Source organism: Homo sapiens, chromosome 9 (assembly GCF_000001405.40).
Source record: "Homo sapiens chromosome 9, GRCh38.p14 Primary Assembly".
In the NCBI taxonomy this organism is placed as follows: Eukaryota; Metazoa; Chordata; class Mammalia; order Primates; family Hominidae; genus Homo; species Homo sapiens.
Window position 1 is genome coordinate 111,863,461 of NC_000009.12, and position 284,211 is coordinate 112,147,671.

At 42.4% G+C, this 284,211-nt stretch overlaps 2 protein-coding genes, 2 long non-coding RNA genes, 1 other non-coding gene and 2 pseudogenes across 21 annotated transcripts in view, besides 42 other annotated features; 3 read left to right on the forward strand and 4 right to left on the reverse strand.

The window, feature by feature from the left end:
- Window positions 4,852-5,371: an enhancer, noted in NCBI's record as "OCT4-NANOG hESC enhancer chr9:114630592-114631111 (GRCh37/hg19 assembly coordinates)". NCBI's record gives its function as "activates a minimal SCP1, AML or CMV promoter by ChIP-STARR-seq in primed H9 embryonic stem cells {active_cell/tissue: H9 hESC(primed)}" and the evidence as "EXISTENCE:reporter gene assay evidence [ECO:0000049][PMID:30033119]".
- Window positions 11,355-12,205: an enhancer, noted in NCBI's record as "OCT4-NANOG-H3K27ac-H3K4me1 hESC enhancer chr9:114637095-114637945 (GRCh37/hg19 assembly coordinates)". NCBI's record gives its function as "activates a minimal SCP1, AML or CMV promoter by ChIP-STARR-seq in naive H9 embryonic stem cells {active_cell/tissue: H9 hESC(naive)}" and the evidence as "EXISTENCE:reporter gene assay evidence [ECO:0000049][PMID:30033119]".
- Window positions 22,837-23,665: an enhancer, noted in NCBI's record as "H3K27ac-H3K4me1 hESC enhancer chr9:114648577-114649405 (GRCh37/hg19 assembly coordinates)". NCBI's record gives its function as "activates a minimal SCP1, AML or CMV promoter by ChIP-STARR-seq in naive H9 embryonic stem cells {active_cell/tissue: H9 hESC(naive)}" and the evidence as "EXISTENCE:reporter gene assay evidence [ECO:0000049][PMID:30033119]".
- Window positions 32,805-33,388: an enhancer, noted in NCBI's record as "H3K27ac hESC enhancer chr9:114658545-114659128 (GRCh37/hg19 assembly coordinates)". NCBI's record gives its function as "activates a minimal SCP1, AML or CMV promoter by ChIP-STARR-seq in primed H9 embryonic stem cells {active_cell/tissue: H9 hESC(primed)}" and the evidence as "EXISTENCE:reporter gene assay evidence [ECO:0000049][PMID:30033119]".
- Window positions 32,805-33,598: a biological region, named in NCBI's record as "H3K27ac hESC enhancer GRCh37_chr9:114658545-114659128".
- Window positions 33,009-33,598: a silencer, noted in NCBI's record as "silent region_20184". NCBI's record gives its function as "represses an Ori minimal core promoter by ATAC-STARR-seq in GM12878 lymphoblastoid cells {active_cell/tissue: GM12878}" and the evidence as "EXISTENCE:reporter gene assay evidence [ECO:0000049][PMID:35858748]".
- UGCG (UDP-glucose ceramide glucosyltransferase) lies at window positions 33,354-71,909 on the forward strand. Of its 3 annotated transcripts, none has more exons than NM_003358.3 (9): window positions 33,354-33,853; window positions 51,145-51,286; window positions 59,389-59,491; window positions 61,317-61,418; window positions 62,924-63,036; window positions 66,040-66,218; window positions 67,811-67,897; window positions 68,710-68,899; window positions 69,367-71,909. In NM_003358.3, exons 1-9 carry the CDS (start codon window positions 33,756-33,758, stop codon window positions 69,535-69,537), a joined length of 1,185 nt encoding a protein of 394 aa, NP_003349.1. In that variant the 5' UTR covers window positions 33,354-33,755; the 3' UTR covers window positions 69,538-71,909. The 3 variants fall into 3 exon arrangements, with proteins under 3 accessions (NP_003349.1, XP_016870596.1, XP_047279800.1); XM_047423844.1 differs by lacking the exon at window positions 33,354-33,853 and adding an exon at window positions 52,299-52,376 and having other exon boundaries at window positions 51,229-51,286; XM_017015107.2 differs by lacking the exons at window positions 66,040-66,218; window positions 67,811-67,897; window positions 68,710-68,899; window positions 69,367-71,909 and adding an exon at window positions 64,013-64,331.
- Window positions 33,709-33,798: a silencer, noted in NCBI's record as "silent region_20185". NCBI's record gives its function as "represses an Ori minimal core promoter by ATAC-STARR-seq in GM12878 lymphoblastoid cells {active_cell/tissue: GM12878}" and the evidence as "EXISTENCE:reporter gene assay evidence [ECO:0000049][PMID:35858748]".
- Window positions 40,299-40,398: an enhancer, noted in NCBI's record as "active region_28799". NCBI's record gives its function as "activates an Ori minimal core promoter by ATAC-STARR-seq in GM12878 lymphoblastoid cells {active_cell/tissue: GM12878}" and the evidence as "EXISTENCE:reporter gene assay evidence [ECO:0000049][PMID:35858748]".
- Window positions 46,003-46,062: an enhancer, noted in NCBI's record as "active region_28800". NCBI's record gives its function as "activates an Ori minimal core promoter by ATAC-STARR-seq in GM12878 lymphoblastoid cells {active_cell/tissue: GM12878}" and the evidence as "EXISTENCE:reporter gene assay evidence [ECO:0000049][PMID:35858748]".
- Window positions 63,178-63,337: a silencer, noted in NCBI's record as "silent region_20186". NCBI's record gives its function as "represses an Ori minimal core promoter by ATAC-STARR-seq in GM12878 lymphoblastoid cells {active_cell/tissue: GM12878}" and the evidence as "EXISTENCE:reporter gene assay evidence [ECO:0000049][PMID:35858748]".
- MIR4668 (microRNA 4668) lies at window positions 68,640-68,709 on the forward strand. Its single transcript, NR_039814.1, has one exon. It is a non-coding gene; the product is annotated as a microRNA 4668 (primary transcript).
- Window positions 74,425-74,734: an enhancer, noted in NCBI's record as "active region_28801". NCBI's record gives its function as "activates an Ori minimal core promoter by ATAC-STARR-seq in GM12878 lymphoblastoid cells {active_cell/tissue: GM12878}" and the evidence as "EXISTENCE:reporter gene assay evidence [ECO:0000049][PMID:35858748]".
- Window positions 79,746-86,172, reverse strand: LOC124902250 (uncharacterized). The gene is made up of 2 exons (XR_007061735.1): window positions 85,916-86,172; window positions 79,746-81,240 (listed from the first exon to the last, which is right to left on the reverse strand). It is a non-coding gene; the product is annotated as an uncharacterized LOC124902250 (long non-coding RNA).
- Window positions 92,921-92,990: an enhancer, noted in NCBI's record as "active region_28802". NCBI's record gives its function as "activates an Ori minimal core promoter by ATAC-STARR-seq in GM12878 lymphoblastoid cells {active_cell/tissue: GM12878}" and the evidence as "EXISTENCE:reporter gene assay evidence [ECO:0000049][PMID:35858748]".
- Window positions 110,893-111,123: a silencer, noted in NCBI's record as "fragment chr9:114736633-114736863 (GRCh37/hg19 assembly coordinates)". NCBI's record gives its function as "represses an EF-1alpha promoter that drives an FKBP-Casp9 reporter gene in an ReSE screen in K562 erythroleukemia cells {active_cell/tissue: K562}" and the evidence as "EXISTENCE:reporter gene assay evidence [ECO:0000049][PMID:32094911]".
- Window positions 120,019-120,078: an enhancer, noted in NCBI's record as "active region_28803". NCBI's record gives its function as "activates an Ori minimal core promoter by ATAC-STARR-seq in GM12878 lymphoblastoid cells {active_cell/tissue: GM12878}" and the evidence as "EXISTENCE:reporter gene assay evidence [ECO:0000049][PMID:35858748]".
- Window positions 120,379-120,478: an enhancer, noted in NCBI's record as "active region_28804". NCBI's record gives its function as "activates an Ori minimal core promoter by ATAC-STARR-seq in GM12878 lymphoblastoid cells {active_cell/tissue: GM12878}" and the evidence as "EXISTENCE:reporter gene assay evidence [ECO:0000049][PMID:35858748]".
- Window positions 121,809-122,158: an enhancer, noted in NCBI's record as "active region_28805". NCBI's record gives its function as "activates an Ori minimal core promoter by ATAC-STARR-seq in GM12878 lymphoblastoid cells {active_cell/tissue: GM12878}" and the evidence as "EXISTENCE:reporter gene assay evidence [ECO:0000049][PMID:35858748]".
- RNU6-710P (RNA, U6 small nuclear 710, pseudogene) lies at window positions 133,175-133,279 on the reverse strand (annotated as a pseudogene).
- Window positions 148,631-148,680: an enhancer, noted in NCBI's record as "active region_28806". NCBI's record gives its function as "activates an Ori minimal core promoter by ATAC-STARR-seq in GM12878 lymphoblastoid cells {active_cell/tissue: GM12878}" and the evidence as "EXISTENCE:reporter gene assay evidence [ECO:0000049][PMID:35858748]".
- Window positions 148,791-148,930: an enhancer, noted in NCBI's record as "active region_28807". NCBI's record gives its function as "activates an Ori minimal core promoter by ATAC-STARR-seq in GM12878 lymphoblastoid cells {active_cell/tissue: GM12878}" and the evidence as "EXISTENCE:reporter gene assay evidence [ECO:0000049][PMID:35858748]".
- Window positions 149,171-149,220: an enhancer, noted in NCBI's record as "active region_28808". NCBI's record gives its function as "activates an Ori minimal core promoter by ATAC-STARR-seq in GM12878 lymphoblastoid cells {active_cell/tissue: GM12878}" and the evidence as "EXISTENCE:reporter gene assay evidence [ECO:0000049][PMID:35858748]".
- Window positions 149,261-149,500: an enhancer, noted in NCBI's record as "active region_28809". NCBI's record gives its function as "activates an Ori minimal core promoter by ATAC-STARR-seq in GM12878 lymphoblastoid cells {active_cell/tissue: GM12878}" and the evidence as "EXISTENCE:reporter gene assay evidence [ECO:0000049][PMID:35858748]".
- LINC02977 (long intergenic non-protein coding RNA 2977) lies at window positions 165,078-176,964 on the reverse strand. The gene is made up of 3 exons (NR_186812.1): window positions 174,719-176,964; window positions 167,608-167,705; window positions 165,078-166,331 (listed from the first exon to the last, which is right to left on the reverse strand). It is a non-coding gene; the product is annotated as a long intergenic non-protein coding RNA 2977 (long non-coding RNA).
- Window positions 165,353-165,402: an enhancer, noted in NCBI's record as "active region_28810". NCBI's record gives its function as "activates an Ori minimal core promoter by ATAC-STARR-seq in GM12878 lymphoblastoid cells {active_cell/tissue: GM12878}" and the evidence as "EXISTENCE:reporter gene assay evidence [ECO:0000049][PMID:35858748]".
- Window positions 165,713-165,842: an enhancer, noted in NCBI's record as "active region_28811". NCBI's record gives its function as "activates an Ori minimal core promoter by ATAC-STARR-seq in GM12878 lymphoblastoid cells {active_cell/tissue: GM12878}" and the evidence as "EXISTENCE:reporter gene assay evidence [ECO:0000049][PMID:35858748]".
- Window positions 168,606-168,695: an enhancer, noted in NCBI's record as "active region_28812". NCBI's record gives its function as "activates an Ori minimal core promoter by ATAC-STARR-seq in GM12878 lymphoblastoid cells {active_cell/tissue: GM12878}" and the evidence as "EXISTENCE:reporter gene assay evidence [ECO:0000049][PMID:35858748]".
- Window positions 168,826-169,115: an enhancer, noted in NCBI's record as "active region_28813". NCBI's record gives its function as "activates an Ori minimal core promoter by ATAC-STARR-seq in GM12878 lymphoblastoid cells {active_cell/tissue: GM12878}" and the evidence as "EXISTENCE:reporter gene assay evidence [ECO:0000049][PMID:35858748]".
- Window positions 170,776-170,865: an enhancer, noted in NCBI's record as "active region_28814". NCBI's record gives its function as "activates an Ori minimal core promoter by ATAC-STARR-seq in GM12878 lymphoblastoid cells {active_cell/tissue: GM12878}" and the evidence as "EXISTENCE:reporter gene assay evidence [ECO:0000049][PMID:35858748]".
- Window positions 172,436-172,535: an enhancer, noted in NCBI's record as "active region_28815". NCBI's record gives its function as "activates an Ori minimal core promoter by ATAC-STARR-seq in GM12878 lymphoblastoid cells {active_cell/tissue: GM12878}" and the evidence as "EXISTENCE:reporter gene assay evidence [ECO:0000049][PMID:35858748]".
- Window positions 176,965-177,322: 358 nt separating the features above from the next.
- Window positions 177,323-284,211, reverse strand: part of SUSD1 (sushi domain containing 1) — a 134,515-nt gene continuing 27,626 nt past the window's right edge. For 2 of the 15 annotated variants that reach the window (XM_047423728.1, XM_047423724.1), the window contains 15 exons: window positions 280,011-280,163; window positions 278,860-279,039; window positions 260,797-260,976; window positions 249,311-249,408; window positions 248,194-248,380; window positions 239,669-239,707; window positions 238,716-238,825; window positions 235,010-235,202; window positions 216,614-216,705; window positions 215,078-215,264; window positions 199,477-199,573; window positions 194,968-195,226; window positions 188,939-188,978; window positions 178,641-178,705; window positions 178,408-178,500 (listed from right to left, as the gene is read on the reverse strand). In XM_047423728.1, the coding sequence (XP_047279684.1) occupies window positions 178,441-178,500; window positions 178,641-178,705; window positions 188,939-188,978; window positions 194,968-195,226; window positions 199,477-199,573; window positions 215,078-215,264; window positions 216,614-216,705; window positions 235,010-235,202; window positions 238,716-238,825; window positions 239,669-239,707; window positions 248,194-248,380; window positions 249,311-249,408; window positions 260,797-260,976; window positions 278,860-279,039; window positions 280,011-280,163 (1,940 nt within the window). In that variant the 3' untranslated portion in view covers window positions 178,408-178,440. Of the gene's footprint in view, window positions 178,033-178,406; window positions 178,501-178,640; window positions 178,706-188,694; window positions 188,890-188,938; window positions 188,979-194,967; window positions 195,227-199,476; window positions 199,574-215,077; window positions 215,265-216,613; window positions 216,706-235,009; window positions 235,203-238,715; window positions 238,826-239,668; window positions 239,708-242,282; window positions 242,389-248,193; window positions 248,381-249,310; window positions 249,409-260,796; window positions 260,977-278,859; window positions 279,040-280,010; window positions 280,164-284,211 lie in introns of those variants that run through there. The other 13 variants (NM_001282640.2, XM_017015037.2, XM_011518916.3 and 10 more) reach the window with 13 other exon arrangements.
- Window positions 177,572-178,211: an enhancer, noted in NCBI's record as "H3K27ac-H3K4me1 hESC enhancer chr9:114803312-114803951 (GRCh37/hg19 assembly coordinates)". NCBI's record gives its function as "activates a minimal SCP1, AML or CMV promoter by ChIP-STARR-seq in naive H9 embryonic stem cells {active_cell/tissue: H9 hESC(naive)}" and the evidence as "EXISTENCE:reporter gene assay evidence [ECO:0000049][PMID:30033119]".
- Window positions 177,572-178,850: a biological region, named in NCBI's record as "P300/CBP strongly-dependent group 1 enhancer GRCh37_chr9:114803347-114804546".
- Window positions 177,607-178,806: an enhancer, noted in NCBI's record as "P300/CBP strongly-dependent group 1 enhancer chr9:114803347-114804546 (GRCh37/hg19 assembly coordinates)". NCBI's record gives its function as "activates an origin of replication core promoter dependent on BRD2, BRD4, P300/CBP, MED14 and CDK7 cofactors, with strong dependence on P300/CBP, by STARR-seq in HCT116 cells {active_cell/tissue: HCT116}" and the evidence as "EXISTENCE:reporter gene assay evidence [ECO:0000049][PMID:35650434]".
- Window positions 178,212-178,850: an enhancer, noted in NCBI's record as "NANOG-H3K27ac-H3K4me1 hESC enhancer chr9:114803952-114804590 (GRCh37/hg19 assembly coordinates)". NCBI's record gives its function as "activates a minimal SCP1, AML or CMV promoter by ChIP-STARR-seq in naive H9 embryonic stem cells {active_cell/tissue: H9 hESC(naive)}" and the evidence as "EXISTENCE:reporter gene assay evidence [ECO:0000049][PMID:30033119]".
- Window positions 178,962-179,011: an enhancer, noted in NCBI's record as "active region_28816". NCBI's record gives its function as "activates an Ori minimal core promoter by ATAC-STARR-seq in GM12878 lymphoblastoid cells {active_cell/tissue: GM12878}" and the evidence as "EXISTENCE:reporter gene assay evidence [ECO:0000049][PMID:35858748]".
- Window positions 179,102-179,171: an enhancer, noted in NCBI's record as "active region_28817". NCBI's record gives its function as "activates an Ori minimal core promoter by ATAC-STARR-seq in GM12878 lymphoblastoid cells {active_cell/tissue: GM12878}" and the evidence as "EXISTENCE:reporter gene assay evidence [ECO:0000049][PMID:35858748]".
- Window positions 210,256-210,425: an enhancer, noted in NCBI's record as "experimental_106077 CRE fragment used in MPRA reporter constructs". NCBI's record gives its function as "activates a minimal promoter by MPRAs in K562 erythroleukemia cells, with activity observed for both the introgressed and non-introgressed 9:114836081 variant alleles {active_cell/tissue: K562}" and the evidence as "EXISTENCE:reporter gene assay evidence [ECO:0000049][PMID:34662402]".
- Window positions 213,631-213,730: an enhancer, noted in NCBI's record as "active region_28818". NCBI's record gives its function as "activates an Ori minimal core promoter by ATAC-STARR-seq in GM12878 lymphoblastoid cells {active_cell/tissue: GM12878}" and the evidence as "EXISTENCE:reporter gene assay evidence [ECO:0000049][PMID:35858748]".
- Window positions 220,995-221,074: an enhancer, noted in NCBI's record as "active region_28819". NCBI's record gives its function as "activates an Ori minimal core promoter by ATAC-STARR-seq in GM12878 lymphoblastoid cells {active_cell/tissue: GM12878}" and the evidence as "EXISTENCE:reporter gene assay evidence [ECO:0000049][PMID:35858748]".
- Window positions 228,263-228,909: an enhancer, noted in NCBI's record as "OCT4-NANOG hESC enhancer chr9:114854003-114854649 (GRCh37/hg19 assembly coordinates)". NCBI's record gives its function as "activates a minimal SCP1, AML or CMV promoter by ChIP-STARR-seq in naive H9 embryonic stem cells {active_cell/tissue: H9 hESC(naive)}" and the evidence as "EXISTENCE:reporter gene assay evidence [ECO:0000049][PMID:30033119]".
- Window positions 232,054-232,223: an enhancer, noted in NCBI's record as "experimental_106106 CRE fragment used in MPRA reporter constructs". NCBI's record gives its function as "activates a minimal promoter by MPRAs in K562 erythroleukemia cells, with activity observed for the non-introgressed 9:114857879 variant allele {active_cell/tissue: K562}" and the evidence as "EXISTENCE:reporter gene assay evidence [ECO:0000049][PMID:34662402]".
- Window positions 234,273-235,192: an enhancer, noted in NCBI's record as "OCT4-NANOG-H3K27ac-H3K4me1 hESC enhancer chr9:114860013-114860932 (GRCh37/hg19 assembly coordinates)". NCBI's record gives its function as "activates a minimal SCP1, AML or CMV promoter by ChIP-STARR-seq in naive and primed H9 embryonic stem cells {active_cell/tissue: H9 hESC(naive and primed)}" and the evidence as "EXISTENCE:reporter gene assay evidence [ECO:0000049][PMID:30033119]".
- Window positions 234,432-234,551: a silencer, noted in NCBI's record as "silent region_20187". NCBI's record gives its function as "represses an Ori minimal core promoter by ATAC-STARR-seq in GM12878 lymphoblastoid cells {active_cell/tissue: GM12878}" and the evidence as "EXISTENCE:reporter gene assay evidence [ECO:0000049][PMID:35858748]".
- Window positions 235,193-236,111: an enhancer, noted in NCBI's record as "OCT4-NANOG-H3K27ac-H3K4me1 hESC enhancer chr9:114860933-114861851 (GRCh37/hg19 assembly coordinates)". NCBI's record gives its function as "activates a minimal SCP1, AML or CMV promoter by ChIP-STARR-seq in naive H9 embryonic stem cells {active_cell/tissue: H9 hESC(naive)}" and the evidence as "EXISTENCE:reporter gene assay evidence [ECO:0000049][PMID:30033119]".
- Window positions 257,034-257,605: an enhancer, noted in NCBI's record as "OCT4-NANOG hESC enhancer chr9:114882774-114883345 (GRCh37/hg19 assembly coordinates)". NCBI's record gives its function as "activates a minimal SCP1, AML or CMV promoter by ChIP-STARR-seq in naive and primed H9 embryonic stem cells {active_cell/tissue: H9 hESC(naive and primed)}" and the evidence as "EXISTENCE:reporter gene assay evidence [ECO:0000049][PMID:30033119]".
- On the forward strand, window positions 274,337-274,440 carry RNU6-855P (RNA, U6 small nuclear 855, pseudogene; annotated as a pseudogene).
- Window positions 280,868-282,067: an enhancer, noted in NCBI's record as "MED14-independent group 3 enhancer chr9:114906608-114907807 (GRCh37/hg19 assembly coordinates)". NCBI's record gives its function as "activates an origin of replication core promoter dependent on BRD2, BRD4, P300/CBP and CDK7 cofactors, and independent of MED14, by STARR-seq in HCT116 cells {active_cell/tissue: HCT116}" and the evidence as "EXISTENCE:reporter gene assay evidence [ECO:0000049][PMID:35650434]".

Below are 284,211 nucleotides of genomic sequence, written 5' to 3' on the forward strand. Positions count from 1 at the left end.
AGGCAAATATGGTGGGGGATTGAGTCAATCTAGTCATAAATTGAGCTGGATTTGGATTTTGTTGTTTTTACCTTTAGTGCACCACAGGCTTTATACCCTCCAGCACTGGCTGTTGTTACCTTATGCTTATAGGGGGTCCTAGGGTGCTAGAAAATTTCTCTCCATTTTCTTGCTCCTCTCTCAACTTTCAGGAGTTCCTATATGCCTGTGCCACAAAAAGAGTCTCTCTCCGTGCCCTTATACCTCTCCAAGTAGTAGACTGCTCTTGCTTGTTACTTGGTACTAAGCTTACAGAATCAAGAGAGTTCTTTGTCATCCTGATCCAGCCTAAGTCTTAGGCAGGCCCTGTGCTCAAAGCTTGGGCGTCTCAGCATGCCTGCCTTCTCTTCCTATTTCTGCATCAGCTTCCTGGGTCAGTTAAACTCTGCCCTGTATTTGTGGTTGGTCTTGGCCATGAGAGTTTCTTACACTTCCTTTAGGGCAGGTGACCTCTACTTGGTTTTGGTGCAGAATTCTGGGCCCTCAAAAAGTTTCCTATTCCTTCCTCAAGGGCAAAGGATTTTCGTTTCTATACTTCCCCCAGCAGCAATAGGTCTTTGCCTTTGTCAGAGAGGTAAGAGGTCCTTCTGCCACTGCAGAAGCAACCAATTTTGCCTCCACTCCTCTCCCAAAGGAATGGAATTTTGCCTGACCCTGAGAGTGGAAAGATTTACCGTCCCTCTCCAGTGGCTTAAGGCTTTTGTTTCCTTTGAGAGAAGGGTCTTGGGAATTGGGTCGGCTTTTGTGTCTGTTTCCCAAAAGCAGCTGATCAGCTCTCCTTCTTCACACCTGCACCCCCAAGGGTGGGGCTCCCATTGAGTATCCTCTCCTGTTTCTATCTTTCTTATGAGTACCCATTGGAGGCCATGGAATAGAGTTTGGCACTGAGTGCAAACTTCCCTTGTATCTGGGGCTTCTAGTCATTCCAAATTAATGCATGAGGCCAGGGATGGTGGCTCATGCCTATAATTCCAGCATTTTGGGAGGGCGAAGTGGGAGCCCAGGAGCTCAAGACTAGCCTAGACAACATAGTGAGACCTTGTCTCTACAAAAAAATTATTAGCCATGTGTGGTGGCGCACACCTGTGGTGCCACTACTCAAGAGGCTGAGGTGGGAGGATTGTTTGAGCCCACGAGGTCAAGGCTGCAGTGAGCCGTGATTGTGCCACTGACTCCAGCCTAGGTGACAGAGCCAAGATCCTGTCTCAAAAACAAGAAAAAACCAACACTCCCCCCGAAAAAGCCCACCACCACAACAAATTAGCATACTAGATCACACTTGGCCTGGAAGAATTGTTAATATTTTAGCTAATTTTTTCCTACCTGTTTTTATGGCAGTAACCTCTTTCTCTCATGATTTATCAAAAGTGAAAAAGTTTATGTGTCCTCAGTGGACTTCGGGGACTCAGGGGGAAAGGGTGGGAAGGAGGTGAGGGATGAAATCCTACAAATTGGGTGCAGTGTATACTGCTCAGGTGATGCATGCACCAAAATCTTACGAATCACCACTAAAGAACTTACTCATGTAACCAAAAACCACCTGTTCCCCAATAACATATGGAAATTAAACAAAATTAATTTAAAAAAAAAGAGTTTATATGTCCCACCTCTCTTTGGAGTAGCTTGTCACTCTTTGGAATTTAGTTTGCCTGGTTGCCTTACGATCTTAGTTCTGTGACAGGCTCAAGAAAGGTCATGATTTTATAGATTTTCTGGCTTTTTTTGTGTTGTTATAGTGAGAGTTGTATTCCCTTGAGGCTTTCTGCATTCTAAGTGGAAACAGAACTCTCTCCTATAGCTTCGTCACCAAAAGGATGCTTCAATTAGGAAAAGCCCCCAGATAAGAATCTGATTGGCCTAGTCACACTTGGCCTTCATCACATGCTCTTTCCCGCACCAATCAGTTCTCACAGAGGATGGTCCTATGATTGGCCTGACCTGGGATGGGGGCAGGAGATTTGGGATGTCTTACCAGAGGAAGGGGCTAAAAAAAATGTCTAATAAACAAAAATAGTCACCTAATGGTATAAATACAGATGTTTTATAAAACTATTTTTTAATGAAAAAAGCAACATATGTACATGGCAAAAAATTCAAACAGTATAAAAGGAGCCTACAGTGAGAAACAATTCTTCCTCCCAAATCATACTCCAGTCATCATCCTCAGAGGCAACCATTGTTAGTTTCTGGAATATCTAACCAGAAAGCATCTCTGCATGTACAACACACACACATGCAAACACATACCTCTACTTGAAATAGATGCTTTCTTAATCAAACCTCCACTTAATTCGTAGGATTCACCAACACTCTTCACTTTCTCTGTAAAACACACAATGAATAACTATGGTATCCATACATCTTTCTACCAGGTGAGTATGTTGGCTAGGTGTGGTGGCTCACACCTGTATTCCAACCACTTTGGGAGGCCAAGATGGGTAATTGCTTGAGCTCAGGAGTTCAAGACCAGCCAGGGCAACATGATGAAACCCTGTCTGTACAAAAAATACAAAAATTAGCCAGGCATGGTGACACATGCCTATAGTCTCAGCTACTCAGGAGACTGAGGTGGGAGGATCATCTGAGTCTGGGAGGTCGACGTTGCAGTGCGCTGTGATCTTGCCACCGCACTCCAGCCTGAGTGACAGAGTGAGACCCTGTCTCAAAAAAAAAAAAAAAAAAAAGTCAGTGTGTTTATTCTAAGCCCATTATGCCAACTGTGTTTATTATGATATTTAAGTAATTCAATGAAATGTAACACAAACTGATGAAAATGAGTGCAAAAGAAACCATTGTTTGTACGAAATGTTTTGGAAAGACTTGCTAAAGGTGAGTTCTTTCAAAAAGTGTATGAAATTAGCTGTGGAAGAAACAACTACAAATTATTTGGGGAAAAACTGAAAAATCAAGAAGTTTATGTTGATATTACTTTAAGGGTGTTTAAGTCTCCATTCTACTTGGAAAATCACAAATAATATTATTAAAATTAGAGTGTTACTTTAAATGGAAAGCTTAGGGCCAGCCACAGTGGCTCATGCCTGTAATCCCAACACTTTGGGAGGCTGAGATGGGCGGATCACCTGAGGTCAGGAGTTCGAGACCAGTCTGGTCAACATGGCGAAATCCCGTCACTACTAAAAATACAACCATTAGTCAGGCATTGTGGTGGGTGCCTGTAATCCCAGCTACTTGGGAGGCTGAGACAGGAGAATCACTTGAACCTGGGAGGTGGAGGCTGCAGTGAGCCTAGATTATGCCACTGCACTCCACCCTGGACGACAGAGTGAGACTCTATCTCAAAAAAAAAAAAAGCATAAAAATGCATTTTATGTGTTGTTTATGTAAGAAAGAGAATATGAAACTAATCAATAAATTCATACCCGAAGAAAAGGTTTTAAATTAAAATTAAATTGTTACATTCAAAAATGTATCATTTTAAAGGATTTCCTGGGGTTGCTTTTACTAACTTTTTGATTAACCAACCAACTGATTGTCTTTACTTCATTAGATAAAAGGATGTCTACTCTGTGTGTATGTATGTTTGTACGTATGAAAAAGGAAATGAAGAGTACTAGTGTGTGAGAGTGTATGTGTGTCCACACATGCGCATGCATGCTCGCTAATGTTAGTGCTCAGCAGTCAGGAAATATGTCTCTAATGAAATGATATCTGATGAGAAACCTGAAGGAAGTGAGTCATCCATGCAAATATCTGAGAGAAGAGCATTCCGGGCAAAGAGAAGGAGTGCAAACATCTGATATATACACGTGATGGTGGGCAACTAGAAAACTATGTAACTGACTGATTAAAAATTGAATTAGATGATGTGAAAGTTTCTCCAAGATACATTACACTGTATTATGCTATACAGTATAATAAAATCAAGGCATATGTTATGTTTGTATTGAACTTGGACTTTAGAACTTCATGTCCTATATAACTGTACAAAATATATAAATAAAAACTATTAGGAATACAAAACAAAATGTCAAGAAACAAACGGTGTAATAGAAATTGCAATTCAACACCATCAGTTAGTAACATTAAGCAGACAGTGTTCTAGTACATTTGTGCTGCTATAGTAGAATATCTTAGACTGGATGGCTTATAAATAACAGAAATTTATTTCTTGTAGTTCTGGAGGATGGGAAGTCCAAAATCAAAGCACTGGCAGATCTGGTGTCTTGAGAAGGACAATTCTTGGTTCATAAATGGCTGTCTTTTCACTGTGTCCTCACCTGACAGCAGACATGAGGGTGACCTCAGGAGTCTCTTTATATGGACACTAATCTCATTTATGAGGGCTCTGCACTCAGACTTAATCACCTACCAAAGGCCTTACCTCCTAATAACATCACACTGGGGGTGACGATTTCAACATATGAATTTTGTGGAGACATTAACATTCAGTCTATACAAGATAAAAATAAATTGGGTTTGAGAATTTGGATAAAATAAATATAAGTAAACTAATGAGAATATAATTTGTACCCTAATATGTATTTTATAATTTTTATTAATAATAAATTTATTTACAAATAATTATACATTTCTCTGATCTCTTTTTAGAGTTACACTTCTTATTTCTATTTTGCATCTTGCAATATTGACTAGAACTTTCAGATCTATATTAAAATGTAGACTAAAAGTTATTTAAGCCCTAAATTATTTGACCACTGTCTATCACTCTATTTCATATTGTACTAATATTCCCTTCTGCCACAGATCACAGCAGTATTATTTATGACAAATTAAGGGGATGAAATGATATTAACCTTGGTAATATTGATACAGATGATAGAAATTATGTAGGCAGATTGTAAGGGCAACAGAATCCTCAGCAGAATTTCCCTTTTAACGAAAAGCAGCCCCCAAATCATTTCTTTTCTAATAAAGAGCAGCCTGAAAAATTGAGCTGCAGACATAGATAAGCAAGCTGGAAACCTGCACAGGTGAATGCTGGCTACCTGAGGGCCAGGCATGTTCAACTTGGAGGCTCTATCTTCCCTTTTCTTTGTCACCACATGTACAGTAAAAAAGCAGGCAACATGGTGCCAGCCAGGTAGATAACCCCTCTGCATAATAAAAGACTAGTGTGGGGAGGCCAGCTTCTTCAAGCGCTATGCAAACGGCACACCTAGCCCTGACCAGTTCTTCACGCACTATGCAAATGACACACCTGGTCTGACCAATCTTTCGTGCCCTATGTAAATCAGACACCGCCTCCTTAAGCTCATCTATAAAACCTCCTGCCCTTCACCGCAGACCAGAAGACCTGCTTGGGACCCCCCCATCTCTGCAGGAGAGAGCTTTTCTCTTTCTTTTGCCTATTAAACTTCCACTCTTAACCTTACTCTGGTGTGTCTGCATCCTAGTTTTCTATAGCTGTGAGACAATGAATCGCGGGTATTTATCCCAGACAAGGATACCACTTCAGTATCAATGTAGCTGGCCAAAGTTGGGATGTGGAGGGGAAGAGAAAATGGAGGAAATATAGAAAGTAAAACTAGGGTTAGAAGTAAGAATCTATAAAAGTTTTTTTTTAAAAGAAGGAACAGCGGGGGTAGGGAGGGGGCTCAAGACATACACTTTTAATTTTCTGTGCTCTGTCGCATTTTAAAAAATTTGTAAATCATATTCCTGTGTTACTGTGATAATTTTTAAAGAAATAAAAGTAAAGGAAAATATTGAAACCCTGAAAGAAACCCTACTTTGTCATAGTGAGTAATTCTATTAATTTGTGGGTGTATTTGTTATTCTAGCATTTTATTTAGAATTTTCACATCTTTCTTTTTCTTTTTCTTTCTTTTCTTTTTTTTCTTTCGAGACAGCCTCACTCTGTTGCCCAGGCTGGAGTGCAGTGGTGCCATCTCGGCTCACTGCAACCTCCCTCTCCTGGGTTCAAGCAATTCTCGTGCCTCAGCCTCCTAAGTAGCTGACATTACAGGCTCGTACCACTACCCCCGGCTAATTTTTGTATTCTTTTTTTTTTTTTTTTTGAGACGGAGTCTCGCTCTGTCGCCCAGGCCGGACTGCGGACTGCAGTGGCGCAATCTCGGCTCACTGCAAGCTCCGCTTCCCGGGTTCACGCCATTCTTCTGCCTCAGCCTCCCGAGTAGCTGGGACTACAGGCGTCCGCCACCGCGCCCGGCTAATTTTTTGTATTTTTAGTAGAGACGGGGTTTCACCTTGTTAGCCAGGATGGTCTCGATCTCCTGACCTCATGATCCACCCGCCTCGGCCTCCCAAAGTGCTGGGATTACAGGCGTGAGCCACCGCGCCCGGCCTAATTTTTGTATTCTTAGTAGAGATAGGATTTCACCATGTTGGCCAGGCTGGTCTTGAACTCCTGACTTCAAGTGATCCATCTGCCTCAGTGTCCCAAAGTTCTGGGATTACAGACATGAGCCACCATGCCCCACCTAGAATTTTCATATCTATTTTCATCAATAAGTTTGGTTTGGCTAGTATTCTTTTTGTACGTGCTAACTCTAGTTTGGGTCTGAGGATTATGTTAGGCTTATTTAACAAAATGGGAAGTTTACCAATTTTTTTCAATACTCATTCATTAATTCATTTATTTACTTAGTCAATAAATCTTTATGTCATGTTAGGCATAATTTTAGGTTTGGGGGCCGCTATGATCTGAGTGTTTGTGTTTCTCCAAAATGTATAAGCTCAAACCTAATCCCCAATGTGAGGTTTTTTGAGGTGGGGCTTTTGGGAGGTGATGAGGTTATGAGGGTGGAGCCGTCATGAACTGGATTCGTGCCTGTGATAGTGTGAAGTATCTATTTGGTCTTCAACCCATTTTCTGCCATACAACTCCTAAAATCCTTCAAATCTCCAAAGTGATGTCTTTTCATATGCTAATGATTGACTGATGGCTGGCAGCCCCCAGGCAGTCTCAGGATGGAGGCTGGTCACCAGAAAGACCAAGGCAAGGTTAGAGGTTTGGGACTTTCACCCCATCCCTCCATTTCTAAGGAGGGGCTGAAGGTTAAGTTGATCACCAAGGTCCAGTGATTTAATCAACCTTGCCTACATAATGAAGCCTCCATAAAACCCCAAAAGGATAGGGTTTGGAGAGCTTCCCAATAGCTGAACACATAGAGGCTTACAGAAAAGTGAACAAGAACTCATCCACATGCCAGGAGGGTGGTGCACCTCAACTCCGCAAGGACAGAAGCTCCTGGGCTCAGGATCCTTCCAGACCTTCTATGTATCTCTTCTTCTGGCTGTTTGTATCCTTTAATATATCCTTTGTAATAAACCAGTAAACATAAGTGTTTCTCTGAACCCTTAATCAACTCAAAGATGAGGTTGTGGAAACCTCAGATTGAAACCAGTTGGTCAGATGTTCTGGAGGCCTAGACTTGGGACTGGTGGGAAGGAGGGGGTGGTCTTGTGGGACTGAGCCCTGAACCTGTGGTTTCTGAGGCTCTCTTCATCTAGATAAGGTCAGAACTGAATTGACTTGGAAGACACCCAGCTGATGTTTGCTGCAGAATTGATTGCTTGTGTGCTGTTGGGGTGGGGGAACCCCCACACATTTGGTCACAGAAGTCTGTGTTGATTGTTGTAGAGTGAGAGGATAGAACTCTTTCCCCCCGCCCCTCACAGTGCCCTTATAAAACAGGCTCAAGGGAGCTTATTCGCTCCTTCCACTATGTGAGGACACAGCAAAATGCCCTCTATGAAGCAGGGAATGGGGTCTCACCAGCCATCAAATCTACAGTTGTTTGACTTTAGACTTCTCAGCCTCTAGAACTGTGAGAGATAAATTTCTGTTGTTTATAAGCCACCCAGTCCATGATATTTTGTTACAGCAGCCTGGGTGGACTGAGACAGGCTACAGCAGTAAATAAGAAAGACGAGGTGCCTACATCCATGGAGTAGAGCTTTCATTCTTGTGGAGTCCTAACTAGGGAGAAGGAGTCAGGCTGCTAGGACCAGGGGAAAGCAAAAAGAAAAATCAGATAAGCTGTAAGTCTACCTTTGTTCATGGTCTAGGACACACAGCCCTCCCTGCACAAATAACTCACAGTCTTTCTGTGCCAGCTATCAGCAGACCCCTGGCTGATAGGAAAATGCAAGTTAGCTCCTGCAATACTGGCGCTATCAGAACTGCACGGAGCCGTCTCCAGCACAAGCACCATCGTATGAAATCCCCAGCAAGCCTTTGCCTTCTTGCAGTCAGCTCCTCTCTTGCTGACTTGCGCATTGCTCTCTTGCGATGTATTTTCTCTAACAGATCTGTCTTTCTTTACCTACAACTGTCTTGGTAAATTCTTTTTACTGCCTGTGCCACCAGCCCCAGATAGCACTATCTGCAACAATTCTGAATTGAGAGAGTCAGTAAATAAGGAGATAAATTAATATGTTTTTAAAAATCAGGCATAATAAATACTTGCCAGAAAATGAAAACAGTGATAACTGATGGTCTGAGGAGGTGGTATTTAGGCTGAGATTCAAACAATAAAAAAGGAGGTAAAAAACTCCTACTTCAAGTGCCATGCAAACTTTATATGTTGTACCACTGCTATAATCAGAAAAATAATTTCACTGAATTAAAGATCATGTATTCTGTGTATGAGCACACAATGAAATTATTTTCTTACATGGAAAGTAACACCCTTCTACACACACAAATAGTCTCTCTTTGGATGGGAGTATAAATTCTGTTGTTCATTAACCTAGTCAGTGTCTAGCAAACAATACACCCTATATTTCTTTCTTGTACAATTTTACTGAAAATCAAGTGACATAAGTAAAAAATCTATGGAGACAAAGTGTCTGCATCACCAGAGTTTTCCATGTGTGACCTGGAGGATCACTGTGTCATTCTGTTCTGCTCTTAGAGTGACACAGTGACTCCTCTTACTTTTAGGAGACTTCTCTTCTATTTTCCCTATGCAGAACATACCCTGTCACTACAAATATACTAGATAGACTTGCTCTAGTGAGAATTAACTTAATTTTAAATAATCACTTACAGTTTGGAACAGCTACCTTTGCTACTTACACAATATCATAATGAAACAAAAGGTTGCTGGAAACGCTGAAAGCAAAGTTCAGGCAATGAGTGATATCCTAGAAATAAATACTGAATTACCTGTATTACTCCTTAGTCCCAGATTTGGGGAGCACCCAGGGTTTAATTAAGATATTTGGAAGCCGTAAACATTAGAAGCAAGTTTCCTCTGTCCTTACCAAATGCAATTCAAAATAAGAAAAAAATTCCAAGCCATGAATTATATCTAAAGAAGTATAGTAAATTTTAGATGTTCCCCCCGATGACTATATTGAGATTTTAAAGAAACATTAAAAATAAAATAGTTTAAATTTTCTTGTTTTGGGTGATCCCATTTTGCTTGAGTTCTCAACATTGATTAAGGTCAATTCTGCCATTTGTCAACTGGATCTCATTCATTCACTTCTACTTTAGTACTTTCCTTCCATAATCACCTGCACTCCTCTCTACTGAATCATTTACATTAGTCAGAAAACTTGCTTAGTATTTGATATGGTTTGGCTCTGTGTCCCAACTCAAATCTTATCTCAACCTGTAATCCCCATGTGTCAAGGGAGAAAGGTGATTAGATCACGTGGGAGGTTCCCCCATGCTGTTCCGGGGATAGTGAGTGAGTTCTCACAAGATATGATGGTTTTATAAAGGGCTCTTCTCCCTTTGCACTCTCTCTTCTGCCACCTTGTGAAGAAGGTGACTGCTTCCCCTTCCACCATGATTGTAAGTTTCCTGAGACCTCCGCAGCCTTGCAGATCTATGTGTCAAATAAACCTCCTTTGTTTATAAATTACCCAGCCTCGGTAGTATCTTTGTAACAGTGTGAAAACAGACTAATATAGTATCTCATTTCTTAAAAGAAAACAAAAATCTTCCTGGACTCTATTCCCTTTTTATATAGCTCCTTGTTTATCTGTTCCCCATCAGAGCACTCAAAAATGTTATCTATATCCACTCCACAAAAGGTGAAACCACTTGTTCAAGGTTGCTAATGGCCTCCTTGTTGCCGAATCTAAGGGTCAATTCTCAGGACTTATTTTATTGCACCTCTCACCAAAATTCGATATAATTAGTCATGTCCTTCCCTTTTACTCCTTTTTTCACTTGGCTTCCATGACTCTGAAGTCTTCTGGTTTTCCTCCCATGGCACTGGTTATTCCATCTCAGTTTCCTATGTTAATCCATTTTGTTAGTTTCTAAACAGCTGTGTTTAAGTGCCTTAGCGTTCAGTCTGAGACCTCTTCTTTATCAACACTGATGGCATTAACAATCTGTTTTTTATCCACACTTTATTGGTGGGATGGCTTTTTAATCTTTTGGGTCTATGGATAGAATGGTATTTCAATATAATTGACTTCCTTTTTGTACCAGTCCGTTCTTGCACTGCTATAAAGAAATACCTAATCTGGGTAATTTATAAAAAAAAAAAAAGAGGTTTAATTGGCTCATGGTTCTGCAGGCTATACAGGAAGCATGACTGGGGAGGCTTGGACAGCTTCCCTCCCACATCTGGCACCCTGGCAGTGATGGCTGGAAAGCTGGGTTTATCTGGGACAATTGACTGAAATACCTATGGATCCTCTCCAGCCTGGTGATCTCAGAGAGGTAAGATTTCTTTTTTTTTTTTCTGAGACGGAGTCTCGCACTGTCACTCGGGCTTGAGAGTAATGATGCAATCTCGGCTCACTGCAACCTCCTGAATAGCTGGGATTACAGGTGCCTGCCACCATGCCCGGCTAATTTTTTGTATTTTTACTAGAGACAGGGTTTCACTATGTTGGCCAGGTTGATCTCGAACTCCTGACCTCGTGATCTGCCCGCCTTGGCCTCCCAAAGTGCTAGGATTATAGATGTGAGCCACCACGCCCAGCTGAGAGGTAAGATTTCTTATGTGGGAGCTCAGGGCACCCAGAGTGTTCCAAGAGGCCTGGGTAGAAACAGCAAGGCTTCTCATGGCCTAACCCTAGGTGTCCCAGATTGTCATTTTTACCCGTTTGTAGGTCAAGCAAGTCATTAAATCAACCCAGATTCAAGAGGAGGGAAATTAGACACCACCTCTCAAAGGGAAGGGAAACAAAGCTCTATGGCCATCTTTAATCTACCACAGATGCCTAATAGGTGTCTCATTTGTAACATGTCCAAACAAAACTCTCAATTTCCTCTCTATACCTGCTCCTTTCTGGTGATCACCCTCCCAGTAAATTGGACCGATTGCTCAGGCCCCAATTCTTGGAGTCATCCATGACTGTCCTCTTAGTTCCATACTCTACATTCTATTCATTAGCAAATCCTGTTGGCACCACCTTGAAAATACATCCTCAGTCTGACTGCTCACTCTCTCTACCTCTATTGCTATCACTCTAGTATGACCCACTATCGTTTTTTTCCTGGACTACTTTCATAGTTTCCCAACCGGATTATCAGCTACCACTCTTGACCTCATGACTCCTCCACACAACAGCCTCAGAGATCCATTTATTTATTTATTTTTGAGACAGGGTCTTGCTTTGTTGCCCAGGCTGGAGTACAGTGGTGTGATCACAGCTCACTGCAGCCTCAATCTCCCCAGGCTCAGGCAATCCTCCCACATCAGCCTCCTGAGTAGCTGGGACTACAGACACGTGCCACCAAACCCAGCTTATTTTTGTATTTTTTGTAGAGACAGGGTTTGTAGGTCTCTGGCCTAGAGCAGTGGTAATGAGGATTGAAGAGCCAAAGTGAATTCCAAAGCTATCCCAGTGATAGGGCAAATTATTTAAATAAGACCCTCTTTTCTGTGGGGAAAAGAGAGATCAGACTGTTACTGTGTCTATGTAGAAAGAAGTAGACATAAGAGACTCCATTTTGTTCTGTACTAAGAAAAATTCTTTTGCCTTGAGATGCTGTTAATCTGTAACCCTACCCCCAACCCTGTGCTTGCAGAGACATGTGCTGTGTCAACTCAAGGTTTAATGGATTTAGGGCTATGCAGAATGTGCTTTGTTAAACAAATGCTTGAAGGCAGCATGCTTGTTAAAAGTCATCACCACTCCCTACTCTCAAGTACCCAGGGACACAAAACACTGTGGAAGGCCACAGGGACCTCTGCCTAGGAAAGCCAGGTATTTTCCAAGGTTTCTCCCCATGTGATAGTCTGAAATATGGCCTCGTGGGAAGGGAAAGACCTGACCGTCCCCTAGCCTGACACCCATAAAGGGTCTGTGCTAGGAAGGATTAGTAAAAGAGGAAGGCCTCTTTGCAGTTGAGGTAAGAGGAAGGCATCTGTCTCCTGCTCATCCCTGGGCAATGGAATGTCTTGGTGTAAAACCCGATTGTATATTCCATCTACTGAGATAGGAGGAAACCGCCTTAGGGCTGCAGGTGAGACATGCTGGTGGCAATACTGCTCTTTAAGGCATTGAGATGTTTATGTATATGCACATCAAAAGCACAGCACTTTTTTCTTTGCCTTGTTTATGATGCAGAGACATTTGTTCACATGTTTTCCTGCTGACCTTCTCCCCACTATTACCCTATTGTCCTGCCACATCCCTCTCTCCAAGATGGTAGAGATAATGATCAATAAATAGTGAGGTAACTCAGAGACTGGTGCTGGCGCAGGTCCTCCGTATGCTGAGTGCCCATCCCCTGGGCCCACTTTCCTTTCTCTATACTTTGTCTCTGTGTCTCTTTTGTTTCTCAAGTCTCTCGTTCCACCTGACGAGAAACACCCACAGGTGTGGAGGGGCAGGCTACCCCTTCACTTTCCACTCTCACTTTCCAAATTCCAAAAATGCAAGAGTTTTAGGTACATTTACAAGCTGCCCTGTCATCCATTGCCCAGGCTGGTCTCAAATTCCTGGGCTCAAGTGAGTCACTCGCCTTCGTCTTCCAAGAGATCCTTTTAAATGTAAGTCAAATCATGTCATCAATGTGCTTATAATGTTCCAGTGGCTTCATATCTCAAAGTAGAATCCAAAATTCTTACGAGGACTTTCATAACTTAATAATATCTAAATCCTGGCCACTATTCTGACCTTATTTCCTACCTTTCTTCCCTTCATTCACTCCAGTCCAGCCCCACTGGCTTATCTGTTCTTCCTCAAAGAAGCCAAATGTGCTCTTCCACAAGGCCGTTGCACTTGGCACTTCTCACTACACGGAATGCCCCTTCCTTACATATTTGTGTGGCTTAATCCCCTATTTTATTGAGGTCTTTGTTCAAATGTCATTTATTTAGAGAAGCCCTGTTTATCACTGCAGCACCCATATTTACTCTTTTTTTTTTTTTTTTTTTTTTTGAGACAAGGTCTCCCTCTGTCTCCCAGGCTGGAGTGCAGTGGCATGATTATGGCTCACTGTAGCCTCGACCTGCTGGGCTTAAGCAAGCCTCCCACCGCAGCTTTCCAAGTAGCCAGGACAACAGGCACACGCCACCACGTCCAGCTAATTTTTAAAATGTTTATACAGACAGAGTCTCACCATGTTGCCCAGGCTGGTCTTGAAATCCTGAGCTCAAGTGATCCTCCCACCTTGGCCTCCAAAGGGGCTAGGATTACAGGTGTGAGCCACCACATCTGGGCCACATTTACTCTGTATCCCCTCTATCACACTATCCTATGCATTTATTTTTTTAATACCTGCCTGCTGCATTAGAATATAAGTTCCATGAAAGCAGAAACTTAGTCTTATTTGCTACTATTTCCCCATCCCTCAAAACAGTGCCTATCACATAATAGGTGTTCAATAAATGTTTGTTGAATAAATGAATAAATGTGTTTAGTCTACCTATTGGGTGCTTCAACACTAGGAGCCAAAAGAGAATGTTTACTAAAACCTTGGGGGTAATTTGGTTCACTGTGGAATAGCACCTTCACCAATATTAATCATGATGTGGTTCAATTGCAAATCAAAGGAATGCATACAGTTTTTGAATCTGCCTCTCATTCATTCTCTCTGCGGGATCTAATAATAGTCCCTCTTGGAATAGCTGTGAATTGCTGAACAATGCAAGTACTTTATTTTTATTCCTTCTTTAGAATATTAGGTTATTTCCTACCTCTTTCTTGCATGCACATTTTATAGCCTTCTGACAGGAATCAGTTCTACTGATAAATGTGTGTACCTAGCAAAGGCTAGTTAATGATATAAATCATAGAGTAAATCAAGACCCATGTACCAGATAAATTGGCCAAGGTGATGGAAGGGCATAAAAGTGAGAAGAGATTAGGAAAGGCACTGTAAGATAGGAGCTTATAAATGCTAGTGAATGTTTACCTTTTTTAGTTGGTCTTAAGTTAGGACGTAGCCTGCTTCCAATTGCACCACATAGGCTAAGTGGTCAATAAAATATCTCGAGTTAACATAAAAATATAAAGTTCTATCTTTCTTTTTTTTTTTTTTTGAGACAGAGTCTCATTTTGTCACCCAGGCTGGAGTGCAGTGGCACGATCTAGGCTCACTGCAACTGCTGCCTCCTGGTTTCAAGTGATTCACCTGCCTCAGCCTCCCAGTTTCAAGTGATTCTCCTGCCTCAGCTTCCCAAGTAGCTGAGATTACAGGCACGTGCCATCATGCCTGGCTAACGTTTATATTTTTGGTAGAGACAGGATTTCACCATGTTGGCCAGGCTGGTCTTGAGCTCCTGACCTGAACTGATCCACCCACCTCAGCCTCCCAAAGTGCTGGGATTATAGGCATGAGCCACCATGCCCAGCCTAAATTCTGCCTTTTTGGAATGCTAAGGTGCCATAGCTACAGGAGGGATGAAGGATGGAGGGATAAAGAATATGTACTAGTGTAGGAATAAGTGGAGCACTGGTGACAACTCTGAGAAAGTAAAAAAACAAACAGAAAAAGTTCTTGCAAAATTCTGCTACCTGCCTGGAGGGCAGTAAGAACATTTAGAAAGATATTGCTGCTGGCCGGGAGCAGTGGCTCACGCCTGTAATCCCAGCACTTTGGGAGGCTGAGGTGGGTGGATCATGAGGTCAGGAGATTGAGACCATTATGGCCAACATGATGAAACCCCGTCTCTACTAAAACACAAAAAATTAGCCAGGCATGGTGGTGTGCGCCTGTAGTCCCAGCTACTCGGGAGGCTGAGGCAGGGGAATCGCTTGAACCCGGGAGGTGGAGGTTGCAGTGAGCCGAGATCACACCACTGCACTCCAGCCTGGTGACAGAGCAAGACTCCATCTCAAAAAAAAAAAAAAAAAAAAAAAGGAAAGATATTGCTGCTAATCCAGATATGGATGCTGTGATGGCCAGAGCCTTGGCACTCAAAGTGAGATCTGTACACCAGCATGGGCATTGCCTGGGTGCTTATTAAAAATGTGGAATATCAGGCTCCACCCCAGACCCACTGAATTAGAATCTACATTTTGACAAGATTCCCAACTGATTCACATACACAATAAAGTTTGAGAGTCTCTGGCCTAGAGCAGTGGTAATGAGGATTGAGGAGCCAAAGTGAATTCTAAAGTTGTCTCAGTCTCAGTACTACGGCAAATTATTGAGATAAGACTTTCCTTTCTACTCTCACTTTCCAGGTTCCAAAAAGGAAGGGTTTAGGTCCACTTACTAGCCATTTGACCTTGGATAAATTATTAACTCCCCTATGCTTCATTAATATGGCTCTGTTGTCACTAAGGTATCCAAAAAACTCTAACTGCTGACTCTATGAATTATTTGTAATCCTCCTCCTCTTGCACTGCCCGGTCAAGTGGTCATACAGTTCATTTGAATTTTTATGTATTTGATCTACCCTATTGTAAAGTTAACAAATTACTGGGGAGTAAATACTAAGACTAATGATGGTTCCAACAGGGCCCCGCTTCTAGCTGTGAGGAATGAGACGTTTGCCTCCCTTGGAACAAAGCTCTATAAATAGGTAATCTAACTGGAAAATTGCTCAACAAATGTATTAATTATGCTTAATGCTTGCATATAGAATAAATTTGGTGGAAATCACTAATGTACCAAAGGAGTAGCATCCTAGGTCATATAAGAACTAGTTCCTCTTCCCTTAGCATAGTGGCTTCGAACAAGTAGAAAATCATCATCGCCATTATTTTTAACCCTTAGGATAACTTTCCAAAGGCCCATTCATCCTCAGTGTGGAAATGGTGAGACTAAAGGGCTGACAAAACTAAAAATAAACAGAGCAGATTTTAAACTTAATTGATGATGGCTTCCAAGGACTTTAAAAAACTCAGGTGTCTCAAGGAAAAAGCTTGTCCTCATTTCTTATCAATGGATGACTAATCATTTTGAACCATTTTTATTTTAACCATTTTCAACTCTCTTTATCTACAATTTGTCCCCACCTTATGCCTAGTTTAACACAACTGCCAGTGAATTCTAGGGAGGATAAAAACACTTTATGGCAAGCAAAAGCTGGAAGGCAGCACTTGAGAATGAATGGCAGATGAAGAAATTCTGAAAATCCTCTCCTCCATATAAGCAATGTGAACACTTTGCAAAAATTGTCAAAATTAACTTTTCTCAGAACTCTGGAAATTAACAAAAGATCTACAACTATCTGAGAAGCTTTTATTCAAGAAAAATGGTTGAGGCTGGGCACAGTGGCTCACACCTATAGTCCCAGTACTTTGGGAGGCCAAGGAGGGTGGATCACCTGAGGTCAGGAGTTTGAGACCAGCCTGACCAATATGGTGAAACCCCATCTCTACTAAAAATACAAAAATTAGCTGGGCATGATGGCGGGCACCTGTAACCCCAGCTACTTGGGAGGGTGAGGCAGGAGAATCGATTGAACCCGGGAGGCAGAGGTTGCAGTGAGCCAAGGTCATGCCATTGCACTCCAGCTTGGGTGACAGAGTGAGACTCCATCTCAAAAAAAAAAAAGAAAAGAAAAGAAAAAGAAAAAGAAAAATGGTTGCATCTAGGTAAAAACAGTGAGCTTTGTGGAATTTCCATGTGCCCTATTTCCATACTTTGAAGTAGATGGAAACAAAACTACAGTTTACCAAAATTCATGGTATATAGTTAAATCAGTGCAGAAAGAAGTTTATAGCTATAAACGCCTATATTTTAAAGAAGAAAAAATATCAAATGAATAAATTAAACTTCCACCTTAAAAAACTGGAGCAAAAGAGCAAGCTAAGCTCAGCATAAGCAGCAGTAGGAAAATAATAAAAATTAAAGTAGAAATAAATGAAATAGAAAAGAGAAAAACAATACAGAAAATCAATGTAACCAAAAGTTTGTTCTTTGAAAATATCAACAAGATAAATATTTAGTTAGACTGACCAAAAGAAAAAAAGAGAAGAATAAAATTACTAAAATCAGCAATGAAAGAGGAAACTTTATGACCAAATGGAAATAAAAGGAATTACAATGGGATACTACGACAACTGTTTGTCCACAAATTAGATAACTTCCGTGAAATGGATCGCTTCCTAGAAAGACACAAACTACTGAAACTGGTTCAAGAAGAAAGAGAATATCTGAATAGACCTATAATAAGTCAAGACATTGAAATAGTATTAAAAAAGAAATTTACCCAAAAGAAAAGCCCAAGCCCAGATGCCTTCCATATTGAATTCTACCAAGCATTTAAAAATAGAAGAATTAATACAAATTCTTCAAAAACTTTCTAAAAAATAGAAGAAAAGGGAACATTTCTCAACTATTCTATAAAGCTAGTATTACCCTGATACCAAAACTGAAGACATTGCAAGAAAATAAAATTATAGACCAACATCTCTTATAAATATAGGCGCAAAAATCTTCAATGAATATTAGCAAACTGAATCCAGCAACATATAAAAAGAATTATACAATATGACCAGGTGGGATTTGTTCCAGGAATGCAAGGTTGGTTTAGCTTCTGAAAATCAAGCAATATAATACACTGTATTAGTAGAATAAGAAACTGTATGATCATCTCAATAGACACAGAAAAATCTTGTGACAAAATTCAACACCCTTTTATGATAAAAACACTCAACAATTGAGGAATATAAGGGAACTTCCTCAACCTGATAAGGGGCATCTATGAAAAACGCATAGCCAACAACATAATTAATGGTGAAAGATTGAAAGCTTTCCCCCTTATAAGTGGGAACAGGTCAATGATGTCTGCTCTTACCACTTCTATTTACATTATACTGGAAGTTCTAGCTGGGGGCAATTGGGTAAGGAAAATAAATAAAAACACCCAGATTGGAAGGAGAGAAGTAAAAATACTTATATTTAAAGATAACATGATCTTATACACAGAAAATCTTAATGAATACACACACACACACACACACACACACACACACACACACACAAGCTATTGGAATAAGCAAGTCAGCAAGGCTGTAAGATACAAGATCAATATACAAAATTCAATTGTATTTCTATACATTTGCAATGAACAATCCAAAGGTAAAATTAAGAAGATAATTTAATTTACAATAACATCAAAGAGGCCAGGTGCAGTGGCTCATGCATGTAATCCCATTACTTTGGGAAGCCAAGGTGAGGAGATTGCTTGAGTCCAGGAGTTCAAGACCAGCCTAGGCAACACAGCAAGACCCATCCCTAAAAAAAATTAAAAAAAATTAGCCAAACACAGTGGTGCACACCTGTAGTGCCTGCTACTTGGCAGGCTAAGGCAGGAGAATCACTTGAGCCAGGGAAATTGAGGCTGCAGTGAGTCATGGTCACACCACTGCACTCCAGCCTTGGTGACAGAATGAGACTCTGCTCTCAAAAACAAAAACAAACAAAAGCATGCAACAGCATGAAAGAGAATAAAATACCTGGAAATAAATTTAAGAAAAGAACTTCAAGACCCGTACACTGAAAACTAGAAAGCATTGCTAACTGAAATTAAAGACATAAATATATGGGAAGCCATCCCATGTTCATGGGTCAGAAGGCTTATTAAGATGGTAATACCTGCCGGGTGTGGTGGCTCACACCTGTAATCCCAGCACATTGGGAGACTAAGGTGGGCAGATCATTTGAGGTCAAGAGTTTGAGACTAGCCTGGCCGACATTGTGAAACACCGTCTCTACTACAAATACAAAAATTAGCTGGGCATGGTGGTGGGTTCCTGTAGTCCCAGCTACTTGGGATGCTGAGGCAGGGGAATTGCTTGAACCTGGGAGGCAGAGGCTGCAGTGAGCTGAGATCGCACCACTGCACTCCAGCCTGGGCGACAGAGTGAGACTCTGTCTCAAAAAAAAAAAAGGTGGCAATAGCATCCAAATTGATCTACCGATTTAATGCAACCTCTATCAAAATCTCAGCTTTTCTTTTTCAGAAATTAACAAGCTGACCATGAAATTCACATTGAAACTCAAGAGACACAGATGGGCTGGGCATGGTGGCTCACGCCTGTAATCCCAGCACTTTGAGAGCCCAAGGCAGACTGATCACGAGGTCAGGGGTTCAAGACCAGACTGACCAACCCTGTCTCTACTAAAAATACAAAAATTAGCCGGTCATGGTGGCGCATGCCTGTAATTCTAGCTACTCAGGAGGCTGAGGCAGGAGAATCGCTTGAACCTGGGAGGCAGAGGTTGCGTGAGCTGAGATTGCACCACTGCACTCCAGTCTGGGTAAGAGCGAGACTCTGCCTTAGGAAAAAAAAAAAAAAAGACACAGAAAAATCAAAAACAATCTTGAAAAAGAACAAAGTTCTCACGCTTCCCAGTTTCAAAGTTACAAAGTTACTACAAATTGACAATAATCAAGACCATGTGGTACTGACATAAGGATAGACATGCAGATGAATGAATGAGAGTCCAGAAATAAATCTATACGTCTGTAGTCAATTTTTGACAATGATGTTGACATCATTCAATGTTCTCAGCACCATTGTCAAAAGAATCCTCTTTTCAATAAGTGGTGCTAGGACAACAGGATATTCACGTGCAAAAGAATGAAGATAGACGCCTATCTTACATGATATACAAAACTTAAATCAAACTGGATCAACGACTTAAATACAGGAGCTAAAACTGTACAATTCTTAGAAGAAAACATGGGCATAAACCTTGTGACCTGAGTTAGCCAGTGGTATGTTTGACATGATTCCAAAAAACAAGTGACAAAACAAAAAATAGATAAATCGGACCATCGAAATACAAAATTTTATGCTTTACTTTGGGAGGCCGAGGTGGGCGGATCACCTGAGGTTGGGAGTTCGAGACCAGCCTGACCAACATGGAGGAACCCTGTCTCTACTAAAGATACAAAATTAGCTGGGCGTGGTGGTGCATGCCTGTAATCCCAGCTACTTGGGAGGCTGAGGCAGGAGACTCACTTGAACCCAGGAGGTGCAAGTTGCCGTGAGCCAAGATCCCGCCACTGCATTCCAGCCTGGGCAACAAAAGCAAAACTCCATCTAAAAAAAAAAAAATTGTGCTTCAAATGACACCATCAAGGAAGGGAAAAGAAAATCCACAGAATGAGGAGCAGTAATTGCTAATCATATACCTGATAAGCAACTTGTACCTAGAATACATAAAACACTCTTGGCTTGTTTTTTGTTTTTGTTTTTGTTTGAGACAGAGTCTTGTGCTGTCCGTTATCCAGCCTGGAGTGCAATAGCACACTCATGGCTCACTTGAGCTTTGACTTCCTAGGCTCAAGTGATCCTCACACCTCAGCCTCCTGAGTACCTGGGACTCCAGGTGTGCACCATCTCACCCAGCTAATTTTTGTATTTTCTGTAGAGATGGAGTTTTACCATGTGGGAGGCTGGACTCGAACTCCTGGGCTAAAGTGATCCACCTGCCTCGGCTTCCCAAAGTGCTGGGATTACAGGCATGAGCCACCATGAGCAGCCCATAAAGTACTCTTACAACTAAATAATAAAAAGATAAAACCACAATTTTAAAAATCAGAAGGATTTTAATAGATATTCCTTCAGAGAATATATACAAATGGTCAATAAGAACATTAAAATATGCTCAACATCATTAGCCATTAAGGAAATACGAATCAATACCACAATGAGAAATCACTTCACACTTACTAAGACAGTTATGACAAATTTTGGTAAGGATGTGGAGAAATGGGAACTTGCATATATTGCTGGTGGGATTGTAAAATGGTACAGTCACTTTAGAAGAGTCTGGCGGTAACTCCAAAAGTTAAACATAAAGTTACCATACAACTCAGCACTCTTAGGTATATACCCAAGAGAAATAAAAAATATGTGCCTATACAAAAACCTGTAAATGAATATTCATAACAGCTTTATTCATAATAGCCAAAACATGGAAACAACCCAAATCCAACTCGATTAATGAATGGAGAAACAATATCCATAAAATGGAATATTATTTGGCTATAAAAAGAAATGAAGTACTGATATGTACTGTGACATGAATAAACCTTGAAAATATCATGCTGTGAAAGAAGGTAGTCATAAAAGTCTGCATAATATGTTAATTCTTTTTTTTTTTTTTTTTTTGAGACAGAGTTTCATTCTTGTTGCGCAGGCTGGAGTGCAATGGCGTGATCTTGGCTCACTGCAACCTCCGCCTCCTGGGTTCAATCAATTCTTCTGCCTCAGCCTCCCGAGTAGCTGGGATTACAGGCATGTGCCACCATGCCCGGCTAATTTTGTATTTTTACTAGAGATGGGGTTTCTCCATGTTGGTCAGGCTGGTCTCGAATTCCCAATCTCAGGTGATTCGCCTGCCTCGGCCTCCCAAAGTGCTGGGATTACAGGCATGAGCCACCGTGCCTGGCCCATCAATTCTATTTTTATGAAATAGTCAAGATAGGCAAATCTATATAGAAAAAAATTAAATTAGTAGTTACCAGGAGCTGGGGGGAGGGGAAATGGGGAATGACTGCTAATGGGTATGGAGTTTCTTTTTGCAGTGAGAAAATGTTCTAAAGTTGGGCAGTGATGGTTGCACAACTCTGTGAAGATACTAAAAATCACTGAGTGGTATGCTTTAAAGGAGTGAATGTTACGGTGTGTGACTATATCTTAATAAAGCTATTATTTAGAAAACGAACAAGCTGGAAGAGCTAACCGGGAATCTTTCATATTTAAGACTTCCTAGAAATTTTCCATTTTGGAAAAACTCAGTGTGGTGGCTATCGTGGTTATCTTTCCAATTCTATTCCTCCCCCATTCATTACATAGTCACCTTGCAGTTTGGATGGGATTATCCTTACTACCAGCTTCAATAAATTCTAATTTGACTATTCTAGTCTGCCTTGCCATAGCCTAACAAATGGTATTCAAGGGTAACCATTAGAAAAATGAAAAGGCTTAAGATTTTTGTTAGGTCACAACTAACACTTGCTCTCTCTTCCTGGATGTGAAGTACTGATAATTGTTGGCAGCTGTCTTACAACCATGAGCGAGGTCAGCTTAAAGACAAAACTGCTTTGGGAAGCAAAGTTTGGCACTTTGGGAAGCCAAGGCAGGTAGATCACTTGAGGTCAGGAGTTTGAGACCACCCTGGTGAACACGGTGAAACCCTGTATCTACTAAAAATACAAAAATTAGCTGGGTGTGGTGGCACACGCCTGTAATCCCAGCTACTCGAGGGGCTTGAAGCACGAGAATCACTGAACCCAGGAGGCAGAGGTTGCGGTGAGCCAAGATCTTGCCACTGCACTCCAGGCTGGAAGACAGAATGACACTCTCTCTCAAAAATAAATAAAATAAAATAAAGTAAAAGTAAAGTAAAGTAAAGTAAAATACTGACACATAGAGGAGGGGCGAGCCAAGACTATCTCAGAAAAATGGAGCAAGAACTCCATTTTTTAACTGTGCCTGACTCTTGTTTGCTTTATATAGGGTGTGACTCTGTGACTGCCTCAGTTTCTCCTAGCCTGATTGTTAATAGTGTCTCCTTTCTCAAACGAGTCCTGCTTTAGATGGTCATTCATACGTCATACTCCCCATAACTGGATTTTCAGTTACAGATCAATGAATTTATTAGTTAACCCAGGTCAACTGTTTCTCAAGGCCATCCAAGTTTTGTTTGTTTGTTTGTTTGTTTGAGATGGAGTCTAGCTCTGTCACCCAGGCTGGAGTGCAATGGCGCGATCTCGGCTCACTGCAACCTCCGCCTCCTGGGCTCAAGTGATTCTCCTGACTCAGCCTCCCGAGTAGCTGGGATTACAGGCTCTTGCCATTATGCCCAGCTAATTTTTGTATTTTTAGTAGAGACGGGTTTTTGCCCTGTTGGCCAGGCTGGTCTTGAACTCCCGGCCTTGAACTCCTGGCCTCAAGTGACCTGCCCCCTTCGGCCTCCCAAAATGCTGGGGTTATAGGTGCCCAGCTGCACTTTCCTCACTCTTGGCAATGTCTTAGTCTTTCTTCAGGACCCAGATGACCTTCTCCATGAAGTCTTTCTAGATTTTCTGGAATAAAAGTAATCACTCCCAACTCCCAATTTTTCTCATACCTCTATATCAACACTCATTGCATTACAATGATACATTTTTGCATTTCTCTTCCTCAGCTGAACTTGAACTTCTCCAGGGGGAAAAAAAGATTATGTTATTTTTCACTTTGTATCCAAAGCATGAGAACACTGTGTACCTGGAACATCACATATTTTATTGTATTATTATTTTATTATTTTGAGACAGAATCTCACTCTGTCGCCCAGGCTGGGGTGCAGTGGCGTGATCTCGGCTTACTGCAATCTCTGCCTCAGCCTCCCGAGTATCTGGGACTACAGGTGCAGGCTGTTTTGCATATTTTGTAGAGATGGAGTTTCACTATGTTGCTCACCCTGGTCTCTAATTCCTGGGCCCATGCAACCTGCCAGATTCAGCCTCCCAAAGTGCTGGGATTACACGCATGAGCCACCGTGCCCAACCTCATGTATACATGTGTGCACACATGCACGCACACGTATGTGCACACATGCACGCACACGTATGTGCACACATGCACGCATACGTATGTGCACACATGCACGTATACGTATGTGCATACATGTATGTATACGTATGTGCATATGTGCGTGCACACGTGCATGTGCATATATGCATGCATACACGCATGCACACCTGTGTACACACGTGTGCATGCATGTGTGCATGTATGTGCATGTACATGCATGTGTGTACATGTGTATATGTGTGTGCATGTGTGTATGCCTTGTGTGCATGCATATACATGTATGTATAGATATGTGTGTGTGTGCATATATATATTGTTTTTTACTACAAAAAAAAAAAAAGACAGGATCTCACTATGTTACCCAGGATGGTCTTAAACTCCTGCGTTCAAGTGATCCTCCCACCTCAGCCTCCCAAAGTGCTAAAATTACCGGCATGAGCCATCATGCCTGGCCACCTTGTATGTTTTAATATTTGTTGAGGAATAAAGGAAAATAAATAACTAAACGGAAAATCCATTAATTTGTTTACTTTATCATCTTAACAGTCTTAATAATTTTGCTCAGTGTTCTCTATTATAGAGGAAATGACTGTTAATGATGGCTCCCATCATTAACTGTTGATGACTGTTAATGAGGGATCCCAAAATATTTAAGGTGGGTTGGCAACTGAATTTAGGCATGAGCTTATGTGATAGGGAAGGCCCTAATAGTTGTTTCTATCTCCTTGTATTGCAAAATGCTTTGTTTCGTGCTTTTTCAGGTATTAGACAACACTTCAAATTTATACCTACAATGATATAAAAGGCTAAAAACAATCAGATATGATTTCCAAACTATAAAATTACTAGACTAGGGGAGGATGCATCCTTTTCACAAATTAGTTGTTAGTTTGGTACCAATTTGTGTAAATGCTATAACACCTTTTGCCAATTCTGAGCTTCAAAAAATAATATATTTACGTAAACTTGACTCTGAAAACTTTCTCTCGTGTTAATCCTGATGCATTTAATTATATTTTATGAGGTACTTATTACCAAAAATTACCAAAAATAGTTTAAAGACTATTTGATATCACTGTTTCTTAACATCACAAGGCCAGTTTGTGTACCTTTCTAATATTATGCTGGCATGTAACGAATATTTTCTTTCAAGGCCTGAGATTTATTTTTCCCATGGAATAAAAATATCTTTGTTTGCTCCTTACTATTCAATTATATGTCTCCTATTTCCTACAATTGTCATCTAATTGCATTTGTTTCTGATTGACTACACCAGGTATATTAGCAAGAAGATGAGATCTACAATATACTCTGGTTTGTGTAATAATTAAGAATTGTAAAGTATTGCATGCTCTGTCACAAGGAATAATTTGCCAAAGATAAATCCTTCTAATAGGTAATTTTATTTTTTATGGGTTGAAACAGTAAATGGAGAAATAGAGAAAACAAAAGTTAGTAATGTAGATGAAATGAGACAAAATGAATGTACTTTCTCAATTAAGGAATAATAATAAAACTTTATATCCATTTCCCTCCCTGGAATTGTTATAAATATTTTACATATGTTAACTTGTTTAGTCCTCACAACAGTCCATTTATAGACAAAGAAACTGAAGCAAGTGGCTAGGCACAGTGGCTTACACTTGTAATCCTAGCACTTTGGGAAGCTAGGGCAGGAGGATTGCTTCAGGTCAGGAGTTCAAGACGAGCCTGGGCAACATAGCAAGACCCTTTCTCTACAAAATAAAAATAAAAATAAAAAAACTGAGGCGAGAGAGGTTAAGTGACTTGCTTAGGTCACATGGTGGACCAGAATTCAAACTCAGCCTGTCTGACTTTCACAGTATTCAGGCTTAGCCAATAGTTTATACTGTAACCTAAAGGAAAGCATTCTTAAGATAGGGAAGGTATTTTGTAGAGATTCTAAAGTCAGGAGGTCTAGTTTATCTTAACAACCTTTGTTTCTTAGTAAATGTTAAAGTCGCCGGGCGTGGTGGCTCAAGCCTGTAATCCCAGCACTTTGGGAGGCCGAGGTGGGCGGATCACGAGGTCAGGAGATTGAGACCACGGTGAAACCCCGTCTCTACTAAAAATACAAAAAATTAGCTGGGCGTGGTGGCGGGCGCCTGTAGTCCCAGCTACTCAGGAGGCTGAGGCAGGAGAATGGTGTGAACCCGGGAGGCGGAGCTTGCAGTGAGCCGAGATTACGCCACTGCACTCCAGCCTGGGCGACAGAGCCAGACTCCGTCTTAAAAAAAAAAAAAAAAAAAAAAAAAGGAAATGTTAAAGTCAAGTTTTAATTATATTGTTGGTAATTCTGTAAAATGATACAATAAGAAACAGATTTTGTTGGAATTTTCCTGAATTATTGTGTGAGAAAAAAAGCACTTGAAAAAGATTGTTCTTTTAAATTCCTTTTTTTTTGAGACGGTGTCTCGCTCTGTCGCCCAGGCTGGAGTGCAGTCGTGTGATCTCGGCTCACTGCAAGCTCCGCCTCCCGGGTTCACACCATTCTCCTGCCTCAGCCTCCCCAGTAGCTGCGGCTACAGGCGGCCGCCACCGCGCCTGGCTAATTTTTTGTATTTTTAGTAGAGACGGTGTTTCACTGTGTTAGCCAGGATGGTCTCGATCTCCTGACCTCGTGATCCGCCCGCCTTGGCCTCCCAAAGCGCTGGGATTACAGGCATGGGCCACCGCGCCTGGCCTTAAATTCTTCCACTTGTTGTTTGTGCTCTTAATGAACTGTTCTGCAACGACATTATGTTTCATAAAATTCCTCTTAACTGAAGCAAATGATATGGTGGAAGGAAAGAGCAAGGTGTTTAAATTCCCAGAGCATCTTAGCAGAAAAACATGATATACCTTCCTAAGTCTCAGATGGTGAAATTGACTTTCCTAAATCTCAGATGGTGATGTATACATTACATTTGTTATTAAACTAAATAATGCTAGACCAAAATCTACTTTGCAAACTGAATTTTGAGAGTTGAACATCTACTATATGTTGTTTAAATTAACTCAATACTGTACTTGCTTATTTAAATAGCATTGACTTTGGAGTCTGACAAAGCCGGGTCCAAACTCCATTGCTGTCACTTATTGAATGTCATCTGGGCATTTAACTTAATCTTTTTGTCTTACTGTACAGTTTATGACTGTTGTGAAAATCAAGTTAATAGTTAAATAATTTCCCTAGCATGTCATTTATGTTCCCTTGTTCAGTAAATATTAGTCAATCTCTCTCCACAATAAACTTACTGAGTTTGTTTACACACACGCACAAGCTGCATACATAGTCTAGGTGAAGATTTTAGCATTATGAGCTTAAATAAACTAGAATGAGTCATAACTATCTATCCAAAAATAAAGAAATTTCCAAAAACACTTTTAAAAAGATAATAGTTAAGGCCAGGTACAGTGGCTCAAGCTTAGAATCCCATCACTTTGGGAGGCCAAGATGGGTGAATCCCTTGAGTCCAGGAGTTTGAGACCAGCCCGGGCAACATGGCAAAACCCCATCTCTACAAATAATTTAAAAAGTATGCAGTGAGCCGAGATCATGCCACTGCACTCCAGTCTGGGTGACAGAGCGAGACTCTGCCAAAAAAAAAAAACCAAAAAACATTAGCCTGGTGTGGTGGCAGGTGGCTGAAGTCCCAGCTACTTGGGAGGCTGAGGTGAGAGGATCACCTGAGCCTGGGAGGTCAAGGCTGCAGTGAGCTGTGATTATGCCACTGTGCTCCAGCCTGGGTGACAGAAGGTGCTTAAGTGCCCACAAGGTGCTAAACCCTGGGATCTGATGGCAAACTAGTAATTCTTTTTAAGACAGAGTCTTGCTCTGTCACCCAAGCTGGAGTGCAGTGGTGTGATCTCACTGCAACCTGTCTCAAAAAAACAAAACGAAAAAACAAAAACAGTTGATATTTACATGGGGCATATTTGAACATCTTTTGAATTTAGCTTCCATTAAGAATAAACATTAGTGGTTCGAGCTAGGAAAGTATGGATTAAAACAAGATTAAGCATGAAATTTTAAAAGAAAATGAATATGTGATTTAATTTAATTTATTTATTTATTTTTGAGAAAGTCTCACTCTGTTCCCAGGCTGGGGTACAGTGGCACGTGATCTCAGCTCACTGCAACCTCTGCCTCCCAGGTTCAAGCAATTTTCCTGTCTCAGCCTTCTGAGTAGCTGGGATTACAAGCTACTCAGGATTACAAGCTGGTCCAGGAGTTTGAGACCAGCCCGGGCAACATGGCAAAACCCCATCTCTACAAATAATTTAAAAAGTATGCAGTGAGCCGAGATCATGCCACTGCACTCCAGTCTGGGTGACAGAGCGAGACTCTGCCAAAAAAAAAAAACAAAAAACATTAGCCTGGCACCTCCATGCCTGGCTAATTTTTGTATTTTTAGTAGAGACAGGCTCTCACCGTGTTGGCCAGGCTGGTCTCGAACTTCTGACCTCATGATCCGCCCACCTTGACCTCCCAAAGTGCTAGGATTACAGTCGTGTCCGGCCGAGTATGTGATTTTAAAAAAAAGATTTTAGGCCTGGTGCAGTGGCTTACACCTGTAATCCCAGCACTCTGGGAGGCTGAGGCGGGCGGATCACAAGGTCACAAGATCAAGAATATCTTGACCAACATGGTGAAACCCCGTCTCTACTAACAATACAAAAACCAGTCAGGCGTGGTGGCGTGCGTCTATAGTCCCAGCTACTCTGGAGGCGGAAGCAGGTGATCGCTTAAATCCGGGAGGTGGAGGTTTGCAGTGAACTGAGATAGCACCACTTGCACTCCAGCCTGGGCGACAAGAGCGAAACTCCAACTCAAAAAAAAAAAAAATTTTTTAATTAGGCATTTGGATATGAGTTAGCATAGCAGCTGAGAAGAACACAGCAGCTGAGAAGAACATGAACTCTAGTAAACTCTAGTCACTCCCCTGGACCACACCCACATATATAAACACAGGATACCAGTGGTTTATCAAGATCAGGCCCTGAACTGATAATTTGCCTGGAATCTTTGTATCATTTAAAGGCAATTTACAGTAACACAGTATCTTAGGATCTGAAGGCTTTTACAAAGTTACCATTTCATGCATAACAAACCAATGTAAGTTAATCACCTGAGCTGATAGTTAAGGTATTTTTCTACTTAATTCTAAACATGTTTAGAAAAAAGACAAGAATTACTTTTTTCTTGGCATTAGCACCACAAATTTCACGTCAATTGATTCTTTGTTTATGAAACTTCAAATTTACTCAATTTCTGGAGGATCACCTTGTTTTCACCTTATTTTTTAAGTTTTTATAGGGCTGAAAATTTACAGTATGCCTATCTTTTAAAAATAATAATACACTCACCATAGAAAACTGGATTGTGATGTTTAAAATGTTTACATGAAAAATTATTTATAACAATGACAAAGATGGAAAATATGTGATATTGAGACGAAAATTATGTTGTTGACTGTCAAGTAGAGTATGGGCTTTGGAGCAGGTCTTCAGGACATGATTAGTTGAACTAATATGTAATTACTCTAACTCTTTAGCTTAATTTTATAAGATAAAGGAGGAGGTATGGAAGTTAATGTGTATTTTTCTCACAACGAAAAACCATTTAAAAATCTTTACAGACAAAGGAGAAAGCTGAGAAATTTTTCCAGAAAGTTTTTCCAGAAAATTTCAGAAGTCACTGAAATTTTTCCAGTGACTTCTGTCAATGGATAAATAAACATTTTATCTATTCATTCAGTCAACAAATATTTAAGTGCCCACAAGGTGCTAAATCCTGGGATCTGATGGCAAACTGGTAATTTTTTTTTTTTTAAGTCAGAGTCTCGCTCTGGCACCCAAGCTGGAGTGCAGTGGCATGATCTTGGCTCACTGCAACCTCTGCCTACCAGGTTCAAGTGATTCTCCTGCCTCAGCCTCCCAAGTAGCTGGAATTACAGGTACCCACCACCATGCCTGGCTAGATTTTGTATTTTTTGTAGAAACAGGGTTTTACCACGTTGCCTGCCACCACGCCCAGCTAATTTTTCTATTTTTTGTAGAAACAGGGTTTCGCCATGTTGCCCAGGCTGGCTTGAGATCCTCCCACCTTGGCCTCCCACAGTGCTGCAATTACAGGCCTGAGCCACCGCGCCCAGCCGCAAACTGGTATATCTTATTCAGACATTTATAGCATTTCCAATGTTATACACATATTTGTATACATATATAAGTAGAACACCTTTAGTGGAACACTCACTAATTTTTTTTAAGAATTTACTTTTTAGAGTAGTTTTAGGTTCACAGCAAAACTGAGCAGAAAGTACAGAAGGTTCCCATATACCCACTGCCATTCCCTCCACCAGCCTCCTCCACTATTAACATCTTGCACCAGAGCACCATATTCGTTACAACTGATGGACCTACATTAACACACCATTATCACCTAAAGTCCATAGCTTACATTAGGGTTCACTCTTGGTGGTGTATTTTCTACGGGGTTTGCCAAATATATGACATGTATACACTATTATAGGATCATACAGAATAGTTTCACTCACAGCCCTAAAAATCCTGTCATCTATTTGTCCCTCTTTCCTCTGCTCCATGGCAACCACAGATCTTTATACTGTCTTCATACTCTTCCCTTTTCTAAAGCTGTTTTAAAACGAAGTTTGGGTAAACATAGTTTAACTAGGGTCAAGTATAATATAACTGATCTTTAATCTACTGATTATACTCAATTTAGCAAATTTGTTAACTCTTAAGAATATCTACTTTCACATTTCTTTGGCCTCTTTTTTTGTGTTATTGGTCATACTGTATAAAATCCTTTGTTGTAAGGTTCCAGAAAACATTTTTGAAAAAATGCAGAATATAAAACAATGCTTAAATTAAGCAATTGGTGTTCCTCAAATCTAAGAGGGCATTTAATGATAAGATGCAGCATTATTTTATATATCACTAAGATGCACTATTATTTTATATTTGAGTAAAAGAAAACCACAAGCCATTGGCTGGGCACGGTGACTCACGCCTGTAATCCCAGCACTTTGGGAGGCCGAGGCAGGTGGATCACGAGGTCAGGAGTTCGAGACTAGCCTGAACAATATGGTGAAACCCCGTCTCTACTAAAAACACAAAAATTAGCCGGGTGTGGTGGTGTGCAAATGTAGTCCCAGCTACTGGGGAGGGTGAGACAGGAGAATTGCTTGAACTCAGGAGGCGGAGGTTCCTGTGAGCCTAGATCACGCCACTGCACTCCAGCCTTGGCGACAGAGCGAGACTCCACCTCAAAAAAAAAAAAAAAAAAAAGAAAAAACGCCAATTAACTCTAAGATGGCATTGACTGTGAGATGCATTCCCATTTCAGAGAAATTAAAATTTGTTAAAGTGTTTTTTTGAAGTGTGCCTTAGAATTAACTACAATCGTAAATTTTTGTTTGGAACGTTATTTCGATGTTAGAATTCTATTCCACTTTTTTTTAAGACAGGGACTCACTGTCACCCAGGCTGGAGTTAAGTGGCGCGATCACAGCTCACTGCAGCCGCCACTTCCCAGGATCAGGTGATCCTACCACCTCAGCCTTCCCGGTAGCTGGGACTATAGGTGCCATAACCATGCCTGGCTAATTTTTTTTTTTTTTTTTTTTTGTAGAGACAGGGTTTCATCATGTTGCCCAGGCTGGTCTCAAACTCCTGGCCTCAAGCAATCCTCCTACCTGAGTCTCCCAAACTGCTGGGATTACAGGCATGAGCCACTGCGCCTGGCCCTCCATCCTGCTATTTTTATCAGCCAGTAACTCTCAACAGTGGGAATTTGATTTTGAAGCATTGTTCTTTCCCACTGATTCTGCACCAGTGGAGCCAAGGATGTTAATCGAGGAATGGTTCGGACATTAACTCTTCTAGTTGTAGTTTGTCATTTAATTGCAGATTGAGGTAGATCATTCAGTGACTATTAACTACCATAAACAGCAATAATAAACAACTTCTTTTCTTTTTTTTAAATTCATCTATTTTTTTTCGAGACAGAGTCTCGCTCTGTCGCCCAGGCTGGAGTGCAGTGGCGCGATCTCGGCTCACTGCAACCTCCGCCCCTCCAGGTTTAAGCAATTCTCTGCCTCAGCCTCCGGAGTAGCTGGGATTACAGGCGCCTGCCACCACGCCCGGCTAATTCTTTGTATTTTTAGTAGAGACGGGGTTTCACCATCTAGGCCAGGCCGGTCTTGAACTCCTGACCTCATGCTCCACCTGCCTCCGCCTCCCAAAGTGCTGGGACTACAGGTGTGAGCCACCGCGCCCAGCCACAACTTCTTTTCAAAATTGAATTCAATTCTGAAATATCTCAAGGGAGGTCATGGATTATTTAAAAGGAAATCACTTGCAACAATAAACATAAAACAATGCAGAAATAGTATAAACTCATCTAGATTGAAGAAACACAAACATTGAGTACTAGCATCTTCTTGGGATGACTTAAAATTAGGACAAATACTTAGTTACCTTACTACCCAAAGTGACATTTCTTCCCATTTTAGAGCTGTGCTGTCCACACGTACAATTAAAATTTTCTAGTAGCTAGCCAAAGTATTTAAAAAGAGAAATTAACTTAATAATTTACCTAATTTAATGTAGTATGTCCAAAATATTACCTTTTCAACATGCAATCAATATAAAATTTACTAACGAGATGGTCTTCCACATCTGGTGTACTGTTTACTCCACAGAGTGGCAAGCTGCCTTTCCAACCCTCACTTAGCCACATGCGGCTACCGTATTGGATGGCAGTCTTAGGGAATTTCAATATCAACTGATTCTTTAATTCTGAATTTGAGAATTTCTTTTTATAATACACACGGTCGCTAAGGCGCTTAGAGATCTGTGAGGCGCATGGAGATTATTTTACTCTCCGGTCCCTTTTGATCCAAGATCCCACAGCATTAAAAGCAGTAAGAGGGAAGGCAATGGGCATCCCTTGCGCCCAGGAACGTGGCCTGGAGGGCCTGGCTGCTCCGAGCAGTAGCAGTGCCCGGCGGGGAGGCTGCAGACGCGGCGTTGGAAGTTGGATTTCTAGACAAGCTCCGGCAGCTGCCCGGAACCCGTGTCTTTTTCTGGGGCACCCAGGAACAGCAGGGCCAGACGGAGAGAGAGCAGCCTCCAGCCAGGCACAGGGTCCCGAGCTGCCACCGACACCGAGGGAGCCCGGCCCAGGGCTGCAGCGCTTTCCGCCTAGGTGGGCGGCAGCGGGAGCGAGGAGCCGGAGGAAGCCCGGCCTGCGTCCTGCGGGCAGCAGGACACGATCTCCCCGGCGCGCTCTCGCCGGCGCCGCAGCGGGCGCGCGGGCGACAGGGTGGGCGTGGACCGATGGGGGCACCGCCCCTGGGAGAGGCGGGCGCCGCGGTTCCGGGGGCGGGACGCGCCGAGGAGTGGGGCGCGAGCCGCCGGTTTTGATTAGTGCGCGGAGCTGCGGCGGTGGAGCTGCTCGGCCGGGAGCCCGGCGGCGAGACGGAGAGGCGGCGGAGGTGCCCGCGCGCAGGGTCTGGTGGGCGGCCGCGAGGCTCGGGAGAGGCGAACCGGAGCGCGGGACCGCGGTCGCCCCGACCAGAGCCGGGAGACCGCAGCACCCGCAGCCGCCCGCGAGCGCGCCGAAGACAGCGCGCAGGCGAGAGCGCGCGGGCGGGGGCGCGCAGGCCCTGCCCGCCCCTTCCGTCCCCACCCCCCTCCGCCCTTTCCTCTCCCCACCTTCCTCTCGCCTCCCGCGCCCCCGCACCGGGCGCCCACCCTGTCCTCCTCCTGCGGGAGCGTTGTCCGTGTTGGCGGCCGCAGCGGGCCGGGCCGGTCCGGCGGGCCGGGGGATGGCGCTGCTGGACCTGGCCTTGGAGGGAATGGCCGTCTTCGGGTTCGTCCTCTTCTTGGTGCTGTGGCTGATGCATTTCATGGCTATCATCTACACGTGAGTGAGGGACCGCAGGAGGGGCTCGGGGCAGGGGTCCGGGCCTCGGAGACAGGCGAGAATGGGAAACGTTTGCGCTTTGAAGGGGACTGGGCTCGGGCGGGGGTGGAGAAAGCTGATCGTCAGGCTGTTCCCCCCGTTCCCTCGCCCCTCGGACCGGCGGTGGCGGTGGTCTTTGCGAGGGAAAAGTGTTGGGCGTGGGAAGGGTTTGCTGGGTTGCAGGCGACTGCCCAGCCAGGCTAAAGGAGACTGCTCTTACGTGTCAGGCTGAAGGTGGTGGCTTGGTTTGATTGTGCTGGGGATTCGTGTAATTTTTCATCTGGGCCGAGATGTATGGTGTATTGTTTTTTTCTCCCGACCTGGGCCACGTTTCTGTTAGGGTGGTGATTGTGTCCACTTTTCTGGGAGCTGCTCACAGCTATCTGGACACCTCTCTGTGGATTTTCTTCTTCCTGGAAGGGCTCTATGCGCTTAGATAGGTGTGAAGCACCTGTCCACCCTGAAAAATGTCCACCAAACCTCCGAGCTGGCATGATAGCTTTGAGTCCTGTCAGCTTGTACATCTCAGCGTGGTTTTCTTTCCTTTTTTCAGTTCCTCGTTTTATTGTTTTATGTAGATTTGTACTCTCCCCGTGCCGGCCACATCTTTTCATTTTTGTTTAACAAATACTTCTTGAGGCCTACTAGATACCATTCACTGTTATTGGCCAGGGGACATGGTGGTGAGCAGGACAGAATTCCTGTCCTCATGAGTCTTACATTCTAGAAGGAAGGAGCAGATAAAATCTAAATAAGGTTATGAGATTGTGACGAAGCGTGTAAGTAAAATAGAACTGGGTGATGGCGTGAATAGAGACATGGGTTATGTGGCTAGTTTGGTATATCCACTGTTTAAGGTGAAATCTGCCTCTGTAAAGAAATGAAAAAATTATATAGAGCACATTACTGATATCGATTCACTTGGATTTTTAGTCTGGGGGGAGAAAAGAGCAATTGTATATAGTAATCGTTACCATGAACTAGAATAGAGTGTATGTTAGTGGAAGAGACTTTAAGAAATTAGTTACTTTTAGTTTTTTGGTTTTTTTTTTTTCCTTTTTACTGCGGAAAAAGTGTGCCTTTGCTTTTGGAAACACTGTATTTTATTAGTATAGTGTGGCATTTCCTGGTACTGAGAAAGATGATGCTGGTACAGGTTATACTGATATTTCTTTGAAAGTGAAAGAAAACATGCCACTTGGATATTGTTGACTTTAGTTTTTGGAGTTGGTGAGCTTAGTCACAGCACATTCTGGAGTTCATTTAAAATATGTGAGTTCTTTTTCTTTAAAAAAATTGTTACTTTTTACCGTCATAAAAATAAAAAATGCTTACTGTGTAAGGAATTTATGCAATAGAGAGAGATGGAGAAAATTAAAATATGCACACACCAAAACTACATTACCTTGTTAACCTTTTGTGACTATCCTTCCAATCTGTGTGTGTGTGTGAGAGAGAGAGAAGGAGGGAGGGGAAGAGGGAAGAGAGAAAAGGACTATATTATGATTATTGTTCTGTAACCTGCTTTAAAGTTCATCTGTTTAATAAATGTTTATTGAAAAGCCGTTTTGTGCAAGGCACTGTTCTAGTTGCTGGAAGAGTGAAGAACAAACATACAAGGCCCCTGTTCACATGGAACTGTCCTGTAAAATGTCTTGACCGTTTTTTGCATGTCAATATCTGTATGATCTCTACATCATTTGTAATAGATGCATGATATTTTAGTTTACCAGGTACCAAGATTTATTTATTATTACTGATGGATGTTTAGGTTGTTTCCAATTTATCTAGATTACAAAGAACACTGTGATGAATTTATATGCATACATCTTTGAGAAATGATCTCATTTATATTTCCGAAAGAGGAATTATTGGGCCAGAAGTGGTGCACATTTTAAACTTTGATACATATTGGCCCCATGGAAATGTTATGTATATTCACAGTCCTGGTAACATTGTATGATGGCCCCATTTTGCCTTACAAACACTAAGTAGCAGGCATTTCACTGTTTTCTGTTTCTATTTTCATTCCTTTAAAGTTACATTGAGCACTTTTAAAATATGTTTATATGCTAGTTACATTTAGATGTAAATTACATACTCATAATCCTTTGCCTGTGCTGCAATCTGTTGCTGAATTCATCTTTCTGATATAAAGGTTGTTTTCTGTCACATGTAGCATTCTTTTCCCCAGTCTGTTTTTTGTCTTTTAACTTTGTACATATATTTGACATGGAGAAAAGTGTGTGTGCATGTGTGTTTTAGGTAGATAGGTCTTTCCGTTTCTTTTACATTTTCTAACTCTGTTATAATTTTTATATCTTCCTTATTCCTCCAAATTATTATATATGTTAGTCTCTGCTTCCTCTTAGTATTTTTTTCTTAATTTTTTCACATATTACCCTGAATTCACCCAGTATTTTACTTCGTTATATGAGAGCTAGAGCCCTAATTATAGTTTCTTCTAAATATTTAGAGACTTGTCCAGAATTACTTATCAGATGATTATTTGATTATTCCACTGTTTTGAAATATTTTTATTATAAACTAAATTCTGCTTTATACTTGGGTATGTTTCAAAGCTTCTATTGCCCTTTCTTAACCTATTTTAGATGGCAGATGTTTGTAGGATTTCTGCCAACAATGTCAAAGGTAACATTCAGATTAGAGACATTTCAAATTCAAGAGTCTTATTGTTGAGATTGAAGATTTCCTAAAAATAACTAAAGAGTATAGCCTTGGCAAGTTAAATAGCCTTTATGGGTTAATTTTTTTTTTTTTTTTTAATGGTAAGTGCTAGTGTGGCTTGATAGGTTGGGGCCTAAGGTGAAATTGTATAAAAGCCTAGACCTGATGGTAGTGTTTCTCTTCTAGCCCTTGGGAGCCACGTTGCTGCGTGATGAAGTGATCTAAGCAGAAACCTTGCTTCATGCTCTCTTCCCTATCCCATCCACCTCATATTATTATTATTTCCCTGTGTACATAAGGTCCTAATGTTTATCATCAGGCTTTATCTTTCGACTGGAGGTGCTAGGCTAGTGTGGAAATAATTTATGTGTCCTTAAATATTAGCTACCCTCAAGTAAAACAGAGGTCCTTTTTTACCTGGAGGTGTATATGTATATGTGTGTGTGTGTGTGTGTGTGTATTCTTTCTTTGATACAGGGTCTTGCTCTGTTGCTTAGGCTGGAGTGCAATGGCACGATCTTGGCTGACTGCAACCACCGCATCCCAGGCTGAAATGATTCTCCTGCTTCAGCTTCCTAAGTAGCTCCCAAGTAGCTGGGACTACAGGCATGCCTGGCTAATTTTTGTGCTTTTTGTAGAGACAGGGTTCTGCCATGTTTCCCAGGCTGGTCTTGAACTCCTGGACTTAAGTGATCTACCTGTCTTGGCTCCCAAAGTGCTGGGATTACAGGTGTGAGCCATCATGCCTGGCCCCCTGGAGATTTTTTAAGTTTTTTTTAAAGTTAATTCTGCTTTCTACAAACGTATTTCCTTTATTTTGTTTATTGTTATTTTTTTGAGACAGTCCTCTCTGTTGCCCAGGCTGGAATGCAGTGGCTCGATCACGGCTTCACATCCCAGGCTCGAGCAATTCTCCCACCTCAGCCTCCCAAGTAGCTGGGACTACCGGTGCATGCCATCACGCCCAGCTAATTTTTGTCACCCAGGCTGGTCTCAAACTCCTGGGCTCAAGTGATCCCCCCACCTTGGCCTCCTGAAGTTCTGGGATTACGGGCGTGAGCCACTGCGCCCAACCCAAATATGCTATCTCTAATGTACAGCAACTTCAATACCTGATGCACAGTTTTTGAATGGAATTTGCATACTCATTGTGTCAGGATAACTGCGATAAACTACCCGTCAAAAACTGGTTATGTTTTTCATGTAAATTTTAGCATTTGGGATATTATTTTTAGTTAGTACGATCTTTGCCTTAAATTCATGAATACTTGGTGTTCCAAGCCTTAGTGGAATGTAAATTGAGAACGTCTTTTTTGGGTTTAGTCCTGCCAATGCCCTTGGACTGTGGTCAAACGTTCATCAGTCAGGATCATTGCTACAGGGCTACTTTCAGGGAAATGAATAAGGCAGTCCAGCAATTCAGCCCCTTTAACCTGAGCCTGGGAAGATACGGAATTAGACTATAGTGTGATAGCTTTAAAGAACAAAGTGAGGGGCAGTGTGGGGAGGGAGAGCATCAAGAAGAATAGTTAATAGATACTGGGCTTAATACCTCGGTGATGGGATGACCTGGGCAGCAAACCACCATGGCACATGTTTACCTACGTAACAAACCTGCACATCCTGCACATGTACCCCTGAACTTAAAAGTTGAAGAAAAGAAAAAGAGCAAAGTGGAAATTGCAAGATTTTAGTATTCAGTGATGGTTCTATTGATTCATTATCCCTGCCTTTCTCTCTGACATTAGTTAGTTCAGCACACCTTCATATCTATCCTAGATGTTGAAGCTATGTCTACTCGCTGGTATCTCTAGCTGCAGCCTTGTGCCCCCTCGATTTTATATTTCTTATTGTAGCCTTTATCCTTCTGGATTACTAATCTTGGATCACAGTAGCTTAAAATCTTACCATGAATCCTCATTGCCTCCGGGTTACAGTTCAAACTCCTTAATGAGACAAGCACAGCTCTGTAGGAGCTGAACCAGCAACGTTGTATTACTGGCATTTCCCCAAATGTACAATGTGCTTTCTTTGGAATTGTCTTTACTTTCTTTCTTTTTTCTTTCTCTTCCTTCTTTCCTTCCAAAAATCTTGCTTAATTAACTCCTACTCGTTCAAGTCATTTTAGACTTTAGTTCCTTATTGGGTTAGGTGCCCCTTATGGCACCCAGCCATCTCCTATTTGTTTTCTATGGTGGTGGAATCTTCTACATTCTATAGTGTAGTAAGCCCATTGTCCAGTGGGCAGAGTTTGTGTTTTCCTATAGAGCTAACTCACTATTGGTTATTTTACCTTCTGTGAGAGAATTTGTGTTAGCAAGGTTAAGCTTGCACAAGAAGGTGTGCTTTATATTGCTTATGAAGCCCATTTTGAAGCAATACCATTTTTGAAATAAGTGATACAGGTAGTAAATTGGTCATGATATACTGATTATAAACAAACAGTAATATAGTCATGAGTGATAACAATAACAAAGGTCATTAGTCACTGGAAATTGCTGGCATGGACTATGTGAAGTTAGGGACTTGCTGATATAGCAGTGAACCTAATTTTACACGAAATACTAACAAGCTTTGTGACTTGGAGCAGGGAAGATAAATTCCTAGAGTCAGATAAATTGGTTCAGCAGAACCACACAGCGGAATTATAAAAACAACACATTCTGGGGTTGTTAAGCAAGGTGAACTTTTGCCCTTGTGGAATTCATATTCTTCCTTAGAAACCTAGAGTGAAATTCTCTCTTTTTTTTTTTTTGAGACAGAGTCTCATTCTGTTGCCCAGGCTGGATGGCAGTGGTGCGATCTCGGCTTACTGCAACCTCCGCCTTCTGGGTTTGAGTGATTCTTGTGCCTCAGCCTCCCAAGCAGCTGAGACTACAAGCACGTGCCACCACACCCCGCTAATTTTTGTACTTTCAGTAGAGGTGGGGTTTCATGATGTTGGCCAGTCTGGTCTTGAACTCCTGGCCTCAAGTGATTCCCCCATCTCAGCCCAGCAAAGTGCTGGGATTACAGGCATGAGCCACTGTACCCAGCCGAGTGAAATTCTTGTGCCTCACTTGTGAGGAGCTGTATTAAGGTTGCTGCAGAGGCTGCTTCCCGCCATCTGAAGGGGAAGGAGCCCACCCTCCTTGTTTAACCTTTACCTGTCTCCAGTGGGTTTCCCTGCATCCCAGGCTTCCCTCTTGCAAAAGCCAAATTTGAAAACAGAACTGTAAAAGAAGTTATTTAAAAATGAGACAGACAGGGCGTGGTGGCTCACGCCTGTAATCCCAGCACTTTGGGAGGCCGAGGCAGGCAGATCACCTGAGGTCAGGAGTTCAAGACCAGCCTGACCAACGTGGCAAAACCCCATCTCTACTAAAAATACAAAAATTAGCTGGGTGTGGTGGCAGGCGCCTGTAATCCCAGCTACTTGGGAGGCAGAGACAGGAGAATCGCTTGAACCCAGGAGGTGGGGCTTGCAGTGAGCCAAGATTGTGCCACTGCACTCCAGTGTGGGTGACAGAGCAAGACTCTGCCTCAGAAAAAAAAGAAAAATGTTCCCACCTTGGCTTTTTTTCTTTTCTTTTTGAGATAGGGTCTCGCTCTGTTACCCAGGCTGGAGTGCAGTAGTGCGATCATGGCTCACCACAGCCTTGACCTCCCAGGCTCAAGCAGTCCTCCTACCTCAGCCTCCTGGGTAGCTGGGACTACAGGCACATGCCACCACGCCTGGCTGATTTTTGTGTTTTTTGTAGAGACGGGGTTCCGCCGTGTTGGCTAGGCTGGTCTCGAACTCCTGAGCTCAAACAATCTGCCTGCCTCGGCCTCCACAGGTGCTGGGATTATAGGCCTTTCCATTCTTCAGTCACCCAGTCTTTCTAGACCTGTGGTTGTCAAGTTTGACTGCACTATGGAGTCACATCAAGGGCTTAAAAAAAAGAAACAACTGCTGCCTGGGTCTCACCCCTACAGACATGGTTAAATTGGTTCAGGCATCAGTATTTTCAAAACTCCATAGGTGACATGGATGTGCAGCCTAGGCTGAGAATGATTGCCCCAGGCTGTCTGCCCACAGTTGTGTCCAGCACCTGCCACCTCTTGGCTTCATTTAATTCTCCATTTAGCCTAGAGCCCACAGTTCATCACTTCATTATCTTGCCTCTTGCCTCACCTCGTATCAGTCTGCCCTGTTATCTTGAATCCATCCAATAATTATAGCTGCTCAACTTTGAAAATCCTACAGAGGGTAATCACACAGCCATGTGGACTAATACTACTACACATTGGTAGTCTCAGGGCTCAGCTAAACCTGCATTGCGGTGCTGCCTGGCAGTGCTTTTTTTTCTGTGTTTAGCTCTGACATCCATCACTTAAAAAAACCTCTTCTAAATCTTCATTCTACCGCATTCTTGGTAGATGACCTTAGCTCCTACTTCATACTGTGGATCCCATCATGCCTTAAATTAGTTTTTTCTTTTTCTCTCTTTGCCCTTCGGCTAGCTCTTCTTGAATTTTTAAAGAATTTCAAGTAGTCTTTAAAAAATTGAACTAGAGGCTGGGCTTGGTGGCTCACACCTGTAATCCCAGCACTTTGGGAGGCCGAGGCAGGTGGATCACCTGAGGTCAGGAGTTTGAGACCAGCCTGGCCAACATGGGGAAACACCATCTCTACTAAAAATACAAAAAATTAGCCGGGTGTGGTGGTGCTCGCCTGTAATCCCAGCTACTCCGGAGGCTGAGGCAGGAGAATCACTTGAACTCGGGAGGTGGAGGTTACAGTGAGCCAAGGTTGTGCCATTGCTCTCCAGCCTGGGCAACAAGAGCAAAACTTTGTCTTGGAGGAAAAAAAATTCAACTAGAGAGCCAAGGCGGGGAGGATCGCCTGAGGCCAGGAGTTCAAAACCAGCCTGAGCAATATAGCAAGACCCCATCGCCACAGAAAAATTTTAAAAAATTAGCCAGAGGCAGTGGTATGCAGTGAGCTATGATTGCCACTGCACTCCAACCTGGGTGACAGAGCAAGATTGTATCTCAAAAAAAACTAGAAAAATTAAACTAGAAGCCGTCTGTTCCACCCTTTGGCCCTTTCACTCACTGTCAGGTTTCAGTAGAAACTAGTGTTTGTTTACTGTTATCACATTTCAACTCCCATTCATTTACTTTTTAACCGATTTTTAGCTGTCTACCCTTATCCTCCATGAACTGCCCCAATTCTTGCCAAAAGTGCTCAGAGATAGCAGCAAGTACATATGTAATCTACTGGACATTACCATTCTTACCTTGGTCTCTCCAGCAGCATTCAGTGTTATTCTTTCTTGAACCCTTTGAGAAAGAAAACAGCCTGGCCAGATAAACCCTTCTGTCACTTTACTTGCATCCTGGCTGTCTTTCTGCTTCTTTGATCCCCACTTTTAGTCTCCTTCATGCATTACTCTTTTTTTTTTTTTGAGAGGGAGTTTCGATCTTGTCATCCAGGCTGGAGTGCAGTGGCACAATCTTGGCTCACTGCAACCTCTGCTTCCCAGGTTCAAGCAGTTCTTCTGCCTCAGCCTCCCAAGTTGCTGGGATTACAGGCGCACCACCGTGCCCGGCTAATTTTTGTATTTTTAGTAGAGACGGGGTTTCACCATATTGGTTGGGCTGGTCTCGAACTCCTGACCTCAGGTGATCCACCCGCCTCAGCCTCCCAAAGTGCTGGGATTACAGGCATGAGCCACTGAGCCCGGCCTCTCCTTCATGCATTACTGATTCAATAATAATATATTCCTTCTTGGCCATCTTCTAAGAATGCTGTGCCTCAGAGAGCTTGTGTATTTACCTTACGGTGGATGGCTTCTGTATTTTTATCTCTAGGCTAACCTTACCTGCTGAGCTCTCTGTATCTGTTTATTTATTTACTCTTCATTTATTCAAAATTATTTTTAAAAATTGAGAACATACTGTGTATTATTGCTTTGCTGGGCTCTGGAGAATTTATATTCTACTGTAGTGTTTCTCCAGTTGTAGTTTACTGCCAGCCTGCATCATTTGGTATGCTTGTGAAAAATGCAGATTCCTAGTCTCTTCATCTGGTTTATTCACTTGTGATCTCTACCTGTGGGCATTATTTATACTACAAGTTGCAAACCTCTGGTCTCCTAGATGAGATGTCACCACTTGATGTCTTGAGAGTAAATTAAAGTTCGTATGTTCAAAAGTTCATTACTCTTTCCCATCTCTCATTGTGCCCAGATTTTATGAATGGCACCACTAGTTACCATAGCCTGACCCAGGTATACCCCTCATTATCCCTCATTCCCCCTCCAGCAATACCATCATCAGTTATTGGCTAAACTCCTTGATTCTGAGTTCTCACCTTCTCTTGACTTTGCTTCCTTCGCTTGTTTCTTTTGTGTGTGTGTTTTGTTTTGTTTTGTTTTGTTTTGAGACAGTCTCGCTGTGTCGCCCAAGCTGGAGTTCAGTGGTACGGACTCGGCTCACCACAACCTCTGCCTCCTGGGTTCAAGTGATTCTCCTGCCTCAGCCTCCCGACTAGCTGGGATTACAGGTGTGCGCCACCATGCCTGGCTAATTTTTGTATTTTTAGTAGAGACGGGGTTTCACCATGTTGGCCAGGCTGGTCTTGAACTCCCAACCTCAGGTGATCCACCTGCCTCAGCCTCCCAAATTGGCTGGGATTACAGGCATGAGCCACTGCACCCAGCCTTTCACTTGTTTCTTATGCCTTTCTGGTTTGTGTGCTTGTCTCTTTCTTTTGGACCTTTGCAATATTTTTCCCTTGCCTTCCATCTCCCCTGCCTGTACTTTATTCTCTTAACTTCTATAAATACAAAAATGATCCTGGTTGCTTCCTTTTAGTCTTTCATGGTTATTTCTTGCCTAGAGGATGAGCTCCAGGCCTTTTCAGCCTTGTCTGTGAAGTCACGAAGAATTTATAGCAGAGATGAGTCTTAAAGCAGTGCTGCTCAAGCTTGAGTGTGCCTGTGAATCACCTAGAGATCTTGTTAAACTGAAGATTGAGTTTCAGTAGTTTTGGGGGATGAGGCCTGAAATTTTGAAGCTCTGAAAAGCTCCCAGGTGTTGCCAATGCTGCTGGTCCATGGGCCACACTTGGAGTATGAAAGTCTGGAAAGACCGCCTCCTAGGAGTAGTTGGATGCTTCCATCTCTCTTCTCTCAAAGTGTTCCAAACATACTTTGATGATAGCCTGTATCACACTGCATTTGCAGAGTCCCGTACAGACTCTACTTCTGAATGAGAGGTGGCGTGTGCACATGTGAGAACCACCTCTCCTATTAACACATGGAAATGCTGTAACGATTAGACACTTACACACCCAGAGCCTGAAAATGTGAAAAGAAAATCTGCATATTCCAGAAACCAAGAGGGAATGCAAAGCAGTGGGTTGGTCTGGTCTGCTAATTTGAATCCCGGTGGGGTTTTAATTTATTGATATTTCTTCTCATTGGTATATTTTCCTGATTCTTTGCATGCTTGGAAATTTTTTAATAGATACCAGACATTTTGAATTTCACCGTGTTGGGTGCTGGATGTTTTTGTTTTTCTGGACTGTTGACTCCAGCTCTTCAATTCATTTTCTTTCTTTTTTTTTTTTTTGAGATGGAATCTTGCTCTGTTGCCCAGGCTGGAGTGCAGTGGTGCGATCTTGGCTCACTGCAACCTCCGCCTCCCGGATTCAAGTGATTCTCCTGCCTCAGCCTCCCGAGTAGCTGGGATTACAGGCACGTGAGGCCACACCTGGCTAATTATTTTTTGTATTTTTAGAAGAGATAGGGTTTCACCATGTTGGCCAGGCTGGTCTCGAACTCCTGACCTCAAATTATCCTCCCGCCTTGGCCTCCCAAAGTGCTGGGATTACAGGCGTGAGCCACCGCACCCAGCCTACCTTATTTTCTGTGTCATAGGAATCACTGTCTTCCTTTGCTTGATGTCCAGTATCTTCAAAACTGTTGTCTCCTGTATTTTTTTCTGATTTTTTGGTTGTTTCAGGTGGGAGAGAGTAAATCCAGTTAGCGTTTCTTCATCTTGTCCAAAAGTTGAAGGCTTGGGGGGTGGGTGGTGGGAAGAGTAGGGCTTTTAGTACTAGTGCGAGGACAGAGTCAGTGCTGCACACTAGTTATAATAACCTCAAACTGTAAACAACCCAAACATCCATCAACAGAAAGTAAATAAAGTGTGGTATATTAGTAAAACTATCCTGTAACAAGAGTGAATACATGATAGCTAAATGTAACAACGCGGATGATTCTCACAAACATAACGCAACCCAAAGAGGCCAGACAGGAAAGATACATCCTATGGGATTCCATTTATATAAAAATTTAAAGCCAGCAAAACTAGTCTGAAGTCAGGACAGTGAGTACCCTTGAGGGGAGCATAGTACGTGGAAGGAGACACGAGAGGACTTCTGGGGTTCTGCTAATACTGTTTTTTGATCTGGGTACTGGTTACATGAGAGTTTCACTTTGAGAAAATTCTTTGAGCTGTGTACTTACAGGTGACTTTATAATATGTACATTATGTATCAATAAAAAGTACCCCCCACACCACTTCCCCAACAAAAAGGTCAAGGCTGCAAGCCAGATGCATTATAGGAAGGTAAGAACTGGATTCCCAGTATAGAACCTAGAAAGCAAGTCGTCTGCCCTAGGCTGAGGGTAGAAATGGACACCCATGAGAAAGCTTGTGCAACGTGTAGGAATCATAGGCTCAAGTTCATACTGTCTAGGAAATGCAGAAACCCTGATCTGAGACACTAAAAGAAAAACTAGTTAGAAACCAGTAAAACTTGTAAGACCCTGTCCGAGCCACTTATAATACTGCCCCACTTTAAGGGCTCCACCGTGGAGGCCACTTTTGAAACACTAGGCAATTGATCACAGTGCCCTCCCTCCCTCTCTCCCTCTCTGTCACCCAGGCTGGAGTGCAGTGGTGCGATCTCGGCTCACTGCAACCTCTGCCTCCCAGGTTCAAGTCATTCTTGTGTCTCAGCTTCCCGAGTAGCTGGAATTATAGGCGTGTGCCACCACGCCCAGCTAATTTTTCTATTTTTAGTAGAGATGGGGGTTTTGCCATGTTGGCCAGGCTGGTCTTGAACTCCTGACCTCAAGTGATCCGCCTGCCTCATCTTCCCAAAGTGCTAGAATTATAAGCATGAGCCACTGCACCAGCCCACAAGGCTACTTCTGACCTTGGAAACTCTTCTTTATTTTGAAAAAAACCACTGGGATTTAAAAAATGTTTTTGAAAAAAAATCACTGGGATTTAAAAAAATTTTTTTGAAAAAAATCACTGGGATTTTAGAGCTTTTTATTCTGTCATCCACATCTCAAACTCTTTCATGATTTCTGTGTAGAAATCTGTAGATTGGTTTCCAACACACTGGTCATGGCCAAAGGCATTGTTTCCACCTGTGGAACGATTCTCCAGAGCAAAGCTTTGTTGACATCTTTAAGAGTTTTGTAAGGAGAAGAGCTTCTGGGCATGTGCAACCCAACTTCCCCATTAAGCCACAGCTCCTTCACAGTAGGGAATTCACCTGTTGCTTGTTGCATTCCAGTGCATATGATAATGACTAGTGTACATTCGGGGCTGTAAAGATGTTGTCCAGTAAGTGACTGCAAAGCAGTCATGGAGTACCACTGTGTGCTGAGCCTAGTGCTAGAGGTGTTTTGTTTATTTGGTGACTTAATGGATATTCTTCTATTGTTTTGACAAACATTTCAAGTAATTTGTACCACATGGCTTTGTTGGTTGCGTTATGTAAGTCAAAACAGTATTCTGCAAGGTAGGATCTCGTACCCTAGGGGGTACACAACAAACTGACCTGTTGGGTTTTGGAAAGAAAATATTAGAGAGAGACAGGGACAGAGGGGAGGCACAAATACATTTTTTAAAGGCCCTGTGATATAGTCTGGCTTATTTTGAGTAGAAATTTCAGATATAGTACTTAACAATTCTCTTTATCCATAAACCTAGAGAGGGCTTTGTGGCTGTTGAGAGAGTCAGAATGAATCTATGATAAAATACTGCATTCTCAACATGAAAAGTTCTTCAAAGGAGGAGGTGTATCTAATGATATTTAAAGTAAAACATCTTGGGAGAAGGGAGAAGTAGGATCTACTCTAAACTTTACCAAAATGTAATCGCCTCTAGACTATTCAGTACAGCTTAGATGATCTTCGTTGCTACTGTTTTTGATCTAAAGCCTTGCCACAGGCACTGAGATTATTAGTGGGCCAGTTCTCTCTGCTACTTAGCCAGCACTTGACCTGCATGTTTTGGTAGTTTAATAGCACTTAAGGATCACACAGTGGGACCAACAGATAAAAATCACTGGGATTTTAGACCTTCTTATTCTGTCATCCACATCTCAAACTTTTTCATGATTTCTGTGTCTTTACCTGTCCCTCTCTCTGGGCTGCATTCTGGATAGCTTCTTCTAATCTAGATGCCAATTCTTTCGTAAATTGTGAGTACGTAAGATTCTGTATTACTTGTCTTTTGAGTTTCTGATGTCAGTGATTGTAACTGTCATTCCTAGAACTTGTGTGGTTCTTTTCATATTATTTGTGGTCATATATAATGATTTCCCTCATTTCCTTCTCTTCTCTTGGGTTTTGTTCAGGTACACAGGGAGGTTGCATTCTTGGCCCAAACCCACGTGGTGAGGTGTTCTCCAAGAAGACTTTTTTCTTTTTTGTTTTTGTTTTTGTGTGAGATGGAGTCTCTCTCTGTTGCCCACGCTGAAGTGCAGTGGCGCGATCTCTGCTCATTGCAGCCTCTGCCTCCCAGGTTCAAGGGATTCTCATGCCTCAGCCTTCCAAGTAGCTGGGACCACAGGTGCACACCACCATGCCTGGCCATATTTTGTATTTTTTAGTAGAGACGGAGTTTCACCATGTTGACCAGGCTGGTCTCAAACTCCTGACCTCAAGTGATCCACCTGCCTCCACCTTTGAAAGTGCTGGGATTGCAGGCATGAGCCACTGTGCCTGGCCAAGACTTTTTTCTTTTATTCTATTTCACTGAGGACTGAATCCAAGATAGAGAGCATCCGCATCTTCCCTCTATGGACCAGGATTTTTCTGCTTGCCTTTCAGGGAGTCCAGATTTACCCAAGGCTCTCAGAACAGTTGTCCTGTCATTCTTATCTCAGGCTTCTCTCCATCTCCAGGTCACCAGTAGATGGTCAGGAGGCAAGCATGGACTCTAGCACTCAGTCACTGAAGAGGTTTTTTTCTCATTTCTGACCTTAGAGACTCTTCTTTATTGTCCTAACGGTTCAATTATGTATTTTAAAACATGCTTTTACTACACTTGTATTAAAAAGGAAGAGAGACAAGTTTATGAATATGTACATATATAATTCATATATACCATAAATGTGTGTATATATTTTGACTTGTATATGCATTTTTAAAACCTCTGGAAGGACAAGAAACTAGTAATGCTGGGGAAGCAGTAATGGAAACAGGCAGATGGGGGGCCAGTGGTGACAGATTTCTTTTATCAGACCCTCTTAATATTTTTAGTGATTTGAACCATATCAGTATATTACCAGTTCAGGGGCTGAACGTGGTGGCTCATGCCTGTAATCCCAGCACTTTGAGAAGCCAAGGCAGGAGGATTCTTTGAGCCTAGGAGTTCAAGACCAGCCTGGGCAATATAGTGAGACCCCATCTCCATAAAAAAATAAAAAAATTAGCCTGGTGTGGTGGAGTGTACCTGTTATCCTAGCTACTGGGGAGGCTAAGGTGGCAGGATCGCTTGAGCCTGGGAGATGCAGATAATTACACCACTGCATGCCAGCCTGAGCAACGGAGCAAGACCCTATCTCATATGTGTATATTCAACAGGATATATATATATATATATATATATATATATATATATATATATATATATATATTCAACAGGATATATATATATTCAACAGGATACATATATATATTCAACAGGATACATATATATATTCAACAGGATATATATATATATATATATATATCCTGTTGAATCAATTAATTGTGTAATATAAACTTTTTTCCCCAGCAGTCTAGATGTTCTTTACCTGGTGGGTTTCAGGCATCTAGTCTGCTATTTTGTTAGAAATAGAATAGTGATTACTTTTGTGGTTATATGCGTTTTAGATCGTGGTTTTACCTGTCTGGTCCTCCAGATGAACTCTGTAGAGCAATATTTTCCAAACTATCTATGGCAAAGCAGTTGTTCTTTAAAATTATCCAATCTGGCTGGCTGTAGTGGTTCACACCTGTAATCCCAGCACTTTGGGAAGCCGAGGCGGGCAGATCACTTAAGATGAAGAGTTCGAGACCAGCCTGGCCAACATGGTGAAACCCTGTGTCTACTAAAAATACAAAAAGTTAGCTGGGCATGGTGGTGCATGCCTGTAATCCCAGCTACTTGGGAGGCTGAGGCAGGGGAATCATTTGAACCCGGGAGGCGAAGGTTGCAGTAGCTGAGATCGCACCACTGCACTCCAGCCTGGGTCGCAGAGCAAAACTCTGTCTTAAAAAAATAAAAAAAAAAAAATTCCAATCTGCCATGAGCCAATACTTTGGTAAACTACAATAAAAATAAATTGCTGATCACATGCTTGATGTCATGGCAATGTTAAATTGCTATACAAGTTTCTAAAAGGTTTCACTCAATTGTTTCTCACTTGCAAACCAGTAAAAAGCAATGCTGGACCAGACCACACTTTGAGTAGCACTGCGATAGATGGTGCTCCAGTATTTTCTGGTACTTGGTGTATCAGAAATTGATACCACCCTGTTCTTTAAATTTCTTGTTGGTTTTAAAGTTTTTCCATTGTAAACCTGGTGTGTGTGTGTGTGTGCGTGTGTGCACGTGTGTGTAAAACTGTATGGCCTTATCTAAAACGTTAGATGTTTGCTACAGCACACACCTGCCTTAGTTAGAGACCAAGCCCATGGCTAAGTGGTCTGGGTGGTGGTACCGGTGTCCCTCCAGAAGTCTTTCCCAGTTTAATAGTGGATTTTATCAAATCAAGATGCATTGATGCAAGTATTTTTTGATCATCTAGAAGTTCTCATTGGTTGATTTTCACAGTAAGTCAGAGCTGCCATCTGCCTGGCAGCAATTGTAAGGTACCATTGATGTCAGAGATGTTAAAATGTGGAAGAACATGTGTCTTAGAATATCTTGCAGATGGACCCATGATGTTCTAGTGCCTAATTACTGTCGAATGCTTGGAGACTTGTTTATGAGAAGTACTTGTCACATATTTACTAGAAGTAGGAGGAAGGCTTCAGTGGCTTCCTTTAGAAACTTCACCACTGTATTGAATGGCATCTTGTTGCAACAGCCTGATGTTAACTGGGGCACGTTCTGTCTTCTCTAGCATTGCTTCTTTCTTTTTTTTGAGACGGAGTCTCACTCTGTCACCCAGGCTGGAGTGCAGCGGCACAATCTTGGCTCACTGCAACCTCCACCCCCGGGTTCAAGTGATTCTTCTGCCTCAGCCTCCCGAGTAGCTGGGATTATAGGCACCCACCACCACGCCCAGCTAATTTTTTTTTTTTTTTTTTTTAGTAGAGATGGAGTTTCAGTGTGTTGGCCAGGCTGGTCTCGAACTCCTGACCTCAAGTGATCCACCCGCCTCAGCCTCCCAAAGTGCTGGGATTACACAGGTGTGAGCCACCACACCTGTGTGGCATTGCTTCTTTCATTAGGAGCCCTGCTGTGCTGCAGCATCCTTGCAATGGACAAGCAGTGAGAACGTTGGCCATTTGGTCACTTATCTATGAACTGGTGGCACTGGTATATCTTCCAGTGTCATTAATAGACATTTTTCTCATCATTGAGTTTTTTTCTTACTTTCAGTTTCCTTCTGTTCTACCCCTGCCATTCTGACCTTATTAATATTGGGAGTTCCAGTTGTCCCATTATCTTGCTTGCCATGCAGACTGCTTGACACTTCTTTTAACTGTGTATTATCCCACTGCAAAGAAATTTCTCAGAAAGTTCTGGTTATCCTTTCATAATTTTCTGCTGCAGACGGTGTTTTATTTTACCTGTTTTTATAGTTCTGTGGCCACTTCAGTGGCAATTTAAGAGGAAGAGGAGTTAATCTTTGGGCTAACACTGCCATTCATTTCTTCACCATGTATTTTATTGAAATGCCTGCGCTATGCCTGGCATAGTTCTGTGAGTATAGCAATAGTCAGAGAGTAGTACATCATGGGTATTCAATCTTTTGGCTTCCCTTGGTCGTATTGGAAGAAGAAGAATTGTCTTGGGTCACATATAAAATACACTAACAATAGCTGATGAGCTTTAAAAAATCGCAAAAAATCTCATAATGTTTTAAGAAAGTTTATGAATTTGTGTTGGACCGCATTCAAAGCCATGCTTACCTGGTTCTACTTCCCTTCATGTTTAGATCCTCTTTTAGAAAGATGTCAAGTTTTAAAAATCTTAACTTAGAATTTAGGGATTTATTGATAGCTTGTCAGTGCTTTGATTTGACACTAATGTATTCTATAGAAATAATTTTTATATCATTTGCTTTTTAGCCGATTACACCTCAACAAGAAGGCAACTGACAAACAGCCTTATAGCAAGCTCCCAGGTGTCTCTCTTCTGAAACCACTGAAAGGGGTAGATCCTAACTTAATCAACAACCTGGAAACATTCTTTGAATTGGATTATCCCAAAGTAAGTTCAGTGTTACGGTTTTTTGTTTTGTTTTGTTTTGTTTTGTTCCCCTCATGATAAACATTTAGGGATTTTAACACTGTATAAGGTGAAGGTATTAAAAATTCATGATGATATTGGCCTCATAAAATATAACCTTTAGTAGTAGTCATCACAGAACAGAAATAGGTTGAGGAAGGGGTGTAAATTCCCTTTCTAACCACCTATATGTCCGTGTGAAGTAGAGATCCCTGAGTAAACCTTCTGAAACTCAGACATTGTCAAGTGCCTGGTAGTTTGAAAATAAAAATTTTCTTCCATAAGAGCTGGATATGAACAATAGGAAGAGGAGACAAGGAGAGGGAGAAAGCAGTGTTAGTGGTCTGAAATGGGTTGCAGTACAGCCAGAACTAAACGTGACTTCTCCGGAGAAACTGGCTTTGAGCCAAGAATAGATTACAGTTAGTGGTACTGTAGGGTTTCATCTTACCTCATTTTTAATTTCCTTACTGTTCTGATTTTAATAGCTAATTGTATTGCTTATACCATTTATCTATATAATCTGTATATCTGTAAACTCAGTGTACTCCCTTAATTGGAGACCTTCCAGTTTTCTTGAGATGAAAGTATTCTTTTTATCACTTTGCTTTAGTAGTCCACCTGTAGTTTCTTAGGATAACTTAATATTCTTTGATTTTTGTACTTAGCTTTACAGCAGCTTTGTATTAAATTGCTTGAGACTGCTTTTGAAAGGGCATTTTGGTGGTAACAGATCACTTGTGAGAAGAATGTGTCTTTAAGCTTCTACCCACTTGACTTTCAGTACAGTTTAGTTTTCCCTTTGCGGTCTCTATTCACTTGCCTCAATTTTTACCCTATTGCCTCAGTTTTTCCATAGCTGTTTTTGCTACTGGGAGAGTCGTCCCTCTTAATTTTTTTGGACAGGGTAGCTCAAATAATCAGAAGGAAGATGATATGCGCACTACACTTCTTATGGTGACTGGTTTTCATGCTCTTATTTCTTTTCTTTTAGCCTTTATTTTTCTCGGTAGCACCAATGAAAAGAATAGAGAAGACACAGATGTGATAGCCTTAATGCAGCACTTATTAAGTAGGTAGACATGAGTATCATTCAGTTGTATTTTTAGTGTTTTTATATTATTGCTTTGGAGTTTTGGAGTTTAGAAGCCAATTTTGGAGTATTGGAAGCTGTTTTGAAGCAAAAAAATTATATGTTCTAGTTTGTGTGTGTTTATATGCTTAATAATTTTAGATATTTGAATTAAATACATGTGTTAACTTCAATCAAATATATAATTTTTAAATAAGATATAATTGTATATACTTGTTTTTTCAAACTAAAAAATGGTAAAACTTAGCCTTTTGTAATTGAGAAAGATATAAATAAAATTAATTGTAAAATAAGCTTTGCAGTAAGAAAAATGGGAGATTTTCAAGCTCCATAAAAGTAAATGCAAAGGAGAATTAATGTTTACGAATGAAAGAAATTTTCTATTGATTATGAATGAATCTTAGAGCATAGCTTAGAGTCATATGCATTATCATTGTGAAACTTAATCTCACATTTCAGTTTTTTAACCATCCTCTTTCACTTTCCCCATTCAACCACTCTTAAAATTGGTCATGGAATTTTTACGTTGTAGTGCTTGTGAGATGATAGTCATGGGGTTTAAATGCTTGAGGAAGTCAGTGAGGGGTTTAGTTGTAGAAAGAATGGTTTTTTGTGTTCGTTTTTGTTTTTAAGACAGTATCTTGCTTTGTCACCTAGGCTGGAGCATAGTGGCACAGTCGTGGCTCACTGCAGCCTCAGCCTCCCAGGCTCAACCAGTCCTCCCACCTCACCCTCCCTGGTAGCTGGGACTATGGGCATGTGCTACCACACCTGGCTGATTTTTGTATTTTTTGTAGAGGGTGTTGCCATGTTGCCGGGGCTGGTCTTGAACTCTTGGGCTCAAGCAATCCCCCCACCTCAGCCTCCCAAAGTGCTGGGATTACAGACATGAGCCACCATGCCCTACTGAAAGAATTTTAAAAAGTAACCCCAGGGTTATATGTATCCATTGATTACGAGCATTTCTAATGACCCCATAACTGATTTCTTGTGAATGAAGATTTTGGCCAGGCGTGGTGGCTTGTGCTTGTAATCCTAGCACTTTGGGAGGCTGAGGCGGGAGGATTGCTTGAGGCCAGGTGTTCAAGACCAGCCTGGGCAACACAGTGAGACCCCCACCTTCAAAAAAATAAAAATTAAAAAATTGAAATAAAAAATTGTTTTGGAAATTACAGTTTAGAATGATCTCAAGAGCTCTTGTTTTCACTTAGAGTAGTAGCTCTTTTTCCATTTAGTTATATCATTTAAGTGGGTTGAGGAGAAAGCTATTTTGACATTCATTGTAAGATGAAGAATAGCATCTGCAGATTATTTTATTCTTTGTTAGTACAGAATTTTATTTTCTAATTATAAACTTATATTTAGCTGTATAAATAGAAAGTTTGGAAAGCAGAGGAGAAGTGCAAAGTACCTGCAATCTAAGGGAAATATTTGATTTCACAGCATTTTATTTACTTGGTGAAAACCAAATACAATGGCAAATGTTCCACAGGAGACTAAAGTTAAACCACTGAAATCACGCATATCTGAGCATGAACAGACAAGGCATTTGTGTCACCAAGAAGTCAAGGAGACCCAAAATAAACATTTACGTGACTGCCAGGCGCAGTGCCCTTTCATATTTGCATTTTGCCTGGTGTGAACATCGTTTTACCAGAGTATGGAAATGTTTTCATTTTGGACATAACTTTCTCTTCTAATATTCGATTGGGACTATCATAGGCCATTTGGGGGAAAATAATAAAACATATCTTCAAGTTTTAAAATTTTACTTAATTTTGGACATGTGCAAGAAAATTTACTGCTACTGGTACTTGCTCTGAATTTCTAGGTTTCAATTTTGGTGAGACTAGACTAGTTGCTCTGAAAGATCTCTGCGCTGTATTCATCTTACAAGTCTACTTTTATACTGATACTCATTCCTTGGGAAGACATAAAAGAATGAAAAGGTGATGCAGTTCATTTTCCACAGCATTGAACACTCATTTGTCACCAGCGTAGAAGGGATTTGGGGAGAGATTAAGCAGTAGCAGTAATAGTCAATAATCTGCGTCTAAAGTGGCTTGCTGGCTTTACTTCAGTAAATTCTGGCCATGTGAAGAATACCTAAATCAACTATCAGAGTTCTTAACAGTGAACCTGTCATAACTATGATTTTTTTTTCTTTTTTGCAATTATAGAATTGATTTTTTTTTTCCTTTTGAGGCAGAGTCTTGCTCTGTCACCTGTGCTGGAGTACAATGCCACAATCTCGGCTCACTGCCACTTCCGCCTCCCGGGTTCAAGCAATTCTCCCGTGTCAGCCTCCCGAGAAGTTGGGATTACAGGCGCATGCCACTACCGCTGGCTAATTTTTATATTTTTAGTAGAGAGAGGATTTCATCATGTTGGCCAGGCTGGTCTTGAACTCCTGACCTCAGTTGATTCCCCTGCCTCCGCCTCTTAAAGTGCTGGGATTGCAGGTGTGAGCCACCGTGCCTGGCCTGATTTAACAATTTTAATACAGGGATTCTTAGCAAATAAAATATCTCATCAAATTGTGAAGACACAGAGCTGATAGCTGAAAAATGATTCCTGGTTAAAATCTGATACTTTAGAAAATACTTGGAATGCTGCCTCCAATTTGGTGTAATTTCCAATATCAAAAACAAATGAATCTTATGTATTTGAGTCTGAACTTTTTTTTGGATAATATGAATATGAGTCTCATTTACACTCTGGCTAATCAGAAAGTATTTGTTTTTAATTAAAAATTATGTTTAAGCAGTGTAATCAATAAAAATTAAAACTTCAAGGCCGGGGGCGGTGGCTCACGCCTGTAATCCCAGCACTTTGGGAGGCCGAGGCGGGCGGATCACGAGGTCAGGAGATCGAGACCACGGTGAAACCCCGTCTCTACTAAAAATACAAAAAAAAAATTAGCTGGGCGCAGTGGCGGGTGCCTGTAGTCCCAGCTACTCGGGAGGCTGAGGCAGGAGAATGGCGTGAACCTGGAAGGCGGAGCTTGCAGTGAGCGGAGATCGCGCCACAGCACTCCCGCCTGGGCGACAGAACGAGACTCCGTCTCAAAAAAAAAAAACAAAAAACAAAAAAACAAAAAAAAACACTTCAAACCTTGCATCTGAATAAAGGCAGACTGTACCTCCCTTACTTATAACCTCCCTACTTAACACTAGTATAGCATTTTTCTTCCCATTGAGTATATTTCTAGTACTATATTTTTACAAAGTTTTCTCTTGCTGGGGAAAATAAAAGCTAAGATTAGTTTTTTATTGTACTTTATGGAATTGCATTACTTATAAACATTTCCTTTCATCATATGTACTCATACTCACAAAATAGCATTAAAAAAGCATTAAAGGCTGGGCATAGTGGCTCATGCCTGTAATACCAGTACTTTGGAAGGCTGAGGTGGGCAGATCACTTGAGCCCAAGCATTCAAGACCAGCTCGTCGTCTGTACTAAAAATACAAAAATTAGCCAGGTGTGGTGGTGCACACCTATAGTCCCAGCTACTCGGGAGGCTGAGGTGGGAGGATTGCTTGAGCCTGGGAAGTTGAGGCTATAGTGAGCCAAGATCACGCCACTGCACTCCAGCCTGGGTGACAGTGAAAGACCCTGTCTCAAAAAAAACCATTAAAGATACTATGCTGGCTGGGCACAGTGGCTCACACCTGTAATCCCAGCACTCTGGGAGGCCGAGGCAGGCAGATCACGAGGTCAGGAGATTGAGACCATCCTGGCTAGCACAGTGAAACTCCGTCTCTACTAAAGAAAAATACAAAAAATTAGCCGGGCGTGGTGGCGGATGCCTGTAGTCCCAGCTACTCGGGAGGCTGAGGCAGGAGAATGGCGTGAACCCTGGAGGCCAAGCTTGCAGTGAGCTGAGATAGCGCCACTGCACTCCAGCCTGGGTGACAGAGCGAGACTCCATCTCAAAAAAAAAAAAAAAAAAGAAACTATGCTATGTTTGGAAAAACAAGGAACTCTTTAGAGCAAGCCTGGCTGAGCAGCCTCCTATAGTAGGAAAGCTCGTTGTTACTTTTGCCGTTTGAAAAGTCACTTAACCTCTCTAATCATTATTGTGAAGGTCATTGCCTTTTTGGTGGCTCAGCCAAATATTGTTTTGAGAGTCTGGATGGGAGGCTGACTGACACTTTCTGTGACTTAGAGTCAGCTCTTAAGGAAATCTCAGGAGGGTGGTAGAAGTAGGGCCCTTTCCATTTTCAGATTTTTATCTGGTCTCTGGAGACCAGGTAACTGTCAAGTTGGTTTCAGTACCTCTTGAGTGGCAATTTTCGTCAGTCATCATTAGAGGTAGATATTGGATAGAATATATAATAACAGCAGTATGTAGGTAGAAAGTATGAGGAAAATATACATTGTTTTCCTCATCGACTTAATTATTAAGAAAACATGTTTTTCATTTGACAAAAAATCTTATTAGCTAACCTTCTTCATTAACCTTAGTCTTGGTTCTTTTGTGATCAACTGCAAATTTCTTTTATTTTTATTTTCCCCGAGACGGAGTTTCACTCTTGTTGCCCAGGCTGGAGTACAGTGGCGCAATCTCGGCTCACTGCGACCTCCCTCTGCCTCCCAGGTTCAGGCGATTCTCCTGCCTCAGCTTCCCAAGTAGCTGTGATTACAGGTGTGTGCCACCATGCCTGCTAATTATTGCATTTTTAGTAGAGACGGGGTTTCACCATGTTGGTCAGGCTGGCCTCGAACTCCTGACCTCAGGTGATCCACCTGCCCTGGCCTCCAAAGTGCTGGGATTACAGGCTTGAGCCACCACGCCTGGCCCACAAATTTTTTTATTGGCAGTTTTTGCTGAGATTATAGGTAGTGGGCAAACAATTGTTATTATGCTCACAGGCACTATAAACATTTTATTTCTACTTTTTACTTGTGTATGCTTATCATTGGAAGTAAATATAACAGACTTTGTCGTTCTCTTGAGTTAGTTAGCTTTGTTATGTTTTCATGGACATAATTAACCTCCCTTCTGTGCTTAAAAATGTTCGACCAGTTTTATGTTGTCGTCGTTTTGTTTTTTTTTTGAGATGGAGTCTCGCTCTGTCGCCCAGGCTGGAGTGCAGTGGCGTGATCTGGGCTCACTTCAGTCTCCGCCTCCTGGGTTCAAGTGATTCTCCTGCCTCAGCCTCCCAAGTAGCTGGGATTATAGGCGCGTGCCACTACACTTGGCTAATTTTTCGTATTTTTAGGAGAAACAGGGTTTCACCATGTTTCCCAGGCTGGTCTCAAAAACTTGACCTGAAGTGATCCACCAGCCTTGGCTTCCTGAGGTGCTGGGATTACAGGCATGAGCCACCGTGCCTGGCTGTTCAACCAGTTTTAGAAAAGATTTGGTAGGAAATTTCTTCATTGAGTCAACATGAATTTATTACCACTTCTGGGGAAAAAAATCACTACTTAGAATACATATCCTACAAATAATAGAGTAGTATTTTTGTATGTTAAGGACAAATACTTAAAAAATTTAGTTGTTGACTGAGCATGGTGGCTCACGCCTGTAATCCCAGCACTTTGGGAGGCAGAGGCAAGCAGATCCCAAGGTCACGAGTTTGAGACCAGCCCGGCCAATGAAACTCCGTCTCTACTAAAAATACAAAAATTAGCCAGACATGGTGGCGGGCATCTGTAGTCCCAGCTACTCCTGTTTGGGAGGCTGAGGCAGGCGAATCGATTGAACCTGGGAGGCGGAGGTTGCAGTGAGCTGAGATCATGCCACTGCACTCCAACCTGGGTGACAGTGAGACTCTGTCTCAAAAAAAAAAAAAAAGTTGGGTTGTTAATGGAAATTTAGGGGTTCAGTTCAGGATTTTATAAATCTGGCTGCATGTCAGATCACCCCAGAGATTCTGACTCAAAAGTCTAAAATAGGGTCCAATTCTCTTTTTAAAATAAATGCCCCAGGGTGATTTTTTTTTTTTTTTTTTTTTTTTTTGAGGCAGGGTCTCACTCTGTTTCCCAGGCTGAAATGTAGTGGCGCAGTCTTCGGCTCACTGCAGCCTCAACCTCCTGGGCTCAAGCAATCCTCCCACCTCAGCCTCCCAAGTAGCTGGGACCACAGGCATGCCTCACCATGCCCAGCTAATTTTAAAAATTTTTTGTAGAGACAGGGCCTCGCCTTTTTGCCCAGGCTCCTCTCGAGCACCTAGGCTCTAGCAGTCTTCCCACCTTGACCTCCCAAAGTGCTGGGATTACAGGCATGAGCCACCGTGCCCAGCCCCAGGGTAATTTTGTCACAGCTGGGCAAGTGTTAAGAAATGCCTTTCTTAATTTACTGTTAAAAATCTAAACATAGCACTGGGCAAAATAAAGTTGTAGGTATTTTCATAGTTACAAGGCTAAGCATGCATTTCAAGATCGTAAATGTCCATTCAAATCAAATTCTGTTTTGTTTCAAAAAGTTATGAAACAAAAAAGGGTAATCTTACTTTGTCCTTTTCATGTGATGAATTTGGAAGGGCCCTTTAAATTTATTATAATGGGATTTTATATGAAATTTGTTGCACCTTCATGAAATAATATTAAGTATAGAGACAAAGCTTCTAGAGAGAGGTTGTGTTTATTTTGCTTCCTTTTGATGTCACTTTTTACTCTGCTAGGCACCCTGTGAGCAGTTAGTAAATCTTCAGTAGTGATGGCCATGGACAAGCTTGAGATCCAGTTAATGGAGATTAACTAGGAGATTCCTATCTGGGAATGGCAAGACTGCAGTTGTGGGCACTGCCAGTCTCTTCCTTATTTATTCTGCTTGCAGATAGGCTCCTAATTAGAAGCTTCACTCCATTAAAGCAACACTTGTTATCATAAGTGTTTGCATCCATTGTGAATGCTCTCTTTTAAAACTTTGCATAATACAGTTGCTTGTTTTTTCCTGTGCTTTTTGTTCAATCAATACATGCTAGTAAGTGCTTATTTTTTTAAAGAATTTAATTTACATACAATGCTTTTTGACTAGTATGAAGTGCTCCTTTGTGTACAAGATCATGATGATCCAGCCATTGATGTATGTAAGAAGCTTCTTGGAAAATATCCAAATGTTGATGCTAGATTGTTTATAGGTAAGTAACAAATTCTGTAGTAACCATTTTCCATTGATAGTATTAAGTATCAGTAATCTCTGCATTGAACTGAAGATTAAGGTGTTAGCCATGTTTGTTTTAAACATGTTTGTTGGAGTACTGAGAGGTGTTTACGTCCTTTTGAGAAAAGTTATAAAAACAAAGGTTTTTTTTTTTCATATCTGAGATGAACAAAATCACACACAAAATAATATTTTTCCCATTAATCAGACATGAGGGTCTGTTATTTTTTGTTTCTTCAATATTTTAAATGTGTGGCCTTTTCTGTATCTTACTGACTATAATTGGAGTGAATGATAGAATTCACTTTTATTACATTACAAGAAGGGTATTTTTCCAAAAGCCTACAGGCTTATTTGAAAGACTTGTAGAGGTGTGTTTGCCATTAGTGTTTTTTTTTTTTTAACATAGAGCTGATGTGGTCTCTCTAAAAAACCAGTAAGTCGTATAAAATGATATCAGATCTTTGCTATTTGAAGATCGGGCAATGATTTAAATTTTTTATTAGCTTAAAATGCAAATTTGAAAATTAATATAAGTGTAGCATGCCTACGAATTAATCAGGACCATTACAAATCTATCAGCTCATGGTCAGAGATGCTCATTCTTCACATGTGCTATCTTAAATTATTTACTGTCATATATTTATGGGGTTTTTTTGGTTTTTTTTTTCTTTGATACGAATTTTTTGCTCTTATCACCCGGGCTGGAGTGCAATGGCACAATTTCAGCTCAGTGCAACCCCTTCCACCTGGGTTCAAGCAATTCTCCTGCTTCAGCCTCCTGAGCAGCTGGGATCACAGGCGTGCATCACCACGCCCAGCTAATTTTTTTGTATTTTTAGCAGAGACAGGGTTTCACCACGTCAGGCTGGTCTCGAACTGCTGACCTCAGGTGATCCACCTGCCTCGGCCTCCCAAAGTGCTGGGATTATAGCCTCCCCAGTAGCTGGGATTACAGTCAGGCACCACCACGCTCAGCTAATTTTTTTGTATTTTTAATAGAGATGGGGTTTCGCCATGTCATACTGGTCTCGAAGTCCTGACCTCAGGTGATCCACCCCCCTCGACCTCCCAAAGTGCTGGGATTACAGGCGTGAGCCCATGGTGCCTGGCCATGTGTGTTTACATTTAATAAACCTTTATTAAATATAATCTTACTGTATTTATGAATTTATACTGTTTTAATTATAGCTTCAAAATAACGCCTGTAGCTTTTTCCCTTAGGATTATTTTTTAAATTGACAAATAAAATTTGTATATATTTTTGGTGTACAGCACGATGTTTTGAAATATATATATATGTACACATTGTGGAATAGCTAAATTAAGTTAATTAACATATGCATTACCACACATATTTATTCATGGTGGGAAATCTCTCTTAGCAGTTTTCAAGTAAACAACATGTTGTTATATACTTTCTCATGTACTTATACTTTATTTGTGGTGAGAAATCTACTCTTAGTCATTTTCAAGTATACCATACATTGTTGTTACCTATAGTTGCCATGTTGTACAATTGCCATTAAATATTGACTCATACTTAACTACTAAGGCAAGGACTTAAGAATTAGAAAAAGTGAAACAGTGAATTTTCAAAGATAAATGATACAGTTTTCCTTTTGAGAATGGACAGTTTTTTCCTAAATATATTATTATGAATAATAGAGAATGTTAAATAATATGAAAGTATGTTTAATTATTAAATATGCAAGTATTCTCATTTCTATCATGTATCTTTATACTATAAAATATTTTTAATGTTGCATAAATCTTTTACTACTGTACCTTTACATTTTTAGGTGGCAAAAAAGTTGGCATTAATCCTAAAATTAATAATTTAATGCCAGGATATGAAGTTGCAAAGTATGATCTTATATGGATTTGTGATAGTGGAATAAGAGGTGAGGTTTTTTTCTTATTTATTTTATAAAACTATTAATTTGAAGATAAAATGCTAAAAGCAATCTCAGATACATTCATGAGTTCTTTTTATTTGCCTAAAAGAGTAATTTATTTCATCATCATTTCATGGTAATATGTCCAGTTATGCTTACTAAGATTTTGATTTTTTTAATCCTAAACTAGAATGTTACATGTATTAAAATGTTTTCATTTTGAAGAGAAAATTTCAACCATTAAATTAAAAATGGTTGTGGTTCATTATATAATCTGCAAGCTTTCCCATGGGTGTAACTTTTCCCTTGTTTGCCTGACACTTATCTTTAATGTGTTTCGGCTTGCGTAATACACCGTCTCACAAAGGGACAGAAATTAATAGGTGCATATTTTACTAAAACACATACACTTATCGGACTATACACATGACTTTTTACTTAAATGATTTTAGCAAGAAGCCTTTCATATACTGAAATTATAACTTGCATTTTCGAACACTCATAATAGTTTCAGTGTTCTATAATATTTTCTTATATTCTAATTGCCTTAAGCTTCTCAACCCCAATACTGTTCACATTTTAGGCTTTGTTGTGGGAGCTGTCTTGTAGGATGTTTAGCAGCATGCCTGGTCTCTACCATGAGATGCCAGTAGTACCCCCTTCTCAGTAGTAAAAGCAAAAATATCTTCAGATGTTGCCGGATGTCCCCTGTGGGGCAGAATTGCCCCCAGTTGAGAAGCACTGACCTAGAATGAGTATTTAAGGTCCAAATACAACTTTTCTTTATACGGTAGATTTAGTTCTTAAAGACTTGGAGGAAATGAAAAATAAGGTCATGTAAAAATGATATGAGATGTTTGCTAAAGATTGGGCAATAATTTAAATTTTTTATTAGCTTAAAATGCAAATTAGAAAATGAACATAAATGTTGCACTCCTATGAGTTAATCAAGACCATTACAGATCTATCAGCTGGTCAGAGATGATGTTCATTCTTCATATTTGCTATCTTAAATTATTTACTATCATATGTTTTTCAGTGTACAGATCTCTGTTCAATATAATCACGTTCCATTCCTGTGTGGAAATCTGATACTCACAGAGAAAATAGTCTCATTTCCTATGGTTGGAGAGTAGAGAAGCCAGCACGAGAACTGAGGTCCTTTAGCCTCTGCTCCTGAGCCTTTTCCACTAGGACAGATTGTCCTTATTCCAAATTAGAAGTTCCAACAGGGGGTAACTTTTTCAAAGTATATTCTGCCTCTGGTACATAGTAGGTATATACTGGGCTAAAAAATGTATAAATTAGCTTTCGAGAATTAGGCCCTTTTGAAATTTTGTATTCTCCTCAGAAAGGTGGTTGAGATTCATTTTATTAGATCCATATGTTTAAAATAATGTATTTTATTAAGAATGTAATAACAATTCACAAAATATATTTTATATTAATGGGCATTCTACTAAAAACAAATTTTCTTTTCTCCCCCTCTCTGCCTTTTTTTTAAATTGTAGTAATTCCAGATACGCTTACTGACATGGTGAATCAAATGACAGAAAAAGTAGGCTTGGTTCACGGGCTGCCTTACGTAGCAGACAGACAGGGCTTTGCTGCCACCTTAGAGCAGGTGAGTATGGTGGTTATAAATCATGTTCATAGTATCAGACCCCTCATTTCCCAGAAGCTTGAGACTATGGGAGCTGGAATTAGGTATCTCAAGTTAACTGTATTAAGTCCATTTGGGAACCTGCTGTGTTCTAGAAGCCCTGAGTTGAGAGCAGCTGTTTTCATTAGTGAGGAAATTCTTGGGACCCTGACTGTACCCTGGCAGTGAACAGCTGTGCGCAGGAAATGCCTGCGGTCTTATTGCCAGCTGAACACAGTCTAACCTCTTGCCTTGTAGTATTCACTTCCTGTTCTAGAGTTCAGTTCTTTATATTGTTCTTTCAAACATTCGATCTGAAAAGAACCGCTGGCCCCCTCCCCCCAGCCTTTTTTTTTTTTTTTTTTTTTTTTTTTTTGCGACAGAGCCTTGCTCTGTTGCCCAGGCTGGAGTGCAGTGGCACGATCTCGGCTCACTGCAACCTCCACTTCCCAGGTTCAAACGATTCTTCTGCCTCAGCCTCCCAAGTAGCTGGGATTTCAGGTGTGCTACCACACCTGGCTAACTTTTGTATTTTTAGTAGAAATGGGGTTTCACCGTGTTGGCCAGGCCGGCCTCAAACTCCTGACCTCAAGTGATCTGCCTGCCTCAGCCTCCCAAAGTGCTGGGATTACGGGCATGAGCCACTGCGCCCAGCCCTCAAAAGAACCTTTTTAAAATACCACAAAGTATTTCAAATATACACAAAAGAAAATGTATTCATACAAGTCCTTATAAAACCTATTTGATGTCCTTTTAAAACATATTTCTAATAATTACCTGAGAAACTTATGTTTTCATTTTATTTTTTCTCCAACTTAGAAATAGTAACATCCATAGGAAACTATAAATAATGGAAAAGTATAAGATGCAAAAAAACAAAAACCAACAACCTAGAACCCTAACAATTACAGGAAGTTTATGGGGTTTTTTTGTTTTTTTTGTTTTGTTTTTTTTTTAGATGGAGTCTCGCTCTGTCGCCCAGGCTGGAGTGCAGTGGCGCGATCTCGGCTCACTGCAAGCTCCGCCTCCCGGGTTCACGCCATTCTCCTGCCTCAGCCTCCTGAGTAGCTGGGACTACAGGTGCCCGCCACCATGCCTGGCTAATTTTTTGTATTTTTGATAGAGACAGGTTTTCACCGTGTTAGCCAGGATGGTCTCGATCTCCTGACCTCGTGATCCACCCTCCTCTGCCTCCCAAAGTGCTGGGATTACAGGCGTGAGCCACCACGCCCGGCAGGAAGTTTCTGGTTTTAAAAATAAACATTGTATCATTTGGACACTTTGGAGTCTTTATTTCCCCCACCACCCCCTTCTGGGCCCTTTAGAAAACATTGTTGAGATAGTATTCTAAAAATAATCTGTATCTTATTTTTGTGACTTTGTAAGCTTTTCCCATATCATTAATAGCTTTTCATAAAAGTAATTTTTATTGGCTGTATCATAGGCCATCGTATGTGTGTCCTATGCTTGAGTTAATCATTCCTGTACTGTTAAACATTTGGGAGGAAAAATTTGTTGTAATGTTATAAGGACAGATATGTGATTTCAGTCTTTAAATATGTCAACTTGCTCTTAAGCATATCTGCATTTATATTCTTTTGAATTGCAGTCTTATGATTGCCACATATCTGAAGGGGTAAAGGTACATTGTGGGAACTTGCATCTGGCCTTTGGCAGTTTGAACCATGAGCTCTTTCTTAATATTGGCTGTAAATATATTTGTCCTACTGCAAGAAATTGTTAGTCTTAAATACCAGAATTTTTGTTTAGAAAAAGAAACTGAGTAGCCACTTTAAAATAAAATACAATGTGTTCTAGTATACCAAATTGTATTTTTGTCTTAGAAATATCCAAATTGATACAGATGTCAATAACATCTCTGTGATGTGTATGTCAATAAACATCTCCCAGAATACACCCATTGCCTTAGTGTAGGTTTAATCTCTGGAAGTCACTCTGCCATACTTAGAATTAATCATTCTCAACTGTAAAGAGCACATTCAGCTCAGTGACTAACATCTCATTCCTAAGACCTCAATAACTACTAAGGAATTAAGATATGTGCCTCTGTTCTTAGAAGTCAGGTTCAGTTCAGTCCCACAAACACTAGGGCTTCACTGGAGTCTGGGTTCAGGGTAGGTAGCAAGAATCATAATCATAATTGCCCCTTAGAATTCTCTTGCTCTGCACTGTGTGTGTAACTCCTAAGAAAGATGACTACTCTTTATTTCAGGCTAATTAGAAAAGGCAACATATCTGAGGTGTAAATAATAAATAGGATTTTATGTCTACTAAGTAGGGTAATAACAGTCCTTTTCTACCATTGATTTATCAGCGTATATATCTTATGACTTCAGAGTATATGCAGAGAAATGGCAGTAGCGGATGAGAGAATTTTAGTATCCCCGTTATGAAAAATACATTGAAAAAAATGGAGAAATTGGGAAGAATCTTAGTGACTAAGGGAGAGGGAGCAGCTAGCTACAAAAGGATGCAAGAAAAGGAATTAAGAAATAGGATTGTGTCCCCTCCCCACCCCCCACCCCCCAAAAAAATAGGATTGTCCCGAAGGTTGATATACCTATGGGTGGTGTGTGTATGCATGCATGTATATATACACACATATACGTAACATACAAATATGTATATTGATCCCAGTAAAGTAGATGTGTGTGTATATTTACATGAACACCCTAAAAACAAGATACATTGAATATTTGTTAATATTTTATATATCAATGAGTGATATTTTTACCTTATTTTGTATCTAAATTAAGTTTTATTTGGATGCATTTTTAGCTTACTAACTGTGCTTGCTCTATGAAAGCAATATTGTCTACCACTTTTTATTCAGGTAGTCTACGTAAGAATAATAAGATATTCACTCAATCATACTTATAAAAAAACCATTGGGAAAAACAGTTCGTGAACACCATGCTTTTAACATGAAATTCTAATCATACACGTTTGTGGTTTTTTGGGCAGGTATATTTTGGAACTTCACATCCAAGATACTATATCTCTGCCAATGTAACTGGTTTCAAATGTGTGACAGGAATGTCTTGTTTAATGAGAAAAGATGTGTTGGATCAAGCAGGAGGACTTATAGCTTTTGCTCAGTACATTGCCGAAGATTACTTTATGGCCAAAGCGATAGCTGACCGGTAAGACAACTAAATGAAGCCATAGTATTTTTATTACCTAACTTCTGTTGGTTTATTCTTTTTGTTCAACCTATAGATTAGGGCTTTTTAATTTAATTTTATTTTTTTTGCTAGTAAGTACAGAATAGGTCAATAATTTTATTATTTTGTTTGTTTTTGAGACAGAGTCTTGCTCTGTCACCTAGGCTGGAGTGCAGTGGCGCGATCTTGGCTCACTGTAGCCTCTGCCTCCCGGGTTCAGGTGATTCTCATGCCTCAGCCACCAGAGCACCTGGGACTACAGGCATGTACCACCATGCACACTAATTTTTGTATTTTTAGTAGAGATGGGGTTTCTTCATGTTGGCCAGGCTGGTCTTGAACTCCTGAACTCAAGTGATCTGCCCACCTCGGCCTCCTAAAGTGCTGGGATTACAGGTATGAGCCACCACACCCAGCAGATCAATAATTTTATAGAGTAATTCATATTCTAATTATAGAATTGTAGATATGTACTAATGAAGAAGGTAAATGTTCTGATTCCTCTACATTTTTCAAATTAATGTGTTTTAAAGCGATTAAAAGTAAGTTTCTCTGTGTTTAGAATTTTTACTATATAGATACAAATTTCTGTGTTTTAGAAGAATTAAAACTATCAGTGCAGTCATAAACTAGTAGGTGAAAATTTAAAGACTATCATTTCAAAATTTGAAATTTGTCAGTGAATTATATGATACTTTGCTAAGAAGCCACTGAAAGATTCATATGACTGACTTAGCATTTCTCTATCACAAAATACTTGTTTTGTTTTGGTTTTTTTTTTTTTTTTTGAGACAGTCTCGCCCTGACATCCAGGCTGGAGTGCAGTGGCGCAATCTCGGCTCACTGCAGTCTCCGCCTCCTGGGTTCAAACGATTCTCCTGCCTCAGCCTCCCAAGTAGCTGGGATTATAGGCACCCGCCGCCACACTCAGCTACTTTTTTTTGTATGTTAGTAGAGGCGGGGTTTCACCATGTTGGCCAGGCTAGTCTTGAACTCCTGACCTCGTGATCCGCCCGCCTCAGCCTCCCAAAGTGCTGGGATTACAGGCATGAGCCACTGCATCCAGCCTAAAATACTTGTTTTTAAAGGAGATCACTGCCTTGTGTGAGAATTCTTTTAAATTTTTTAAAAACTGAAGTGTGTTTTAAATACAAATTCTGTCATGATTGTGTTCATGTGGTTCATGGTTTCCTAGTGTCTCCCATGAGATCCATAATGCCACTTTCTGTTTACATGTCTTGTTGTTTGGTTAGTAGTCATCAGAGACTAATCTATTAAATATGGAGCCCTCTCCATTTTTTTTCAAAATGACTGCATTTTAAGTTTCTTAAATTGTAAAGTAAGGTGGGTACAGTTTCTTCTAGTTCTTAGATGGTGCTGTCACGGGCCAGCATAATTGCTAAAACATCCATACGTATGGTAGACCTTAAGTCATGTGCTAATCATGAAAGCTGGGCTCACCCTGAATACCGGCAGTTGCCTGGTCTTTATAATGATTACTGAATGCATAACCAGTTACGCTTGCATGTGTTCATCATCATAACTTATTTTCTAATTATCTTAATTTTCAGAGGTTGGAGGTTTGCAATGTCCACTCAAGTTGCAATGCAAAACTCTGGCTCATATTCAATTTCTCAGTTTCAATCCAGAATGATCAGGTAAATCAACTGTTTTCTTTTTATACTTCGTTAAAAGGAAAGTGGGGAGGGGGGTGGTAATTTTTACAGGTTTAATGTAGTTAAATGAATGTACCTAAAGGTTGAAGATTTTTGTTTAGTTGCAGAAAATAGAGTTTAACGTCTGTGTTTAAGATAAATTTAATGTCTAAATGTATTTTATTTGCTGTATAACACTGAAAGCACTCATTAGAGAAATGTTGAGACTGAATTTTTTAATATGCTGATCTTTATTTTCTAACTTTCTGTGCTGATTAAATTTTATTATCTGTATTCATCAGAGCGTAGGCCATACAAATGAATTTAAAGACATTTTTCTTTGACATCCTAGACAAAAATAGAAAAGAGAGTCATTAAAAAAAATTTTTAGGTTGTGTGTGGTGGCTCACACCTGTAATCCCAGCGCTTTGGGAGGCCAAGGCGAGAGGACTGCTTGAGCCCAGGAGTTTGAGACCAGCCTGGGCAAAATGGTGAAACCCTGTCTCTACAAAAAATGCAAAAATTAGCCAGGTGTGGTGGCGTGTACACCTGTGGTCCCAGCTACTTGGTGGGATGAGGTGGGAAGATCGCTTGAGCCTGGGAGATTGAAGCTACAGTGAGTGCCACTGCACTCCAGCCTGGGTGACAGAGCAGAACCCCGTCTCAAGTAAAAAAAAAAAAACAAAACAAAAAAAGTTTAAAGAGAATGGTCTTTCTATCACAGGGTAAAAAAATTGATTATTTGAGGGAAAAAAAAAAGGATTTGTCTTGTAGCCAGGATATTGTTTTAAAGAAAATCCTTTTTGTTTTTCCAGGTGGACCAAACTACGAATTAACATGCTTCCTGCTACAATAATTTGTGAGCCAATTTCAGAATGCTTTGTTGCCAGTTTAATTATTGGATGGGCAGCCCACCATGTGTTCAGATGGGATATTATGGTATTTTTCATGTGTCATTGCCTGGCATGGTTTATATTTGACTACATTCAACTCAGGGGTGTCCAGGTATGTGGATAGGCATGAAAAGGTTGGCAGTCCCTTGGTGGAACTAGAACTATTTCAATTTAGAAAAAGTTGAAGGAAATGTATCTGAGCCATTCTTCAGCTTCCCATTGTAGGTTAGTCTCGGGTTTGAACATGACTTTCTCTAGTGGAATGTTGATGCAAAACTTAAGTCGATTTGCAACTTTCTATTGGTTATATAATCGCTTTTATTAAGTTTCCAAAAACATGAAGTTAATTAAATCAGTGAGTATTGAAACTAATAAGACATTAAGATAGCAGTTATTTTAATGCTTCATTAACAATTAGCATTTTCTTGAACGGTATAACATGGCAGTTAAATTACATAAGGAAGCAGACTTGATTTTACATAGTATACTTAGAAAAGTGAAATCCAAGAATTTAATTTTTTAACCTTGTCTTTAGTTTGACAGTGAGTGAAATTAAAAAATTTTTTTTTCCATTCCTAGGGTGGCACACTGTGTTTTTCAAAACTTGATTATGCAGTCGCCTGGTTCATCCGCGAATCCATGACAATATACATTTTTTTGTCTGCATTATGGGACCCAACTATAAGCTGGAGAACTGGTCGCTACAGATTACGCTGTGGGGGTACAGCAGAGGAAATCCTAGATGTATAACTACAGCTTTGTGACTGTATATAAAGGAAAAAAGAGAAGTATTATAAATTATGTTTATATAAATGCTTTTAAAAATCTACCTTCTGTAGTTTTATCACATGTATGTTTTGGTATCTGTTCTTTAATTTATTTTTGCATGGCACTTGCATCTGTGAAAAAAAAAAAAAACACATCTGTAGTCTTGGCCAAATGATACACTTTATTTTGTGGAAGTAGAGAATCAAGAGAATTGGTTCTAGGAACCTGGGTTCGTTCATCATTGTTGTTTATTTTTTTAAAATAAATAAATAAATATATATATAGATGCTCTGCAACAAACTCTGTGACAGTATCCTTCAGTAGAGAAAGTTTCTTACTTGTGAGTACACTCTTTTAGAACATTTACGGGTGGCAGCAGCTTTGCTTTAGAGTTTAGAAGATAATAGAAGGAATGACTATTCATGTCCAAAGTGAATGGTTTTGTGCAGTGAACAACACATGGCGAGGTACTAACTGAGAAACTTTTTCATGCTTTATGCCTACCTCTTGTAGTTGTTGCAGAGCAAATATAAATTGTAATAAGATAGCTAGGCCTTGCAGAAACAAACAGAAAAACTTAAAAAAAAATGATATAAGAGCTGGAGTCTAGTATTTATATGAATCTGTGAGAGATAATTTTTTTGGTCTCACTGCAATGAACCAAAAGCGGCTGAGTTTGGTTTTTAATTGTAGCCATGTATTGAAGGCATCTTTTTGACCAACTCTTGTTGGTTCTGTCTTGAACCATTGTTAATCACTGTGCTGTAATTAGTATAGCTAAATCTTTTCCTTCCTTGCTCCTCCCCCAGCCCACCCCGTCTTCCCTTAACATTTTTTCAGGGGGGGTTGGGAGTGGTTTCATTTTAGTGTGAGTGGATGTTTTGATAGTTGTAAGGAAAAAATGCATTTCAGACACATTTCACACATGAGCTATTTTCTTACACAGTATGTCTTATTGTTAATAAGAATGTAATTTCATGATACAAGTATTTAATACCTTTTTTAAGTCAGTAAATATTCTAGCCATCAATAAATTGCAGTAGAGTATTAAGAGGGGACAGGATGAGTTTACTCTTAAAATTAATCAGTATCAAACTAAGTCTACTGTGTGTGTTTTTTTTTTTTGTTTTTTGTTTTTGTTTGTTTACTATTATAGTAAGTCTAGTCTTATTTAAATTGGATTTTTGTATTCAAGTTTATATGACAAAATAGACTAGATCAGCGCTGGTTGTAAATGCATGCTGTACCTCACTGTTTTCTCCCCATCATGCCGCTAAACTTGCTCGCCAGGTTGTGCTTAACTTGTGGTGAACTGGACTTGATTCTGTTTTGTTTTGTTTTTTTAAAAAAAAAAAACAAAAATGTAAGGGACAGTGCATAAGCCTTTTCTTTGTTAAGTAGTGGTGTTTTGCTTTTTCTTCAGGATTGGATGGCATGTTGTCCACAGGAATGCCTACTGCAGGGCTAACACTGGCAATATGGCAGCTTTAAATTCTGAGTTACTACAGTCTCCATGTCAAAGCATAATGTGTAGCATATCAGCAATAACTACATATTTATAGAAAACACTTTTTCACTTTACTGAGCCAATTCATTTAATTGTCAAATGTCTATATCCATGGTTTAAATGGCAACATATCTATAAGTATGTATACACATTATATTTAAGCTTTTCTCTGGGCCAAACTGCTTCATCCTTTTTTCTTTCTTTTTTTTTTTTTTTAGCCTTATGATGAATTTGTTTGAAGGGCATTTTCTTTATGAACAAAGGCTTGGATGCATATTCCTTTCTTTCTGTGAATGGGTATTATTCCCTGAGGAAAGTTGCACAGTGAAAACCAGTCTGGTTGTGACCCACTACATGTTTTGTTTTTAATCACTATTACCTGAGTTGAACTTTGCTCACCATGTTTGTACTTGTTGGTCTGTTTAATGAAGTTTGGTTGATGCCATCCTTTGCACTGCCGAAGCGTAATCTTGTGTATTACTTAGCTCTCTGCTGATCTCAGTATGGACAGTGTAACAACAAAACCAAAATGGCTGGACAGACTTCTTGTGTTTTGTAAATATAAACTAGGACAGTTCTGTAGGTTTGTTCAGTGTGCTAGTGGAGTATTTCCTTAATGTAAAACTTCACTTAACAGAGAGATTCTTTGTTTAGCAAGCTTGGAGTGATGATAAAATGGTAAGAAATAATATAAATGTTGAAGAAAGCATCACAACAGAACTATAGGAGTCTAAATTTAATAAATCTTTAAAAAAAACCAGTGTCTAGAATATATACCATGTTTTATTATTTAAAATCATTGTCTTAAATTTTTGTTCAAAAAATAAAAATTTGAATACAATCAAAACGTTAGCAATAGTGTATTTTTTGTTCTTCTGTATTTTTATAAGTAGCATGTTCCACCATTCACATCAGAATTATTAGAAGAGTTCTGTCAAGTATTCCTTTTGAAATCTTCCTTTTACCTGAGCCATAGGTAAAATAAATAAGGACATAGGCAGTCCTGTGACTTAAGTATGGCTTTTCTACATTGGTTGCCTGTTAAAATCACCTGGAGAACTTGTAAAAAAAAAAAAAAATACACAACACACACCCTGGGCCCTGTACACAACACACACACACACCCTGGGCCCTGTACACAACACACACACACACCCTGGGCCCTGCCCACATAGATTTTGGTGTAATTATTTTGGGTGAGGCCTGAGCTCTTCTACCCGTGATTCTACTGTGAGAATGACTGGCTCGTAATGACCTTTAGAAAAGAGCCAGTGGTCCTTTGGGCCCCTCTCCCCCCGGGCTCACAGCTTGAACTCAGCCTTTTAGATCTTACCACTCTAATGGCTAGAAAATGTAAATCCAAAGGAAGGAATGGAGTGGCATTATTACTTGAGACCCAGATGGGAGATGCACCTTACATACTTTCCAAGGCCAGGTCCCTCCCAAGCTGGAAGCCTTTACAGGCCTGTTTTACCACCATCCCATGAGAAAAGAATGTTCTTAACTGGAGAACAAATCCGGGGTAGAAAGAATCCGCTCTCAGCTGATATTTTTGTCTCTCCGTAGTTCCTGTGTTGAAACCTAATGCCCAATGTGAGGAGGGTCTTTCAAGGTGAGGCCTTTGGTAGGTGATCAGAGCCGTCAGGATGGGATTGATGCTTATAAAGGAAACCCCAGAGAGCTTTCTTGCCTCTTCCGCCATGTGAGGATACGGCAAAAAGGTGACCAGCTATGAACCAGAAAGTCAGCTTTTACTAGCCACTAAATCTGCCAGGGCCTTGATCTTAAACATTCCAGCCTCCAAAACTGAGAAAGTTTTGTTGTTTATAACCCACCCAGTCTATGGTATTCTGTTATCGGAGCCGTAAGACACAGTCTAAAAGGGATCTGGCCCAGTAAACAAACATTCCTTCTCATTTGTGTACTTCTAACCCTACAGTTTAAGAAATGATCAACACAAAGTTGAGTATGTCTTAGAATTTCATAGCTAGGTGGATCTTGAGGATCCCTCACCCTTATTTTAGAATGAAGAAGCTGAGACACCCACGGTGAGAGCTGTGATCATAGGGTTAGGTAGGCATGGTGCTGGTGGCAGAGCTGGGAGTAGCCCCTCTATCTGGTCCCAGTGTGGTATATTTCTCCGCTGGACCACATTTAAATTTATGCTTACACTGGCTTGAAAATTTACCTAGACCTTAAGGGGGAAAAATATCACAGTTTTAATAACCATCTGTATCCTAACTCAAAAATTGTTCTAGAGAACCAGATTCAAACCTGTAGAACAAGAATGTAAATTACTATAAAGCTCATTTAAAGTGAAATGCTTTACATACATGATTGATAAGATTGATGCATACCACAAGACTGTGTTCATGAGAATGGAAATAGTTCAGACCTTTCCTTCTGAAGTTTATCAGGATCTAGTGCTTGAGTTATTTATTTATTCATTTCAAGTTATAGTTTACGACCATATCAAGTTCATTTCGGTGAAAAGAAAGCAAACCGCAAAATGGTGAGTACCTGTCTCTGCAGAGCTGCAAGGATATGTGTTTAGTTGGGTAATTTGCTTTAAAAATATTGATACCTAGAAAAAAGTTTAAAATCACTATCCTAGTATTTTCTAAAAACAAAAATACATATCTTTAAGAGATCCCTAAGCAGCTAGTTTCCTAAGAACCAAAATGTGCTAAGCCTTTCACATGGCCCCTCCTCAGTTCCGAGAGAAATTGGCAGAGACTGTGGGTGTCTGGAATGGTTTCATGTGGTTGTGCTGTTTAGACTAATCATCATTAAGACATCCATGCTAATAGCATGGACTTGTAATTATCTAATTTAAGCAATTTAGGGATATCATTTATTCTTCTACAGGACTGAGAGTATCTGCACCCCTCCTCTGCTGCCTGCACACCCCATTGCGGTCATGCCACCTTTGTTTCCCAACCCTTGTCACCAGATGTGAAACCTCTATCATTTCCCCTCATGACTGACGGACACCAGGCCAGCCTAAGGAACATGCTGGAGAAATCCAGCAGACTATTTATTGTGCAGCTCTGGAGCAGGGGAAAGGAATGGGTTAGAAGTGGTGACTTGGGAGTAATTTCCCTAGAGGTGATGGCTGAGACAGTGACTATAACTAAAGTCAAAGTGCCATTTAGAGAGACAATGGAAGAAAAACATCTAGGAAAAGAGGCTGCCAAACCTGGGGTCCAAATGGGCTTTTTGGTAGCTATGGGACTTTAGGAAGCTTCCTTCATCTTTCTGAGCCAAGCTTTCTTAACCATGTAGAATGGAGATACTAAAGCACCTGAGGTGGTAGAGATGATTCGATGAGGTCATGTACATGAGCATAGGGACAGTTAGTGCCTTTTTCCTCCCAAAGAAGAAAGAAATAGTAAAAGGAGTGCCACAGTAGCCTTGGAAAGAGAGATTTCAAGAAGGAAGTGGTCACGGGAGGGGCCGTTGACCGTAAAGGATGAGAAGAGGCTGGTGAACTCTGGGGCAGGAAACTCCCTGTAGAGTTGCCAGCGTGGGTCTCCGCCATAGTGAATTGTCTCAGACGTTGATAGATGAAGTGTCTGCGTGGGAGTAATACAGCTTCTTTATGAACGATTTTTCTTGTTTTACACAGTGATATATTTTCTACAGTGAGAGACAAAGGGGTGGGACTTTCAAAGACAGAAATTGCTCCTGACCCTGAGAGCACCCATATGACTCTGATGCCAAGGAAACAGTTTAAGAAAGGCAGCTCCCAGGAAGCCAGTTCATCAGAGTGGAAGAAGCAGAAGTCAGATGCTTTAGGTTTGGCTGCGTGTGAAAAAGACATGAAAGCGATGGGCACAGATATTTGGAAACTGCAACAACGATGCATTTCCACCCAAGGTCCCAGTAATACTAAGCCAAAAAACTAAGCCTGACTTGAATTTGTGAGAAATGTCCTAAGAAGTTGGGTCATTAAGAGACGATGAAGGGGAATTGTCCATCCCCATCTTCCAGTCTCCTGACTTTATCCTAGACTGTCTCCCAACAGCATAATCGGCATCCCGGAAGCAGCTGTGGGCACCCTAGCCCTGCCCACAGTCTGCCCTTTTTCATTTTGTTCTGATTCGCTTATTTTTGGTTATATTGCTTGTTTTACTTCCTGCTTTGTCTCTACATTGACTTGGAGCTTGACTTCTGACTTCAGCTTCTTCCTCTGACCCCATGTTCCTCAGCCTTACTCCAAGCCCAGGAAAAGGTGGTCCTTAATTTTCTATTCTCATTTCACATCACCATCTCTCCAGCCTGAGCTCTCCACCCCCAACCCAATGGCTCACTCTCACCAGCCGACCCTTTTCCGTGTGGAACCAGAGCTTCCTTGCTCCCATGCTGTTTCCTTGCCCTGAAAGTTTCTCTCCCTTCATCCTCACTTTCCCTGTCTATGGGGATACTCTCCTTCTTTATTGTTGGTTTTTTTGTTTTATTGTTTTTTGAGACAGAGTGTCACTCTGTCACCCACCTGGAGTGCAGTGGCGCAATCTCTGCTCACTGCAGCCTCCACCTCCTGTGTTCAAGCGATTCTTGTGCCTCCGACTCCTGAGTAGCTGGGATTACAGGCGTGCACCACTACATCCAGCTAATTTTTGTATTTTTAAGGGGTTTCACCATGTTAGCCAGGCTGGTCTCAAACTCCTGTCCTCAAGTGATTCGCTTGCCTCGGCCTCCCAAAGTGCTGGGATTACAGGCGTGAACCACCGCACCTGGTCAACATACTCTCCTTTAAACCTCAACTCACATTCAATTCAGGACCTTTCCAGAGTTGTGTGTGCCCACATTTTGTCCCTTTCATTTTGTCAGGCATTTCACTTACGTGTCTGCAGGTCATTTCCAGTTTTCAGGGGCCTGGACTTTGCATATCTTAGTAGTCCTTTTTTGTGCTTTTTTCTCTTTGTACCCTTCCCTCCAGTGCATTCATGTAATAGTCACTCGGGAAAGGTCTATTGTTGACAGTCAAGCCAGAATCAAAACATTAATTCTGGCACATATGTCATTTAATACCTTTCCACCCTCTCATTGTGTTAGTAAGGTGTTTGCTATTTCATGCTCCCAACCCCCCCACCCTCACCCTACTAAAACAAAAGATTTCTCTACACATGAGTAAAATACTAAAATTTTATTTTCCCCTTCTAGAATCTTCTAGTTCTGGTTTTGGGTTTTTGTTGTTGTTTTTGTTTGCTTTTTGTTTTTTGAGACAGAACCTGCCTCTGTCGCCCAGGCTGGAGTGCAGTGATGTGATCTTGGCTCACTGCAACCTCCGCCTACCGGGTTCAAGCGATTCTCCTGCCTCAGCCTCCTGAGTAGCTGGGATTACAGGTGCACATCACCACGCTTGGCTAATTTTTGTATTTTTAGTAGAGACGGGGATCACCATGTTGGTCAGGCTGGTCTCGAACTCGTGATCTTGTGATCCGCCCTCCTCGGCCTCCCAAAGTGCTGGGATTACAGGCCTAAGCCCCTGCGCCCGGCCTGTTTTTTTCCTTAAACTTTGAGAAGCTAGCAGTTTTTGGAAGGAATCAAGAGGTGACCCTGTCAAGTCTATCTTATCAACATCCTACAAGCCCATTGATTCTTGTTGTGTTTTATTTTCTTTAAGTTACACATTGGTTTTGGATCATAAAAATAGTACATATTTACTATAAACCTGAAACATAAGAAATGAACAAAAGCCCTTCTAGGTAGATACTCAAGAGAACTGGAAACAAAACGTCCACATAAAAACTTGAATGTTCATAGCAGCATTATTCATAATAGCCAAAAGGTGGAAACAACCCAAATGTCCATCAACTGATGAATGTACAGACAAAACTTGATCATATACAGACAATGGGATATTATTTATCCCTAAAAAACAAAGGAACAGCCGGACCCAGTGGCTCACGCATGTAATCCCAACACTTTGGGAGGCCTAGGCGGGCAGATCACTTGAGGTCAGGAGTTTGAGACCAGCCTGGCCAACATGGTAAAACCCTGTCTCTACTAAAAACACAAAAATTAGATGGATGTAGTGCCACGCGCCTGTGATCCCAGCTACTCAGGAGGCTGAGGCACGAGAATCGCTTGAACCCAGGAGGAGGTGGAGGTTGCAGTGAGCCGAGATCACACCACTGCACTCCAGCCTGGGCAACAGAGTGAGACTCTTGTCTCAAAAAAAAAAAAAAGAAAAGAAAAAAGAAAAAGAAATGAAGTATTGGTGCATGCCACAACATGGACGAACCTTGGAAATGTTAAGTGAAAGAAGTTGGATACAAAAGGCCTCATAGTGTATGATTGCGTTTGTATGAAATGTCTAGACCAGGCAAATCCATAGAGACAGGAAGTAGATTAGTGGTTGCCATGGGCTAGGGGATGGGAGGAATGAGGCATGGCTACTAACAGTGGTCATTACTAACAGGGTTTCTTTTGGGGTGATAAGAATGTTTGCAAAGGAAAAATAAATATCACTCTCAATGTATTATTTCCTTCCCACATTCTGGCACATACTGCTGAAGTGCTTTCCAGAGAAGGTGTGTGCGTTTCTCATTACTTGTCATCCTTGTTAGGAGTCAGAATAGCTATTTTCTAAATCTTTCTAAATTTGACAGATGAAAATGTACATCATTCTTTAAATATATGGCTTTTTAATGGCTGGTAAGATCGAGTATTTTTGTATGTATGATTTTTATCATTTATTCATTGGATTTTCTTCCACTTCTTAATCTTATTTATTTATTTATTTATTTATTTATATTTATTTATTTATTTAGAGACCGAGTCTCGCTCTGTTGCCCAATGTGGAGTGCAGTGGTGCGATCTCGGCTGACTGCAACCTCCACCTCCCAGGTTCAAGTGATTCTCCTGCCTCAGTCTCCCAAGTAGCTGGGATTACAGGCACCCACCACCATGCCCGTCTAATTTTTTTATTTTTAGAGGAGTTGGGGTTTCACCATGTTGGCCAGGCTGTTCTTGAACTCCAGACCTCAGGTGATCCGCCTGCCTTGGCCTCCCAAAGTGCTGGGATTACAGGCTTTAATCTTATTTAAATGAGGATCCAAATGTTTTCTTATTGCCTGTTCCACATCTTTTCCTTTTAGCAATATAAAATAGCTTTTATATTGCCAAGCTGAGCCCTTCCCTCTTCTAGAACCTTTGCATTTAGGAAGGTGTTTCCTCAAGGTAAGATAGAGTAGGCATGGAAATAATCGATTAGCATTTGTGCAACTAAATGGCCCATGGAAGTTGTCCAGATCAAAGATTAGTCTTCCCAAATTTGCTTTCCCTCCCTCTTTTCAAATAAAACCATTTTCAGCTTTGAAGTAACAATATTTTCAGAGTCTGTATATATCTGCATTTGTGAAATAAAGCTGACTTGGCCTTTGGGTACTGTTTTTTAGATACATTCCTGAACTTCATTTGTTATTATTTTATAATATATTTCCTAGTCTTCAGAGTTAGAATATGCTAACCGTGCAAAGTCAGTTGGGCTATTTTTATTCCTATGCTCCAGAAAAAAATTACTTAGCTAGGAATTATCTGTTCCTTAAAAGTTTGAAAGAGGCTGGGCGCAGTGGCTCATGCCTGTAATCCCAGCACTTTGGGAGACCGAGGCAGGCAGTTCATTTGAGGTCAAGAGTTCAAAACCAGCCTGGCCAACATGGTGAAACCCTGTCTCTACTAAAAATACAAAAATTAGTGGGCATGGTGTTGAGTGCCTGTAATCCCAGCTACTCAGAAGGCTGAGGCAGGAGAATTGCTTGAGCCCAGGAGGCAGAGGTTTCAGTGAGCAGAGATCACACCATTGCACTCCAGCCTGGGCAACAGAGTGAGACACTGTCTCCAAAAAAAAAAAAAAAAAAAGTTTAAAAGAATGTATCCATAAAACTTTATGGGCCTGGCATTTTGATAATATTTTCAATTTATTTCATTGATAATATTCAGTTCTGTGTTTGTAAAGTCAGTTTTAGTCATTTATACTTTAGAGACGCATATAGCATGTTCATAATTCTCTTCAGATGTTTTCTTTTTCTGGTCATATATGCTGTTGAGCAGGAGGTTTGCAGCCTCCGTGCCAGTTGAACTTGGGCCTCTGTCATCTAAGAACAGAGCTGCAGGCAAGTTCATCCCTCCCATGTCTATCAGCAGCTTCCCCCTGTGAAGAAAAGCTGAGCCTGTTACTCCTCCTCTTAAAACACTGTAATGGCTTGATGTTGCCATCAGGATAAAGCCCAAGCTTTTCTCACAGCAGAGAGGCCATTTTAGGTTAGGCCCCAGCCAACCCCTCCTGCTTGTCTCTCAACTCTTTTCCTAACCTGTTCATATAAATCCTCCTCAAAGTAAACTTCCTCCAGGTTCCTGATGCCTGGCCTTTCCCGCGCTGGACCTTGGTGCATGTTGCTTTCACCTGGGTCCCCCAATTCCTCTAATTAAGCCCTGCTCGGCCCTTGGGACTCGACTCAGAAGCCAACTCCCCCAGGAGGGCTTTTCTGACTGACACTCACATGGTTATGTACCCTGTGTCTGTGCCTCCCCAGCCTCACCCTTCTTCTGCTCTAGCACTTACACTAATTATTTTAATTGCCCCTTTAGTTCTTTGTGTTTGTCATTAGATTGGAAATGGCAAGGGCAGGGAGGGTTCATAAATTACTTGACTTTGTGTCCCAAGCACCACATGTAGAACCTTACACAAAGTCCTTTTTATTGAACAAATTAATGAACAAATACAGGTAAGCATCCCTGTCTCACTAGTATTAAGCCTATAGCTGATCACACAGTGGTGAGGTGTGTAGATTGTACAGACAGACTTAGGTTCACTTTCCAGCATCACCATTTGTATCCTGTACCGTGTCTCTACGCCTCAGTGGACACCAATGTGAGAAGTGAAGGGAATGATGCATATGAAAAGCTACATCCTCAATAGAAGTTTTGTGTTGCTATGATATGGATCTTAAGTACTAGACTCCGTCACTGAGCAAAATGAAAGCTTGGCTACCCAATGGACAAAGTCACTTTTCTTTTTTTTTTCTTTTCTTTTTTTTTTTTGAGATGGAGTCTCGCTCTGTCACCCAGGCTGGAGTGCAATAGTGCAATCGTGGCTCACTGCAACCTCCACCTCCCGGGTTCAAGTGATTCTACTGCCTCAGCCTCCCAAATAGCTGGGATTACAGGCTCCTGCCACCATGCCCAGCTAATTTTTGTGTTTTTAGTAGAGATGGGGTTTCACCATATTACCGAGGCTGGTCTCGAACTCCTGACCTCAAGTGAGGTCTCCCTCCTCGGCCTCCCAAAGTGCTGGGATTATAGGTGTGAGCCACCATGCCTGGCCCAAAGTCATTTTTCTTTCCTCAATACTTGAAGAATTGTTTATCCTCTGATAGAGAGGGTTGCATGATCTTTTTGAGGGGAATTGACCTTTTGCCCTTGATGATTCAGAGTAAATATTCTAGTGTTCAAGGAGAAAATCAATCTGATTCATTTGAACTATTATAAATAGTACTATTGTAGCCAGCAATAATATTGTCCAGAATGTTAGAGCTGATGGATTGATGTGCAAAGCTTAGGAAGCAGCTACAAGACCTCATTGCATAGACCTGTGTTCCTGTAACAATATTCCACAAAATCTGAAAGCTAAAGTGTCTGCAGCAGAGCATTGCACATATGACCTGGAATCAGATGCACCCACATCATAGGCAACACTCAAGGGGCTTTACCAGGTTGGAATGCTTCCAGATGTTATTCATTTAGTGGACAACTTGTTCTATATAATTCAAAGACAATTTCCCAGGTGTTCTCTTCTCTGAGCACTGAGAGCAGTGAGCACGTGGATGCTTAGGTCTCTCCAGGCCATGTGGAAGAGAGTTTTCTTCCATGCAGCTTTGTAGGTTGTCAGACTGTAGCATGAATCAGAATCATCTTAAATGCCAGCAGCAGCACCCCCTCCCAAGTGAGGAAAGCAAGGACTCTTCAACTTTATCAGCTTTCCTGAGGTTCTGATGCAGGCACTTGCAGCCACTCTTACAAGAACATCTTGGTAGAGGTTTATCCCCAGGAGGATGCATGTTCCACAAGTCAAGGTTGGTGGAGTGGAAGTGGGAGGCTTGCGGCCTGGAGGGTTGAGGCTCAGACCCTAGGATGTCACTCTGTTGATCTCTAAGCAAAGCGCAATAGACCTGTAATCACCAGAGGTTACAACACACAGGACTCTACAAGCCAGGCCACATGGAACAGCAGATGTTGACTCACAAGTAAGAGGTCTAGTACCAGATAGAGAAAGTAAGGCAGAGGAAAACTTGTTGAAAAGTTAACAAAAGGTTTTCTTTTCATAATTTTTCTCCTAAAAACTGGGATTTTGAATTTTGTCACTAGGGTGGCTGGAACTTAAAATTTTTACTTTATTTTCATGGATTAGCCCAAGGGGCAAAAAATGAATGGAGGAGTACCATTGCTGTGACTACTGAGACTGAGCCAAAGCTGCCGAGTGGAGCTAGGAAACACTGTCCTGCAGAGTCCCACTGATTTGGGCCAACAGTGCTGTATTTGCCTATCCTTGGGAAATTCAGGGAAAATGACAACCTGTATTGGCTGATCACTTTTGATTTTCAGTCCCTCCCAGCTAGGACAATTCAGTCACCAAATGAAGAGTCCAGACACAGCTCAGAGCTCATAGTTTGGTATCTAGAGATGAGGATCCAAATCTGGCTGCCCTAATGCCTTGCTATGACCATCATCTGGGAGAAACTGATCAATTCCATTGATTTCAGTGGCACTAGAAAAAAAGGTTTCACTTCTTGCATCTGAGAACAGATACCACGCCCCCAAAAACCTCAACAGAAAGTCCCAGCTGCCTGTCTCATTACTGCTGGCCCATCCAGTGGCAGTCAGTTCACTACGGCTTGAAGAATTCCAACAGCTGACTTGCAAAGGAAACATGCAATTTCCCGGAGATAGACCAAATTGCATGACCAGAAAATATGGCTAACATAGAGGCAGAATTAATAAGAGAAAGAGAAGTAAACTTTAGTTAAAACCTAATGAGGAGGAGAAACATAATGAGGACATTTAAGAAGATACAATTAGAGCATAAAAAAATGAAATTATGGTACTGAAAAGTATGATTTCTAAATTTAGAAATTCAATGTAGAAATTAAAGAGAATGATTACTTCTGAAAATCAAAATAGCGTTTAGTGGGATCCCTATAACCCAGAGCAAAACAAAACAAAATATACTAAATACTAAGAGAAATACGCAGATACAAGACAGAGAGGACCGTTTAGGTGGAGACTTAAATTGTCTAATAAATTTCCAGAAGGAAAAAGGAAGAGACAGAAGAAAACCAAAGACTTGCTTCTTTAGATTTAAATGACTTCCTAGTCCCAGGTGGGTAGAATGAGAAGACATATTTGCAGACAAAGAAGTGTCCTAAAAGAAGAAAATGGGGAAAAATTAAATAGGGTTAAATTTTTTAACCCGAAGGATAAATTTAACGGTCATCAGCCAGAAAGAACAAGTTATTGACAAAAGAAAGGGAGTTAGACCATCGCTGGACTATCGGCAATACTGAAGGTTACTGGGGGGATTGTGATAGGAAAATCTTATAACCAGCCAAAATCTTATTATATAAGGGCAAAAATAAGGTATTTAGGGGCTTGTAGGACCTCAGAAAGTATACTACCCATGTACTCAACCTGAGGAAATTAGTCAAGGAAGTACTTAAGAAAATAAGGATGCAAGGAGGCCAGGTGCAGTGGCTCACGCCTGTAATCCCAGCACTTTGGGAGGCCAAGGCAGGCGGATCACCTGAGGTCAGGAGTTCTAGACCAGCCTAGCCAACATGGTGAAACCCTGTCTCTACAAAAGTACAAAAAAAAAAAAAATTAGCCGAGCATGATGGCGGGTGACTGTAATCCCAGCTATTCAGGAGGCTGAGGCAGGAGAATCGCTTGAACCTGGGAGGCAGAGGTTGCAGTGAGCCGAAATTGTGCCATTGCACTCCAGCCTCAGCAACAAGGGCGAAACTCCACCTCAAAAAAAAAAAAAAAAAAAAAAAAGGATGCAAAATTATAGCCGGATAAGAGGAATAAGTTCTAGTGTTCTATAGAATTCATAGTTCCTATAGTTCTAGTATTCTATAGGATCCCTATAGTTAACAATAATATATTACACAGTTTCAAATAGAAGGAGGATATTAAATGTTTCCAACATGAAGAAATGATAAATGTTTGAGAGGATGGATATGCTAATTATCCTGATCTGATCACTTTAAATTATATATATTAAAACATCACTTTGTACCCCATGAATATGTACAATTATTATTTGTCAATTTAAAATAATAATTTTTTTTTTTAGATGGAGTCTTGCTCTGTCACCCAGGCTGGAGTGCACTGGCACAATCTTGGCTCACTTAAACCTACACGTCCCAAGATCAAGCAATTCTCCTGCCGCAGCCTCCCAAGTAGCTGGGATTACCGGCATACACCACCACACCTGGCTCATTTTTGTATTTTTAGTAGAGACAGGTTTTCGCCATGTTGGCCAGGCTGGTTTTGATCTTCTGACCTCAGGTGATCCGCCCGCCTTGGCCTCCCAAGGTGCTGGGATTACAGGCGTGAGTTACTGTGCCCAGCCTAAAACAATCGTTTTTTAAAAAAAATTCAGCAACAGGGAAAGACAAAGAATACAAGAAGACAATGGTGAATAATGAACCTTGTAATTGTCATACTCTAAATAGATGCTAACGTGACATGGAATAATGAGAATTTTAAATCAGATGAGACTTATTATGGAGGAAAATTTAATAGCCTTGGCTAAAATTTTAAATTATCTCAAAACACAGGAGTAGGGGTGTGAAAGAAGAAAGTGGGGAAGTAAAAGTGCTTTCAAGCTTTGTTGAGGTTTATGAATTGTGAGGGAGGGGCTGCAACGCCATTCTACAGTGCACAACAAACAACTTTACAGTTGCTCCTGGCTGGGGCCGGTGGCTCACACCCGTAATCCCAGCACTTTGGGAGGCCGGCGGGCGTGTGGCTTAAAGCCCACAGCTCGAGACCAGACTGGACAACATGGTGAAATGCCATCTCTACTGAAAAAAAAAAATACAAAAATTAGCCAGGCGTTGTGGTGTGTGCCTGTAATCCCAGCTACTTGGGAGGCTGAGGCAGGAGAATCGCTTGAACCCAAAGGCAGAGGTTGCAGTGAGCCTAGATCGCACCCCTGCACTCCAGCCTGGGCGACAGAGTGAGAGTCTGTCTCAAAAAAAAAAAAAAAAAAAAAAAAAAAAGTTGCTCCTTAGACGTGGCTGTTCTAAAAATCCTTGATCTGTTCTTCCATCAAGGATTTCTTATTGGCAGTAGTATCCTTTCTCTCTCTCTCTTTGGCCTTGAAGTTTCCTTTCCCTACCTTCCAAGCTCCTCCCCCTTTTTCTGTTCCTACCCATATTCGTCTCACTTTTTACACAGGGAAAATTAACTACAGATTGCAAATTTAGGTTCTGTGCAGCTCTGCGGCATTCAGAGCCTTCAAAGTCCAGTTCCAGAATGTGGGCTTTGTCGTGAAGGCAGTAGGAAGTAATTGAAAGTTTTGTGTGTTAGAAAGATTTCTCTGAGCCGGGCGCGGTGGCTCACGCCTGTAATCCTAGCACTTAGGCCGAGGCGGGCGGATCAGCTGAAGTCAGGAGTGCGAGACCAACCTGACCAACATGGAGAAACCCCGTCTCTACTAAAAATACAAAATTAGCCGGGCGTGGAGGCGCATGCCTGTAATCCCAGTTACGCGGGAGGCTGAGGCAGGAGAATCGCTTGAACCTAGGAGGCGGAGGTTGTGTGAGCCGAGATCGCTCCATTGTACTCCAGCCTGGGCGAAAAGAGCGAAAACTCCATCTCAAAAAAAAAAAGATTTCTCTGGCTGCTGTGTGGAGGATGGATTAGAGAGAATGAGCTTGAAGGCATAGACACCCAGCAGGAAGGTTGTCGCTCTAATCCTAGTGAGGAATTCTGTTTCTCCCCCATTCCTAAGACCTAAATGTGGCTGAAACATTTTCTTTTTAGTTTTGTACAGGTCAGATGGGAAAGTACCACTCTCACTTTCTACAATGGGAACTCTTTAATGTTTCATACCAACCCTAAGCCTTCCTTAGGAGGGGCAGGCTGCCCAAAGTCACAGAAGGCTGACACCTAAGAAAAGTCCGGTCCTGGCGTAGTGGCTCACGCCTGTAATCTCAGCACTTCAGGAAGCTGAGGCAGGTGGATCACTTGCGGTCAGGAGTTCAAGACCAGCCTGGCCAATATGGTGAAACTCCATCTCTACTAAAAATACAAAAAATTAGCTGGGTGTGGTGGTGCATGCCTGTAATCATAGCTGAGGAGGCTGAGGCAGGAGAATCACTTGAACCCAGGAGGTAGAGGTTGCAGTGAGCTGAGATCGTGCCACTGTACTCTAGTCTGGGTAACAGAGCAATACTCTGTCTCAAAAAAAAAAAAAAAAGTCCATGTCAGGATCACAGCCCACTTCATTTGACTTCCTGCCTCCACTTGACTTCTCCAGAACGTTACTCTCCAATCTGTTCCTGCATATGACTGGCTCTCAGCCCTGCTGACTTCATCTCCCTGCTCCAGTTTCCCACTCACTCAGATTTGATGACCAGCTTGGTATTCCCTGCTGCTTCCTAACACTCAAAGTTTCATTCTGTAGGATGTTGAATTAAAACATTAGTTGAGTTCATAGCCTCATCAGGTCTATTGCAAAAGTTATGGCATTGATCAGAAAGAAGTAGTTGGCCTAGAAGAATTGGTTTGGGGAAATTCATGTGATTCAGAGTATCCCAAGTCCCAGTGAGCCTCTCTTACCAGCAAATGCAGCTCTCCCTCCTTTTCCTCTTCTGTCAGGGAACCCACCTTGCTACAGGGAGTTACCGTTGCCAATTCTCTTTATACCGGGCATTCTTACCATCTCTGATTGCCTCCAGATGACAGCCAGCATGCCCTTGGGGATCCAGAACGAAGGAGGAAGTTAAAACATCAAAAGGATGTTAAGCATTTGCTCATTTTTGTTAGCAAAACACTGGAGAATGCCTGTGAGCATAAGGACTGGACCAAGGAAAGAGGGACATAGATAAAGCTGAGGCAAATTTTTTTTGTTTTGAGAGGGAATCTTGCTTTGTCACCCCGGCTGGAGTGCAGTTGCTCGATCTCAGCTCACTGCAACCTCCGCCTCCCAGGTTCAAGCGATTCTCCTGCCTCAGCCTCCCGAGTAGCTGGGACTATAGGTGCATGGCGCCACACCAGACTAATTTTTGTATTTTTAGTAGAGACGGGGTTTTGCCATCTTGGCCAGGCTGGTCTTGAACTCCTGACCTCTGGTGATCCACCTGTCTCGGCCTCCCAAAGTGCTAGGATTACAGGCGTGAGCCACCGCACCTGGCAGGTTAGGCTAAATTTTTTAATATGGTATTCTTTCCAGAGATTTTGGATGAAAATGCCAGCTCCAGCAGCTAGGAGTGATTCTAATTGTTTTTCTCAGTTGGCTGACAGGAAACTGTGATTCAAAGATAGACCACACCAAATGAAGCCAAGAGGCCAGAAATTTCTGCCTATGATGTAGAGGAAGGAATGCAAAGACAGGAAGATGGGGACTTGGGAATGGATTTATCATATGTGATTCACCCACCTCAAAATTATGCCCCTCTAGGCCGGGCATGGTGGCTCATGCCTGTAATCCCAGCACTTTGGGAGACTGAGGTGGGTGGATCACCTGAAGTTGGGAGTTGGAGACCAGCCTGGCCAACATGGCAAAACCCCGTCTCTACTAAAATTACAAAAATTAGCCAGGCATGGTGGCAGGCACCTGTAATCCCAGCTACTCAAGAGGCTGAGGCAGGAGAATTGCTTGAACCCGGGAGGCAGAGGTTGTAGTGAGCCAAGATTATGCCACTGCACTCCAGCCTGGGCGACAGAGCAAGACTCCATCTCAAAAAAAAAAAAAAATCATGCCCCTCCAGTAAAGACTAACAATATATTCATATCACCAAACCACTGAGAAATGCATTGGTGCAAGGAGAGCTAGAATCTCTGTAAAGCAGTTGTAGGCCATGGATGCAAATGGGATGAACTGCACTCCTTATGGGATGACATAGTCTCCCTAATTCCAATAAGGGTGATGGAATTGGGAGTAGAACACACAAGCAAGGCCAAACATCAGCACTTCATTTCGAAGGCATGGAATCTACAGTTGTCATAACTGCCAGACATACTTACGTAGTCATCTGAATAGTCTGACTATTTGGTGGTACCTAATTACCTAAACAGAAGATCCAGAATTGAAACAGATGGGTAGCCCACCATAAGGTTTTATTTGATGTATGAAACCAAAAAACTCCAAGTTTGGTGATAAGAGGCCTTACTTGAACCACCACCGTAGAATCCTGCCTCCTCACTCAATTCCCAGGTCTGATTAATTTCAGAGATTCTGAGCCCCTTAAATAAAAGGAAAGGTGCATATCCTCAAAAAAAAAGGCTGTGGTAACATGACAGGTATATACTCAACCTCCTCCCCCTCAACTTCTCCAAATAGACAGCTATTCATAGGGGTAGATGTACACATAGGGAAGGAAAGTATCTAAACCTTCGGCTTTGAAATAATGGGAGACTAGAACGCTGTCATGGATTACCAGTCAGTGGCAGCCTCATGATAAGATTATAAAGCTTTGATTCCAATTAGTCTCACATTGGGCTCTAATAAGACCCCAAACTCATCTTGTGGTTGAGTGTACAATTGGAATAAATAAGTTCAACAATTGGGATAATTTCCAAATTGACTCTCTAACCCAAGTCATGAGGGCTATTATGGTAAGAAAAGCAAATTAAGCCTTTAGAGCAGCACTGTCCAACAGAAAAATAATGTGAGCCACATGTCTAACTTTTTTTTTTTTTGAGATGGAGTCTCGCTCTGTCGCCCAGGCTGGAGTGCAGTGGCACGATCTCGGCTCACTGCAAGCTCCGCCTCTCGGGTTCACGCCATTCTCCTGCCTCAGCCTCCCGAGTACCTGGGACTACAGCCCACCACCATGCCCAGCTAATTTTTTGTATTTTTAGTAGAGATGGGGTTTCACCGTGTTAGCCAAGATGGTCTTGATCTCCTGACCTCGTGATCCACCTGCCTCAGCCTCCCAAAGTGCTGGGATTACAGGCTTGAGCCACCGCGCCCGGCAGTAGCTGCATTTTTTAAAAGTAAAAAGAAACAGGTGAAATTAATTTTAAAAGCACAGTTTACTGAATCCATGATATCTAAAATAGTATCATTTCAATATGTAGTCAATATAAAACTTATTGAGATACTTATTTTTATATGAAGTCTTCAAAATATCATCCAGGCGTGGTGGCTCACACCAGTAATCCCAGCACTTTGGGAGGCCGAGGCAGGCAGATCACTTGAGGCCAGGAGTTTGAGACCAGTCTGGCCAACATGGCAGAACCCCATCTCTACTAAAACTATAAAAATTAGCCAGGTGTGGTGGCACGTGCCTGTAGTCCCAGCTACCAGGGAGGCTCAGGCATGAGAATTGCTTGAACCTGGAAGTTGGAGGCTGCAGTGAGCCAAGATCACACCACTGCACTCCAGCCTGGGTGACAGAGCAAGACTCTGTCTCAAAAACAAAAAACAAAAAAAAAGCTAACAGGACTTGGAGGCCAGACATACCAGGTATTTTCGATGCCTTGGGTGAGACACGTACGTGCCTGAAGTGAGAGTTGAGCCCAGGAGTCGAGGCTGCAGTGAGCTATGATTACACCATTGCACTCCAGCTTGGGTGACAGAGAAAGACCCTGTTTCAAAAAAGAAAAGAAATGAGTGTTAACATCGTTCATTATTACATCTAATAACCCACTTAGATAGTTTTTCATTCTCATTTCCTCAACTATGGGCTCTGCTGGTTTAGAGGTCTTAGTAACCAATCAAAGAATATTTCCATCAGGAGACACGAAAATGATAACACTGACATCTGGGCAGATTTGAATTTGATAATTCAGTCAAACCTCAGAAATTGACTAGTAGCCATAGAGGAAAATGAGGAATGGAGAATCTTTCTGGAAAGAGTCATGGGCCTGGGACTCCCTTGTAGGAGGCTGATAACCCTGCAGGGTATCTTGCATTGTTCCTCAGGTTGCTTTAGGACTCTTAAAGCAAACCACCCTATTTTGTACTTAAAGCTTGCCCTGGGTACTTTCCCAAGCATCCAGGCCCGGGAATGACACTGTATTGGGAAATGAGCTAATTAACCACATCCCTTCTTCCTAAGCCAACTCCAGGGCAACTGCAACATCATCATAGAAGTTGCACAGGTCAATGCACAGGTGCAGTGGCTCATGCCTGTAATCCCAGCACTTTGGGAGGACAAGGCAGGCAGATCACGGGGTCAGGAGTTCGAGACCAGCCTGGCCAACATGGTGAAACCCCATCTGTACTAAAAATACAAAAAATTAGCCAGGCGTGGTGGCAGGCGCCTATAGGCCCAGCTACTCGGGAGGCTGAGGCAGGAGAATGGCCTGAACCCCGGAGGCAGAGCTTGCAGTGATCCGAGATCGTGCCACTGCACTCCAGCCTGGGCAACAGAGCGAGACTCCATCTAAAAAAAAAAAAAAATTAGCTGGGCATGGTGGTGTGTGCCTGTAATCCCAGCTACTCAGGAAGCTGAGGCAGGAGAATCGCTTGAACCCAGGAGGTGGAGGTTGCAGTGAGCCGAGATCGCGCCACTGCACTCCAGCCTGGGCGACAGAGCAAGACTCCGTCTCAAGATCAAAAGACTAGCTTTCCAACTGAGAAAAGAGACCATGGCTTGATCTCCCCAGGCTTCCTACTGTTTATTGCCAAAATCGTAGTCCTCCTTTTCTGAGAGTGAGACCATGTTCTGGTAAGTTCTCTGCGTGGAGGAGCACAGAATCTGAGTTTGCCGAGAGTAGGCTGAGAATGCCCATCCTCACTCTTCCAGTTAGTCACTCTTCCTCCCTCTGGAGGACTGTGTGAAGGAAAAGAGGAAAATGGGGGTGAACATGTCTGCCCATACTTTCTCCCCTTCTCCATGACAGTATGAAGAATGGGGAACAAGCTTTCTTCCCTCTCCACACTGCCTTTCACATTGCAACATCCTCTGAGTCTATCAGGGGCCATCAGCTGATCTGGCAATGCAATCCATTCTGATGGGAAATGGGATAGAAGGGACCGTTTTTTCCCTTTAAACATTGACAGACAATGGTCTTTGCTGTCTTCTCTAGAATAGTAGGTAACATGGCAATCACATAGGAGGGAAGACAAGTAGCCTGAAAGCGCAGATATGGTATTTGGGGACTGGCAGAATGAAATTAGATCAGCAGAGCCACAAAGGACCCCAGGGATCATTTGAGAATTTTAAAATAGGAGATATTGGGCATTGAACAATTGGTAAGAGGAACAAAAGGTGAAAGACACACAGAAGAGGCAGTAAGACGACCTGAAGCTATGAGTGAGCAGACACTATAGGGTCAGATGGAGATAAAGAGCATATTGCAGCTGGGCACAGTGGCTCACGCCTATAATCCCAGCAATTTGGGAGGCTGAGACAGGCAGATGGCTTGAGCTCAGGAGTTTGAGATCAGTGTGGGCAACATAGCAAAACCCTGTCTCTACAAAAAATACACAAAATTAGCCAGGCATGGTGGTGTGTGCCTGTGGTCCCAGCTATACATGAGGCCGAGGTGGGAGGATCACTTGAGCCAGGGATGTGGAGCCAAGATCACTCCACCACACTCCAGCCTGAGTGACAGAGTAAGACTATCTCAAAAAAAAAAAAAAAGAGAACATTTTTCAGGTAAAGAAGTGAATAGCAGAGGAAAAGACGGAGAAGCTGAATCAAAAGGATGGTGAGGCGCTAAAGCAGCCATTGGCTCCTCCTGCTGCTGAGGGAAGGGGAGTGATCACCCAATTGCTAGACCCACCCTGAATCTTGTATAACAGCCATCTTCAACCTTGTTGGCACCAGGGACCAGTTTCATGGAAGACAATTTTTCCACAGATGGGATGGTGAGTTGGGGCATGGTTTCAGGGAGATTCAAGGCGTTCTGTTTATTGTGCATTTTCTTTTTTTTTCCTTTTTTTTTTTAGTGAAATGGAGTCTCTGCCATCCACGCTGGAGTGCAGTGGCATGATCTCGGCTCACTGCAACCTCCACCTCCCGGGTTCAAGTGATTCTCCTGCCTCAGACTCCCAAGTAGCTGGGATTACAGGAACCTGCCACCACGCCCGACTAATTTATGTATTTTTAGTAGAAACGGGTTTTGACCATGTTGGTCAGGCTGGTCTCGAACTCCTGACCTCAGGTGATCCACCTGCCTTGGCCTCCCAAAGTGCTGGGATTACAAGTGTGAACCACTGTGCCCAGCCTTTATTTCTATTATTCTGACATTGTCATATATAATGAAATAATTATACAACTCACCATAATATGGACTCAGTGGGATCCCTGAGCTTGTTTTCCTACGACTAGACGGTCCCATCTGGGGGTGATGGGAAAGAGTGGCAGATCATCAGGCATTAGATTCCCATGAGGAGCTCAACTTAGATCTCTCCCACGCGCAGTTCACAATAGGGTTTGCGCTCCTATGAGAATCTAATGCTGCCGCTGAGCTGACAGAAGGCAGAGCTCAGGTGGTAATGTGAGTGATGGAGCAGGGCTGTAAATGCAGATGGAGCTTTGTTTGCTCACCTGCTGCTCACCTCCTCCTGTGCTGCCCAGCTCCTAACAGGCCACAGACGGGTACTGGTTGGGGATCCCTGCTGTGTAATCTTCCCATTATCAAACTATGTTCTAGGCCCGGGGGATGGGGGAGGATAGTTGTTGAGCTGCATAAAGGTTCATTAGAGACCTGGCTGTATGGCCAGCACTCTGCCTTATACGTGTACCTTCATAAACCATCAATGTTCAAAGCAATCTGGATAAACCTCTCTGTACCTTACAACCCAAAGATCCTAACAGATTAGCTTTTCCTCTGGCAATTGCACTCTGCACAAACTGTGTAAATTAGTACTAAAACTTTTGATCCACTAGTTTTTATCTCCCAGTTGTAAGACCTGAGGTCTTTTTGATTAGCCCAGAATTCACTGTGGTCATTTCTCCCATCCCAAATAATCAGTGTTGCAGCGTTAGAAGCCTCACTGTTTACCCTAACAACTCCCTCCACTTTTTTCCCCCCGGCCCTCCTAGAAAGGACTCCTTGGGCAGTAGGTACATCCATGTCTAGTGTCTGTCTTGAGATCTGAGAATGTCATGAGCGGTCAAGATGACTGAGCACCTACAACACAACTCTCTGCTCACAGGAAGTAAAGCACCTGGGTAGAAAATAGGTGTGTTGATGGGTGGAGATAAGTCAAATGGAGAGAAAACAAGAACATACCTGATTAGCTGGGAACTATAACCTCTAGTTACACTCTGATTGCCCCAACCTACTTCTACTCTACTTCCTCACCCTCCTCACCCCTTTTCTTTTCTTTCCTTCTTTCTTTTTTTCTTTTCTTTTTTTTTTTTTTTTTTTTTTTTTTTTTTTTGAGATGGAGTCTCTCGCTCTGTCACCCAGGCTGGATTACAGTTGTGCAATCTCAGCTTACTGCAACCTCTGCCTCCCAGGTTCAAGCAATTCTCCTGCCTCAGCCTACTGAGTAGCTGGGATTACAGGCTCATGCCACCATGCCTGGCTAATTTTTGTACTTTTAGTAGAGACGGGGTTTCCCCATATTGGTCAGGCTGGTCTCGAACTCGTGACCTCGTGATCCACCCACCTCAGCCTCCCAAAGTGCTGAGATTACAGGCATGAGCCACCGTGCCCAGCTCCTCACCCCTTTTCTGCTCTCTGCTACTCCTCTCCTCTCTCCTTCTCCCTGATCTCCTTGCTCTCTTCTACCCCCATTTTTCTTTTCTTTTCTTTGCTTTTTCTTTTGGAGAAAAATAAAAGAAGGCTTTTCGCTCTGTCACCCAGGCTGGAGTACAGTGGCACAATCTTAGCTCACCGCAACCTCTACCTCCCAGGTTCAAGCAATTCTCATGCCTCAGCCTCCCCAGTAGCTGGGATTACAGGCACCCACCACCATGCCCGACTAATATATGTATTTTTAGTAGAGACGGGGTTTTGCCATGTTTGCCAGACTGGTCTCGAACTCCTTACCTCGAGTGATCCGCCCACCTTGGCCTCCCAAAGTGCTGGGATTACAGGCATGAGCCACTGCTCCTGGCCTACCCCCATTTTTCTTCAGGACCCTGGGAGGTACAAGTAAACCACAAGGAAACATTGGCAGGACCCAATCCTCTCTTCCAAAAAGTCTCCAGTGACAAAAGGATGAATTTTTCACAGTTAGGCACAAACGTATTTTTTCACCTATAAAGTTGGCAAAGTTTGAAAGCCCATTTTATTTACAAAAGTGTGGGAAAGTGAGCACTCTCCTACATTTGCTGGTGGAAGCAGAAATTGGCACAAACTCTGTATGAAAATTATAAATACACATGCCCACTTTGGGAGGCCAAGGCGGGCAGATCACGAGGTCAGGAGATCGAGACCATCCCGGCTAACACGGTGAAACCCTGTCTCTACTAAAAATACAAAAAAAAACAAAAATTAGCCAGGCGTGGTGGCGGGCGCCTGTAGTCCCAGCTACTTGGGAGGCTGAGGCAGGAGAATGGCGTGAACCCGGGAGGCGGAGCTTGCAGTGAGCCGAGATCGTGCCACTGCACTCCAGCCTGGGTGACAGAGCCAGACTCTGTCTCAAAAAAAAAAAAAATAAATAAAAAATAAATAAATAAATACACATGCCTTTTGACCTAACAGTTCTACTTCTAGGAATTCATTCTACAGATGTACATGTAGCAAACTGAACTTTAATCTTTTTCTTTCAGGGAATATCCATTAAAGATGGCTCTAATGAGGAAGTAGCATTCTTTGGAATTCTCTGCAGCCCACGATATGAGATGTCTCCTGCTGTAGTCAATGACTGAGCACGGTGGCTCACGCCTGTAATCCAGCATTTTGGGAGGCCGAGGTGCGTGGATCACTTAAAGCCAGGAGTTCAAGACCAGCCTGGCCAACAGGGTGAAACCCTGTCTCTACTAAAAATATAAAAATTAGCTGGATGTGGTGGCATATGCCTGTAATCCCAGCTACCTGGGAGGCTGAGTCAGGAAAATCACTTGAACCTGGTAGGTAGAGGTTGCAGTGAGCTGAGATTGTGCCACTGCACTCCAGCCTGAGCAACAGAGTGAGACTCAGTCTTAACAAAAAAAAAAAAAAGGAAGGAAGGAAGAAAAAGAAAGAAAGAAAGAGAGAAAGGAAGGAAGGAAGGAAAGAAGAAAAGAAAGGAAGAAAGGAAGAAAAAAGAAAGAAAGAAAGAAAGAAGAAAGAAAGAAAGAAAGAAAGAAAAGAAAGAAAGAAAGAAAGAAAGAAAATGATGTAGGTAGGTGATATCTCCCCAGTCAAACCTTCCCCTGATTTCTCCAATAAAACGACACAAATACCACCTCACTATATCCCTTACAGATTGCAGTTGAAGAACTCAAGCTATTCACCAACTGTTCTGCTTTCTGATGAATGAGTATGAGAGGATTATGACTGTGTAATATGAGATATTGGGCAAGAAGTGATTAAAAAGCAGTATCTCAAGTTACTCTTGCTGCAGAAGCATGTAACACTGTTGCCCAGGAAATACCAGAGCATTGTGCACATGGAGGAGTCATTTTCAGTTCCGATCTCAAGCAGGAAGGAACTCCTCCAGACAGAGGGGCTTTAAACCTCCTTTTCTTGGCCACCACATATATGAATACAGTCACTAGAGGAGAAAAATCCCAGCAGATTACATGCTCACAGCCCTCGGGTTGGAGATTCAGAGCATTCAGCCTCACTCAGCTATTCTCAGACTCAGCATCCAAACACTGCAGCTTCAGCTTGTGCAGAAAGATGATGCTGAGTAATAAGATCCTATAGAAACAGGCAGACATCCCAGTGCAGGGCATCCTGTGTGAGACCAGGAGACATGGGCTGCCCACAAACAATTAGACCCAACCTGCCCCACTGGTTTAGGGTAATCACTGGCATCATCTGAAGAGGAGCAGGAGTTGGAGATCAGAACCCACTGTGGGTTTTTTGTTTTTTTTTTTTGCTTTTTGAGACAGAATGTCACTCTTGTCGCTCAGGCTGGAGTGCAGTGTCACAATCTTGGCTCACTGTAACCTCTGCTTCCTGGGTTCAAGTGATTCTCCCACCTCAGCCTTCTAAGTAACTGGGATTACAGGCTCCTGCCATCATGCCAGGCTAATTTTTGTATTTTTAGTAGAAACGGGGTTTCACCATGTTGGCCAGGCTGGTCTCCAACTCCTTACCTCAGGTGATCCGCCCGCCTCAGCCTCCCAAAGTGCTGGGATTACAGACGTAAGCCACTGCTCCCGGCCTCACTGTGGGTTTTTTTTAACTAGTGTGTAGTACAGCCCTTTTTCAGTCACTTTCAGCATTTCATTATGATGTCTTTACAAAGTTTTGAGGTTGGTGAATTCCAAGACAATGTTAGAATCTTCTAGAAAAATAAAGATAAGTACCGCCTTTTACCAATTTCTTACCATTGTTTGTGCCACACATTACAACAGCTCTTCATTTAAGGTGGGGGAGGATACGATATTGAGTTGAAACATCATGGCAGTTTCTGTTTTATGTTGGACAAGCCTTCTGTGCATTGTCTTGTCTGTAGTGCCAATTTTTATGGTTCGATGGTGTATTTACAGACATGACAATAATGGTGGTGGTGGGATGGAACAGAATAATGTTGGGTTCTGGAGTGCCTGGATAGCAGGGAAATAATTCAGACAGAAAAATAGCAAGGCCAAAAATAAATTGTGCACTTGAGAGGCTGAAAGAGAATGAGATATGAATCCCTGACTGTAATTGTAGTTGTGTTCACTGTGAGGACAGGTGTTTGCCCTCTGATAATAAGTAGACTTTAATCCTAGGTGTGAGTGCTAGCCACTGTCAACAGGGGTGGCTCCAGATAAATCCAAAGTAATTGCCCAAGACACAACATCAGCCCACAACCAAATTCTCACACTGGAGAGTTACATGACTGGTGGATACAGCTCATTAGGTAATAGTCAAGGCACTGGTTCTTCCCAGTCAACAAACATCCTCTAAATGCTTCAGGAGCCAGCAAGGCAAGCTGTTCCAGCCATGGAGAGGTGTGGCTCTGGTGTGCGGTGACACACTGTGAACACCCAAGCTATGCAGTGCTGATTAGTTGGGTAATGGATGAATGAGTCAAAGATCACGCTTCCCAGTTTGTCAGCTGCTTGGTAGCTCCCAGGGACTGGCTCCAGTCTGTCACTGGCTCCATGCAAGCAAGCAATCCTGGGGCTGATTGTGAGCCACAGAGTCACTGTCAAGACCGGAGTTTCAGTGTAGTAGGTGGAGAGGAAGGATAAAGAACCATCTGACTCGCAACCTTCAGTCTAGAGAGGAGGATTCGGTCAGAGGCTACGTTTTCCTGAGCATCTTCCTTTTCTTCAGGGCATTGTGAATATGTGATGACAGCCCAAGGCAAGAAGCAAAGCAAGAGTCTGATCCCATGCACTAGGTATCCCAAGGCTAGAGGGGGAGGTCTTCAGCCTGAGTCATCAGCTCAGGCAATGTATGAAGTCTTGCCTATAAGACATGACCACCACTGTTGAGACTTGTCACATTGCCAATCAAAAGTTCTGGGATGGGGGGTTGGCAGGTGGCGAGCTTTCCTTCCAATCCCCAGTGTTCCAGGAAGAACAAAGGAATCATATACTCTCAGCTTTAAATCCTGGCTAAATTTCTCAATAATTGAATGACTACAGACAAAGAATTAATATGTGAGTCTCAATTTCTTATCTGTAAATATAATATCCACATTGTAGGGCTGTTCTGAATATTACATTAAATTAGATACATAAAGCTCCCAACACAGTAGCTAGTACAAGTAGAAGCTCCATAAATGACAATTTCTATCTCTGGGACTAGTGAATCTCAGAGTTAGAAAAATGTAAAAAGTCATCCAAGAAAACCTTCCTTCAATTAGCCGGGCATGGTGGCACGTGTCTGTAGTCCCAGCTACTCAGGAGGCTGAGGCAAGAGAATGGCTTGAACCTGGGAGACAGAGGTTGCAGTGAGCCAAGATTGCGTCACTGCACTCCAGCCTGTGCGACAGAGTGAGACTCTGTCTCAAAAAAAACAAACAAACAAGCAAACAAAAAAAACAAACAAAAAAAAAAAAATACAAACCCCAAACCAAACCAAACAAAAAACCCTCCTTCAGAATTTCTGTTGTCAGAATTTCCTATGCCACCTCTAAGACATGGGCCATTCAGCCTCTGTTTTGAATCCATCGAAGGCAAGAGGGATCTTCTTCAGCAGTTCTGAGGGTCTTGCCGAAATTGAGCTGAAACATAATTCTCAGGGGCTTCTACTATTTGAAATAGTGATACCTTGCCATATGCAGGACAAGTGCTTTCAGTTGTACAGACTGCACATTGCTCAGCTGTGGGCGTCTGCTGCTTTTCACGTAGACTACTGTGTAAACAGTGTCCCTGGAGTTGGGCAGTGTGATGGCCCTATCAATGTGATAATCATTCAAATATTTGGGGTCAACCTCACACTCATTTGAGTCTTCTCCAATGAAAACACTCATAATTCCTCTGTCAAGCCTCATCTGGCAAGTTTTGGTTTTCCATCACTCTAGTGACTCTTCTTTGAATGCTCAACTGTGTGACACCTGGATCTGGGCACAATGCATTAATCATCTTCTGGCCAGTTTGGAATAGTGAGATTCACTTTTCACACCTCATGCTGCTATGTTCTCCTACCTCCACCCCACCCTGCATTTTATAATTTGCTTTGTTACTTTAGTTCTCATTTAATCCAAGAACAGGACTTTACATTGGCAAAGATTACTCAAGACTCACAGGACCAAGGGCAGAGTTTTTTTTTTTTTTTTCCAGTCTTAGAAAATTCCCTCCAACTTGACATTGATTCTTTTTTCTTTATTTCTTTTCTTTTCTTTTTGTTTGTTTGTTTTTAAAATTTTCATTGCGCTAGCATGCAGCTAAGATGTCTCTATCTTGACCCCAATTTTATTACGGGAGACTCTGTTTAGTTTTTTGGTCAAGTTATTTATTTCTTCAGCCAACATTCATTGAGCACCTGCTGTGTCTTGGCACTGTACCAGATACTTGCCGTAGATGCCGTGTTGTGGCGGTAAGTGTTTTAACAGCTGACTACCCAGAAGAAAAAAAAACCCTAGTTTGTTTGTAATGTTTGCTGATTTCCATGGCATAACTACTTCCTACCATGGCAGATTTCAAACTACCAAGGTGATGTCATTGAACACAGAGTTGGAAAGAGATGTATATGCATAAACAGCTCTTGTGAGCCAGCATGAGGCGACCCCAGCACACCACTGATAATTTACAGATGAGCCACATAATTCTGCCTTAGGAAAGCTCCATGAGGTTCTTATAATCTGGTGATGCACAGAGTCCATCTCTCCTCTAAATCTACCATGGAGAAACCATGTCAAAGGAGGAAATAACATTTGTCTGACATGATTTGTTCTCAGAGCACCTGTACTGTTTCATAATTGCAAAGGATTCTTTTACGTGCTTGGGAACCATTCCTTTCATATTTCATTTGAAATTATTTTCAGGCCGGGCACGGTGGCTCATGCCTGTCATACCATCACTTTGGGAGGCTGAGGTGGCTGGATCACCTGATGTCAGGAGTTCGAGGCCAGCCTGGCCAACATGGCAAAACCCCTTCTGTACTAAATATACAAAAATTAGCCAGGCGTGGTGGTGGACGCCTGTAATCCCAGCTACTTGGGTGGCTGAGGCAGGAGAATCGCTTGAACCTGGGAGACAGAGGTTGCAGTGAGCCAAGATCATGCCACTGCACCCCAGCCTGGGAGACTGGAAGCAATGTCAATCTCATTCACCTATAGTTTAGGGGATCTACCTTCTCCCTTCAAAAAACTGTACACTGTTTGCCCATTTCTAGTCTTCTAACACTTTGACTATTCTCCATACATCCTCAAAGCTCTCTTTGAGCAACCTGGAAATCTCATTCCTAAATTCTTTCAGTATCTTGCGGCAAATTCTGTTCCAAAACTGGAGCCCAGCACTCATTCACGTGGAGAGTTAATGTACTTCCCTCTTCACCTATCTTGAGCTTTGAGTCTAACCAATGTAGAGTCTTCTCTTTTGGATCCAAAGATCTTTCTACCTGATGAGAAAGACAGAAGGAAAATAAGGATAAGGGTTTTTTTCTTCATGTTTCCATGGCACAAAATCTTTGTTAACTGTAACAGTCAGATGATGGCACCCTGAAGATGTCCATGTCCTGATCTCCTGGTCAGGAGTGATGTGTTATGTGACATGAGAATATGTTATGTTACACAGTGAGAAGGAATTAAGGTTGTACGTGGTATTAAGCTTGCTAAACAGCAGACCTTAAGATAAGGAGGTCACACTGGACTCTCCAAGTGAGCCCAATTTAATCACAAAGATCCCTTGAATGTAGAAGACAGAGGAAGAAAAGATGTAAAGATGCTATGCTGCTGACTTTGAAGATGGAAGAAGGGGCCAAGACACAAGGAATGCAGGCAGCCCCTAGAAGCTAAAAAGGGAAGAACATGACTTCTCTTCTAGAGCCCCCGGAAGGAATGCAAGGCCAGGCATGGTGGCTGATGTCTGTAATCCAGCACTTTGGGGGGCCAAGGCAGGCGGATCGCTTGAGCCTAGGAATTTGAGACCAGCCTGGGCAACATGGCAAAACCCCATCTCTACAAAAAACACAAAAATTAGCCAGGCATGGTGGCACGTGCTGGCAGTCCCAGCTACTCAGGAGGCTGAGGCATGAGAATAACCTGAGCCCAGAGAGATGGAGGCTGCCGTGAGCAGTGATCGTACCACTGCACCCCAGTCTGGGCAACAGAGTGACACCCTGTCTCAAAAAACAAAACAAAACAAGCCGGGCGCGGTGGCTCACGCCTGTAATCCCAGCACTCTGGGAGGCCGAGATGGGTGGATCATGAAGTCAGGAGTTCAAGACCAAGCCTGGTCAACATGGTGAAACCCTGTCTTGACTGAAAATATAAAAAATTAGCCAGGTATGATAGCGGGTGCCTGTAATAACAGCTACTCAGGAGGCCGAGGCAGGAGAATCGCTTGAACCTGGGAGGCAGAGTTTGCAGTGAGTGGAGATTGCACTATTGCACTCCAGCCTGGGCGACAGTGCGAGACTCCATCTCAAAAAAAAAAACAAAAACAAAAACAAAAAAACCAAATAAACAAAAAACAGAAGGAAGGCAGTCCTGTTGACTCCTTGATTTTAACCTAGTGAGGCCCATTTTAGACTTCTGACCTCCAGAATTGTAGATCACACATTTGTATTGTTAAGCTACCAAGTTTGTGGTGATTTGATACAGCAGCAGTAGAAAACTCATACACAAACCCATTCCTGATCTCCTTCTCCCTTGCTGTCTTCCACTCTAGAAGCTGGAGAACCTAATGCTTGCTGTGTCAGCAGGTCTGTGCTTTCCGAGTCCACATGATGGTCACCCAGATACCACTTTCACCAACATATGGTGTGCTGGAGATCCAGAGGACCTTGACTATGGAAGAAAGTGCTTTGGCTGTCAAGACACACCCAGTGGCAGAGGAGAAGATAATGCTTCTCCTCTATAGTGTTGTGCTCAGCTGCAGCCACATCTAGTGTGGGAAATTTCTGCCACACAGCTCTATCTGTAGGTGACACATGGACACAGCCTCTTCCCAAGGTGTCTTCGTATAGGGCTAGAGTGCTACATGCGGAGATATTTCTAAACATAGTCACACATTTTACCTGTAACTCCCTTTCCCTACCATCTCAGTGTCCTAGCCCCTGAGAGCAGAAGTCCCATCGTATCCCAATTCTAAGATCCACCACGTTTTCTAGCTCAAAATTAGTGTTTCTGCTGGGTGCGGTGGCTCACGCCTGTAATCCCAGCACTTTGGGAGGCTGAGGCGGGTGGATCACCTGAGGTCAGGAATTCGAGACCAGCCTGACTAACATGGTGAAACCCCATCTCTACCAAAATTACAAAATTAGCAGGGCGTGGTGGCACATGCCTGCAATCCCAGCTACTTGGGTAACTGAGGCAGGAGAATTGCTTGAACTTGGGAGGTGGAGGTTGCAGTGAGCCGAGATTGTGCCATTGCACTCCAACTTGGGCAGCAAGAGTGAAACTCCCTCTCAAAAATAAATAAATAAATAAAAATACATTAGTGTTGTTTTCAGAGGAAAAAAACCCACCTTATTACAGCAAAAGTGCATTTTTGTTTCCTAATCCCCATAAAGAAATTAACCCCTCAGTACCTCAAGCCATAGTTTCTTTCTCTTATGATTCTTATGCATTTAACTTCCTTTTTTGATCAGTATTGCTTCTCTACCTTTCCTCTCACAACCACCATAAAGCTGTCGGCAAAGCAAAGCGAGGAGTTTGCCACAGGCTCTGGTTTTATGTGTATGAAAATTTCAGTGGAGTGTGGACTGTTTATGTACTTCCATATCATTCTTTACTTCCCTCCAGCTAGGAGTGTAGTGGCGTGATCTCGGCTCACCACAACCTCTGCCTTGCAGGTTCAATCTATTCTCCTGCCCCAGCCTCCCGAGTAGCTGGGATTAGAGGCATGCACCATCATGCCCGGCTACTTTTTGTATTTTTAGCAGAGACGGAGTTTCACTATGTTGGCGAGGCTGGTCTCGAACTCCTGACCTCATGATCCGCCCACCTCGGCCTCCCAAAGTGCTGGGATTACAGGCATGAGCCACCGCGCCTGGCCAAGACTGCATTTCTTGTCCACCAGGACAGTACTTGTGTTGTTCTTCCTTTTAGCCTTACTATATGCCCTCTGTATCTCTGGCCTAAGGTGATTGATTTCCATCCACCATAAATATTCCCTTGAAGGGTTCTGTTCTCTTCCATCTCTGTGTTCCATTCTTAAGTTTCATGCCTCAGAGTCTCAGCAACTGAGGTCACTCAGTTTCTTACTCATGCTCTGAACTTAGGTACACACTCTTTGTTACTCATTAATATGTTCTAGGTGCCATGGGGAAATCCAAGATGCTTCATGTGACAGGAATCCTGCCTTGTGGTTCACAGTCCAGTTGAGAGATGATTATTTAACCACTAGGAGAAAAAGAAGTAGTGCCTGCTCAAAGAAAGGGATTGATAAAATGCAATGGGTGGTCAGAGGGGGACAGAGGGCACTTCTAATTTAAAGACAGACCTCAAGGAGGAGGGACTTCTAAGCCAGACCCGGAGAAGTATAAACAACTTAAAGGTGGCCGGGCGTGGTGGCTCACGCTGTAATCCCAGCACTTTGGGAGGTGGAGGGGGGCGGATCACTTGAGGTCAGGAGTTTGAGACCATCCTGGCCAACAATGGTGAAACCCCGTCTCTACTAAAAATACAAAAATTAGCTGGGTGTGGTGGCACGTGCCTGTAATCCCAGCTACTCAGGAGGCTGAGGCAGGAGAATAGCTTGAACCAGGGAGTCAAAGGTTGAGGTGAGCCGAGATCGCGCCACTGCACTCCAGCCTGGTGACAGAACAAGACTCTGTCTCAAAAAAAAAAAAAAGAAAGAAAGAAAATTAGCCAGCATGGTTGTGCGCACCTGTAATCCCAGCTACTCAGTTGGTTGAGCCAGGAGAATTGCTTGAACCCGGGAGGCAGAGGTTGTAGTGAACCGAGATCGCACCACCGCACTCCCGCCTGGGTGACAGAGCGAGACTCGTCTCAAAACAACAAACAAAAAACTTAAAGATATGAAGAAAGGGGTGGGTGTCATTGCAGGCAGAGGAGACTGTCATGTGTATGAAACGTGCAGAGGTGTGATAAGGCTGGTGTGTCCATGGAGAAGAATGAAGTTCAGCTTGAACAGGCACAGGCTGGTGTGCAGGGGTGGTGGTGGCGGGAACACCTTGATCTTGGACTGCCAGACTGGGCGACATAGTGAGACCCCATCTCTACCAAAACATTTTTTAAACTGCCAGCAGCAGCTGGATGTGGTAGCTCAAGCCTGAAATCCCAGCACTTTGGGAGGCCGGGGTGGGTGGATCACTTGGGGTCAGGAGTTCAAGACCAGCCTGGCCAACATGATGAAACCCCATCTCTACTAAAAATACAAAAAATAGCTGGGTGTGGTGGCTCATGCCTGTAGCCCCAGCTACTGGGAGGCTGAGGCAGGAGAATCACTTGGACCCAGGAGGCAGAGGTTGCAGTGAGCCAGGATCGTGCCACTGCACTCCAGCCTGGGCAACTGGCAATACTCCATCTCAAACAAACAAACAAAAAAACTGCCAGCAGCTTGATCTTGGCATCACTTATCACCACTGATGGGCAACACAGAGCTGAGAAAATGGCAGTGGAGCTGAGAAAATGGCAGTGGAGCCAAGAATAAAGGCAAGAGTAAGGCTCAGAAGGAAGGGGAGGTAGGGAGCTCCCCAAGGTCTTGCAACACAGCCTGGCTATGAGTGAGTCCCCCTCCCTCCCCCAGCAGATCCTGCAGAGAAGACATCATCTCTTTCCTGGTGACAGTGCCTATCTTCCAGGACACAGCTGCCTCTTCAAAGCTAAGGCAAATCTTGTGCTGGAACCAAAGCCCCATCTGTTGGACTCCTCTACCCAGACCATTTGCCAAAATGATGGAATAGGGCCAGGCCTGCCAAGAGGTCCTCAGAGGGTATCTAGGTGAAGCCCCTCTCTCTACCAAAGAGGGAAGTTAGGCCTATGGATAGGGAGGGATTTGCCCAAGGTCATTTATCTAGCAAGTAGCTGCAGTAAAACTTGATGCCAGCCCTTCTTACACAAGATGTAGGTTAAGAGAGCATTAGCCTTAAGCCAGACTACACGGGTCCAAATCCTGGCTGCTTCTGTGTCGGCTGAGAGGTTTGACCAACTTCGTTAAACTCTTTCAGATTCAGCTGCCCTTTTACTTTTTAATCTTTATTTTATTTTGTTTGTTTGTTTGTTTGTTTTTTGAGACAGGGTCTTGCTCTGTCACCCAGGCTGGAATGCAATGGCACGACCATGGCTGACTGCAGCCTTGACCCCCTGGGCTCAAGTAATCCTCCTACCTCAGCCTCCAGAGTAGCTAGGACTACAGGCACATGCCACCATGCCCGACTAATTTTTAAAAAATTTTGGTAGAGATGGGGTCTCACTATGTTGCCCAGTCTGGTCTTGAACTCCTGGGCTCAAGTGATCCTCCAGCCTCAACCTCCCAAAGCACTGTTTCCCAATTAAATGAAATAATAAATGAAAATCACTTAACATAATGACTGCATATAATAAGGGCTCAACACGTTAGTGAAAAAAAATGCCTGATTACTTTTCTCTACCTTCTGCAATAAAGACCTCCCAGTCCCAGTTCTTTCCCCTAGAACAAACTACTAAGTAGATATTAGATTTCCCTAGAGCTGGTCATAGGTATCACTCCTTTGGTTTTGCTCAAAGCAGAGAGCATTCTTGTTTGATACCATTATTAACACTAGGTGGGTATCTTTTTTTTTTTTTTTGAGACGGAGTCTCACTCTGTCACCTAGGCTGGAGTGCAGTGGTACTGTATCAGCTCACTGTAACCTCTGTCTCCTGGGTTCAAGCAGTTCTCCTGCCTCAGCCTCCCAAGTAGGTGGGATTACAGGCACCCACCACCAGGCCTGGCTAATTTTTTTAAAAAATATTTTGGGTAGAGACAGGGTTTCACCATGTTGGCCAGGCTGGTCTCGAACTTCTGACCTCAGGTTATCTGCCTGCCTCGGCCTCCCAAAGTGTTGGGATTACAGGCGTGAGCAACTGCGCCCAGCCATGGGTATCTTTTAATAGTGGTCCAGGCCGTCTTCCCACAGACACAGTGAACTGTAACTAACAGGATGTGCTTGTGTAAGTTGCATTATTGGCAGCAGAGGCAAAATTGTGGCCACACGAGAGAGGCGTCAGTTACTCTGCATTTTAACTTTCTTTTATCTTAGCTAATTTTAAAAGATTCCTTATTTCCATTAAGAAAGAAATTATGCTTATTATAATATGTTCAAACAAAAATGCATAATTTAAAAGTTAAGCTGGGCGTGGTGGCTCGTGCCTGTAATCCCAGCACTTTGGGAGGCCAAGGTGGGCAGATCACCTGAGGTCAGGAGTTTGAAACAATCCTGGCCAACATGGCGTAATCCTGTCTCTACTAAAAATACAAAAATTAGCCAGGTGTGGTGGTGTGTGCCTGTAATCCCAGCTACTCGGGAGGCCGAGGCAGGAGAAACACTTGAACCTGGGAGGTGGAGGCTGCAGTGAGCCGAAATTTTGCCACTGCACTCCAGCCTTAGCGACAGAGCGAGATATGATCTCTAAACAAACAAACGAGCAAACAAAAAACAAAAACAAAAAATAAAAGTTAAGGCTGGGCATGGTGGTTTATGCCTGTAATCCTAGCATTTTGGGAGGCCGAGGCCGGCAAATCACTTGAGCCCAGGAGTTTGAGACCAGCCTGGGGAAGATGGCAAGACCTCATCTCTACGAAAAACACAAAAATTAGTCAGACATGGTAGCACATGCCTGTAGTCCCTTAGGAGGCTGAGATGGGAAAATCCCTTGAGTCCAGGAGGCGGAGGTTATAGTGAGCTTTGATTGTGCCACTGCACTTCAGCCTGGGAACAGAGAGAGACTCTGACTTAAAAAAATTTAAAAAAAGTTAAAAGTCCCTTATATAGCCACCCATTCAGAAGTAACCTCAGCTAGAGTATGATGGATTTTCTTCCAGTTTTGAGCTGGGCCAGGTGGCTCACGCCTGCAGTCTCAGCTATTAAGGAGGCTGAGGCAGGAGGACTGCTTGAGCCCAGGAGTTCCAGACCCGTCTGAGCAATACGGTGAGACCCCCATCTCTTAAAAAAATTTAAAAATTACATATTTTCTTCAAGTTTTATTTTATTACATCCTATTTGCTAGGGCTGCCTTAATAAAATACCCCAGACCAGTTACTCCAAAAACAGGATTTATTTTCTCACAGTTGTGGAGGCTGGCAGTGCAAGATCACGGTGTTGAGAGGGCTGGTTTCTTCTCAGGCCTCTCTCCTTGGCTTTTGGGTGGCCGCGTCCTCTCCCTGTGTCCTCACATGGTCTTCCCTCTGTGTGAGTCTGTGTCCTAATCTCCTTTTCTTATAAAGACACCAGTCCTGTTAGATTACGGCCCACTCTAATGACCTCATTTACCCTTAATTACCTCTTTGAAGGCTCTGTTTCCAAATACAGTCACATCCTGAGAGGCTGAGGATTAGGGCTTCAACGTACAAATTGGTCGGGGGTGAGCCAAGGCACAATTCAGCCTCTCTTTCACACACACACACACACACGCACACACACACACGCACACACACACACAATTTTTTCTATACATCTTTGCAACTTGATTTTTCTTAAAGTAATTTCAACATGTTTTCATGTGAGAAGAAGACCTGTATCCTTCTGAGGAAGCTGAGGTATTGAATCTTTAGCTTTTTATCCTCCGTAGGAAATGCAGGCCCACTGGGTCATGACCAAGTCTCAGTTAGCAGGGCACATGGGCCTTTCACAGCCTCTCATCCTTCTTTTGATTGCTTTTATTTCTCCATCTTTTCCTCTGACATTTATGTGATATTTTATTTTATTTTATTTTATTTTGAGACAGAGTCTCACTCTGTTGCCCAGGCTGGAGTGCAGTGGCGCCATTTTGGCTCACTGCACCTTCCACCTCCCTGGTTCAAGTGATTCTTCTGCCTCAGCCTCCCAAGTAGCTGGGATCACAGGCGCCCGCCACCACACCCAGTTAATTTTTGTCTTTTTAGTAGAGATGGGGTTTTGCCAATGTTGGCCAGGTCTGGAACTCCTGACCTCGGGTGATCCACCCGCCTCGGCCTCCCAAAGTGCTGGGATTACAGGCATGAGCCACCACGCCCCGCCTGATTTTTCTGTTTTGGAGATGGGGTCTCGTTATGTTGCCCAGTCTGGTCTCAAACTCCTGGCCTCCCAAAGTGCTGGGATTACAGGCGTGTGCCACCATGCCTGGCTAATTTTTGTATTTTTGGTGGAGACAGGGTTTGGCCATGTTGGCCAGTCTGGTCTCAAACTCTTGGCCTCAAGTGATCTGCCCGCCTTGGCCTCCCAAAGTGCTGGGATTACAGGCATGAGCTGCTGCGCAGGGTCTTCATTCAGTTGATTCCTTTCTACATCTTTCCTCTCTTTGGCTTCTAGAGGTCACATGCACTTTCTTTTTTGTGTAAGTGCAAGGCATGTGTTATCTGAAAGTCCCTGCTGTTTTCACAAATGCTTTCTCCACCTGTGGGGGTGGCCATGAGCCTGTGGCTTCAGCTTCTGGGAAAGCTGAGGTGGGAAGATCGCTTAAGGCCAAGAGTTGGATGAATGTTTTCTCCAAGTCTTCTCTTTGACCCTCAGGGTGAATAGTTTCTCCCTGACCGCTCTCCTCCTTGTAGTTGGTATTTGTGAATTTCCTCTACTATCTCCCTCTGGAATTCTGCCCTGGTAGGTCAAGTTTGGTCCTGCAGGCATACCCTCAGCTTTTAGATTCTTCTCATTTTCAGATGAGTCTTTGCAGGTATTGGTGCAGCTAAACACAGGGAAGGTAGTGTGCTGCCCTATGACATTATGATGGCTACAGCTACAACATCACTAGGTGATAGCAATTTTTCAGCTCCATTATACTCTTATGAGACCACTATTGTATATGTATCCATTATTGAACAAAACATTGCTATGTAACACATGACTGTATTCACCTAAATATTCTTCTAGTAAGTACAAAGTGACTCCAATTTTTTTTCCAAATGACTAGCCAACGTTTCCAATGTCGTTTGTTCAACTATCCAAACTTTTCTCAGTTATATGATATATGGAAGAGTATTTATATGTACAGTGTATATAATATAATAAATAATGTATAGATAAAGCTTTTCTAGACTTTTCTTTCAGTCTTATTGATATAGCTCTTCTAGTTATATCTATTTTCAGAATACTAATGTATATCCATAAACATACTACATTATATTATCATACATAATTTTTTTTTGAGATGGAGATTTTCGCTTTTGTTGCCTAGGCTGGAGTGCAATGGTGCGATCTTGGCTCACTGCAACCTCTGCCTCCTGGGTTCAAGCAATTCTCCTGCTTCAGCCTCTCAAGTAGCTGGGATTATAGGAATGCACCACCACGCCCGACTAATTTTGTATTCTTTTTGTAGAGATGGGGTTTCTCCATGTTGGTCAGGCTGGTCTCAAACCTCTGACCTCAGTTGGTCTACCCACCTCAGCCTCCCAAAGTGCTGAGATTACAGGCATGAGCCACCGCGCCCAGCCTCTCATACATAATACATATAAAAATTTACTTTTATACTACTGGTAACTCAAAAGTTGTATGAGTAATATAAAAGTGACCATTTTTCAGCCTGGGCGAAATGGTGAAACCCCCTCTTTACTAAAAATACAAAAATTAGCCGGGCATGGTGGCATGCACCTGTAGTCCCAAGCTACTCAGGAGGCTGAGGCGGGAGGATTGCTTGAGCCCAGGACTTCAAGGCTGCAGGGAGCCATGATCGCGCCACTGCATTCCAACCTGGGTGACAAAGTGAGACCATATATATATACATATTACATATATATATATTTAAATTTTTTTAAAAAGCCTATTTCCCTTTCCTCCTACTGAGACCCCTATGTACAAGGCCTAGTCTTAACGCTGACTTGTCAAAGCACAATGGCTATGCCGCAAATAAGAAAACTGAGACTACCTCTCTTCCTTCAAGGTTAGGCTGCCTAGCAGGGCCCAGGAACCCATGGTGAGTTACAAATTTGTCCGAAGTTATCAAATCTTTATTTTAATGTAAGAAAGGGGGGAAAGTCTTATGTAAATATTATCTCAACAGGTGGCCCTAAAGTTTATCTTTGGGAAGGAGCATTCTTGGTTCTACCAAAAAATACTTTCATAATTCTTCTAGACATATAAGGTTGATTCTCAAGTTGTAAAGCCTGGTTGTGAAGTGTAGAAAGAGAGAAAACAGAAATGAGACAGGAAGAGAGAAAAGGTAGAGAGCAGTGATACAGTAAAATTCCCAATGATGAAACAGCTAAAAGAACTTTTAAGAGGAATCTAGGCTGGGCACAGTGGCTCATGCCTGTAATCCCAGCACTTTGGGAGGCCGAGGTGGGCAGATCACGAGGTCAGGAAATCGAGATCATCCTGGCTAACAGGTGAAACCCCATCTCTACTAAAAATACAAAAATCACCTGGGTGTGGTGGTGCGAGCCTGTAATCCCAGCTACTCAGGAGGCTGAGGCAGGAGAATCGCTTGAACCCGGGAGGCGGAGGTTGCAGTGAGCCGAGATCGCGCCACTGCACTCCAGCCTGCGCAACAGAGTGAGACTCCCTCTCAAAAAAAAAAAAAAAAAAAAAAAAGGAATCTAATATTTAAGCTGAATTCTTAGGGCTTGTATTGTATGGATGTAAATTCCTTCATCTCTCCAAGTTTTCAGCATCATCTCCTCAAATGAAGGCCATGTTGGCTGGGGCAGGTGGGGGCCGTTGAGGAGAATGGGGAAGTAGCTGTGTTCTGTATCTAGGTCCATGGACTGTTGTGCGATGGGTCATGATCTAAACTTACTAGCAGAAACACAATCTTAGAGCAGAAGCAACTGTGAGAAGTTAAGTCCCCCAGACATTTGCAAAAATTTGGAGAGCATTGATTTCTGCAAGTTATAGAATGGGGACTTTATTTTTTATTTCTTTATTTTTTTGAGGCAGAGTCTCACTCTGTCACCCAGGCTGGAGTGCAGCGGCATGATCTCGGCTCACTGCAACCTCCGCCTCCTGGGTTCAAGCAATTCTCCTGCCTCAGCCTCCCGGGTAGCTGGAATTACAGGCGTGCACCACCACACCTGGCTAATCCTTTTGTATTTTTAGTAGAGATGGGGTTTCACCATGTTGGCCAGGCTGGTCTCTAACTCCTGACCTCGAGTGAACCACCTGCCTCGGCCTCCCAAAGTGTTGGGATTACAGGCGTGAGCCACTGCGCCCGGCCAAGGGGACTTTAAATTATACTAAATCTAGTGAGCAGGGTGATCTCAGCTAACACCTTGCAGTTATCTAAAATGTCACTAAATCTGTGTTTGTCTTTCCAAGGAGCTGGCTTCCTTCATATCTTTGAGGAAATGTCTCTCCATATTGTTCAATTCACCTTCCAGAAACTGGTGGGAAGAGACAGAAACTCAGTTTCAAAGCCTCTGCCAGTTCTTCCAATGGTCCTTTTTTAAGCCAAGCAAATTAGATATGATTAAGGCTTTTGTAATCTGTAAAATGTGTTTAATCACAATAGCTTTTTCACAGGATTGTGGTGAAGATTAAACAATTAATATGTATACAGTGCTTTAGGAGTGCCTGGCACAAAAGTAAATTCTATATGCCTTGCCACACAGTAATCTCACCTGGAGAAGCTCTGAAACTACTGATGCCGGGGATCGGGTTGACGGGGGCCCTGACCAATTAAGTCATAAACTCTGGAGTGGGGCTGACATGTCAGCATTTTTCAAAGCCTCCTAGATAATTCTAATGTGCAGTCAGCATTAACAACCACTGCTTTACGGGCTATTATTTTACCAAAATGATACACTAAATGTTGATTTCTTAGGAACAAAACTCTTCACGCAAGTTGTTTGTTAAGAGATTCGATATTCCCGCATTCATCCCCTTAGGGGACCGGAGGTGGCAGGTGCAATTTGCATTTAGATTTTCCGTAAGGAATGTTAATTGCTTAAGCTGTCATAAAAGAGTGGACATTTTATGTTTTCCTGGTGGAAGCGAGAGAAGAGTGAGCACAGTGTGGCTGAACTCTGATCTGTATGTCTCTTTGGGAGGTTCTCCAAACCCAGCAAAGCAAGAGATCCTGCTTACTTGCTGGACTTGTGTGCTGCTAGAAATGCAAGACTGAGTCAGCTAAGAGCAGTGCCAAAAAGTCACCAAGCCACCGCATGTAGCCTGAGATCACGAGGAAACAAAAAGTCTTTCTAAGGTCAAAAAGTTCTGCCTATATTTCCAGATCTTCTTCTTGGTTTCTAAGCAGCCAGCCACCTGCTCTCAGCTTTCACCTAGGACTCAACAATTTCAGGAAGGAAAAAGATTATTCTAGGTCAGAAGGATTCTGGGAAATGTTAAATAACCTTGCCTGTGGAGAGTACCTTTTTTTTGGCCTCTTTCTGACCTTGGCAGACATGTCCATCTTCTGGGAGCCATAGAAGACAGCCCTTCATCTTTTCCTAGTTGGTGCCTTCTTCTAGACCTAAATTCCTGATCTCATGCTGAAACCCAGATTAACAACTTTTTGGGGGGGAGGGGAGTTGTTTGAGATTAGAGCGGTAAAAATTAGCCTGGTCGGGGAGGGGGGATCGGTTTCTAGATTCATTCATTTATGTGTCCATAGTGCCTGCCTGGTGCCAATCTGTAAAGGGCCTATGGAAATATAAGTTATTGAGGTAGAAATATACAGAACATCTCAGGTAGGGGCCAGGGACGGTGGCTCATGCCTGTAATCCCAGTACTTTGGTAGGCTGAGGTAGGAGGACCACTTGAGCCCAAGAACTCAAGACCAGTCTAGACAACATACTGAGACCCTCTCTCTACAAAAAAAAAAAAAAAAAAAATTTAAAAATTAGCCCAGTGTGGTGGCATGCACCTGTAGTCCTAGCTCCTTGGGAGGCTGAGGCAGGAGGACCGCTTGTGGCCAGGAGTTCAAGGCTGCAGTGAGCTATGATTGAGCCACTGTACTCCAGCCTGGGCAACAGAATAAGACCAAAAAAACAAAAACAAAGAAAATCCCCAGAACATCTTGTCTTTATAGATATGTATGAAGGCTACCCTTCAAGGACAAGGGCAAGTTGCACATGCAGTGGTTTGATTAAGGAGTTTAAAGGCAGAACCTGTCTGCTCAATATGGACAAGAATATCCTTGTTTACAGTGCCTATCACAGACCACTGGGCTCCATGTGGAATTCGAGCAAATGCTAGGAAACCACACACTATGCAGACTAAGCATTACACATAAAAGTAGAGTTAGCGCAGGAAGCATGGAAGGAAAAAGTAAGAAGTCTCACTGTGGTCCAGGACAGGTTGAGGACCCTCTCTCCTAGAGAGTGAACGTCCCAGGGCACTGGGGTAAGAGTGAGCCCAGGCTGGCCCAGCTGGCTGTGTGGGAAGGGCAGAAGCTGCCCTGGCCTTTGGCGTCAGCCACGTGCACTTTGTCAGACTGCCATCTGCTGAGCACTTGTTAGCAATTCCCTCTGCTTTTATGTCACACACCTGGAGTCCCCTCACTGTTAGAGATCTTCTGAGCCCCAAAGTGAGGCCCTTATTAGGAAGCAAAAGCGATAGAAACAAGAAGCCCTGGAGCCTGTGACTGAGGACACTACTCTTTTTTTTTTTTTTTTTTTTTTAATGAGACAGAATCTCACTCTGTCACCCAGGCTGGAGTGCGGGGTCGTTATCTAGGCTAACTGCAACCTCCATCTCTCGGGTTCAAGCGATTCTTGTGCCTCAGCCTCCCAAGTAGCTGGGATTACAGGCACACGCCACCACACCTGGCTAATTTTTGTATTTTGAGTAGAGACAGGGTTGCACCATGTTGGCCAGGCTGGTCTCGAACTCCCGACCTCAAGTGATCTCCACCCACCTAGGCCTCCCAAAGTGCTGGGATTACAGGCATGAGCCACTGTGCCCGGCCGACACTACTCTTTTCTTCTCTGAACCTCATTCCTGTATTTTATAAAGGAGCAGAAGGCTCTAGATTTTCTTTCCTCCCATCTACGCACATTTACAGCACCCTCTACCTCCCCCATCATAGCAACTATATAGTGACTGCTTCGTGTGTCTGCCTGACCAGATTGTGAGCTCAACATGAAAGGGGTTGTGTCTGTCTTGTTCATCCTGTGTCCTCAATGGTATGTACACAGATACTCAAAAAAGTATCTGTTGAATGAGAGAGGAAAGGAGAAAGGAAGGAAGTGAGGGAGGGAGGAAGGAAGGAATGGAGAGAAGGAGGGTAAGATATCCCAGCAGGTCACTACAGCCTATTTGTGAGAAAGCTGCTAGGAGCCTTGAAATTCCCTGCAAATGAGGAAGGGAGAAAGCTATTTCTCTCCCATCCCCACGAAGAGAAAATAAACGAGGCAAGCTGCAAATGGCGAAACAAGATGTGGTCTAGATTTCTAACAGAAGACTCTGTACACCTGATAAAGCAAAGCTACTTGTGGGGACCCAAATTTTGTGACATACCAGGCTGGTCCTGGAGGGTGGGTAATAGAACAGGGGGTAGAAGGGTTTTCTTCCAATGGTATCAGAGAGGTCTGAAGCTTTGCAAGAGCCGGAAAATGGAACTTTGTTAAAGCTTTGCAGTTTACACGCATTGTCTTATTGTCAAAAGAACTGCATAGAATAGAGAGGTCACGGGCCAGTCACGGTGGCTCACATCTGTAATCCCAGCAGTTTGGGAGGCCAAGGCAGGTGGATCAGCTGAGGTCAGGAGCTCGAGACCAGCCTGGCCAACATGGCGAGACCCCATTTCTACTAAAAATACCAAAAAAAGAAAATTAGCCAGGCATGGCGGTGTGTGCCTGTAATGCCCCCTAAGTGGGAGGCTGAGGCAGGAGAATTGCTTGAACCCGGAAGGCAGAGGTTGCAGTGAGCTGAGACTGTGCCACTACACTCCAGCCTGGGTGACATGGCGAGACTCCCTCTCAAAAAAAAAAAAAAAAAAGATCACCTGAGGACTGGGGAAGAACAGTGACATTAGCACAGGCTAGGAATAGACCTCATAGCCCCAGAATTCTTCCTCTACCTGGAGTAATTTGGAGGAGACTCTAATGTGTGCCCTTAACTCATGTGGCCTCAGAGAACAAGGTGAAGGGAAAGCTGGTGGACTTGAAAGCTCAGGGGGTCTGGGTCATGACAAAAAGCTCTGAGTGTAAACTGGGCTCTTGATTTTTCTAAAAAAAAAAAAAAATTGAATACTGAGAGATAGATATTTCTCATTAGATTATTTTTTACGGTAACCCTGACTTCATGCTCAAAGCATGGAATCACGGAATCACAGGCCTTGCCCACCAGCCCATCTCAACTTCTGTAGAGAGTCTCCCTAACCCCTGACTTTCTATAACTCCAACATCAATAGCAGCTGTCATTTTATTCAGCTTCTTTCTGCCCACAAAGCCAGGACTAGGGGGAGGCAAGTGATGCCTCCCTTGGGTGCAAAATTCGAAAGGTGCCAAAAACCTCAGTAATCATCATAAAGAACATTTCTAAAATTCAAAATTAATGCAATAAAAATCCATGGTGAATAAAATATCTTTTTTTTTTTTTTTTTTTGAGACGGAGTCTTACTCTGTCGCCCAGGCTGGAGTGCAGTGGCACAATCTTGGCTCACTGCAACCTCTGCCTCCTGGGTTGGAGCAATTCTCCTGCCTCAGCCTCTCAAGTAGCTGGGATTACAGGTGTGCACCACCACGCCCAGCTAATTTTTGTATTTTTAGTAGAGATGGGGTTTCGCCATGTTGGCCAGGCTGGTCTTGAACTCCTGACCTCAGGTGATCCAACCACCTCAGCCTCCCCGAGTGTTGGGATTACAGGTGTGAGCCACCACGCCTGGCCCAAAATTTTAAATAAAGACACAATCTAACTTTGCTCCAGCTCCACCTTGAGAGCCAGTCCCATCTCAGCTCTGACGAAACTCATTCTCATTTTAGGGCCTTTATCCTTGCTGTCCTCTCTGGAATATTCCTCTCAGTTCCCTACATACTTGGCTCCTCATTGTTTAGGTTTCTGTTCTAACATTATCCTCTCAGGAAAGCCTTCTCTTATCTGACTTCACTATCTAAAATTCCCCACTCCCCACCCTCCCTACCCCTGTACAGGTCCTCCCTATTCTACTAATGCTTTGTGGTTTCAGAGCACTTACAACTATAATAATATTCTGTTACTTGTTTATGTCTCTGCTGATATCTCTCCAGTGTTCAACACATAGTATGTGCTCAAAAAATATTACTTGCGCAAATGAAGGGAATGAGTGAAGCACCTATTAGAGATGGTGCTCAGGGCTTTACATGTATTATCTCATTTAATCCTCTCAATAATCCCCTGAGAGAGATTCAATCACCACAGTTTTAAAGTGAGTAATCTGAGGTTTAGAGAGGTTAAGAGACATCTTCAAGGTCACATAGCTAGTAAACGAGGGAAGGCTAAACTCATCCAGAATCCTGTTTCTTTCCGCCACCTCTCCTGTTGCCAGGCAGGTGCAAGCCTCATCAACTCCCTCTCGAATGACTGCAGTGGCCTCCTGGTCAGTGTCCTGGCCTGCATCCTTGGCCCCCAGCAGTCCTTCTGCAACACAACAACTGTTTAAATGTTTTATTTTATTTTATTTTATTTTATTTTATTTTATTTTATTTTTATTATTTTTAGACAGAGTTTCACTCTTATTGTCCAGGCTGCAGTGTAATGGCATGATCTCGGCTCACTGCAACCTCCGCCTCCTGGGTTCAAGCGATTGTCCTTCCTCAGCCTCCTGAGCCCCGCCTGTTTAAAGGTTTTCAATTGTAAGTCAGCGCACCTCTCCCCTCAGCTTAACTCTCTTCAGTGCTGGCTGGGTGTGGTGGCTCACGCCTGTAATCCCAGCACTTTGGGAGGCCGAGGTGGGTGTATCACTTGAGCTCAGGAGTTTGAGACCGGCCTGGCCAATATGGTGAAACTCCGTCTCTACTAAAAATACAAAAATTAGCTAGGCATGGTGGCAGGCACCTGTAATCCCAGCTACTCAGGAGGCTGAGGCAGGAGAATCACTTGAACCCGGGAGGTGGAGGTTGCAGTGAGCCAAGTTGCACCACTGCACTCCAGCCTGGGTGACAGAGCAAGACTCTGTCTCAAAAAAATAAAAAAAGAAATCTCTCCAGTGCTGTCCCTTGCTCTCAGACCATAAGCCAGAAAAACCTCCTGGTTACTATGTGATCCATTCCCCATGACCTGTCACTCGCTCACTCTGCTCAGCCACTCTGGCCTCCTTGCCATTCCTTGAACACACAGGGCATACTTCCACCTTGCTTGTCTCCCATTCTCAGACTGCTGTCCCTCAGGCAGCCACATGGCTCACTTGCTCACCTTCCAGCTTTTGTTGAAATGCTGTCATCTCTATAAATCCTGCCTTGAACTTAGCCAAGGACGGTGGCTCATACCTACAATCCCAGCACTTTGGAAGGCCAAGGCGGGAGGATTGCTTGAGGCCAGGAATTCAAGACCAGCCTGGGCAACATAGTTGGACCCAGTCTCTACAAATAATAATAATAATAATGATAATAATAATAAATACATACATACATAAAAATAGTTGGGCGCGGTGGCTTTAGCCCAGGAGTTTGAGACTGCAATGAGCCCTGATCGTGCCACTGCCCTCCAGCCTGGGTGACACAGTGAGACCCTGTCTCTAAAAATAAATAAATAAAATAAAAATAAAAACTAGAACCCAGCCTCGTACTACTGCTCCATCACACCAGCCTTTCCTCCTATATAGCATTTAGCTATCCCCTTCTAAGATATCTTGTCATTTGGCTTATTAATACTATTTGGTTTACTGACTGTCTTCCACCCACTCAAATGCAAGTTCCATTAGGGCAGAGATCCTATCTGTTTTGTTTGCTGGTGTGTCCTGCCACTACACAAATGCTCAATCAATATTTTCTGAGTGAATGAATAAGATAATCCTTGGAGCAAGGATTTGAAACCAGGTGAACATCCTTCAAATCTCATGCTCTTAACTAAATCAGGAAGCGTGTCTCTAAGGATGAGCGAGGCAGGGCTGTGTGGCTCAGAACTGCCTCTGGACCCCTATCTGTCCTGTCATCCCCAATCTTGAAGGCCCAGCACTGCACAGCTGGCCTTTTGCTTGAAGGCATCTAACTTCATTGCATTTACTTCCCAGGCCTCTGTCCTTTCACCCTTGGTTTTCTTATCTCTCTCGTCCAAGGGCAGATTTAACTCTTTTATCTCTAACGCTACCTCTGCCTCCTTCACAGAGCCATTGTTGTGAAAACAGTGAAGTCTCAACCCTTTCCTCTATAAAAGCCCTGCCAACTGCATGCCAAGGAGGCTGTGCTAGGATATGTGCAAGGAGGGGACCGTGCTTGCCAGGCAGCCTGAGGCTGGGGCTGATTCCTCCCCACCTGTCCTGCCTGTAGCCACGTAGAGTATAACTCAACTCATCTGTCTTCCACTTTCTTTACCCAACACCATTTGTGTGACTTTGAGGCTATGAACTGTCCAACTATCCAATCAGGTTTCATGAGAAAGCAGCAGCTCTGGAAAACAGATTCTACTTGTGCTTGGCATAATGCTCTCTTTGGCTTTGTATAAAAGGGGCTATGCGGCCAGCTGGAATGCAGTGGCTCAATCTTGGCTCACTGCGACCTTCACCTCCTGGATTCAAGCGATTCTCCTGCCTCAGCCTCCCAAGCAATTTTTGTATGTTTTGTACAGACGATCTTTCACCATGTCGGTCAGGCTGGTCTCGAACCTGAGACCTTAACCACTTGCCTCGGCCTCCCAAAGTGCTGGGTTTACAGGCGTGAGCCACCCACCACGTCCAGTGCCCCCAGTTCTTTCATCTTCTCCTTTCCCCTCTCTTCCCTTTCTTTTCTCATCCTCCCCCTCCTTTCCACTCCTCCCTAAGTCCATGGATTACTGGAATTGTGAAGCTGCTTTAGAGTTTTGGTAAAAAATGATGTTCACGCAATGCTTAAGGGTGTTACTATCTCAGTGGAAGGACTTGACATGTTTTAGAAATGAGCTCCAGAGACCTTGCACTGTTTTTTGTTTGTTTGTTTGTTTGCTTTTTGAGACAGAGTCTCGCTCTGTAGCCCAGGCTGGAGTGCAGTGGCGTAATCCCGACTCACTGCAACCTCTGCCTCCTGGGTTCAAGCGGTTCTCCTGCCTCAGCCTCCTGAGTAGCTAGGACTACAGGCGCCTGCCACCATGCCCGGATAATTTTTGTAGTTTTAGTAGAGATGGGGTTTCACCATGTTGGCCAGGCTGGTCTCGAACACGTGACCTCAAATGATCCACTCGCCTTGGCCTCCCAAAGTGCTAAGATTACAGGCATGAGCCACCGTGCCTCGCCTGAACTCAGTTTTGATATTGCTGAGAGAGTGTAAAATGTGTTTAATTTGATTTGTATAACCGAAGTCCCAGAGAGGTATTGATTGATTGTATCAATTTTTGTACTTTTTGTCAATTAATTAACTTGTTAATCTTTTTGTTAATTAAAAGATTTAGAGATTTCATATTATAATCTGTGAATTTCTGACTTCTCTGGAAAAAAATATCAGAAGATCTGGCAATTAGGGTTCATGCTTGCAAGGACAGGTGTGCTTCTGATGGCCTCAGTCCACATGGGTTTTCTCCTGCTCTGAAAATTAGGGTTGGTTTTTCTTCACTCGCACTCATATACACCACCTGCCTGGCCCCCAAGGCACTTGAATCTGTGTCCCTTTGAAAGGTGACACTCAAAGATGATCATCCCTGGAGGTACAAAAGTTTAACAACGGGATGTTACTCAGAGATTGCAAAGTGTCCACCTGGGGTGAGGGAACTGTCACCTGCCTTCATTTCATCTTTATATCCACTGTAGGATGTAGATGCTAAGAAGAGCTTGGGGTCAGGAGTGGGCTGGTTCATCTTGGTCTTAACTTTCTGCTGGGGTCTAGAAAGGATAGGTTTGGTTCCTTTCTATGCTTAAGAGCAGATGTCCTGCCAACGCTTTACCATTTAATGTGAGACCGACCATATATGGAAAGTGCCTGCCTTGGTGGCTGGCACAGTCACAGTAAGCACTCAATACACACTTGATGACAAGGATTATTGTTGTTGTTACCATCATTAACCCTTGATTTCCTGCCACTCAACCAGCTCCCAGCAAGATAGATTTCCAAAACCCTTGCCTTTCTCTCATCCTGACCCATTAGTGGCCACCTCCCTTGCCCTCCTCCTCCCAACCCCTTCCTAATGTCTGGACCCATTCGTTTGCAGCCCTGAGCTCACTCCTTAACAAATGACACTGCCCCTTTGGCCCTGACTTCTGGCTTCCCCTCCTCTACCAGGACTAGCACATCCACCCCTGGCTGCACTGCTTCTGGCTGTGCAGGGCAACCACTCAGACTGTCTATTCTTGCCTTTGCCCTAAAATGTGGGCTCTTGTAGGCACTGTCTTCAGCTCCTACATGGGATGAGGACTTCAGAGCGCAGAAGTCGACAGGCTCCCATGATTGTGTCAAGGCAAGAGTCAAGACCCACTGGAGGGCAGGGACCATGTCTGCATCTGTCTTTTTCACTGCTGCATCCTCACGGCTCAGGACACTCCCTGGTACAAAGCAGATGCTTAATAAATACTCATTGGATGGACAAATGAATGGATGGACAGATGAATGAATGAATGAATGAATACACAAATGAATCAGATCAGAGATCAGAGAGGAAAAAACTGCTTACGTTTTTAACACGTAGATGTGTTGCTTTTTGTGATCTTTTCTACTTCTCTTTAGTGAGTAGCAATAAAATCAGTAAGGAGAAGAGGGTCTGTGTGTTGGTTTTCTGGAGGAGGAAGATGGGAAGATTTCCCTCTGCCCTGTGATCAGGCTCTGAATGGGGAGAGTTGTCCCAGGACACAGAGCAAGTGGTGATAGCATGTGATGGAGGGAGGAAAGGAACACCTGCAGCATAGGGAGGAAAGGAACATAGAGCTGGCTGGAGACTGAGAAACCACTACTTGTTCTATGTCCTGAGAGAGAGGGGGGTTGAGCAGGAGAAAGGGCTGCTGGGGTTTTCCACCTGCAGGCACCACGGCTGAAAGGCCTCCTGCCCAGGTCCTACCTCTGACTCAGTACCGACCTTAGGTAAGGCCCTTTCCCCATTTATGGCCAAGTCAGAAGATGTGGCCCAGTCTGAGGTTATCAAAAGGCAGAAGCCTCATGAATACACCTGGTTATTAGCTCTGGCAGTGTAAAACCAACAGCAGCACCAACCACATGGTGTGAGCTTCCTCCTCCACTTCTCTGTTCAGTTTCTCTTCCTGCCTGTTTTCTCTGCTGGGTGGGCAGTTCAGAAGGCTTGGGCCTACCATGCCCCAAACAGAAGAGGCTGCTTTCCTTCCCTTCTGAGCAGCCACAGCAGTGTGAACCCAGATGTGTATCTGTCACCTTTTCCTCACTCCCATCCCGAGCCCATGTGTCCCATGAAAATGAGCCATGAACCCCCCTTTGGACGGTGGGAAACTTGATGACAGGTCCAGGTCCCCGATTTGCAAAACAAATTGCCTCTTCTCTTTCTTCCAGCCCATGCGTCTCTCTTTGGGCAAAAGTTAATTCTCACCAACCTCTATCAACCTCCTCGGGTTGACTTCGCTATGCTTTTTCTGGAAATTTGTGCTTCCCCATTTCTTAGAGCACAGCAAACTTGGGGTGCCCTGAAGGCTGAGACAGGGGCAGGGTGTGAGCAGCACTGGGCCTCTAAGGATGCTCCTCCTTGTACATTCCTGCCACATTGTGGGGACACAATCCCCATCAGCGTGATGATGTCATAATTGGGGTGGGCGAGATAGGGAAGTTCATTGCCTGTTGCATCCTTCCTGGCACCATCTTGGGACTCTTCCCACTCATTTGCTACTCAGGATCCAGGGTTTTCCCAGACCAAGACACAGAGGATCAGATGTTCAGCCATACCTACTCCCTTGTGGAGGTGCCAATCATAACTAAGGTGTACTGAGCATTGACCTTGTTTAACCAGACATTGTTGTATCAAACACTTTATCTTCATTAACTCGTTTGATGCTCATAACAATCCTACAAGGCTTGTCACATTATTCTTTTCACCTTTAAAATGAAAAAAAAAAAAAAAAAAAAACAAGCTTAGGAAGGTAATTTGCCCAAAGTTACCCAGCCACTAAGTGGTAGAGGCCCCACACACCCCTCCCACCATGACCACATCTTCTTTTTTTTTTTTTTTTTTTTTTTACAGAGTGATAGAGTCTCACTCTCACTCTGTCACCCAGGCTGGAGAGCAGTGGTGTGATCTCGGCTCACTGCAACCTCTGCTTCCCAGGTTCAAGTGATTCTCCTGCCTTGGCCTCCTGAGTAGCTGAGATTACAGGCATGCACAACCACGCCTGGCTAATTTTTGTATTTTTAGTAGAGACAGGGTTTCACCATGTTGGCCAGGCTGGTCTCGAACTCCCGACGTCAGGTGATCCACCCACCTCGGCCTCCCAAAGTGCTGGGATTACAGGTGCGAGCCACCGTGCCCAGCCAGCCACATCCTCTTATAAAGTGGAGGGGTGGAGGAAGGAAGGAGGTCTCTACAAGGGTTTCCTTTTGGGTCTAACGATTAGTGAGCCCTCTCTAGGGAAGGAAAACCAACATCTGTGCAGAACTTCAGGCTGGTGAGGAAGATGTTGATCCCAATTAGAATCTGGCATCTGGCACTTGCAATAAATACCAGGGCACCTGCTTGTGTCCGCAGAATCACCCCAGCCTTTGTGCCAGAAAGAAAACACTCTTCACTGGATCCTCAAAGGAGTCCAGTCTCTGGCCCAGCTCTCAGGGAGCTCATGGTCTGGTGGAGGTAATGAACTCCTCTCCCTCACTCCACGTCTCCCTAATTCACACCTCCTTCCTCTGAAAAGACTCCCTTCCAGGCCTTGACTAAAAGGGTCCCTGTCCTGAAGAACAACCACTGAGCTACAGACTCAAGGAACAAGTCCTCATGATCCATCAGTCCCCTGTCCCCCCGTCAGCCTTGATACCATATGACCTCAACCACTCTGCCTCCAGGGAACTCACAGGTCACCTGAAACTGATACCACCTGGCTGAACTCCGCCCTCCAGTTTATGTGCCTGTATGAAGTCTGATTTGACTGCAACAAGCCTTTTGACTAAAATTGGGATGTATATGTGTGCAGACTGCACATATCAATTCTCGGAAGTTTTTTTTTTTTTTTCTCTCGGCTGGGCGAGGTGGCTTATACCCGTAATCCCAGCACTTTGGGAGACTGAGGTGGGTGGATCACTTGAGGTCAGGAGTTCAAGACCAGCCTGGTCAACATGATGAAACCCCATCTCTACTAAAATACAAAAATGAGCTGGGTGTGGTGGCGGGTGCCTGTAATCCCAGCTACTCGGGAGGCTGAAGCAGGAGAATCGCTTGAACCTGGGAAGCAGAGGTTGCAATGAGCCGAGATCGCACCAATGCACTCCAGCCTGGGCAACAGAGTGAGACTCCATCTCAAAAAAAAAAAAAAAAGAAGTTTTTTTCTTGTGGCAGAGCAAGAGTGGAAAATATTGTGTATTTTAAAAGTCAGCTTTATTCCCCGTTTTAAAATCCTGAGACCTAAACTTTTGTTCCTACGCAGTCAAACCTTTAACCTCCACTTCCTGTGTTCTTTAGCCTTCTTCAATAGAAAAGCTGCTAGCGAATTGCCCCCATGCACTACACACAGGTTTATTTTTTCTATGTAAAGTATGTCCTTGTGGTTTGAGATGCCTTATGAAGATGGAACTGACTGACCTCACTGATGGCCTGAATGTGGAGAGTGAGAGAAAGGGAGGAATCAGGAATGATACTGAGATTTTTGGCCTGAGCTTATGGATATAAAAAGGATTAATGGAAGGGAGTTTCCAGTAAGCAACTCACAATTCCACTTCCTGAAAAAGGAGTACTCTATCCAAGAAATTATAAGCGGGAAACTTGGGAAGGATTCCCCATCTCCTTAATATGGAGGAGAGGTCAGGAGGCAGGGGCAGGCTGTGAGACTCTTGGGACCCGCTGTGCTTGTGTCACTTTTTTTTTTTTTTTTTTTTGATACGGAGTCTGGCTCTGTTGCAGAGGCTGGAGTGCAGTGGCGCGATCTCGGCTCATTGCAACCTCCACCTCCCGGGTTCAAGTGATTCTCCTGCCTCAACCTCCCAAGTAGCTGGGACTACAGGCACCTGCCACCACACCAAGCTAATTTTTCTTATATTTTTGGTAGAGATGGGGCTTCACTATGTTGGCCAGGCTGGTCTCAAACTCCTGACCTCAGGAGATCCGCCTGCCTTGGCCTCCCAAAGTGTTGGGATTACAGGCATGAGCCGCGGCGCCCGGCCTTCTGTCACCTTTTGCTAATGCAGATCAATAGCGGTCAGGAGCAGTTTCCGTGGTAGGAAAAGATTCTGGGGTGCAGAGGAGGCAGAGGCCCCCGGAAGGAAGCTGCACACCACCACACCATGTGCTTTGAGGGGCAGTTAAGCCAAAACTGGCCTCTGACGTGGTTGTTTTACCAAATGCAGAAAAGAGACCACAAAGAGCAAAGTCTCCTAATTAGGACTGCTCTTGGTCCAGCTCCTTGCAGTCTGCCATGCCAGTCAGGTCATGGGGGTTAAAGGTTTCCTCTTTAAGGAAATACCTGAAGTACAGGAATAATGCTAATGACAAAAATGCCAGGCAAAGATGAGGTGGTAGGGGAGCTATGTGGGGGCAATGGGAACCTTCTATTGGGTTCTTCAAGTTAGACCACAGAGCTCCCCCTTCTGAACACCTGAACATGGGCAGTTTTTAGAAACCAGCATAACTGATGTGAGTTTTACTGCACTGTACTCAGGTTAAAAAATGTCACATTTATTTCTACAAGTAAGAGAAATGTAGCCAGGTGTGGTGGCTCACGCCTGTAATCCCAGCACTTTGGGAAGCCGAGGCAGGTGGGTCACTTGAAGTCAGGCGTTCAAGACCAGCCTGCCCAACACGGTGAAACCCTGTCTCTACTAAAAATACAAAAATTAGCCAGCGGACACCTGTAATCCCAGCGACTCGAGAGGCTGAGGCAAGATAATCGCTTGAACCGGGGAGGTGGAGGTTGCAGTGAGCCAAGATTGTGCCCCTGCACTCCAGCCTGGGCGACAGAGAGACTGTCTCAAAAAAAAGAGAGAGAAATTTGCACAGAGCCCTCACCCACTTGGTGAGTGGAATATTCCATCTCAGTCATAATTCTGTTGTCCTGTCTTTCTTTTCCTTTTTTTTTTTTTTTAGATGGAGTTTCACTCTTTTTGCCCAGACTGGAGTGCAATGGCACGATCTAGGCTCACTGGCAACCTCTGCCTCCCGGGCTCAAGTGATTCTCCTGCCTCAGCCTGCTGAGTAGCTGGGATTACAGGCATGTACTACCATGCCTGGCTAATTTTTTATATTTTTAGTAGAGACAGGGTTTTGCCATGTTGGCCAGGCTGGTCTCGAACTCCTGACCTCAAGTGATCAGCCCACCTTGGCCTCCCAAAGTGCTGGGATTACAGGCGTAAGCCACTGCACCTGGCCAATGATGAATCGTTTAGCTATAGAGACTCAAGGCCCTTCACAACGGAAGGCATGGCAGAAGCTCTCACCCACATTGCACGTGAAAGAGGCCCTGCTCAGAATGGCCTCTCCCTGCTCCTTCACAAACCTAGCGTCACCCTTCTAGCTTCTGAAGAGAAGGCCAGAAACCCTCAGGAATATTCATGCAGTTCTGGCCCCAGAATGGCTCATGCCAAACTTTAGTATGCTTGAGAGACGGCAATTCTAACCAGGCCACTGAACGCTCAACCACAAGAGAGGTGAACTCTCCACCGCCATCATCCATCACTCCTCTCTTTACCTCCATCCTCTTTCTACTCTGCGCCCCTACCTGCCCTCAGTCTGGACCTAAGACTTCTTAGGCTCTTCAGTAAGCCCTGGAGATCTCTCGTTTAGCAAAAAGACTGACCCCAGCCTTGGGTTGACTAGGTCCCCAGTTCAGGCAGCTGAGTGACACAAGATCATGAAGGAAGGGCCATCTGGCTCAGGCCTGCTTTCCCGTTGCCACCAACTGTCCCTGACATTTCACAGTTCCCATTTGGCAGCCACCAGTACCAAACGAATGTGAGAAAAAGAAGCCCCTGGTCCACACAAAACCCACAGTAGCTTATTTTCAGGCCACAGCTGAGGCCTGTTAAGCCTAAGTGGCAAAACCTGCCATGTCTCATATCCTTATTTTTATTTTATTTATTTATTTATTTTTTTTGAGACAGAGTTTCGCTTGCCCAGGCTGGAGTGCAATGGCACAATCTTGGCTCACCGCAACCTCTGCCTCCCAGGTTCAAGCGATTCTCCTGCCTCAACCCCCCGAATAGCTAGGACTACAGGCATGCGCCAGCCCGCCAGGCTAATTTTGTATTTTTTAGTAGAGACAGGGTTTCTCTATGTTGGTCAGGCTGTTCTGGAACTCCCTACCTCAGGTGATCTGCCCACCTCGGCCTCCCAAAGTGCTGGGATTACAGGCGTGAGCCACCGCGCCTGGCCTCATATCCTTATTTTTATCTCTCCTTTTCCATTGCTGCCAGCCAATATGGCCTAGAAGATTTTTTGCTTTGGGGAATGTATGATCATATTTTTCTGGCCAAATAATTGGTGTCTTTAATATTTCATGGGCAAGGGATTCCAATTAATAAAGCAGATTGAATGCATAAATGTATTGCTCTTCTTTAAAAAAAAAACACTAAAATGATGTTAAGGAAAGTTTTTCAAAAGGCATAAACCAACAAAGAAAATTGAAGAGAAAATTATAGTAGATTCAGATGATAGTAATATTTTTTAAAATTGAAAGCAGATAGAAGAGGGGTAACTGACCTAGAAGATAAAAGAAGGAAGAAACTGACCAGGTGCGGTGGCTCACGCCTGTAATCCCCGCACTTTGGGAGGCCAAGGCGGGAGGATCACAAGGTCAGGAGTTCGAGACCAGCTCGGCCAACATGGTGAAACCCAGTCTCCACTAAAAATACAAAAATTAGCTGGGCGTGGTGGTGCATGCCTGTAGTCCCAGCTACTCAGGAGGCTGAGGCAGGAGAATCGCTTGAACCAGGGAGGTAGAGGCTGCAGTCAGCCGGTATTCCTCCACTGCACTCCAGCCTGGCGACAGAGCAAGACTCCATCTCAAAAAAAAGAAAAAATTTCAGTTAGACTAGATGAATACATTCTACAGAGCTATTGTATAGCATGGTGACTAAAGTTAATAATAATGTATTGTTTACTTGAAAATTGCTAAGAGTAATTTTTTTTTTTTTTTTGAGATGGAGTCTCGCTCTGTTGCCAGGCTGGAGTGCAGTGGCGTGATCTTGGCTCACTGAAATCTCCGCCACCCAGGTTCAAGCGATTCTCTTCCTTCAGCCTCCTGAGTAGCTGGGATTATAGGCATCCGCCACCATGCCCGGCTAATTTTTGTATTTTTAGTAGAGATGGGTTTTCACCATGTTGGCCAAGCTGGTCTCGAACTCCTGACCTCATGATCTGCCCACCTTGGCCTCTCAAAGTGCTGGGATTACAGGTGTGAGCCACTGCGAATGGCCAATTTTTTAAATTCTCATACAAAAAATAAGTATGTGAAGTGATGGATATGTCAACTAGATGGACTTAATCAGTTCACAATATATACACATATCAAAACATCAAGTTGTACACCATAAATATATGCAAGTTTTATTTGTCAATTTTACCTTTAATAAAGCTTTGGGGAGAGGGAGAATAGAAAGGAAAACAAATAAGAGAAATGTTCCTTCCTGCTAAATGTGTTAAATACTGTTTCCGTAGAAGGAAACACATTACTTGTATTTCCCTTAAGATTGTGAGGGAGTTGTGTATACAGAATGAGCCCACATTTTCTCACTAGTAAATAGGCCTGTGATAAATTATTTCACTAGCTTTAAAATATTTTGTCCAGATTTTGGTAGGAAGCTGGTTTCTGATAACCTCTTTTAGTACTGGCAGTAAATGCTACATTATAAATTAATGTTGATATGAATTTACAAATAGGTAGAGTATTGGGTACACATTTTAATGCTAAGTTTAAACTGAATGTCTGTGTAATGGATTTTTTAAAAATAGATTTGGAAGTTTTTTGGTTTTTTGTTCTGTTTTGTTTTGAGACAAGGTCTCACTCTGTCCCCCAGGCTGGAGTGGGTGACAGAATAGTTGCTGCAGCCTTGATCTCTCAGGCTCAGGTGATGCTCCCACCTCAGTCTCTTGGTTAGGTGAGACTACAGGTGTGCACTGCCTCGCCTGGGTAATTTTTTGTATTTTTTGTAGAGACAGCATTTCGCCATGTTGCCCAGGCTGGTCTCAAACTCCTGGGCTCAAGTGATCCACCCGCCTCAACCTTACAAAATGCTGGAATTACAGGCATGAGCCACCATGCCCGGCCTGGAAGTATTTTTAAACAGGTTTTTAACCTTACATAAAATTACTTTTATACTTCTGTTAATGTTTCATCTGTGCCTTTGGGTAATTTATTTTTTATTATTAATTTCTAATGCCCCAAAGCTAGCTATCACCTGAAAGGTGCCTTTAGGTGAATATACTGTTTCCAAAAATGCATCAGTGACACTTTCCTATCCTCATACTTTCAATATTGCCTCTTCTCTGTTCTTTTTGGATGTAACTTCAATGATTGTGTTATTCATGAAGATTTTAAAATTTCAACACCTCCAACACTCCTTGGCTGTGTTCACAGCTTCTAACTTTATAGCTGTAGGTATTTTTGAATGCCAGATGTCTGGCCTGTTTGATGTAAATAAAATTTATTTATAAGATATTAAGGGCAAATAAATAATAGAACTTTAAATTTTAATCTATTTGTCTTTTAATAGGATAATTTTACCCATTTACATTTATTGTCAGAATTGATTAATTTGACCTCTGGTCTTTACTTTTATGTTTTGAATTTTTTCTTATGCTTTGTTTTTTTCCTTTTGTTTTCTATTTTCTGCTATTTAGCTTAAAGTTTTATTACTTAGACCTTTAGTAGTGTTTGGAAAATAAATGTTTCTAACTCTATTAGTACTTGTCTTTATTTCTTTGCATAATAAGAAAAAGGTTTTTAAAATTTTGACTAGCCTACCTTTTTTTCCCTTCACTGTTCAGTATTGGTTACTGAGCAACTAGTGTGTGTAAGACATGGAGTACTCAATGGTAAAGAAAAGAGACAATCTCTTCCCTCATAAAGCCTACAGGTTAGCAGAGAAGATAATGACAGAAAAAGAATAAAATAGTGCAAGTATAGGTTTTTTCGTTTGTTTGGTTGGTTTGGTTTTTTTTTTTTTTTTTTGGACGGAGTCTCACTCTGTAGCCAGGCTGGAGTGCAGTGGCGCCATTTTGGCTTACTGCAACCTCCGACTCCCAGTTTCAAGCGATTCTCCTGCCTCAGCCTCCCGAGTAGCTGAGATTACAAGGGCGTGCCACCAGCCTGGTTAATTTTTGTATTTTTAGTAGAGACGGGGTTTCACCGTCTTGGCCAGGATGGTATCAATCTCCAGACCTCGTGATCTCCCGCCTTGGCCTCCCAAAGTGCTGGGATTACAGGCGTGAGCCACCATGCCCAGCCGCAAGTATAGGTTTTACACTCAGGTTATTTTTGTACACATTTGGCATACTATCAATTTTTTTTTTCCCCTGGAAATGGAGTCTCGCTCTATTCCCCAGGCTGGGGTGCAGTGGCACAATCGCGATCTTGGCTCTCTGCAACCTCCGCCTCCCAGATTCAAGAGATTCTCCTGCCTCAGCCTCCCAAATAGGATTAAAGGCATGTGCCACCATGCCTGGCTAATTTTTGTATTTTTAGTAGAGACGGGGTTTCACCATGTGGCCAAGCTGGTCTCGACCTCCTGACCTCAGGTGATCCACCTGCCTCGGCCTCCCAAAGTGCTGGAATTACACGCGTGAGCCACTGTGCCTGGCCCATACTACCAACTTCAGTAATAATCTTTGATTTTTGCAGTCACTTTAGAACTACATTTCCAGTTATTGTATATAATAAGTAAGTGAGTTTCAGTGCTGCCATGATATTCCCATTCCTGAGTTCTTTCTCTAGCTCACCTAGGCTATTATACGTCTTTCAGGGAGCTGGGTAAAGGCATTCTTCAATGGGCCTTTCAAGAGCCAGATAGCAAGGCAGAACACCTCAGTACTATGCAAAACTGACACGTTGATGATTCACCACCAACAGGAGAACATGACACATGGAACAAGGCTGTGGTTTAAAAATATGAAACTTTTGCCAGGTTAGAGAGAGCACTGCTAGGTTTTAAAAGAGACATGTTTCTAAGACTGATTAGAGGTGTTTTTTAATATAGCTCTGCAGAAAACTCTAGGGAAAATTATAGAGTGGCTGAATAAGGATGATTTCTGCATTCCCATATTCCTGGATATAAATATTACTATTACTGAGAGGTGTTACAAAAATTCCATCTTGATTTCTAATATCAACCAACTGGAAACTAGAAAAGACTTCACACCTCCCCCCACCAAATTAAAATACTATTGCAAATTATTTATAAAATACAACTTATAAATATTAATGGAATACTGTCATTTAATAATGCTTTTATTACAAAACAGAATAACAAAAATGTTTAACATTTAATGACAAGGATTTAAACAAAATTCATCCTAAGAAAACCAAGAAGATTAAAATGATAAAGATGAAAGTGAAAGCTTACTAATTAGGAAACAAAAATGGATAGAACAGATAAATCAACTCGAGCTGTTTCTTTGGGAAAACAAAAACCAATTAAAGAGATAAATCTCTGGCAAACCTAATTATTAAATAAATAAAGCAACGGAAATAACTATATTTATCCTGAGTTTCAAAAGAATGTAATTACTGACATAAAGATTTAGAAAATGTTAACAAATACCATAAACTGCTTGATATGAAAATCTCTAATACACAGTTCTCCATTTCTACCAAGATCTCTACTAACCCAATACACTTCAAAGCTTTACTCCTCACTGTAGCAGCCCTAAAGCAAAAAAATTACCTTACAACAAGGCCATAGGTCAACTCTTCAGATGTGGCAAGGCTGTTTGACCCCTTTCTCCACCTAAAAATGCAAAAAGTTCAGGTTATACTGCAAACCTCATAATACATGCCCTTTCCTTTCAAGTAATATAAGCTTGTCTCTTTTCAAGCTAAACTGCAGTCCCATACTCAGTCCTATAAGAAACCTAAATGAAAAATAAGCTTAGAGAATGTGGAGACTAGAGGGCAGAGAACCCAGAGTTTGACCTTGGAAAATACTAAACTAAGGACTTTGTTATAAGAGAAAGCAAATGGCGGAGTGGGTTGGGTGGGGAGGGGATGACAAATATTTCATGTAAAAAGTTAAACAACTTTGTACCAGGCGAATCAGTGGGCTTAAAATATTCAGTAAACCATGCTATAAGTAGATGTGCTGTCATTCAGGCTTTGCTGTTCCATTTATAGAGCACAAGCAGAGTAGATTTAGTGTAATTTTTTTTTTTTTTTTTTTAGACAGAGTCTCGCTCTGTTGCCCAGGCTGGAGTGCAGTGGTGTGGTCTCGGGTCACTGCAACCTCCACCTCCCGGGTTCAAGCGATTCTCCTGCCTCAGCCTCCCGAGTAGCTGGGACTACAGGCACACACCGCCACGCCTGGCTAATTTTTTTGTATTTTAGTAGAGATGTGGTTTCACTGTGTTGCCCAGGCTGGTCTCAAACTCCTGAGCTCAGGCAATCATCCCACCTTGGCCTCCCAAAGCGCTGGGATTACAGGCATGAGATTTAGTGTAATTCTTAAGGGCCCTAGGATTTTGGGAATGGTAAATGAGCATTGGCTTCAACTTAAAGTTACCAGCTGCATTTGCCCCTAAAAAGACAGTCGACCTGTCCTTTGAAGCTTTGAAGGAAGACATTGACTTCTAACTATGAAAGTCCTAGATGGCATCTTCTTCTACTAGAAGGCTATTTCATCTACATTGGAAATCTGTTGTTTAGTGTAGCCACCTTCATCAATTATCTTAACTAAATCCTCTGGATAACTTGTAGCTTCTACATCAGAACTTGCTACTTCATTGTGTACTTTTATGTTATAGAGATGGCTTCTTTCCTTAAACCTCATGAACCAGCCTTTCCTGGCTTCAAACTTTCCTTCTGCAGCTTCCTCACTTCTCTCTTCCTTCATAGAAGTGAAAAGAGTTAGGGCCTTGCTCTGGATTAAGCTTTGGCTTCAGAGAATGTTGTGGCTGTTTTGATCTTGTATCTAGACCATTAAAACTTTTCCCATATCAGCAATAAGGCTGTTTTGCTTTCTGATCATTTGTATGTTCACTGGAGTAGCTCTTTTAATTTCTTTCAAGAACTCTTCCTTTGCATTCATAACTTGGCTGTTTGGCATGAGAAGCCTAGCTTTGAAAGCTTATCTTGGCTTTCATCTGGCTTCCTCACTAAGCTTAATCATTTCTAGTTTTTGAGTGAAAGTGAGAAACATGTGACTCTTCCTTTCACTGGAACACTTAGAGGCCATTGTAGGGTTATTCATTGACATGATTTCAATATTATTGTGTCTCAGGGAATAGAGAGGCTCAAGGAGACGAAGCCAGATAAGGAACAGCCAGTGAGTGGAGCAGTCAGAACACACGCAGCATTTATCAATTAAGTTTGTTGTCTTTGTGGGTGCAGTGGCTCATGCCTGTAATCCCAGAGTTTTGGGAGGCCGAGGCAGGTGGATCGTTTGAAGTCAGAAGTTTGAGACCAGCCTGGCCAACATGGCGAAACCCCGTCTCTACTAAAAACACAAAAATTAGCCGTGTGTGGTGGCATACACCTGTAGTCCTGGCTACTCGGGAGGCTGAGGCAGGAAAATCACCTGAACCCGGGAAGCAAGATTACAGTGAGCCGATATTGTGCCACTGCACTCCAGCCTGGGTGACAGAGTGAAACCCTTCTCAAAAAAAAAAAAAAAAAAAAAGTTTGCTGTCTTATATTGGCGTGATCCATAGCACCCCAAAACAATGACAATAGTAACATCAAAGATCACCGATCACAGATCACCATAATGATGGAAAAGTTTAAAATATCACATGAGTTATCAAAATATGACACAGAGACACAAAGTGAGCACATACTGTTAAGAAAAAGGCACCAAGAGATTTGCTTCATGCAGGGTTGCCACAAACCTCCAATTTGGAAAAAATGCAGTATCTGTGAAGCGCAATAAAGTGAAGTGTAACAAAACAAGGTGTGCCTATATGTAGGTGAATATTCATATAATATTGGCATGCGAAAAACCTTTAGAGGCCAGGCATGGTGGCTCATGCCTATAATCCCAGCACTTCGGGAGGCCGAGGGGGGCGTATCACCTGAGGTTAGGAGTCCGAGACCAGCCTGGCCAACATGGTGAAACTCCGTCTCTACTAAAAATGCAAAAATCAGCCTGGCGTGATGGCAGGCACCTGTAAACTCAGCTACTCAGGAGGCTAAAGCAGGAAAATTGCTTGAACCTGGGAGACGGAGGTTGCAGTGAGCCAAGATCCTGCCACGGCACTCCAGCCTGGGCAACAGGGCGAGACTCCCAACTCAAAAAAAAAAAAAAAAAAAAGAAAGAAAGAAAAGCCCTTAGAAGCATAGCATAAAAATCAGAAACTACAAAGGAAAATATTAATAAGACTAAAGGTCATATAAAAGTAAATACTCCTGTAAAGCAGCGACAATAAAAACAATAACAAAGAATAAATAAAAGACAAATATCAAACTGGAAAAATAGTGACAGCACAAATATTTTTCAAATATCAAATGCATTTTGAATATATATATATATTTTTATGTTTCTTACAAATTAAAAATGAAAAAATTAAAATTCCAACAGAAAAGTGGACAAAGGACCAAAACAGATATTTTTTAAAAATATTTTTTAATTTAAATTTTTATTTCAATAGTTTTTGGGGTACAGGTAGTTTTGGGTAACATGGATAAGTTCTTTAGTGGTGAGTTTTGAGATTGTAGCATACCCATCACCCAAGCATTGCACACTGTACCCAATATGTAGTCTTTTATCCTCCACTCCCCATTCAACCTTCACCCCCAGTCCCGAAAGTTCATTGTATCATTCTTATGAAAATATGGAACTCTTCAAAATTTGCATGTCATCTTATACAGGAGTCACGGTAATTTTCTCTGTATTATTCCAATTTTTGTATATGTGCCGCCAAAGCAAGCACCAAAACACACAATTTACAAATGAAATTATACAAATAGCCACGAATTTGGGTTGAAAAAATATTCATTTCACAATGATCAAACAAATGCAAATTAAAACAAAGCAGTGTCATTTTGTTTACTAGATTGACAAAGATACAAAATAATTACAATTTCTAATGTTGTTGACCGTATAAGGAAATTACTATTATTCTCCAAGAATGACAATGTAAATTGGCACACATTTTCTAAAATAATTTGGTTATACAAATTAAAAGTCTTCCAAATTGCATTTACTTGGCCCAGCAATGTGACTTTCAGGAATTTATCTACCCTAAAAAAGAAGTAGAAGTTTTTAATAATAGAGAAAAATATTAAACCCCCTAAATGGCCAAAAATAAGAAGTAGGTTAAATAAACAATAGTACATATATACATTATTATATTGTTAATAATAAATAATATTTATTGTCTTTGAAAAATGTTCATAGTTTCTTACAAAATGGTTTATAGAGTATGGTCCAATTTTCATTACATGTTATATATTCACACATATCCACAGATAGAGAAAATCTGAAAGAATTTAAGAGTTAAACTTTTTGTTTGTGATAAACCAAGGCTGATATAGCCAACTTAAAGAAAAAAGAGGGAATGAATTTATTGGAAAAATGCGGAATATCTCATGAAATTGCAGGAAGTGTTATACTTTTTTTTTTTTTTTTTTTGAGACAGAGTATAGCTCTGTCACCCAGGCTGGAGTGCAGTGGCACAATCTCAGCTCACTGCAACCTCCGCCTCTCAGGTTCACACGATTCTCCTGCCTCAGCCTCCTGAGTAGCTGGGATACAGGCGCGTGCCACCATGCCTGGCTAATTTTTGTATTTTTAGTGGAGATGGGGGTTTCACCATGTTTGTCAGTCTGGTCTTGAACTCCTGACCTTGTGATCTGCCTGCTTTGGCCTCCCAAAGTGATGCGATTACAGGCGTAAGCCACCGCACCTGGCCAGGAAGTGTTATACTTTTAAGATATGATCAGATAAGGAACAATAATGCCAGGATTCTTCTCAACAGATGGATTTGAGGAACTTCTCCCTCTACAACTCTGATGAACTGATTCCCATCTAGTCCCTGTGTCCTTATAGTCCAAAGGTAAAATTTTAGGAATTTTTCTGATAGTCCCAATATGGGCCAGAAGTGAATGTCTGGATTAATAAACTATGGCCACATGAGTAGGAATAAGTGTATTCACATGGCACCTGGAGGTCACTCTCTGTGAATTGGGGCCATGATCAGGATGACGGACCCGGACAGGTGCTTTAAGCGATGCTACTGGGAGAATATACACCACGATGTGAAGATGGGTGATCTCTGAGGGTGGGATAGTGGGTGCCTGTTTGCTTTGTCTGTATCATTCAAGGATGATTTGGCTGCAAGTGACAGAAACACAACTCTAACCATTAGGCAGAAAGTGGAAATTATTAAAACGTTAACAGAAATGCAGCAAGAGCAGGGTGCACTGGTCTGGGGACAGCTGGAAACAGCATCTTGGACACTGCTGCCAGGCTCCTCTCTGCATCTCTCACTTCCAACTTTCTCTTAATGTCAGGCTTACTTTCCTCTGAATTTCTCCACATGACAGGAAACATGACGGCAAGAGGTTGCCTGGTCTTGCATCTCCCTGTTTCATTACCAGAAGGAGACTGATATTTCCCCTATCTGATTCCAAATTGTACAACCCCAGCAGGGTGCAGTGGCTCTTTACACTGTAATCCCAGCACTTTGGGAGGCCAAGGTGGGCAGATAACTTGAGGTCAGGATTTCAAAACCAGCCTGGCCAACATGGTGAAACCCTGTCTCTACTAAAAACACAAAAATTAGCCAGGGGTGGTGGTGGGCGCCTGTAATCCCAGCTGCTTGGGAGGCTGAGGCAGGAGAATTGCTTGAACCCGAGAGGCAGAGGTTGCAGTGAGCTGAGATCACGCCACTGCACTCCAGCCTGGGCAACAGAGCGAGACTCTGTCTCAATAAATAAATACAAATTGTACAACCCCAGAGAAGACTCTCATTGCCTTAACTTGGGCAGGAATTTTTACTGTCTTATTTGCCATTGTACCCATACTACCTGGCACGTGGCAGAGCCTCAACAAACACATTAAATGGATGTGAGAGGAATGAAGACTAGTCAAGATGACTACTGAGTTTGGGGACCAGTGAGTGGTGACATCATTAACTCAAGCAGGCTTCAGAGCAGTAACAGTAGGCTTGGAGGGCCCAGAAGCATTGCTTAGCATTAGGAAGGTAACTATCAGAGTCAGACTGTTTGGATTTGAATTCCAGTTCTACCACTTACCAGCTGTGTAACTGTGAACAAGTTACCTCAACCCTCAAAGCTTCAGTTTCCCAATCCATAAAAATGGGGATAATAGTAATATCCAGTTTGTAGGGCTCATTGTGAAAATTAACTAAAATACATTGTGCAAGGTGCTAAATAATCGACTGATATTATTATATTCCTCTTTCAACCGTGCTGCACTATGCTTTCAAATTCATTTTCACGATCTTTGCAGTTAGGACTGATTTTTTTCTAATGGTAGTGTAAGTTTCATGTTTCAATATTTCATGCCAGTTGATCAGTCTGTTTCTCCAGTAAACAGAGCAAGGATATGTGCTCAATCATACTTGCCTCACTGGGAAGAAATAATTTTGCAGTGTCTACCTTTGCTCTGGTCCATGTCATAGCAGAGCCTGTGCTATAAGAAGAGTTTGTAGGTTGCACAAGATGTCACCAGGAATGCTCTTGGCAGGCTTTCAGAGGGCAGTAGCTGGAAGATAGGAGCTGCCATGTTACCAAATATTCAGAGAGCACAGGCCCGACCCAGCAGATGCTGGGAGTGTACGGGGACAAGTATACAGTCATGCTCCCTCATTACTGCTACCCACCCGAAGATGGGATACCCAGAAAGGTTTGGCCTCTCTAAATCTTAAGATTGAAGCTAATTTTCCCCTTCTCTAAGTTTTTAAGTATCAGGTAAGGGATTGAAATACATTTTTTAATGTAGAGAGTATGTAAGTTTGAAAGCAGAAATTACTTATATGGTCTTTTTAATTTCTCTGTATATGAGAACTATGGCTTTGGAGCCACCTGCTCGAGATAGGTGATGCTTGGAAGGTATAAGTGGAACCCAGATAAGAAGGAAATTTTGTGAGTAAATTTTACTCTCTTTTTATTGGTAGAACATATTTTAAAATCTTATATAAAGGTCCTAATTTTTGTAACATCTTCAAATATGTTGGAGCAAATTATATTTTCCAAAGTTGGCCTCACTAATGTATAGCATGACTCACAAGCTCTGATTATAGATATATGCAAATAACAATATGTTGATTACATCCCAGTAGCTATTGACCTTTGAGTTATGACCCAAAATTCAGACCCTAACACTTGACTGAAAGTCTTTTCCTATACTCTATTCTGCCCTAATGCAATGTTAAAAGCCCAGGAGGTAGAGTTAAACACCCTGGGTTTGATTCTCGGTTTACCACTAACCAGTTGTATGACCTTGAATGAGTGATTTGACCTTTCGGTGCCTCTGTTTCTTTATTTGTAAGATAGAGAAATAATTGTCTCAAATTCACGGAGTTGTTGCTAATTGAGTTAATACAGTTAACACCCTAAATATCCTAGAACAGTTCTAAAAACACAGTGTATGTTTAATATATGCTAGCTGATATTCTTCTTCTTTTTTTTTTGAGACAATCTCACTCTGTTGCCCAGGCTGCAGTGCAGTGACACGATCTCGGCTCATTGCAACCTCTGCCTCCCGGGTTCAAGCAATTCTCATACCTCAGCCTCCCCAGTAGCAGGGATTACAGGCGTGCACTACCACGCCGGGCTAATTTTTGTATTTATAGTAAAGATGAGGTTTTGCCATGCTGTCCAGGCCGGTCTCGATCTCCCGACCTCAGGGAATCCACCCACCTTGGCCTCCCAAAGTGCTGGGATTACAGGCATGAGCCATTTCACTTGGCCTATTATTCTGGGTGGTATCATTCAAATGGCTGATACAGAAGGAAATATAGAAGGAAATTGAGAAATACTGTAATCCAAGTACCAAGCTGATTTCTTTATTCTGGTTAATAAGTGAAGCAAGGAATTATCTGTTGACTCTCTCTACTGATACCCGCTCCACTGGTCATTTCTTGAGCAACTGAGAGCATGCTGTGGTGGGACTGAGGCTACCGCTGGAGGGAGCTGGCCTGATTCACACACTTTCTGGAAGCTGAGGGTTGGGAATGGGTGTGTGTGTGTGGAGGGGACTATGGAAAGGAGAGATCAGGGTACTTCGAGGGAAAGCTTACCCTAAGGAGAGAAAGGACTAAATTCAGTACATTAGTTGCACCAAGAACAAACCACATATTTTATTATTTTTCCCAATTTTAGGCCCCACACACTTACAGCAAGCCATGCCAACCCTCGGCCTTGGTGCAGGAGAAGGGGCAAAGCCTATAAAGTAAGGGGCTGGGTTGAAGGTGCTGGGCCAGGAGCGAACTCTGGAAGAGAGAAGAAGAAAGGCGGAGTCCTGAAACCGTCCTGCTTCACTCAAGGAGGAAGAAGCAGGGCCCTGCCTCCCCCTATTTCCACCTGAACCCCACTTTTTTTTTTTTTGATCCAGAGTCTTGCTCTGTCACCCAGGCTGGAGGGCAGTGGCATGATCTTAGCTCACTGCAACCTCCACCTTCCAGGTTCAAGCGATTGTCTGCCTCAGCCTCCCAAGTAGCTGGGATTACAGGCGCCCGCCACCACGCCCAGCTCATTTTTGTATTTTTACTAGAGATGGGGTTTCATCTTGTTGGCCAGGCTGGTCTCAAACCCCTGACCTCAAGTGATCCGCCTGCCTCGGCCTCCCAAAGTGCTGAGATTACAGGCATGAGCCACCGCGCCCAGACTGAACCCCATATTCTTAATAAGTTACTACATTTATCCCATCCTGTTCACCATGAGCACCATCATATATTGAGTCTTTTCCAATTATTTTATTTAGGCCTCATGAATTACTCTGAGATATATGCGTGTGTGTGTGTGTGTGTGTGTGTGTGTGTGTGTATACATATATATATATTTTTTTTTTTGAGACGGAGTCTCGCTTTGTCACCCAGGCTGGAGTGCAGTGGCATGATCTCGGCTCACTGCAACCTCTGCCTCCCTGGTTCAAGGGATTCTCCTGCCTCAGCCTCCCAAGTAGCTAGGACTACAAGCCCACACCACCACGCCCGGCGAATTTTTGTAGTTTTAGTAGAGACTTGGTTTCACCATGCTGACTAGGCTGGTCTTGAACTCCTGACCTTAGGTGATCCACCCACCTCAGCCTCCAAAAGCGCTGGGATTACAGGTGTGAGCTACCATGCCTGGCCTGAGTTCAATATTTTTCCGTCCAGGTAAGGATGGGAAATTCAGTTTCCTGTTAAAACTAGAATTTAAATCCAGTGCCAGTTCCAAGACTCATGAATTACACCACACTGACTCCCACAGTGAAAAGTTGAATTCTTTTCTGAGACAGAGTCTCACTCTATTGCCCAGGCTGGAATGTAGTAGCATGATCATGGCTTAACTGCAGCCTCGGCCTCCCAGGCTCAAGAAATCGTCATACCTCAGCCTCCCAAGTAGCTGGGACTACAGGCATGCTCCACCACACCCAGCTAATTTTTGTATTTTTTGTACAGATGAGGTTTCATCATGTTGCCCAGGCTGGAAAATTTAAATTTTTATCCCCATAAATCCAATCCCTCCCCTAACTACAGTTCCGGGAAAAGGAGGGAAAATTGGACGGTAGATATCAAAGCAGACTGGAGGCCTATAATAACAGGATATGCTGAGCACAGCAGAGCTCTTGGGTTATCATAAGTGCCAGTCACCTGCTCTCATCCTGCCTGTTTACAAGTCAGGAAATGAAGTGAGGGGGAAATTGACAAGTAAGCAAACTCTAGAAGTTTTGTTCATCCGCGAGACAGAAAAACGTCAAGGTTCCAGACAGGCTGAGCATGTAGCTCACGTCTCCTGCAGCCACACCAGACTGGAGGCCCAGTAAGATAAATGCCATCATGAATGCGCTCGCATCCACAAGCAGAACCCCTAGGGCACCAGCAGCTTCTTCTCCTGGCCAGTTCTGGTTGATGGACTCACGTAGGCTCACAGACTCATAAATACTTAGTTCAGATCCCAGCTGTCCTGTGTCCCCTCATAGGGTTGCTGTGAGAAATACAATGAGACAACATCTGTTAAGGACTCGCACAGTGCAGTGTTCACTCACCTCACTTGTCAAGGGTAATTCTAGACTTCTCCAAAAGGTTACAGAGTCCTGACAGTTCAAGGCCTTAGATATTTCAAATTAGCTTTCTTCCTCAGCCTCAGTTCAGGCTATCAGAACGCTCCACCAAAACGTTAAATCTGACCTCATCATAGTCACATAAATACCAGTTTGAAAGAAAAAATAGTTTATAAAACAACTGGCCGGGCGTGGTGACTCACGCCTGTAATCCTAGCACTTTGGGAGGCTGAGGCAAGTGGATCACGTGAGGTCAGGAGTTCCAGACCAGCCTGGCCCACATGGTGAAACCATATCTCTACTAAAAATACAAAAATTAGCTGGACGTGGTGACGCATGCTTGTAATCCCAGCTACTCAGGAGGCTGAGGCAGGAGAATCGCTTGAACCTAAGAAGCTGAGGTTGCAGTGAGCCAGGATTGCACCACTGCACTCCAGCCTGGGCAACAGAGCGAGATTATGTCTCAAAAACAAAAACAAAAAGCAACTGTAAGCGTGTATTCTATGGTCACACCACACAGTTCACTGTTAATTAATATAATTTAGAAGTCCTCTTACGGCTATCTTATGGAATAGCACATTCTGTATTATGGGAAAGTGTGGTTTCCAATTGTTTTGGTGGGAAGAGTCATTTCCAGGTTAGAGTTCCTTATCTCCTCATCATGGTTGACCTTGAGTGCATCGCTGGTCTAGGTGACTTAATTCAGCAGTGGTGGTTCCTCTTCAGGGGTAAACCCCAGATGATTTTTTTTTTTTTTTTTTTGAGACGGAGTTTCAATCTTTTTGCCCAGGCTGGAGTGCAATGGCGCAATTTTGGCTCACTGCAACCTCCACCTCCCAGGTTCAAGCCATTCACCTGCCTCAGCCTCCCAAATAGCTGGGATTACAGGCATGCACCACCACGCCCAGCTAATTTTGTAGTTTTAGTAGAGACGGGGTTTTGCCATATTGACCAGGCTCGTTTCAAACCCCTGACATCAGGAGATCCACCCACCTCAGCCGCCCAAAGTGCTGGGATTACAGATATGAGCCACCACACCTGGTCATGATTTTTTTTTTTAGACATTAGTTAACACCTGGTACATTCACAATGCTGTATAACCATCACTACTATTTCATTGCAGAAATCTTCATTACCTTGAAAGGAAACTTCATACCCATTAAGCAGTCATTTCCCACTCTCTCTTCCAGAACTTGGAAACCACTGATTTGCTTTCTATCTCTATGATTTGCCTATTCTCGATATTTCACATAAATGGAATCATTCAGATCATTTTTTTAAGAGGTGAGGTCTTACTATGTTGCCCAGGCTGCAGTGCAGTGGTCCATGGGTGCACTCGTAGTACACGATAGCCCAGAAATTCCTGGGCTCAAGCAATCCTCCTGCCTCAGCCTTTCGAGTAGCTGAGACTACAGGTATGCACCACCACTCCTGGGCAAATAATGTATTTTGAGAGCCAAAGCTAACCCATCTGACTGAGAGATCCCCACTTGGGGGGGCCCTGGGCCAATCAAGGATCCCCAGTTCACAGACCCCGTCACAGTCTATCCCCCTTCGACAGCCCCCAATGAGTGGCTTTCTCAGATGAGAAAAGAGGGTTGGTTGAGCTGCTTCTTCAGTGATTCCCATGGGCTGAAAACCCAGTTTTCCTCTTCCCTGGGCTTATCCTGACCCAACCTGGCCTTACACATCAGAGCCAACTGCTCCCACACTGCGAAGAGCCATTCTGTTGTAAGAAGTGTGCTCTCTGATGGCATATAAAGCCAAGGAATTAGAGACTAAGAAAAAGTGGCCAGAGAAGTAAGAGAAAAACCCAGGATTGTGAGATGTCATGGGGCCCAAAGGAAAGCAGACTGAAAAAAACAAGAGAGGAATCAACAGTGATCAAATAAGGTGAGAACTGCAAGAAAGCAAGCTTCAGGAGAGAAGTTTTGATGGCAAGAAGCCTCAGCTAGAAACCACACTGCTATGGGTTGCAGGTGGAATAGGAGGCAGAGTGGGTGGGGTGGAGGCAGTCAGGGTAACTGACACTCTCAAGAAGTTTGGCTGAAAAGGAGAATAGAGAAAATGAGTCGCATCCAAAGAGGAGCATTCACTGGGCATGGTGGCTCACACCTGTAATCCCAGCACTTTCAGGGGCCAAGGCAGGCGGATCACCTGAGGTCAGGAGTTCGAGACCAGCCTGGCCAACATGGTGAAACCCTGTCTCTACTAAAAATACAAAAATTAGCTAGGGTGATGGTGGGCAGCTGTAATCCCAGCTACTCTGGAGGCTGAGACAGGAGAATCGCTTGAACCTGGGGGGCAGAGGTTGCAGTGAGCAGAGATCACGCCACTGCACTCCAGCCTGGGTGATGAGTGAGACTCTGTCTCAAAAAAAAAAAAAAAAAAAAAAAAAAAGAGGAACATGGGCTCTAAGGCGGGTTATTTGAGTTTTTTTTCGTTTTATGTCGTTTTTAGAAAGGGTCTCACTCTGTTGCCCAGGCTGGAGTGCAGGGGCACAATCATAGCTCACTGCAGCTTCAACCTCTCCAGGATCAAGTGATCCTCTCACCTCAGCCTCCCGAGTAGCTGGGACCCCAGGCACGCACCACCACACACAGCTAATGTTTTTGTATTTCTGTAGAGACGGGGTTTCGCCAAGTTGCCCAGGGTGGTCTTTAACTCCTGGGCTCAAGCAATTCTCCCGCCTCAGCTTCCCAAAGTGCTGGGATTACAGGCATGAGCCACTGCACTCAGCCTATTCTGGGTTTTTATGTGTTTGTTTTTGGACCTGGAAGCAGAGAGCATGTTTTCATGTTGATAAAAATGCTCTCTTGGAGGAGAGATTGCAGGTGCAGGAGGGAGGATAACCACCTATTGTGCCTCAGAACGCTGAGGATGGATCCACTACAAAGATCCTTTAAAGGGGGACCTGCCCCAGCCATGAAGGCCTCACGGGATGATTCCACCGGCACACAGTCTGTCAAACATGCCTGGAAGCAGGGAGACTCTTGGCGGAGACTCTTGGCAGAGACTGCGATGGAGAAGAAAATGGCAGTGCAAGGTGCAGGCTGGGGCTCCAGGGTGAACTCAGCCTCTTCCCCAAAGTAGCCTCTTCTCACGCCAGAACGACTTCCTGTAAGTGTCTTAGACGAGGAATTGGTACAAGGTCAGCCTGGCTCCTGTCAACGTACCTCCCCAGGGACTTCCTCACAGCAATCTTAGAGGTGGACAATGCCTCTATTTCAGTCTTTCATTGTGGAAAAGGAACAGAAAAGAGTATAAAAGCAGGATTAGGGCAAAGCCAGAAAACAAGATTTCTGACTCCCAGCCTCTGATCCTGCCCCATCCGATGGAGGCGACATCCCTCCGAAGGAGCTGGTTCAGAGAGGTGAAGCAGCTAAGTGGTTGAAGGAGGTAATCAAAGTAACTGCACAGAGCACATTTCACGGGAAGAAGTACAAATAATATCTCCTTTTTTTAAAAAAAATAAATAAACTTGGAGGGTTGTGAAATTAGCCTGTCTCTGCAGGATGTACATCCTGAGATTTGTTTGGCCTCTCAAGGATAATCGGCTCTCTTTCCAATGAGATTACACAAAAGCCAGGGCCAAGCAGGAGCAGAGAGGCAACTGTCACATCTCACGCAAAGTCACATTATCAGCCATGGCACTGGTGGCTGGGTGGCAGATACCAGTGTACTCCAAAAGGGTTGGGGGCTCCGAGTGTGCATCAGCTTGCAGCATCAGTGGAAGCATCGGTCAGCTCTGCTCCTCTTCCTGGCCTTGGGGCCTCTCCAGGCCGCCCCCCACTCTGACATCTGATCCCATTCAGACTCTCCCCCCGCTGTTCTCTTGGGTATTCCCATCACAGCTATGATCATGAGATTATGCTGTGTTTGTTAGAGGCACAGTGGGAGGGTGAGAGAATGGTATTAATTCTCAGGACTAGTTACAACCCTCCAAAGAAGGGGAAAATGCGTGGTGCAAAGTGTTTTTTCCAAAGCTAGGCCTTATCTTGCCCGCAGTGTGGTAGCCACAGACAGGAGCGTCAGCAATTTTGTATGCCTCCTGCGTTGGACCGCAAAGGAGACAGAGGTGGTCCTAAAATGCACTTTCAGGCACTATCTCATTTAATTCTCACACTTCTGGAGGCATAGGGGTTGTTGCTGGAATTTTGCAGATGAGGAAATGAAGGCTTGAAAATGTTAATGATCGGCAGTGGTCATACAGCCAGTGGAAGAACCAGAGTTCGAACCCGGGTCGTGCTGATTCTTGTCCAGTATGGCTCACCTACCTGAGATTCAGTCCCTGAACTCAGAAACTCACAAGAAATGTATAAGTGTATCTCATTCTATTGTGCTTTGCTTGAGTGTACTTTACAGATATTGTGTTTTTTACAAATTGAAGTCTTGTGGCAACCCTGAGTCCAGCAGGCTATCGGTGCCAGTTTTCCAATGGCATGTGCTCACTTCATGTCTCAGTGTCACATTTTGATAATTTTGAAATATTTCAAACTTTTCCATTATTATGTCTGTTACAGTGATTTATGATCTGTGATCTTTGACGTTGCTATTGTAACTGTTTTGGGGTGCCACAAACCATGCCCATATAAGATGGTAAACATACTTGATAAATGTGTGTGTACTGACTGCCCCACCAACTGGCCATTTCTCTGTCTCTCTCACTCTCCTTGGCCTTCATAGGGAATAGGGATCCCCTGAGACACAACGATACTGAAATTAAATCAATTAATAACCCCACATCCGTCTGTAAGTGTTCAAGTCAAGGGGAGAGTCACACATTTCTCCCTTTAAATAAACACTAGAAATGATTAAGCTTAGTGAGGAAGGCATGTCAAAAACCAAAAAAGGCTCATAGCTAAGCCTCATGCGCCAGACAACCAAGTTGTGAATGCAAAGGAAAAGTTCTTGAAAGAAATTAAAAGTGCTACTCAGTGAACACACGAATGATAAGAAAGCAAAACAGCCTTATTGCTGATATAGAGAAAGTTCAAACGGTCTGTATAGAAGATCAAACCAGCCACAACATTCCCTTAAGCCACAGGCTAATCCAGAACAAGGGCCTAAGACTCTTCAGTTCTATGAGGCTAAGAGAGGTGAGGAAGCTTCAGAAGAAAAGCTTGAAACAAGCAGAGATTTGTTCATGAGGTTTAAGGGAAGAAGCTGGCCAAGCACAGTGGCTCATGCCTGTAATCCTAGCACTTTGATAGGCCAAGATGGGAGGATCACTTGTGCTCAAAAGTTCAAGACCAGCCTGGGCAATATAACAAGACCTCATCTCTATGAAAAATGATTTTTTTAAAATTGGCTGGGCATGGTGGTGCTCACCTATAGTCCCAGCTGCTTGGGAGGCTGAAATGGGAAGATCACTTGAGCCTGGAAGGTCAAGGCTGTAGTGAGCCATGATCATGCCACTGCACTCCAGCCTAGGTGACAGAGCAAACCCCTGTCTAAAAAAACAAACAAACCAAACAAGCAAACAAACAAACAAACAAACAAACAAACACAAGGAAAGAGGCTGTCTCCATAACATAAAAAAGTACAAGTTGAGGCAGTGCTGATACAGAAGCTATAGCAAGTTATCCAGAAGATGTAGAAGATGTAGCTAAGATCATTGATGAAGGTGGCTACACTAAACAACATATTTTGTAGATGAAACAACCTTCTATTGGAAGAAGATGCCATCTAGGACTTTCACAGCTAGAGAGAAGTCAATGCCTGACTTCAAAGCTTCAGAAGACAGGTTGACTCTCTCATTAGAAGCTAATACAGCTGTTGACTTTAAGTTAAAACCGATGCTCATTTACCATTCCCCAAATTCTAGGGTCTTAAGAATTATACAAAATGTACTCTGCCTGTAGAGAGTGCTAGATCACAAAACATCTGTTTACAGACTGGTTTGCTGAATGTTTTAAGCCCACTCTTGAGACCTATTGCTCAGGAAAAAAGATCCCTTTCAAAAGATAACTGCTCACTGACAACGTAACTAGTCACCCAAGAGTTCCCAAGAGTTCTGATTGAGATATAAAAGGAAATTAATGTCATTTTTATGCCTACTAACACAACATCCATTCTGCAGCCCATGGATCAAGGAGTCATTCTGACTTTCAAATCTTATTATTTAAGAAATACATTTCATAAGGTTGGATCTGTCATACGTTTCATAAGGCCAGACAGTGATTCCTCTGATGGATCTGGGCAAAGTAAATTGAAAAACTTCTGGTAAGGATTCATCATTCTAAATGCCTTTAAGAGCATTTGTGGGCCGGGTGCGGTGGCTCACGCCTGTAATCCCAGCACTTTGGGAGGCTGAGGTGGGTGGATCACCTGAGATCAGGAGTTCGAGACCAGCCTGGCCAACATGGTGAAACCCTGTCTTTACTAAAAATACAAAAATTAGCTGGGCGTGGTGGCAGGCACCTATAATCCCTGCTACTCAGGAGGTTGAGGCAGGAGAATTGCTTGACCTCGGGAGGTGGAGGTTGCAGTGAGCCCAGATTGCTTCATTGCACTCCAGTCTGGGCGACAGGAGTGAAACTCTGTCTCAATTAAGAAAAAAAAAAAAGCTTTTGTGATTCATAGGAAGAGGTCAAAATATCAATATTAACAGGAGTTTGGAAGAAACTGATTCTAACCCTCATGGATGACTTTGAGGGGTTCAATACATTAGTGGGGGGAAGTCACTGCAGATGTGGTGGAAATAACAAGAGAACTAGAATTAGAAGTGGCGCCTGAAGATGTGACTGAATTACTGCAATCTCATGATAAAACGTGAATGAATGAGGAATTGCTTCATATGTATGAGTAAAGAAAGTGGTTTCTTGAGATGAAATTGACATGTGGTGAATTTTCTGTGAACACTGTTGAAATGATAACAAAGGATTTAGAATATTACATAAACTTAGTTGAAGAAGTACTGGCAGGGTTTGCAAGGATTGACTCCATTTTTGAAAGAAGCTCTACTGTTAGTAAAATGCTATTAAACAGCATTGCACGCTACCAAGAAATCTTTCATGAAAGGAAGAATCAACCAATGCAACAAACTTCATTGTTGTCTTAGTTAAGAAATTTTCCCAGCCACCGCAACCTTTAGCAATCCCCACCCTGATGGGTCAGCAGTCAGCAACATTGAGGCAAGACCCCCCTCACCAGCAAAAATATTATGACTTGCTAAATGGCTCAGATGATCATTAGGCTCACATGATCATTAGCATTTTTAGCAATAAGGTATTTTTAAATTAAGATAAGTCCATATTTTAGACATAATGTGATAGCACACTTAATAGACTCCAGTATAGTGTAAACATAACTCATAACTTTTTTTTATTTTAGAGACAGGGTCTTGCTCTGTCACCCAGACTGGAGGGAAATTGTGCAATCGTCTCGCACTGCAGCCTCAAAGTCCAGGGCTCAAGCGATCCTCCGGCCTCAGCCTCCCAAGTAACTAGGACCAGAGGCATGCACCACCACACCCAGCTAATTTTTAAAATTTCATCACCTGGAGGAAATGCCAATGCATAAAAATGACACTTTTTTTTTCTTTTTCATGAGATAGGGGGTCTCACCATATTGTCAGGCTGGTTCTGAACTCCTGACCTCAAGTGATCTTCCCTCCTTGGCCTCCCAAAGTGCTAGAATTACAGATAAGAGACACCACACCCTTGTAAACATAACTTTATATGCACTAAGAAACCAAAAACTTGTATGGCTCACTTTATTGCCATATTTGCCTTATTGGAGTGGTATGGAATTGAACTACAATATCTCTGAGGTATGCCTGTAAATGAATTACCATAATGTGATGTGGGCAACAGAATCCAGGGAAGATTCAGAGGGTGGAGACATCCCATCAAAACTTTCTAATTTGGGAGAAATTGTCCAAGACTCTGAGGAAAACCAGTCATAATATCTGAAAGTAAGTTTATGCCGAAAAATCTTAGGTGGACCTGCAAGTCGAAAAAGCAGGTCAAGACTACTAGGGGCAGAGAGGAGGGAGAATGTTTAAGTTGGGCTCTAATGGTAGGATTTGGACACGCTGAGATTGAGGAGACCTAAGGGTGTTACTTCCATAATGGAACCAGTAAAACAAAAGCCATGATTGTCTAATAGAAAGTCTTTGCCAGGGAGGCTTATGAGATAAAGCATGATAGGAATCAATTTGCAACACAAACCTGAATGTTCCAGAAAGTTCATATGGCTTTACTTACTTTAAATTATGGTAGGCATGACACTGAGCTTCCTTTCTGCTCAGCTAGTGGGAAATTTAATTTCAGAGGTTGAGAGGATTGCCTTCTCTTCCCCACCTCCAAATCCCATGCCCAGTCCCAGAGCTAATGGCCAGGAGTGTTTATGTGAAGCCAAACATTCATGCGGTATGTCTGGTCATTGGTTTACATCAGAGATCCACAAACTTTTTCTGTAGAGAACAGATAGTCAATATTTTAGGCTTTGCAATCCAAGCAGCTCTCTGTCACAACCACTCAACTCTACCATTGTTGCTTAAAAGCAGCCGTAGACAGTAGGAAAATGAATGAACTTGACTGTATCCCAGGAAGACTTTATTTATGGACACTGAAATTTGAATTTCATATAATTGCATGGGTCATAAAATATGATTTTTTTTCCCAAACACTTTAAAATGTCACCATTCTAAGCTCATAGGTTATACAAAAACAGACGACGGCCCAGATTTGACCTATGGGCCAACCCCTTATCTACGAGGTTTCCACCAAGTTGCCTGCTGGCCAAGCTTATAGAGTGAAGTTGGACATCCCTGTTGTTCCCCTGGAAATCTTTGCCAGAGCTGAGAGCCTCCATACCCAGAGTCAGAAAGACCTTTCTAGGCTCAACATGCAGTCATGGCTCCCGGACACCCTGTCATCTTCCTGAGATTCTATGGAGGGTGGGCCACAGAGCCCCATTATTTTAAAAACTGTGCATATCCTTTCCTTCCCTTGGGGAATAATCTTAAGGACTGTGTCTCTCAAAAACACTCTACCACTTCTTCTCCTAGCGCAGCATGCTCAAATCCCTCAGAGTGAAGGAGGAAAAAGTCAGGACGGAAAGTGATGTGCAGGCTTCTTCTTTGGGCCCTGAAAGCTCAAAGTCCTGGCTACCTGCCCTGAAGGCTGAGTAATGTACAAAGAAAACAAAGACAAATAACTCAGTAAATTATCCGGCCTAGGATCAGAGCTTTCTAGCCCCAGAGCAAGCTCAGGCCTCAACATTCTAAGCTTAAGAGGTCAGGCTGTCCCTCCATATTTCAATGGGTACAGGTCTTGAGTTTCCTCAGAAAACCTCTGAAGGGAGGTCACAGTTATGGGGACAAAGAAGGAAAGTGTTGGATTCAGGACACCAGGCTCCACTGAAGGTGACTCATGGTTTTGGCTTGCAAGCAACGTTGCTGATCACTTTGACCAACCACAGGTCCCTGCCAGCTGCACTCCTCTCCAGGAGCACTCCTATTTTTATATGTGTGGTACAAAGAACTCCTACCAGCTAATTTCCACTTCCCCCACAAAAGCCTGTTTTACTTCTGCTTTGAGTAAAAAGCTTTCCTCTTTCTGGTCTCAAAGCACACACTCAACAGTGCCTGTAATTCACAGTCATCTGGTACCCTTGGCTTATCTCAGGCCCCTGTAGTAACAACTGGCTCCAAGCATGTCTCCTACAGCCACAAGCTCCAGTGGGGTAGCCAGGTTCACTGGAAGAGAATGTTCCCTACACAAGGGAATCTGAGACAGAAAAAGTCATCCTCAGAAAGTAGGGACTGGTGGACATGTGAGCCTGGGAAATGAGAACAATTTGTGCTGGGAAGTTGCTCATGTAAAGAGTTCACAGAGCAGGTATCTGCTGCCCAGGCTTAAACTCTCAAGTGGAAAATGGAAACCATCATTCCAGATTGGCTTCTTACCCTGTATCTGTGCATTCATCAACCTTTGACAATAAGGTCATTTCTTAGCCCCACACATAGCATATAGGAAAGATTTATCCAAGCCCTGCTATTATAGATGAATAAATGAAACACATTCAGGAGGTTGCCCATACAGTATTTGCCTCATTTTCCCCACAGCTCTAGAGAAAGGACATTTTATAAGTTCTGTCATTCCACAGAGCTGTACAAAGCCGCCTGGCTTAACTGACTTAATTTCTTTTTTTTTTTTTTTTTAGAGACAGGATCTTGCTCTGTCACCCAGGCTGGAGTGCAATGGTGCAGTCATAACTCACTCCAGCCTGCAGCTCCTGGGCTCCAGCAATCCTTCCACCTTGGCCTTCCAAAGCACTAGGATTACAGGTATGAGCCACCATACCCGGCCTTCACTTTTTTTTTTAACTTGACAAAATGGTTCTTAAGTTCAAGATGGTTAGCATACATCTGCTTTCAAGACAGAAAGAGGGGGAAAAAGAAGGAACAGCCACAGTTGTTCACGGTATCAGCGAAGTAAAAACTTTCCCAGAAACTCCCCTAGTAGACCTCACTTCTGCTTAATTAACTGGAACTGTACTTTCTGTCTGCCCAGAGCAACAAAGGAGATTGGGAACTTGAGTGTTCAGCTTCTTCAGCCCCTAGTGAGGAAGAGGAGAGGGATTTGGATGGTATAGAAGGAGTCAGTCTGAATTCTGCTTCAAATAGCTAAACAATTTTGAAAACTAAAAGCCCAACAGGGAAAACTAGCTCTGCTCTCTATTAAAATTATAAAATTATAGAACTATGGGATATAGTTTCATACAATATCATAAAACTATAAGAATAAAATCAAAGTTGAACACACAGGATTTGGCAGAGATTAATAGGAGAGACAAATTAGCCCAGAAACAGATCCTAATACTCAATATAAGGGTTTTTCTGTTTGTTTTGTTTTGTTTGTTTGTTTGTTTTTTGAGACAGAGCTTCACTCTGTTGCCCAGACTGGAGTGCAGTGGCGTGATCTCGGCTCACTGAAACCTCTGCCTTCTGGGTTCAAGCGATTCTCCCGCCTCAGCCTCCCGACTAGCTGGGATTACAGGTGCCTGCCATCACATCCGGCTAATTTTTGTATTTTTAGTGGAGATAGGGTTTCGCCACATTGGCCAGGTTGGTCTCAAACTCCTAACCTCCAGTGATCCACCCACCTCGGCCTCCCAAAGTGCTGGGATTGCAGGCAGGAGCCACCGCGCCTGACCAATATAAGACTTCTTTAAAAGCCATCACAGATTTCCCAGGAAGAAAACTTCCATTCAATATAATAAACATTGGTGCTATTGTGCTGGAATAATTGGGAAGAGAATATATTCTCACCATATCAACCGTTCTTACCATGACATATATAAAAACTAAATCCATAAAGAATAAAATAAAGGAGAATAATTTTGTACTCTTCAGTCAAAAGACAAGAACTGAGCAGAAAGCTTGGCAGGTAGGAGGGAAGGACTGGGTATGGTTATGAGACCACCAGGGCTGTGGCCCCCACAAGTAGGATACTGAAAAAGGTCAGCAAGGCAGGACCAAACACCGCTTAGTGATGTGGCTGTATCTGTGTCAGTGAACAAACAGCCTATGGGCCAATTCCAGTTTGCCAGCTGTTTTGGTGTGCTCGCAAGCTAAGAATGGTTTTTATACTTTTACATGATTGAGGAGAAAATCAGCAGAATAATATTTCATGACATGAAAATCATATGAAATTCACATTTCAGTGTCCATAAATAAAGTTATTGAGACACAGCCACACCCATTCATTTAGGTATCATCTGTGGCTACTTTTGTGCAACATGGCAGACTTGAGGACTTACAACAGAGAACACCTGGCCTACAAAATCGAAAATATTTATTATCTGGCTCTTGCCAGAAGAAGTTTGCCAATTCCTCAGCTCCATGATGAAGTGAGTTTGCTGCGTAAGGAACTTGTGAGACTGAATCAGCCATGGCTGTTGTTGGAGGGAAAATTAATCCAGAGGGGAATTCATCATCTACCCCGACTGATGGGCCAGGGTCCCTTCCTCTCTTTGAAGCTGATGGTCTGAGCAGAGGATGCCTGCACTAGCAGTCAGGTGAAGTTAAATTTGCATTTTGAAGTTCCCAGGGGCACAACTTCTATCTCCCCTAGAACGAGGCTGAGTTTTCCAGGAAATTTGAAGTGAGAACTGGGAAATGTGGAGACTTCTGAGAGGGCTGTAGAAGGAAGAGGGAAGATGAGCTATAGAGAGATTAGGGAAAGAGGGCTCTGCACGGAGCACCTTATTTCTGGAGGTGGTTAGAACTTGACCTTTATGATATATAAGGGGAATGAGTAAACAGAACAAAGTCTCAGTTTCCACTCTGTCGATAATACACGTACTCTTCATTAACTGATCTGTGATTGTCCTATTATTAGCTAGCGTGTGTTTGGTCTGTGGAAACATTGTGAGCAGAAAGTTCTAGGGCAGGAGAGAGCAAACATTGTTATGCCACTTTGTTGGGCTCTGGCAGAAATGATTCTATAAATTCATCAATCCCCTTTCATAGATGATGATGATGATGATGATGATAAAAATAAAAAGAGCAGTTAGCATTTAATGAGCATTTACTATGTGCCAGGAGTATGGATTATATAATTTAAACCTCAAAATCATCCTTTGGAATTATGCTATTGCCATCCCAATTTATTCAGATGAGGAAGCAAAACATGTTAGGTGAATCATCCAAAGCCACCCAACTGGTAAGTGATGAAGTCAGGGTGCAACCTTAGTGGAGGGACCCCAGAGATCACGCTCTTAACCCCTATCTTGTCCTGTCTACTTTGCCAAAGAGTCACAAATCTACCAGACTGGTTGCTACAGTGAGAGACCTGAGACCAAAAGCAGTAAAGATGGTTCTCCCTGGAATGAGAGAGCATGCAGCTAAGTAGCCTAATTTCCTGCCCTCCTTCCACCCTGTAGATTAATAAGAAACACCTTCATACCACAAAAATGAAGACCACTGCCACATGCAGGGTTCATCCAGAATTGCTGTTTCAAGTGCTCTTTCAAAAGCAAAGGGAGCAAATGCTTTCTAAATGCCTCATATTAAATAAGGAAAGCAAATTCTCCTTTTTATTTATATTTATTTTTATTTTTATTTTGGAGATGGAGTCTCGCTCTTGTTGCCCAGGCTGAAGTGCAGTGGTGCGTGCGATCTTGGCTCACTGCAACCTCTGCCTCCCGGGTTCAAGCAATTCTCCTGCCTCAGCCTCCAGAGTAGCTGGGATTACAGGCGCCCGCCACCACGCCTAGCTAATTTTTTGTATTTTTAGTATAGACAGGGTTTTACCATGTTGGTCAGGCTGGTCTCCAACTCTTGACCTCAGGTGATCCGCCTGCCTCAGCCTCCCAAAATGCTGGGATTACAGGCATGAGCCACAGCACCCAGCCACAAATTCTTCTTTTTAAATCCCATCATTGACAAATAGAGAATTATAACTTAAATAATGCTTTTAAAAATCTTAAAGGAAACCATAAGTAGAATTTAAAATGTGATTGATTACATAAGAACACAAAAGTGGCACAGAATAATAAAAAGATGGACAGATATATATGAGGAAAATGCAAACTAAAAAGTGAGGATTGTGGTTGTTATTTTAGATGAATTCAGGGAAAATAATTAAATTTTTAGAAGACACATACTTTATAATTGATATTTAAGAGCTGTTATCTTTTATGCATCAAATAACATGACATCAACATATAGAAAATAAAAACTTCTGGAAATAAGGGGGAAATGACAAAAATATAATCAAAGTGAGAGATTTTTTAATATTCATATCACTATTTGCAAACATACAATAAGAGAAAAAGAAGCAAGGACAAAGAGGAGCTGATTAATAAATAATAAGACGAGGATCAACTTAGAAAAGAGTATGTTGTCTGTAAGGGTTTTCTCTGGACCCAGCTCCCCAAATCTAAGTGACAGACCCCATGCACAGTTCTCTCTGACATTTCAGACAAGCATAGTTGCAGTAAAGATCCTTGTATATGTATGCTTACATACTGGTGTTGTTATTTTCTTGACGGTTGGTTATCAGGTGAGATTTCAAGGCCAAAGCTAAGTATGCTTTTGATTTTCAGAGATGATGAGACCGATTGCCTTTCTAAAGACTATAAAAATTCATATTCCTACCACATCATCACTGCTGTTTTACGTTCTGCCAAAAGGCATTTCATAATTACCTTAATTTTTATTCCTCCGTCTTCCACATTTATTGGAGAGTTGGATTTCCTTTTCTATAAATGGTCTATTTATATCTCTGCCCCCTTCCCCCCACCTTTTTTTTTTTTTGTCTATTTATATCTCTGTCCCCTTTGCTCCTTTTTTTGAAAGCTCTGTCGCCCAGGCTGGAGTGTAGTGGCATGATCACAGCTCACTGCAGCCTCAGCCTCCCAGGCTCAATTGATCCTCCCACATCAGCCTCCTGAGTAGCTAAGACTACAGGTGCACACCACTATACCTGACTTATTTTTTTTTTTTTTTTTTTTTTGTAGAGACAGGGTTTTGCCATGTTGCCCAGGCTGGTCTTGAACTCCTGGGATCAAGCGATCCACCTGCCTCAGCCTCCCAAAGTGCTGGGATTACAGGCATGAGCCACTCTTTCTATTATACTTGGTACTAGTGTTTTTTTCCCTATCATTTGTCTTTTGATATCTGTTGGTGTTTTTCAATAGGTATACACAAACTTTATTGTAGCCAATTATATCTATATTTTCCTTTATAAATTCTGGCTTTCCTGATTTGCTTATGAATTCCCTTCTTACCCAAGTTTGTGCCCATATTCTCCTAAATTTTCTTCTTTTTTTTACATTATATCTTTAATCCATTTGAGATTTACTTTTCATAGGTGATACATGAGGAAAAGATCCCACTTCATTTTCTTAATTTTCTTCTCCAGCACTAGTGATGAAATAGAAGACGCTTTGCCTACTTACAGTTCACCTTTATTGTATATTAATTACCCACATAGATCCAAGATTATTTCTGGACTCAGTTATGTTTCTCTGATCTATATATCCTTATGTCGAGATCGAATTGTTTTTATTACCATTGCTTCATATAATTTAATTTTATTTATTTATTGAGATGGGATCTCATTCTGTCCCCAGGCTGAAGTACAGTGGCATGATCTCAGCTCACTGCAACCTCTGCTTCCCGGGCTCAAGTGATCCTCCCACCTCAGCTTCCCAAGCAGTCGGAACCACAAGCTCTTGCCTTTACATCTGGCTAATTTTTGTATTTTTTGTAGAGACAGGGTTTCACCACGTTGTCCAGGCTGGTCTCAAACTCCTGGGCTCGAGCAATTCTCCCTCCTCGGCCTCCCAAAATGCTGGGGTTATAGGCATGAGCTACTGCATCTGGCCTCATAGAATTTTATTTTATATTATTTTATTTTATTTATTTATTTTTTGAAACAATCTCACTTTGTCACTCAGGCTGGAGTGCAGTGGGGTGATCTCAGCTCACTGCAACCTCTACCTCCCTGGTTCAAGTGATTCTCCTGCCTCAGCCTCCCGAGTAGCTGGGATTACAGGTGCCCACCACCATGCCCAGCTAATTTTTGTATTTTTAGTAGAGACAAGGTTTCACCATGTTGGCCAGGCTGGTCTCAAACTCCTGACCTCAAGTGATCCACCCGCCTTGGCCTTCCAAAGTGCTGGGATTATAGGCGCGAGCCATAGCACCTGGCCTGAATTTTAAATGGTGTTGAATAACTAGTAAAATGAAGTGAGAAGCTATTGGATTTTGTTAGTAGGAAACCATTCATCATCTTTGAGGGTAGAGTTTCCATGGGGCCATACAGATGGAAGCTAGATTTGGGGCTGCTTGGTGATTAGTGGAAGGTATAGATTGTTCTCTTGAAGAATTTGGCAGTAAGACAGTGGAAGGTGATATGGTGGATTGAGTGGGAAGCAGGAAAAAGGAAAATATTTTAAAGCCCAGGCAAGATGTGTATGTGTGTGGCCTAAGACAAAGGAGTCAATTGAAAGCAAATAAACGACAACTGAAGACCCACATCCCATAAATGAGTTCTACGCACCCATAATCTTCTTCCCAATATAACTAAAATGATGTGATTGTCATAAAATAGTGTTACTTAGTAATAGGCTCTACACAACAAGTATTGCCATTAAAGCTTGGCATAGTCTCAATTCAACATTAAGTGCTGGATTAAAAAAATAATACAATTGGCCAAGCGTGGTGGCTTTCACCAGTAATCTGGGCACTTTGGGAGGCCAAGGCAGGTGAATCAGAAGAATCCCTTGAGCCCAGGAGGTTGAGGCAGTGAGCCAGGATCGTGCTACTGTGCTCCGGCCTGGATGAGAGAGAGAGACCTTGTCTCAATAATAATAATAATAAAATCAACTACATCCTCTCCATTGGTAAAAACAATGATGAGGTTTCTCTGGCAAGTATGATGACCCTGGGAGACAGACACCAAGAAAGAACACTGGCGGAAGCTACCATCACTGGATTCCAAGGACTCCAGGGGATGTGCTTCCTGAGACCCAAGGTAGTCACCATGGTTTTGCCTGGAATGAACATTTTCCCTTTTGCTCTACTCCCAACAGGACCATGGCTAAACTTGCACCTGGGACTGTGAGGCAGTGGTTTCCAAATTTGGCTGCACATGAGAATTACCTGGGGAGGTTTTTTAAAATCTCCATGACCATGTGGCACTCCAGACCAATGAAATCAGAATCTCTGCTTGTGACACCTGAGCATCAGTAGTTTTTAATGCTTCCCAGGTGATTATAATGTGCACTGATTTTGGGCGTCTGAATCAGTTGACAATGTAATACAGCTTTTTGAAACTGGGACATGTGGTGGCTCACGCCTGTAATCCCAGCACTTTGGGAGGCCGAGGAGGGTGGATCACGAGGTCAGGAGATCGAGACCATCCTGGCTAACACGGTGAAACCCCGTCTCTACTAAAAGAAAAATACAAAAAAATTAGCCAGGCGCGGTGGCTGCCGCCTGTAATCCCAGCTACTCCGGAGGCTGAGGTGGGAGAATGGTGTGAACCCGGGAGGCGGAGCTTACAGTGAGCCGAGATCGTGCCACTGCACTCCAGCCAGGGCGACAGAGCGAGACTCTGTCTCAAAAAAAGAAAAAAAAAAAAAAAAAAGAAACTGGGACATGTGCATTTTTACCAGGTCTGGTGTGAAGAAATATCAGGGACAGGCAACGAAGATGCCTTCAGATGACAGAGCGTATTCTCTGTGAGCCAGTTTACTTAGAATGTCCTTTCAGGAAAATGCCATTGATACCTTGAATTGGGGTATTTTCCAGTCTGCTAAAGGATACCCAGGGGGTTTCTAACATGGCCAAGAATTAGTAAAGCACAAGAGTGCAGAGTGGGGTTCTTTAGTAGTTGTGCAGAAAAAAATGAAAATAAAAATTTAAATATCACGAGACATGAAAGAGAAGCTACTTCCAGTATGCAGTCGAGTGTGAAAATTCAATTACAAGAAGCAAGAAAGTAAGCCGGTGGCTCACGCCTGTAATCCCAGCACTTTGGGAGGTCGAGGCAGCAGGATGGTTTGAGGCCAGGAGTTCAAGACCAGCCTGGGCAACATAGCAAGTCCCTGTCTCTACAAAAAAAAAAAAAACTTTTTAAAGAAAAATACAAAAAAGAAAGAAAGTAGTCATTCATTTAGTAGTTTCCTAGGAGGCAAAATTATTTACTTCTCAACTCTGCCAGTAGTTATAATAATGTTTAAACCGGCTGCCAGGAGGCATTTAAAAATTAACTATCCTACAAATTGTTTTGACATACAGGCACCTACGACACATATTCTCATCCACCCTAAAATCAAAGTTTGCAAGACTGGGAATATGTTTAGCAGGAAACAAAGTGAATCATACTGAAACTTGAAAAATAGCACACTAATGTGTCACCTTTACATTGAGAAGCAAAGTGAATCATTTGCTAATGTTTGATTTTTAGTACCAGAGGTCAGGTAATTTTTATCTGAGGTCAGTCTTTTTTTGATCTCTTAACTAGAAAATAGCAAGTTGAGTTTACCACCCAGAGGATCTTTTAATAATGAAGCAAATTTCTGCCTTCACGTAATTTTTTTGTTGTTTTTTTTTGAGACAGAGTTTCACTCTTGTTGCCCAGGCTGGAGTACAATGGCATGATCTCGGCTCACTGCAACCTCCGCCACCCAGGTTCAAGCGGTTCTCCTGCCTCAGCCTCCCGAGAAGCTGGGATTACAGACGTGCATCACCATGCCCAGCTACTTTTTGTATTTTTAGTAGAGGCAGGGTTTCTTTCACCATGTTGGCCAGGCTGGTCTAACTCCTGACCTCGGGTGATCCACCCGCCTCGGCCTCCCAAAGTGCTGAGATTACAGGCAGGAACCACGGAGCCCAGCCTCATATAATTCTGTATACACATAAACTTTCCAAGCTCAGGTTGTAGGGCACAAAGCCTTAGGTTAGAAGCCCTGGGTTGGGATCCTAGCTCTGCTAGGTACTGGTAGGTGACCCTGGATAATGACTTAACCTCCCTACACCTCAGTTTTATCAAGTTTAATATAGGATTGATGATGGTGGTGGTGATGATAATGATGATGATGAAGATAATTGTTTCCAAAGTACTTAGCTCTATTCCTGCCATAGGTAAACATTCAATAGATGATAATCATTCCTCTAGCCATATTCTCTTTATAAATTGCCTAAAAGACTCAAAGAAAGGGCAGGCATGTTGGCTTATGCCTGTAACCCCAGCACTTTGGGAGGCAAGGGGATCACTTGAGCCCAGGAATTTGAGACCAACCTGGGCAACATGGAGAAACCCCGTCTCTACAAAAAATGCAAAAATTAGCTGGATATGGTGGTGTGTGCCTGTAGTCCCAGCTACTCAGGAGGCTGAAGTGAGAGGATTATCTAAGCCTGGGAGGTTGAGGCTGCTGAGAGCCATGATCACGCCTCTGCACTCTACCCTGGGTGACAGACCAAGAACCTGTCTCAAAAAAAAGACCCAAAGAAATATCCCTGCTTATGATCACTTGTTATGTAAAGATTGCATAGAAATAGATTAAATGTTTGGGCATTAATTTAAAAACATGTGGTTTCATTTGGAAATGCACTATTCTGAATCTTAATTCTTGATTTTGATCCCTCAGCTGGGCCTGCTCTCCTTCCAAAGTTGGACTCCTCTCTCTCAGTTACTCTCGTGCCCTTTCTCTGGTAAAAAATTAAAAATACACAGAGTAAACAGAGTACAAATTATTGGTTTATTTTTAAACTTTACAGGTTCCCTCGGAGACATAATCATTTCCCGTAAGCATGTCAGCTCAAGCTTGCTTTTCCTGGCTCTCTGCTGCCACCACCATTCCCACAATCCAAGCTCCTTGGAACCTCACACTTCCCCATTTTCAGTGCCATCGGGGGCTGCCCTCTGGGACAGTCATTATTTCAGTTCCATTTCTCAGTCTTTCTGTCTGCCTCCTACTCCTCCATCAATTCGTGGTGCTGACATTTCAAATAGTTTTGTACATGTCCAAATACAGGGAGGCCCCCTCGTTAGTAAATTTTATTTTATGTTTTTTGTTTGTTTGTTTGTTTGTTTGAGACGGAGTCTCGCTCTGTCGCCCAGGCTGGAGTACAGTGGCGTGATCTCCACTCACTGCAAGCTCCACCTCCCGGGTTCATGCCATTCTCCTGCCTCAGCCTTCCGAGTAGCTGGGACTACAGGCGCCCGCCACCACGCCCGGCTAATTTTTTTGTATTTTTAGTAGAGATGGGGTTTCACTGTGTTAGCCAGGATGGTCTCGATCTCCTGACCTCGTGATCCGCCTGCCTCAGCCTCCCAAAGTGCTGGGATTACAGGCGTGAGCCACCGCACCCGGCTTATTTTATGTTTTAATTTATTTTTTTGAGATAGAGTCTTACTTTGTTGCCTAGGCTGGAGTGCAGTGGCCACGATCTCAGCTCACTGCAATCTTTGCCTCCTGCATTCAAGCCATCCTCCAGCCTCAGCCTCCCAAGTAACTGGGATTGCAAGCATGTGCCATCATGCCCAGCTAATTTTTGTATTTTTATTAGAGATGGGGTTTCACCATGTTGCCCAGGCTGGTCTTGAACTCCTGACCTCAAGTGATCCACCTGCCTCAGCCTCCCAAAGTGCTGGGATTACAGGCATGAGCCACCGTCTCTGGCCTCATTACTAAATTTTAATCACTCTCTCGTACACTAGAAGAGACATACCTAGGACTTTATAAACACCTAAATCTCAAAGTTTTCAAATATTGCCTTTCCTCATTTCTCCCTGTTCTCTTTTCTGAAAACCTAATTATATGTATTTCTAATTTTCACCTTCTATCCTCCATATCTCAACCTCTCTTTTATATTTTGCACAATCTTCTCTGTTTATTCTTCATTGTGGGTAATTTGGTAATTTCTTTAGATCTGTCTTCCTAGTTGATAAATTCTCTCTCCATCTAACACTAGGTCTTATTTCCATCAAACTGTGTATTTGCACTCACTGATCAACTTGAGAAAGGTTTTGTAAAAAGTATTTGTGTTTGGGCCAGGCAAGATGGCTCATGCTTGTAATCCCAGCACTTCGGAAGGCTGAGGCAGGCGGATCACTTGAGGTCAGGAGCTTGAGACCAGCCTGGCCAACATGGTGAAACCCTGTCTCTACTAAAAATACAAAAATTAGCTGGGTGTGATGACACATGCCTGTAGTCCCAGCTACTCGGGAAGCTGAGGCAGGAGAATCATTTGAAACTGAGAGGCAGAGGTTGCAGTGAGCCAAGATCATGTCACTGCACTCCAGCCTAGGCAACGGAATGAGCCTCTTAAAAAAAAAAAGTATTTGTGCTTCATTTCTGGAAATTCTATTTGATTCTTTTTAAATTATAGTTTTTGAGCAGATAATAAAGCCACATTCAAAAATTATGTGGCTTTATTATCTGCTCAAAAACTAAATGTATACGTTTAAAAGGTATAAATTGAGAAGTTTTAGTCCTACTCCATCCCTGCCCACCCCCCATAGATAATCAGTTTAATTAGTTTCTTGTATATGCTTCCAGCGTTTCCTCATGCAGGAAACATATATGTATTTTTATCTTTCTCTTTTTCTTACACAAAAGTTAGCATAATATATATGCCGTTATCCGTTTAATTTTTTTTCACTTTAAAAGTATAACTAGGAGATGATTCAATTTGGTTATTTTTAAATCTTCCCAGTCACAGACAATACTGTCTGATTACTTATCCATTTTTAAATTCAACCTTTTTTTTTTTTTTTTTTTTTTTTGAGACAGGGTCTCACTTTTGCCCAGGCTGGAGTGCAGTGGCAGGATCTCAGCTCACTGCAACCTTTGCCTCCCAGGCTCAAGTGATTCTCCTGCCTCAGCCTCCAGAGTAGCTGGGATTATAGGTGCCCACCACCACACCTGGCTAATTTTTTTATTTTTTAGTAGAGACGGGGTTTCACCATGTTGGCCAGGCTGATCTCAAACTCCTGACCTCAGGTGATCCACCCGCCTCGGCTTCCCAAAGTGTTGGGATTATAGGCATGAGCCACTGTGGCCAGGCTTTTTTTTTTTTTTTTCAATCTTATTTATATAAATATCCCATGCATAGTTATTTTATATTCTGTGTCTAATAATTCCAATATCTGAAGTCCCTGGAGTTTCCATGTGATTAGTTAAAGATTCGGCTAACTCTCACAGTGACTCGTTTCCTTGAATGTTTGGTGGTCTTTGAGATCTAGTTCATAATAATTAATGGGATCCTGATGATCCAAATTAAAGATGTTTTCCTCCAGAAAGAATTTGCATTGGCTTCTGCCAGGAGCTAGGGACAAGGGGTGTTACTAACCTGCAATAAGCAAACACCATTCAAGGGTCTTCTGCTTAATCTCAGTCTCTCGTTTAGTATCCCCTGTTCCACCCACTGGGGACTGCATAATTACAAAATTTAGGCCTTCGTTGAAACGTTGACACCAGTGTTTGCCTGGTGTACTTTCATTTCATTTGTACGTTCATTTAATTGTTCTATTTCAGCACCAGTACCAAGTTATTTACTGCAAGCCTTATGGTACAGTTTAATATCTGATAGGGAAAGTCTTTTCGTTTTCAAAATTTACTAGGTTCTCATAATAATTTATTTTCCCAAATGATCTTTTAAATTATTTGCTCATTGATACAGTTTCGATATTTGTCCCCACTGAAGTCTCATGTTGAAATATAATCCCCAATGTTGGGGTGGGGCCTGGTGGGAGATGTTTGGATCATGGGGACAGATCCCTCATGAATGGCTTGGGCCATCCCCTTGGTGATAAGTGAGCTCTCGCTCTGAGTTCACATGAGATCTGGTTGTTTAAAAGTGTGTGGCATCTCCCCCTCACTCTCTGTCTCTTTCTCACTTGCTCTTGCTTTTGCCACATGACATGCCTGCTCCCCCTTTGCCTTCTGCCATGATTGTAAGCTTCCTGAGGCCTCTCTAGAAGCCAAGCAGGTGCCAACACCATGCTTCCTATAAAGCCAGCAGAACTGTAAGCCAGTTAAAACCTCTTTTCTTTATAATTTATCCAGTCCTGGGTATTTCTCTATAGCAATGCAAGAGTGGCCTAATACACTCATGGACTTTTCCAAAGTGAAACAATCTGTGAGGACTTATAAGGAAAATGATGGCAGAAGTGTATGTTAACCTCCAAACCCTATGTCAATGCAAACAAGAATGAATAAAAAGAACTGAAAATTAAGAAAAGGACTCTATATTGCAGTGAGGAAAGCCCCCAACATTAAACCACACACTCTGAAGATGAAGAATGCCAAATATAATGTCATGTGGAGCAAGTTGACAGAGTCCCATGATCAAACACAAATCTCCAGTTCATGAGCACAGTGCAGTATGGCAGGTCCTAAGTGTAAGAAATTCCAAAAGATCCCACCAATATAAGTGCTAGGGGCATGAGCAAGCTGCTGGAAAAATAAGGAACACTCTTCCTTGGAGCCCACTGACCCATTATTGATTACTAAGGAATGTGGTGTTGCAAGACATTCTGCCCTGCTGAGCGCAGTTTTTCCTCCATCATCATTTTCTATCAGATTGGGGCAGTATCTGGAGGCAAAGTCTACTTCACGATCACAGGGAGCATTGAACAATCCCTTGATGACACAACTGGAAAACCAAATGAAAAAAAGATAAATAATTTCTTTTATTATTATTATAATTATAATACTTTAAGTTCTGAGATACACGTGCAGAACGTGCAGGTTTGTTACATAGGTATACGTGTGCCATGGTGGCTTGCTGCACCCATCAACCCATCATCTAGGTTTTAATCCCCGCATACATTAGTTATTTGTCCTAATGCTCTCCCTCCTTTTGCCCCCATCCCCCCAACAGGCCCCAGTGTGTGATGTTTCCCTCCCTGTGTCCATGTGTTCTCGTTGTTCAACTCCCACTTCTGAGTGAGAACATGAGGTGTTTGATTTTCTGTTCCTGTGTTAGTTTGCTGAGAATGATGGTTTCCAGGGGATAAATAATTTCTATACTAAACTGTTCTAGGGCAGAGAAAGAAGAAATTCTTGCCAATTAACAAAAACCAATGTAAGACTGTTTTATATAGATAATACACAGGAGAAAGCTAGAAATATCTCAAAATTGATTTTTAAAAATTCTTAATAAAGTATCAGCAAATATAATCTAGGAGCAGATTTGGTTAAAGAGCAATACACCATGACTGCAACTTTTATTCCAAGAATGCATAGGTGGCTAAATATTAGGAAATCTATTAATACTGATGAAAGGAAGATAAAAGTATATGATCCTATGGTAGGTATCAACAAAACGTTTCATAAAACTTCGTGTCCATACCTGATAAATGCTCTTTGTAAAATGGGATTCGGTGAATATTTCTTTACATCAAAACATCTCTTAAACCAAAAGTTGATATCATGCTTAGTGATTTTCATCTTATAATCTACATAAGATTATGTGATGGACATTGCAAATAGACAAGAGAACAAAATAAGAAATTTAAAAATTAGAATGAAGAAGACAAAATTATCATCATTTGTAGATAATAGAAAGTCTAAGAGATTCAGCTGAAAACTATTAAAAAGTAAAAGAGTAAAAGAGAGCTCAGAAAGTTTTCAGGATATAATGTTAATATTCAAAAATCAAACATCTTATAATGCATTAAAACATAATCTAAAATAAATCCATTTGTGAAAGTATAAAATACATACAAATAAATTTGAATTATATGGAAAAAAAACAGAAAAAAAATGTGATTAAGTGAAAAGGCATACCCTGTGAGGGAACAGAAATATTTAGTATGGTATAAAATATAAATTCTTCCAAAATAATCTGGGAAATCATCATCATTTTGGTCAAAATTCTAACATGATAATGTGGAAGGGAGCTTTTTTTTTTTCTTTTGAGACACGGTCTTACTCTGTTGCCCAGGCTGGAGTGCAGTGGCATGATCACTGCAAGCTCTGCCTCCTGGGTTCATGGCACTCTCCTGCCTCAGCCTCCTGAGTAGCTGGGACTACAGGTGCCCGCCACCACATCCAGCTAATTTTTTGTATTTTTAGTACAGACGGGGTTTCACTGTGTTAGCCAGGATGGTCTCAATCTCCTCACATCGTGATCCGTCAGCCTCGGCCTCCCAAAGTGCTGGGATTAAAGGCGTGAGCCACCGCGCCCCACCCTGGAGCATTTTAAAAAATATTTAAATGCATGATACAAAGGTGGCATCTCAATGGTGATTGGGTAAAGATAATCATATAAATAATTGTGCTATTATAATTATGATGAATGGTATTAAGAAAAAATACAGATTGGTGTGAAATGTTTTAAATACAATGCGGGTTCTTGTTTCATTCATTACACCAAATACATTCCAAATGCAACAAATGTTTTAAAGTACGGCTAAAATTGCATGAGAGCTAGGAAAGAAATGGATAAATATTTTTAAATCTTGGGTGGAAAGTCTTTCTGAGCACATCATGAAATTCAGTAATCACAAACAAAAGATCAGTAACCTGGACTAAGTAACAATGAAAACTTTCCCATGGCAAAAACAAGCAAAAGTCTTATAAATAAAGTTGCAAGACAAAGAGCAAATATGGAGAAATATGTGCAATATAGATAACAAGCAGCTTGTGGCTTCCCTAATATAAAAAGAGTTGTGTAGTTATTTAGAATAAATCACCCCCTTCCCAAATAAAAAAGTATAGGTCTTCAGCTGAGGAAACGTTTTCTCCTGTCTCTACTGAACTACTCTCCCATACTCTGAAGTTGAAGGAAGGAGGTATAACCAATGGCAGTTGCTATTACTCACTCTTACCAGGAGTAAGGGCCAGTGCCCTTCACACACACACCCCCCACACACAACACACACAAATGTACACACAAACATAGACACAATGCACTCAGCTCTCACACACACACCACATACACACCACACACACACATACGCACACACATGTATATACAAACATGCACCCAATGCACTCAACTCAAATACACACAACACATATACAACACATATCTTGGGCAGTTTATTGTAGGGTCATACCTGCCTGCACGGTATGATCTGTACCTGTACCCCCTCTGCGTACCACTCAGCTGTTTCTAAGTTTTGCACTCTATCTGGATCCAGAAAGATGCCAGTGAACGTGGTCACAAAGGGGACATGTTCTGCCTGCTCCCCAAGGTGGAATCAGTGCATAGAGTCCCGTGGCTGCCTATTTTCTGGTTCGGGTCATGAGAAAGTCACTTCCTCCCTTTGCAAAAGGGTACTGTTTTTGTGAAATGAAGCCAGGGTACGCTGCGTGCATATCTGAAGTCAGATCCTTCTGAGGTTCTGCCGTTAGCTTGTCCATCTTCATTGTCAATGGTATCGGGAAATTCCCCTCCTTTCCCCAGCTTTGTTGGGTCTTCAAGGGTGACTGAAGGAGAGGTTCTTATGAGTCATTGCATTGAAGGCCACCAGCCAGACACCACTGTGAGCCATAAACTGTCATATAAAAGCTTTTCCAACCACCACCACAACAACAAAATATTCTCAGAACATAGATATACACAGAATACGGTCCCTGTGTCAACAGTCACTTGTGTGGGCTCAGTGCTGACAACGGTGCTGTGGCTACTCCAGGTATGCTGCAATCCCTCTTTGAAGATTGCCATCAGGGCTGGAAACACATATTTTTGGTATTCTGAGTCCACAAGTGTAATATTTTTACATCGTGTTTGATTTTCGGAAATGGTTAAAAGTCATTCGCCACATACTTCAGTTTATAAAAGAAATGTCCAACTGGCTGGAAAGAGTGGTGGAAGGGCAGAGGGGTGGGAATGGTTAATGGGTACCAAAAATTTAGAAAGACTGAATAAGACCTAGTATTTGATAGCACAACAGGGTGACTATAGTCAATCATAATTGAATCGTACATTAAAAAATAACTAAAAGAGTATAATTGGATTGTTTATAATACAAAGTATAAATGCTTGAGGGGATAGATACCCCATTCTCCATGTTGTGATTATCACACATTGCACACCTGTATCAAAACATCTCATGCATTCCATGAATATGTACACCATGTACCCACAAAAGTTACAATTAAAAATAAAAAAAGAAATGTCCAACAGGCTAAGTTTTAATGATATATATTTTATATGGATATATAATGTTTTTACCCTACATAGACAGAGAAAACTGTAAAGTAATAAGACTAATTGATGTTCTTTTGCAGCTCATAAACACTCCGAAGGCAATTCCCAAAGGTAACTTCTGAAAAAAAAAATGTTAATACTAATAGTGTCACTGGAATATGCATTTAGTCTTTCAAAGAAACTACTTAGAAGGACAACTATAATTCCGTTGAATATCTAGTATGTTTTGGGGAAGTCTCATTAGAGTTACGGTTTGTCTAGAAGATGTTTTTTTAAATGTTGTTTTGAAAGACTTCATAAGCAAATTGTCCCCTTCCTTTACCCACTTCCTTGCACCGCCCCCCAACAGTCAGCCAATCCAATGCACTGTCAAATTCTTTATTTTTATTTTGATAACATCTCCTTTTCATTAGAACCTTCCTCTCTAGTCCCTCTATTTCAATCTTTAATGTTGTTCTTTGTGCTGTTTCATGCCTTTGTTTACATTCTTACACACACACACCCCATTCCTGGAATTTCCCTCCTAGTCGTCTCTGCCTGAAAAAAAACCCTACTAACCCTTTGAGGCCAGCTCAGACTTCACCTGTGTGGCCCTTGCTGGCCTCTTGTACTTAATCACTCTGTTGTTATGCTTGTCACTCTGAACCACTGTGTAGTATAAAAACTCCATCACTGAAGGAGCTGGGTAAGGTGTTGCTGGATGTTGTGAAATGAAGGTTAAACTGATTTCTCAATCACAGGGGAAATTCAGCATCAAAATTAAAGCAAATGATATCAGTTTATTTCTGTCAGAGGTCCAATCTGCTAATAAATAATGCTACATTAACAACAGGAAGGACTGAATTTTATGCTTCCAGTCTCACTCCTTTGAAACCATACTGGGAGGCTTCCTGGATACACTCAATATAGAGAATACACATCTAGTTCTCCTTTGAGTTTAAGAAATATGACTAAATAGATGGGATCAATTAGAAGCCATCAATTAGAGAACAGGAGTATTACTCAAGAAAAGACAAAATTAGTACTTGGTAATAGAAAAGTTGAAGATACATAGGACAGGCGTGGTGGCTCATGCCTGTAATCCCAGCACTTTGAGAGGCCGAGGCGGGGGAACCACCTGAGGTCTGGAGTTTGAGACCAGCCTGGCCAAAATGGTGAAACCCCGTCTCTACTAAAAATACAAAAATTAGCCAGGCATGATGGTGCATGCCTGTAATCCCAGCTACTTGAGAGGCTGAGGCAGGAGAATCGCTTGAACCCGGGAGGTGGAGGTTGTGGTGAGCCAAGATCACACCATTGCACTCCAACCTGGGCAACAGAGCAAGACTCGGTCTCAAAAAAAAAAGAAAAGGTTGAAGATGTTGTGATAACTAGTATATAAAAAAAAATCTCACCTGCCATTTTGATAGTGAAAATTTTGGTCAGCTGTCTGATGCCCACCCAGCTTTCTACTCCAGTGTTCTCATGTTCCTCATTTGTTGCTTCACTTTCTCTGGTACAAAAACAAAAACAAAAATACAGGTGTGACAGCAGAAGCCCAGACAGCAAAAGCAAGAAAAGACAAATGGGATTATATCAAACTAAAAGTTTCTGCAGAGCAAAGGAAACAATCAACAAAATAAAAAAGCAATCTATAGAATGGGAAAAAATATTTTTAAACCATATATCAATAAAAAGTTAATATCCAAAATATTATATGTAAGGAACTAATACCACTCAACAGCAAAAAAAAAAGCAAGTTACCTGATTTTTTAAAAATGGGCAAAGAACCTGAATAGATTTTTTTCAAAGAAGATATATAAGTGACCAACAGGTATATGAAAAGGTGTATGACATCACTAATCATCAGGGAAATGCAAATCAAAACCACAATGAGCTTTCACTTCACATCCGTTAGAATGGCTATTAACAAAAAGTCAAAAGATAACAAGTGTTGATGAAGATATGGAGAAATGAAACCCTTGCACACTGTTGGTGGGAATGTAAGTGGGTACAGCCACTACGAAAAACAGTATGGTAGTTCCTCAAAAAATTAAAAATAGAACTACGGTATGATCCAGCAACCCCACTTCTGGGTATATACCCAAAAGAAATAAAATCAGTATGTGGAAGAGGTTATCTGCACTCCCATATGTATTACACAGTCGTTCACAATAGCCAAGACACGGTATCAACCTGAGTGCCTGTAGACAAATGAATGGATAAAGAAAATATTCATACACACACATGAATATCATTCAGCCAAAAATGAAGGCGGCTAGGCATGGTGGTGCATGCGTGCAGACCCAGCCCCAGCTAGTTGGTAGGCTGAGGCAGGAGGATTGCTTGAGCCCAGGAGTTCAAGACCAGCCTTATCTCAAAAACAAACACAAAACAAAGCAAAAACAGAAAGAAGGGGAAGAAGGGGAAGAAGAAGGGGAAGGAGAAGGAGAAGGAGGAGGAAGAAGGAAGAAGAGGCAGAGGAGGAAATCCCTGTCATTTGCAACAACATGCATGAACCTAGAGGACATAATGCTAAGTGAAATAAGCCAGACACAGAAAGGCAAAGGCAAACACTGCATGATCTCACTTGCAGGTGGAACCGAAACAGAAGAACTCATAGAAACAGAGAGCAAAAGGGTGGTTACCAAAGTTAGGGGTTGGGGAGGAATGGCGAATGTTGGTCAAAGAGTACAAACTTTCAGTTACAAGATGAATAAGTTTTGGAGATCTAATGTATAGCATGGTGACTAGAGTTAATAATGTATACCTGAAATGGGCTATAGGAGTAAATCTAAGTGTTCTCACCACACACAAAAAAGGTGAGGTGATGGATGTGTTAATTAGCTTGATTGAGGTAATCATGTCACAGTGTATAGGTGTATCATATCATCACATTGTATGCCTTAAATACATAAAACTTTTATTTGCCAATTATACTCCAATAATGCAGGACAAAGTATACAGGTCTGACATCCAGAGAAAAATATCAGCAGACTTAAAATATCTGATCATTTTCCCCCGGAGGAGGATTGTACAGTTTTTTTAATTGATGAGTAACAATTTTATGTAGTAAGCCTATTCACTCTCTGTTAACCACATTTATTGCAAACAAGTTTTTCCCAAATGTTTAGACATTTATTCCTACTTATTCTCACACTTCCCTGATAATTCACTGAAATTGCGATCAAGGCTTTATTCTCAGCAGGAAGTACTTGTACTTCTCTAAGTGACAGACAGGCTTAAAGAGTGGGCTCAAGGGTGGACCAAGGGCAACTGCAGATAGGCCAATTAGACAAAAACATTCAGGAAACTGGTAGTTAAAATAAATAAATTAAGCCTGTGGTGATTCAGCAAGCTTATTTCTGGAAATAGTTTTTTTTTAATCTACATACTTTGGTTTTAGAGTATGTGGCATAAATATTGAATGTGGAGCATTTCCAAAATACAATATAACTCAGACTAACTTAAATAATGATTCCTTTTACTGTGCATCAAACCTCACTTTTTTGTGTTATGGATGACTAAAAAACAAGTTTTCTTTCTTTATAAGCATTAGTTTTATTAAAGCAGTTGTAAATGGTTCTATAACCACCCTTGCAATGGGGCTCCTGAGGGACTTCCTTGAAATTAGATTGGAAATTCACTGAGATCAGAGGACATTGGAGCTTTCCAGTTGGAAAACACTTGAAAGTTCAGTCTGGCTGGGCATCCTCTCTTTTGGACCCAATCTCCGGTTCTCATTTCACTTGGAAAGTACCTGCTTAAAAGTTTACTTTCTTGTTGCTCAATTTAGACCATTTATTTTCCTTTCAGCTCACCAGAAAGCAGCATGATGGGTGACCAAGCTAGCGATCATGCAAAGCAGAAGTCATAGAGTAAAAATGGTCAATGCGTTTGAAAAGTGTTTATTTGAGTTTCCCAAAAGTCAGGTTAACATGCAACAGCAAACTACAGGTGGTACCAACCATATCTTTTTGGGAAATTAGTGAGGCCCCAGGATTGAGGGCAAACTGAACAAGTTGGGTGGGAAATCAAGGGCCAGTTGGCAACCTAGTTGCAGGCAGGGACTGAGGACGATGACCTGGTTAGCCTTAGAAAGCTAAGCGTGTGATACAATCAATACAGACCATCACAGGTCAAGTGTAGAGTAAACATGGTTAGCTCTCCCAGGCACACAATCAACTGCCCAGAGCTGTTCAACAATATGTATCTCTCCAATAAAGGCAGACTGCCTCATTCCCTCCAGAAGTGGCTTTTCATTTATTTTATCTCATGCGGTGACAAACTTTAGTCATTCTATGCCTAGCTCTCCTAAGATTCACAAGCTCTCCAAGCTAGATCTCCTAGGTGGGTTTCAGCTCTGCATCTAGCTCCACCCCCATCTGAGTAGCATCTCTACAGAAGCCTACAAGGGTCTGAGGCAGGGCAGCAGCAGCCTGCAGGTTGAAAGAGAGGAAGCCACAGGAGTGGCCACAGAAATGAGGGAAAGTAAAGGAACGTGGCTAACACCAGAGACGAACAGATAGAGACTCTGAGAAGTGGTCTCTGGGGGTCGAGATGGGGACCTGTCCTTTTGCCTTTGTGAAGTTTCTTCATTCTCCATCTAATCCAGAGAATTGTTTTGGAGACACCAAACTCAGACACATTCAGACCAAATAGTTGTGTATTCATTTTCCATGAGAACTCTAGTAAGAATGTTCATGAATGCAGATCACAGGAAGCCAAGTCAGATTCAGAAAGCTGATTTGTGCCCTTGGAAGCCAGCCAGAGTGGTGGTGGGGTACTTAGGCTAGAGTCTCCAAGGCTGACAGCCCCCTACATCATCTCCTCGATAGGGCTACATGCAGTGTGGACATTGACATTCTCTAGCCAGGACCTTGTCCAATGCAGGAGTTGCACTGCCCAGCCGCTGCTCTCTGACTATCCATTCCTAGGCTCCATAATGACAGCTCCCCTTTTGTGGGCACTGCCTGTGTTTAGGCAGAAGGCGGCATTGTAGAGGGCCTCACTGCTGTCCCTGACCATCATCAGCAGAGCAAAACCCATGCAAACTATCAGGGGTACTGGAGCTCATCTGTTGCACACCAATTCTGGTGTTCATCTCCGTGACATCCCAAGCCACAGTCATTATCCCAAAACAACCCAAGTTCCCTCTGATCCTTGGAACTGAGTCCCCTTTCATGTCCTTGGGTCTCCCTTGGATGGAGGGAGTCATAACTCATGGCTAAGAGCTATAGGTGCCCCTCACCTCCTCTCCCTATCTCTGCTTCTCACAGCTACTGCCAAGTTCTTGGCTTGGAAGGGTCATGGGGGCCAAGAAGGACCTTTGTACTCTCCATTACTCGGCCCTGGAGTTCTCACCACCTCTGGAAGCTTTGAATCTGGTCAATGTCTCCTTACTTGCCAAGCCCACCAAGACTCAAGATGGCCACTCCCAGGGACTAAAGCACAGAGCTAACCCTTCAGGTCCACACACTAGGTTCTCCCCCATCTGGTAGAGGTAGACTTTTGCAGACCACACTCATAAATTCTGAATCCTGCTAACCCCAAGGCTAGGGGATGGGACACAAGCCCACGGACCCAAAGAAACAGTGCCCTTTCACTCCCCCAAATCTCTGTGCCGCTCAAGTGAATGCATCTGGTCAGAGGTGAGAAAGTCAATTTACAGACCCAGCATATGACAGCTCTTGGCAGCTTTGACACCACGTGGTAGAGGGTCCAGAGGTCCCTCAGTACAAGCCTGGAAAGAGGAGCTTCAGAGAGATCTCCACTCAGAGAATATGACTTGTGTCCTCTACAGCAACAGAAGACACAGGGCCTCGTATCTGATTCCAAGGATAAGAAACCCAAGGGTCAAGAGGTGGAGGCTGCCAGACTAGTGGCAGGCAAAACAAAAAGAAGCAAGCTCCATTTCCACCAGTCAGAGGACAAAGGCTCTAACAGGTAAGAAAACTGAAGTCTGTGGCTGGAGCCAGCAGTGACGGCAGGAAAACCCTCTGTTTGGCATGCCAAAAATCTATGAGTTTCCATGCATCAAGCAGACACTCTAGGAAGTAATTGTGCTGGAAAAGCCATCTTGATATGATTTCCCAAAAAAGGCCGACTGGCAGAGCAAAAGCACTCCTGCACTTTCAGGGGCTGGAGCTGAGATAGAGGCCAAGAGTTCAGAATAACAAAATATAAAATAGCTAGACAAGCACAACAACATATACATATGAATGACCTTGTAAGTTATAAACTAGAATACTCAGGCCAGCCTCGGTGGCTCATGCCAGTAATTCCAGCACTTTGGGAGGCGGAGACGGGAGGATCACGTGAGGTCACGAGCTCGAGACTAGCCTGGCCAACACGGTGAAACCCCCCTCTCTACTAAAAATATAAAGATTAGTCAGGTGTGGTGGCACGCATCTGTAGTCCCAGTTACTCGGGAGGATGAGGTGGGAGAATAGCTTGAAGCAGGGAGGCAGAGGTTACAGTGAGCTGAGATCATGCCACTGCACTCCAGCCTGGGCAACAGAGTGACAGAGTGAGACCTTGTCTCAAAAAAAAAAAAAAAAATTAATGGAAAAATAATGGTAACTTATTCTTACTTGGTATAAACAAAAACCTATTTTAAAGTTACAGTAGGTGGTATTGGCACAGAAATAGATCAGTAGAACAAAAGAAGAAGTTCAGAAATAGACTTCAGCATATGATTCAGTATATGATTTCAAATCACTAACAGAAAAAAACAGTCAATGAATTTTTTTTTTTTTTTTTGGAAACAGGGTCTTGCTCTGTCACCCAGCTGGAGTACAGGGCATGACCATGGCTCACTGCAGCCTCAACCTCCCCTGTTCAAGGGGTCCTCCCACTTCAGCCTCCCAAGTAGCTAGGACTACATGTGCACACCACCACGCCTGGCTAATTTTTGTATTTTTAGTAAAGACAGGGTTTCACCATGTTGGCCAGGCTGGTCTTGAACACATGGCCTCAAGTGATCCACCCACCTTGGCCTCCCAAAGGTTACAGGCGTGAGCCACTGAGCCTGGCCTCTGTTAATTCTTATTTTTTGTAAAGATTGTGTGTCGCCATGTTGCCCAGGCTAGTCTCGAACTCCTGACCTCAAGTGATCCTCCCACCTCAGCCTCCCACAGTGCTGGGATTACAGGGGTGAACCACCGCTCCTGGTCTCAATGACTATTAATAGGACAACTAGCCAACCATTTAGCAACGATTTTTATTTAAAAAGATACCTTCCCCTGCCTCACTCCCTATCCTAAAATAAATTATAGATGGATTAAAAATTTTTAATGTTTAAAAAAATGCTAGATTATATTTAGTACCTTGAGATTAGAAGGTCCAACATAAGGAAAAAGACTGATAAATTTGACTATACAAATTTAAAATTTTTGTGTGGCAAAATATAATACAAACAAGATTGAAAAATTATGAACTCGAAAAATTGTTTACAAAACATATGACAGGAATTAAAATGACTACAACATAAAGAGCTTTTTCAAATCAAAGACAAATAGGCCAAGTACTGAGAAAAAGACAACTCACAAAGACAGAATTAACAACTGGCCAATCAACAAGCAAAATAATCAGAGAGACACAGACAAAACATTGAAACATCCTTCTTCACATACCAGATTAATCAAGATTAACAATACAACAGCACTCAGTGGCGCTGAGGCTTTCTGCTGGTAAGAGTGTAAATTTTTGTATAAGTTTTTGCATAAAACTCTTCCAGCAATCTGCACTGTAAAATGTACATAGTTTCCATTCCAACAATTTTACTTCCAGGAATGTGGCCTAAGTGATAATTGCATACCTTCATACTGACTTTTATAAGGACAATAAACATCTGAAAATATTCTAAATGCACAACAGAGTATTGGTTAAATGAATTATGGTACAAACTTATAATGCAGTCATGAGTGACATGAAAAATGTGGCCTGGAAATGATGACTGAAAGAATCATGTTACAAAACCACACACAAAATTTGACTCCATTTAGGTAATCCTGAGTTGAGTTTGACTCTATTTTGGTAACCCTGAGTTGAGCCCAAAAAGTATGGATCTAGATGTGCATGCCCCACCCCCCACCCACCACACACACACACATACTCCACCACCACCACCCAAAGGATTCACTCTCTCTGAAACAAGAGCACACACTGCCTTTTAAATTGACTTGCTTCATGGACTCACCCTCCCACAAACTGGGGCACAGAAAAGGCCACATCCTTCCTCCCCAGAAGCAGGCACTGCTTTGTTGGTTCAGTCTAACCAACAAAGGATGTGGTAGGTAAAAGGTTCTTACAACGCTATTTGATTGACTTCTATGAGACCATTGAGTTCCTCTTAGAAGAAAAGAATGGGAAAACAAAAGGTTTAGAAAATCAGAAAATGTGAGATTAGCAATGAAAAGGGAACACTGAATGTTCTTTTTTATTTCCTTTAAAATCAATTTAAATATTAATTTTATTCCAAGCTAAAGTGGAATTTCAAGATAATCACTTCTGCTCTGGTCTTACCTTACGTGCCCCACTGCAATTTCAGGTCTCGAGTCAGAGAACAGACTATTTCCTCTTCCCCTTAATTAACCTCCATCCATTTGCTTGATTGTTTGTGGCTCCTTCTATAAGGGATGGGTGGAGGTGCCTTACAGTGAAAAGACAGGTATACATACACACACACTGTATATATATAGATTGGAAATTCAAAGGCATGACATTCCTGGGAACCAAAAAGCCTGTCCAAAGATTAGCTCCATAGCTAGCTCAAGGGCTTTCAAATGCCAGAAAAGAGAACTAGGGCAGCCAGAAGACTTGGCCCCACAATTCAAGTATTAACACTGAGCAATTCTGTGTTATAATTTGCAGCAGTTAGAGGAAATCCCAAAGTCCACGTTTTTGTTATTTCAGTAAATTTTTTTGGATCTCACTCTGTCACCCAGGCGGGAGTGCAGTGGTGTCACCACGGCTCACTGCAACCTCAGACTCCTGGGCTCAAGCGATCCTCCTGCCTCAGCCTCCTGAGTAGCTGGGACTACAAGTGCACGCCACCATGCCCGGCTAATTTTTAAAACTTTTTTTGCAGACATGGGGTCTCGCTATGTTGCCAGGGCTGGTCTTGAAGACCTCCCAAAGTTTAGTAATCTTATATGAACTGCTTTTACTTTTCTGCATTGTACCCAGAAGGTGATGTTTTACTTAATATTTAGTCAGTTATTTTAACCAGAAACTTTTAATACTAAGCAAGGGGGATTTCTTCCTTTCTATCACAATTATACTACATTCCATGTGGACAACTGTATCTCTGGCAGTTAATTCTAGAGGTGGAAATTAGGGAAGGGGGTAGTATGGAAGCATACAGCATTTACAAAACTGGCAAAAAATAAAATAAGTCAAGGGGAGGCTCAGATTCTTTCTTTGGACAAAGGTGGGCTTTGAGGAAAGATCCTCACTCATCAGAGGCCGAGCCCTACACTAACCACAGTAATTTGTATTGATACCCAATTTAGTTCAGGAGCTATAAAAATGTATGTTTGCGGCCAGGCGTGGTGGTTCATGCCTGTAATACCAGCACTTTGGGAGGCCAAGGCGGGTGGATCACGAGGTCATGAGATCGAGACCATCCTGGCTAACACGGTGAAACCCCATCTCTACTAAAAATACAAAAAATTAGCTGGGCACGGTGGCGGATACCTGTAGTCCCAGCTACTCCAGAGGCTGAGGCAGGAGAATGGCGTGAACCCGGGAGGCGGAGCTTGCAGTGAGTCGAGATAGCGCCACTACACTCCCGCCTGGGAGAAAGAGTGAGACTCCGTCTCAAAAAAAAAAAAAAGTATGTTTGCATTATTGCACATAAAAATTAAAAATTGAGAGCTATTTGTATTCATCTATTGAGAGAAACGGTCTCTGGGGGTTAGGATGGGGACCTGTCCCCATTATAGACCCGTTCTGGTCTATAATTTACCTAAGACGAGAGCAGAAAGGGTTTTAAATGCTGATCCTAAGTTGTCGTCGGAGGGCAGTACCCCAGAGGACAGGGGAATCATTCCTAACACTGGCAGGGGCCAGAGGCTGACAGCTGGCATTGAACACCTGAATGTCAGGATATTACTCGCCTCTCTCTAATTCTTCCCAATAGAGCGGATACACTCTGGACTCCCTGGGGTGGAGCAGCTACATGGGCAGTTTGTACTTGTTCCTCTTGTCTCTTCATCTGCCCATAAGCCCAAGGCACTCAGAGTCTTCCCTCACTGACACCCAGCAAGCCGGTGAACACACCGGCCCACTGCATTGGGAAGCCCTTTCCTTTTGCTAAGGACTGCATTCGTCTATGCTGCATCTTGAGGCTGTGCAGTATCACCTCCCCTCCTCCATGGTTTTTCTTCTCTAGGCCTAGCAGGCAAGGGAGAAGGAGAGATGCCAGAAGCCTCTGTCTTTCCTTCCCCATTCGTTTCTTACTGAGTCTTGGAGTTAAATTGTTAGTTAGTGCCGGGCGTGTGGCTCACACCTGTAATCTCAGCACTTTGGGAGGCAAAGGTGGGCGAATCAACTGAGATCAGGAGTTTGAAACCACCCTGGCCAACATGGTGAAACTCCATCTCTACTAAACATACAAAAATTACCTGGGCGTGGTGGGGGGGCCCTGTGGTCCCAGCTACATGGGAGGCTGAGGCAGGAGAATCACTTGAACCCGGGAGGCAGAGGTTGCAGTGAGCTGAGATCACGCCACTTCCCTCCAGCCTGGGCAACAGAGTGGGAGTCCATCTCAAAAAAAAAAAAAAAAAAAAGAGGAAAGAATGCCAATTCATGATTTAAAAGTAAAATCAAATAGACTCCAGCTGTCAACTTAGCATATTCACAGTAGGTCCAGCACCGCTTATATCTAATGTTTCATAGTTCATAATGGAGTAACATTCATAGTTACTGAAGTTTAGATAAAAGAAGTGTCACCCTCTATGGCAACCCCTCCCCTGAAACACACATGGACTCTAGTCTAGCCATGGGCTCAATACTGTTTTAAGCATTGCTACTACACTACCACCAAATCTCAGTTTCTAACAGGGGGCAAAGAGCATTTTTAGAAGACGCTTAGTAACAGAAAAATTAACCAAGGGAAGAACAATCTTAATTACGGGATATTTTTACTGGAATGTAGACATTACTTTTGAATATATAGGACAATAGAAATTGCATCAAAGCAATGCTGCCTAACAGACACAGCAGGAAACTTATTGGCATGGCCAGGCTAGTATATTTTCTCATTAGTATATCAACTAATTATAGGAAAAGTACTGTTTCTAAAGTGCTTGAAACATTTGCCTACGTCACTGTTCTCTTTTTCAATGACCTCCTTCATAAAGTCAAACTCTAGCCCAAACTTAAGCCCATCTCACTGCATATTGTAAAGAATGGATTCTGAATGAATTAACAGAAATGCTTTTATATAGGAGGTTGCAGAGATTCTCTTGCAGTCAATGTCTAGAGGAGCTGACCCTCAGGCATCACTCAGAGGAAGTCCCAGCCAAGATTCACAGATCTGTATGTAGCCTTCGGTCAATATCACAGTGTACATCAGGAGTCTCAAGTTCATTGCACAGAACTGGTCCTGTAGCAGGGAAGACTCAGAATTCCTGAGTTTTCTCCTTATGGTGACTCCTCAGGGATAGCCACCATCTTAAATCCAGGAATGGGGCCCAGCTGGGAATGGAGAAAGTTGCAGGCCCACATGCTCCCTGGACGGAAGTCACACGGAGCCTCTGTGCGGGCACCTGAGAAGCTGCCAGAACACCTGCCCAGCAGCAGTGCATCCTCCCCACTCAGTGTCCATCTGCCATCTAGACATGGAGGAGGAAAAGAAAAGAGACAAATATGAACACACTTTGGTTTTCCCACTGTGCATCTCTATGCACAGCTCACACGCACACCCATGGGAGGAGGCGAGGGGGAGCAGCATGGAAGCTCAGCCACCCCTCTGTGTGTGGCCAGGGCAGCCATCACTGGTCCTGCTCTTTTCCTGGGAAGGCATCCCCCATGCTACCTGGAGGTACAGGGTTAGTCATGCCTTTCACCGCTGAGTGTGCTCTGCTGAGCCAAGGACAACCTCCACCCACACTCCCTTTGACTCCCCTCATCCCCAGCTGTTCTTCGTGACTCTGACCCATCCTCCCCTCCATTCCAGTCATTTCTCAAAAATGACACCCTCACATACCACACCGCTGAGAAGGAGAGGAATGTGAGAATGATCACAACAGCCAGGGAACCCAGTCCAACACCCGCCATCTGCAGCAGCATGAGTGACGAATCTGTGGGACAAAACCACAGGCTTAGCCCAGAGTGCACGGCATCACCACCTCCCAGGAGGCACACACCCCACTGTGCTCAATCCATTTTAACCCAGAGCTTGGCCCCATTTAACAAAGAATCCCAAGAATGCCCAACATGCCTGTGTGTCCCCTGAGTTGGCCCTGTGGATATGCAGCCTCAGGAAATTACAGTTACAAGGTATTTCTGAAAAGGAAGTGTAAAGCCAGACCATGTTAAAGTTACAAGGGAGAAAACAGCTAATCTTGTTGAGCACACAAATACTATGCAACGTGTTACATTTTTTGTTGGTCCTCTCACAATCAATTACATTTGATAGATTTTTATGGGCCGTTTTCTTTTGCATGGAGGGACAAGTCATTATGATATTATTTGAATTTGGTTTCCAAAACTGATAGCCCTGATGGTCAGATAGAGCAAAGGAATATCCTTTGTTGAGTCACCTGTCATTTTCTCCATACCTCAACAAGGGTCATACTTCCCTGCTCAGGTCAGCAGGTTTACTGAGAGGATAAAAGTACTTTGAAAGACATACTTTCTATTTGGGGACCATCACATGCCAACTCCAGGGAGATCCCCGATTATAAACTAAAAAACACTCACAGTTGAGTTGCACATGTGGGCCAAGTGACTGACTTAGAGAATCATGTTCTAGATTAGAGCAAAAATTTCATTTTAATTTGCAAACACTTACTTAGCACTTACTATGTGCCAGACACTGTTCCAAGCACCTCACAAATATTCACTCATTTAGGCTTCTAACCAGCCTTCACATTGGGTACTATTATTATTCCCTTAAGGAACCAAGGTGGGAGTGGCTAAGTACAACTCAGGTCTTTACAGCCAGGTTAAGAGGAGTGCATTTCTATTGGAAACTCAGTACAGTACCTGGCACTAGTAAAACCAGCCATAGAATACACCTTGTGTTAAACAGCCCTGCAGAACTTGAAACCGCCTTTTTAAAAATTATAACCGAGAAAATTATAACCGTGAAAAAGATCTGACCTGACTGACTCCATCTTGCTTCTAACCTCCAAGTTGCCCCTGTTCATTCCTGGGCGTAGGCTGAACTAACTTTGGGAGGAACTCAGTTTATAGTTTAACTTTGAAACAAAGACGATAATAGCCCTTTCCCCAAACAAATCCCCATCCTGTCTGGGGACTAGACTGCCTTTGCAAGACTAACAAATTAGCCATGAGATTAGAAATTATGGTTTAGGGGTCCTACAGCTGGAAGCTGCAAGATTCTGAACTGCTCAAATTGCTCCTAGGGCTAACATCACTATTGTAAAACCTAAGATCAGTGCTTGAGATATTTTCCAGACCCTGCACTCCATGGATCGGCTGGCATCACCCAGATCCATAAACTGGTTCATCTGATCTTGTGGCCCCCAACCAGAAATTGACTCAGTGCAAGAGGACAGCTTCGACTCTGTGATTTCATCTCCAACCCAACCAATCAGCACTTCTGACTCACTGACCCCCCCATCCCCTACCCCCTACCCACTAAGTAATCCTTAAAAACCCCATCCCTGAATTTTCAGGGAGACTGATTTGAGTAATAATAAAACTCCAGTCTCCCATACAGTTGGCTCTGTGTGAATTAAGCTCTTTATTGCAATTCCTCTGTCTTGATAAATCAGCTCTGTCTAGGCAGCAGGCAAGGAAAACTCATTGGGCGGTTACTAATTCTCAAAAAATGCTGCCAAGAGCCTTTCTAGAAAACATGGCTTATATTATTTGGTTGCTTTTAGTCTATAGAAGAAAAATGGCCTTGACACTTTAAGAAGCTAGATTACTTATTTTGTTTTATTTTATTTTTATTTATTATTATTTTTTGAGACAGAGTCTTGCTCTGTCACCCAGGCTGGAGTGCAGTGGCATGATCTCGGCTCACTGCAACCTCCACCTCCCGGATTCAAGCGATTCTCCTGCCCCAGTCTCCCTAGTAGCTGGGACTACAGGTGTACTCCACCACGCCCGGCTAGTTTTTGTATTTTAGTAGAGACAGGGCTTCACCATGTTGGCCAGGCTGGTCTCGAACTCTTGACCTCAGGCGATCTGCCCATCTTGGCCTCCCAAAGTGCTAGAATTATAGGCATGAGCCACCATGCCCAGCCAAGAAACTAGATTATAAAATGGAAGGAGAAACAGTGATTAAGTGAAGAATTAGTAAAGAAAAAATATTAGGAGAGTGACTTGAATTGCAAGACAGTAAAACAGTGCAGTATTAGAATAGGAATGAATACATTGGAACAAAATAGCCTAGAAACAAATCCAAGCATATCAAATACTTTCAAAGTTTGAATACTGGAGTCAGATGTCCAAGTCTTTATCTGAACACCACCACTGCCTGTGTGACTTTGTGCAAGTTATTCATCCATTCTGTGTCTCAGTCCCCACACTGAGGGATGCTGTAATAACATGGGAATGATAGCAATACTACCCACCTCTAGGTAGTGGGAGAAGTCAGTGAGTTAGTACAGGTTGAAACAGTGCCTGGCACAGAATAAGCAATAAGCAAATGTTAGCTATTGTTAATTATTATTGTTTTTGTTGTTTTGATACTGTTTCAGATCATTGGGGAAATGATAAATTTTTCATAACCAGTGCTGAGAAAATTGGCTAACCATTTAGAATCAAATAATTTTGATCACTAGAGCTTACACCATATATCAAAATAAAATCCAGATGGATTACAGACTTAAATTGAAACCTAAAAGGATTAGGAAATGTTAGTGAATATTTACCTAATATTAAAGGGGGTAAGAAATTTCTAAGCATATTCGTTAACACAGAAACCTTAAGAGAATGAGAGATTTAACCACTTTAAAAAGCATGCACTTCTTATACCAAAAACTACCATAAGCAAGATTAAAAGGCAAATGGCAAGCTGGATAAAATATCTAGAATAATGGGCAAGAAGTTAACATACAGAGAGTGTTACAGATTAATAAAGACATACCTCAATAGCGAAATGAGAAAATTCTACGAAAAGGTAAATCACATGAAAAACATGATTACAGATGATCAATAAAACTTTGAGCAAATGCTCTCTTACAAGTAATAAAAATGCAAATTAAGGCATTAAGATGCCATCTTTGTGCATGACTCAGAAACATTTTTTTAAATGCCATCTTGGTGGACTAATTAACTAGATTTGTTTTGTTTTGTTTTGTTTTTAAGAGAAAATACAATTCTGGAGATGAACGGGGGAGCTGGTACTTTACTGCACTGGCATTTCATCCGATCTACCCAGTATTCCTTCCAACTTCTGACATCAAGTTTTTTTCTGTGTATTTTTTCCTCTACACTTTAACCCTCTGTATATTTTAATCACTGATTGATGAATATGTTGAACTGAAGATGACTGTGGACAGAAATCCATATCATGCATATTCTTGGGTTTGATTTCAACTCATCAATAATTGTTAATGAGTTGATATCAACTGTGCATAGCCATTCAGCTTGTTTCTAAGCCCACATACAGCTCTCATGTCCCCACATTGTCCACAAGGACATTATTGTTATTATGCGTGCCATATTTCCCTGACCAATTACTGACTCTGTGCAAGAAGAAATGGAAAGCAATCTGACCTAATCTGCTCTTAAAGCTCCTGACTCCCGGGAACTGCTGTTTTTTCTACCAGGGATACACAAGCCATCACTTGAAGACCTTGCTTTGCCTTGACTTCAAGTTACCATCATCTACACTTCTGGTGGTTCTTCCTTTGTACAAAGTTCCTTGTTCTTTGCTCATCTCTAGTCCTCTTACATCTCTCCATTTTCTTCAAGGTTTATTGAAGATCATTTGCAATGGTTTATCCATCTCATGTGAAAATTGTATGAACCTGCCAGAATACGCTACATCCATGTTGGAAGACTTGAACCTATGTAGGGTAGCAAGCTCTTTTCTTTCTTCTAACTATCCCCTCACAAACGAAGAGGACAAAAGCTAAGTAGGAGTTAAGGAAGCTGACTTTCACTTGACCATCCACCAGCAGGATCTACCTGGGCACAACTATTCCTTACTCTAGACATAGTATTGGAAAATGATCTTTATTTATTCTGCATAGCACAATTTGGGTTTGGCTCCAGGAATGATTCTTGCTGGTAGATCAGTTCCTGGTTATATGTCTTTTTGTCTACTTTGCATATATACTCTAAAAATCTGAGTCAATCTAATCAAGAGTGCTCACAAGTGTTGCCACACAAGCTTCTTTAGAGACTTTCCTCATTAATTCCTTAATAAGAAAATTTACAACTGGCAAATTTGAATTGTATTTTTTATAGCCTCACCATCCTTTGGTTACCCTACCTTTCCATGGTCTCATGCCAGAGAACCATGTTTATTTTTCTTCTGAATCACTTGTAGAATATTTTTTTACAAACCCAAGTGAATCACTCATGTGTTATATCCCACATCAGTTACTCAATCTTGGAGAAAGTAAGTCCATTAAGACTAAACTTCACCATTCTCTTTATGGTGGCTCCCTCAAGAGAGCTAGTGCTCAGGAGGAGTGATGGGGCCTTGCTGGACTTATCTTTAACCCCTTCCCTGATAGAAATATCACATGCTGAAGAGGAAGTTAGAAAGGCCCTATTTCTACTCTCAGACTTTGTGACAGCTTGAGGACGCTCCATGGGTGTGGACATTTTTTCATGAATATACACGGGCATGGTCACTTCCTGAAAGCACCAATTCTGTTCTCCAAATGGTAAATAATAATAAAAATAATAATTAGCACAGTGACTTCTATTTACTGTGTTAAATTTCTCTTTGCTATTCTAGGGTCTTCTCACTTGAATTCCATTCAGAGCCAAAGATGGCAAAGGAAATCAAAGTGGAAAACTAATTTAAAGATAAGTTTAAAGATTAATTTAAAGATTAATGCTTGATACATTAGCAACACTGTTATATTCCATTTTTATTGCAGTTTAACAAATCACCACAAACTTAGGTAGCTTTAACCCATTTATGAGCTCAGAATTCTGTGGGTGGTAAGTTCAGGCACATTGTGGCTGGTTCTCTGCTCAGGGCCTGTATTAGTCCCTTCTCACACTGCTATAAAGAACTACCTGAGACTGGGTAATTTAAAAGAAAAGAGGTTTAATTGACTCACAGTTCCACAGGGTGTACAGGAGGCAAGGCTAGGGAGGCCCCAAGAAATGTACCATCAAGGCAGAAGGTGAAGGGGAAGCAGGCACAGTCTTCACATGGCCAGAGCAGGAGAGAGAGAGAGTAAAGGAGGAAGTGCTACACACGTTCAAACAACCAAATCTCATGAGAACTCTATCACGAGAACAGCAAGGGGGTAATTCATTCCCATGATTCAGTCATCTCCCACCAGGCCCCTCCTTCAATACATGGGGATTACAATTCGACATGAGATTTGGGTGGGTACATAGAAGAAAACCGTATTAGGGCCTTACGAGGCTAGAATCAAGGTCTCAGGTGGACTGAACTTCTTTCTGGAGGCTCTGGAGAAGAAGCTGCTTCCAAGCTCATTCAGGTTATTGGCTACATTCAGTTCCTTGCTGCTATGGTTTGAGTTTATATCCTCTGAAACTCACTTGAAATTTAATCCTCAATGTGGTGGTGTCAGGAGTTGGGACCTAGTGGGAACTATTTGGGTCATGGGGTTGGAGCCCTCATGAACAGATTAATGCCCTCTCTCAGAGGTGAGTGAGTTCTTGCTCTGGAGGGGCTGTATTACCAGGGAGCTAGTTGTTATAAAAATGAGTCAACTTCCTAGACTCTTTCTTGCTTCCTGTGTCATCACATGATCTCTTTGTATATACCTGCTGGCTTTTCCACTTCTCTACCATTGTTCTGGTGAGCATGTAGCCCTCACCAGAAGCAGGCCAGATGCAGTACTATGCTCTTGAACTTCCCAGCCTACAGACTCATGAGCTAAATAAACCTCTTTTCTTAATAAGTTACCCAGCCTCCAGTATTCTGTTATAGCAACACAAAACAGACTAAGACACTTGCAGTTATAGGACTAGGGTCCCCATTTTCTTACTGGCTGCAGCCAGGCCTTGCTCAGCTCCTTCTGTTAAGCTGCACTCCTTGCCATGTGGACCCCTCCATCTTCAAGCTGCAGGAGAATTTCCCTATGTCAAATCCATCTCATTCTTTGAAGCTCCAACTTCCCCTATCTCTGACCTCTAGATCCAGATTTAAAGGGCTCCTGTGATTAGGTCAAGCCTATCTGGATAATCTCCCTATTCGGGAGCTTAAGTACATCTCCAAAATCCCTTCACAGCAATACCTAGAACAGTCTTTGAATGAATAACTGAGAGAAGGTAGATGTATACCAAAGACAAGGAATTTGGGAACCATATTAGAATTCTTCCCATCACAACTATAAAGGTTTAAAATGATTGTGTGCATGTATATATGTACATATATACACATATATGTACATATACAGTAAATACATATGTATACATACACACTAGGTTTATATCCTGATGTAAGTCTTCTCTGGCTTATTTGATAAGTATTGCACCTCCTATGCTTCATTTCCCATAAAACTAACTGCTGCTTCCTCAGTAATCATTCAGCCCAATTCAGTGCATTCTGATTGAACACCTAATGCATGCCAGGCTCTGTTCCTCCTCTTCAAATGCCCTTCAAGGGTGTAAAATCTAGTAGTAGAAGACAGACAAAACAAGTGCACACCCATTGCTCTAAAATATAGCAGAATAGCCAAAGAAGGGCAGATCCTGCCCTGTTGAGAAAATTTAAAAAGCTTCAGGGAAGAAAGGGCATTTGATTTTAATCTTGAAAAACAGGTGGGATAAGCAGAGATTCACAGGTGGGTGATCAGGAAATCCAGATGGAAGTCGTCAAGTAATTATATGAGCAAGGACATTAAGAGGAGAAAGCATGGGCCATAGCCAGAAAACAGCTGGAACATTGGTTTGAATGGAGAAGAATAAAAGATGTAATTAGAAGGGTATGTTTGTGTCAAATAGAGGACTTGGAAGCCAAACTGAAAAATAATGGAGGACCACAGAAGCAGAGGAAACAAAATCAGTTCTGAGTTTAGAAACAAGTCAGGTGGTGGTGTGTAGGCTGGAATGACGAGGGAAATTCTGAACTCTTGTGATGGGAGATGAGGAAGGAGGATTTGCCCGTCATCCCTGCTACAGGTAGGAAGGCCTATGCTCAGGGAGTGAACACAGAAATGAAAATCAGAGAGGCGTGCCCAAGGTGCTAAATGTGGGCTGAAAGAGAAAAAGGAGTAGTCCCGAATAACTCAGAGGTTTCATGCTTACGACTGGAGAATGTTCCCCGATTACAGCTTATTATCATCTCACATATATCAAATGACCTTGCTTTGTGACTCAAGAAATCACAGACTCATAATACTCTGTGGCTGGAAAGCATCTCAGAGATCCCAGAGAGAGGGCGACTGAGAACTGGCCAAGTTAAATACTATTTCAAAGACACTTGGCTGATTAGTAGCAGAAGACTCAGGCAAGTAAGCCCAGGCCTCTGCATCTTCCATCAAACCGACTGCTGGTTTCCTGATCATCTTTACAAAGCTCTTCTAGGGGCAATATGCAAAAGGTAAATAGCATAATTTGTCACTGGGCAAAGGCCAGAATGGGGCTGAGCCTTGGCACGAGTGAACTGGCACGATTTCAGGACTAATTTAGATCTCGGTTCTCTGCAAATTACTTTCTGAAATGGCAGTCTCCAAACTTTTTTGAAAAAGTAGACTGCCCAAGATGGGTGCACAACACAGGTAAATGTTATACATAAAAAAGTATTGCTAGAATTGCCTTCAGAATTTCCACAGAACAGTGTTTTTCCTATTATCTTCCAGAGATTTCCAGTGGTTTAATTTCAAAGGCTCAAACTCTCCTTCAATATTGGTTCTCAAGCTGAGGGGAAACCAGAGCACTGCCAAAGCCACTTAGATATTTTCAAAGCAAAATCCTCCCTGTTAATTTAATCATAGCAGAATGACTGCAGCCAGCTCTTTGGCGATTTCTTCTACCCAGTTTGAATGTCTTCCAATCATAGCAAACAGCTGCTGAGTAGAGTGGATTCTGGAAGCTATTATTTTTGTGTCTGGAAGCTTTGTCATCTTAATTATTCTGATAAAAGCATCTCTTTTCCTCGTGAGAACGCCATGCCCAATCCTAGAGCTTCAGGGGATGGACTGGCAAAAAAAAATTTATGAATGTTGGAATGTGTGGCCTTTATTAAAGTCCTACAAGTAAAGGGACTTGGCCCATCTGCACACAGAAACAGGACAGCACCCATCTTTGTCAAGAGGGGCCCTCACTGCCTGGTCATCAGCAATCCAAGATGGCTGACAGTCAGGTAACCCGCCTTGCACCCTGCTGAAAAGCCAAGTCCTCTACCCTTGTTGCAGTTGGTTTGAGCAGAGGTAAAAAGATGAAAATAAGATCAGGAGAGAAGCAGACAAATGGAGGAAGCCTAATTCCCCAGGCCCCTCCCAGATATTTCCTGCACAGTATTCTCTACTGACAGGATAAAAAATTCCCCATTAAAAAGTGCTATCCAGTGGAATCCTTAGGGAAGCAAGTTTATGCTGGCACTTCCTCACCATGCCAGTTGATTGTTTTATGCTGCTCTGAGGCGGGGAGAGGAGGTAAAGGGTTAAACTGATACTGTGGGCTAAGGGCAGAACTTGACAGCCTGTTGCTAGGACCCACAAACCACACGGAAAAGGTCCAGATTCCAAGGTCATAAACTCAACAAGATTTCTGGTATTAGCTACAAACTAATGGAATTCCTGGGAATCAAATCCACTGGCTGGCTGCCTGTTGGTTTTAAAGAAATGTACTGTACTGCCAGGGAAATCCCGAGCCTGGAAAACAAAGACCTGTGATTGCTCAAACCCTAAGGCAATTTCCCCGCCTGGATAACTCTTCCAAGGCAAAGGTTTAAGCTATACAGCGCTCAGCAGAAATGTTCCCACTGCATCTCTAAGGAAAGGCTTTGGAGGAAATGGACAAGGGGTCCCATCAGGCAGACCCAAACTGACCACCCAAGTGACCCATTCTGCTGCCAGGGCAGGGGATGCTTGCTTGTCCTGCCCAGCAAGAGGTGATCACTGCTACAGGGCCCCCTGACCACTGTACATTGCTTTATCTTTTCCTCCTTTCTAAATGAGCGTATTTATTGTGCTATTCAGTTTTCCCTCTCATATTATGTATTATGGTTTGAGATTGGTTAAATTTGCCATTTAGTCATAGATTACTTAAATAGAGCACAAGAAACACATCTGGACTTGACCAAGAGGAAGATGCTATCCCCAGGATTCCTGGTCTTGGAGCTGGATGCAGTAACGGACCCAGCTTTCAGTTGTCTTCCACTAGGGTTCCATGTGGGATCATGCATAGGATAGTTCCATTTTGTTAAGGGAAGAAGTTTTTCTTTTCTTTTTTTTTTTTTTTTTTTTTTTTTGTTGTTGTTGTTGTTGAGATGGAGTTTTGCCTTTGTTGCCCAGGCTGGAGTACAATGGCGCGATCTCGGCTCACCGCAACCTTTGCCTCCCGGGTTCAAGTGATTCTCCTGCCTCAGCCTCCCGAGTAGCTGAGATTACAGGCATGTGCCACCATGCCTGGCTAATTTTGTATTTTTAGTAGAGACAGGGTTTCTCCATGTTGGTCAGGCTGGTCTCGAACTCCCAACCTCAGGTGATTCACCTGCCTCGGCCTCCCAAAGTGCTGGGATTACAGTTTTTCTTAATATTATATGTGTATGTGCACAAGCTACACAGCCGAATGGTAGTGGACTGTTGTAGCTCTTGTATTGGCTTTTCGGCATCTTTTCCTGTGCCCCATTTCTTGATAGGGATTTTGTCTCCCTTTCATTGCAAACCTAGTGGACCTATTGTTCACACTGCTCTGCCTCCAACCAGCCATGAGGAGACATAAAACCCAAGGGAGGCCAATCATCCTAGCCCATCTCCTAGTAACAGTGATTCATCCAATGGGCAGTCACTTAACCTAGCAGGAAAGAATCTTTCCCCGAATTGAAAAGCTATGTTTTCCCAGTGAAATCGGTAAGCTGCGGGAGCTTGCCATCACTCCCTCTCACATGTCCTACAGTAGAAGAAAACGAAGCCAAGTGACTCTTAGAAACAGAGAACTGAAACAAGAGAAAAATAGAAAGTCCCACTCACGGTGTTGAGTCCCCAGTCCCAGTTCCTGGAGCCTTCTTGGTGGGGTAGCTCTTTGTATAATTCCATAAGCTCCCATCCACTCACCCTCCTCCCATTTTTTTTCAGCTATGAAGCTCTTTGCTTAAAGTAGTATGAATTGGGTTCTGGTCACCAGTGACAATTATATAAACAGATCTCATCAATATGAACTTGATGCTGCAGAAAAGAAATAAGGACAGCATTCATAGGCAGAAAATAATTTTACCTTTCACCTGAGCCCAAACTGCACAGGAGTGTCTTCTCACCTATAAAGGAAAACATAGCAATGCATTTAGCTAGGTGGCACACAGTGTCAGTTTAAATATAGTTTGGAGGCTGAAGCCCTCTGAGTTTCAGCTTTTTCAATCTCTTAATCTGAACTAGACCTTTAAAGTCCAATCTAGCTCTAATATCTTGTGATATCACTAAGTGTTCAAGGGACCGGCGTGGGTTGCATGGACAGAAGTGACCCTACAGATCACTTCTATAGGTTTCCAACAGGTCTTGGAAAGCATATATGATAGGCCAACAACAGGAGTGACAAAAAGGACCATTCCCCTGACCAGCTCTGAGCAACTGGCATGGACCGCCTAGAGAATTATGCTGAAAAGGATTCTGAGGTCACACGTTCAGAAGGTTCAGCAAGAAGTAGTGATGCATGTTAGAGGCAAAGCTATGAGAAGTCCCAGTATATAATACTTCATCTATCTAGATGTCACTTAGCAACGTCAGTTACCCAAAATGTGTCCATGAACCGGGAAGAAAGCAACAGGAACATATATGAAAGCTCATCCATAGTAGAAGAAATCTATAGATTCAGTGGAATGAATATCTCTTCCCCCCTGTCATTATGATATGCTTATTTACCTGTTACAAATGCTGGGGACTTGCTCTATATAAGACTTGAAAATATTCCCCAGAGGAAGCTGCACGGTGAGGGTTAGAGGAGGATCCTTCCAATGTCATTAGGAGAGTCTCTTTCAAATGACAGCCTTGGGCATTCTGGTTTGGATTTTATTAATTTTTTTTTTAATTTAAGCTTAAAAATTCTGAGAAAAGCTGCTGGGCACAGTGGCTCACACCTGTAATCCCAGCACTTTGGGAGGCTGAGATGAGCAGATCACCTGAGGTCAGGGGTTCGAGACCAGCCTGGCCAACATGGTGAAACCCCATCCCTACTGAAAATATAAAAATTAGCTAGGTGTGGTGGTGGGCGCCTGTACTCCCAGCTACTTGGAAGGCTGAGGCAGGAGAATCACTTGAACCCAGGAGGCGGAGGTGCAGTGAGCCAAGACCACACCATTGCACTCCAGCCTGGGCAACAGAATGAGACTTCGTCTCAAAAAAAAAAAAAAAAAAAAAAAAATCTGAGAAAAGCTTAAAATAGCCATAAGCGTTTGAATGTGACTAACATTTGCTTTGATGCTAAGTGCAGATATTAGAAATGGAAGGTAATGTGCAAGAATAACCAGTAAAGAACATATTTCAAGACACTGGAGAATGGAAGGGACTTCAAATAGCAAGGCCATTTGGGGGAATGGAGTATATCAAAGGAGAGAAACTGGCAGGGGCCAGGTGAAGAAGGGAGCTTATTAAACTGAAATGCCTGGATCATACTTGCATTTTATAAAACTCATGCTGGCAGTGGTATGAAGCAAGGAGACGGGTAGAATAAGAGACAGAAAGATGTGGTAGAAAAGTGATGTTCAGGCAAGAGATGACAAAGTCTGAGCAGTGCAGACAAAGGAGAGGAAAGAATGATTTTAAACAGAATTAAGTTGGTAGAATTGACATGATTTGCTGATGATCTGGATAAGAAGGTAAGAAAGAAGGAAGAGACAAGAACTATTTACAGGTTTCTGTCTTAGCAATGGGAGGCATGGCAATGCTATTTACTGGGACAGATACACAAAGGGAAAAACAAAATGGGGCATTGGAAGACTCACACTCCCTGATTTCAAAATTTACTACAAAACTACAGTAAACAAAACAGTGTGGTAGTGACATAAAGACAGACATATAGGCCAATGGAACAGCATAGAGAACCTAGAAATAAACCCTTGCATATATGTCAAATAATAGTTAACAAGAGTGCCAAGACCATTCAATAGGGAAAAGACAGTTTTTTCAGGCTGGGCACACTGGCTCACACCTGTAATCCCAGTACTTTGGGAGGCTGAGATAGGAGAAGCGCTTAAGCCCAGGAGTTTGAGACCAGCCTGGGCAACACAGGGAGACCCCATCTCTACAAATAATTTTTAAATATTAGCCAGGCATGGTGGTGCACAGCTGTAGTCCCAGCTACTTGAGAGGCTGAGGCAGGAGGATCACCTGAGCCCAGGAGGTCGAGGCTGCAGTGAGCCATGATTGCACCACTGCACTCCAGCCTGGGTGACAAACTGAAACACTGTCTCAAAAAAAAAAAAAGTTTTTTCAACAAATGGTACTAGGAAAACTGGATATCTACATATAAAAGAATGAATATGGACCCTTACCTAATATCATATAAAAAATTAACTCAAAATGGATCAAAAACCTAAATATAAGACCTCAAATTATAAAACTCTTAGAAGACAACAAAAAGCTTCCTGAAACCGGATTTCTCAATGACTTCTTGGATATGACAAGACACAGGCAACAAAAGAAAAAATAGACAGACTGATCATCATCAAAATTTCAAGCTTTTATGCATCTAAGGACACTATGTATAGTAAAAGTGCAACCCACAGAATGGGCGAAAATATTTGCAAATCACGTATTTCACAAGGGATTACAGTAATATCCAGAATGTATGGAGAACTCTTAAAATTTAACAAAAACAAAAACAACCCAATTCAAAAATGAGCAAAGGACTTAAATAGACATTTCTCTAAAGAAGACACACAAATGGCCGATTAGCCCATGAAAACATGGTCAGCATCACTTGTCATTAGGGAAATGCAAACCAAAACCACAATAAGATGCCATCTCATGCTGGGAGTGGTGGCTCATGCCTATAATCCCAGCACTTTGGGAAGCCAAGGCAGGTGGATCGCTTGAGCCCAAGAGTTCAAGACCATCCTGGGAAACATGGCAAAATCCTGTCTCTATGAAAAATGGAAAAATTAGTCGGGTGTGATGGCATGCACCTGTAGTCCCAGCTACTCAGGTGGCTGAGGTGAGAGGATCATCTGACCCCAGGGAGGTCAAGGCTGCAGTGACCTGTGATTGGGCCACTGCACTTCAGCCTGGTAAACAAAGTGAGACCCCATCCCCCACTTCCAAAACAAAAGATGTCACCTCACACCCTACCTTATAATAGGATGCCTATTATAAGAAAAGAAAACAGAAAACAGTAAGTGTTAGCAGGGACATGGACAAATTGGAAGCCCTACGCACTGCTGGTGGGAATGGAAAATGGTATAGCACTATGGAAAACAGTATGGTAGTTCCTCAAAAAATTAAACATAGAATTATCATTTGATCAAGCAATTCCACTTCAGGTATATACACAAAAGAACTGAAAGCAGGGGCTGAAACAGATATTTGCATACCAATGTTCACAGCAGCATTATTCGTAATAGCCAAAAGGTGGAAAATATCCCATTATTCATCCATGAATAAATGAATAAGCAAACGTGGTATACTCATATAATGGAATATTATTCAGTCTTAAAAAGGAAGGAAATTCTGACACATGCCACAACATGGGTGAACCTAGAAGACTTTAGGCTAAATGAAATAAGCCAGTCACAAAAAGAAAATACTGAATGATCCTACTTATATGAGGTACCTAGAGTAGTCAAATTCATAAAGATGGAAAGTAGGGCTGGGCGTGATGGCTCATGCCTGTAATCCCAACACTTTGGGAGGTCAAGGTGGGAGGATCACTTGAGCCTGGGAGTTTGGAACCAGCCTGGGCAACATGGAGAGACTCTATCTCTACAAGAAATAAAAATTAAAAATTAGCCAGTCATGATGGTGCACACCTGTGGTCCAAGTTAACTCAGGCAGCTGAAGCACCAGTATTGTTTGAGCCCCGGGGGTTGAGGCTGCAGTGAGCTATGATCGTGCCACTGCACTCCAGCCTGGGCAACAGAGCAAGACTCTGCCTCAAAAAAAAAAAAGACAGAAAGTAGAATGTTGGTTGCCAAGGGCTGTGGAAGGAAGGAATGGGGAGTCATTTAATGGGTATAAAGTTTGTTCTGCAAGATAAAAAGAGTTTTGGACGCTGGTTGCACAACAATGTGAATGAACTTAATGCCACTGAACTACACTTTAAAATGGTTAAGACAGTAAATTTTATATTGTATATGTTTTATCACAATTAAAAATTAAAATTAAATCACTACTGATTTTATTGTAATTGTCACACAAATACAGTTGAAACCCATGGGAAAGTCATCGCAATTTAAATATGTAGATCCAAATATAAATGTTTTCAAAGCCCTTTCATCTCCTTTAACATCCTAAAGAATAACCACATATTCTTCTGTTCAGCTACATGAAAGAGAGTATCAATGACATCACAGGAAAGTTTCCTATGAACCAGAATTCTTTGTGTGTGTGTGTGTGTGTGTGTGTGAGACAGGGTCTCACTCTGTTGCCCAGGCTGGAGTGCAGTGGCATGATCTCAGCTCAGTGCAACATCTGCCTCCCAGGCTCAAGAAATCTCCTGCCTCAGCCTCCCAAGTAGCTAGGACTATGGGTACATACCACCATGCCTGGCTAATAAACCGGAATTCTTGTCCTAACCTCCAACTTCATTCCCTCTGTTATGAATTAAATGTCTATGCCCCTTGCTCACCACCCAACCCCTGCCCCAAATTCAAATGTCGAAGCCCTAACCTACAATGTGATGGTATTTGGAGGCAGGATCTTTGGGAGAGAAATAGATTCAGAAGAGATTATAAGCCTGGAGCCCTCACGATGGGATAAGTGTCCTAATAAATAGAGGAAGAGCAATCAGAGCTCTCCCCTCCCCACTCCATCCCCACCACGTGAGGACACTGTAAGAAGGCAGCTGTCCACAAGCCAGGAAGAGAGTCCTCACTGGGGAACTGAATCAGCTGGCACCTTGATCTTGGGCTTCCCAGCACAGACTGTGAGAAATAAATGTCTGTTGCCTAAGCTACCCAGTCTACCATATTTCACTATAGCAGCCCAAGTTGACTAATATACCCTCCCCAACCAAAGTCTTAATCTAGGACAGTAGATCTCTGAACCATCTCTAAATTGCACTCATGTTGTACTGCCAGTGTTTTGTCTATGGCTAAAAACTCCAAGTCAGAAACCCCAAGTAATTTTCTAATGAAAAGGCCTTGTCTAAGCTGTAAATACCTTTTTGGTAAGTTCAGGGCAATATATTTCTGGGCTTTAACTTTCCTTTCTTTATTCCTCCATTATTGTCACAAAGCGCTGCTAGACATCTTTGATACTTGAACATTCTTACAAGTAACTATTGGTTTCATAGCAAGCATGTTCATGACACATTACATTTGCATCCCACACAGAATTTAATAGAGTGTCTCAGTTTTAAATATGTGATAAACCTTACACTCAAGATGATAACATACTTTTATCTCAAATTCATCAGTCAAGAGCTGCTTGTATTAGTATTAATATAATCCTTCTAGTTTTCATTACTGGCCCATATGAATTTACAACAAGCTTAGGGTTCTCCTAGGTCAACCATCACAATGGTTCTTCCAGATCTTCCATCCCTGACTGATTAATGCAGCTCCATGATGTTTCCTAATTATCTAATGAATATTGAGTTCCACGTCTCAGGAAAGAACCACTGCTGGAAGAGCTTTCTAAGGACTGTAGAAGGGAAAGTGGGACCTATGCCATAGCTGCGGAAGGGATGTAAGCAAAAAACAGCCGAGTGCTGTGCTTAATCTTCGGCTTCCCAGGAGAATGAGAGAAGCAGCAGCCTGGCAGGGGCACAAGGAAGTTAACAGAGAATCTAGATGTTTCTTTCCAACTTAGACTTCAGCAGTGCAATAGAATGAGGGCATCTGTAAAGCTTAAGAGTAAAAACAAAACCAGGTCAGTCCAAATGTTGATTCAGCAAGGTCCCCAGGTGGTTCAGAATCCATATCATCTGTAAGGGTTTCACCTGTCCCTTCTTCATAAAGGCAAAGTATTCACAAACATTTTGTGATTGTTACATGCAGTGACCCTCTCATATACTTGGAAAATAAATGTTCAAACATTTAAATGTCATACGAAGAAGAAAATACAGAGTTCACAAGAGCTTGGAAAGAAAGATACCTTATTCCATTCACTTGTGATTCGTAATATAATGCAGTAATCACTCCCTCTTTTCAAGGGTGCATTATAATATTCCCCATAGTACAGCCTGTCTCCTATAGGTATCTCCATGGCATCATCTGGAACATCTTTGGCCAGTAGTTCTGCAGCCACGTATCCATCAGCATCAGAGGCGTTGCTAAAGAAGGAGGAAGCGCCTTCAGAATCACAAGAAAATGTGCTTTGGAGGGCCAGGGGAAGCACTAACACCTGATATGAACTGGAAGAAAAAAGGAGAAGTGTCCATCAGACCCTTGCATGGGGAGTTCATTCATTCATTCATATTTATTGAGCACCTGCTATGAGACAAACCTCTTTCTTTGTTTTTTTGTTTTTTGTTTTTTTTGAGATGGAGTCTTGCTCTGTCACTAGGCTGGAGTACAGTGGTGCAATCTCGGCTCACTGCAACCTCCATCTCCCAGGTTCAAGCAATTCTCCTGCCTCAGCCTCCCAAGTAGCTGGGACTACAGGTGCATGCCACCACGCCCAACTAACTTTTGTATTTTTAGTAGAGATGGGGTTTCACCATGTTGGCCAGGCTTGTCTCGATCTCTTGACCTCATGATCCACCCGCCTCGGCCTCCCAGAGTGCTGGGATTACAGGCGTGAGCCACTGCGCCCAGCTGAAATAAGCCTCTTTCTAGGCACTGGAGACACGACACTAGGCAAGAAAAAGTCCGGGCCCATGTGGGATTTACAGTCTGATGGCTCCAACCATCATGGAATTCCAGTTTGAACCTAAAGGGTTAATGCCAGACGACACAGGGCAAGGGACCTCTCCAAGTTCTGGCTGCAGAGAGATGCCAAGTACATCCTCTTTCGCTGGGAGAAGTTGTTGCAAGTATCACTGCCCTGTGTGTGTGTCATAAAATTGACCTGATCAGTGATTTTCACGTGGGCAAATAAAGCCCAACTGTGGAAAGGGTTAGCAGTCACATGGAGACCGAGTGCCTACCACAGTGAATGTACTAAGTCCGGAAAAAAGGCTGCAGACAGTCATGCGGTGACCTGAAACAGAACTCATGTGATTTACATCCCCTACAGTTCATGGGCTGATACCAAAGTTCATGTGAAATAAATGAGACGCCAAGAGTGCAGAGTCACCATGAGTTAATCTAGTCTGACAACACCCTGAAACAGCCAGAACAGTAATATGTCATGTATGCACTGTAAAAACTGTTCCCCAATTGTGGACAGAAAAACACACTAACAAATGGGTATTGTTTTTGTTATGTGTTTCATTATTTGTCCCATCAAATAGAAAGCCTGGCAGTGAAAGGACGTGTGAGAATAAAAATGCACTGAGAATGAATCACACTTCCCTTCTATTCCCATCTATCTGGTACTTAGCTCCTGCCTCTAGTACCATGTTGAGCATCTGCTGTCTCTGTCAGGCTTGATAGCAGGGATCTGAACGACTGACTTGTATTCTTGCAAATCCTTGCACAGTTCTTTGGAAATGATAGCTCCCCAACCCCCGCCCTGCCCCGCCCCTCCGCCACCAGCAATGAATGATTCTTGAGTTGAAATTTCGGAAAAGAGGAAAAGCATACATCAGCGTGAAATATAATTAGGGTAATTTCCAAAACTCATTAGGCCATGTAATTCTATTTTACCAGTAAATTTGAACTTCCTGCTTCACATGTCAAACGCCCTATCTCCTGCTTCCTAAGAGCCCATGAATCACTAGGTTAAGAAGAGGGAGCCCTCCTCCACAGTGGGTGTTGGATATGGAAAGTCTCCCCCCACCAGGTTCCCAAACATCCTAGGTATCCTCAGGGCCCTGATTTTCTTTCTTTTCTTTTCTTTTTTAAGAAGGGAGTCTTGCTCTGCTGCCCAGGCTGGAGTGCAGTGGTGTGATCTCAGCTCACTGCAACCTTTACCTCCCAGGTTCAAGCGATTCTTCTGCTTCAGCCTCCTGAGTAGCCAAGACTACAGGCACTCGCCACTATGCCCGGTTAATTTTTTTTGTATTTTTAGTAGAGATGGTGTTCCACCATGTTGGCCAGGCTGGTCTTGAACTCCTGACCTCTTTAGCTGGGGGAAGTTGTTGCACGTATCACTGCCCTGTGTGCCCACCTCTGCCTCCCAATGGGCTGGGATTACAGGCGTAAGCCACTGTGCCTGGCCCAGGGTCCTGATTTTCATAAAGTCTTGGCTCACTTTCAGCCAAGGGCTTTCTACAAAAGAGATAAAGTAAAACCCACAGGGCAATAAGTTGTCACCACCAGTAAACATTTATTAAGCATCCACTGCCTATGGGGAACACCTGTAACAACAAACTTGCCGGGAGACTTGAAGACATCCCTACATCATAGCCACAGGTAAGAAAGTAAATGTTGCAGCACCTCCATGCGGTCCATAAGTACATCTTTAAATCCCTCTCATCTTTCCATGCAGGTGGTGGTGGTCAAGAGCAAGGTCGAGGCTCACCTGTGCCCATTTGGTTCCGTACATTGCTCACTAGAGGCATCATCGACAGAGTATGAATCAGCTCCCCAATTAGCCTGACCGTAATCACCTGTGTTGCTTGATTATTATACAAATTCCCCGACCTCATACCGACCTACTGAATCGAAATCTCTAGGAGTAGATTCTGGGAATCTGTATCGCTGGTAAAGCTCCCAGGTGATTCCTATAATCTGGCAATGTGGGAGACACGAGCATTAAGGGAACCCAGCAACAGGCTCCATCCTCTGCCTAACATCAGCAACCTCAGCAGAGACTTGGTCCCAGGGACCTTGCTCCATTATGTACCCCAAGACACTGTCCCTAAATGGTGCACAAAGCAGACTCAGGCCTGTCTCACACACTGGCAAAGCTGCTGCCCCCCAGCTCAAACCAGGTAGTCAGGCTTAGGAAAACCACCCTGCCTGCTGGTAATTAGCCATGTGATGTTAAAGAAGCAGCTGTGGCTGTTTGGAATATGACTGTTCTGGAAGGACTTTTCTCCTCTTTTTCACCACCACACTCCCTCGAATGACTCACAGTTCTCCACTTCCTGTTTTGGAGGCGCTGGCCGGCATATAGCCACAAGGGTAAGCTGTCATTTGGCTTTTCTTTTGCATTATGTCATTATTTGACATAAATATCACATTTGTTCTTGCAAATGCTCTCAGGAAGTGACATCACAACTTCTGTTCTCTTTATAATGACAGAATTACAATGCCTTCTGGTAACTTGTCAAGAATCAGAACAATTTATACAATGTCCATCCCTGGAAAGATCTTTGCACATTTACTGAACTTAAATGAATATAAAAGCAGGAAAACCCTAAGTTTTATTATAAATGGATATACAGATAATATCGCCAGACTTTCTTTTTTGTAATTTTATAATATCTCACTTTTTTTTTTTTAACCTTGATTTTACCGAAGGGTCAGCAGAGACAAAGGCAATGTTGGTGAGGCCATGTACATTTTCATCTCCTTGAGCTGGTACTGTGAGCAAGCTGTTCATCTCTCCACGCCAACCTCAATCTTCCTCTCTAAAAAAGGGACTGATGCTACTTTCCTAATCCTGCCATGACCTTTGCAAATAAAACACTTAACTGAACACACTGTAGTCCTCCAACTGAGGTAAATTAATTCCATCCTAATGCCATCTGGAATCCCAGAAGCAGTCATTAATTATACAGTGTCTTGCCTGTAACTCAATACATGAAAAGACAAAAAGATTTACCTAAATGATCTTTTCAGAAACCACTGCACACCCCCCAAGATCAACCTTACATAAAGGGCAACATATTCTGCCTTTGGGAAATGAAACGATGCCCCTGACCCACCATCCATAAAGGATGTACTATGAGACATGAGTGCAAAGGACAATCCTGACATGTCCTAACATGCAACCGACGTTTACCCAGGGACCAAAGGAATGGATGTAATTTCTTGAGCTAAACTGCCCAAATGCTTGTATATAGGGTCCTTTAGAAGTCTCTCTATGTGGCCGGGTGTGGTGGTTCAAGCCTGTAATCCTAGCACTTTGGGAGGTTGAGGCTGGTGGATCACCTGAGGTCAGGAGTTCAAGACCAGCCTGACCAACATGGCAAAACCTCGTCTCAACTAAAAATACAAAAATTAGCCAGGTGTGGTGGTGCACACCTATAATCCCAGCTACTCAGGAGGCAGTGGAAGGAGAATCACTTGCACCCAGCAGGTGGAGGTTGCAGTGAGCTGAGATCGCAACACTGTACTCCGGCCTGTATGATGGGAGTGACACTCCATCTCAAAAAAATAAAAAATAAAATTTAAATTTTAAAAAAAAGAAGTCTCTCTCACCATTAGAAAGGATGCTGGTTGGGATTAAAGGCCAGTCTGTACCCAAGGAAACAAAAGAGGCCCCAACTGCATTGTTCTAACCACCCAAGTGCAGCCACCAACACAGAAGTCTTCTCCTCACCAAAATCAAAGTTTCCAAAACACTCCATGGGGATCACTGGGCAACCGTGGAGAAAGGACAGCTACTGACCTGATTGGTCCATTTTTCTCCTTGGCTTTCCTCAGTCTGAGGCGTGGTAGAGGTCCTCTGTGCACCGTAAAAAATTCTACTTCCGGGAGGGGAGGCTCTGAAAACATGTTGAAAAGAAGAAAAGGGGTATGATTGGAACAAGTAAACAGCAGGACAAAAGAGGTCCTCGTGAGGGCTATCAAAAAGAAAGTTTTAATTTCAGAAGCGAGGAGCCTATTCTGTACATGCCACAATGTGGAAGAACATGCTAAGTGAAATACACCAGGCACAAAAGGACAGATTCTCTATCATTCCACTTAGATGAAAAATCTAACATAGGCAAATTCATAGAGACAGAAGAAGTTGCTGGGGGTGGAGGGGGCATGTAGGGAATGGGAACATATTGCTTAATGGTCACAGAGGTTCTCCTTGGGGTGATGAAAAAATTTTGGAAATACACAGTGGTGAGGGTTGCACAACATGCCAATAAACTGTGTGCTTCAAGATGTTAAAATGGCACATTTTATGTGATGTGTATTTTGCCACAATAAAAAGAAGTGATGAGTATATCATGGCACTGGCAGAGGATAGATGTGGTGAGTATTACAGTTTGCTTGGTGGGTAGATTCCTACTTGGTAGGGAAGACCACCACATCAGCCTTCAATATCCTTTATAATCACAGAGCTCTCTGTCCTTATTTTCCCGCCCCCAGCAACAAGATTTCCCAAATAGGTTTTCCATCCGGAGGAAACTACACTGACTGGCTGACACCAGCGTTCTTGCTCACTGGTAGTTACAGTCATGGTATAAATGTGCTAACTGCCATTCTGCCTTGTGGGTAACACGCTAAGTAAGACATACTGGGCACTAACCATTCACACTAGAGATGTTCTACATATGCCCCATCTTACTTAATCTTCTCAACAGGGCTACCAAGTGGATGATGTTTATAGAAGCAATCATTTGCTTCCTCTCTTGGGGTTCCTACCCATGCAATGTAGGAACTTCTTCCCTCTCCAAAGTATTAGGAAAAGAGCTTCCACCTGGCCTTCTATCCATCCCTGTGATTTGTGAAACAGCTAGTTCCCATGTAGCCCCATCCTTATTTTTTTATTTTTCTTTCTTTTTTTGGGGGGGGGGCGGGTGGGGGCTGCCTGAATGCAGGACAGGTGATTTCCCACCTCCCAGTCCTACTGTCCATCTCTAGGCAAACCTGAGTCACCTGCCTGAAGCCTGGTCTACATTTGCCCTATAGCCGGGGTTCCCAACCCCAGGTGGTGGGCCAGTACCAGTCTGTGGCCTGTTAGGAACCAGGCCACACAGCAGGAGGTGAGCAGCAGGTGGACAAGCATTCCTGCCTGAGCTCCACCTCCTGTCAGATCAGTGGCAGCATTAGATTCTCATAAGAGCATGAACCCTATTGTGAACTGTGCATACAAGGGATCTAGATTGTGCACTCCTTATGAGAATCTAATGCCTGATGATCTGAGGTGGAACAATTTTATCCCGAAACCATCCCCCTACCCACCCCAGTCCGTTGGAAAACTGTCTCTGATGAAACCAGTCCCTGGCACCAACAAGGCTGGGGACCACTGCATTATAGCTTCCACTTCCCCATAGGTGGGGCACAAAGTGTAGGCGTGGGAGGAAGTTCAAGAAGCTTCATTTTGGCCGGGTGCGGGGGTGCGGTGGCTCACGCCTGTAATCCCAGCACTTTGGAAGGCCAAGGCAGGCGGATCACCGGAGGCCAGGAGTTTGAGACCAGCCTGGCCAACATGGTGAGACTCTGTCTCTACTAAAGATGCAAAAATTAGCCAGGCGTGGTGGCGGGCACCTGTAATCCCAGCTACTCAGGAGGCAGAGGCAGGAGAATCGCTTGAACCGGGCAGGCAGAGGTTGCAGTGAGCCAAGATCATGCCACTGCACTCCAGCCTGGGTGACAGAGTGAGACTCTGTCTCAGAAAAAAAAAAAAAAAAAGAAGCCTCAGACCCAAACCAGTTTTACCAGCAATAAAACTGATTACTTTGATCCCTTTCTAACGCTTATGTATCTTCTTCAATTTCCCTAATCTCAGAGGTGGAACAAGTACAGTTATTATCTCAGAAAAACTCATTTTATAGATGAGGAAATTGATACATGACAGATTGTTACTTGTCCAAAGGCCACACGATTAGCAAGTCGTAGAGTCAGAATGTGAACTCACGCTCTGCTTACACACCCCTCTCATTCACCTTGGGGTATCTTAAACATTTGGTTCTACCAATTGATCTGGCAAATTTTCATCCCCTTTGAGTGAACTAACAAACTCTACTTTAAAAACACCGGCCAGGGACAGTGGCTCATGCCTGTAATCCCAGCACTTTGGGAGGCAGAGGTGGGCGGATCACTTGAGGTCAGGAGTTTGAGACTAGCCTGGGCAACATGGTGAAATCCCATCTCTAGTAAAAAAATACAAAAATTAGCCAGGCATGGTGGCACACCTCTGTAATCCCAGCTACTCAGGAGTCTGAGGCAGGTGAATTGCTTGAAGCTGGGAGGCAGAGGTTGCAGTGAGCCGAGATTGTGCCACTGCACTCCAGCCTGGGCGAAAAAGTGAGACTCTGTCTCAAAAAGTAAAAATAAAAACACTGAATCCCCAAAGATTTTACAAACACATCAGCTCCAATAAAATGATCCACTTGCCACAATTACTGCAGAGTTAGAGGTCTACCCAGTGTGGCTCACATCAGAGAAGCTAGACTACAGTTAAACTGCAGAAATAATACGATGTAGTGGGTAGGAACACAGGACTTGGGTTGCTATCCTGGTTCTATCACTTATACCTCCAGCAGCCTCATCTGTTAAATAGGGGTAGAAACAACCTCTACCTGTTAGGCCTGTTGAGGGAATTAATGAGCCAATTCATAATGATTAACAATAATAGTTAATGAGTCAACACAAGTAAAGAGAATAAAACAGTGCCTGGAACACAGCAGCCGTCAGCGCCTGTTGGCACCTGTATGATATCACTTGAGCTACTAGTTGCCAATTCTATGCTAGGAACTTTGCCTCTGCTGTTTCAACAAATACTCACAGCAGCTCTGCGTGACAATCATCTCTATCTTATCAGTGAGGAAATCAAGGCTCAGGCAGGCCGAGTCACACCACTAGAAGACGGCCGGCCGAGCCAAGTGTGGAACTCAGTAATTTGACTCCAAAGTCTCCTTCGCTACATTGCCAGGCCATGACAATGCTTGCGTTCACTTTACCTGAGATTAAACCATGACCTAGAAGTAGAAACCTGGAATTACAAATCCCTGAGGAATGAGAGACCTCTGTGCCTGAGACCGTAAGGAACAGAGCTTGGGGGTCCTGGGGTGTCAAACACCAAGGATCTCTTAATTAGCAAGTTCAAAGGGAAGGGATGAATAGAAAAGAAAAAACTCAGAAATGACCCCAGGAGGGAGACCATAGGGACAGGTTTAGCTCCTTCCCAGCTTGAGTACACAGGAAATGTCATTCAGGGAACTGTGACTTGTAATATAGAAAGAGGGTTCCTTACAGCACAGAGAGTGGCAACAGAAGCCAGGCGAAATAGGCAGTGTTCCTAAGTCAGGTCTGGAGTGGCATTCTGCTGAATGAACGGGGCTTGAAAGAAAACAAACCTGGAAGAGACCATGGAAAGCTGCAACCCTGTAATCGCGAAACTCCCAAAGATGGGACACCTTGTGCCTGAGATTCTCCGAGTCCGTACGTGTTGTCTTTTCATATGTTACATACTTTATATGTAAGTGCTCAGCATCCCTTTTTCTGTGGAGAGCGGCCCTTCTCCTTCCCATATGGTTCTTATGGGGCCAGCATTCCCAGTACTCCAAATCCCCACTGGCCCAGGGCCCAGTGATTATGGATTGCCATTCCCCAGTCAGAAGATGGCTCAAAAAGAGCAATCTGTTTAGGAGATTGGAGGTTTTATTTTTTGTTGTTTATCTGTTTTTTTGAGATGGAGTCTCACTCTGTCACCCAGGCTGGAGTACAGTGGCATGATCTTGGCTCACTGCAATCTCTGCCTCCCAGGTTCAAGCTCTTCTTCTACCTCAGCCTCCCGAGTAGCTGGGACTACAAGGCATACACCACCATGCACAGCTAATTTTTGTATTTTTAGTAGAGATGGGGTTTCACCATGTTGGCCAGGCTGGTCTCAACACTCCTCACCTCAGGTGATCCGCCCACCTCTGCCTCCCAAAGTGCTGGGATTACAGGCGTGAGCCACCACACCAGGCCTAGAAGATTGGAGGGTTTTATTCTTCTTCTTAGATTGTAGCTGTAAGTACCAGGTAGGCCAATAGTACAATGTCCATCCTCCCAGGTCTGGCTGGAAGAATTTGGCAGAAAGAGGGCCTCATGGCTGGAAGAGCAACGGGCCTGTGGTGACACCACGTGTGACTGAAGCTTGCTGTCTCCAAACAAGATCCATCCTGGGCCTTCCCAGTTCTGTGATCCCACAGATTCCACATGCTTAAGCTGGTTGGAGTTGGGTTTCTGTCACTTGCAACCAAAAGAGCCCTGACTATAGAATGCATCCAGCGCCTTGGTATTCTGTGGAAAGGCAGAACCCTCAGCTGTGTACTGGCAGGAACTCTGGTGCTAGGCCAAGTGAACACGGTAGGGAAGTGGTCCTTATGCATTTGTGCAAGAAGAATTGCTGTGAATTCCAGGCAAATGCTAAACCCCTTGGGTGGTGGAGACAGTGAGGACAGCAGGAAGAACTGCCTTAAGAATCCCCTTTAGACCCTGGACTAAACCACCCCTCCTTCAAAGTCTATCACTGCATCAGCTCAGTAGGGCAAGGGAGGAAGGGCATGATGGAAGGAAAGAGAAAGAGCTATTAAAAACATATGTATGAATGCCTCCCCCCCAATCCCCCCACCCTAGCCCTAAACCCTGCCACTGTGAACTGAAGGACTCTGAGGCCAAAATAGATTCTCAAGACTGTATTTACCAGATTAGAAAATAGCTTTGGGGTAGAAACCCTCAATCTCAAATTATAATAAATAAAAACTTAGACCTGCCTGGACCTTTACAGTTGTTAAAGCACTACTATATATATTATTCATATATCTGCATTCAACAAACACCCATTAGCCACCTCTGCCGCAGGCTCTGTGCTAGGCTGGGGGAGACAAGCACAGAAGACATGCTTTCTGCTTTCTGGGAGCTTGGAGTGTAATCATGGAGACAGTTTTGTAAAGGTAGTGCCCAGAGCTGTGATGGAGTTATATACAGAGCACTGTGGATGTGAGGAGGAACATCTAACTGAAGGCAGGGAGCTGAGCCTATCAAACACGGAAATAGACATCTGCAGAGGCATGAGGTGGTGGCAGGGAGGGATAGAACTACATGGAGTTCCTGGCTGAAAGGTTGAGGTCTGGCAGAGTAGAAGTAGGTGGTCAAGTTAGAGGGGTAGGTGTGGGTCAGATCTGAGAGATCTGAGGTTCCAGAAGTAATAAGAAGCCATTGAAAGATTTTTAGCAGGCTGGGTGCACTGGCTCATGCCTGTAATCCCAGCACTTGAGGCAAGCAGGTTGTTTGAGGCCAAGAGTTCAAGACCAGCTTGGGCAACATGGTGAAACCTTGTCTCTACAAAAAATGTTTTAAATTAGTCAGGCACAGTGGTGTACACCTGTGATCCCAGCTACTCATGAGGCCAAGGTGGGAGGATTGCTTGAGCCCGGGAGGCAGAGGTTGCAGTGAGCCAAGATTGCACCACTGCACTCCAGCCTGGGCAACAGCTAGACCCTGTCTCAAAAAAAAAAAAAAAAAATATTTTTAGCCGTTCTGCACTTCAAAAATACAACTTAGAGAGCTGATCAAAGGATGAATAGAAAAAGGGCAAAAATACAGGTTGTCCAATAATCCAGGTCGGAAGTGCTCGAGGTCTGCTGCAAGTGAGAGCACTGAGAATGGAGAAGAGGGAACAAACGGAAACCTTGCTCAGGGGAGAGACGGCAGGAATCTGGCAACCAAGTCAGCAGTGATGTCATTTACCAAGTCTGGGGGAAGACGAGAAGCAGCTCACTTCTAGGTCTGTTCAGGTTGAAGTGTATAAGGAATCCTCCAGCAGGCAGTTAGAAACATAGGTCTGGAGCCTAGGAGCAAACCCCATGGTGGAGATACAGAGGCAGCTCACAGGGAGGAGTGAACGTGGCCACCAGGGAGCCAGTATCAAAGTATGTGAGGAGAGATGGGGGCCAAGGGCGGACCACCGAGAAACCCAGGCTCTAAGACCAGGTGGAAGAGTAAGAGAACTCTGTGGCCTTTATGAAACAGTGTTAGGTCTAGAATTTCTCCCAGAGTCTCTTAGACACTGCAATATAGATCATGTTTTTCCTAAACCTGCGGCATTGCCAGGTGTCCCAGGAGGTCACCTGGAAAAGCCTCTGCTTAGAGTCTAGGCCTCACATCACTCATTTGTTGAAATGAAGGTCTATGCTATTTTCAAGAGCAGTCCAGAGAGAGATTCTGTAGGATACAGCTGAGAAGACAACAGCTGGATTCCTGTGGCAGTGATGGAGGAGAGAGGAAAAGCCCACACATGTCCCCTGGGAACGTACCCCTTCCCCTTTGAGATCGAACTGCCCTCAGGCCCTTTGCTATCACCGAAATGCCCTTTCACTTGTGACGTTTTGTTGTCACAGTAAAATTAACTTTTTTTATTACGTGTCTCCTCTTCTCAGCCAAGGTGGAGATTAACTGGTCACTCTTTTCTGTGTGAGAACTCCGCCCCACCCCACCCCGCCCCGCCCCCACCAGCTCTTTACTCCAAGAGTAATAATTCTAGTTCCTCTAATCTCTTGGCTAACATTTTAAAACCACACAGGAGAAGCAGAACAAAGTACTCACTGAGCTCAGAAGAGGCAACTGCAGACCGAGCAGGAAGGCCATCCCCCTGCTTGGTCCAGGTGATGTCACTCTTTCCCAATCTAGAGTCACAGTTTTCAAGGCACCACAGTCATCTGGTTCAATCAACATGTGACTTTGAGACCATTTTCTGCTCTGTTTGCCTAAGGTCTCCCTGCCCTATATTTTATTTTATTTGTTTTTGTTTTTGTTTTTGCTTTTGCTTTTTGAGATGGAGTTTCGCTCTTGTCGCCCAGGCTGGAGTGCAATGGTGTGATCTCAGCTCACTGCAGCCTCCGCCTCCCGGGCTCAAGCAATTCTCCTGCCACAGCCTCCCGAGTAGCTGGGATTACAGGCATGCACCACCACACACGGCTGATTTTTGTATTTTTAGTAGAGACGGGGTTTCTCCATGTTGGCCAGGCTGGTCCCGAACTCCTGACCCCAGGTGATTCCACCTGCCTCGGCCTCCCAAAGTGCTGGCATTACAGGCATGAGCCACCACGCCCAGCCGCTGCCTTATATTTTAAACAGTCTACTTTTTCTCTCCAATGTACAAGCCTAAGCCTCGTCAGGCTGGTTCTCAGCCACATTTCGAGGTGGAACAAACTTGACTTTCAGCTGAATTTTCCAAGGTGCTCTTCCTTGTCTCCCAAACTGATGTCCTGGGTAGACCTGCTCTCCTTTCCATCAACCTCGTTACTGATTTAAACTGATTTAGACCCAAGGCAAGAAATGGGTCCTGCCTGTGCTGGAAAATATAGCTCTTTCACCTTGGGTGTGTGAGATGGGAGAGGAACCAGAACAGAGACCTTCATTACCATCCTCGGATGTCAGGAATATCCCTCCTCTGCTAGAAGCAAATGGCAAAAGAAATCCTCACATGGAGGGAAATGTGGGGAAAAGTAATGAAGGAGAATTTGCTCTGCAAAAAAAAATATTAAATGTATCATAAAATTACAGCAATTGAAATAGTAAAGTACACGCACAGGACAGACAAACAGTGAAAAAAAGCTAGACAGTCTGGAAAGAGACCCAAAGAAATGCACCAGGTGGCATGGATGGTCAGTAGTTCCAAAGGTGATAGGGAACTGGCTTACAGCTGGGGAGAAAAATTACAATGTAAATTTAGCCTCATATCAGACATCAAAATAAATTCCAAATGAACCTAAGTGGTTTTGTTTTGGTTTTGTTTGTTTGTTTGTTGTAGAAAAGTGGTCTCACTGTGTCGCCCAGGCTGGGGTGCACTGGCATGATCATAGTTCACTGCAGCTTTGAACTCCTGGACTCAAGCAGTCCTCTCTCCTCAGCCTCCTAGAGCGCTGGAATTATAGGAATGTGCCACTGTGCCCAGCCTGAAACTAAATTTTAAGTGCAAAAAAGTAGGTCAGGTGCAGTGGCTCCCACCTATAATCCTGGCTTTTTGGGAGGCCTAGGCAAAAATGATTGCTTGGGCTCAGGAGTTTGAGACCAGCCTGGGCAACATAGTAAGACCTCATCTTTACAAAAAGAAAAAATTAGCAGGGTGTGGTGACATGCACCTGTAGTCTCAGCTACTTGGGAGGCTGAGGCAGGAGGACTGCTTGAGCCCAGGAGTTTGAGGCTGCAGTAAGCTATGATTGTGCCACAGCACTCCAGCCAGGGCAACATAATGAAACTCAGTCTCAAAAAAAATTGAAAAGAAAACAAAAGAGTAAATAGCCTTGGAGTAGGAATTTGTAATATTTATCAAAATATTAATATCACTAATGAAGGTAAACTATTAAATCAACCAAAGAAAAAGGGTAGTATAAGTACAAATGTGTTAAAATGTCTCTATGTAAAACCCATCAAAATGAACAAAAAGAACCAAAAATGGAAGAAAATTTTATCTGCATCAAAACTAAGCAACGTCTCCAACTTTGTACTGCAAACTTCAAGTAAACACAAACAATTGAATTAAAACACAACTCCACCGCCCAAAAACCCAGTACAATGCTACTTTTCTGGATTTTCTATAATAAAAAGTAGGTAGAAAAATAAACACAGCATGATGGTTCTTTTCTAATCCTCAGGCACCTCTCCAGATATATCATCCCATCCAAGGCATGGTAAATTAAAATTGAAGGCAACAGAAAAAATAGTGTCTTCCACTACAAGTCATCAGCTAGATATATCTTCTCCATCAATAAAGTTATGAGACTTCACCTCCCAAGGAGAAGAAACCAATTTCTTTTCACATGTACATCCTCAGTAGGCAGCACAGGTCTTTGTACATAACCAATCGAAAAATATTTGCTAGTGACTTCTCAAGACATCTCCTTTTATTATTTATTTATTTTTATTCTTTTTTATTTCTTTCTTTCTCTTTTTTTTTTTTTTTTGTTTTTTTTTTTGAGACGGAGTCTCACTCTGTTGTCTAGGCTGGACTGCAGTGGCACAATCTCAGCTCACTGCAACTCTGCCTCCCGGGTTCAGGAGATTCTCCTGCCTCAGCCTCCCAGGTAGGTGGGATTACAAGCACCCACACCACACCCAGCTAATTTTTGTATTTTTAGTAGAGACTGGGTTTCACCATGTTGGCCAGGCTGGTCTCGAACTCACCCACCTCAGCTTCCAAAAGTGCTGGGATGGGATTACAGGCATGAGCCACCGTGCCTGGCCAACCCATCTCATTTTTAACAAATACAAGTAAATAAATAAATATTTGCTAAATTAAATTGTTACAGCTCAGCAAGCCCCTCCCCCTCTCCCAACACACACAGAAACCCTAGTTTCCAGGCTTCTGATCTAAGAATACCTTCTCATGCACGTTTTATAAAAGCTAACTTTGGCTGAGATTCAGATGCTGGTAGCAAGAGGGTCTGGGAGACACCCATCCCCACACAGCCATTTACTTGGGGGCTTGGGGTTTGTTTTGAAGCTAGAAAGCAGTTGGGAGATTTCTGGGAATGAGAGAAATACGTGGACTGTGGAAGCATGGAAGGGCAAACATGCCTCTCCTAGCGTGACCTAATGTTAGGGCTCCAGATATCAAAAGAGCCTGTGTCCACGGAAGACTTGGAAAGGAAAACAGCTGGCATGAAGGCCAGTCCCTCTGCTGACCTGTGGTACAGCTTCAGCCCCCTTGGAGCCAGGGGGGCCCCCAGGGATAAGTGTGGTACCTTGGAACCAGCCAGGGGAGATGGGTTTCTCACTGAGGACACAGGGGTACAGCATCCTTGGATGGTTTGTGGGTAACCAACCATGAAAGAGAAGCCTCGGTAAAAGAAACCAAGAGACCTAGTCCTGCACAGTCTTCCCTGAGGACATCCCATTGTGGAGGGCGGTGTCAGAGGCAGGGGCAGGGAGGATCAGGGCAGTCCTGGCTGGACCTCTCTGATAAAGTGACAATCTGATAAATGCCTGGGACACTCCTGTGTTTTCTGTTGTTTTCCTAACCGTCTGAAAAAGTACTTTCCTTTTTCTTGTTATGAATACAATGAGAGATGGGAAATTTCTTGAAGAAGTTGCCAGCCTTGGTACTGAAGACATGGGAATAAATAATTTCCTTTTCATCTTTTCTTCCCTTTGCTCCTCCAGCATGCTTGGTTCCATAATAAACATTCCATCTCAAATGATCACCATGTTGTGTAAGACAAGTGGTCTGGTTTATCTCCACATTTACGTATGTATTGGCTTTCTCACGCTCACTCTCTCTCTCTCTCTTTCTCTCTCTTCCCCACCCCGCCCCCACCCACCCCCATCCTCCTCTCTCTGGTTTCCTCTTTCTCTCTCTATATAAGAAAATGTTGCCTACAAAGCTTTTAGACTTAGCAAGAAAATAGCATACTCAGCTGGACAGTGGCTCATGCCTGTAATCCCAGCACTTTGAGAGGCTAAGGGCAGGCAGATCACTTGAGGTCAGGAGTTTGAGACCAGCCTGGACAACATGGCAAAACCTCATCTCTACTAAAAATATATTTTTAAAATTAGACGGGGCTGGTGATGTGTGCCTGTAATTCCCGCTACTTGGGAGGTCGGGGCATGAGAATCGCTTGAACCTGGGAGGCAGAGGTTGCAGTGAGTCGAGATCACACCACTGCGTAAGCAACAGAGCAAGCCTGGGCAACAGAGCAAGACTGTCTCAAAAAAAGAAAGGGAAAGGGAAAGGAAGGGAAGGAGGCCAGTGCAGTGGCTCACACCTGTGATCCCAGCACTTTGGGAGGCCGAAGTGGGCGGATCACTTAAGGCCAGGAGTTCAAGATCAGCCTGGCCAACATGGTGAAACCCCATCTCTACTAAACATATAAAATTAGCCAAGCGTGGTGGCACACACCTGTAATCCCAGCTACTTGGGAGGCTGAGACATAAGAATCACTTGAACTCAGGAGGTGGAGGTTGCAGTGAGCTCAGATCACGCCACTGCACTCCAGCCTGGGTGACAGAGCGAAATTCTGTCTCAAAACAAAAAAAAAGAAAAAGAAAATAGCACACTCAACATGTGGATGCTCTTCTGACTCTTTGGGGCCTGCATCAAGGATGAAAGTTTGTTCCTCACCCTGTCCTAAAGGGGATGCGTGCCGTGGGGCTATCCTGAAGAATTCAGTTCAATGTGCCGTCTGCAGCCTATCAGCCAAGAGTCAGAAACACCGTGAGGCCACAGCTCCATCTCACCCACCCCCTCGCCAGCCCCTGCTTTCCTGCATTCACCGAAACACTTGCCTCTGTCCCTCAACATTCCTAGAACCTTCACTGTCCTCTGAGGTCAGCGATGTATTTAAAGCACTTGTTTTCATCCTGTTCCCATCAGTAAGATTTAACGTAAGACACTCAGAAGGGAAATTCCACTCTCTTTCCTTCTGGGAAATGAGCAGCTACATTGTCCAGACCCAAATCCTTAGCCTAACACATCTGCCAAAATTCAAAAGTTCATGATTTTACCGAAATAAGGCCACACACTTCTTAGGAAACCACGAGTATCTCTGCACATCAACACATAAGCTTCTCTTTTTTCCTCCTTTTATAAAAGAAAGGGGTTGGTTTTTTTTTTTTTTTAACTCTTTCATAAGATCAAAGCAACTTGATTTTTTTATGCTTCTTTAAAATTACGAGTCCTTTAAAGTGGGTAGAGTTGGAAAATAGGCATCTCAATGAACATTAAACAGCTCAACAATGTCCCCTGGTGGCCATGAGCACAGAGAGAGGGAACTTGAGCCACTAAAGCTCTATTCAGCCTACCAAACAAGGAGTAAGTGTCTCATCAAGATGAAACCCCCTCCCCTTTACTCAAAAAAATATGCAACGGTCCTTCAAACCAGAAAAGCACAGCATCCAAATATGAGAAAGACCACAGAGTAGGAAATGGAGATGGAGTCGCTATTCATTTTAATAAGTCACCACAGAAAGAAATGCCCAGACTGAACACCACTTGTCTCTCCAGCCCAAAATGTGGGGAATTCTTTCTGGTAGCCAGAATTCATTGCCTAACCAGACATCTCCTCAACACCAATACCACCCACTGGCTGTTATTTTAAAATTTTGGGCTGTTATGCTATCTATCAGTACCATTCTTACCCACTGAGGGTTGAATGTAAAACATACAGACAAAAATCACTGTCTTCAGGAAGCTCCTATTTTAGTGGGAGAGAAAGAAAATAAAAAAAAAATAAGTTTTTAGAAAACAAGCTCTAGGCTGGGCACAGAGACTCATGCCTATAATCTCAGCACTTTGGGAGGTGAGATGGGAGGATCACTTGAGGCCAGAAGTTCAAGACCAGCCTAGGCAACATAGGGAGACCCTCATCTCTACAAAAAATAAAAACAAAAAAATCCCTTTTGTAATTAGCCAGGCATGGTGGTGAGCGCCTATAGTCCCAGCTACTCAGCAGGCTGAGGCAGAAGGATTGCTACAGCCCAGGGGCTCAAGGCTGCAGTGAGTTATGATTGCACCACTGCACTCCAGCCTGGGTGACAGAGTGAGACCCTATCTCTAAAAACTAATAATTAATATTTTTTATTAATATGAAGCTCTATGAAGAAATTGAAGCAGGGTAAGTAGATACAGAGTACTAGCGTGGAGGCTGGTGATGGCAGTTGAGCAGGCACCTGAACAACTATGGAGAAGCCATATGTTGACAGTGTCCCAGGAAGTGTGAACTGCAGATGGAAAAGTCTGGAGGCTGGAAAAACTTTGACCCATTGAAGGAACTGCAAGAAGGCCAGGGAGACAGCTGATGCTTAATGGGAAAGGAGGAGAGCAGGGGGAGATGAATTAGAAGTAGGCAGGGGCCAGATGACATGTCCTATGATGAGGAACTTGGATTCCATTCTAACTTTAATGGAAACTCACTGGAGAGTTTTGAGCTGGTGCTGACATGTTCCCAAATGCATTTTTAAAAGATCACTCTGAGTGCTGAGTGATCTTTTGAAAGTTATGGTGAAGACTAAGACTAAGGTCCAGGGTGGGAGGTATATAGGCAAGAGAAAACCAGTTTGAAAACTACAGCAGGAATCCAAGCAAGAGGTGGCTGTCTTGGATTAGGGTAGTTGTGGAAAAGGCACAGGTGGGGAGAAGTGGTGGAATTCAGAATATATTTCAGACAGCAAGCCAACAGGGCTTGTTGACAGATTAGAAATTTGGGGATGGGATAGAACCAATTAGGACTTGTTTTTGGTCTGAACAATTGGGTGAACAGAAATTCCAATAACAGACAGAAAGTAACAGATAGAAACAGAGAAGCCTGGGTGGAAACCGATTTGGGGGCGAGGGCAGAGGTGAGAAATCACAAGTTCCGTTTGATTTGCGTATTAGATGTTCAATAGGACATGTGTAGAAGTTGGGTGGATATAGGAGTCTGGTGCTCAAAGGAGAGGCTGGGACTAGAAATTGATCTTTGGAAATCCTCTGCATATAGGTAATAGTTATAGCCATAAGACTGGTTGAGATCACCTAAGCAGAAAGGGTAGATAATGAAGAAAAGGAGGCTGAAGAGGGGTCATAAAAGTAGATGGAGCTAGCAAAGAAGACTGAGAGGGGACAGCAAGGCAGAAGGAACCAAAACTAAGGGAGAGGGGGTTTCAAGAGGGAGGGAGTGTCAACGCTATCGAAGAAATCAGATAAGAACAAAACTGGCCATTGGATTTGGCAAGACGGAGATCAAACGAAGAGCCTTTCAGTAAAGCAATGAAGACGTATGTTTCCCACGTGGGATGAGTGAAAGTGAGAACAGGAGGTAGGGCTGTGGAGCCTACAGAACAGCCATTTCTTTCAAGGAGTTTTTATAGAAAGGGGCAGAGAGAAGGCAAAGTAGCTGAAGACAAATATGGGCTCAAAGAAGGTCTGCTCATTTTTTCTTTCTTTTCGTTCACAAGGAGGATGTTGCAACATGCTAGGCAATGCTGGGGATAATTCTGTATTGAGGGGAAGTGCTGATCAGGGAAGAAGGGATGGGATCTAAGGCACAAGTTGAGGGGATGGCAGCCTTACACACGAGCAGGGACAGGAAGGGAGGCAGAACAGGATGCAAGGAGGAACGGCAGGGCTGAGCGTGGGAAGTCCTCACCTGACTACTTCTAATTTCTCAGTGAAATAAGAATCAAGAAGCTAATATGCTTAGTATTTGCTCAGAGCATGTGTGAAGTGGGGGTCACAGATGTGAAGAGGGAGGAGAAAATGAGTGGAAAGTGAATTTACTGGGGCCCTATAGCCGGAGGACTACAATCATTGTCCCCTGATAGTAATCTACTTTTTTTTTTTTTTTTTTTTTTTTTTTTTTGAGATGGAGTTTTGCTCTTGTTGCCTAGGCTGGAGTGCGATCTCAGATCAACACAACCTCCACCTCCTGGGTTCAAGCAATTCTCCTGCCTCAGCCTCCCGAGTAGCTGGGATTACAGGCACCTGACACCACACCCAGCTAATTTTTGTATTCTTAGTAGAGGTGGGGTTTCACCACGTCAGCCAGGCTGATCTCGAAATGATCCTCACATGATCAACCCTCCTCAGCTTCCCAAAGTGCTGGGATTACAGGTTTGAGCCACTGTGCCTAGCTAGTAATCTACTCTTAAAGTACTTGCAACAGGATGCCAACTAAATATTCCTGAGAAAGAAAGAGCCACAAGCATTTTTTGTTTAAGTATAAAGTATTTTAAATGCTTTAAATATCCAGAAGCTATACAACCAACACCATGGATGGACACACTACCCACATTTCATCAATGCTGACATTTTGTTTCAGGTATCTTCCCCCTCCCCCTCCCCACAGACCTCCCCTGTGGTTATTAGGTATCTTTTTAAAAATAAAACATAACAGGCTGGGCGCAGTGGCTTACACCTGTAATCCCAGCACTTTGGGAGGCCGAGGCAGGTGGATTGCTTGAGCCCAGGAGTTCGAGACCAGCCTAGGCAACATAGTGAAACCCCGTCTCTACAAAAAATACAGAAATTAGCCAGGCATGGTGGCCTATACAACTATAATCCCAGCTACTCAAGAGGCTGAGGCAGGAGGATCATTTAAGCCCAGGTCAAGGCTGCAGTGAGCCATGATCGTGCCTCTGCACTCCAGCCTGGGCGACAGAGCAAGACCCTGCCTCAAAAAAAGAAAAAAGAATGAAACATAACAGTCACAGAGGCGCCTTAAGGCACCTCTCCAATTCCATGTCCTTCCTCCTCTCCCTGTTAAAGTTCATTATATAATGATAAAAAGCAACAGTGTTCCTCTTTATCAGGACCTATGAACAATTCTGTGGTAACTTTGTTAATCCAAATGCTGTTATTCAAGATTTACCTGTTATCTGGGTTGTCAGGGAGATGACCACAGGAAGTTCCGAAGACAGAGCCCGGAGACTGACATTGTAGTTGGTACCCGGACGTAGGTCCAAGCACACCTCGGGATCTCGGCTGCTGCTACTGATATTAAAGGTCATTTCCTGGGCAAATTCCTTCTGATACCATCTCTGGCCCCAAATGTGGAACTGAAACATAAAAAAGCTCACTGGGTGAATGGTTGGCCTAAAAGGCTTTAGATGCCTTGAAACCTCCCCTTTTCCTTTTTCTTTCTCTTTTTTTTTTTTTTTTTTTGAGATGGGGGCCTCACTCTGTCACCCATGCTGGAGTGCAGTGGCATGACCTCGGCTCACTGCAGCCTCAACCTCCCAGGCTCAAGTGATCCTCCCTCCTCAGCCTCCCAAGTAACTGGGACCACAGATGCATGCCACCACATCCAGCTAATTTTTGTATTTTTTGTAGAGACAGGGTTTCGCCATGTTGCCCAGGCTGGTCTCAAACTCCTGAGCTCTAGTGATCTGCCACCTCGAATCCCAAAGTGCTGAGATCACAGGCGTGAGCCACCGCGCCCAGCCCCTTCCCGTTTTCATGAGCTTTCTTCCTCTCTCTCTCTCTCTGGACTCTAATGTTTCTTCAAAAGGTGAAATGCAGCAGTAAGCAAATATTAGAGTTGCAATACTATAAATATTGTACTTAAAATATTATTTGTATAATAAATATATTTTTAAATAAAAACACACAAAAGGCTAAGGTCCCAATACTGGCAGCTTTCTCCTTATTCTCACACATACAGTGCACATACACAACAAGAAAGTCTATTGGCAAAACTGCAGGAGCAAGGACAAGAACATTTTCCTAGAAAGAATATTAGGAATCCAAACTAAGCAGGACCTGAATTAGAATACTCGTAGCTGGTCTGCTAGAACCTGAGAACAGTTTTTCTCCTCTTCCTGCCAGCTTCTGGTGACCCTACCCTTTCCTTAACCACCCTGACACTTCGGCCAAGAGACACCCTTTTGTTCTTACTTAATTTCTTCCAGTAGAAGTTCATCCCAGTCTTCCCCCTCCTTTTTTTTTTTTTTTCGAGACAAAGTTTTGCTCTGTCACCCAGGCTGGGGTTCAGTGGCGCGATCTTGGTTAACAGAAACCTCCACCTCTTGGGTTCAAGCTATTCTCCTGCCTCAGCCTCCTGAATAGCTGGGATTACAGCTATGCGCCACTACGCTCGGCTAATTTTTATATTTTTAGCAGAGACAGAGTTTCACCATGTTGACCAGGCTGGTCTTAACTCCTGGCCTCAAGTGATCCGCCCGCCTCAGCCTCTCAAAGTACTGGGATTACAAATGTGAGCCACTGTGCCCAGCCACTGTCTTTAAATACACAGAAGTGGCCATCTTCTTGCTTCTTGATGCAATTGTCACAGTAAATCGTCTACTGATAATGATAGTTATAGATGTAGATTTTTAGGTTTGTGGGTATTTTTAAGCCTCCCACATAAGACAACCATCTATAAATACAGTAACTTTCAGTCACTTACTAAATACATCTCCTCCATATCAGCTGTCTTGATGCTTCTCCATCTCAAGCAGGTTTCATTAAATCCTGAAATGTTACTGATGGTCTGTTTTACTGTAGTGGAAAAGAAATGAGAAATCAATTTACACTCTATAGAAAAAATGCTACCTTTTAATTGAGCCATTTTTCCAAGGATAAGTGTTAGCATGAGTTCAACAGTATTTTAATTTAGAAATTAGTGGTAGCAGTCTCAAAGTAATACCACTTTTATATCTAGGTAAACTCAGTCTTGATGAAAGATTTCAGATCCAAAGATACCTAATCGGAGGACCCCTCTTAAGAATTATTTGAGTGGGCCGGGCACAGTGGCTCACGCCTGTAACCCCAGCACTTTGGGAGGCCAAGGCAGGCAGATCACTTGAGGCCACGAGTTCGAGACCAGCCTGGCCAACATAGCGAAACCCCATCTCTACTAAAAATACAAAAACTAGCTGGGCGTGGTGGTGTGTGCCTGTAGTCCCAGCTACTTGGGAGGCTGAAGCAGGAGAATCGCTTGAACCTGGGAGGCGGGGGTTGCAGTCAGCAGAGATTGTGCCACTGCACTCCAGCCTGGGTGACAGAGTGAGACTCTGTCTCAAGAAAAAAAAAAAAAAGAAAAGAAAAAGGAAAAAAATTATTTGAGTCTATTTACTGCAAGCTTCCTTGGCTTACTAAGCTAAAATTACAACTATTTGTCCTGGACCTTGTATACCCTCATTTATACAAATAAGTGTCGGTTCGAAATTCTGAGCTAAGAGCAACATTTCAGCAGAGAATTGCTCCTTGAGGAACTGAAAAAAGTGCTTTGAAGCAATCAGGTTTTTCATGAGGAAAAGAATAGGAGGTGGCGGGATTCTCTTGGTTTGGGCTTCCTTATCTCTTGTGAGCAAAGAAATATTTCTTGTCCTCTGCTCAGTTTCATAGTAATCAATCTAAAAGACAGTTCAGATCTGATACAGTTTAATGTGGAGGTACACCCATCCAAGTAGTCAAGAAAGACTATTTATTCAAAACCCTGACATCAGAGGTTACTTCCTTCAATAAGGATCTCTGTCCCTAAAGTGGAAATAATAGAGCAGACTTGCTAAGAAGTTTCACAGGAACACTGTGATGATTAACGAGTGATAAAGACAACTCCCAAATTACGTGAAAAAAGGAAGGTCTCATGAAAGGTAAGGCTGTATTTTGTAACTCCCTGGCCTGACAGGTTCCTACAAATGAAGCCAAGTTGGTAGACACGACTCCTCTCTATGGATTGGGCAGCTTGGCACAAAGAAAACCTGTACAAGTCACAAGCTGTACCTCAAATGTTGCAACACGGAGCAGGTAGGGAACAGGAGGAAAAGATGAACAGGTGGTAAGGAACAGGAGGAGTACAGATGATTCCAGGTTAATGCAGACCCACAGCTGGGTAGAGACAGGTTTGGAGATTAGTAGTAGTGGTCCAAAGTTACACTTCTGAAACTTTCAAAATACAAATAACTCCAATAGTATTTAAACAGTTCTAGACTATACAAAAAGGTGGAAGGGTCCCCAAATCATTTAATATGACTAAATAATCCACAATGCCCGACCTGTACAAGGATGGCACAGCCAATCACTAAACATCCTATGCCAAATTTGCTTGTTGATATAAATACAAAAATCCAAAATAAAATATTAGCACAAAGAAGTCAGTAGTACATTCAAAGAACAATACACTACGACCAAAGATTTATTCCCAGAATACAGAGAGTATCATTATTGGAAAAGCTATTAATAGGTTAAAAGAGAGAAACCATGTGGTTACTTTTATAAATGGAACTGTTAATACATTTAATATACTTTGTTAACTTGAAATCTTAGTGAGCTAGGACTTCATTTGACAGAAACGCCTTAGTTTAATAGGGTTTATAAGAAACCACCACACTCAGTGGTAAAGCAATTAAGCAATTTCTAGTAAAGTTAAGAACAATACAAGGATGTCTGGTCTTGTAGCTATTACTGAGCCTTATTCAAGAGATTCTAGACAATGCAGAAAAAGGCAAGAAAAAAAAATGAGCTATAAATGCCAGAAAGAGCAACAAATGATGCAACTGCCAGTAAATCTAAGAGACTCAACTAATCAAACATGAAACTGTTTGAAAATAACAGAAAGGCAACATACAAAAACTGATCATTTTCTATCTATCTTCAAGAACAAGTATGGTAGGTTAAATAATGACCCCCACCCGCCACCAGCATGTCTACATCCTAGTCCCTGGAACCTGTATGTTACCTTACATGGCAGAAACACTTTGTAGAGGTGACTAAGACAGTGAGATTATCCTGAATTGTCCAGATGAGCTCAATGTGATTACAAACATCCTTATAAGAGAGCAACAAGAACATAAGAGTTAGAAGATTTAAGAACGGAAGCAGAGGTTAAACTGATGAGCTTTAAATATGGCGGATGGAGCCACAAGCCAAGGAGTATAGGCAGGATCTAGAAACTGGAAAGGGCGTGGAAATAGATTCTCCCCTAGATACCCCCCGCCCCTGAAGAAACACAGGCCTACTGACACCTTGATTACAGCTTAGTGAAACTGATTTCACACTTCCGACCTCCAGAACTATAAGACACTAAATTCATGTTGCTTTTAGTTTTTGTTTTGTTTTGTTTTTTTGAGACAGGGTCCTGTTCTGTCACCCAGGTTGGAGTACAGTGACCTGATCATGGCTCACTGCAGCCTTGACCTCCTGAGCTCAAGTGATCCCCCTGCCTCAGTCTCTCAAGTAGCTGGGACCACGGGCACACACCACCACGTCCGGCTTATTTTTTATTTATTTTAATTTTTTTGTAGAGACAGGGTTTCTATGTTGCCCAGGCTGGGCTTGAACTCCTGGGCTCCCACCTCAGCCTCCAAGCAATCCTCCTACCTCAGCATCCCAAAGTGCTGGATTATAAATGTAAGCCACTGTACCCAGCCCTCATGTTATTTTCTGCCACTAAGTTTGCAGTAACTTGTCATAGCAGCAACAGAAAACTAATACAACAAGTAGCAGAATATAATAGAAAAATAAAAAGATCCATATTCATGAGATGGGATATCACAAGCAAACTTCAAATACCTAGAAATAAACCTAACTAGAAATGTCCAAAACTTACACGAAGATTTTAAAGAATTTTTTTTTTTGAGATGTAGTCTCTCTCTGTTTCCCAGGCTGGAGTGCAGTGGCACAATCTCAGCTCAGTGCAACCTCTGCCTCCTGAGTTCAAGCAATTCTCCTGCCTCAGCCTCCCAAGTAGCTGGGACTACAGGCATGCACCACCACACCTGGCTAATTGTTGTATTTGTAGTAGAAACAGGGTTTCACCATGTTGGGCAGGCTGGTCTCGAACTCCTGACCTCAAGTGATCCGCCCACCTTGGCCTCCCAAAGTGCTGGAATTACAGGTGTGAGCCACCGCCCCCAGCCACCACAATTATTTTCTTATCTCACGGAACTAATTTATACTGATTGAAAAAGCTTTTACAGACCAACATAGATATTAAATTTTAATTGTATATTATAAGACAAAAATATAAGCAAAATTAATTGAGACATTCCTAAAATTTCTTCACGGTCAGAATATAACAAACACTTCTCAATCACTTCTCAATTAAGAGTTGTTGGTGTCTATATTTTTCCACATAATAACATCCTATGTGCTATCTATCCAGAGTTTGGTGAGGCAGTATTTCTTCAAAATGTGCTCTTTTTGTTTCCAGAACTTTCTCGCCATCCACTGACACCCATTCTGATGCTGAAAGTTGATCTTATACTTTGCCGTTCTGTTCCCATTGCGCTTTACATATTATAACACTATGTCTCAATGTCAAATCATAATGTAGCTTTTTGGAAAAAGTTTTAGTAGGCAATTGATCTCAAGAAATAAATGGCACCACTAGTGTCCGTAACTAAATAGAAGTGACAGCACTATGAGCAACTATGACCAATATGATGCATAGATGGACAATGACAATTATGTTCTTGGCAGCCACCTGACTGACTGTATAACAATTGTAGGATTTCATAGATACCAAAATGTGAAAAAAATATGCCTCTGAGAATCAATAAAACATAATATATACAAGCATATTAACAGTAGCATTGTCTGTAATGACAAAAACTTGAAAGGGAAAAAAAATACCCAAATAACCTTCTATAGATAATAAGTTAATAAATTAGTATACCTTTATGTGATAGAATACTGTGCTTCCCTCAAAGAGAATGAGATGACAATACATGAATTGGTATGGAAGTATGTCTACAGGATATTGTAAGGCCAAAAGTCAAAGAATAATATAAAAAAGCAAAATGAAGAATAATATATATATAATTATTTCATTTTTTAAAATTACACACACACATATGCTCAAGTAACCTAACAGTAGTGGTGAGTCTGCAGCTCCTTCTGCTCACAGGAAATGTCTCACTGGCTCAGTTCATTCAGTTCCACCCGGGTCAGGGAGTGACATTCTCACTCTAGGTTCGCTTCCCTCCATTCAAGTGGCTTTACAGTTTCAGCCACAGGCAGGTTGAACCCATGATGCATTCAATGAGGAGAAAAGGATCCCCAGTAGAGCTCATCCCAAGTCCCTTCCTAGTGCTCTCAGATCCTTTGCTATGAAAGATACGTGCGGTGGTCTCTCATACAAATCTTCCTTCTCTAATGCATTTTTAGTGGTTACTCTGTGTTCTCTCTCTTTTCTCCACCCGCTGGGCCAATGTGATCTAGAATCCTGAAGTTGAAAAACCAGAACTGCAAGAATGCCTCAAAAAAGAGAAAATTAAGCTCTTAATGAAACTTTGTTTCTGCTTCATTTGTATGGGCAAGCGACTCTTGGCAAAATCAATCACTATTTCCTCTCTGCTCCTGTGGTACCCTGCAAATACCTCAAATATGCTTCATATATTGTATTATTGATCTTTGTCTATCACCCCCGTTGAACTGATAGCTCCTTGAAGAGAGAGACATCTTCTTAATCTTTGCACTCTCAGTGTCTAGGGCAGTGATTTAAACAATCACAGCAGCTATGATTGTTCAAATGCAATCAGCAATAAGGGGAAAGCTAAGCAAATGGTATTGCATTGACCCAGTGGAATATAAGTACTCTGAGTAAGACATGCTTTCTGCCCATAACATGCATTTCACCTAGGAGAGAAGTTATGGCCTATGTAAGTACAGTTTTAAAAACAAGGGAGTATATAATAAATGTCAGAAAGTAAATGTAAGTAATAGTTAACATTTGATAGACATTCATCTTGTGTCAGGTATTGTGCTGTTTCTCCATGTGCTTTAATCCATTTGGTCTTCACAACAAGCCCACGATATGGATATTGTTATTCCCATGTTCACAGTTAAGGCAACTGGGACACATAGAGGTGAAATAACTTGTCCGAAGTTACAGAGATAGTAAGTGGCAGATCTGGGATTTGAATTTAGATCATCTGACTCCAGAGGAACTGTGCCAAACTACTACCTATACTTCCTGTTAAAATAGGTTACGGGAATTCAGAAAGAAAGATACTTATCAGCTTGAAAGGTGGGAAGTGGAAATCATGGAAGAAAGAAATCTATGAACTCAAGAAAAGGGAGTGGGCTCCAGGTAGAAGAAATGGCATGAACAAAGACACGGAGGTGGAAAAGTTAGCACGTAATATATTACCGATCAGAGTTCCAATCATCAAAGATAATGGTGGCCCCTTAAATATAACTCACTACGCATCCTCCAAAATATTCTTCAGATCAGCAAGAAGATCAAATAAAACAACATATGCAGTAAGCCGAGATTGCACCACTGCATTCCAGCCTGGGTGACAGAGTGAGACCCTGTCTCAAAAATAAAATAAAATAAAACAACATAAAACAGAAGCTGTCATCATAAAAGGAAAATAGAAAACATTACAAACTTTAAATTACTGTTAAGGCCGGGTACAGTAGCTCACACCTGTAATCCCAATACTTTGAGAGGCCGAGGTGGAAGGATTGCTTGAGCCCAGGAGTTTCAGACCAGCCTTGGCAACATAGCAAGACCCGCCCCTCTCACCACCATCTCTACAAAAAATAAAAAAGTTAGCTGAGCATGGTGGCGGGAGCCTGTAGTACCAGCTACTCGAAAAGCTGAGGTGGAAAGATTGCTTGAGCCCAGGAGGTCAAAGCTGCAGTGAGATGTGTCCTGCCAGGCTGGGTGACAGAGCGAGACCTTGCCTCAAAAAAAAAAAAAAAAAAATCTGTTAAATAGAAAAATAAATATGAAATTCCAGCAAAATTATCTCTCAATCTCCCACAAGTCCTTGTGAAGAGTGAGGGGTGATAGAAGGGATGTGTGAAATAGAAAAGAGGGAAGCAAGGTGGCCCAGAGTAAGCTAGGTTCACTCCCAGCAAGAGAAACTCCACTCTAACTATGAAAAAAAGAAAGAAAGAAAGAGAGAGAGAGAGAAAAAAAGAAAGAAAGAAAGAAAGAAAGAGAGAGAGAGAGAGAGAGAGAGATCTGGTGTATAGACAGAGCACTGACTACAAGGAAAGGATTAAAAGTCCATGAGTTGTCAGGTAGTGGTAAGAAAACGGCATTGCTTCTGGGAAAGAAAAGGATAAAAGGGAAGGAATGGGTGTCCTTTGGAGACTAAGCAGTGGTGGGCAACAGAAGCGAGAGGGAAATGCAAGATCCTACAAGGCAAAAGAGAACCTAAAATGAGAAGAATACATGATTCATGCCCAGTCTTATCAAAACAAACAAACAAACAAACAAAAAAAACCTTTAAAGAAACTGCATTTCACTCAGTGACAGAAGAGGGCACTCTTAACCTAGAAATCTTGTTAACCATCCTAAACCAGCAATTCTGTCCTGGGAATTAACAGACAAAAGCAGTTTGTATTTTATATATATATACATATATAAAATATACATATATAATATACATATAAAATAAAAACAATGCAGCTTGTAAAAAGCTCTACATTTTTTTAAACCCACAAACTGGGGTGGAGGGGGAGTCCTATACATTAATAAACTGAAATAAGTATCCTCAAGCATTTGGGGATATGAAGAAAACTCCTTGAGTCAGAAATTTTAAAACTTCTTTTTTTCTTTTTTGAGATGAAGTCTCTTTCTGCTGCCCAGGCTGGAGTGCAGTGGCACGATCTCTGCTCACTGCAGCCTCTGCTCACTGAACCCTGCTGGGTTCAAGTGACTCTTCTGCCTCAGCCTCCTGAGTAGCTGGAATTACAGGTGTGCACCACCAAGCCTGGCTAATTTTTGTATCTTTAGTAGAGACGGGGTTTCACCATGTTGGCCAGGCTGGTCTTAACTCTTGACCTCAAGTGATCCGCTCACCTCGGCCTCCCAAAGTGCTGGGATTACAGGTATGAGCCACTGAGCCAGGCCTAGGAAATTTAAAACTTAAAACATAAATGGACACAAAAAATAGGGAGGAAATGAAACAGGTGACTAAGTTCAGGAAAAAATAATGAAAATACAAAATCACATTAGAAATAATAAAGACTAAATTTCATGGTGCCTAAAGAAGGGTAGATTGAATAAAAGGCATTGAAGAAATATAGGAAAACAACTGAAAATAATAAAAATGAGATCAAAAAGAAGTTAAAAGGGTCAAAAATAAAGTGAATGAAGTGGAATATAGGCAAAGATCCAACACATGTATAATTAAATTATCTGAAGAAGATAAACAAGCATGAAACAGAATTAGTGTTTAAAACTACAATTCAAGATAACTTTACAAGAATAAAGAGACCTGAGTAGAAATACTAAAGGGATACACTGGGTACCTGTGAAATCTGACCCACAACAATCAACCCCAAAATGTATCCAAGTAAAACTATTAGATTTTAAAGATAAAGGAAGAAATCCTCAGGGTCTTCACTCAAAGAAATAAACATAACATCCAAGGGCAAAAGAATCAGGCTGCATCAGACTTCTCAAAAGCTACATAGAAAGCAAGGCAAGAAAAGAACTGAATCTTTTTAAGACACTCAAACCAAGAAAGTGTGAATTAAGATTTTTATATCTAGCCAAGCTACCTTTCAAATATCAAGGCTATACAGATACAATTCTAAATATCCAAGAACTCAAGGAATACTGTGCTCTTAAGGAATCTACTAGAAAATGAGCTTCATCCAAGAGATAAACTGAGGAAACTTCAGTAAAAGGATTGGTGATAAGCATTTGCTGTATTCAATTGTAGCTCTAAGACAAAAATAAAGATGGGGCGAGGCGGAAGAGTGATATATAAATGCTATATGTTTTCATAAAGTAGAAATAATGCAACTGAAAAACTGAGAGGAAAAGGGATGCAGAAAAAGGAAAATAGAATAAACTAGTTGATTCAATAGTTGAATGTCATAAAGGCAATAAATGAATTAAAGTATGCCATTAAAAACTGTCAAACCAGGCCAGGTGCAGTGGCTCAGACCTGTTAACTCCAGCACCTTGGGAGGCCAAGGTAGGAGGATCACTTAAGGCCAGGAGTTCAGGACTAGCCTGGGCAATATAGGGAGAACCTGTCTCCACTAAAATAGAAAATGAAAATAACAAAATTAGCCAAGCATGGTGGTTGTAGCCCCAGCTATTTGGGAGGCTGAGGTCGGAGGATCACTTGAGCCCAGGAGTTCAAGGCTGTTGTGAGCTATGATCATGCCACTGTACTTCAGCCTGGGAGTGAGACCACATCTCAAAAAACAAACAAACAAACAAACAAAAACTGACAAACCAGCTGAGTGTGGTGGTTCCCGCCTGTAATCCCAGCACTTTGGGAGGCCAAAGGTGGGAGGATCACTTGAGGTCAGGAGTTTGAGACCAGCATGGGCAACAAAGAGAGACCTTGTCTCTACAAAAAGTTTTAAAATTAGCTGAGCACAGTGGCTTATGCCTCTAGTCCCAGCTACTCAGGAGGCTGAGACAAAAGGATCACTTGAGTCTGGGAAGTTGTGGCTACAGTGAGCTATGATCAATCCACTGCACTCCAGTCTGGGCAACAGGGTGAGATCCTGTCTTAAAAACAAACAAATAAACAAACAAACAAAAAACCTGACAAACCAGATGGTGAAAAGTTAAATGAGAAAACAGAAGAGAGGGCGTTTTTTAAAGGTATAAAGGTAACCACTAGAAAAATGTAAACCTTCCTTTAAAAATTAATAAATAAAGCAAAGAAAATCCATCACACAGAGAAAGAAATGCAGAAAATATAACACAATACATATAGCAGTTGTAACATAAAATAATAGGATGGAGTTGAAACTATAAGAAAGTAAGCACTGCAATCTCTATATAAGACAAAGTAGAATTCAAATCAAAAAGCATTAAATATGACAAAGGACCACTTTTAATGCTAAAAGCCACAAGTCACAATGAAGATATAGTACAACCACCTTTGTAAAGCAAAAGAAAGTATAAGAAAGGATATAATAGTTATGAAAGCAGAAACTGGCCAGGTGCGGTGGCTCACACCTGTAATCCCAGCACTTTGGGAGGCCAAGGAGGGTGGATCACCTGAGGTCAGGAACAGCCTGACCAACATGGTGAAACCCTGTCTTTACTAAAAATACAAAAATTAGCTGGGCGTGGTGGTACATGCCTGTAGTCCCATCTACTCGGGAGGCTGAAGCAGGAGAATCGCTCGAACCCGGGAGGCGGAAGTTGCAGCGAGCTGAGATCGCGCCACTGCACTCCAGCCTGGGTGACAGAGCAAGATTCCATCTCAAAAAAAAAAAAAAAAAAAAAGAAAAGAAAAGAAAAGAAAGCAGAAATAATGATATAGAGCGAGAATCAAGAAGTTTTATCTATAAAGGGCCAGATAAGTAAATATTTTAGGCTTTCCAGGCTGACAGTTCTGTCACAACTATTCAACTCTGCCTTTGTTCCAGTAAAACTATTTATGAAAACAGGTGACAGGCCAGATTTGTTCTGCAGGTCATAGTTTGTTAATCCCTGATATTGTGAGACAGAAAAAAAATAGTAGATCCAATTAATAAACCAAAATCTTAGAAAAACTAATAAAATAAACAAACCACTTAGCTAATTTAATCTAGAAAAGGGGCAGAAAATAAAGATAAAGGGAGAAATGATCACTGAGACAGAAGAAAATTCAAAAAGTTAAACGAAACTACTTTGCAGATCAGTGTACAAATAAATTTTAAAACTTAGACGAAATAGGTAATTCCTTGCAAAATCTGGTTTGCCAAAATTGACTCCATTAGACAGAAAAAGCTTAAACCGACCAATTTCCATAGAAAAAAATTGAGAATGTCATCAAGGAATAACCCCATAGAAAAGCCCCATACCCAGATCATTTCATAGAATTTGATGGATTCTACCAAATCATCCAAAATCAGATAGTCCAAATGCTATGTGAATTGTCCCAGGGCATAAATAATGAAGGAAACTTTACAAATTATTTTTATGAAGAAAGGAAAATACCAATGCTTAAACCTGATAAAGAGTGTCAAAAAAAATAGAGAAAAGTATAGACCAACATTACTTATAAATATTGGTGCAAAAATACTAAAGAAAATATTAGTGAACAGAATCTAACGCCACATACGACAATACACAATGACCAAGTGGGATATATTACAGGAAGGGGTAGAAGTGCAAGAAAGAGAAAAATTTGAAATTATATCAAATTTAAAAATTATAAGTAAATAAAAGTTGTTAAAATATCTTGTAGTTAGCTTTCCTTTGCATGGCACTAAGGAATATTTTAGACTAAAAAGTATGTGACCCTTTCTCTGATTCTAGCCTAGGAGAGAACAGTTTTGGAGTCTGTGTCTATACGCATGATTAGAAAATGAAGGTACTAAAAAGAATGAGATGAATCTATTGCCTTCAGAGCCACTTAGAACCCATTTAGCTGAAGGCTCCAATTCTAAGCAACTTATTCATCTTTATGAGTAAAGGTAATGGATATGGTCCCACTGAGCTGGATCTACAAGGTCACTAACTTATCTGTTAAAAGAACAAACATCTACTCTCTCCATACTTGGCACATTCAGATGATTGTATATTCCATGTAAAATATATGCCAATTTCTGGCTTGACCAACTACAAGTATGGGTTTCTCAGGCTAATGGTTTGTAAGAAAAGAAGGTAGACTTCAGGCATAACTCTTCAACCACAGAATACTGTTATAATATTTATCACTCTGTGGAAAAATATCAGAAACAACATTAAATGATTTATGGTCTTAATTATCTTTTGTTTGGACTTTAATTCTGTGAACAGGAATCCATTATGGGGGAAGTTTTATAAAGTCCACATAGATCTCAAATTATGCATGCTGTTCAAAACCTGCAGCAGAAAGCCACCTTAAGAGTAATGGTTTTCTACCAGGGCTTTACTCCCTGGGAAGAGTGCTCTGTTCCTTCTCCTTGTAGGATTTTTTAAAACTTACCAACATTATTTTGGGAATATCTAAATGCATGCAATCTTCTGCTAAAAAGAACTGAATAAAAACATTCTTTTGTACATAAATAATAGCGGTATTTAAATCTCTAATTAGAAGTAGCCTATATAGACAGTTGGCTTTGCAAGCTAAATATTGTCATAAAGAATGGCTATAAATCAACTATCCTGAAAGCAAAGTTACTATTGTATAACTGCTCTATAAATAGTGGTATCATCTTAGTTATCCTTGATTTACATTTGGGGAGCAGTTTATCTTAAAGAGGGCAACAAGATATAATATGGTTCAAAGCTGGGAGCTTTACTGTTATTTTATTGAAATTTTTCTTTAGACAAATTTGGTATCTGGTCAGAACAACTGTGAAATTTTTCAGGCTAAACACCTGTGACTATATTACAAGGAGAGGAATTTTGAGAGTTCAATCACCCATTCATTGGCAGAGCAGATTCAAACAATTCCCTTGGCTCAGCTCCCCAGGCTCAACCTTCCAGCAGAGGAGGCCAGCGTTCAATTCAAGCACAAGTCCTTGTTATTCAATTGGTGGCACAGAACAATTGCTCCCTGGGTACTTATAAGAGAAAACAGTTGCTAGCTCAGTGACACCAAACATTCATCAAATCTCAGTTGAGGGAAACAATATTTAGAAAACAATGCTTGAAAGAAATGGACTCCAGTCATACCTCCAAATAATCTAAATAACCTAATCCTACCCCTGAATCAAGCCAGATCAGCAAACAGCAGGCATTTCTAATGCATCTTTTCTGCCACTCTACACTGAATTGTGCTTTTCTGTGTTCAGGGGCAATACAAAAAAATAGCCTTATAAAATCCTCATAAAATGCTGCTCAGACACTGTCCTATTTATGAGACCCCCTGGAATCAGAAATTTCTAACTGATTCTTAATGTTGAAAAAGAATTGTGCTTCTGAAAAACACTGCTTCGTTGTAACATTATGGACAATGCAATGGTTCCCTTTCTGGCTGGATGGGAAAACTCAAACCTAAATTTTAGAGGCACTAATGAACAAGTAAATAGGTTATAAGGGCATGAATTATTCTTAACCTTATTCCTATATTTTTTATGTCTCTGTTTTTGTTTTCTTTCTTCTTTAGCCTAGACGTCTAACCTATTATCGTTTATTTTATATACCCATGCAGGTCACTTAAAGTCTTTCCTAGAAATAAGACAGAATATAAATACTCTTTTGTTTTAAAAAATTCTACATTTAATAACAATGTAATGAATCACAATGGAAAAGATCAATAGATTTGACTGTATAGCAATCTAAAACTTTTATATGTCAAAAACATCGTAAACAAAATTGAAAGAAACCATAAAACAGAAGAAAGGCAACATAAATAATAATCAAAGAAGTCATGCTCTCAGTATATGAATAAACTATCTATGTCCATGAGAACACAAAATTTGATCAATAAATAAAATAGTGATGGTAAATTAACCAAGAAATTTGGACAAATTTTTCCTTCAAAACAAATGAATTTGAAGGAACCTAAAAGTAATTTAAATTGCTTTCCTAACATAGACTCCTAGAACTATAATGGACCTTTCCTGTTCAAGATAATTACAGAGATCAGTGACCTTGCTTGAGTGTATTAAAGGTTGCTATTTACCTGTCTTTCCAATTCCATAAGGGAAAAGGCAATTTTGGCTTCTCCCTATTCCCTATATGTTAATCCTCAAGGAAGGAACAGTAAATATGTAATCTAATTGGTAGGAGACTGCCATTCCTTGAGTCACATTTCCAAGTAATAAGTTCATATATTACAGGTTGCCACCCAAACAAAAGGCAGACTTGCTCTCTGGGACCCGCCTGTGCACAGGTACAAGGAGCACTCTGGGTATCTCCGGTCTCCAAGAGGTAAGCACCCAGTGTCTGTCACCGCCCTTTCCTCTGCTTTTCGGCCTGAGACTGGGTGGGTAAGCCAGGCAAGGGTCCCTTACAGACCCAACTGCCCATATTTCCAGGGGGAATTCCAGCAAGTAGGAAGTTCCACTTGGCCACAATAGCTAAACCTCATCCTTCAATATAGCTTTTACCTGAAATTCAGTTTTGGAGAGAGTTCCTGGAAACTTGCCCAGATCAATAAAGTTGATCCTCTATTTGTCATTTATCTATCTGTTTGTCCTGTTAATCTCAGATGGAAAGGAGAGGTAAGATTCAGTATCTCCCTGCAAAAGACAGATATACTGACTGGGGCCTTGAGTATAAAGATAAGAGCTGCCACAGCGGAGCAAGGCACCATGATGGAAGATGAGAGCTCCTGGTCTCTGCAGCTGGAATTCAGGAACAGATGAGGTAGGTAGATATCTGATTACCAGGAAAACTTTGCAAATCAGACAAAGCTCTAAGACATAGGCTTTTTAGGCAGGAGCAGATGGAATTATTTTAGCTACCACTTTTTTTTTATTTCAGTCTTTCTTTTCTTATTATGTCTCCGCCTGCAAGAGCTTTGACATTGCCCGGAAGTAGCTAAGGTTTATGTGGTTAGAGCAATGCGACTCAAAATGTGGACTGACAATATCAATAAGGCCTGAAAGCTTGCTAGAAATGAAAATTTGCTCCCCTCCCCAAAGGCCTACTGAATCAGAACCTCTGGGATGGGGCCCAGGAACCAGTGTTTTCATAAGCTCTCCAGGTAATCATTACACTTGCTAAAGTTTAAGATGCACAAAGGGAGCAATGGTGGGAGGTTTTAAAGAGCATTTTGGGGAGCTAGATATTAGTAGACAACATTAGATTAGCTTGCCAAAATTCCATTTCTCTTTATATTGTTTGGAATTTCATCCAGGGCTAAGGAGAGAACTGTAGAAAGACTGGATCCACGGTTTCTCCACAGGCTGAGTTCACCCCCACACCAAGGGCTTTTAAATGGCCCTGGATGATCTGTTTCACAGAAACTCAGACCGGGGATTCTAGATAAGAAACTCTTTGGGGGCTAAAGTAGAAAAAAAGTCCAGTGGAATTATTACAAACTCAAATGCTAAAAAGAAATAGCAAAAAGTGTACACCTAGAACTCTGTTCCTAGAAATGAGATTTTCCCCATCTCTGAAAATAGAATGAAGTCAGTTTACAAAACAGGTTTTGGTCTTGCAGACAGGATAAGATTAGGGAGAAACGATAAGATTAGGAGGAATGAAACAAAGTGAAGGAAATAACACTAAGAAGAAAATTTGAAATCATATTGGCCCAGTTAGAAAAATATGACAAGGAAAAGTTTTAAATAGGGGAGCGAGAATAGGCATTAATGAGAACTCTTCGTTTCTTCCTTAATAACTGGAACTGTGATACTCTATAGTTAAAGAAATGTGAACATGTTTAAAAAGAGAATCATCAGTGAATGATCAGTGTAGAATTCTTCAAGCATCACTAAGTGAGTTTCAAGGTGGCATTGTTTTTGTAAGATGGGGCAACAGGTATTGCACCGGCTATAAGGACATCTGCCTGGGAAATAGAGCTGTATTAAACAAGGTCCAGGGAGAATGAAAATTGATAAAGCCCAGGCCTGGGTTTAGGCCGAACTGAATAGAAAGAAATGCCTCCTAGTGAAAATGAAAGTGGGAAGAAGGTATTTTAACACTGGATGTTTATGGCAGGTCGAGAGCTCTGTGACATCATTCTTTCTCTACAGAGACCTCGGAGGCAGATTCCAAAGTAATATGTGAGGAGAACAAAAATCTAAGTCTGAAAACAAAAAGCAAATATAGAGAAGGAAAAGTACTAAGACCTAGCAAAAGGTATGAGTCCTACCTGGCAATAAAGACGGAACAGAAACAACTTAAATGGAAGGGTAAAGGCTTAGAGCTGAGCAGGACCTGCTAAGTAAGAACGTTCTCAGAGGGACCTTGAACATTGCAGGCTTATCTCTCTGATACAGAAAAGGAAGCGGGAGCAAGAAGTGTTTCAGTTTCCATCAAAGAAGCACCGACCATTTAAGTCTTGGAAATTCAATTCCAAGAAGGTAGGGCTTGGGCGAAATGCCACTAGCCCAGGGGGTTTCCTGGACCTCATCAGACCAGTGAAAGTTCAGGTTCTGGAAACCCAACAGCAGCTCACAGATCAGCTGAGGGTAATTCCCCATGGGAGACAAAAGGGAAAATCTCCTAACCAGGAAGTAGGACTCACAGGCAGACATTCAATAATAGGAGCCTGTGGAGTCCAGAACTAAAACAATTTGGGGGATCTTTCTGGGTTTAGAGAAATTCAGAGAAAAGAGTCAGAAATGGAGACAGGGAAGGAAGCATGCAAGATGATGCATTTCACTTGAAGAGTTTCCTAAGATAAATGTGGGGTGTCCTGCCCAGAAAGAAGGGAGACTCTTTCACTAAACAGATAAAGATCTTCAGCAATGGTGAAGCTTGGGTAGAAATAGGGCTCAAGGGAGCAACGAAAATGGAAAGGTTTTAATCTTTGGAACGGGCATCAAGAAAGACCTAGAGCCACCACTGCAAATGTCTAAAATTTTCAAGGAGAGTACAGTGTCAAAATGAATCCAACTACCCTGACGAGAAGACATTTCCCAATTTAAGTTTAAATTGACACGTGGTAGACTCCAGACTGCTTGGTAACCTACAGAGGCTGAACTATGGCATGCTACATTATACTTACTACTAGTAATTTAGGGAGGCAAAGGAGAAGGTAACAACAGGCTTCTTTCTGAACCTGACACCATGGGCCTCTCATTTATTATACTCATGCTAGAGTTTAGACCTCATCTCTCACCACTGTCCCCAGCTCTCTGCTCCAGCCATACTGGTTTCCATGACATTCCTAGAATATGCCAAGTATGTGCCTGCCTCAAAACCTCAGCATTTGCCAGTCTCCTATACACCAAAGGAGTAGCATCTATTACAAAACAAGATTCCTAGGTTTCAACAGCTAGAACACACTCTCCACTCAGCAGGACACTCTGGCCAAGACTCAGCAGAAAAGATGTAGGATAGAAAAAACTGGGGACTTCATGCCTTTACATTTTAGTTTATTTTACAAGGAGAGGTGGATTTATTTATTCTTATTTCTTTATCTGAGGAGATCTTGCTCTATTGCCCAGGCTGAAGTGCAGTGGCGCAATCTCGGCTCCCTGCAGCCTCAACCTCCTAGACTCAAGAGATTCTCCCACCTCAGCCTCCCAAGTAGCTGGGACCACAGGCTTATGCCACCACACCCAGCTAATTTTTGTATTGTTTATAGAGACAGAGTTTCACTATGTTGCCCAGGCTGGTCTCAAACTCCTGAGCTCAAGCAATCCACCCGCCTTGGCCTCCCATAGTGCTGGAATTAGACGTGAGCTACTGCACCCAGCTAGATTTTATTTATAGATTTTTATTTCTCTAAGAATTTAATAATTGGAGGGAATTCATATTCAATTTGCGAGCATTACTATGCAGCTGAAAATGTGTTGGGGGGTAGGTTTATGATGTCATGAGGTGCTCCTTGTGCAAACTCTGCTGATACAGACAGGACAAGGTGCCAGGCTCAATCTGATAAAAAAAATAGGATAAAAACTGAAGCCAGACACGGTGGCTCACACTTGTAATCCCAGCACTTTGGGAGGCTGAATTGGAAGACCTCACTTGAGGTCAGGAGTTCGAGAACAGCCTGGCCAACATGGTGAAACCCTGTATCTACTAAAAATACAAAAATTAGCTGGGCATGGTGGTATGCGCCTGTAGTCCCAGCTACTCAAGAGGCTGAGGCAGGAGGATCACTTGAGCCCAGGAGGTGGAGGTTACAGTGAGCCAAGATGGCACCTGGCCCTCCAGCCTGGGTGACAGAGCGAGACTCCATCTCAAAAAAAAAAAATTAATTTTCAGCCTCAGGTGCTACGTGGCTCTCATGAGTGTCTAACACATTTCAGAGTCTTTTTTTTTTTTTTTTTTTTGAGATGGAGTTTGGCTCTTGTTGCCCAAGCTAGAGTGCAATGGCGCAATCTCGGCTCACTGCAACCTCTGCCTCCCGGGTTCAGTGATTCTCTTGCCTCAGCCTCCCGAGTAGCTGGGATTACAGGCACACACCACCATGCCCAGCTAATTTTTTGTATTTTTGGTAGAATCAGGGTTTCATCATGTTAGCCAGGCTAGTCTCGAACTCCTGACCTCAGGTGATCTGCCAGCCTCGGCCTCCCAAAGTGCTGGGATTACAGTCGTGAGCCACCGCACCCGGCCCAGAGTCTTCTAAATGCAAAGGCCAAACTGCCCACCCTGACCCACAAAGAGCAGAGGTGAATATCACAGAGCGGCTTCAGGGAGGTAGCAGCAGGACCTACCCTCTTCTGCTGCTTTCCTTCAAAGGGGTAGCCTCTTCTGGTTGCCCGTAAATTTGTCTGATAAACCCACAGGATTAAAGAACAAAAGAAATAGTAGTGATGGCTGCACCACAGCCATCCCACTAGGGGGAGCTGTGGAGTTAATACAGCTGGCACCTATGTGGCTTCCTCAAAAGACTGCAAGGGAAGAATTTCTAAGGAGCCTGACCTTAATCAGGCCTCTGTTCTCTATGTCAAGTTAATTTGCTTATGCGTGGCCTAGTCCTGAGGCTGTATTGCCTGCCAGTGCCTGACACTGTGGGACCCACGTTTCTGGTCTCCTGGAAGTTCGTTCTACTTGCCGATAATGAATACCCTTAGGGTTCAGTTGTCTTAAATTTGGGGTGAGAGATAAAATGCTTTATGGAATTCTCAACTTAGGACTCCCAGGGAGCTCTGAATAAATCAGTCTATCCTTGGTCTGTGCCCTCTATGAGCCAGTACCCTTCAGGGAAGGGGATAAGTGGTAAGATTCAGGCATCCTGAACCCCAGACGCAGCTAACAAAGTTTGTTAGAACTGGAACCCCTGTCTCTTGACTCCCAAACTAGCACTCTTATGCCCGCCCACACTGCTCAATTCACATAGGTAATTTGTCCTGAGGCACAAAAAAGAAAGACGTCTACACCCACCTGCTGGGGGAGTTGCTATTGTTATTTGCACTGAGTGCCGCTTAGGAGATCTCAGCAGGGTCACATTCACCGTATAATCAGTCGTAGGGTACAGATCCAAACACACTACAGGCACTTGTTCCCTCGTTGTGAAGTTAAACGATGTTGCATGAGAAAAGTTAGCCAGATACCACCTCTGACCCAGAACGGTAAACTGTCATGAGATTAAAAGAAAGTGTTACATTAGATTTTCCATTGACTAACAGGTGCCTAGACTATTAGCAAAATGGAGTTAAAACAAGAAAGTTCCTTTTATTTATCCTTGCCCACTTAGAATTACTTTTAAGACAATAGCAAGCTAACCTGAGGAAGGACTTGACAAAGCTACCTTACCTGTCCTCACAATCAGGTATAGGACCAAGCTTAATATGCATAACTACATCTCAGATGAAGAAAATATTAGTCTATTCCAAAATAATCCCTTGATTATAACGCAAGTGAAAGAGATTACATTGGAGCTAATGGGCAAAATTATTTTTTTTCCTCCTTCCCTTCTGAATACTTCGTTCTCTCTCTCTCTCTCTCTCTCTCTCTCTCTCTCTCTCTCTGTCTCTTTTCTGAGACAGGGTCTTGTTCTGTCACCCAGGCTGGAGTGCAGTGGCACAATCTTAGTTCACAGCAATCTCAAACTCCTGGACTGAAGTGATCCTCAGCCTCCCGAGTAGTTGGAACTACAGGCATGCACCACCACACCTGGGTAATTATTTTTACAATTAATTTGTAAAGACAGGATCTTACTTTGTTGCCCAGGCTGGTCTCAAACTCTTGGCCTCAAGCCCACCTCAGCCTCCCAAAGTGCTGGGATTACAAGTGTGAGCCATTGCACCCAACCAAAATTCTTTTAGTTTCTTTTCATTGTAAGAAATCCATGGACAAGCCTCATAGAACAGAGTACTTAAACTAGGTGGGTTCCTTAACCCTACCCATGGAAGAAAAAAAAAACAAAAACATATGGGGACCACCCCAGATTATGCATTCAAAGCAAATGCCATGGTACTTCACTGGACCCTTCCTATTAGACCTCTGGTAAAAGGGCTTTTGATCCATGGAGTCATATCACACACTGTCACCTAACCATCCTCTACGCACTGCCAGCTCCAGCAGGGAATTATAGGGAAAAAACTTTCGTGAAGGTCCTATAAGTAATATGATCAGCCCTTGATCAGTTAGGGTGCATTAGCTGGTGGAGACATATGCTCGGTGTTGCCACTGATGCTAGCACCATTGTCTATACCACCCTCAATCCCTCCTTATTCCCATCAATCACTAACTCTTCTCTTATCAATTTTGACAGTCATCCAAGACCCTGACAGGTGGTTCATAAGGATTCTTCTCTCTCAAACTCTTTGAATTCTCTTGGATAACTTAAAGGTCCTTACAGATAAACCATCAAATGTTGGCCTCAGAGTTCTTTGAGCTCAATGCTATGAACTTCCTTCACTCCACTTTGGCCACCCATATCCATGGCCACAACCTAGACTATGCTATCGTCAGAGCTGCTCCTCCACGGTCTGGCAGTCCCCTATTCTTCTGGACCACTTACTAGTGAGGCATAATGTGTTCATGCGTGTTTAGGCAATACGTCTATTTTCTTTAGCAAACCGCTTTTAAATATTGACTTTTTTCCAGTCAATTTAAAAGTGTTTCACATGTCACACAAATTAACCTTTATCTAATTTTTTTGTTGTTGTTTTTTTAGACGGAGTCTTGCTCTGTCGCCCAGGCTGGAGTACAGTGGTGCGATCTTGGCTCACTGCAAGCTCCACCTCCCAGGTTTACACCATTCTCCTGCCTCAGCCTCCCAAGTAGCTGGGACTACAGGTGCCCGCCACCACGCCTGGCTAATTTTTTGTATTTTTAGTAGAGATGGGGTTTCACCGTGTTAGCCAGGATGGTCTCGATCTCCTGACCTCGTGATCCACCCGCCTTGGCCTCCCAGAGTGCTGGGATTACAGGCGTGAGCCACCACGCCTGGCCAATTCCTACTTACTTTCTATGACTCAGTATAACAGTCTTTGCTTCTGGTTAAAAAAATTGTACCTGGCCTGGCAAGTAGCTCACACCTGTAATCCCAGCACTTTGGGAAGCCAAGGCAGCTGGATCACCTGAGGTCAGGTGTTTGAGACCAGCCTGGCCAACATGGCAAAACCCCATCTTTACCAAAAATACAAAAATTAGCTGGGCATGGTGGGGCATGCCTGGAATCCCAGCTACTAGGGAGGCTGAGGCAGGAGAATTGCTTGAACCTGGGAGAGGGAGGCTGCAGTGAGCCAAGATCATGCCACTGTACTCCAGCCTGGACGACAGAGCAAGACTCCATCTCAAAAAAAACAAAAAAATTGTACCTGGACACACACACACACACACACACACACACACACAAATAAAATCTCTATTTTTATACTTATTTACTTTTATTATTCCATTATTAATTTACTTTTTGTCAAAGCACTCATTATACCATATTGTAGTTGCCTATTTACCTATATATTTCTATCAGTTTGAATTGGAAACTTCCAAGTCCTAATATGTGATATACTTCTGGTAAATAGAATAAATTAATTAATTTTGGCCTGGGCGCGGTGGCTCACACCTGTAATCCCAGCACCTAGGGAAGCTGAGGCGGGTGGATCACTTGAGGTCAGGAGTTTGAGACCAGCCTAGCCAATATGGTGACACGACATCTCTAATAAAAATACAAAAATCAGCAGGGCATAGTGGTGCACACCTATAATCTCAGCTACTTGGGAGGCTGAGGCACGAGAGTCGCTTGAATTTGGAAGGTGGAGGTCGCAGTGAGCCAAGATCGCCTCCCTGCACTCCAACCTGGGTAACAGAGCAAGACTCGGTCTCAAAAAAGAAAAAAAAATTTTTTTAATGTAATACTTACTGAGTTTGCTCTCTACCAGATGACTTGCTAGGCACTAAAAATGACACAAAATAAATCTCAGTTCCTGCCTGAATTTACTTACAATTTTACTGATGATGTTTAAGAAAAAATCAAGTTAAATGAGGGTCAATAGCCATCCAAAGAGTTCCTTAAAATTCCATGCCCAGCTGGGCGTGGTGGCTCACGCCTGTAATCCTAGCACTTTGGGAGGCCGAGGAGGGCAGATCATCTGAGGCTGGGAGTTTGAGACCAGCCTGACCAACATGGAGAAACCCCATCTCTACTAAAAATACAAAATTAGCTGGGCGTGGTGGCTCATGCCTGCAATCCCAGCTACTCAGGAAGGCTGACGCAAGAGAATCGCTTGAACCCCGGAGGCAGAGATTGCAGTGAGCCGAGATCATGCCACTGCACTCCAGCCTGGGCAACAAGAGCGAAACTCAGTCTCAAAAAATAAAAATAAAAAATAAAAATAAATTCCATGCCCAAATGTGAATCTGATAGCAAAATAAGCTGTATTGTTTAATGCATTAAAATAAAATATAAGCTTGAAATGCCAGGCACAGAAAATGATAGCAAGTCACCAAATATAGTATCTTTCTTCAAGTTAGTACCTCATTTACACCCATCTCACATCTTACATCCATCTCTAGAAACAACAATCACAAACTGTCTAGAAGTTCATTCATTTTTAAATACTTTGGATACTTACTTGGAGATCGCCCAAATTTTTAAATGACACAATTCTTTAATGGAAAGCATAAGAGATCTCCTTACTTGGTACATGTGTTCTGATCCAACTTTCCTAGAACGCCTGTTCAATTTCAAACAAGTTTCATTAAATATTGAAATATTGAAACTTCCATCATCTTCTAAGAGATCAACTTCTAAAAGACAAGAGAGAGAGTTATAGACAGCTTGCACCATCTTAGCAAAATGCATCATGGCTGAGTACAAGTGAAACTCTGACACCTTAAGAGAGCCAATTGGGTGTTTAACAGGAATAATATTAAAACTGGCATCAGCAGACTTAGCTTCAAGTCCTGGCTCTCCAGCTTCTCAATTGTAATTACCTTAGCTAAGTCACTGAACCTCAGTCTCCTTGTTTGTAAAATCAAGTAATTCAGCTTGCTTTTCTTATGTCATAGGCTGCTTAATCAAATGAAATATTTAAAAATTGCTATAAATTAATAAAGAAAGCTGTGATATTTTTAGAAAGTTAATCCTATCGCTTGGATCGTCCATAGGAAAATGTCATGAAGGTAAGCATAGCAGTAGCCAGAAAGTCTGAGAATAAGGAAAACGGCAAATAAAAATCAAAGGCTATAGATTTAAACTCTCAGAGCAAGTGCTTTCCAACCTAGAAAATAACCAGAAAGTAGATGACCAAGCAAGAGGAAATTTGCTTTCACAGCAGACAGTATTTCAAGAGCTACTCAGCTGAGTACTAAGGCAATAAAATAATCAGAAAGCAGACTTGTTTTAACCATTGTACAGAAAAAAGTCATTTCATACCTCCTGCAGTCTAATTCATTCTTACAATGTTCTATTTTCTTAATATAGTTTAGAAGGATAGATTTATTACTAATGAATTAAAGAAATAACAGAGAGTCAGGAATAATATCAGTGATTTTCAAGAAAAAGCAAATTTCCCAACAAACAAGACTGCATGTTTTCTACCAATGAGAAAGGTGTAAATGTCTACCAGAGAGAAGCTATTTTATAACTACCTTTTATATGTGTATTTCTCCCGTGGGAGTTTCTGCTACCTAAGAATGAGAACAATAAATTATTTTAGTCAAGATCAGAATTGTCCACAGCATTTTCAATATCACTGACATATTCAGCACAAGGCAGCCAGCTGGGGAAAATATTCCTGCCTATAATTGGAAAGTGTAGAAAGATGGTTATGAGAGAGAATTTGAAGACCTATCATATGTGCTCTCCTTTGTCTTCACAACTTTTATTTTAAAGATTTCATAAGGACATCAGAAATAAAAATGGTCACATGTATGCATGTGATTGTGAGGAATACCAAGTGTCTGCATGTAAGAAATGCATGTATGTAAGAAATACCACATAAAGCTTCTGTCTCTGTACAGGCAGAACAGAAGCAGAAGTACTGTCTGCACAGTTCACATCTCAATGTGATTTTCACGTAAGATAGTCATTATCATCTGAATTCAGGGGAAGATGGCAATGTGAACAAAGGCATCTGGCTCCCACTTCCCACGCCCAAGCCTGACAGAAGTGATGGAGAATAAGTAAAAATGGGTCAAAATTTGCATCTGGGTTGGAAAGAAGGGTCGGTTGCCATACACAAGGCGGAAACATGAAGACATTTCAGCTTAGCACAGTATGGAAGAGCCGGGGCTAAAGAAAGACCCTAAGACCTACTATGCAACCTGGCTTCCAAGCAAAGGAATGTAGTCACAAAGTTTCAAAAGAAAGAACTGGAGGAGAACTAGAGCCCATGGAAAAATCAAGACAGGTCACAAGACAAATCAATGACCCATGCTCCATCTGGAGCCATTTAGCCCAGTGGTTCCCAAACTGCACATCAGAATCACCCAGACATCAGCAGATTTGAAGTAATGCTTCAACGTCTGTATTTTTTTAAGAGTTCGCCTGACAATTCTTCTTCTTCTCTCTCTTTTTTTAAACAGGGTCTCACTCTGTCACCCAGACTACACTGCAACCTCCACCTCCCGGGCTCAAGCAATCCTCCCACCTCAGCCTCCTGAGTAGCTAGGACTACGGGCATGCACCACCAAGCCCAGCTAATTTTGGGGGTTTCTTTTGTAGAAATAGGGTTTCACCATGTCCCCAGGCTGGTTTCAAACTCCTAGACTCAAGCCAACCACCTGCCTCAGTCTCCCAAAGTGCTGGGATTACAGGCATGAACCACCACGCCCCTAACCTCACCAGGCAATCTGATAGGCAACAAGGTATATATTAAAAAAAAATAGTATATATACTACTATTGCTACTGCTAATAATAATAATAGTAATAATAATAATAATAGTCCTTCTTTAGCCCACTGTAGATTAGTAATGGGGAAGGACTTCGAAGTAGAGGCCTCAGGACCTGAAGGTACCATCTGGCAGAGAGCCTGGGTTGACAGAAGGGGCTTGCCTCTTTCCTGCCTTGGTAGGCTGTAATGCCATAAAGAAGCCAGGCCCAAAGCCAACAGCTTCACCAATCATAGCAAAATGCTCAGAAATAAAGCACGGGGTGGTGGGCTTTCTCACAGCTGCTGCCCAAAGGACACTGGGTCACCCAACCAGCAGTAAATCCTTCATACTGAGATCTGACATAAACATACTAACATTATCCAATGAAAAGGAGGATCAAAGGGAAGGCCATCCATTTTATTATGAAGGAAATATCAGACCTAGACAGAACTTTTATCTTCCAAGGATAAGTAATCCAGAATGGGGGGGAAAAACTGCAAAATGATTCTACAAAGAAGGAGAGGGAAGGAAAGGAAAATTGTGCTCGGCAGGCAAAGAATGAGCATATTTATAAAAAAGAAAATATTGAGCAAAAGAATGGTAAAATTAGGCAGCATCTGTTTCATACGGTTCAATAAAAATTTTAAAAATAGATTCAAACAAGAGATAAAGGATTAGATAATAAAAGAACGTGACAGCAGAGAGGAAACTGGTAGAGAGAAGCAGAAATAAAAAGGGAACTAGATGAGACCCAAAGAAAAGGAAATGAAAGTGCAACAGCAGAATTTAAAGTGCATTGGAAATGGTAAAGATAGGAAATGTCAATGCAAAAATGCATATTTGTGTAAGTGCACATAGAGAACAAACTTGTTATATATTCAAAGAAGGCAGAGGAAAAAGACATGGACGATAAAAAGGAGAAAATGGGAAACCAGTGTGGACGAACAAGCAATTCCACACAGGGGTATTTGAAGAGCAAAAAACAAACTTTAAAAAAAAAAAGCAATAATCAGAGATGTAATAAAAGAAAATGTTCCTAATATATAGTTAAACCAAATTCTAAAGACCAAAAAACTCACAGGGGACCGGGCATAGTGGCTCACGCCTGTAATCCCAGCACTTTGGGAGGCCAAGACAGGTGGATCACTTGAGGTCAGGAGTTTGAGATCAGCCTGGCCAACATGGTAAAACCCCATCTCTACTAAAAATACAAAAATTAGCTGGGCATGGTGACACAAGCCTGTAATCCCAGCCACTCAGGAGGCTGAGACACAAGAATCTCTTGAACACAGGAGGCGAAGGTTGCAATGAGCCAATATCACGCCACTGCACACCAGCCTGGGTGACAGAATAAGACTCAGTCGCAAAACGACAACAACAACAACTCACAGGGTACTAGGAAAGCTCAGTGCAAAACATGAACATTTCTATCCGTCCACTACCCAGACGGAGGTTTCATGAAGAGACTTCTGTGTCACTTTCGAATTCCCAATGCCTAAAAAACATCAGACACATAATAGGTGGTCAATAAACATTTGCCGGGTACATTAATAAATGATTAATGTCTTAAATTTCATGGCTAAAGAAGCCTTCATGATACACAAGCTGAAAATCAAATTGCTTACATCGAATTTTTTATATTTTATTTATTTATTTGAGACAGTCTCGCTCTGTTGCGCAGGCTGGAGTGCAGTGGTGCGATCTTGGCTCACTGCAAGCTCTGCCTCCCATGTTCAAGCAATTCTCGTGCCTAAGACTCTCAAGTAGCTGGAACTACAGGCACACACCACCACCCCCAGCTAATTTTTGTACTTTTAGTAGAGACAGGGTTTAGCCATGTTGACCCTGGCCTCAGGTGATCCGCCCACCTAAGCCTCCCAAAGTGCAGGGATTACAGGCATGAGCCACCACACCTGGCCAGGATTTTTTTTTTAAAAGAAAGTCACACCTTCTAACTCTTCTTTCAAAGCTTCCAGTTCCCAACGTCAATAAGAAATACTTCTAGAATTCCAAGAACAAAAGTTTATGACCCAAGAATTTTATCTTCAATTGAGCTCTCATTCACATGTGAAGGCAACAAAAGACATTCTCAGATCATCATGGACTCAGAAAGTATCCCATTCCCTCCCTGAGGAGCAGGCAAATCACCACACAGAGAGAGAAATAGAGATAGAGAAATAATAGAGAACGTGGTTTGAAAAGACTGTCAGTAAGCACTGAAACTATTAAAACATGTACCCAAGGTTAAATCATCGCTACCAAGGTTTCTATAAATCAATATAAGAGTGAGCTCTTTGGAGAGATAATACATGTTAAAAATAAGAAACTGGTAATATAATGCTATACTAAACCAATAACCTAAGAGAAGAGAGAGGGGAAGAAATAAAAGGAAGTTTTAAAAATAAAAGGAATGCTAACTTATCTCATTCAGGGAAAAGTGAACAATATTTCAGTCTTAACACTGGTGAAAAAAGAAATACACACTCAAATAGAATTTGTCTTTTTTAAATGTGATCACTTGTAGAAAAGAAAACAAAATCTATACTATCTGACTCACTGGAAAAGAAAATCTGTGTAACAAAAAGAAAACAAAAGACACAGCAAAGTAGCATTAAAAAGGGAAAAAACAGTCCAGGAGCAGTGGCTCACACCTGTAATCCAAGCACTTTGAGAGGCTGACGCAGGAGGATCCCTTGAGGCCAGGAGTTCAAGACCAGCCTGGGCAATATAGTGAGACCTTGTCTTTACAAAATGAAAAAATTAAGTGATCTGCACACCTGTGGTCCCAGCTACTTGGGAGCTGAGGTGGGAGGATTGCTTGAGCCTGGAAGGTCAAGGCTGCAGTGAGCCATGGTTGCACCACTGAACTCCAGCCTGGGCAACAGAGCTAGACCATATCTCAAAAAAAAAAAAAAAAAAAGAAAAGAAAGAAAAAAAAGAAAAAAAGAGGCCAGACGTGGTGGCTCACACCTGTAGTCCCAGCTACTTGGGAGGCTAAGGCACAAGAATCGCTTAAAACCGGGAGGCCAAGGTTTCAGTGAGCCAAGATCACGCCACTGCACTCCAGCCTGGGCGACACAGCGAGATTCTGCTCATAAATAAGTAAATAAATAAATAAATAGACAGATGAAAGGAAAATCATATCACAAATAACAATGATGTAAGTTGGATAACTTATCTAATCAAAAATAAAAGTTTTCCAGAAAAGCTCTCAATACATGCTGTCTCCTAGAGTACATTTATAGTAATATTATTCAGATAGCTTTCAAGAAGGAAAAAAAGTAGACAAAGGCATATCATGCAAATGCAAGCACAAATAAATTAAGAAAACAATATTACTTTCAACATATAATTCAAGGCAAAGGTATTAAACAGGCTAAAATAAGCCATTTGTTACTAGCGAAAGAATCTATAATAAAGATATCAGTCATGAACATAAAAATCATATCAAAATGTGTGAAACAAACCAATAAGAATTTCTAAGAGGAACAGAAAATGGCAATCCATGTTAAAAATAAACAAAAACCAGAAGTCCTGAATAACCTTATTAATAAAGTTGACTTAATAACAGATCTTATTCCCCTTACAGGCAAACACTCTACCTTATTATCTAGCACCTACTGAAATTACCAAACTTGGCCAAATGGTAAGGCCCAAGAAAATGTCAATAAATCCTCCAAACATACCAAAATGTAATAAAACTAGAAAACAACAACACAGTATAAATGTTACAAAGAAAAAATCTACCACTGTATACAATGCTTGTAATTAATTATTCAAAGGGGAAATCAGAATAGTAATTATATAATGCTTTGAAAGTAAGGGTAAAGAGAACACATATTAAAACACTCATAAATAATTATTCTGTCAAACAGAAAATCAGAATAGCAATTATATCATGCCTTGAAACATGTATCAATGCCTAAAGAATTCTGCCAAAGCTCAAATCTGCAAGGGAGAAAGAAACATTAAAGACTTTTATTATCAAACAGAAACGAATGAAAATAAGCTGAATTTTGTTATGCATTCAACTCAAGAATTTAGAAACAGAACAATATAACCAATTTAACAGAAATATGGGCTGTGCACCGTGACTCAAGAATTTAGAAACAGAACAATATAACCAATTTAACAGAAATATGGGCTGTGCACCGTGACTCACACCTATAATCCCAGTACTTGGGGAGGCAGAGGCAGGCATATCAATTGAGCCCAGAAGTTCAAGACCAGCCTGGGTAACATGGCAAAACCCTGTCTCTACAAAAAATACAAAAATTTGCCAGGCATAGTGGTGCACGCCTGTAGTCCCAGCTACTTGGGAGGCTGAGGTGGGAGGATCACCTGAGCCCAGGAGGTCAAGGTTGCTGTGAGCTGTGATTGTACTACTGCACTGCAACCTGGGTGACAGAGCTGGGTGTCTCAAAAAAAAAAAAAAAAAGAAAAAAAAGAAAGAAAGAAAGAAAAAAAAAAAGAGAGAGAGAAACATGGAGAAGGAAAAATAAAAACAAGAGGAGAAATTAGTGAGTTAGAAAAAGAAAAACAATTTTAAAACCCAAGAGTTCATCCCTCGGGGAAAAAAAATAGTAATAAAACACGCAACCCAAACCAATCAACCTCTAAAAAGAGAAAGAACCAAACTTAGGAGTCAGAATAACCTGGGATTATATAACCTATGACCCCAGAGGAGATGTAAGCAAATATTCCATATGCCATTCTGCCAATATGTGTAGTATATCAACCAAATATACATTTTTTAGAAAAATATAAAAATTGACTCAAGAAAATGTCAGAAACATAAACAGACCCAAAATCATGGAAGAAATTGACAAAGTTCTTAAAGAATCATCTCCTGAAAGGGGTGAAACTTCAACAATCTTTTGAGAAAGTTTTCAACTTTAAAAGAAGGGAATAATTCAAACATGATATAAAGTATTCCAGAGGGAAAAACAATGGAAAACTTCCCAATTCATTTTAAGGAAAATAGCATAACTCCAATAATGAAATCAGACAACAGAATGTCCAGGATCTAGAGGAAAAAAATGACAAGTCTTTATAACAGTGCATAAATAAACAGAAGACCTGAGTAGACACTGAGTAAATGTGGAAACATACCTTGCTCCCAGTTAGGATGGCTCAACATAAATCCTAATTCTCTCTAGATTAACTTGCAAATATAATCCAATTCCCTTTAGTCCAGAGACATTAAATAACTCAGCCATGATCAGCCAACTCTTCAATACAGAGTTAAGATGCAAAACCGGATCTGCCTGACTCCAAAGACCATGTTTTTCCCAAGGGAAAGGAACTTGAACAGGTAATTGGATATTAGTAAAAACAGCTGACGCCAAACAGCAACCTGTCATCCTCACTGAACAGTGGCAGGTGAGTGATGATCTTTTAAAGACATTTCCCTATAGTAGTTTACTAATAATTTTGTAAGACTTCTCTGATTAGTTACCATATTAATTTTATAATATCTTTGCCTGCATATTATTTACTTGCAAAGAATTAATTTTGTTTTATTTATATACAAATGTCAAGAGACCTAATTTGTATAATCTCATAGTTGGTTTTATATTGTTAAGATTGGCAGACTTTTTCAACTATTTCTGCTGAACTATTCCCAGCTACTCGGGTTAAGGTACAGTTTCAGTGGGATAGCAAACAGCTAATTAAGAACTTTCTCAACTCCCCCAAAATAATAAATGACATCGGCCAGCTGTGGTGGTTCACGCCTATAATCCCAGCACTTTGGGAGGCTGAGATGGGCAGATCACTTGAGGTCAGGAGTTTAAGACCAGCCTGGCCAATAAGGTGAAACTCAGTCTCTACTAAAAATACAAAAAATAGCCAGGCACGGTCGTGGATGCCTGTAATCCCAGCTACTCAGAAGGCTGAGGCAGGAGAATTGCTTGAACCTAGGAAGCAAAGATTGCAGTGAGCTGAGATCGCACCACTGCACTCCAGCCTGGGCGACAGGGCAAGACTCCATCTCAAAAAATAAATAAATGACATCAATTACTTGTCAAGGTTTGTCTACCGGGTTTTTTGTTTGTTTTCTGAGACAGGGTCTTGCCCCGTCACCCAGGTTGGAGTGCAGTGGCATGATCATAGCTCACTGCAGCCTTGAACAAGTGATCCTCTCGCCTCAGCCACCCGAGTAACTGGGACTATAGGCATGCACCATCACACCAAGCTAAATTTTCTTTCTTTTTTTTTTTTGTAGAGATGGGGCCTCACTGTGTTGCTCAGGTTGACCTCAAACTCCTGGCCTCAAGCAATCCTCCTCAGCCTCCCAAAGTGCAGGGATTACAGACATGAGTCACCGTGCCCCACCTGTCTACAAGGTATTTAATTAGTCCTCATACCCATAACCAGAGCTTTTTTTTTTTAACTTACTGTAATTGTCACAATGTTGTTAAAAACCCACATGACAATTATGTAAAATGAGGTTTATTTCTACTTCTTAAAGCTCCTTCATTCCACTCCTTTTTTCAGCTAACACCTACCCTCCTGCACCCTAGGGGTGCCCCTGCTTCCACTTCCCCACTCTCAACTTGATCTCTTTAAAGCTGCTGGGTCAGCCTCCCTGGCACCTCCTCTTTCACACGCAAGAGCAAGAAATGGCTTTTTGGTTTTTTTGGGTTTTTTTTGAGACAGAGTCTTGCCCTGTTGCCCAGGCAGGAGTGCAGTGGTGCAATCTCGGTTCACTCACTGCAACTTCTGCCCCCTGGGTTCAAGTGATTCTTGTGCCTCAGCCTCCCGAGTTGCTGGGACTACAGGTGTGTGCCACCACACCCAGCTAAGTTTTTCTATTTTCAGTAGAGATAAGGTTTTGCCATGTTGGCCAGGCTGGTCTGGAACTCCTGACCTCAAGTGATCTGCCCACTTCAGCCTCCCAAAGTGCTGGGATTATAGGCGTGAGCCACCACACCTGGCCAGAAATGACTTTTGAGTTTACTACCAAAGATAAGCCACATGGCTACCCTCTGTTGCCTTGGATATTTGAGAGTGGACTGATCATCATTTAAAAGGCATTCCTTTTAAATGCCTTTTTATTACTTTCCACCTCTCCCGGAGGGCTCAGCTGAGAAAAAATACCCCAGAGCCCATTCAGCCTGGTACCAAGAGGATACGGATCTCTTGACCTGCTCTAGTTCTGTGGCTGGAGCAACTACATCTGAGTATAAATCTCAGACAGCAAATAGGAGCTCTCCAGCCCAGCTGATTCTGCAGCATACTTCCCCACATTCTGTGCTTAGCATTTTCTAGGAGGAAATGAGACTTCACCTCCACCTACCAGCTGTCTGGAAACCGATGACGGCTGGCATCGAGCGCCTGGGAGGTGCTGTGGAGATGTTCACGGTGTAGTTGGTGCCTGGGTACAGGGCTAGGCACACTTCTGGGGTCCTGCTGTCTGTGGTCAAGTTGACTGTCTCCTCACGAACTGATTCCATAGGGTCCAACCGTTGTCCTTTTATGGATATCTTTGAGAGGAAAAGACAAGAGAACCCACTCTGACTCCAGTCAAAACAATCCAGGATTTGTGGTGCTGGAGCCCATTCTCCTACTATTCTATTTTATACTGTGCTGCTCAGCCAGGGAGCATTCGTAAGGTAAACCTGGTCTGCTGATAAAGTCTGATCAGCCCAGTGAATATTAAACCCCTAGAGGAGACATAAATGAGAAATCTCCCTAGGAAGTGCTCTCCTGCACACAAATGATCAAATGGAGACAATTGCAACCTGAGGACCATTGGCTGCACTCTGTCACCAAGTCAGCAGACGCTCCCGGGCTTGCTCTGGGGGAGTGAAATACAAGTGCTTGGAAACAAGCAATCGTGAGGATGCCAAATATAAATGCATCCCCCACACATGCACCCTGCTGAATGACAAATATGTTAAACACAAAATGCAAAATAACGAAATCATCCAGATATCTTCAAAAATTCCATCCACTCTTTTTAAATGACAATGGGATCAGAAAGCAATTAGATTGAGGCCAGGCGCGGTGGCTCATGCCTATAATCCCAGCACTCTGGGAGGCCGAGGTAGGTGGATTATCTGAGGTCAGAAGTTCAAGACCAGCCTGGCCAACGTGGTGAAACCCCATCTCTACTGAAAATACAAAAAATTAGCCAAGCATGGTAGTGCACACCTCTAATCCCAGCTACTCAGGAGGCTGAGGCAGGAGAATCGCTTGAACCCGGGAGGCTGAGGTTGCAGTGAGCCAAGATCCCACCACTGCACTCCAGCCTGGGCAACAGAGTGAGACTGTCTCACAAAAAAAATAAAAGAAAAAAAGAAAAAAAAACAGCAATTAGATTGAGAAGCTCTCACGGAAGCAAGTCCCTCTGACTCATATTCCCATGGGTGACGTGTCTGTCCTAGCAGGAAAAAGTAGATCACTTTACTTACCACATATGAGATCTTGGGGTTTATTCTTCTTGAGTTTATTTGCCATCTCACACAGGTATCATTAAACAGTGATACATCATTAATCTTTGTCAGAATTTCTAAAAGAGAAAAAGGCAGTCAACTCACAAAATGCATCAATGGGCTTTAGCAAAATTCTAAAGGAGATCAGTCTCTCTGCATAGCTGGTATCTCTGCTGGTCACCATTCATCCTCAGAGGCAGACACTGAGTCAGGCAATGCAAGCTCTCCCAAGCCAATCACCCAACTTCTCTTCATCATGAATGAGCGTGGCCCATTACCTGACTTAGAGGGAAAGGAAAGATTCCAGCTTGGATATAGGTCAGAATTCTAACCTGTGATTCACCTGACAGGCCACTGGATGCCACTGGCATTCCACTCTGGTAGAATGGAATGAGGCCCAGAGCTGGGTCCTCAGTGAGACCTTCCCTGCAACTGCACAGGTAAGACCTACTTCCACCTTTCTCTTCCCAGCAGAATGATGGGAAACTCCTTCAAGTCACTGCTATCCCCAGGGGGAAAATGACATGTCTCACCACACAGGACCATGCCTCAGAAACAGGTTGGGGCAAACTAAAGAAATTCTCCACAAGGTTCCTAGGTACTTCTGGGACTCCTGTAACTGAAGCTATTTAATCCTGGTCTATCAGGATGCCACTGATTCCTCTGGGTTGTTCTGCTTCTTTTAAATATTCTGCATATATTCCAGCTAATGAATTCAGCAATGTGGGAAACCATATGAAGGCCTTGGTTCCCTGAGGTAACATAGTTTTCAGCATTCCCAGTCAACCCGCAAGTGGTTGTGCAGACAGGAAGAACGAAAGGGGATCTAGCTTTTTATTTCTTTGAAATCAAATTCCCAGCCGAGTGCAGTGGCTCACACCTGTAATCTCAGCACTTTGGGAGGCCAAGGTTGGCGGATTACCTGAGCTCAGAAGTTTGAGACCAGCCTGGCCAACATAGTGAAACCCCATCTCTACTAAAAATACAAAACTTAGCGGTGCACGGTGGCACATGCCTGTAATCTCAACTACCTGGGAGGCTGAGGCAGGAGAATCACTTGAACCTGGGAGGCAGAGGTTGCAGTGAGCTGAGATTGCACCACTGCACTCCAGCCTGGGTGACGGAGCAAAACTCCATCTCAAAAGTAATAAAATAAAATAAAATAAACTTCCTACAGACAAGTAAAACTATCTCTACTTGCAAATGATACAATCTTATATACTTCTATATATAAAACTCTAAGGAATCCACACCAAAACAAGTATTACAGCTGAGAAAGGAGGTCAGTGAGGTTGCGGGATACAAGGTCAATGTACAAAAATCTATTGTATTTCTATATACTAGCAATGAGCAGTCCAAAGATGAAATTAAGAAAACAATTTCATTTACAATACTATCAAAAACAAACAGGCCTGGTGCAATAGCTCACGCCTGTAATCACAGCACTTTGGGAGGCCAAGGCAGGTTGGTCACCTGAAGTCAGGAGTTCAAGACCAGCCTGGCTAACATGGCAAAACCCCGTCTCTACTAAAAATACAAAAATTAGCTGGGCATGGTGGTGCATGCCTGTAGTCCCAGCTACTTGGGAGGCTGAGGCAGGAGAATCACTTGAACCTGGGAGGCAGAGGTGGCAGTGAGCCAAGATCCTGCCACTGCACTCCAGCCTGGGTGACAGAGTGAGACTCCATCTCAAAAACAAAAACAAAAACAAACAAACAAAATTCCTGCAGACAGAAGCTATCATATAATTATTCCCAGAGAAAGTTGTCCTCATGTCACCAAAAAGGGATATTCCACAGCCCCAGCTCAAGCTTTCCCATTGAAGCAGACACCTCTTAAGAACTCCTCAGCCTCTCTCAGCTTCCCCTGCTCCTTGTCCCATCCCTGGATGGGTTTTGACAACATGACCAGGTCTTGCCTCCTATTCTGGGACTTCCCTGCTGCAGCACCCACACCCCAGCACATGCCATCTGGAAGTGCAGGGGAGTTAAAATCCTGTGGGGACAGGAGCTGGTAGAGAAATCCTTCCTCCTTTCTTTCCTCTGAAGGGCTGTCCAACAAAGACTTAGTTTCTTCAGCGTCTAAGGACACTGTCACACAGATGTGGTAATGCCCACCCTCTGTGGAGACCAGTACAATCAGGCATCATACGCTGACTCTCCTTCTTTCCCTGTTTTACTGCCCTTGTTTCCCACTCCTGGTGCCTGGGATTTGATTCTCTACTGCATAATAAATATAAACCCAGTGAAAGGCTCCCATCTAAGAAGAGTGAGAAAGCTATTTCTCCATGTCAGAAAATGACTCTCCACAACTCAGCTCCCGTTTCTCCCTTCTAGTAAATCTCTTCGCAGTCTCCAAGTGCAAAAGGAAGCCTGCACCTTAGGTACCTGTAGGGCCAATCCTATTCTCCTGTACTCAGAACCAATGCTAGCTTTGGATTGACCCAGATCTACTGACCTCTCTGCCCAAAGAAGAGTTTATATCTTTACTAAATCATCCCTTCAGCAGCAATGCCTAGATTCTGTGTCCCACATGACCTGGTCTTGGGTAAGCCCAAGTTATCTATTAGCAAGTGAAAATCAATGGAGGCAGAGAGGGAAAAATAGGCAAACTCCTGCCGAGATACCAGAAAGGCCACCTATGGCTGTCTGCAGCATTCCTGGATCTCTATATCAGTATTTCTCCCTAGAACACACACAATTTGAAATCAAAGAAATACTCCAATTGTGGGCCAAGTGGGTGCGGTGGCTCACGCCTGTAATCCTAGCACTTTGCGGGGCTGAGATGGGCATATCACTTGAGGTCAGGAGTTTGAGACCAGCCTGGGCAACATGGTGAAACCGCATCTCTACTAAAAATACAAAAAAATTAGCCAAGCGTGGTGGTACATACCTATAATTCCAGCTACTTGGGAGACTGAGGCACGAGAACTGCTTGAACCTGGGAGGCAGAGGTTGCAGTGAGCCAAGATTGTGCCACTGCACTGCAGCCTGGGCGGCAGAATGAGACTCCATTGCAAAAAAAAAAAAAAAGAAAAAAAAAAGAAAAGAAATACTCCAATTATGAGCATGGGTACCCTAAGAGACACAATGACCTTCAGTTCGCCCCCTTGGGTAGCATAAAGATGATGTTGGTACCAGTCTTTTATCAGCCTGAACAAGCCCCAGATATTTCTGGCCTCTACCCTCTTTGCTGCCCTTCAAAGCCCCAGAGCTCTTGGCATCTCTGCTCACTTACACATCCCTTTGATGCTAACTCACCACCTGGTCCAGAAAGAAAAGGCACCAGCCCAGCCCTCATCTTCTCTCTGAGTTGCCAGCAAAGCGAATTTCCTTTTTACTCTCAGTTCCTTTGTCATCGAAGCAGAGATTAGAAAGGAGTTTTCTTTCTTGTCCTTCCTTCTTGCTCATTCACTATGACAACTGTAAATGGCATCTCAAAGATGCCATCTGCCTCCAGCCTGTGCCATGCTCTCTGCACAGATGGGACCCAGATCCAATTATAGGGGTGTCAGATATTTCATCCCAGGGAGCAGTTTAACAAAGTTTGGTTGCTTTTCCCTCCAGGTGCCTACAAATTAGTTGGAAAGACTCCTTTATAAAAGAATCAGATATTCAACATCTACATTAATGCTGCCCTTTTAATGGAGACTATATGCCCTCATTCCAATAGTGCTGATAACTGAAAACATTTCTGGAAGTCCTCTTTGGAGCTGTCCCAGGGCTCTTTCATTCCCTGCTCACTACTAACTGAATGGCTATCAAATGCCAAGCATCCTGCCATGCCAGGCACTGGGCTGTGACGATGTTATCTGCTGACTATGTAGGGAAAAAGTACTCTTGAAAGTCATAGATCTGTGAATGTTAGTTGAAGGTATGGGTGCAGGTGAGATATGCAGGTAGGACAGAGACAGTGAATGGCCCAATGGCAGAACACTGGGAAACACTGAAACCCAGGGGGGAACCAGAGGAAAAAGGCAATGCAGAAGAGAGGCAGGAGGCTGGTAGAGTGACTGATGTCTAGGAAGGAAAGGAAGGACTTGAAAGAGTGTCTCTCAGCCTTCCAAGGCCAGGCACAGTGGCTGACACCTGTAATCTCAGCACTTTGAGAGGCCGAGGCAGACGGATTACTTGAGGCCAGGAGTTCAAGACCAGCCTGGCCAACATGGCAAAAACATGTCTCTACTAAAAATAGAGAAATTAGCCAGGTGTGGTGGTGCACACCTGTAATCCCAGCTACTCAAGAGGCCGAGGCACGAGAATCACTTGAACTTGGGAGGCGGAGGTTGCAGTGAGCTGAGATCGTGCCACTGCACTCCAGCCTGGGTGATACAACAAGACTCTGTCCCTAAAAAATAAAAATAAATTCTTTTAAGAAAATTATCAGCCTTCTTTCCCACCAGTCTCCCACAGCCTCCTCATCCCCTAGCCAAGAAGGGCCTGGAGCAGGTCAAGGCAGAGGGTGCAAACTCCATCTCCCTCTCTCCTCTCACATGGCTTTTCTCCCCTCATGGAGTGCCCACGGCATCAGGATTAGATCTGTGGTTTGACTTTGGGTAGAGGTGGGAAGAGCAGGCCCTCAGCCTGCCCAGTTGTAGAACACAGAGGCCTCTCTGGCTTAAAAGAAGGAGGCCCCCACAGTGTCCAGCTGAAGTCTCACTGGATTTGGGGAGAGAAAGTCTCAGTGAGTGATAAAGTAAGAGCCTTTGTTTTGCTTTACTCTATGTGTGTGTGTGTACACACAGGTACATATATATGTTATGTATATATAGATATAGATGTACATAATGTTATGTATTTTGGTATTTTGTTAGCATCTAGTATTTCTGTATGTGGTACTTAACACACTTGTAACTAAATACGTAAGTCATTATATAATGACCACCTCTCCTGAATGTAACTTTACGATGGCAAAGACCATGTTTCTCTCTCTATCCTCAGGCCCTAGCACAGTGCCTTAAATATAGATACTAAAAACTATGTATTATTTGGTTGAACTGGTTGAATGGATGGATAAAGGATCAACAATGCTAAATGTTGTGGAAAGGTTGAGAAGAATGACAGCTGAAACTGGAACATGAAATTGGCAGTTAGGTAGTCATCAGTCACCTTGGTGAGATGCTACAGTGAAGTGGGGGTGTTCGATGCCTGGTTTCCCCCCAGTAGGCTGAGAAGAGCATAGGAGGGGAGGGAATAAGACAGTGAGCCCAGACTACTCTTTCAGAAGTCCCACTGTGCAAGGACAGGGGCTGGTCTAGTGTACTCCCTTGGTTTCCAATTTTATATCCTTTTTCTTTATTTTTGGAAACAGCAAAAGGTCATAGAGAATAAATCCAGGTGACCCAAACAGATGGTCAAGCAAGCTCAGCATCATTTCTAGTCAAAACAGCATCTGATTTCAAAAGGAATGTAACTGATCTTCTAATACGGCTCATAAACTACCTCCAAAGGACATTATCAAATAGGATTCCAAGGCAAACACATGATGATAATGGCAGCACCACAGAAATCAGGGTATGGCTTCCCACAGTGCCTACTTGAATAAATGTATGTTTGGCTATAAAAGTTTTCATGTGTTTCCTTTCTTTCTTTGAAGTCTTAGATTCACATAAAATAAGTAGGAGTAGCATGGCTTAGAGTACGTTAGTGTAAAATATATTGCACACTTTGGGATGATTTTTGGTGGCACGCGAATACTTTTTTTCTTTTTTGGAGACGGAGTCTTGCGCTGTAGCCCAGGATGGAGTGCAGTGGCATGTTCTCAGCTGACTGCAACCTCCGCCTCCTGAGTTCAAGTGATCCTCCAGCCTCAGCCTCCCGAGTAGCTGGGACTACAGACGCGTGCCACCACACCCAGCTAATTTTTGTATCTTTAGTAGAGACGGGGTTTCACCATGTTGGCCAGGCTGGTCTCAAATTCCTGACCTCAGGTGATCCACCCTTCTCGGCCTCCCAAAGTGCTGGGATTACAGGCGTGAGCCACCGCGCCCAGCCAGGAATACATTTTTATCTGTTCGTTATGTATCAGTTTTTGTGTATATCAGAAAAATACACCTACTTCATCAAACTCATGAGATCACATATATTGTCCTTAATAAATTTGAATTATAAATTTAAGGTTAGGTTGTTTAAGGAAACACTCTAAGTAAATAATACTCTTATTATGGCAAACATTGTGTCAGGGTGGTATACAAATAATTCAAGCTTGGAAGACACTGATGTAGGAGAAAGAATGTGGTCTTTCTGGGCTTACAGGCCTCAGTTCAAATCCTGGCTCTACCATTTGCTAATTATTGAGTGACCATGTAAAAGTCACTTAACCTTTATGAGTCTCAGATTACTTATCTATGAAATGAAAATAACAAAGCTTACTTCAAAAGGGTTTTAAGAGGATGAAATGAAATCGAGCATTAAGGTCCCTAGCTGAGCCCTGGGTGTGTACGTTCATGCTCAGCCAGCAGTAGCTATAATGCTTGATGGTCCAAACCTCATTCACATATTCCAATACATCCGGCCATGTGGCTATTTATGTAAATGTATCCATTTATTCCGGCTGACCTTTCTGTTCCATCTGAAATGTGTGTGGCTGCAACTGAGCACCCAGTGGGCTGGAGAAGAGGGTCACCAGCCAAACAGAAGGGACAGAGGCCAACAGGAGTCCTGGAGGCATCAGAGCAGTGCCCAGAGCAGTTTAGAGGCACAGAAAGGATCCTAGCGATAAACAGCCTCTGTTCCAGCAGAGATGTTACCCTTCTGAGAGCGTGGAGTGAGTGAGCGTCAGCCTTATAATCATTAACTCAGATTCTAAACATGAAAAGCCAAATGGCCTGTGCAGAATGGAAGCCAGGGAAAGTCTTATCAAGAATGAATCAGTCTCTTTGATCTTGAGGTAAACCGACTCATTAACATCAAGCTTCCACCTGGGGTTTTTCCAGACACGAAAGTGATTGCCTAATTCCCAGCTGTCTGGAGTTTCCAGTCCAAACTGGCCTGGCGGGGAAGGAGGGGGCAGGAAAAAATAAGTCCCACCAGCTTGATAGAGCTCACACCCCATTAAAAGCACATACGATTTGTGCTACTAATCCCAAAGACTAGTGGCTTCCTTACAAACAACCCAGGTAAAGATAAATTATTCTACCCAGTTTGGAACTAAACAGGAAGATGAACAGTGAAAACAGGACAGAGGTAGGAGGCATTCAGAGAGAAGCAGAAAAGTAGAAAAAGATGAGAGGGGAAGCCAAACGTGAACACGAAGACAGGGAAATATAAAATACACAGAGGCAGGAGGATGGCTTGAGGCTAGCAGTTTGAGACCGGCCTGGGCAACATAGTGAGACACCCGTCTCTACAAAAAACATTTTTAAAATTTAGCCATGCGTGGTGGGTCATGTCTGTAGTCCCAGCTGCTTGGGAGGCTGAGGCAGAAGGATCGCTTGAGCCCAGGAGTTGGAGGCTGTGGTGAGCTGTGATCACTGCACTTCAACCTGGGTGACAGAGTGAGACTCCATCTCCAACAACAACAACAAAATACACAGAGACAGTTGGGATGAGGGGAGTGAAGAAATAGGTAACAAGTGAAAAACAGGGAAAAGAAAAAAGAAGAGGGGTAGCTGAGCAAGAGCCATGGTAATCAGCAGCTCTCACTACATTACCAGAAGCCTCTCCTACCTACCCACCCAGAGATCATCTGCACTGTACCATGAATTAATCAGCATGTAAATCATCCCCTTTATCTGCGGAAATTGAATTTAGCTGCCAATCCTGATTGAGGGCATAAAGGCCTCCTCACAGAAAGATCACAGCTCTCAGGGAGAATGCCTTTTCTTTTCTTAAATCAAAGCTTGCATAAACCCATGGAAACAGCTGCAGCTGGAGCCACAGACTTTGTGAAAGGTAGCAGGCTGAGGATGGTAATTATAATTAGCAGTTACATAACATGTTTGTTCTTCAAAGTGCTCTACAAGCATCAGCTAATTAATAGCTTACTATGCCCCATGCAGATCCACTGGTTTTTCATGCGGTGACTAATTCTTATACCCCCATTGACTGCTGAATGTTGGAGGCAGAGCAGCTTGAGCAATGAAGCAAATGGCTGAGGCTCACAAGCTATACCCAGCTCTTACCAAGTGACTCCAGCAGTTGTTCTGTGTCGGGAATACTTCCCCAAACATTGAATTCAGCATTCCAGGAGGCAGCTACCTCACCTCCTCCAAATAACTCTTGGAGATGCTTTTGCAAATGCCATGATAGGTTGGAGTGACCATCAGTCTAGTCCAGCGTGGCATTAGCTCCAATTATTAAGACTGGACCCCCCTAGAGTCTTTGGTGTCAGTTACACGTTTGCCCTTGCTCCTCTGTGCAGGCTGGGCAAGTCAATGAGACCTCTCTAAGAGAAGACTGCATTGTATCTCTGGGTTCTTATCCAGCTCTACCCTTCTTTGTTTTTCTGATTGCAGTCTCTGGCCTACATCCTCTTGAATTCGCGATGGAGATAACCAAATATAGGAATTGCATGGCACATACAGGGCCTCAACAGCAGAGGTGAGCTTTCCATCTATCCCAAGAATGCTTTACTCAAGGATTTCAGAGGTCCAGGAACACCTTGCTACTTGTAAAACATTATATGTGTATGTGTATGTGCATACCTTTGGGGAAAAGGTCTGTTTCCCCTGTTGCACTGTAAATTCCAAGAGGGTCATGCCGACAAAGTACCTGACAAATAGTGTATGCTAAATAGATATCTATTGAATGAATGGACAGATTTCCTCAAATTCCCATCCCCAACATCGTTATGAACCACTGCTCTATGGACAAATAATCCCCAGGGGCCTACATGTCTTGTTTGCTCTGGCCAGAATTTCCGATGGAAAATGTTGGTGGGCAAGACCACAATTCTGCTGCTAGTCAAACCAGAGACCCAGATCAAAGCTCCTGGAGATTTCACTCTTCAGAGACCTGTCTTCAGAGCCAAGCAAGTCAACAGCCAGAAATATATTCCCAGGGACTATGTGACAACCATTTGTCATACCTTCTGATCAACCACCACAAATGGTAAGAATCATTGCCTTTTCTCACCTTGTTCCTCAGAGGCAGAGGTGTGAAATGAATCATGTAGAAGTACACGCTTCTGATTCATGAGAAGATCTTCACATGAGGCTAACAACTTTAGGAAAAAGACTAACATGTGCATGGTGCTTTCAGCTTTCTAAAATGCGCCCCACAGATTATCTTATTCGATTCCTTTTCAACACTCTCTGAGGTAAGAAAAACAGACTTTATTTCCCTCTTTTATAGATGAGGAAACCGAGGCTCAGAATGCCTGGCCTAATGACACACAGCTAATATATGGCATTGCTAGAATATGAAGTGAAGTCTCAAAACTCCTTTTTTAATTGAGACAGAGTCTCGCTCTATCCCCCAGGCTGGAGTACAGGGATGTGATCTTGGCTTACGACTGTCTCCTGGGTTCAAGCAATTCTCCTGCATCAGCCACCTGAGTACTGGGGACTACAGGTGTGCACCGCCACACCTGGCAAATTTTTAATTTTTTGTAGAGATGGGGTCTCTCTATGTCACCCAGGCTGGTCTTGAACTCCTGGGCTCAAGCAATCCTCCTGCCTTGGCCTCTCAAAGTGCTGGGATTACAGGTGTGAGCCACTGCACCCGGCTAATTTTTGTATTTTTAGTAGACATGGGGTTTCATCATGTTGGCCAGGCTGGTCTTGAACTCCTGACCTCAAGTGATCCACTGCCTCAGCCTCCCAAAGTACAGAGATTACAGGTATGAGCCATTGCACCAGGCCTCAAGACTCCTTTTCACCAGCAATTCCACTTCTGGATATATATCCAAAAGAATTGAAAACAGGGTCTCAAAGAGAGATTTGTACACACATTTCATAGCAGCATTATTCATCATAGCCAAAAGATGGAACACACACCCAAGTGTCCATCAACAAATGAATGGATAAACAAAACATGGGATACTCATATAATGGACTATATGAAGAATGGAAATGTTGACACATGTTACAACATGGATGTATCTTAAAGACATTATGCTTAGTGAAATAAGCCAGTCTCAAATGAACAAGTACCATATGAGATACCTACAGTAGTGAAATTCACAAGAGACAGAAAGTAGAAGGGTGAGGTTCCAGGGGCTGTGGGGAGGGGCAAATGGGGAGTTGTTGTTTAATGGGTATAAAGTTTCAGTTTTGCAAGATGAAAAAGTTCTGGAGATTGGTTGTGCAACAAGATTGGTATACATAAACACTACTGAACTGCACACTTAAAAATAGTTAAGATGGTGTATTCATCAGTTTCATGTTGCTATAAAGGAATACCTGAGACTAGGTAATTTATAAAGAAAAGAGGTTTATCCAGCTCATGGTTCTGCAGGCTGTACAAGAAGCATGGCACCAGCATCTGCTTCAGGTGAGGGCCCTGGGAAGTTGACAATCGTGGCAGAAGGTGAAGAGGGAGCAGGCATGTCACACAGCAAGAGAGGGAGCCAGAAAGAGAGAAGGAGGTGCCAGGTTCCTTTTAACAATCAGCTCTCATGTGAACTAAGAGCAAGAACTCATCACCAAGGGGAGGACACAAAGCCATTCCTGAGTGATCTACCCCCATGACCCAAACACTTCCCACCAGGCCCCACCTCCAACACTGGAGACCACATTTCTCATGAGATATGGAGGAGACAAACATCCAAACTATATTAGATGGTAAGCCAGGCATGGTGGCTCACACCTGTAATCCCAGCACTTTAGGAGGCCTAGGCAGGCAGATCACTTGAGACCTGGAGTTCGAGACCAGCCTGGGCAACATGGTGAAACCCCATCTCTACTAAAAATGCAAAAATTAGCTGGGCATGGTGGTGGGCACCTGTATTCCCAGCTACTCGGGAGGCTGAGGCAGGCGAATCACTTGGTCACTGCAACCCAGGAGGTGGAGGTTGCAGTGAGCTGAGATCGTGCCAGTGCACTCCAGCCAGGGTGACAGAGCAAGACTCCATCTCAAAAAAAGAAATAAAACTATATTAGATGTTAAATTGTATGTTTTTTGTGTGTTAACACAATTAAGAAACATTAAAAAACTATTTTTCGTCATACCACCTTTTCTCTGAAAAGCGGTCAACAGGTGTTAAGTTAGGAGCATGCCCCTCTGAGAAAATGGTTCATGGAGAAAAATGTCTCAGACAGTCAAGCAGAGGGGACAGGAATCACAGCGATTTAAGGTGGGTCTCAAAAGATGGATGCATAACATTTTCTATCCAACTTATTTTTCCAATCCACCTTCTAAATCTTCAGGATTTAGCTGACAAATCTAAAGCCAGGTGCACAACCAGGTAAATAGCCGAGCTGGGTACAGTATGTAGAGTGAAGCAGCAATCAGATAGTTTTAGGCCCTCGGCTCCCACTGGCTGTTTTGTTCCTGGGTAGCAGGAGCCCAGAACAGAATCTGTACCTGTGCATGTTAAAGTACTTTCTCTCCAGGTGCCTTTCTCTGTGCAAACAGAAGTGATCTTTCCTCCAGGGCTCTCAAAGCCCTCTTGACAGACATAGCGAGCCACACCGCCCAGCCTGGAGCTGTGATTTCCTACCAAGATGGCGTGCCGCATTTCTGGAGGGTTGCCACAGTTGATCTCTGCAATGGGAACCAAGACAGCACTGGTTATAAGCCCTGACTTCCAGCCCTACAATTCATATCTTTAAAATAAATATTTAATAGTGATAGAGGCCACTCAAACAGGAAAAGAGAAAACACTAACCCCATCAAATAATCCAATATAAGTATGTCTGAATTTAATAAAATTTCCAAACATGCACACATAGAGAATAGTCAAACTATGCAATTATTTACTTATAAAGAATTCATTGATCTATGAAATAATATATCTTAGGGTCCTTCTAAATATTACAGTTCTCTAGTACATTTTACTATGTATCTTCAGATCATCAATCCCAGAGTAGATGATAACGCAATTGTAGCAATTATTGCCAACTGACTGTTAAATAGAAGATATTCAAAATCTCTGAACTTTTTAAAGCAAATTAATGGAGAAAGTATTTATCTCCTAAGGATTCAACTTATATGCATCTTTCAAAGAAAAAAATCAGTTGCATAGGAGGAGACAAACCCGGAATTACAAAATTGATACGAAATTTTTTTCTCTACAACTCTGACTACTAAAAGACAATTAAATATTTACAAAGAACTATCTACAGGTAAAAGATTATGACATAACCACTCTAGACCCAGCCAAACTATACTTCACTTAAGAGCCCAAGAAAGTCATTTTTAGATATTTCAGAATTTTAAAAAATCGATCCGTTTATCTTTTCTGGGAAAAAAAAATCGAAAAAATGAATCAGAACAAATATCGTAAGAATAAGTGTGCAGGGCAGACAGGTTTTACAGAAAACACCAAGGAACAATGAAATCAGCAAGATGTATGGATGTCTCCATAATCGTTTAAATGTGACTGTAGAGCTTGACATAACTATTAGTAAAGGATTCTAGAACTAAAAGTTGAACAATGTAAAATAATAATAAAAATAAATTTTCAAATTATTTCAATAAAACCAGAGCAGTGAGTTGAAGGGAAGAAGTAAAGCATACTAATGTTTCATGTCACACAATAGCACTCATGGATACAATGTTATTCAAGAAAGTATAATAACTATAAAATAAGATGGCTCTAATAATTTCAAGTGTCACCAATAGTCCCAGTTATACCTAAACGCAGAAAGAAAAAAAAAATCTGTTCTTCCATGGTCAGAGAAAAAAAAAGAAAGAAAAAAACTTGAGGCATTCATTCTGATTTGTGATTTTCTCCCCAATCCGTAGAAAGCCAAGAAAATTAAGCCCTCCTAACATCCAGGCTTTTTAAACAGAAGTCCTTTTATTGAGATAACAGCATTCAAACTAGAGAAAATCATATAACCTGTTTCCATATCCCCATCAGCCATCCTTGGCCTTAGAAATAGATGGCTTCTTTTAAATGAGCCTCTGATACAGAATGTGTGGATTTAATGCAACTGCACTCTTTTACATCCCATTATGGATGCTTGGGCTGTTGCAGGACTCCAGAGTTATTTCCAGGAGGGAGGTTTCCCAGAGCAGGATCTCATCTAATTTCCAACCCTGTCTATCTCTCATGTCCCATGTTTGCCCACAGAGCTTTGGTTCCCTTTTCATGCATATTCACCAGACACAAGACCCCTTGGCCCTCATCATGTTTTCCCAGCATCAAACCTTTAGACGTATTTAATGGCCCAAGGCATTCCAAGAATGAATATATTTGTGTGTACACAAGCAACCAACCAAAGAGATGGTTAATGTTTCATAAGACTGCCTAGTCACATTGTTGACATCTGAAACATCTTCTAATTTAAGACAGAGTTCAGTTACAGCAGGAAGTAGAGGGGACATCACTAAAGAGGTTGGAGGTATAGATTCATGTACACTGAAGGTGGAAGGTTAAAGTGCTCAGTGGAGAAGTCTGGGAGGGAACCCAGTGACAAGTCATTGGATTAGGAGAGAAGCACAAGTACAAAAGGGATAAAAGTACAAAAGATAACTAGATTGGCTTCCATCTTGGACGTGACCAAGAATAATGGAAGGCATGATGACTTTGGTTGGGACTGCAAGATTTTAAAAAAAAATTAATACCAAATATCACCCAATTGATAAGAAATCAGTAACTTGTTCTCTAGGGATTAAGGCTCAAAGGCTCAGGTGGATGCCCCTTTAGGAAGCAGCTTGGACCTGTGGCTCTGTGAGTTCCCCGTTAACAGAGCTATTCAAGTTGAACAATCCCTCAGCAAGAGACATTTAGAGAGGATTTCAGCACGGCTTGGATTAAACGCATGGTTCTAACAGCTATACGTCTGAATCCCCTGGGAAGCTTTAGAAAAACGCACGTGCTGGAGTCCCACACCCACCCAGAGATAACTCTTCTGATTCAGTAGTACTGAATTGGGCTCTTGGTATTCAAATTTCTACAAAGCTCCAAATTTCATTTTGGCGCACACCCTCAGCTGACAATCTGAATGAAATCCTGGTACAAATGGCTACCATTTGTCATCATATGCATTCCAACAGGATCCTAAGTATAAAGCATTAATAGTCAAAATACCCATCCATGTTAAGGGGTATTTTCCCCACTGTACAGGCAAAGACTGCTCAAAATGATAGAATGATACATCCAAAGTTACACAGGCAATTGTGGGATGGCCAGGAGTTTAAGGCATGTCAGTCATATTCTTTTCCCTACACCCACAGCTTCTCGAAAGTTGGCCGGGCACAGAGGCTCACACCTGTAATCCCAGCACTTTGGGAGGCCGAGGCAGGCAGATCACTTGAGACCAGGAGTTTGAGACCAGCCTGGCCAACATGGCAAAACCCCATCTCTACTAAAAATACAAAAATTACCCGGGCGTGGTGGCACATGCGCCTGTAATCCTACTACTCAGGAGACTGGGGCACAAGAATCACTTGAACCCATGAGGCAGAGGTTGCAGTGAGCTGAGATTGTGCTACTGCACTCCAGCCTGGCCAACAGAGTGAGACTCCATCTCAAAAAGAAAAAGAAAAATGCTGTTCCAACTCTGAAATTCTATAGTCCCCGTGCCTCCCATCTCAGCTTACTCTCCTCTGCTTTTGCACTCACACCTTCTTCTGCAGGTGCACTCTTTCACCCTCACACTGAGCAAAGTCCTTCCCCGTGCCTGATCTGCTCCATTACTAACAAAGGGATCCTGTCTTCCTCTGAACTTTTAAGATCTATGTTCATTCGTTTATTTATTCCTGTCTATTGAGTGCCTATTACATGCTAGTCATTATAGCAGTGAACAAAGTGGGTAAGATTTCTGCCCTCATGGAGCTTAGGGAGAGCCAATAGGCAAAAAATAACAATAATAATAAGTCAACACATAACTGTGATTGTGGCAAATGTTATATAGAAATAATAATAACAATTATTATTAAGTGATAGGATGGGGAAAACTTCCATTGTTGTTGTCGCTGTTGTTGTGATCTCACTCTATTGCCCAGGCTGGAGTGCAGTGGTGCCACCACAACTCACTGCAGCCTTGACCTCCTGGGCTCAAGAAATCCTTCCACCTCTGCCTCCCGAGGAGCTGGGACCACAGGCATGTACCACCATGCCCAGCTAATTTTTCAGTTTTTTGTAGAGACGGGGTCTCTCTGTATTGCCCAGGCTGGTCTCTTACTCTCGGACTCAAGCAATCTTACCGGCCTCAACTTCAAAAAAACTTTTTTTGTTTGTTTTTTGTTTATTTTTGTTTTTGTTTGTTTTGAGACAGTCTCACTCTGTTGCCCAGGCTGGAGTGCAGTGGCACGATCTCAGCTCATTGCAACCTCTGCCTCCCAGGTTCAAGTGATTCTCATGCCTCAGCCTCCCAAGTAGCTGGGACTACAGGCATGCACCACCACACCCAGCTAATTTTTTGTAGTTTTAGTAGAGATGGGGTTTTGCCATGTTGCCCAGGCTGATCTTGAACTCCTGAGCTCAAATGATCTGCCTGTCTCAGCCTCCCAAAGTGCTAGGATTATAGGCGTGAGCCACCATGCCCGGCCTACAATCTTTTTTTTTTTGAGATGAAGTCTCACTCTGTCACCCAGGCCGGAGTACAGTGGTGCAATCTCGGTTCACTGCAACCTCCGTCTCCTGGGTTCAAGCAATTCTCCTGCCTCAGCCTCCTGAGTAGCTGGGATTACAGGTGCCTGCAACCACGCCCAGCTAATTTAGTATTTTTAGTAGAGACAAGAGTTTCATCATGTTGGCCAGGTTAATCTTAAACTCCTGACCTCAAGTGATCCTCCCAGAAACACTTTTTAAATAGAGTAGTAGTTAGAATGATTTGATCTCTCTGAAGAAATGACACATACATTAAGACCTGAAGGATGGCAATGAGCAAGCCATGTTTGGGACCAAAGGAAGAATATTTCAATCAAACGAAAGAACCAATGCAAAGACCCTGAGATAAGAAAGCTCTTGGTGGGTTCCAAAAAGGGAAAAGCAACCTGCATGGCAGGAGCCTAGTTAGTGAGAGGGAGACTGGCATGAGATGAAGGTGGAGAAAAAAGCAGAGCCAAACCACACAGGGCCTTATAAATCTTGGGTTTTATTTTAAAAGCAACTGAAGCTCTTGTTGGGTTTTAAGTACGGGAATGAAAAATCTGATTTAGGTTTTTAAAAGACCACTTTGGCTGTTAGGTAGAGAAAGGTTGGGAGAAGAATAGGAATAAAAAAAGAGACATCAGCCAGGGTCTACAGCAGTAGTCCAACAGAGAGATGATAGGGTCTTGGATGGACTTCAGAGGGGATGGAAATGGAAGGAAGAGATGGATTTGTGATGTATTCTGGAAGCAGAACTGAATGTTCGTGGTGATAGTTTGGATGTGAGGGTGAGAAGGGGGGTGGAATAAAGACTATTACCTACACTTAGAGATATACGAAGTATAGAGTATTATCTGTTCTTTCTGTTGTTTCAGGGGATTTTGTTTTGTTTTGAGACAGGGCCTTACTCCTGTCGCCAAGGCTGGAGTGCAGTGGCACAATCACAGCTCACTGCAGCTTCAACCTCCTAGGCACAAGTGATCCTTCCAGCTCAACCTCCTAAGTAGCTGGGACCTCACACGTGCACAACCATATATGGCTAATTTTTGTATTTTTTGTAAATATGGGGTTTCACCATGTTGCCCAGGCTGGCCTCAAACTCCTGGGCTCATGAAATCTGCCCACTTCGCCCTCCCAAAGTGCTGGGATTACAGGCGTGAGCCATCACTCAGCCGAGTATTATCTATCCTTATACAAGCATTATCTATACTGTTCATATGACCTTTATTTCCTGCCTTGCAGATTTAGTGTCTTTTTATGAATACATGCCTTCCCGAATATATGGACAGTTCCTCAAGGACAGAGTCTTTGTCTTATAATTCTTGTACCTCCACAAGGTCCGCTTAAAATCGTATGTTTTACACCGTTGTTCATTGATAGCTTGCTACTACTTTATCACAGTTCAAGATGCAATAAATGCTGCTACGATATGCCAACAGCCCCTCAGGAAGAAACCAGACATCAGCAGATCATACGTCTAAATAACAGGACAGACATTACTTCCATATTTATTATCCAACACAGGTAATTCACACATACCAAACACCAAGTAGATGAGAGCTGAGAAAAAGCCCCACAAAAACCAGTATTAATCTTGTGCCAGGGAATTATAAGAAAGTTGTTCAGGCCTCAGTAATTTTAATAATAATAGCATTCAGCCAGGCATGGTGGCTCACGCCTGTAATCCCAACACTGGGAGACCAAGGCAGGAGGATTGCTTCAGCCCAGGAGTTCAAGACCAGCCTGGCAAACATGCTGAAACCCTGTCTCTACTAAAAATACAAAAATCAGTCAGGTGTGGTGGCGCATGCTTGTAATCCCAGCTACCTGGTAGGTTGAGGCAGGAGGATCGCTTGAACCTGGGAGGCAGAGGTTACAGTGAGCCAAGAATGCACCACTGCACTCCAGCTTGGGCAATAGAGCGAGACTCCATCTCAAAAATAAAAGAAGGGGAGGGGAAGGGAGGGAACGGGAGGGGAGGGGAAAGAGGAGAGAGGAGAGGGGAGAAGGAAAGGAGAGGGAGAGGAGAGGCAGAGGAGAGGGAAAGGAGAGGGAGAGGAGAAGGAAAGGAGAGGGAAGGAAAAGAAAGAAAAGAAAGGAAGGAAAGGAAGGAAAGAAAAGAAAGGAAAGAAAGGAAAGGAAAGGAGGAAGGAAGGAAAGGAAGGAAAGGAAAGGAAGGAAAGGAAAGGAAAGGAAAAGGAAGAAAGAGAGAGAGAATATAGCATTCATTGAAATACTCCCAAACACAAGGTAGTCTACCAGATATACACTACCTTATTTATTACAACAGAAAATCCTACAAAGTAGCCAGGCAAGGTGGCTTACGCCTGTAATCCCAGCACTTTGGAAAGCTGAGGAGGGCAGATCACTTTGAGCTCAGGAGTTCAAGAGCAGCCTGGGCAACATCTCTACAAAAAAAAAAAAAAAATACAATAACTAGCCAGGCATTGGTGGCTCATGCCTGTAGTCCCAGCTACTTGGGAGGCTGAGGTGGGAGAATCACTTGAGCCCAGGAGGTGGAAGCTGCAGTGAGCCAAGATCGCACTACTGCACTCCAACCTAAGTGACAGAGACCCTGTCCCAAAAACACAAAAACAAAAAACAAAAAAAGAAAATCCTTCAAGGTAGGTGGAAACTATATCTCATATAGTTTACAGATACAAAGATGGAGGCCCTAAGAGCTTAAGTCACATTCAAAGTCACACCATTCGTAAAAGAGCTGATATTCAAACTGTGGTTTGTATGACCTCAAAGTCCAGGTCCAGTAAATCTGGGCAGTTTCACCACGAAGGGCTCCACCTAGGCCCTGACTTGGTTCTCTAATCTTACAGGTTAGCTAAAACCTAAGGAGAAAACGTTGCCTGAATAAGCATTCAAGTCAGTCTGGAAGGGTTCGATGACAACGCCTCCTGCCCAATCTTGTCTCCAAGAGCTTTCCCAGAGCAAGAGAGCTGCTGGAAATAGATGTCTCTCTGTAGCTCTGTGACTCCCTGAAACCTTCTTGGGCCTGATGTTTAACCCTATGTATGACATTATAGTCTGGCCTGGGGCTTGCCTAGAACATGACCCTGTCACAGATATTCCCAGCTACTGCCACTTCTGCTCAGACCAAATGGCATCCAAGAAAATAGGTAGTTCCTACTAAGAAATACTCAAAAATCAATCCAACAGAGGCCACAGTGGGAAATAAAAATATAATCCTATTTAATACATAAAAAACCCCCAAAACTCTTACTATCACAAGGAAATAAACATTTAAAAGCAGTTCATACCCCCAAGGAAGAAAAAATAAGCAGTACAAATTTGCATTGCATATGCATAGGGGCATTCATTAAAGCACATGTTTCTCTGGCTAATTACGTTATTAAGTAACAACGTTTGCATCTGCATCAGAAATACAGTCAACTAATTATGAGCATGGCTGGGAATTTTCCCTTACTTTCCCATTGTCTGTGATTTTATTCAAATAATCAGCTTCAAAATAGGACTCCTGAGGGAGTGGAGGAGAATGTGTTGTGCTGGTTTCAAGGGCCAAATTTATAATATAACTTATATCTCATATCTTGAAGATAAAAATGTTTATCCACAGGGCTAGCTTTGATATTCTACCAAGGAAATATTCCAGAAGGAAATTTGTTTGATGAAAGGTACAGGCAACTTACGGCATCTAATCAACAACTGACTGTATCACAAATGTCACCCATATTGGCTGCTGTTTATTATACGCATCAGCACAATAACATAGATTGATGACAGAAAGAATCTAGTAATATAAAGGCTCCATCTAAGACTGTTTAGAGATCAATAAATAACAAGCTGAGAAAGAAAAAAGTGACCAACAATGCCAATAAATTGAGGCAGACATTTTGCCAACTGCCAGGGGAATTAATGATAGACCTATTCCACTTATTGATATTGACCCCAAAATAAAATCTCCCCAGAAAAATAAGCAAGTGTTATATGTAAAGCTTTGCAAAAGAGCAGAAGCAAGTGCTAAAAACTGAAGAAAATCACATTCGAGTCAGTTTTCATCTTTACCCAACAATAACAGAAATAAGTCACTAGCATGCCTTAGAATCCAGTCAGAAGGCTAACACATCACCTGGAAATTAGTGGAATGTTGTAAGGGCCTAAACAGTCCAGGCAGATTAATACCAGAGTCTGCACAATGCTTACGTTCCAAATCAGATAATTCAGCTTGATACGTATACTTACTTCATTTGTTTCATCTGTGAAAGTGTTCTCTCCCCTACTAAATGGTAAGCTCTTTCTGGGCTGTGCTTATACCCTGTATTTTTAAATATCCCCTGCAGTCCTTTGGATTATAAACATTATTTTAAACATTAATCTTTGTGATGGTCTAAGGAACCTGCGACAAAGTTTCATGTATCTTGCAGCATGTCTACATACAACCATGAATTTGACTGTTGAGGTTGGCCCCTCATTCCATGATCCTTTGGGCACTAAATTACACATATCACTCATAGTGGAGGTTGGAATCTAATGTCTCAATATCTAGCAAGTTGAACTTAGAAAATGTTATACAGCAGAAAGAACAAGGCTGGGCGCAGTAGCTCACTCCTGTAATCCTAGTACTTTGGAAGGCCAAGGCATGAGGATCACTTGAGCCCAGCAGTTTAAGACCAGCCTGGGCAACATGTTAAGACACTGTTTCTACAAAAATAAAAAACAAATTGTTTTAGTTAGCCAGGCATGTAGTCCCAGCTACTCGGGAGACTCAGGCAGGAAGATCCCTTAAGCCCAAGAATTTGAGGCTGCAGTGAGCCATGACTGCACCACCACACTCCACCCTGGGCAACCTCATGTCTGAAAAAAAGAAAAACAAAGCCAGAGGCATTACATTACCAGACTTCAAACTATACTACAAAGCTACAGCAACCAAAACAGCATGGTACTGGTACATAGGCCAATAGGCCAATGGAACAGAATAGAGAACCCAGAAATGAAGCCACACACCTGATCAGTCACCTTATCTTCTGCAAAGAAGTAAACAATAACAAGCAAAGGGGAAAGGACTCCCTATACATAAATGGTGCTGGGATAGCTGGCTAGCCATATGCAGAAGAATGAAACTGGACCCCTGCCATTTACCGTACATAAAAATTAATTCAAGATAGATTAAAGACTTGAATATAAGACCACAAACTGTAAGAATGCTGGAAGAAAAACTGCAAAACACCATTCTGGACATCAGCCTTGGGAAATAGTTTTTTATTAAGCCCTCAATAGCAATTGCAACAAAAACAAAAGTGACAAGTGAGACCTAATTAAACTAAGGAGCCTCTGTACAGCAAAAGAAACTATCAACAAAGGAAACTGATAGCCTACAGAATGGGATAAAATATTTACAACCTATGCATCTGACAAAGGTCTAATATCCAGAATCTACAAGGAACTTAAACAATTCAACAAGCAAACAACAAATAACTCCATTAAAAAGTGGGCAAAAGACATGAACAGACATGTCTCAAAAGAAGACACACAAGCAATCAAGAAACATATGAAAAAATGCTCCACAACACTAATCAGAGAAATGCAAATCAAAACCACAATGAGATTCCATCTCACACCAGTCAGAATGGCTATTATTAAAAAGACAAAAAATAACAGATGCTGGTAAGGCTACAGAGAAAAGGGAATGCTTATATGCTGTCGGTGGGAATGTAAATTAGTTCAGCCACTGTGGAAAGTAATTTGGAGATTTCTCAAAGAGCTTAAAACAGAACTACCATTCAATCCAGCAGTCCCATTACTGGTATATATCCAAAAGAAAATAAATCATTCAATCAAAAGGACACATGCACTTATATGTTCATCGCTGCACTATTCACAATAGCAAAGACATGGAATCAACCTAGATGCCCATCAGTGGTGGATTGGATAAAGAAAATGTGATACATGTACACCATGGAATACTACACAACCATAAAAAATAAAATCATGTCCTTTGCAGCAACATGGATGCAGCTAGAGGCCACTTCTACTATCCTAAGCATATTAATGCAGGAACAGAAAATTCTAATATCCTAAGCATATTAACACATGAACGGATAATCAAATACCACACGTTCTCACATATAAGTGGGAGCTAAATATTGGGTACTCATGGACATAAAGATGAGAACGACAGACATAGAGGACAAATAGAGGGAGGAGGGAGGAAGGGGGTTGAAACACTAACTGTTGGGTACCATGCTCACTACATAGGTGACAGGATCATTCATATCCCAAATCTCAGCATTATGCAATATACCATTGTAACAAACTTGCACATGTGCCCCCTGAATCTAAAATAAAAGTTGAAATTATTTAAAAAAAAAAAAAATGTGGCCAGGCACGGTGGCTCACCCCTGTAATCCCAGCATTTTGGGAGTCCAAGGCAGGAGGATCACCTGAGGCCAGGAATTAGAGACCAGCTGGCCAATGTGATGAAATCCCATCTGTACTAAAAATACAAAAATTAGCCAGGTGTGAGGCAGGCGCCTGTAATCCCAGCTACTCGGGAGGCTGAGGCAGGAGAATCGCTTGAACCCAAGAGGCAGAGGTTGCAGTGAGTCAAGTTTGTGCCATTGCACTCCAGCCTGGGCAACAAGAGCAAACTGTCTCAAAAAAAAAAAAGAAAAGAAAATGTTATTGCAAGCATAAAAGAAAAATGGGAGGGTTATAGTTTGCCATGAAGCACATTCTCAAGCGTAGTTTATTAACCGCTCTAATGAGCTCATTAGTACCCAAAAGTCTACTTGCTCTTAAGGCGATAGAAAGAAAAACAGATTACTTTTTGATGCATTTTGTATTCTAAATTCTTCCATGAACTTTATTTAGCCTTGACTAACAATATATTTTCTTCAGATCGTATTCATACAGAAAGCTCACTTGGAGGAAAAAGAACATTTTCCTTTTCATATAACACTTATCATCAATAAATAGTGTCTAATATGGAAACAACTGGAATCTGAACACTTCAGAAACTGCAGAGGAGGTGATAGGGTGTGTAAAAGCATGAATGTTAAGGGAAAAAAAGGGCTTAGCAAGATCTCTTGTAAGGATCTTCCATTTGCAGAAGTGACAATAATGTTTGTTGATGCTTTGAGCTGCATATGAATATTTCTTTTTATCAAAAGATAACATTAAAACTCTTCATTCTAATGTTCTAGTTGTAAATAGAATGTCTGAATGGAAAATAAATAAATAAGGTAAAGTAAAAACTGAAGAACTTTAGACCTTCTCATTTTATAGTAAGAAGTTTCAGAAAGACCTTATGTTTTTGATGAGGAGACCTGCCACTCCTCACTAGAAAATGGCCCACTTGCTCATGACCGTGACATTGAGCCACACCTTTTCTGCACTAGGCACAGGGCCAAGGGCTTTATTCATTATCCGATTAAATCTTCACAATAGCTCTAAGGGATGAACACCATTTTATTCCCTTCCACAAAAGGAAACTGGAGTTTAGAGAGGTTCAGAAGTGGTTGCACAACTAGTTAGTGGCTCAGATAAAACTTACACGGGTCTTTCTGAGCCAAAAGCTCATGCATCGTCCCCACTATTGGCAGCCTTATAACCAATGTCATCACTCATTCTGCACACTCAAATGACTTCAACCATTTACAAATATGGAGACATATTTTAATGGCATTTACTTGGCAAAAGTGTAACCCAACAGAGCTGTTGCATGCAACGGGTAAGTCAATGCAGTTTTTAAAAATGTGTTAAAAGATCAGTATATCGTGAGGTGCCAGAAAATGTATTTAATTGTTTTTTAATTTTTATTTATTTATTTTGAAAATTTTTGTAGAGACAGGGTCTTCCCCTGTTGCCCAGGCTGGAGTGCAGTGGCATGATCACAGCTCACTGTAACCTTGAACTCCTGGGTTCAAGTGATCCTCCCACCTCAGCATCCTGAGCAGCTAGGACTACAGGCGCGTGCCATCATGCCCAGACAATGTTATATGTTTTCGTAGAGACAAGGTCTCACTATGTTTTCCGGGCTGGTCTTGAACTCCTGGCCTCAAGCAATCTTCCCTTCTTGGTCTCCCAAAGTGCTAGGATTATAGGTGTAAGCCATCATGCCCAGTCCAGAAAATGTATTTCAAATGAGCAAACATCCTATCACCTGGAACACAGATGGCAGACACAAGGTAAATGTGCTCTCACTCGCTCCTCCCTCACCCATGGTGGCATCATTAGTCAATCACAGCATTCACCTGTGCTAAGTCTGGATGTGGTCTCAGGATCCTTTCCATACCAGCACTAAAATTCCACAGGCAGCCGTGTAATGAAGCTTATCTGCCACTCTTCATTTGAATGCACTAAATTGTGGTACAATTTATGTCGAAGCTTTTTCAAACTCTTTCCACTTTTGTAGAGATAAATCAGGCTCTACTAAGAAAAATCTCAAAAGATGAAGAGTTGACTCGGCAACAATGAATACCCTTCTGGCCGGGTCCTAGACCACACTGTGCATGAACGTGCATGTTTGTCTTGGCACCCCTCTCCTAGGGCCCTCCAGCTTTTTCATCATCACCTCCCATCTCCAGGGCACACTGACTGGGGCTGCCTTCTAGAAAAGTGCATCGGGCTCTCATCTTGGTGCATAAGCTCATGACATACAGTAAGTCACTTCCTTATCCTGGTCCTTAAACTCCTCTGTGAAATGGGAAATAATACCAATCTATAAAACTTACACACCTTAAAGAGCTGGCCACCTCTAGAGAATCAGGCTTTGCTATTAATGGACTTTGGAAACCATGTGCTCAGAAAGGAGCAGGCACAGCAGTGAGAAACCGAGGCCATGTAGTGACACAGGGGAGGAGGAGGAGGAGGAGGAGGAGGAAGGTGTCAGCGGGCAGAGGGAGCAGTTATTAGAGAAGGAAAAAAGAAGCGAAGATCTTTTAAATAACAGTTCTTTGGGAAAATGCAGCAAGCACTCTCCTCTAAATTAATTTTCTACATTCTCAGTCTAATAATCCAGATGATGGCTAATTTTCAAGGCAATCTAAATGGTTTTATATGGGGTTTCCTATGTAAATCCTTAGAGCGTTCTTTGATAGGCACTATGGCACATTTTAATCTAAGTTCTGCATTTTAGTTGATCCATTGAAAGATCATCTTAGAACTAAAATGTTATCTTTAGAAATTCTTAACCCCTGAGGATGATAATTAATGATCAAAATGCGTGTAGAGCCTACACAGCAAGTCAGAATATCAAAATGATTAACTTAGCCATGCACATCACTGGGGTTTCTTAATTATGCAATAAATTCAATGAAAATTGTGAGGGTTTCTCTTTTCTCCAAAATGAAAACAGGTTTCTTTGTCTGATATGTGAAAAATTCCATCATGCTCACTTTGGCAGCATGTATACTAAAATTGGAACGATACAGAGACTAGCATGATCCCTGTGCAAGTATGACATGCAAATGCATTAAGCATTCCATTAAAAAAATTTCTTTCAATACAGAAAGTATATAAAATATAAAAATTGGCTGGGTGCGGTGGCTCATGCCTGTAATCCCAGAACTTTGGGAGGCCAAGGTGGGCGGATCACCTGAGGTCAGGAGTTTGAGACCAGCCTGGCCAACATGGCGAAACCCCATCTCTACTAAAAATACAAAAAATTAGCTGGGCATGGTGGCAGACACCTGTAATCCCAGCTACGTGGGAGGCTGATGCAGGGAGAATGGCTTGAACCCAGGAGGCAGAGGTTGCAGTGAGCTAGATTGTGCCACTGCACTCCAGCCTGGGCAACACAGTGAGACTCCATCTCAAAAAAAAAATGTGTATATATATATATATATATGTGTATATACATATATATATATATGAAGTCCAGGATCCCAAACCCTCCCATTGGAAACTATCACCATTAACATTTTGATGTATGGCATTCTAAACATTTTTCTAAGCTTATCTGTATATAGGAACTTTTTCAAAATTAAGATTATTATTCATAGAATTTGTAACTCTGAAACATACTATTAGTACTTATCTATGTCAATAAATATTCTTTTTTTTTTTTTGAGACGGAGTCTTGCTGTGTCACCCAGGTTGGAGTGCAGTGGCACAATCTCAGCTCACAGCAACCTCCACCTCCCAATTCTCCTGCCTCAGACTCCTGAGTAGCTGGGATTACAGGTGCACGCCACCACGCCCAGGTAATTTGTTGTATTTTTAGTAGAGATAGGGTTTCACCATGCTGGCTAGGCTGGTCTCGAACTCCTGACCTCGTGATCAGCCTGCCTTGGCCTCCCAAAGTGCTGAGATTACAGGTGTGAGCCACTGTGCCTGGCCTGCAATAAATATTCTTTTTTAAATATTGTTTTTCTAACATAATTTTATTGGATACATAATATTCCATTTTAAGGGATTGATTCACTTAACCAATCTCTTGTTGTTAGACATTTGAGATTGTTTCTAATATTTCACTACAATAAATAGTTATAAACAAATATAACCACAGCAAATTAGAAGGCTTTACACTTCTTTGCATGCACAAATAAATTGGAAAATCTGGATGAAGTAAATGATTTTCTAGAAATACATAATTTACCAAAATTGATCTTAAGAGGGAAAGAAAAAGAATGGACATGATTAGATATACCAGCAAGTATAGGAAGAATTTAAAAGTAGTCCAAATAGTCCAAGGGCTACCTCTCCAATAGTGCCACATCCAGATGGTTTTATAGGTGAAATCTCCCAAATCTTTAAAAATTCTATTTGTAGTATTCCAGAAATAGAGAAAGAAGGAAATTTTTACATTCTTTTTTTTAAAATTCAGAATAACATTAATACCGAACTGAACAAAGATGGCACAGGAAAAGAAAATAGAGCAATTTCACTTATGAATATCAATGCAAGATTTATAAGTAAAATTTAGCAAATATAATCCAAATGAAAGGAATAAAACACCAAAAACCCAGATTAATTCATTCCAGCAATTAGTACTGATCATTATCAGGAAATCTAACAATATAACCCACACATTATTATTATTATTTTTTCTTTATGAGATAGGATCTTGCTCTGTCACCCAGGCTGGAGGGCAGGGTGTGATCATGGCTCACTGCAGCCTCAACCTCACAGGCTCAAGTGGTCCTCCCACCTCAGCCTCCCAAGTAGCTGGGACTATAGGCATGCACCACCACTCCCAGGCTGGTCTTGAACTCCTGGGCTCAAGCTATCTGCCTGCCTGGGCCTCCCAGAGTGCTGGAATTACAGACATGAGCCACTGCATCTGGCCACATCGTTATTTAAAAGAAGAAAAAAAATATATAATCACCTGCCTAAAAGACATGATAAAAATAACTTATTTCCAATTAAAAAAAAAAGAAATTCCTAAACAGTGGGAATAGATTGATGTTTCCTTTAGATTATGGACATATAGCCAAAAACTAGAAAAATGGTAATTAAAAAAATTTTTTTTCACTTTTCAGATGGAAACAGGCACATAAAATGATAATATTTGTAGACAGAGAAACAGAAAACCAGGTCAAGTGTGGTGGCTCATGCCTGGAATCCCAGCACTGTGGGAGGCAGAGACAGGCAGATCACTTGAACCCAGGAGTTCAAGACCAGCCTGGGCAACATGGCGAAACCCCATCTCTATAAAAAATACAAAAATTGGGGCCGGGCGCGGTGGCTCACGCCTGTAATCCCAGCACTTTGGGAGGCCGAGGCGGGTGGATCATGAGGTCAGGAGATCGAGACCATCCTGGCTAACAAGGTGAAACCCCGTCTCTACCAAAAATACAAAAAATTAGCCGGGCGCGGTGGCGGGCGCCTGTAGTCCCAGCTACTGGGGAGGCTGAGGCAGGAGAATGGCGTGAACCCGGGAAGCGGAGCTTGCCGTGAGCCGAGATTGCGCCACTGCAGTCCGCAGTCCGGCCTGGGCGACAGAGCGAGACTCCGTCTCCAAAAAAAAAAAAAATACAAAAATTGTCCAGGCATGGTAGTTCGTGCCTGTAGTCCAGTTACTCAGGAGGCTGAGGTGGGAGGATGGCTTGAGCCCAGGAGCACCAGTGCACTCGAGTCTGGGTGGCAGAGCAAGACTCTGTCTCAAAAAAAAAAAGAAAAAAGAAAAGAAAAGAAAGGAAAAAGGAAAAGGAAAAAGAAACAGAAAGCCAAAATTTTTAAAAAACTAACCAAAAGCCAGTGTCACCATAAAAGCAGAAGCAGCAAAACAAAGTGGCTGAAAATAATTCTGAAACTAGAATTCCTGGGTTCAAGTTCAGCTCTGTCTCTAGTTGTGTGACCTTAAACAAATTACAGTCATGCATCATTTAACAATCTGCATACATTTTGAGAAATGCATCATTAGGCAATTCCTTCATTGTGTGAAGTCACAGAGTGTACTTACACAAACCTAGATAGTAGAGCCTGCTACTCACTTAGGCTGTATGGTATACCTATTGCTCCTAGGCTACAAATTCACACAGCATGTTACTATACTGATTACTGTAGGCAACTATAACACAATAAGAAGTACTTATATATCTAAATATAGAAATGATACAGTAAAAATACAGAATAAAAGATAAAAAAATGATACACCTGTAATAGGGCACTTACCATGAATGGAGCTTGCAGGACTGGAAGTTGGTCTGGGTGAGTCAGTGAGTGAATAGTGAGTGAATGTGAAGGCCTAGGACATTACTGTACACTTTTATGTATAGTAATGTACATACAGTAATATACATACAGTAATGTACTTGCTGGCAGAGCAGTAAGTTTGTTTACACCAGCAATGCCACAAACACGTGAGTGTGATGCACTACAACATTATGATGGCTACGATGTCACTAGGCAATAGGAATTTTTCAGTCTCATTATGATCTTATGGGACCACTACAATGTGGTCCATCATCATATATAAAGTGCTTAAAATAATACTTGGCACACAGTGCCATATGAGTAGACATGATTAGATATGCCAAATATCAGCCAGGCGCAGTGGCTCACACCTGTAATCCCAGCACTGTGGGAGGCCAACACGGGCAGATAACTTAAGGTCAGGAGTTCAAGACTAGCCTGGCCAACACGGTGAAACCCCATCTTTACTAAAAACACAAAAATTAGCCGGGTGTAGTGGTGGGTGCCTGTAATCCCAGCTACTCGAGTGGATGAGTCATGAGAATCGCTTGAACCCAGGAGGCAGAGGTTGCAGTGAGCCAAGGTTGTGCCACTACACTGCAGACTGGGTGACAAAGCGAGATTCTGTCTCAAAAACTATATATATATATAAAAAATATATAATATATTACATGTAATGTATTATATATAATATATATTACATGTAATATATAATATATAATACATTACATGTAATATATTACATATATTGTATATATTGTATATTATATATAATATATGTTATTCCCACATGACGTTTTTATATATATATGTATATATATACATATATGTGTGTGTATATATATGTATATATATATGTTCATTCCCACATGACTTCTGGGAATATATATATATATATACACCTAACATCAAAAAACTAACATCAGGAATGAAGAAACACCCAAACCATTTCCCTAATAGTCAGGAATAAAAAAATAATATTCAAAGGCAACACTACCATTTAAGTCTTTGTTCTAAAAATACAAAGTGATCAATCAAGAGAAAAACATAACTATTATAAAGAAAGAAAAATTTATGAATGGAATTATGATTTGCAGATGATATGATACTATTCCTGAAAAATCAAGAAAATCACCTGAAAATCTATGAGAAACAAATAGGAATTTTAAAGGTTTACTTAACTCATTTATTCCCTGAAACTGAAATTTAGAGAAAAATATGAAAACAGTTTCAAGGTGGTATGAATTGGGAACCTGTATTTTTTGAAAACTCACCTTGGCAATGTAATTTTGGGGACTCCCATGTGCCCAGGCCTGTGCAGCTTGAAACTGTATCTTCTGGAACACTGAAGAATCCTTCTCTGCAAGCATAACGAACCTGGCTGCCCAGACTAGACGTATAATTTCCTATGATATAGCCATCTGGAACCTCAGGAGGGGTACCACAGTCTATTTCTGAAAATAAATTAATGTCAAATTCATTACCTCGTGAATGTAAATCTTCAAAATTCACAATCTCTCTCCACCTCTACCCTATTCCTCACACACACACACCCCCGAGCCATATTTTAAGTACACTGGTTCATTCCCACATGACTTCTGGGAACATTTCCAACAATTGTCTTTATTCAATCTTTTGGCCTTCCATAGGTAAAGCATCTATACATGCACAAAGCTGAAATAACTTAGCAATCAACCCTCACTAATTTACACTAACTAAAGAGAAGCCTTGTCCAGTGAAATAAAAAATCTGAATTGCAAAATACCTTAAGATATATGTACCTTGATTATTTTCAGGGTCACTTTTGAGATGCAGGGACCTTACCAAATCATTGGCATTTACTATCTAACATAGTAGTTAATATCGGAATATCTATTAACTGCTAATAAAAATCCTTTAAGTTTATGAATTTTAGCTTTTTTTTTTTTTTTTTTTTTTTTTTTTTTTTTTTTTTTTAAGACAGAGATCTCACTCTGTTGTCCAGGCTGGAGTGCAATGGCATGATCTCGGCTCATTGCAACCTCTGTCTCCTGGGTTCAAGAAATTCTCATGCCTCAGCCTCCTGAGTAGCTGGGATTACAGGTGCCCACCACCACACCTGGCTATTTTTTTTTATTTTTAGTAGAGATAGGGTTTCACCGTGTTGGCCAGGCTGGTCTCGAACTCCTGACCTCAAGTGATCCACCAGCCTCGGCCTCCCAAAGTGCTGAGATTACAGAGCTACTGCTCCTGGCCTAATTTTAGCTTTTTTAACATGGCCCCCTGTAACTTGATTGTTGTTATTTGCTTTATGTCATAGGTTGTACAAAATGTGCAAAGGATCAGATCACCTCCACCTGCCTCCCCAACACAGGCTTGGAGCAGAAGAAAGTCACCATCAACAGAATTTCACGTTGAGATGCCGCAATTTTTGGCAGAAACCCACCTGTGCATGATGTGGCATCGGTGGTCGGGTGGAAAGGTTCAGGTCCATTCCTTGGCAAGTATCCATCCATACAGTAGCATTCAAAGCTCCCATGAGTGTTCACGCATCGCCCTCCATGCCTGCACAGGCCAGAAACTTCACACTCATCTATGTCTTGGGACCCAATCCAAATAGAGAAAAGGAGATAAAAACAGAAAAAAGAAAAAAAAAAGGAGAGGATATTGTGACAGCCATTTTTTCACATTTTCAAGCTACTCTTGTAAAAAGATGCATTTGTTTGCAATTGTATCATACATTTTATTTTATGCCTTATGGGTTCTTCTCATATATCGTTCATATCATAGGCACTGAAAACATAGCAAGTGCTCAATAAATGTTTGTCAGTGTGTTCTGGGATTTTACAAAAGCTGATAACCATCACCGGCTCCCTGACACCCAACAAAATGAACCAAAAACATAAATATATCCAATCACTAAAAAATATCCTGACCGGGCATGGTGGCTCACACCTGTAATCCCAGCACTTTGGGAAGCCGAAGCATGTGGATCACTTGAGGTCAGGAGTTCGAGACCAGCCTGGCCAACATAGTGAAACCTCATCTCTAGTAAAAATACAAAAATTAGCCAGCCATGGTGGTACATGCCTGTAGTCCCAGCTATTCAGGAGGCTGAGGCAGGAGAATCACTTGAACCTAGGAGGCGGAGCTTGCAGTGAGCCGAGATCACGCCACTGCACTCAGCCTGGGTGACAGAGCAAGACCCCGTCTCAAAGAAAAAAAAAAAGAAAATCCAATCACTAAAAAATCCAATCACTATAAATATATCCAATCACTAAAAGAATCCAGTCACTATAAATATATCCAGTCACTAAAATATATCCAGTCACTATAAATATATCCAATCACTATAAATATATCCAATCACTATAAATATATCCAATCACTATAAATATACCCAATCATTATAACAAAAGAATGGTCCCAACCTCATACTAAAACATCTAAAGTAGGGCTTCAGATAGAAAACAATTTACAGGCCTGGCACGGTGGCTCATGTCTGTAATCCTGGCACTTTGGGAGGACTGCTTGAGTCCAGGAGTTTGAGACCAGCCTGGGAACGAAGTGAGAACCTGTCTTAAAATTAACTTAAAATATAAACAACATTTTTAATGTTTTAAATAAGGAAAACAATCTCCAGGAGAGTGAAAATGCCAGCCCATGAGTATAGGATGGTGTGGCAGGTAATAAGGTGGTAACTTAATTAGGAAAGGTCTTACTAATTTTATGAAAATGAGACAGCCTTAAAACAGCCTTCTGGAAGGACAGGACATGCCCTTTTGCAGATTTTTTTGCACCTGACTGAAGACTATCAGAGGCAGCAGGTATAGGGTAAAAACTGCCCAATAAGCCAGAGGCTGGAGAAGAAATCTCTCTTCCAGTTAGTAGTTTTTTCCCTCAGAACTGACTTTAAAACTTTAAGAATTCCATCAGCTGGGCATGCCTGGGCATGCCTATGGTCCCAGTTGCTCAAGAGGCTGAGGCAGGAGGATTGCTTTAAGTCCGGGAGTTCAAGGCCGGCCTGGGCAACACAGCAAGACCCTCATCTCTAAAAATAATAATAATACTATTTTCATCAGAGCCACATAGTTCAATTCCACTTGGAGAAAACAAAAAAGCACCCTAACTGAAATTCCTAGGACATTGGCATAAAAACATCAGGGATTGAGCAGAAGACAGGAAGCAGCATGATTGAAGAAAGTCTGTTTTTTAAAAAAAAAATTTCAAAAAGCTAGTAATACCATAATTTCCTTTTTTTTTTTTTTTTTTTGAGACAGAGTCTCACTCTGTTGCCCAGGCTGGAGTGCAATGGTGTGATCTTGGCTTATTGCAACCGCTGCCTCCTGACTTCAACTGATTCTCCTGCCTCAGCCTCCTGAGTAGCTGGGACTACAGGTGTGTACCACCACGCCGGCTAATTTTTGTGTGTCTTTTTGTAGAGACAGGGTTTCACCATGTTGGCCAGGCTGGTCTCGAACTCCCGACCTCAAATTGTCCACCCAGTTGGCTCCCAAAGTGCTGGGATTACAGGCATGAGCCAATGCACCTGGCTATAATTTCTTTTTCTTAAATGACATTTTAGCCCCCAAAAGATAAAAGAAAATTGCCTCAGAATCCTTTTGAACTTTTATATTCTTTATTCTTTTTCCTTTTGGGTCTTGGATCAATGAACGCCTCTCCACTCACACCAATTATTGTTTGGGAACCAGTAATTCTATTCAATTGCTGAAGGAGCCCATCCAAGTCAAACCACCCTCACACAAGAAGTGCCACAGAGCTTCTTCTCCTGGGTTGTGGCTCATGGTGGTTTCCATGATTCCCAGGAGTCATTCAGGGGGCAGTTCTAAGGGCCAGAACATCTGCCTGTTCTCCATGACTGGCTGGAATCATCTCACACTAGAACCCCAGCAATTCATTCCTCCTCTAACATTGGTGACATTCAGAGGCCTACCTGCAACCAGCTCCTGAGCTTGATGTTGACTCTGCAAAGCACAATAAACACCTGGATGCAGGATTCCTTGGAATCCAGGAACTAGGATTCACATCCTGTGGTTCCAGGCAAACAGTGACTAACTGCTGATACCCCAACACTTGCTAAGCTCTGCCCCAGCTAAAGCCCGCTGATGTTTCTCTGGCAACTGTGATTCTGAAAGAAACAGTATTATCAAGAAAAGCAATTCATCAGCTTTTACAAAGTGATAACTGGAGAACTCACAAGGAAAGGTCATGGGAATGGCTGCCAGTGGACATGGTCTTCATGGTGGGGGCATGAAAATGCTCCAAAATGAGACAGTGGTGATGCTAGCACAACTTTGTGAATATACTAAAAACCACTGAGTTGTATACATCAAAAGGGTGAATTTGATGGTATGTAAACTATAGCTCAATTTTTTACAAAAGAGAAGGTCATTCAATCATTGCAAGAATGGAATAAATAAAAGTAGAGCCTAGATCTGGATTTAGTTCCAGGCAGATTAGGTCTAGTTCGGCTGACACCTATTTGGCCCTTACATAAAATATTTTTTTCTCTTTCCTCTTCCCCTCTTCTTCCCTCCTCCTGTTCCCACCAATCTTCTCACTCTTCCTCCTCCTCATTCTTCTTCCTAACTTAAAAAAAAAAAAAATTAAGACAAAGTCTCGCTCTGTCACCCAGGCTGGAGTGCAATGGCACAACCTTGGCTCACTGCAGCCTCAAAGTCCTGGGCTCCAGCGATCCTCCCACCTCAGCCTTCCAAGTAGCTAGGACAACAGGCACAAGCCACCACATCCAGCTAATTTTCTTATTTTTTGTAAAGATGAAGTCTCATTATGTTGCCCAAGCTGGTCTTGAACTCCTGGTCTGAAGTGATCCTCCAGCCTTGGCCTCCCAAAGTCCTGGGGATACAGGCGTGAGTCACCATGCCCAGCCTTCTTCATAACTTTCAAAAGCTGAATTCATCTCTTGGAACTATAAACATACTGATAAATATACAGTTGTAAGTTTTCCCTGGCAAACTCCCACAGCCTAGAAAACACAATTTCAGGGATCATATTCTCCAGAAGATTCCCCTGATTCCTTCCTCACAGCCAAGATAAGTGACCCCTAGATTCCAGTAAATGCTGTTTGCTTACCTATGACTAACACTTTATACTGAAATTAGCTGTCTGCTCGTCACCCTTCCACTAGCACAGTCTTGTCATATAAGAAGTGCATGAAAGGCCAGGCGTGGTGGCTCACGTCTGTAATCCCAGCACTTTGGGAGGCCGAGGCAGGTGAATCAGCCGAGGTCAGGACTTCGAGACAAGCCTGGCCAACATGGTGAAACCCTGTCTCTACTAAAATACAAAAATTAGCTGGGCATGGTGGCGGGTGCCTGTAATCCCAGCTACTCAGGAGGCTGAGACAGGAGAAGCACAGGGGAATCGCTTGAACGCAGGAGGCAGAGGTTGCAGTGAGCCGTGATTGTGCCACTGCACTCCAGCCTGGGTCACAGTGGCTCACGCCTGTAATCCTAGCACTTTGGGAGGCCAAGGCAGGCAGATCACAATGTCAAGAGATCAAGACCATCCTGGCCAACATGGTGAAACCCCGTCTCTCCTAAAAGTACAAAAATTAGCCAGTCGTGGCAGTGCGCACCTGTAGTCCCAGCTACTCAGGAGGCTGA

Bases quoted from the DNA above. Each gene is read 5' to 3' on its own strand.
- UGCG (NM_003358.3), top strand. From the start codon at position 33,756: ATGGCGCTGCTGGACCTGGCCTTGGAGGGAATGGCCGTCTTCGGGTTC. The intron at 63,037-66,039 runs GTGAGTATGGTG...TTTTTTGGGCAG, and splicing joins TTGCTGCCACCTTAGAGCAG to GTATATTTTGGAACTTCACA. The intron at 68,900-69,366 runs GTATGTGGATAG...TTCCATTCCTAG, and splicing joins TTCAACTCAGGGGTGTCCAG to GGTGGCACACTGTGTTTTTC.